This window comes from Pan paniscus, chromosome 3 (assembly GCF_029289425.2).
Source record: "Pan paniscus chromosome 3, NHGRI_mPanPan1-v2.0_pri, whole genome shotgun sequence".
NCBI lineage: Eukaryota > Metazoa > Chordata > Mammalia > Primates > Hominidae > Pan > Pan paniscus.
Window position 1 is genome coordinate 22,617,844 of NC_073252.2, and position 288,358 is coordinate 22,906,201.

The following is a 288,358-nucleotide window of genomic DNA, read 5'->3' on the forward strand; positions in this document are numbered from 1 at the left end:
TTACGTTAGGCCCACCTGGATTATCCAGGATAGTCTCCCCATATCAAGGTCCTTAACTGAATCACATTTGCAAAGTCTCATTTGCCACGTGAGGTAACATATTCACTGATTCTGTGGATTAAGACAGGTATCTTTGGGGGACTGGCATTATGCCCACCACATCCTGTCTCTCTGTACATTTCTTGGGAGTAGGTAAGTTATTACTTATTAAGTTATATATTACTTATTATGTCTCAGTTTCAAAAAAAAAAAAGAAAAACATAGCAGCCTTTCTAGGTCTCCTCATGGAAATCCCTCCCACTAGGCTGGAGGCACAGAAGGCAGCACTCCCCTCTCCTTCTCCAAATATGGCAATAGCTTCTGCAAAGATCTGTCTTCCCCAGTCCCCTTCTCAAAAGTCTGTGTGACCTCTTCTTTTATCCTTAGCATGTCAGATGTATCTAGTATTTTGGAGCAGTTCCCTTTACATTTTTTTCATAAAATTTGCATGTGATGCTTTCACACCATTTGGTGCCCTGATACTCACGGAATTGATACCTCAGTTGACACTGAAGCAGGGAGAGTTGCATTCCAACATTCTGCCCATAACTATTTCCCTAAAGTAGAAATATGAAATTATAAATGGTTCTTCATGAATTGCTAAATTCTTAAAGCATGTCTTTTATGTCATGACAGAATGTATCTGATGAGTCAAAAGGAATTTCAATATTCAAAGGTGACTATTAAATGAGTAACATTCTATAGAATGCAAAACTATTTTTAGAAGAATATTTTTGCTTCTGAATAGCTTTTCAGTCACAGTTACACTGCTCCTTCTTGAATTAAGATCACTCAACCAATCTCCTGTTCATATGAAAGAGAATAATTTTAGCTGTAGAGCAAACCTCACCTGCAAAATGTCAAATGCAGATATGTGAGATTGGCATACTCTATTTTGCTGAAAGAAATATGTTACTTCATTCTTAAATGTCTCTCTAATAGTATAATGGATGGTTAAAATAACTTTTAAAATCTATAAATTTATGATGAAATAAATTGTATTCACATTTTTATTCCAATGGCAAGAATGAATTAGAGTGTTTATCTAAATTATAGAATTATGGCATTTCATGATCAGATCTGGAGTATTTCTTCCAACAAACATTGAAATTAAACATCTCTGAGATGCATTTTTTGCATCCATGCAAAAAATGAAACGGAGGCTCTCTTGGTGTATTAGTTTAAATTCTTTTTGGATGCAAGTAACAGAAATCAACTCTAACTTCCACAACAAAACAAAAAAAGGCGGAGTGGGAGGAAGAGATTCAATGAGAGAATGTTAAACCTAAGCACTAAAAGACCTTGGGGCTTTTTTGTCTCTTTACCCTCTGTTTTTCTCTATCATCCTCTCTGGCTGCAGTGTTACGTAGAAGAATTTATCACTGCCAAACCTTTCCAAGTCTCACATGCAATGACACACATAGGCTCAAAATAAGGGGAGGGAGAAAAATCTACGAAGCAAATGGAAAGCAGAAAAAAGCAGGAGTTCTATTTTAGTTTCTGACAAAATAGGCTTTAAACCAACAAAGATCAAAAAAGACTGCGATTACGTACTGGTAAATGGTTTAATTCACCAAGAAGAGTTCCTAAATTACCAATTCAGCCAATAGAAAATAACAACTTTTTCTTAGTTCAAGTTCCCAGGGAAGAGACTACCTACCCTGGTTGGAGTCAGGTACCCATTCCTGGATAGCTGACCATGGCCAAGTGATCACACTGCATGATGGTTACTCCTGCTGTATCCATGCTGTATCCTGCTGTAAGATGAAAGGGTACAAGAGAGACAACTATAGCAGCCCATTCCAAAAAAGTGTTTGGATAGACCAGTGCTGAATACCTAAGAGGCTGTTCACATCTGGGCACATAAATACCACAGAGGTCATTGAAAGTGTCTATTTTCAGGGTTGTATTATGTTTGCTTCTTCTATGTCCAAAAGTGGCACCTAGAAAGGTCACTTTTTATATTACCATATCTGGTTGTAAAAACCAGAAAATGCAGGCAGTATGAGGTTAACCACCAAATCCAAGTGGTCGTAAACTTACAGAAGAGACAAATCAGAGCCCAAGTCATGACTTATAAACTACCCAGGGCCCTACCCCTAAACCTGGGTTAATTTTTTCCTGTGGATGTGGCTATTTGAGGGACTCAGCTTTATTTACTCATCTCAGCTGCAACTCTTTGCTTCTGTATGCATCCTTTGTCCTGTCCTGTATGGTCATTAAGAGACAAGGCCTTTAGTTCACAAAACCCTCCAGGTTACCATGGTGCCAACTTATCAGTTTAAACCTGAAGTCAATAAAGTGTATGGAAATCTCATATAAACACCACTTATTAAATACGGTTTGCATTTAATGTCAGGAACTTTAAATTGTAATAAAGTCTCAAATCATTTTACCCTTTTATCCTGTTTTTACTTGTTGGTTATAATCATTCTAAAGATACAGGGTTTTCTTTGGCTTTTCATGAAGCTAAACTATTTCAGGGATTGCTGTATGTGAGGAGATAATCTAAATCTCATGTCTTCAGGAACATGGCTAGGACTGTTCTACAGTAAGATATTCCCCTAGGATTTTTGCCTACACTGAGACAAATGTACATTATAATGTATACTCAAATGACAGCACATTCAAGAATCTTCACCAAATGGGATTCACTTCCAAAATCACTAATGTCATGAAATAAGAAGAAAAAACTACCAGAATGAGGAGTTATAACATATAAGCAAAAGCCAGCATGGTGGCTCATGACTGTAATCCCAGAATTTTGGGAGTCCAAGGCAGGACGATTACTAGAGGCATGGAGTTCAAGACCAACCTAGGCAACATAGCAAGACCCTATCTCTATAAAAAAATTTAAAAATTACCCAGGGGCAGTAGCATATGCCTGTAGTCCCAACTACTCAGGAGGCTAAGGTGGGAGGATCACTTGAGCCCAAGATGTTGAGGCTGCAGTGAGTTGTGATCACACCACTGCACTCCAGCCTGGGTGACAGAGCAAGACCCTGTCTCAAAAAATAATATGTGCAAATATGTATGTATACACACACACACACACTATATATATATATTATATATAGATGGTAAGGGAATCTTTGGAAGATGAGTAAAAACAGAAATTATGAACAAATTTAAAAAATAGTTTCTCACTGAACTTTAAGGTAAACAGAAGTAGTCTAAACAATGTTCAGAGGGCAACATATAGCTTTAGATATATATATTTGAAAAGGAAAATTATATATATATATTTACAAAGGAAAATAATTAAAAACCTACTTTAAGAAGTTAGAAAAAAAACAAAAATTTAAACTCTAAAAAATGGAAAGAAGGAAATAAGAGCAAAAGGCAGTAATGGTAGAAAGCAAGCATTCCATAAAGGCCATCAACAATGCCAGCATCACTTTTCTAAAAAGGTTAATAAAAGTAACAATTCCTTAACAATATTGCATTTTTTAAATGAAGAACAGAACAAAACAGCATTATCAGGGATGAAAACAGTGACATTGTCACACACTTTTAAAAGAAGAGAGAATATTATAAATAATTTTACAACAATCAATTAACTTGGATAAAACATATTTCTTAAGAAAATAATATAACTTTCCATGACTGAACAACAAAATATAGAAAATAGTTAATAGCTCGGTATCTATAAGGAAATTGAGGCTTTAAGTGAAAAGTAGCCATGAAAGAAAACTTGAGGCCCAGATGACTTCACTTAAAACTTTTCCAAATACTTAAGGAATAAATAATACCAATCTTACAAACACTCCTCCTGAGAATACAGAATGACTAAAGCATCACAATTTATTTAATGGAGCCAGTATATTAATTGACCTAAAACCTAATAAGGAATTAAAAGAAAATTATAGACCAACTTCTTCCATAAATGTAAATAAAAAATTTTAAAAATACACAAGCAAATCAAATCCAGTGATACATAGGAAGGATAATATTTTATGATCAAACTGTTTATTTCAGGAATGCAAGGTTAAACATTCAACTTTCACTCAATGTGCTTGACAATAGTAACAGTAAAATAGGGAAAAAAACATTTTAATAAATACAGAAAAGGCACTTAATAAAATCTAAATTCCATTCATAGTAAAAACTAAGCAAACTAAGGATAAGAAAATTTTCCTAATATCATAAAAGGTATCTATAAAACACCTAACTCTAATACATTAAAAGGAGAAATAAAGGATGACTATTGAGGCAAAAATCTTGATCAAAATACCAGTTAAAGCATATTGAACTGATTTGACACCAAAACAACTGAGATTTATTCCTGTAATACAAGGATAGTTCAACATATGAAAATTAATGTCATAGTAACAGAATGAAAGAAAATAATGTTGTCATCTCAATTGATACAAAAAAGTATTTAACAAAATTCAGCACTTTTTCATGATATATACTATCAACACACTAAGAACAGAAGGAAAGTATCTCAACATAATAAAGACCATATGTTCAAAGCCCACAGCTAACATCATAGTGAATTGTAAAAAAATTAAAAACTTTTCCTCTAAGATCAGGAACAAGACAAAGATTCTTGCTTTCACCACTTCTATTCAACATAATACTGGCAGTCCTAGCCAGAGCAATTAGGCAAGAAATAAAAGGTATACAAATTGGAAAGGAAGTAAAATTACCTCTATTCAAAGATGACATGACTGTACATGGGGAAAACTCTAAATGAAATCAGCAAAGCTGCAAGGTACAAAATCAAGACGCAAAAATCAGTTGCATTTCTATATGCTAACAATGAACAATCTGAAGAGAAAATTAAGAGAGCAATCCCATTTATACTAACATCAAAAACAATAAAATAATTAGAAATAAATTTAACCAAGGAAGTGAAAGATTTGTACACTGAAAACTATAACACATTGATGAAAGAAACTAAAGATGACACAGATAAACATGGAAAGACATCCCTGTTAATGGATTGGAAGACTTAACATTGTTAAGATGTCATCGTTACCCAAAGTGATCTCTAGACTGAATGTAATTCATATCAAAATCCCAGCAGCATTTTTTATAAAAAAGAGAAAACCCCTTCCTAAAATTCATATGGAATCTCAAGGGACTCCAAATAGCCAAAGCGATTGTTATTTGCTGAACTGTGACCACCCACAATTTGTATATTAAAGCCCTAAATCTCAGTACCTCAGAAAATGACTGTATTTGGAGATAGAAACTTTAAAAGTGTGATTAAGTTAAAATGATGCCTTTAGTGTGGGCTCTAATACAATCAGAATTGTGTCGTTACAAAAAGATAAAAATTTGATACATTGAAGGACACCAGAGATGTGAGTCTACAGAGGAAAGGCCATGTGAGAACAAAGCAAGAAGGTGGTCATTTGCAAGTAAAGACAGAGGCCTCTGCAGCCAACAAGCCTGCCCACCTTGAACTTAAACTTCTGGTCTGAGCTGAGAAAATAAATGTCTGTGGGTTAAGCCACTGAGTCTGTGATATTTTGTTATGGCAGCCTTAGCAAACTAATACAGCAATCTTGAAAAAGAAGAACAAAGTTGGAGGTCTCACACTTTCTTATTTCAAAACTTATTACAGTACTACGGTAATCAAAATAATGTGATACCGCCAGAAAGTCAGACATAGAACTCTCTTACCTCAGTCAAACTACAAAAAATAATTTAAAGCAGATTAAAGTTCTAAATGTGAGTGCTAAAACAATCAAGCTTCTAGAATGAAATATAGAGAATAACATCATAACCTTGTGGTAGACAATGATTTTTTAAACATAAGACATTAAATGCTAACCATAAGATAAAAGATTGATATGCTGAACTTCATTAAAATTAAGAACTTTTATTCAACAAAATACATTAAGAGATTTAAAAGGCAAGCCTGAGACTGGAATAAATATTTAAAACTGATATATCTGACAAAGGCCTTTTATAAGAAAAAAGACTGACAACTCAATTTTTTTAACAAGCCTTGAACAAGCACCGAACAAAATATCCAAATGACCAATGAGCATTTGAAAAGGTACACAACATCATTAATCATCAGGAAAATGCAAGTTACAACCAATGAAATATTATTCTGCCTCTACCAGATGGCTAATACTGGTGATGATGTGGAGTAGCTAGAATTCATACATTGCTGATGTGAGTGGTTTAACTATTTTAAATAAGTAGATGTTCTATGATCTCAGCATATATCCAAGAGAAATGAGTCCTTATGTCCACCAACAGACAAATGTAAGAATGTTCAATATACAAGAATGGAAGTTTTGAAAGTCAAATATTAGAATATCACAATAGAAAAAGAATGAATTCCTGCTAAACACAGTATGGATAAATATCATAGTGTTGAACAAAAGAAAACAAACACAAAAAAGATGTAAGATATACAGAGTACTATTCTACCTGTAAAGTGTGCAAACAAAAAGTAAGCTAATATATGGTGATGGAGGTTAGAATGGTGGTGACCTTTGGGGAACATATTGACTAGAGGGGGTCACAAGGGAGCTTGCTGGAGCACTGGCGATATTCTACACCTGATATAGGTGGTATTTAAATGATTGTTAACATATGTGACAGTTCAGCAAGCCATACACATAACATATGTGCATTTTACTGTATATTAAATAATAAAACACAATTTTAAGAAACAGCTCCAAGGCCATTTATTTGCTACAAATTTAATAAATTGTAATTATAAGTTCAGTGCTGCAACATTACTATGACCAAGTCAAACTTTTAGAAAATGAGCATGCCAATACAATCATTTCTAATATAAATATTATAGGCCATTATAATAGATACTAATTTTTTATTTACTTACTGAATTCTTTGCAAATATACATCAAAACGTTGACTGTGTTAGTGGCCACAAAAAATAAATACCTAGGAATAAATTTAACTAAGGAGGTAAAAGATCTCTACAAGAAAAACTATAAAATACTGATGAAAAATATTGAAGAGGACACACCACACAAAAAAAACTGGAAGGCATGCTATGTTCTTGGACTGAAAAAATTAGTTAATTAAAATGACCATACCGATAGGGACAGGAGGCAGGAAAATTCTGGGCAGAAGAGGGCAAGTCCCCAGTGAGGGCCCTAACCTCAAGCTGAAAAACCTGGAACCGCAGCCCAAAGTGAAAATGTACATCCCTGCTTTCCTGCTTGAATGTTACCTTTTCAAAAACCATCCATGGCCCACCCTGTCCCCCATCCTGTGCCTACAAAATCCCCAGAACCCAGCCAGCAGTGAGGAGAAGCAGCAGAATGTCGGAGTCTATGGCTGGACGTCAGAGAGAAGCAGCTTGCCTTCAGGACAGCTTGATGGCGTAGCTTCAGAAAGGAGTCCAGCCAGGACTGCCAGACTTCAGGGGAAGATTATCTTCCTGCTCCATCCCCTTTTTGGCTCCCCTTCCCGCTGAAAAAGCCACTTTCAACAGCAATAAAATCCCTCGCATTTACCATCTTCAATTTGTTCTTGCAACCTCATTCCTCCTGGAGGCCTGACAAAAACTCAGGTACCCTGAGTGCAGGTGCAAAAGGCTATCACACTAATCCTCCACTGAGCTGTTAACACTTAAGCTGTCCACAGATGGCAGAACTAAAAGGGTAGCCTAACACTTCCTCTGGGGTTTCAGGGGTCAAAAGCACTGCCCCGAGGCACTGCCGCAGGGCCAGTACAGGGTCTGCTCCTGCTGGCACCCAAAAGCCCTCACCCCAGCCCCTGCACTCACTCACCAGCACTCCCCACTAGCAAGGGGTGGAGCAGCCACTGAGTGGAGCTCACCCCTGCTGGTGCCAAAGTGGCCAGCTAGTTCCAGCACCTGTGCACTCCAGGTCCCACCTACGAGGGGGTCAGGGAAATATCCTGCTTCAATACTACCCAACGCGATCTACAGATTCAATCCAATCCCAATCAAAATACCAATAACACTCTTCACAGAAATTTTTTTTTAAATCCTAAAATTTGTATGGAACCAAAAAAGAGCCCAAATAACCAAAGCAATCCTGAGTAAACAGAACAAAGCTGGAGGTGTCACACTACCTGACCTTAAAATATATTACAAGACTATAGTAATCAAAACAACATAGTATTGGTATAAAATTAGACACATAGACCAATGAAACAGAAGAGAGCTTCCAGAAATAAATTTATTTATTTACAGTCAACTGATATTTGACAAATGTGCCAACAACATTTATTGAGGAAAGGACAGTCTCCTCAATATGTGGTTCTGGTAAAACTGGTATACATATGCACAAGAATGAAACTAGGTCCCTATCTCTCCCATTAATACAAAAATCAACTCAAAATGGATTAAAGATTTAAATGTAAGACCCCAAACTATGAATCTATTATAAGAAAACTTAGAGGAAACACTTCAGGACATTGGTCTGAGATAAGACATTATAAATAAGACTTCAAAAGCACAGGCAAAAGAAGCAAAAATAGACAAATGGGATTAAATCAAACTGAAAGCTTTTGCACGTCAAAGGAAACAACCAACAGAGTGAAAAGGCAAACTACAGAATGGAAGAAAATATTAGCAAACTACTCATCTGACAAGGAGTTAATATCTAGAATATCTAAGAATATATAAGAAACTCTAAAAAATCTGATTCAAAAAACTGGACAAATGAACTGAATAGATATTTCTTAGAAGAAGATATAGAAACGACTAATAAGCATATGAAAAATGCTCAACATCAACATCACTAATCAGGGCAATGAAAATCAAAACCACAATGAAGTATCATTTCACCTTAGTTAGAACGGTTATTATCAAAAATACAAAACATAACAAATGCTGGCAAGGATGCCAAGAAAAGGGAACTCTTATAAAATGTTGGTGGGAGTGTAAACTAGTACAGCTATTATGGAGAACAGTATAAAGATTCCTCAAAAAACTACAAATAAAAGTACCATATGAGCCAGCAATCCCACTACTGGGTATATCTCCTAATTTGGATTTGTGTCCCCTCCCAAATCTCACCTCAAATGGTAATCTCTAGTGTTGGAGGAGGGGCCTGTGTAGGAGGTGATTGGATCATGGGGGAGGATTTCCCCCTTGTTATTCTCATGATAGTGAGTTCTCATGAGATCTGTATTTCTCTGTTTAAAAAAGTTTGTAGCACCTCCCCCTTCTCTCTCTTCCTCCTGTTCTGGCCAGGTGAAGACGTTCCTCCTTCCTCTTACCTTTCCACCATGATTGTTAGCTTCCTGAGGTCTCCCCAGCAATGCTTTCTGTACAATCTTTGGAACTGTGAGTCAATTAAACCTCTTTTCTTTATAAACTACCCAATCTCAGTTTTTTATAGCAATGTGAGAATGAACTCATGCATATCCAAAAGAAAGGAAATGAGTATATCGAAGAAATATATGCAACCCCATGTTTATTGCAGCACTACTCACACAATAGCCAAAATATGAAATCAACCTAAGTGCTCATTAACATATAAATCAATAAAATATATGCACATGGAACACTATTCAGCCATAAAAAAGAATGAAATCATGTCATTCACAGCAATATGGATGAGCCTGGAGGACATTATGTTGGGTAAAATAAGCCAGGAACAGAAAGATCAATATCTCATGTTGTCACTCATATGCCATAGCTAGGAAAGTTGATCTCAAAGAAGTAGAGTATAGAATAGTAATTACTAGAGGATGAGAAGGGTCAGGGTGGGGGAACAGGGAAATACTGGTTAAAAGATACAAAATTACAGCTACATAGAAGAAATAAGTTGTGCTGTTCTATACCACTGTAGGGTGACTATAGTTAACAATAATGTATTATATATTTTTCAAATAGCTAGAAAACAGGACTTTGAATGTTTCCCAAAATAAACAAATGATAAATGTTTGAGGTGATGGATGTGCTAAATTACTTTCATTTGATAAATGTTTGAGGTGATGAATACTGTATGCATCAAAACATCATTATGCACCCCATAAATGTGTACAATTAATATGTGTCAATTTTTTTAATGTTGACTGTGTTAGGGTTCTCTAGAGAAACAGAATAGTAGTTAGATACAGACACATCGATGGAGACATAGAAGAGATTATAAGAATGTAGCGCATATGACTATGAAGGTTGAGAAGTCCTACAGTCTGCTCTCTGTAAGCTAGAAACCCAGAAAAGCTGGTGGTGTCATAATGAGTAGTAGTGATGAGTGTAATAATGAGTCTATGTCACTTTTGTTATAGCCGCCCAGGGTGACTAAGACATTGACCATCATATAATTTTCAAACTGACTTGAAATCTAACATTTCTGGTTAGAACCAACAATCGATCTGTGCTTACAAGTACATTATTCATAGTGACAGACTAGATAGGAATAAAGCTCACTGTTGTACATACTGGGAATCTATCCTGTGGCAGTCTGTTTATTTATGGACTGAACTATCTCCCTTTCCTTCCTATACACATAGCTAGACTATATTTCCTAACTTCCTTTGCAATTAGGCATGGCCACAACTGCATTCTGGGCAATGGACTGTGGATACAAAGGACAAAAGCCATCTCCAGGCGTGATCCATAAAACCCTCCCATGTGCTAACCTCTATTGTCTGAGTAACGACCTAGAGGACAGAGCCACATAATGGCAGACGCCTGCGTGAGGAGAGCCCCTGAGGAGAGCTGCCAGCTTAGTAACATACATGCCAGATGATTATTCAGTGAGAAACTTTTGTGTTAAGCTTCAGAAATACTGCATTTTTTAAAAAATAGTAGTTTACCCAGACTCAACATGAAAGTTTTTTCTATAGCAATAAAAATTGTCAATCATGGTTGACCACTAAATTAACACCTTTATTCAGTTGTATAAAGGAGTGGATGTCGGTAACAAAATATCCTATTTAGTAGTGAAGCTCACAGTTTTCCTGCTGAATCTGTTCCTCAACATAGTCTTCAACCTAACTTGGTATCGTTGTCGGGGCGTATAAACCAGAGCAACTCCATCTTAAAGAGGAGCTGGGTAAAATGAGGCTGAAACTTAGTGGGCTGCATTCCCAGATGGTTAAGGCATTCTAAGTCACAGGATGAGACAGGAGGTCAGCACAAAATACAGGTCAAAAAGACCTTGCTGATAAAACAGTTTGCAGTAAAGGAGCCAGCCAAAATCCACCAAAACCAAAATGGTCACGAGAATGATCTCTGGTTGTCCTCACTGCTACAATCCCACCAGAGCCCTGACAGTTTACAAATGCCATGGCAATGTCAGGAAGTTACCCTATATGGTCTAAAAAGGGGAGGCATGAATAATCCACCCTTTGTTCAGTTTATTATCAGAAAATAACCATAAAAACGGGCAACCAGCCCCCCTCAGGACTGCTCTGTCTATGGAGCAACATTCTTTTATTCCTTTACTTTCTTAATAAACTTGCCTTCACTTTGAACTGCAGACATGCCCTGAATTCTTTCTTGCGTGAGATCCTAGAACCCTCTCTTGGGGTCTGGATCAGGACCCCTTTCTGGTAATGTATTTCTGGTAACCACAGAAGGGACTATAGTGCAGAAACCCGGACCCAACAGCTCCGTTTGGGTAAGTGTTGGGGTCCTGCAACATATTTCTGGTGAACCACAGAAGAGACGATACTGAGGAGACCCCTGACCCAAAGGAAGTAGACTGCAGCACTAATTGGACGACTTTGGGTAAGTGGTTGGGTACCCGGGTAAAGAATGGGATTGGGTTAGAGGTCCAACTTAGGGAAGTTAGAGACTCTCCTAAGACAGAGTGGGTTAAATGCTCCTCTCAATAAAAGGCAAGGACGCTTGACCAACCTTGGGTTAGAGGCGCAACTTTGGAGGGTTAGAGTCTCTTCTAAGATTTAGGGGGTTAGAGGCCCCTCTCAGTAAAGTCTACCTTGGTTAACAACAGGTTTGGCACTACCAGATGTTAACTGCTATTCTCTTTGGATTAATCTGCCTTGTACTCTTTGCTAATGGCTGTGGGTGACAGGGTTAGGCATGTACAGGATCGTGGGACATGGGAAGCTTTTTCTTCCCTAAAAGGGGAAAGTTGAGAGCTAATAGGATTGCTGGAAAAGATCCCTTTGCTACCAAGAAGCAGCCACCTGAACTTTTCAGTGTCGCTGCAATGGGTGGGTCTTTCTCTGGCCTCCCTGAGCATTTCACCTGTCCCACCCTGCTAGAGGCAATACTTTTCCTTCTCTCCTTTCCTGTCTTTTCTGTTACTCAGGGCAACCATCTTGCCTAGAGACCACGTGCTGAAACTCCAAGTTGGAGGTTGGATTAAAGATGAAGGGGCCCATGTGGGGCAAATGTAAGCCTTGCCAGTTTGATATTGGGTACTAAGCAGAGTGGCTAATGTCTATGTTTTATCACACATATTTTGCTCTGGCCAGAACAAAAAAAATAACGATTTTCCTTTACAATGTGGCTTGGCCCCCAAGGCGATGGTGCCGCAAGCCGGATCATTAGTGCTGGTCAGGGAAAGGGAACCCAGAAGCCTGGCATGCTGGCAAAAGGGCAAGAATTTCTTACCAGATTTCTGGCTTCTATCTCTCTATGCAAATGGTTGAACGAATAGAAAAAAAAAATTCAGAGTTTATCTCCTCTGTGAAGTTTGTAATTAGTGTGAAAAAGAATTCTAAGGCTAGTCTTAAGCTGGTGTATTTCGTGCCATGAATTAATTTTTCTGTGTTGAGGGGTACTTCAGGATAAAACATGGGCTTAGAATACCTGTAAGCCTGCTTTTCAAGACGACCCAGCAAGCTCATCAGTAATAAACTTGGCTGCAGGTCCCTGAAACAAATAAAAAACTAAATGAGGGTGGACGCGGTGGTTCATGCCTGTAATCCCAGCGCTTTGGGAGGCCGAGATGGGCGGATCATGAGGTCAGGCGTTCGAGACCAGCCTGGCCAACATGGTGAAACCCCGTCTCTACTAAAAATACAAAAATTAGCCGGGTGTGGTGGGTGGGTGCCTGTAATCCCAGCTACTTGGGAGGCTGAGGCAGGAGAATTGCTTGAACCTGGGACGCGGAGGTTGCAGTGAGCTGAGACCATGCCACTGCACTCCAGCTTGGACAACAGCTCAAGAGTCCGTCTCAAAAAAAAAAAGAAAGAAAGAAAGAAAAAAAAAAAGAACTGGATGAAGTCTCCACCTTCTTTTAAGTCCTTGGGAGCTTGACCTTTTAACCATGTGGAAGTACATTCTCTTGGTCTTCGCCTTCTAAGAAACAGAAATTTTAGGGTTTATGTCATAGTTAGCACTAAAAATCATATTACATAGTTAAAAAGTCTTTGCAAGCTCAAAATTAACTACCCTAGACTTCTTCTGGGAAAGGGAATAGAGACTGCCCCGTCCTGTAATTCAGTACCTAGGGTTCTGCACTTTAACAGTGGTGGTCTGGGTTCAACTCCCCACCTAGAAAGTAAGTCATTTCTGGTTTAATATCTGTGTGACTTTGTCTATTCTCTTCTCCTCTGTGGACTGTCTTAAATTTTCCTTTCTCTAAGCATCTAGGAGGTTATTTTTGGTAAAGTTCAGAAGCTAGAAATATTGGCCACTTGGCAAGGCTAAAGTCGGGTAATAACAGATCTGAAACAATTTCTTTTTTAAAGAGCACTATGGTTAAAAGTTAGCTTAATTAAAAGTGGATAAACTATAGATATATTTAAAAGGCCTTTATGTTTTCCTCTTCTTGGAACTTGTTTTCCTGGAAAAAGGTCTTTTTCTTCTCAGTCGACTGAATGGTTTTTCTCTTTGTTTGTTGGTTTTGTCTTGCCACTCAATGCATACATGAGAGGCTCTAAGGTAACTTCTGGTAGCCTGGGACTCCTTGGGAAAAACAGAGGAGGCACCACAGACCCCATTTTGAGAAAAAAAAAAAAAAAAAAAACTTGTTTTCCTCATGAAACCTGAGGAATTAAAAACAGATAGCTCCCTCTCAAAATCAAAGGCTGTGTTCTGTTTTGCATTGTGTTATCTGATGGTTTTGAGTTTTGGGGGTATCAAAAATTACTTTGCGTTATGAGAGAGCTTTGGTATGTAACAACTAGGTAGGAAATATACTTTAAGGGATGACTAATAGTAGTTATGGAGGAATACTTAACTCTTTGCACGCCTGGATCAGAGAAGCATGCTCTTGGCCACCTGGAAGATAAGGAAACATCCCCAACCCCTGCTGGGAGATGAGACTCCCATGAGGGATGGGCTGATTACAAAACGGGCTGATTAGCTTTGGGTTACCTTGCAATGAAATGCAGGGTAGAAGCACTGCACTGTCTTCCCCCATAGAATTCTCTCCTTTTGGGGATCCAGGATCCAGTGTAAAATGGCACCCTTAATTTTAGGGATCTGTCTTTGCCTTCAGCTGCTTATTTGCTACTTATTTGGCCCTAGAAACACATGCTTTCCCGGCCCTGTTGCTCCAAGGGCTCCACCCTGAAGCCAGTAATACAATTAAGAAACTGGCAAATAAAGAATCTTACAAGTGGTAAATCTTCTAGTTATGTGTTGTATGTTTATATGTAAAAGGGCTCTAATTAATTGGCTTTAAAAATAAGCACTTAAATATTTTGTCAGAAAAATAGAAACTTTAATGCCTTTTTGTTCATATGACTTTAGTAATCTTTTGAAAAATAAAGACGGTTTTAAATATTATTGGTAAAATGACTTGAAAATGTAGACATTTGGTCTAAATTAAGGTCAAATATCAGATTTGTTAAATGCTTTAAGGTCAAACTGAGTTTGACCATCTTGAGTTAATTTTTGTATAAGGTGTAAGGAAGGGGTCCAGTTTCAGTTTTCTGCATATGGCTAGCTAGTTTTCCCAACACCATTTATTAAACAGGGAATCCTTTCCCCATTGCTTGTTTTTATCAGGTTTGTCGAAGATCAGATGGTTGTAGATGTGTGGCATTATTTCTGAGGTAACTATTCTTTTCCATTGGTCTATGTATCTGTTTTGGTACCAGCACCATGCTATTTTGGTTACTGCAGCCTTGTAGTATAGTTCGTAGTCAGGTAGCGTGATGCCTCCAGCTTTGATCTTTTTGCTTAGGATTGTCTTGGCTATAGGGGCATTTTTTGGTTCCATATGAAGTTTAAAGTAGTTTTTTCTAATTCTCTGAAGAAAGTCAATGGTAGCTTGATGGGAATAGCATTGAATTTATAAATTACTTTAGGCAGTATGGTTATTTTCATGATATTGATTCTTCCTATCCATGTTTTTTCCATTTGTTTGTGTCCTCTTATTTGCTTGAGCAGTGGTTTGTTGTTCTTCTTGAAGAGTTCCTTCACATCCCTTGTAAGTTGGATTCCTAGGTATTTTATTCACTTTGTAGCAATTGTGAATGGGAGTTCACTCATGATTTGGCTGTCTGTTATTGGTGTATAGGAATGCTTGTGATTTTTGCACACTGGTTTTGTATCCTGAGGCTTTGCTGAAGTTGCTTATTAGCTTAAGAAACAATGGGGTCTTCTAAATATACAATCATGTCATCTGCAAACAGAGAAAATTGGACTTCCTGTCTTCCTGTTTGAATACACTGTCTTTCTTTCTCTTGCCTGACTGTCCTGGCCAGAACTTCCAGCACTATGTTGAATAGGAGTGGTGAGAGAGGGCATCCTTGCCTTGTGCCAGTTTTCCAAGGGAATGCTTCCAGCTTTTGCCCATTCAGTATGATATTGGCTGTGGGTTTGTCACAAACAGTTCTTATTTTGAGATACATTCCATCAATACCTAGTTTATTGAGAGTTTTTAGCATTAAGTGTTTAATTTTATCAAAGGCCTTTTCTGTATCTATTGAGATAATCATGTGGTTTTTGTCATTGGTTCTGTTTATGTGATGGATTACGTTGACTGATTTGCGTATGTTGAACAAGGCTTGCATCCCAGGGATGAAGCTGAGTTGATCGTGGTGGATAAGCTTTTTGATGTGCTGCTGGATTAGGTTTGCCAGTATTTTATTGAAGATTTTTGCATTGATGTTCATCAGGGATATTCACCTGAAATTTTCTTTTTTTGTTGTGTCTCTGCCAGGTTTTGGTGTCAGGAAGATGGTAGCCTCATAAAATACATTAGGGAGGAGTTCCTTTTTTTCTATTGTTTGGAATAGTTTCAGAAGGAATAGTACCAGCTCCTCTTTGTACCTCTGGTAGAATTTGGCTGTGAATCCCTCTGGTCCTGGGCTATTTTTGGTTGGTAGGCTATTAATTACTGCCTCAATTTTAGAACTTGTTATTGGTCTATTCAGGGATTCGACTTCTTCCTGGTTCAGTCTTGGGAGGGTTTGAATTTATCCATTTCTTCTAGATCTTCTAGTTCATTTGTGTAGAGGTGTTTATAGTATTCTCTGATTGTAGTTTGTATTTCAGTGGGATCAGTGGTGATCTCCCCTTCATCATGTTTTATTGTGTCTATTTGATTCTTCTCTCTTTCTTCATTATTAGTCTGGCTATCAGTCTATCTGTTTTGTTAATCTTTTCAAAAAACCACCTCCTGGATTCCCTGATTTTTGAAGGGGTTTTCATGTCTCTATCTCCTTCAGTTCTGCTCTGATCTTAGTTATTTCTTGTCTTCTGCTTGCTTTTGAATTTGTTTGCTCTTCTTCTCTAGTTCTTTTAATCGTGATGTTAGGGTGTCGATTTTAGATTTTTCCGGCTTTCTCCTGTGGGCATTTAGTGCTATAAATTTCCCTCTAAACACTGCTTTAGTTCTGTCCCAGAGATTCTGGTACATTGTGTCTTTGTTCTCATTGGTTTCAAAGAATGTATTTATTTCTGCCTTGATTTTGTTATTTACCCAGTAGTCATTCAGGAGCAGTTTGTTCAGTTTCCATGCAGTTGTGCAGTTTTGAGTAAGTTTCTTAACCCTGAGTTCTAATTTGATTGCACTGTTCTTAAAGACCTACAAAGAGACTTAGACTCCCACAAAATAATAGTGGGAGACTTTAACATCCCACCCTCAATATTAGGCAGATCAAAGAGACAGAAATTTGACAAGGATATTCAGGACTTGAACTCAGCTCTGGACCAAGCAGACCTAACAGACATTTACAGAACTCTCCACCCCAAATAAACAGAATATACATTCTTCTCACCACCGCATCACACTTATTCTAAAATTGACCACATAATTGGAAGTAAAATACTCCTCAGCAAATGCGAAAGAATGGAAATCATAACAATTTACCTACTTTAAAGCCATTAGATTCCAGATAAGGCCTGGGGACATGTGGACTTAGCCACGTCCCCTAGCTATGCTGGAGCATCAGCTCTTATCTGCAGTTCTGCCTGGTGTGTCCTAGGCTAGACACCACACCTAGTACCCAATTAAAATTTCTTACTAACCAGGGTTTTCACCAAAAGTAAAAGTTGCTAAAAGTTAACATTGTAACATGTAATTGAGACTATCGAAGAAACAGTTTCACATGCAAGGTGTGTAAGGAAAGTAAAATGTACTTTTGGTAAATATTATAAGAAGGCATGAGAATGTGGATTTTTGCCCAAAGGGTTAAAGAATTGTTTTAAGTTAGAATAAAGCTAAAGGTTTGAACAGTTGTGGAAGGTTTGAAAAAATTAATTGTGAGAGATTCTGTGTGCAAACATATTGGCTAAAGTAAAGGGGTATTATTCAGTTTTTCCAAAAATTAAACATTGGAATAAAAGTACCACAGGTTTTTCTTACAGCACTAATCTGCTCTTTCACAAAAATAAAGGGTTATAAAAGTTTTATAAGAATCTTATCTTACAGTTAAACATTAAAATTGGGTAAATATGTCCATATGATTTTATTAAAATGGTTTTCAAATTAATAGTACATTAATGTAAAGGTAAAATTTGGCTTATTTGGTATAAAAATCATACAGGAAGCATTATCAAATGTGAAATAGTGCTTTGCTTTCTTTGGACTATAGTTACATAAATGTGTTATTGGTATATGTTCCAAAGCTATGGGAAACTCCTAGAATTCTAATATGGTTTAATGTGTTAATAATTGTTATGTAAAATTTTGTGTGCCACAGAAGTAACCAAATTTCCTTATCAATTGTGGCTTTAATAGTGGCTGTCCTAAAACTTCCAGAATCGTTAACAATTGTTGTGTTTTAATCTCTTTAGAAGGTGGTTTATAATCAACTATAGAACTCTAGCAGGTGTTCTCAAATGCAGGTTTTTCTGATAACTTTGTAGATTGTGACATCAGAATAAAGGAAAAAGCTTTCAGAACCCTCACAAGGAGCTGAAATGTTCATAACTATCAAATAGAAGTTAACTACATGGACTAAACTGAAGAAGTGTAATCTTTTTAACTTTGCTTAAAATGCTGATCCTTTGTTTTGCTTTTCAGAGTTAAGAATACTTTTCTTTTGAGTTATTTACAGCTTTCAGCAATTGAGTAAATACCCTCCTGTGAACAAAATTTGGAGCATATTTGTTTCTATATGATTTCTCCAAAATTTGGAAACTGTGAGTATTCTTAATTTATGGCTATATAGTTATTTGCATAAGTGCAATAACAATCTGTTTTCTTTTGTAACCGGACACAATTGGAGAAATTGGTTTTTACCAAGGCTTCGACTGGAATGGTGTGTTTTCCTTTAAGGAATCAAACCTGACTTGTAGAGCCAATAAAAGCCCTCTGGGGAACTGGCCTCACACCTCGCCTGTACAGTCCCTATATAGCGTTTCTGAACTATGGTAAAGAATGTCACTTTCTCACAGGCCTAGGAGCCCAAAGTTATCTTGGGACCTGAAAAAGAAAGGAATTTACCCAACTTACAGGTATTTGAGGATACAAACTCATGGAGGGGCTCGGCTTTAAAAAGTCTTATCTGAGATTCCTTATGAAACAGAGTTCCTTTAAAGCCAATTAAAAAGTCTATGTGAAAAATAATTATTCTTGCTGTACTTTATACAAATAATCAGGCCAATTATAATAAAGAAAATCAGTCTTACCATCATTTGTCTTTAGTAAAAATAGGAAACTGGAGAGAGATAGTATGTTTCAAGAACTATGGTAAACTTGTTATTAAATTCTAGTCTCATCTGTTGTTTTAAGTTTGTTTCTGCAATTTAGGCTAATCCTGCTTATTCCTGTGAACCAACCAGTGATCTCTGACTGCTGCTCAGAAGAAACAAGAAGGATGGGTAATATAAAAATCTGGATTAGTATTCTAATGCTGGACACATTACAATCAGCTAACAACCCCATACCAGCTTAGTTCCAACAGTTGCCCAGTTCATAAAAAGCCTTCTAATTTAGTTTACTTGGAATAACTTTATTTTGCTTTACTTTTATGGAATATATTGCTGTTCTACTCTTCGTGCAGGAATACAGGACACGCTTACTGAATGTTTTAAATTGAACACTTATTAATCTTCCAGATAACACCTCTTGTCGAAACTCGAGTCATAAACGGCCCTCGCCATATTGATGCTTTCTGATTGAGCTTCTGTCTACCCTGAACACAAGAGACCCTAATAGTTAGGCAGGAATATCATCATTCCTATTCAGCCTGAAGAAGTTACAGAAGATGAATCTTTGTCCCTCTGCAACCCTTAGGATTAACGGTTCTGTTATAAAAGGGAGGGTGGAAATGTCAGAGGCATGTAAACCAGAGCAACTCCAACTTAAATAGGAGATGGGTGAAATGAGGCTGAAACCTACTGGGCTGCATTCCCAGACGGTTACGGTATTCTAAGTCACAGGATGAGATAGGAGTTCAGCACAAAATACAGGTCAAAAAGACCTTGCTGATAAACAGTTTGCAGTAAAGGAGCCGGCCAAAACCCACTAAAACCAAAATGGCCAAAAGAGTGACCTCTGGTTGTCCTCACTGCTACACTCCCACCAGCACCGTAACAAGTTTACAAATGCCATGGCAACGTCAGGAAGTTACCCTACATGGTCTAAAAAGGGGAAGCATGAATAATCCACCCCTTGTTTAGCATACCATCAGAAAACAACCATAAAAATGGGCACCAGCAGCCCTCAGGGCTGCTCTATGGAGTAGCCAATTCCTTTATTTACTTTCTTAATAAAGTTGCTTTCACTTTGCACTGTGGACTTGCCCTGAATTCTTTCTTGCACGAGATCCAAGAACCCTCTCTTGGAGTCTGGATCAGGACTCCTTTCGGGTAACACTGTGAACTCAAAACATCTGAGACAAGTCTCAGTCAATTTAGAAAGTTTATTTTGCCAAGGTTAAGGATATGCCCATAACACAGCCTCAGGAGGTCCTGATGACATGTGCCCAAGGTGATAGGGGTACAGCTTGGATTTTTACATTTTAGGGAGATATGAGACATCAATCAGTATGTGTAACATGTACACTGGTTTGGTCTGAAAAGGTGGTACAACTCGGTCTGGAAAGCCAGGAGGTGGCTTCCAGATCATAGGTAGATAAGAGACAAACTATTGCATTCTTTTGAATTTCTGATTAGCTTTTCATCGAATACACGATTTATAGTCACTTATGCCTTAGTCTGGCTTAGTGAAACAACAGGGCAAAGGAAGCAATCAGATATGCATTTGTCTCACATGAGCAGAGGGATGACTTTGAGTTCTGTCTGTCCTTTGTCCACAAAGAACTTCCTGGTGGGCACATTGTGAGGGAAGTATGTAGCTTTTTTTTTTTTTTTTTTTATCTTCATAGCTATCTTATTTTAGGAATAGAATGGGAGTCAGGTTTGCCCAATGCAGTTCCCATTGGCTTGACCTTTTCCTTTGGCTTAGTGATTTGGGGGTCCTGAGATCAATTTCCATTCACAGTACTCATGACCAAATCCAGCTTTGCAAGCAACCATGTCTTGCAAATATAGGTCCTGATTAGAACAATCAAAATTTATCCATAAAAGCAAACCTTCATTAGTATTATATGCCAAAACAGGGTGAACACAATGATTACAAAATTGAAGATGTGATTAGCTGGATTCTTTGGAATGCATCTGAAGAGTCTTCTGAAAACATTTTGAACTTTTTGAAAATACCTGATAAAGGTCTTCATCAGTATCTTCTTAAACCAGATGGCGGCAGTAAATAATGGATTAAATATACATACATACACACAGTCTCTTTTCTCCTACCATTTTGTAAATATGATGCAATTAGGTTAATATGTGTTTTAAGCAGCATGAAACAAGTTTGTTGAACAGAAGACTAGTGAGATTTGGACCAGGAAGTAATTCTAAGCATTGAACTTTATCAGAGAAGGTAGTGGTCCACCTCCATCAATGACTCTATAAATGTAAGCTTCTTAATACTATGGTCCTGTAAATTCACATTCAGTATCTACTTCTAAGCCTCTGGCATCCCCAGTGAAAGGAGGCTGAAAAAAAAGCTTTATCCAAAGGCTGCCTGGGGCCTCACATAATACAAAGCTGGGTCGGGTCTACAAAAAAGGTGGAAAGACCACGTTTATCAGCCAACAACAACTAAGTTAACACACACGGTACATGTTCATCAATCAGTATCCCCCATAGCCCAGTTATGACCACTGCTTAGGAGCTTCTCATGGCCAATAAAAGACATGGCTGTGAAATGATCTGAGTAGGTCAGAAGGATTCAAGAGAGTTCATCCCAAAACTAAACAAACAAACAAAAAGCAGAATTTTATTGGTTACAATCTCACCTTTGTCTAAGACCTAGCAACATGCAGTCACATTTTTAGCACTGGCAGATTACAAACAATGAAAAATTTCTCCTTCAGGAGTTTGCCTTGTTTATACCAATAAATCTATTGATTTTATTTTGAATTTATTATTGCTTATATTTCAATATAATATATTGAATAATATAGTATATATTATTCAATAATATATTATATATTCGATATATTCAATAATATATTATATATATAATAAATATAATTTATTATTGCTTATATTTCAATATAAGCAATAATCCATGGACAGCATTAATACAAGTGTTAAGAAAAATATAACAAAATTAGCAAAAGTGACAGAATGACTCAAATTTGGAAAACATCATTAAGTGATTATGAACAATCAAATCACCTCTCAGATAAAAGCACTGGAGTCAATATTAAAATAACTAAATGATTACTGGAACCCAAAAAGAAAAACAGAATTAAGATTTGTTTTAAATTTTGGATTGCTGTTGTATGCCTCACTTACCTTGATGATTTAGTTTAATTCCTACATCAGATGTTTTCAGTTAATGTTTTTACTTCCTAATTTTGTATGTTCTCAACCAACTTCAGTTTGGGCATTCTAAACTCAATACCTGAAACATGTAAGTCTGTTCTAACATTGTTGCTTCTCTATAATGAGACCTATGTATAGATTCCAATCAGCATCTAAACCTAAGTTGCCATCTGTATATATTACTAATATAAATATATTGAACATACATACAGTTACGTTGTTACATTTATCCAAAATATCCTGAGATTTAAAAATCAGTTGCCACCTATTAATGACCTGAAATATTAATATACATTTACGTTAGTATATAAATCTAGTCACAAAAATAGTCATACACAAATCTAATTTCTAATTGTTACCTAAAAAGCAGGTTAGTATATAACATTATATATGTAATCTGTAGATATAATGTTTACATTAAGAAAACAACTTTTGGCTGGGCTCAGTGGCTCATATCTATAATCTCAACAGTTTGGGAAGCAAGGGTTGGAGGATCACTTGAGGCCAGGAGTTTGAGACCAGTCAGGGCAACACAGTGAGACCCATCTCTACAAAAAGAAAAAGAAAAACAGCCGGGCTACTGGCTTGTTCTTGTAGTTCCAGCTACTCAGGAGGCTGAGGTGGGAGGATGGCTTGACCCCAAGAGCTAGAGGTTACAGTGAACTATGATCCCCACTGCACTTCAGCCTGGGCAACAGAGTGAGACCTCGACTCTAAAAAAAAACAAAACAAAACAAAACAAAACAAAACAAAAAAACTGTCATGAAATAAAAGAATCATAACTGTTTCCTTAAGCAGAATATAACCAACTATACCTTATTATGAAACTAAAACTCAAAACAACTAAGATAATAAGGTCTGATACAATTTTATAGATAATAAACATTGTAAAAGCAATGAAATGTGTTGCCAAGCACGGCGGCCTCAGCATTGGCAAACATGGTTCTAGCCGTGGGCATGGTATAATCTGCCAGCATGTCCAGCAAGCCAGAAATTCTTTGGATCTTAGTTGTCAAATTTTTTAAATTAGGAAAATGATCATGCTGATCTCTAAGAAAACTGAAACATCTGTTAGCAGTTTACAATTCTATGAAAAATAGAGAATCTCAGCTATAAATCATAAATCACAAAGGTGGGAGGAATACAATATATTACTCACTTCCTATATACAAATATCAAAACTCTAATTGAAATACTAAGGATGAGCAAGTGATCGCTCATCACTCTCCACGCTATGAGTAACAAAATCCCCTTGAACATTTTTAGCAGAATCTCCATCTTCTTCCAAGTGTTTGATTTCTTTTCCAGTCCTTCCCCACCGCCAGCACCTGTTCTGTTACCTAAAATAAGGCATGTTTAAATGAATAAATGCTTGCTGAATGGGCAACATCTTCCAGGAAGGAAAATTCCTCACTTCCTATGCAGAGGCAGGAAAAAGAAGAACAAGAAAGTTATCTCCCTAGGTACAGCTGACCAGCAGGTCAAACAGGTTAAACACCGAGCAAACAAAAAAATAGTGATAAATAAGAATTATTCACTCCATTTCTTATTAGCTTATCTTTGTCATTTCCAAACACCATCTTGTACATAGTATATCAATTTACCAGGAGACCATAAACCAGGAATTACAGCCAAATCTATCCACTGGCTGCTTTATTTCCCCCACCATAAAATAACATCTCTAAAACTCAAACCTAAAAGGCTTAAGTAGAACTATCGGTTTTATTATTGTCAAGCAAAATAACATTTCTAATGCAGTAACCCAGTGAAAAGTGAACATTTACACTAGAATGGGTAATCTCAGGATGGCTCAGAGAATTGTTCTCTGTACATAAGCAGTTAATCTCTCAGAATTTGAAGTTTATTAAGCTAAACGGCTTGATTCTTTTTTGCATTTCTCAAATATGTACTTTTGAATCCAATCTGATTCAAACCTTTAGACTTCCGCTGAAAAGAGATCAAAGTTGTGTCAATTTTGCAGACATTGTCTTGCATACGAGAGAACTGAGAACCACAGTGAGACTCAGGACAGGAGATGGGTTAGACTGCAGTGTAGCAAAGACCAGTGAGAGAGAACTTTTGCAGTAGAGCTGTTTTTAGAATTCCGGAATGGGATTTAATCAGTACTTCAGCATGAATCTAAGGAACTTTATCTGTTTAAGTACAAAATAAAAGTCAACATAAGAGCCAATATTGAAGAATGTGAACCTTAAGTGGTAGCTCTTCATTTGCATTCAAGAATAACTTTCGTGCAGCAATCACCCCCACCTGGCCACACCAAAAAGAGTAAGAAACTTAAGACAGAATATAAAGCAATGAAAAGGCCACGACCATGTTGAAAATAGTATTAATAGGATCCAAGGAATAACGCAAAAGTAAGGCAACGTAGGAAGTTTTTTAGGCATTTCCATTTTCAAAAAACATCCTGAGAGATCCTTTTAAAACCTGGTAGCATTTAAAACTAGACTTATACAGCAACCCAAAAATCACTTTGATTTATGTGCCAAAATCAATACACTTAACCATGCAATATATATATATATAACTGACTTATGTGTAACTCTAATTAAAATACCCCAAACCACTAATTTCATTAAAATAGAACTAAATGCTTATATTGTAAAATATAAAAATAACAGATCGACACAATAACACCTATTTATTATATTAAATACAAGCCTGAAATATTAAGTACAAATTACAGATTCCAAGAAATTACATTTCACATCCCAAAATGTCCTGTTGGTGCTTTGACAACTAAAACAATGTTTTAGAAAGATTTTGTTTCAGATCCTAAAAAATAGCAACAATTTGGGGATAAAAATAAGTAAAATCCAAAACTTCAAAGTTTATTCCAAATTCTTTTGAATCCCTATGGTGGCTGTAAACAGTTTTTAAATGCTCATAGCTTCAAGGAATGTGAGTATCACAGTTTATATGAATTTCTGCCTAGGAAGCCCAGCAATGTTACACAGTAGTTTCGTGTTTCCATAATCCAGTCCTAACATTGCCAGTGCTATCGGTACCGAGCAAGGGTCCCTCCTGCCCATTGCTTTTAATTGGTCCATTCTGAATGGCCAAGTTGAGGCCATAAGATTTTTGCTGATTTTCAAGTTCAACCACAGCTGGCTTCCTTAACGCATCTTTTTTACTACTGGTTGAAACTGGCTTTTCAAAATTTCTGCTACTTTTGGGAAGTGTGCTACAAGCATCGCTGCTGTCTTGCTGGGGTGGGTTGTACTGTCTCTCTCTGTAGGCTAAATAAGCTCTTCGGCTCCTCGAGTGTCCTTCGTTATTGCCCAGCCGGCTTTTAGGTAAGCCGTTCTGCACGCTTCCTTCCACGCTCGTTGGGACATCGTAGGCATATTCTCTCAGGACTGTGAGTCGGCTTGCCCGGTGTCCTTTACTTCTGTTTTTATGGTGGCGGCTTGAGTGCACATTTGTTCGAAACTGAACTTCTAAAGGCACCACGTGCATTTTAATATCATTGTCCATTGAATGTTCTGTCAGACTATTATCAAGCTGAGGGGTGGAGTTCAAAGGTAAAGAATTGGCATGGCACTGAGCTGCAGCCGCCTGCAAGTTTGTTAATTTGCAGCCCTGGGAGGAATTTTTGAAGCTTGAAGCACTTTTGTTTGTGCATGAAGACTCCGCACTGCTATTGGGGCACTTGGGTGCCTCTCCATTTGTCCCATTAGAGTTGGGGGGCTGGACGTTGACTTGCACTGAATACGAGCTCCGTCCTGGGCAGCAAGTCATGATCCACGCAAGTCTAACATCCTCCCTATTAACACAATGGTGGACCATGAAGAACGCACTGAAGCTTAAACATGTGGCTCCAAAAACGAAGCTAAAAACCAAGTCCAAAGGGTAATACAAAGAAACAGCCAAAGCCCCAAACATCCACAGTGCAATATATAAGAGCAAAGTAAGGCTGGCCCCCAAGAGCTGAGAATGAAAAGTGTGCTCATTTTCCAAGGCTGATGTAGAAATCAGAGACAAAGACATTGAATCCTGATGATTTATTTCGCCATTTTCATTGGCTGCCAATCTCTGTTGCTCCTCCGTGGGCTCCTTAAGCTCATATTTGCGTTCAGGGTGTCTTTTCAACTGAATAAATATGCTCAGAAAGTACATGCAGTTTACAAAAGTGATGAAGCTGGCTGGCCCATAGAAGGCTCCCAAGGAGGGTTCCCATGCCATCCAGCAACTGGAAAAGAAAATGGTAAACCAGATCGATGCTACACGTTTCAACAAATTATCTAAGAAATTGCAATCACCTGTAATGCCTAGAAAATACTTAAAAGAGAAACAACTGGGTCAAGTACACAGAGAATATAAAATACTCACTAGGGTGCATTTGGCCGACTGCCGTAATTCTTAATGTTCGCTGCTGCAGTTATGCCGCAAACAATGATAGGGATACCACCACCAATCAGGTAAAATCTAGAAGGAGGAATCACAGGAAAAACCACTCATCATTCCATTTCTTAACATGTATCTCTCATAATGTCTCAGTACTTCAAAAGTCATTCCCTGAAGATTAATTATTATCTTTATTCCAATAATAAGCTGAGAGTTAAGTTGGGAGGCTGATTTATTAGCAGTAATGTGTTTTTATTTTGTTTTTTAGATTTCTTGTTTTAAAGCACAAGGTCTAGTAAGTTTCTGAGTAGAGGAAAGCTGATCGGCTTCTGCCACCTTGTGGACAGGCAAAGTAACACTCTGAGCCTGCTGGTAGGATTTCAGCTTACTTACCCTTACTTTTTTTTTCTTTGTAGCGGGAACTGGCTTCTTTTAGATTCAGCCGGTGAACTGAAAAGTGCCTTAGTTCACACAAAAAATGTAATGACATATTAATTACTGACTAATGTTCAGCTCAACCTGCATGTCCCAGGACTGCCCATTGCTGTGTACCTCATCGCCAGTCCACTGAGATTAAGGTAAGGAGGGTATCTGGATCCCAGCAGCTTCACAGAGTGCAGAGGCCCTACCTGACCCCTTTTCCAAAGAGAGGTGGAGACAGCAAGGGAAATGATGGTGCAATAAAAACTGATTGAAACAGAGCAGTGACTGGTCCTACAAAGAAAAACTCTGTGCTCATCTCTGAGCTCCTTGATCTCTCTGAAAAGAAATTTCCATTCTGGGCAAGTCAGAATCTTAATTTTGCATTTGCTCCTTCCTGAGACATGGCCCCAAATCTTGCACTGGGTGGATAAAGGCAATATCTGTGATACATTTGTCCATATATTGTTTCTTCCTCGTACCTAGTTACTAAAATCCTTTAACATGATGTTAGTACTGCTGAAAACTAATTACCCTATAAAACTATAATTCTGCCTTCTATTCCATAGATTAGAGAGATGCCAATAATACGTGACCTTCCCCTTCTTCCTGCTATACTAATTCACATCTGCTTCTTACCTGAAAAGAAAGCATTATTTCCAAAATTAATCTTGGGTCCTATCACCCTCTCTGTCTTCTTTCAACGCCCCCTACCCCGTTCTTGTTATCAAATAACCCTAGTTGCATCTTTAAAATCTTCTCTATTGCTTATTTCTAGCATGCTTCTCTACTGCTTATATATATATATAATATATATTATATATTATTTATTATATATATTTTATATATATATTATTTATTATATATATTTTATATATATATATAATATATATTTTATATATATATTCAAGTTTCCCCATCTTCTAAAACTTTCCTTGAACTACCACTTCTTTTCTCTCTTCCTTCTGCAAACGCTGGTACCACCACTTTCTTGCCTTTATCATCTTATTGTCAGCTGTACCCACTCACCACCATGATGCTAAAAATGTCCTCTCTGGGGTCAGAAGAGTCTCACGGGCAAATCTCGTGTCCCACCCTCCAGGCAGGCAGCAGTGTTGCTCAGGCTTCCTTAAGCTCAAGGATATGGGGGAAGCAGGGCTAGAGGGTGAAGCTTGAGCTGTCTAATGCAAAGAGGATACTTGTGTGTCATTTGGGGACTGCAGAGAGTTTGAAGCACCAGCTAACTTTTCCTTAACTCTTTATCTTTCTTCTCAGAACCTTATAGGAATGAACAGCTGCTTAAAGTTAAGATTCCCAAGTTTCTGAGCCAAACACCATCATCTCTCATTTCTCTTAATAGAAGTGAGGGAAGTGTCAAATCTCATCCTACAACATAACTCTGGGGCCACGGAGCACCCCTGCTGCTCCTTGTCAAACACGGAACCACTCTCCCACAAATCTTCCATGTTTCAGGTGTTCTCTTTCTGCAGCCAAAAATCCAGTGACTTTTTCCACGGCCCATCTATTAAACATTAATAAGGTCCAAGTATCATTCTTTTCTTAACTAACTTCTCCCTGGGAGATCCTATTCATTATCATGGCTTCAGTGACCACATAAGGAAATGTCTCCTGCTCCTCCTAGACAATCTCTAGCTTGTCCTCTCTGCTGAGCCCTGGACTTCTAAAAAATGTAAACGTTCCCCAAGAAAGTATTGATGAGCCTGCCACCCCGTTTCCCCTCTCCATGTCTCCCCCACCCACCTGCTGTTTCTGCTTTTCCTATCTTATTTCTCAGTTGATGGAAACACCCTCTGTCAAGGCACGCTAGCTAGCTAGAATAGACAACTTGCAGCCATCTTCAAACTTCTCTCCCTCACACATCTCTTAAATCCAGCTGGACATCAATCCTAGAGAAACTGCCTCAAGCCTCTCAAACTTGTGTCCTCTTCTCTGTTCTCCCTGACACTGTTCTGGTCTTCATGGGGGCTACCCTAATAACCTCAGTAGAATTCCTTATTCTTAGGAATTCTGATTTATACTCCATACTAGAGCCATAGCTATCCTTCTAAAATGACACGTCAGGCCACTCCCTTAGTTAAAAATCTTCAGTGGCTGCCCACATTTTAAATAGGACACACAAAGGCCTCAAAGCCAGCTTTCATCCTGAATTCCTGCTACTTGACACCAAACATCTGAGGCTCCAGCCAAACTGCATTCCTCAAGGTTTCCTCAGCTCACTCTTCACTTCTACACTTTGTCCTGATCACAGTAAAGTTCATGCCAGTGGTCCAGCATTTCCTAACAACCCCCCGCCCCCAAAATTAATGGCTTCTTTCTTTACATTTTCAAAGAACCTATCTCCACTATGCTTCTCACACAGCACACTCAGTGCTCATGCCTTTCTCCTCCTGCAGACTATAAACTCCCAAAGGGCAAGGGGGTCTTCTGTAAATCCCTGGCCCAGGGCCAGTGACATGTCAGGCGTTCAACAAGCTTGGTCATCACTGATCGATTTTATTCATCCAGCATGATAATCCATTTACCACTTTTCATATTATAATGGATAGGAAAAACATACAAGTCTTTCTGTCCTTTGCATAGAATAATTAAACTGATACATACTTGAGTATGACATGAGACCTCAAGGAAATAAAAACAGCTGACAGTTTCATAGAGCCGATTATATGGCCAATCCCCTCTTAAGTGCTTTGCCCATTTACTCATTTATTCCTCACAACTCGAAGATGGTAGAATCAGCCCCACTTTTGAGATGATCTTGGAAGGCTCAGAGAGGGTACAGAAGTTGTCTGAGGACTCACAGCGGGAAGGATGCCTAAGCCATTTTCAAAATCAGGCAGTCCTGCATACAAGTCCGTTCTTTTACTTCCCAAAATTCACTCAGCAATTTTGTTATAATTTATGATTATGCTTCAATGAAAGCAAACAAAACACTTAATTAACCTTTAAGATAATACAACAAAGATATGAGATACCTGAGCATTGGTCTTGGTGGAGGTGGTGGTTCGTCAGGATCCTGGCATCTTTTAGCTTTTTTAGTGACTTGTTTGTAGATATTTCGAGCTGTCACTCCTACCCATAGTACTGTGGCAAGGGTGGAATAGTGAAGAATTATCCCAACCTACAAGGAAGATCAAAGAATAAATAAAAGAAAAAAAATGTTCCTACTAAGGCTTACCTCAAAATTGGTAAGTAACTCAGAAGTCTGATTTGAAAGCAGCAGGAAGGCCTATCCTAATAATCAACTCTGTTGCCTGCTAAGGCAACATTGCGTTCTAACAGACACGTGACAGGGAATCATGATCCTCAAATACACAAACCAACAATTGGCTCTAGGAAGCCCACAAACTACCATTTATACCAAAGATGACCCTTAATACAGGACAGAACTGGCTCCCAGACATTAAACCAAAAGTGTGTTTTTTATAGATGTGACATTATACATTAGAGTTCATTTTCTTTTTTTTTTTTGGGGACAGAGCCTCGCTCTGTCACCCAGGCTAGAGTGCTGCAGTGTGATCTCGGCTCACTGCAACCTCCGCCTCCTGGGTTCAAGTGATTCTCCTGCCTCAGCCTCCTGAGTAGCTGGGACTACAGGTACGCACCACCACGCCTGGCTAATTTTGGTATTTTTAGTAGAGAGAGGGTTTTGCCATGTTGGCCAGGCTGGTCTCCAACTCCTGAGCTCAGGTAATCCATCCACCTCAGCCTCCAAAAGTGCTGGGATTACAGGCGTGAGCCACCACGCCCGGCCTAGAGTCCATTTTCTAACATTCTTTTTAAGGAGGAATATATAGAGGGCACAGGTTAACTACAGGGTGAAGGCCACAGCACACACAGAATAAGTTCCAGAGTAAGAGACCTGAGATATAATTCAGAGCTTTTATACACTGTAGCAGTCACAAAGCAATACAATAATATATTGATGGTTAAGAGGGTGAACTCAGAAATGAAATTTTCCTTGATTTTTAAACTGGTATTCACCTCTTACCTGCTGGGTGATCTGAGCAAAGTCACGTAAGACCTAAAGTGCTGGCTTCCTCACTTGGGAACCAAGAATAATATAAAAGTACTGTGAGGTTAAGTAAGATGGTCCACATTAAAAGCATTTAGCAAATTGCCTAGTATGTGACAAGCAATTAGTAGAAATCACTATATTATTACTTATTAAGAATGTGATTTTGAGGAAATAACACGACCTCTCTGAAATTTACTTTCCTCAATTTAATAGTAGAAAATTATCAATCACCACCTCTAGGGGTTTCGTAGGAATTGAATGGACACAATACATGGGATATAATAGGTGCTCAGTAAGTATAGGATAACTGCAATATATGCAAATGATACACTTAAGTTTCTATTTATCACATGGCCTGTACATGAAGCAACTCTAGTTGAGGATGAAATTCTAGATGAAGATGTGAGGAAATGAGAGAAGCTTAAATTTTAGTTTAAGAAAAGTAAATGTCATATGTCACTGGAGTATCAAGGACATAATCCAGCTTTCTTAACCAGTAACTTGCTTTTTTTTAATCACTGCTTTTTTATATAATTATGAAATTCCAAGAAAAAATTTGTCATTCTAAAGGGATGCCTCTCCAACCTCAAGAAAATCAAAGGTCAATAATAAAATTATGGACCACTGTCCAGAGTTTATTTTAATGAGAACCAATCTGCAGCAAACACTTGGTGACCTGAAAGCCCAAATCTTATTTTGCAGGAGAAAGCCAGGGTGGCTCCTCTCCAGATAAACCTTGCAATGGCTCTGAGGTGCTGGGAGGGGGGATCAAGTTTGGCCCAACTACAAACGTCAGAAATGATCGTCTTAAAGAGAAAAGTGGCTTCATGGTTCCCATTAGTTTTGCTGACTGCGCTGTGAAAGCAAAATTTATAGACAGAAGTGGAACAGAAAGCATAAAATAACCCTTTTGAGCTATCTAAAGTCACACCAAGTACTGTAAGTAAAAATAGTATAAATGAATTTGATGCATAGAAACCAATAAATTCAAAACAAATCAGATGCTGACTCAAAATGGTCAACTCTACTATTGCTGGAGGTGTCTCTGACACAAAGGTCAAAAGAATGAGGTAGGGCTCTAAAATACAAAAGTAAAAATATAGGTTAAAGGTAACTCCCACATAGGAGGTGTCAAACAAAGAATTTTCTACAGCGAACAAAACACATCTTTAGGCACTGAAGTGTTTTCTATGGCATTTCTACATTTCCAGAGGAGGTTTACTCTTAAAGATACTGAAGTCTGATTATTACCAATAGTGGAATTTTAGGGATATGATGACATCTGCTAACACAGTCAGGAAAGCAAATCACTAAATATTCTACAAATTTCAGAAAAAATGAGTGATTAAAATCTAGTAGGAAAGATTTTTTAACCTTTTGGAATGTAGTACTTCCTATTGTATTCTCCATCTCACATTTGTCTACATGAAATACAACCTTGCTATCACATTTTCTTCCAAATAAATCGGAGATGTACATGGCAATTCTGTAAATTATCTAGAAGTAATCTAATTCATAAGGCATGTAAATAATTACTATTATTAACTAATGTTAAATGCAGTAGATTATTACTCAAGAAAGCCACCTTACCTCGGGACACTAATTCCCAAAGTTGTAAAATGGGTATAAAATAATTATCCTAAAAAGTTCCACTCTATGTATTTGTTATCTAACTGTAAACTCTCACATACTAGAGTTCATTTAACAACCAATACGCCTACAGCAGTGCATCATGCATAACAATTGTGCCAAAAAATAAACTTTATGATGAATACAAGCATACAGATGATGAATATGTAAACAATTAAAATGTTAACAGCTTCCATTAATAAATGCCTGCTATGTATCCAAAAACATATTCTTGCATGTGATTTCACTTTATCCTTTTATCATCACCATTAGGTCAGTGTTAACCTTGAGATACGAAAACAGAGACTAAGACTGAGAGAAGTCACCCACTAGAGATTACACAGTCAATAGTACGGCTGTGATTCAAACTGAAGTTAGATGGTTCCAAAGCCCTTGCCCTTTCTTCTCTCCTACGGTGTCCACTACTAAGTACTAAAGCAGAGTGATGGGGGCTGAGAGGCACTCGGAATCAAACGGACTAGCATTTGAATCATGCCTCTGCCACCTAATGGTCCTAGTGACTTAGGGAAGTTATTTCAGTTGTCTATGATTCAGTTTATATCATTATAAAATACACAAAGAAAAACTACCTCCTAGGGTTAATATGAAGGTTAAGACATAAAACATGCACAGTAGTTGACAAGTAGAATGGTCTTAATATTCACTGATCAGATTTTTCCAAATACATCTCTTGTGCCATTGCAGCAATGCTCTAAATAACAGATCTCAAGGGCACCTAACAAGGGCGGCTGGCACTACATTTAATAAATTCAATCATGGATTGGTGGAGCAACAAGGTATCGTAGATAAGATCCAGCTGAATCCTTTTATGGCATAGCTAAGAAAACCAAGGACCAAAAAATTAACGACGAATTATTTGGCAGTGTATCATGAACCAGAACACAGATCCCTTCCAGACTTGAGTCAACGGCCCTTGCACTTCATCACTCAACTTCTTAGTTCTCCTTCAGCACCTTTAGCAAAAGAGAGTTAAAGGCCGTAGAAAGCACCTAAGGTCCTACCTGAAATGAATTTAGAAACCAGAGTGAGAAGTACCTGGCTGGTAGCACCTTTAATAACTTCAAGCAATCACTGTGAGGGAAGAAACTACATTACAACCCATTTATACTGTTCATAAAATATGTAAGCTCGCAAAGGGAGATAATAAAGACAAACTGCATATAAAAACATGTACACATGAGGGCTCAGGTTTTCAGAGGAAAGAACCTTAACAATCATTTAACTTAACTAGCCTGACCCATTTTATAGAAGAAACGTTAAGCCCCTACTAGGTTAAGGGACTATTCACATAAGCTGTTCTGGCAGGACACAAAATTAGAACCCAGCTACTAGGATCTGGAATCCTAGGCTAGTCCTTTTTGCATTCTACCACTCTGCTCTCGGCTGGTGATTACCTGAATTGAGTATTACAGTGACAAAGTGAAGCAAGGAATGTCTGAGTCAGAAATATAAGAATGATGCTATGTCTTTCATTAAAGGGAAACACATTATAAACATAGAAGAGAACGACAATGAAACGTCTAGACTTGCCTTTCCCTTTTCTTTTGTAAACCTTTAATGGCATTTGTTCTTGAAGCCCTAAAAACTCTTGGCAATTCCTCTCTTTTTCCATTTAGAAATGGTAGAAAATTCCACTCAGAACAATGAAAGGCAGTCATCTTTACAACAGCGTCTTTCCATTCATTTCCTTAGTGAAATAAATTTATGTGTCTGCTTCAAGAAATCAATGAATACTTTTAGACACAATGAAGACCTTCATTGCCACTGTGTGCTGAGTACTCTCCTAATAGAGTCAAAATGGCTCCAGGTTTGAATGCCTTCTAATGTGCAGACAAAGGCTTCTTTTTGTTCATTCACCCAGTAAACATTTGCTCAGCATCTATTATGGGTCAGGCCTTGTACTGGTCCCTGGATAAGCACCAGTGAATCAACTACTGTAATTCTTTTTTTTTTTTTTTTTTTTTTTGAGATGGGGTCTCGCTCTGTCATCAGGCAGGAGTGCAGTGGTGCAATCTCGGCTCACTGCAACCTCTGCCTCCCAGGTTCAAACAATTCTCCTGCCTCAGCCTCCCGAGTACCTGGGACTACAGGCGAGAGCCACTACACCCAGCTAATTTTTGTACTTTTAGCGGAGATGGGGTTTCACCGTGTTGGCCAGAATGGTCTCGATCTGTTGACCTCGTGATCCGCCTGCCTCAGCCTCCCAAAGTTCAACTACTATAATTCTTATGCTTGAAGAGCTTGGAGTCCAGGGAGAGCTTAGAGTTCAGAGATAGTTAAAAGTAAATCATAAAGTTTCATAGGCAGCATGGAATTTTAGTAAGGACCTGATATGATTTAGTTGTGTCCCCACCCAAATCTTGAATTGTAGCTCCCATAATTCCTATCCGTCGTGGGAGGGACCCAGTGGGAGGTAACTGAATCATGAGGGTGGGTCTTTCCTGAGCTGTTCTTGCGAAAGTGAATTAACTTTCATGAGATCTGATGGTTTTATAAAGGGGATTTCCCCTGCACATGCACTCTCTTGCCTGCTGCCATGAAAGACATGACTTTGCTCTTCCTTTGCCTTCCACCATGATTGTGAGGTCTCCCCAGCCATGTGGAACTGTGGGTCAATTAAACCTCTTTCCTTTATAAATTACCCAGTCTCGGGTATGTCTTTATTAGCAGCATGAAAACAGAATAATACAGGTCCACAGAATAACACTGGGGGATACAGGAACAGAATCTCTGAAACAGTAACAATAAAGTGAGACCTGCAAGGTAAGTGGGAGTCAGCCACATGAAGAAGGGGAGAAAGACTGAGAACACAGAGGAGCTATCTTCTACACATGGATGTAGTTGATCTGAGACCCATCATCTGACTTCTTGTAGGCAGTTTGTTTACAGATGTGTAGTAACAGCCTAAAACAAAAATATATCACACAGATGAGAGGTAATTTCATCAATAATACTAATATAATGGTGGTAACAGGTAACATTTATTGAACAGTTAGTATATGCCTGGTACTCTTGAGATGCTTGAGTCATTTAATCCTCTCAACAATTGTTACACACACACATTTTAAATTGGATCTCAGGTATACAATATTGGATTAATCATAAACCACAGTATCATCTCACAGTCTAATGAGTGGGCCCAGCACAACCTGCCTTTATTTAGTTAATAGTATGATAACTACATAAGAATCTACCAGCAAGACACAAGGTAGGACCTTGTCAATAATCTGCTATCTAATCATATGACCCCCTCATCACAGGTAACTATCACCCTATTATATCCTCTGTATCATCACCCTACATCCTCTGTTCATCACTCCCTTGCTTTCTCTTTTATAGTTTTATTGCACCTATTTTTTGTTAAAGTGGGCTGTTTATTTTAGTGATTTTTACCTTTATTAAAAAAAAAACAAATGGTGAATGTTAATTTATAGGACTTACTTTTCAACTTTTCACTTAAAACTAATTTGTGCTTTTCTGCATTGCTATAATTAATTGGTTCTGACTCTTGTATAATACCACAGGGTTTGTTAGTTCACTCTCTCTGTGCTGGGCATTTGGGTTGCTTCCAGGTTTTTGATATTGTGCATAGTGCTGCAATGAATATTCATATCCATGCTCATATTCACGTGCACACAGGCAAGGTTACTCTGAGTACAGGAGTGGGGCTGCTGGGTTCCAGGGTATGTGAACATGTAACTATAGAAGGCAATGCCTCCCAGGGGACGTCCGCTTACATTCCCACCAACTATGTAAAAGGATCCTGTGGGTCCACATGTTCATCAAGACTTGGCATTGTCAGGCTTAACTTCTGCTGATGGAAAAGGCATAAAATGGTAACTAATTGTCTTCATTGGCATCTCCATGACCCCCATGCTGTTGAACATTTCTGCACACATGTGCTGAACCTGTGTGTTCGCTCTTCTACGACATGCTCATCCATTCTCCTGCTACTTTTTCTTCTGACTTGTTGTGGTGTTCTCACTGATTATAGTTACTGATATATTTTTTACTCGAATGCTCTGTTAGTTGTATGGATTGTAAACAGATTCCTCCAATTTGTAACTTACCTTTTCAGCTTCTTTAAGGGCTCTTGATAAATACAAGTTCTTATTTTTAGTCAAAATTATTTTTTTTCTAGTGGATGCCTTTCACTGTCTTATTGGCCTTCCTTATCTTAAGGTCTCCAACTTTTTTTTAAAGGGTTTTAATATTTTGGTTTGGATATGTAAGTCTTTAAACCACCTAGAGTTGACTTTTTTTTTTTATGTGGCATGAGGTATAGACCCAGATTAATCTTTTTCCAAATGGATTTTCTCCAGCTCCATTTACTGAATGGTGGTCTCTCTTCCCCAGCTGACAAGGCACATCATCCCCTCTGTTGTATGTCAAAGTTCCCGTGGGTCTGCCTCTGGACTCTCCATTCTATCCCATTGGCCAATTTATCTCTGCCTACTGCTAATACCACACTGGTTTCATTTCCATAGCCTCATAAACCCTGATGACTAGAAGACAGTCTTCTGGCTCTGCTCCTCTTTTTTATTAGTGTTTTGTCTTTCTTTGGTCATTTATTTTCACATAAATTTAAAAATCATCTTACTGAGTTTCATAAAAAATTCTACAGATTAATCTTAAAAGGAATGGCCATCTGGCTAATATTAAGTCTTCCTATCCTTTGACCTATTATATCTTTCCATTTATTTAGGTCTTCTTTAATACATATTTTAATTTTACCCATAAATCTTGAACATTTTTCATTATTTCTAGATACTTGATAGTCTTTGACACCATGTAAATGCTACCTTCTCATTATGTTTTCTCATAGTTGTATTTCTGCACACTAGCAGTTCGTCTCTGCTAAACGTTCCTATTAATTCTAATAATTTGTGTACACGATCATATCATCCAACAACTCGATTATCATTCCCAATTTATAGGTGAGAAAACTGAGACACAGAAGGGTTAGACATTAAAATCAAAATCTCAAAGAGATACCTGCACTCTTGTGTTCCCTGAAGCATTACTCACAGTAGCCAAGAGATAGAAACAACTTGTATGTCCATCAACAACAAATAGATAAAGAAAATGTGGTCTCTACATACAATGGAACATTATTCAGCCATAAAAAAGAGGAAAATCATATTCACCAACATAGATGAACGTTGAAACATTATGCTAAATGAAATAAGTAAGTCAATGAGGACAAATACTGCATGATTCCACTTATATGAGGTATCTGAAGTAGTCATAACTCATAGAAGCCAAGAAGAAAATGGTGACTGCCATATGATTGGGGGAGAAGAAAAAAGGGGTCGTTCAATGCATACCGAGTTTCAATTATACAAGATGAAAAGTTCTAGGTATCTGTTGTACAATGTTGTGCTTACAGGTAACAATACTGTACTGTACAGTGAACAATTTGTTTACAGAGATCACATGTTATATATTTTTTTAATTACAGTTTTAAAAGCAAACAAAAGAAAAAAAAAAGGTTAAACAGATCGCCCATAGAAACACAGCCGATAAATGGTAAAGTGAAATCCAAATCCAGGCAGCCTGAACTTTCAATTACTACGTTATACTTCTTGCTATCATGCATGTGAAAAAAATATACAAACAAAGAAATGAAATGTTACATATTTTCTATTCATAGATTGAAGAATTTCCATTTTTATATTTATGCTGCAAGATAACTGTTCACTAAGGCTACATATGTAATAATTTATTGGAAACAAAGAGTAAGATATTTTTAAATTCTTCATATTTATCTAACCTAGTGTCATTTTTATATCTTTATGATTAACTCTTTCTTTGTTTTCATCAACACATAAAATAATTTTTAAAATTCTACTATCAGAAAATGTCACTCCTCTTTCAGCCAAAGTCAGAATTTCATACATTTTAAAAATAAGTAACAGGCATTGTAATAATAGCCATAACGTGTAACACTAAATTCCCAATGATAAAGGGATGAGCTGTTTAAGTTATATATTCAGTTGCAAAATGGTAATTTAAAACAGGAAGTAAACTGGCAGATTAAGTGACAGACAATAAATTTAACTATAATCAGTTAAAGAAAAGGTATTAAAGAATGATTTTTTCTTTTTATAGTTAATGAAATTATTTTCTAATACCAGTAATTTTTTCCATTTCGGTTTTTCACTCTGACTTACTGCTTGGCAGACGCTGGCATTCCTGGTCTGGGTTATTCCTCCCACAAAGACCACACAGGTTAGGAAAATATGAAAGCACAAGTTCACAAGCATGTGCCAGCTCTTGAGGCTGATTCTAATCAAACTGTTTAAAAAAGAGAGAAAATATTAATATTCAGGCTAGTACATAAGGAGAAAACTATGATGTTCATCTTAATTCCAACTTCATCAAAGGTAAAAGTTAAATATTTGATATTTAAACATTTAACAAACATATACTACCTGACACACACACACATACACACAGGCACAGATCTGAGACATCATTTAACTCGATCTCGTTTCTTAACATTTAACTTTATGCACTTAAAAACAAAAAGCCATTTATAGAACCACTGCACTCACTAAATGCTAAAGAAATTCTCCACAATAAGAAAGGCATGGGCTTTTGTTACTACGATGTCTTAAGATGACTGGATTACCTGCTTGGCCACCTAGAGATTTCTGCAAGATGCCAATGGGTCTTTTTTTGACCCACGGGTGCAGGTCTAAACACTCAACGCATTTCTTCCTGGACTTTCATAATAAAATGTTGAAGTCTTTCTTTTTAGTAATATATATCAAAATCTCCTTTTGTTTCTTAACTAAATGTCAAGAAATGCCATATATGTCTAGCTTAAACAGGAAGATACATTCTAGCAAAACGTTTTGTAAAGCGAATTTCTGCTTAGCGTATCCTTTTAGTTCATTATTTCCCACCACAAAATAAAAGTTTCTATAGCTTTGCCTCCGATTAACAAACAACATATCCCACGCTTAAATGCCACAAATTTTCTTAAAAATGTCATCTATAAAATAAAGAATATCATAATAGGCAAAAAGTCATAAAATAAGAGTAATAATATAGTCTGATACCTAGAGACACCCCTTTAGGTACCTCTGCAGGTAAGAAACTTCTGCCTCACTTTACCTCCTATTGCACCTGTGACCCACCCCACAGTGTCCGATACGTATTGCCCATATTCGTTTCTAGATACAAACCCAGCAAACTGACTGGATGCTGTAAAAACAGAATTTATCATCTCAAATACTAATAATTTATGTTTCTAATGGCATGAAATGAAGAAGGCATGTATATATTCTAAAGTCATCATCCTTACTTTGGAAATACAGGATGATAACAAACTCAATTTTATCCTAATTAAATGTGAAATAAAGTCCTTCAAATCAAAGTCCGCAGATCTATTTTGTCGAGATGTATTTCTTACCTGTGATGGTATATGTAACTGACAATGACGGCTAAGAGACATAAGAGGAGAATGACAGCGGTAGTATAAACCACAGGATGCAGGAGGCTGGCCGCCTGGGTGTATAGTTCAGATCCCGTCAAATCCTGAGGGCAAAAAGAAAGATTCATTCTAGCAGCACTTCTCTCCACATTTAACCACTGAGATTTTTTTGAGTGACGAAAACACATCAATAAACAAAAACTCTGGCCCTTATGTCTCTTTATTTTATTCAGACTAATGTTTCACGCTATTTTCCTAACATGTTACTTTGCTTTCCTAACTTCTATGGTGTTAACTGCTTACGGCATACCCTCATTTTACACTGGACCATCTATTTTATAAATTGAAATATTGACTCTGCTATGAGGGTAAAAGAGAAATCAGCCCCCTACATTTAGGCAATTCAGAAAGCATAACCAGAATTCATCCTTTTCAATGCCCTTTAAGCCCAGCTATCACTCTGCATATTCACTAGCTGATCAGACACAATGAGAGCAGTATCTCTGAGGCTACAAAGCCCAAAGACACCTAACTATCCGTAGCCAAGTTCAACTTCAAGTTCCTCAAATACAAACGGAACAAACACTGCATAGGGCATTGGAGACATAACGGTAAGACATGGTTCCTGCCCCTGAAGAGGTGAAATTCACAGGGGAGACACATGTACAATCAGATCATAACAATGTTTGATGAAGATAAGTCAAGCACAATTACGGCAGCAGAGAGGAAGAGCCCTGTAAGAGCTCAAAAATCAGTAAATGGCCGAGCACAGTGGCTCGCACCTGTAATCCCAGCACTTTAGGAGGCTGAGGTGGGCAGGCTTGAGCTCAGGAGTTCGAGACCACCCTGGGCAACACAGGGAGTTCGCATCTCTACAAAAGATATATTTTAAAAACTTAGCCAGGCCTGGTGGTGTGCGCCTGTAGTTCCAGCTACTCGGTAGGCTGAGGTGGGAGGATCACTTGAGTCCAGGAGGTCAAGGCTGCAGTTAGCCAAGATAGCACCACTGCACTCCAGCCTGGGCCACATAGTGAGAACCTTTCTCAAAAGAAAAATAATTTAAAAAAATAAATAAGCAATAACAGCACATCACTTATAGAACATTAGGCATTGACTGTGAACAATCTAGGCACTGTGTCCAGCACCATAACTGTATGAGGTAAGTATGTTATTAGCCCCATTTTATATGTTAAAAAACTGAGGCACAGAAAAGTTATGTGCCTTAAGGATTAGATTCAAAGGAGCTTGGCTGCCAAGTCCTTGCTCCCAAAAACAATGCAGACACTGCCTCTCTGAAATGAAAACAATGGGCATCTTAATGCTACTCTCTTTATAAAAGACCAAAGCAAGTTGGAAAGACACCTCTACCCTGGCCACCATGCCAGATAACCTGGGTTGTAAGAACCAGATCCCTTCACTAAATTCTCTTTCTGCACTGACTCTTATAGCTAAAAAGTGACTACTGAATAAGCGAAGGAGCCCACAGTGGATATACCTCCAATTAGGAAGCTGTTATTAATAAAATATCTGAAACAAGAAAAGCTAGATTAAAAAAAAAAAGGAAGAGAATAAGTGACAACCAGACAAGGAAATGGAAGATGACCTCAATAGAGTAGGAAGGGAAGGGGCAAATTTTCCCAAGGTAGAATCATAAGTTCACAATCTACAATTACAGATCTAAAAAGATGGTATCAGGATGCCTAACAAACCCCTCACCTTATCAAATGCTGAACAGTTAATGACAAAAACCACAGTAAGTGGGAAGCAGAGATGAGAACAGCGGAAACTGAATTCCAGCTAGACTACTCAACTATACTATGATGAGCCTCTAACTTACAATTCACCCATTTACTTGACAAATATTGAGTGCCAGTCATGGCCAGGCACAGTACCAAGTAATGGATATACAGGGATAGACAGAACACAGTTCCAACCCTTGGAGGCCCTGCAGTCTGTAAATTAAGTACACAAAAGGGAAAAGACCAGAGAAAAGCGTGTCAGGACCAATTCTGAGCAATTTGCCTTTGTGAGATGCCCATAACACTAGCCTGTAATACATGGCCTCAAAATAGTTGCACTCTGTTAAAAGTCCAGAATATTAGTAGGGAAATTCAAAGAAATGTTGGGATAATGAAAACCAGTTAGATGCTAGTGAGAAGAGACATATTTTCCTCCAAATTCAATGAAAAGCTTCTATTCCAGTACAGAACTAATAACTGAGGATAAACTTTCAATATCTAGTTTAGCTTCTCAAGTCCTTTTGTAGCAGTGCCTGCTTTAGATTACTGCAGGAAATGTTCAATAACATGTTGCCACTTACCAGCTATAAGACTTGAGGCAGTTACCTCACTGGAAAATGGAGGCTCCTCTAATCATCTTAGGGGGTTTGGAGAAGGGGTAGAAGAAAGGTGGTAAAAGTGCATTCCATAGCCCTTGGCAGAAAGTAACAATATGGGGAGCTGGATACCATCGAATAAAACATTCGACTAAAAGCCAATTTAGTTCTCAAAATATACTCTATATGGCATTCAAGTTTAAAAGAAATCAGTTATTTTTGGCCAGGCACAGTGACTCATGCCTAGAATTTCAGAGTTTTGGGAGGCCCAAGGCAGGAGGACTGCTTGAGGCCAGGAGCTTGAAACCAGCCTGAGCAACATAGTGAGATCCCATTTCTGCAAAAAATAAAAATAAAAACATTAATGGGGCATGATGGCGCGTGCCTGTAACCCCAGCTACTTGGGAGGCTGAAGTGGGAGGATCACTTGAGCCAGGGAGTTTGAGGCTGCAGTGAGCTGAGATTGCGCCACTGCACTCCAGCCTGGGCAACAGAGCAAATCCCTATTTCTAAAAAAAAAAAAAAAAATTAAATTAAAATTAAAAGGAAACTGCTATTTTTCAAAAGTCAAACAAATGTGACACAGAATGAAAAAGAAACTAGATGTTGAAACAGAGGGCAACAATGACTGAACAAAGGCATGAGTACCTCTGTCACTGGTCACACAGGGCACTGCTTCCACAGGGGCGTTTTGTTCTCAACATGTTTTTATTGACACATAATTGTATATATTTATGGCATACATGTAGTATTTTGATCCGTACATATAACATGTAATGACCAAATCTAATTGGGAAATATGAAATATGCAATAAATATGCAATAGATTTTTGATAACTATAGTCACCCTGCCATGCTATCAAACACCAGAATTTATTCCATCTGTACTTGGTTGTACTCATTAACCAACCTTACTTCACCCCCTCTTCCTAGACCCTTCCCTTCCCAGCCTCTGGTATTTTCCATTCTCCTTTCTACCTCCATGAGATCAACTTTTTCAGCTCCCACATATGAGTGAAAACATGCACTATTTGTCATTCTGTACCTGGCTTATTCCACTTAACAAAATAACTTCCAGGCTCATCCATGTTGCTGCAAATGACAAGATTTCATTCTTTTTTTATGACTGAATAGTACTCCTTGGTGTATATATACCATATTTTCTTTACCCATTTGTCTGTTGATGGACTGATGGAAACTTAACGTTGATTGTTTATCTTGGCTATCGTGAATAGTGCTGCAGTAAATGTGAGCGCAGGTATCTCTTCAATATACTGATTTCCTTTCTTTTGAATATATACTCAGCAGTGAAATTGCTGGATCATACGGTAGCTCTATTTTTAGTTTTTCAAGAAACTTACAAACTACTTTCTATAATTATTGTACTAATTTACATTCCCACCAACAATGTATAAGAGTTCTCTTCTCCACATTCTGTTATTTTTTGTCTTTTTGATACAAACCACTTTACTGGGGTAAGGTATCTTATTGTGGTTTTGATTTGTATTTTCCTGATGACTAGTGATTGTGAGATTTTTTCATACACCTGTTGGTCATTTGTATGTCTTCTTTTCAGAATATCTAGTCCGATCGTTTGCCCATTTCTTAAATCAAAATTTTTTTATGTTGAGTTGTTTCAGTTCCTTATTATTCTGTTATTAATCCCACAAGAGCATTTTTGACCTGCCCACACGCAAAGAGGTCTCCTGCCGAAAAATGAACCTAGGGAAAAGCATAGTATAAAGGGCCAGATAGTAAACATTGTAGACTTTGGGGGCCAAGAGGCAAATCAAAGCTGTTATGCAGGTAGTATTAACCATGTAAAACAGAACCACTAAAAAAATTAAAAGCCATTATTAGCTTTCCCACCTTTAAAAAAATCTGGCTAGATTGGGCAATACAAAAGAATATAAGGCCGGGCGCGGTGGCTAACGCCTGTAATCCCAGCACTTTGGGAGGCCGAGGCGGGTGGATCACAAGGTCAGGAGATCGAGACCATCCTAGCTAACACAGTGAAACCCCGTCTCTACTAAAAATACAAAAAATTAGCCAGGCGTGGTGGTGGGTGCCTGTAGTCCCAGCTACGCAGGAGGCTGAGGCAGAAGAATGACGTGAACCTGGAAGGCGGAGCTTGCAGTGAGCCGAGATCAAGCCACTGCCCTCCAGCCTGGGCGACAGAGCAAGACTCCGCCTCAAAAAGAAAAAGAATATAAAAATATTTACGGCAATTGAGAATTTTAGAATACCAGGATAGTAAACAAGTTAAAGCTCTACAATGAGAGAGAGAAAGCAGAAACCTGAATCAAATTATTTTCAATTATGGTAGTAAATAAATACAGGCTTTATGATAACAAAAACATTACTAAACACACTATATAAAAATGGTGGTATGAGACACCTTTGAGTAGAAAAAGTAAAACTGTTGCTCACATTTGCAACACAGTAATAAATAAAATAGAAAATGACTCTGCCCTCCGGCAACCACATGACCACAGTCCATCACTAAATAGTAATCTTAGTTCCTCTTCTACTCAGTACAAACTTTAATAACTAAGCCAAGAAATGAAAAATAAAGTTCTCCACAGAAGTTAGCTGAACTAATACAGAGAAATTAAACATCAAATGTGTGTTAAAAAATCACAAAGATGATCATTACTAAGGATTCAAATCAATGGAAAAAGTTTTTAGAACTGTTTACTTGTCAGAGATTCATATATTTACAAGTGTTACTTCAGGCCTCAGAATTACTGAATATAAAATCAGTGGACGTTTTCCATAATTATCACTGTATCAATAAGAATAATTAAAATAAGCAATTGTCTAAGTACCAGGATCTGAACAATGGAAAGGAATCCAAAGAAAATATATCAGGGCATCCTGTGTGTCAGGGAATAAAGAATTATAATAAGAGTTTACCATTAAAATTTTAAAATAGATCTGAAATCAGAAATGTAAAAAAACAAAAATTTTAAAAGACGACTATGACTTACTTCTATGTTGCTTTTTCCCCACTAAGGAACAAAGAATACAAATTTAAAGATTTTATTCTCCCTACCTCACATCATCAACAAAAAATCAATTCCAGTCAAATTACGGAACTAAATATAAAAGGTAAAACATATTAAAGCTTCTGAAGAGAACAAAAAAGAAGATCTTCATAATCTTGGGGTAGAAAAATTTCTTAAACAGCATTAACTAAAACAACAACAACAACCAAGAAATTGTACTTCAGAAAATTTAAGAAACTCTGTTCATAAAAAGACAATATTGAGGAAAAAAAAGGCATGAACTGGGAGAAGATGTATGCAACACATAAATCCAACAGGGAGCTCATATTCAGTACCCATATTAAGAAGTCCTATAAATAATTAAGAAAATGAAAGACAACAAAATTAAAAATAGGCAAGACTTGAGCAGGAACGTCAGGAAAAGGGGATACCCAAACTGCCAATAAAAAGCTAAAGAAGGGCTCAACATCAATAGTCACCAGAGAAATGCAAATTAAAACTAGAATGATACATCACAATACTACCACCAGAAGACTAAAACTGAAGATTGACAATTCCAAGCATGGTCAAAATGTAGAGCACCTCGAACTCTCATTACTGTTGAGACTGTAAACCAACATAACCACTTTGGTCAACTGCATGGCTTTAGCTACTTAAAGCTAAACACATGGAAAGCCTACAGTCTAGCAATTTCACTCCTGAGTGTACATGTCCATCATAAAACATATACATGAGTACTCACAGCAGCTTTTTCTTGACACCCAAAACCTAGAAACAGAAATGGCTATCAGTGATAAAATGAACAAACTTTGGCATATTGATACAATGGACTGCTACACTGCAATGGAAAAGAATAAACTGCTGCTAAATGCAAAAATGAAGATAAATTCCAACCATGTAATGACAGGAAAGAACCCGACACAAGTGTACATACTACACAACTAAAGTCTAAAAACAGGCCAAACTTATCTATAGTGAGAGACATCAAAAGGGTGGTTCCTGGAGATGGTGGCAGGAACTGACTAGAGAGAAACACAGGAGCACTGTCCAGCACTCTACTACAAATCTTGTTCTTATACATTCTTTTGTAAAAATATAACCAATATTTGTGCACTTTGCTCAATACCTCAATTTAAACCAGTTGGTCTCTTTTGATTATCAATTCCACTTTGGAGAATTTGTCTCACAGATGCTCAATTAAATGTGCAAAATGACACTGTACAAACCACTAGAAACAAACACAATAGAGAAATATCTAAATAAATTATGGTAGAAACATAATATTCAGAGATAAGAAAGAATGAGGAAACTCGTATATTGAGAGGATTTCAGAAAGGAGACTTAGCAGAGGGATTATTAACACAGATCCCAAAATGAGACTGTGAATTCAAATCCCAATACCAGCACTAGCTTTGTGAGCATGGCATTTAAGCGCTCTCTGCCTCAGTTTCCACATCTGTACAGTGGGGGTGATGACAGTACTATATCTCATGAGGCTGTTATAAGAGCTGAGTAACTGAATGTATATAAAGACATCAGAGGAGTGGCTGACACATAAGCGCTTAATAAAGATTGGCCACCACTACCACCATCACCATCCTCTTCTTTAAGACACATTATCACCATCATAGTTAAGATACGTTGCTCTATAGGAAAAAGCACGGTTTAGAACAGTGTGTGTAGTATGCAACCTTTGTGCAAAAATGCAAAAAAATAGGAACATATATTCATTTTTGTTTCCATAAACACGAGGGTCTCCTCAACAATATGCGAGAAACAAACAATAGTTACTTATCAGTGTGATACGAGAGATAGGTAGGACTTCCAGCTTTCACTGTATGTTAATGTGTAGAAATAAATAAAACATTACATCCATGTGAGTATAGTACTTATTTTAAAATTATTTAAACAAAAACATCACTAGCATTTATGTTCAATTATAGAGTAAATGATATCAAAGTTGCTTTGAATACCATTTTAATCTATAAAATGACATACTAAGATGGTATTCAGCATGTTTTATATAAACAAATGTAAAAGAATCACTAGGAAAAGAAAATTAATGAATGCTCTCTAGTTTCATATTTTTAGGTGAACACAACAAAAGAGGAATCAATGTATATAAATTAGCTTATCTTCACCACTAGTGATTAAAGTATTAAGCACTACATAGGTTGAACCTAATCATAACCCTACTTTCTATTCAGTTTTCTTTCTTTGTTTTTTCCTACAGACACCAGCTCCTGTGAATCTTCCTGCCCCACCTGGCTATTCCAGATCATATCATTCAAGCAAACCTAATTTCTGCTTAATTTTTTTTTCTGGCTCCCAATGAGACCTTAGTAAATAACTGGTATAGCAGGATGTATACTCAGATTTATGAACAAGTATATTCTTTATGTTGCATTTTTTAAACATTCAAAACTCTTAAAATCAGATAAAGGAAAGTTTTATGGACTATATCCCAAGATAGGAATCCTATATAAAAGGATATATTAAGATGGTATTCAAGAGACATAGGATTTTATCAATTTTTAAAAGCTTAATATAAGGAAAAAAGACACTGCTTTCTAATTTGCTTTCTAATTTTTTAAAAACAATTTCTTCAATCCTAAACATAACTTTAACTATCTAAAAGTGGGTATAATTTCATTAACTTTTTCTTTATGTTTAATTAGCAACTAACTCCCATGCAGTAACTTTAATTTTGTCAACAATTTCAAATACATTTCTCTTTGCTGCCTCTAGATGGCACAATTACATTTAAGAAAAGGAAAAAGTCTTTGAAAATAAATAGAAAAAAAATCTTAGTACTATTGTATTTTAACTTTAAAGAATTGTGTATTACATTTTTTAAGAGATTAAAAGTCTGAAAGATAAAAGAATAGCTTATTCCTTCCAGAAAAGGATTATACTAATTTAATAGTTTTGAAGAACAGCTAGGAAGTTCACAAATAGATGCTTTAAACTGGTATTAGATTAAATAAAAATAAAAGTTTCACATGGTGCAATATCACAGCGAAGGCTTATAAAATGCATTTTTGTGTATGTTTTGTGTTTCATTTATTTTGCTCAATTTTTTCTTGTTAACATAAATTTCTGACAATGTTGAATATTATTTCTCATCAGTACATCACAGTTTATTTCATATTCAAAATCTGAATGAGAAAACACTTTCAAAATGGAAGAGAAAATGCCACATACTTTAATGCTTCATGCTTTAATTTAAAAGGTGGCAGTGGCTCATGCCTATAATCCCAGCACTTTCCGAGCTTGAGGCAGGCGGATCACTTGAGTCCAGGAGATCAAGACCAGCCTGGGAAACATGGCAAAACCCAGTCTCTACTAAAAATACAAAAATTAGCCGGGTTTGGTGGTGACTGCCTGTAATCCCAGCTACTCAGGAGGATGAGGTAAGAGAATCACCTGAGCCTGGGAGGTAGAGGCTGCAGTGAGGCGAGATTGCACCACTGCACTCCAGCCTGGGCAACCTGAGTGAGACTCTGTCTCAAAAAAACAAAAAATAAATAAAAGTTGACTACACAATAATAAAATGTGAACTTATAGAAACCAGACTCATGCTTACAGAAATCAAGACATCTTCCATTTACAAAGAGAATCAGAATCATAAACTGTCAACACTAAAGTTAATCCCAATTGAATAAAGGTCCTTTATATATACAAATATACAAATATAGCCGAGTCTATAAACATACATGTTTAAATATGTTGCTTGCACTTGTATAAAATGCTCAATCATGTCAATGAAAAGATAATCCCTTTACTCTGATAAATAATCTATTCACCTTTCTGCTTGCTTGACCTGTGTACCAGGTAAGGTATAAGTTGAATTGAAAAAACAACAACAACAAAAAACATACAAGAGTCAAAGAAAATTATTTATAATTCAGGTTTACTTCAAGATCATTTCTAGTGCTAAATGCTATTTTTTTAAGAAAAGAAAAATTCATGAAATGTAAAATATATCATGTTTCAAGGTATTTAGCACTTTGATAAAACATTTTCTAGAAAACAGATTTACAGCTGGAATCAGAAATAACATAGAAGTTCCTCACACCCAGAGTAACCTCAAACCATTTCTGGGAAATGTCTTTCACACTCGTCGGTAATTCCTTCCACTGTACTCTAAATACACTCCTTGATGTCAGTATTTATAATAATTACAATATAAAATAAGAACTAGCATGGTTTATTTCATAATTATCTGCTCAGGCGTCAGATTCACTTAAAGACCTCATTAATAAAAACACTTGCTCCTGTACATTAATAACTGTTATTTTACCCCCAAAAAATTACAGGTTGAGTATCCCTAACCCAAGAATCCTAAATCCAAAATGCTCCAAAATCTAAAACTTTTCAAAGAAAATGCTCCTTGGAGGATTTCAGATTTTTGGATTAGGAATGATGAACTGGTAAGTGTAATGCAAATATTCCAAAATCTGAAAAAATCCAAAATCCAAAACATTTTTAGTCCCAAGCATTTCAGATAAGAGATAAGACTCAACCTGTAATTAGTGTTAACAATGGCAAATAACAGAAAACAACACTAGACTGGCATTAAAACTGAAAAGACATTCTTTGTGTCAATACTGTCACTTGCAATGACAAAAATGAAATTATCATGATTAATTCTAAATTCAAATAGAGTCTAACAATTACGACATGTAGTGGGAAACAGCGCTAGATTGCAAAGTAGGAAAATGTTCTTTCACTACTCACTGTGTATCCTTCGGCAAATGAAATCACTCTTTCTGGGCAGAGGGAATCTGCATCAACAGTCTCTCCAAGTTTTAAGGTCAAAGACTAACTGAACTGATTGACTTATAAAGTTGATTTAAAATTCCTATATACCAAACTCAATCCCATACATTTCACTTGGTGGTAACTTAATTTCCCTTTAAAATCAAAATTAGAACACATATCATCTCATATAATCAAAGGGAGCAAATTATGTTAAAAGTAAAAAAAAAAAAAAAAAAAACCAAAAAAACACTTCATTTGAGCTTAATTATGCATAGCAAAAATGTAGAATAGTGTTTATGCATAAAGTTAACAACTGCCATACCATTAAAACTGCATAGTTACTAAGGGAGTAGCACTGAATCGTAGTGATATTTTCATCTGAATAGAGTATATGGCACCCATCTGACTTCCAGCCTCCTTGTCCGTTCAGCAAATCGAAATCCCACCGGGCTGCAACAGCATCTGCTCCATGTGCAATTCGACGCAGTGTCACATTAACAGGGATGTGGTGGGTATCTACATTCACACCATCTGGAGAAAATGGGAAATAAAAATATTTCTGAAACAAACTTCATAACCAATTATAAATGTCAACTTCCACAGTAATGGGTACTCTGCAAGATCTTTCTTCACTAGTGACTCATTAAAATGAGAAAACACTAAAACAAGCATTTTTAGGAACAGTCAACTACGAGGCCTTATTGTCCACTGACTACAGGATAACATATGCCACATACAAACCTATTTTGGTGAGAATCACAGGGGTAACCACAGTACGTCGTTTTCCATCATCGGCCAAATTTGTTGAATTTCCAGTGGCCGGAAAAAGCTTTCCATTGCGGAATGCAATGAGTTGAAGCTTGTAAAGAGAGTCATCAGTTGGTCTGAGTTCTCTTTTTTGCTTTGGTGAGAAAAGGGAAGGAGGAAGCTGAATAGAAGCCTCCACAATAGTATTCTGAAAAAATATATATACATAAAAAAAAGCTCACTATATTAGTACATAGAAACCAGAAAAAAATGTCAGATAGTTGCAAAAGTGGTATAATTAGGTTGACTTCATTTTTTAAATTGTATATACGAAATTTAACAGTTAAAAAAATCATCAGTCATGAGAAATGTCAACACCACATAACATAGATTAAAAGAAGTATAAAACAGAAATGCAAACTTTAAAGAGTTAAATAAGTAAACAAGAAAAGTGTTTCAAATTACAAAGTTAATTTTCCCATGATATTATATGTTGAAGTAGATAGCATTAAACAGATCAAGGATCTCAATGATCAGGCTGTATCAATTTTACAATGATAAAATATGATAAAGAAGCACAAATGTAGCATCTCATAAATATGAGTATAATTAATTTGGGCTTATGGAACTTTAAGGTGATTTATGATGAATTCAAACCACCACACAACAAAAGAATGAAATTATACAAACATAATAGAGGTTTAGATTCAGTACACTTAGCAGAAATTTCCTTGAGACTAGGAAACACATTTAGAAAAAAAAAAAAATAACACATAGGAACAACTGAAAATGCTGACTGATCACTGAATTTTTTCAGATTTCTTTATTGAGGATTTTAAAATAATAAATTATTCAGCATTCAGTAAAAAATATATATATACCAAAGAAGTGAACAATTAACCATCTAAAAACATTCCATAGTTGAAGAATTTATTATACAATCTTTCTCTTGGCTTCTAACCTCTTTCTTCTAATTCCATATTCACCAGAATTTCCCCTTAAGAAACAAATCGAATCATGTTATTCCAGTTTAAATAACACCTTGGTTCTGCAATGTTTAAATAATACTAAGCCCAAATCCTAAGTTCACCATATAATTTGATGAAAATCTATTGCTCAGATGTATCCCCTGAATGCTCCTATAGGACAACCTAAAACACAGCTACACTGAGTTATCAATTTAAGTTCTCCTATATTCTTTTTATGCCACCATGCTCACTGCACAGACCAGCATCTCTACCTGAAATGCTCCACTATTCTTTTATCTCACAAACTTTTGAATTGGTGTAACGGAAAGTGGATTAGAATGAAAAACGTTGGCAGCCAGGGGGAAGACTTTATACAGAGTCCTTGAAACAGGGCTTTTTTGGACAGTTAATTGCATCTCCTCAGTATATTGCATCTCCAGATTAGCTGCTTCCTCTTCTGGACTCACACAACACTCTGCACACATTAGTCATAATACACACTTGCAGTCCCCCATGATGTAGCTCACTGTCTGCTCCTCAAACCAGAGTATGAGGATTTGGGGTGCAGTCAATGTCACTCACTTTTTGAAACCTCTATGTTAATAGTTCCTACCACTTGCATTTGATCAAAATAACCCACTGTTTGTGAAATGAACAATGTCTGTATGGCATGTTTATTTTAAAAACAATTCTACTTAAGCAAATGATTGACTTTAGAATTAACGATGTTAGATCACAGCAGATACCCATAAATATCTTTTCAATGTAAGTATTTTAGATGTTTGTATATTACTTTTAAATTGAAGATGCCAAGAAAATATTTAGTAGAAATATTGTTTGAGAAGACGCATAAAAAGGTTCCTGCTATTCTCACTCACAAATATAATCTAATGTGAAAAATATTATAAATTTATTCACTAATCTAGATTTCCATTAAGTACACAAATTTCTCCTAAGTACATAATGACACATGCAAAGAGAGAAAACAGATTAGTTAAAAGTTCAAAATCGTGATAAAGTATTACATAATGCACATTTATTAAAACTCAAGTACTATAAAATTCATAAAATAATATCGTTATACACACAAAATGACTTGAAAACAAAGCATGGCTCTTTGGGGAAGTATTAGTAATGATAAATCAAATTGATTTAAAAGAAATCATTTACATTTTTTAAAAGAAAGTTAAAATAGGGAATAACATCTATACTTTCTAGAAGTTAGAAAAGGTCTCCTACACAAGTTTAAATCTGTAGAACCAATTAAAAAAAAAAACAATGTACAAAAAACCAGGAGTATGGACATATTACTGGGTAACCAGAGCTATATACTCATGGCTGTTACATATTTAAGGCTTCTAAAATATCCTTCCAAGTCCAATACAAACATTACTAAATAATAACTGCAGGTTCCCTGAGATATACAGAGTGGCCTAGGGTGCCGATAAGGTAAACTTCAGCCGTATCAATAATGTTTAGACTTTTATACTAACAATGGAATACTTGTGTATTTAATTTCTTTAAAAGAAATGTTGATCATTATTTACAGAAAGGTTGTAAATCTATTAGTCACCGCAAAACACTTACTTCATTTGGTGCATTTATCATGAATATACCTTCTTCCACCTGGCCCGAGGGTGGCAAGCACAAAGTTTGTAAGTTCATTTAACCATACATTTATTTTAAAATATATGGATTACATCAATGGAAACAGATAACAAACACACGAATGAGAGGTAATAAAGTAGAAAAATCTCTCTTAAGATCCTTTGGGAAAAACAAGTTTTCGGTTTCCAGTATTTACTATTGAAAAATCATATACCATGTAGAGAACATGAGATCTGAAATAAGAAAGGATTTGGGTTCCAGCCTCACCACTTAGCAGCTGGTTAACACTGCACGACTTTGTTTAACCTCTCTGAGTCTCATCTGTCAAACACAGCTAATCATCTTTGTAACAAATGGTTGTGAAGACCAGATGGGATCAGGACCATGACAAGCACAAAAGTCTAGGGAACTGTCGGTGGTATTTTTTACTGTTGTTACTGCAGCACAGTGGAAGATGGGTATCTGGGGACTGGGGGAGAGGAAATGCCTTAACTAAATTGCCAAGAATAATCTGGAACGTCGTCATGTTTTGACTTCTACCATTCAGTTTCAGTGTTCATTTTAACACTAAAAATTGATGAAATATGAACACACAAAAAATGATTGTTACCACACAGCTGCCTTTTTTTTGCTAAATTCATCTATATTTCACTATTTACAATGACACTAAGCTAAAAGGAAAATGATAAGCATAATGGAGGTTAATTCCAATACTTTCACTACATCTTAACATCTTTCCTTATCAAAAAATCTGGACTTCCTCCACTATGTAGTTAATAAAATTTTCAGAAATCTTTATGGGTTAAAATCTACAGAATTCTAACATGAAAATCAGAATGAGCCAAAGAAACATCTGATTCAAAACAATAAAATACTAATTTATCTATGTTTTCTTGACCACTTACCTGACTTTAAACAGACAGATGCTATAATATCTCCTAATTATTTTCTTGTGTATAATTATTAACTGCATACCACCTTTTGAGTTTCTCACTGAAGATTAACAGCAATTACATTTGACTTTAGAATTAATTTTTTAACTGACTTTGTTTGCTAATTAAGTTTGGCTGTTAATTTTATTCGACATTTATTGAATGTTTAGTTACTCTGGGCTTGGAACTATGCAGAGCCTGGAGACATATAATGCAATAAATAAGCTGTGGTCCCTGTCCCTCAAAATTCATAGTCTAACAAAAGAGAGAGAACAACAGCAACAAAACAGTAAGAGCTAATACTTACTGAGTGCTTACTCTGTGCCAGGCACTGTGGTGAATGTCTACACATTTACCTCACTTAATCCTCTCAACAACCCTTCGAGTTAAGGACCATTTCATAATCTGCATAACAGCCGAGAAACTGACATTCAGAAAGGTTAAGGTAGTTGCCCACATTTGCACAGCTGTTAAGTTGGGGAGAGAACCTGAACCCAGACTGTCTGGCTACAGAGAGACCACAGTCTTAGTCACTGTATCATACGGCCTCTCACTGCAGCTCGCTCCACCACTGTATCACCTTATAATTATTCTGAAGAATGAACAAAGCACAACGGGATTAACAGGCAATGGTTAATTCTGTCTGAAGAAGAGAAGGAAGAATCCAAAGGCAGTTTTAAAGGGAGAGTAGCAGGAATTTCACCAAGCAGGGATGGACTGGAAAAGTGCAAAAACGAAGGCAGGAAGCAAGAAGATGCATAATGACTAGCCTGAAAAATTCATGAGACTTCAGCTGGACTGAAGCTCTAGATGTCTGGGATGTGTAAAGAAAAACTGATTTCTAAATTCTAGTCAGGTGAAGTATAAAGAATTAATTATTTCTCCTTTTTGGCTACATTACACCTGAACTCAAAACACCAGCTTATTTCCAAAGCCCTCAGTAAAAGTAAAGTAGTTTACTGAAAACAGATACTATTTTGTTATGCTAACATATCTGAGTTATGGTATCCACAGTGAAAGGAAACATTTCATTGAGAAAAAATTGGAAGAGATTTGATAGATGCTGTCAGTAAGAGGCAAGTATCAGGCAGCTCTGTCACCAACTGGTGACCAACTGAAGCCAGGTATGAAGTCACTGGTGATTCCAGCACTAGGCCTGCCCTCAGGCAACCAAGAAACCCATCTTGATTCTCAGGCTCCCACATGTGACAGGCAATGAGAGAGAGATGAACAAGGCATTATGGGAAAAACGAGGAAGAAAAATAAAGGAGACAAGGGTGGGAGTGGAGAACTGGATGAGATTAGGCAAAATTTCTTGGAGTGACATTTCTGCTGGGTGTTATCACCAAGGAGCTGGGAAGGGAGGGGAGGAGTAGGGATTCAAGTAGGAGAATTAGCACAAGCCTGCTTGAGAATGACCAGGTAGTAGGGAGAGGAACCAAGGAAAGTTTGCTGTTGCTGGATAAAAGGGAGAGGTGGGAAGTACTGTGGAGAGAGGGAAGACGTCAAATGATAAAGCTACTGAACAGTCTCTGGAGAGACATGAGACATTTATGAAGGGGTGCACAAGGTCAATTTCCATTTGGGGAGGATCCAGGTAGAATGCCCACAACATTAACAACCTGAAATGGCACAGGCATTGACAATCAGAACAGCCTGCACAGAAGGGAAGGCTCCCAGAGGCCTCCTGTTCTGCAGGTGCCAGGCCTTCAGGTGTGAAATGGTGAAAAGAGAGGTCTGGGTGGTGGTCCCAACAGAAGAAGCAGGAGGGCTGAGGAAGCACTCAGAGAACTGGGGCAGCAGCTATTTGCTAAATAGTAAGGAAGTATTTCAATATTTTACTAAGTGGCATCGTTGTACTGATACATGTTAGCTGAAGAGCCAGCCTAGAGACACAGAGACTAACTAGAAAGTTACCGTGGTTTGTGCAATACAGGATGGGAGTCCGAAGCAGGCTGAGGAGGGAGTATAGAGGGAAGGACAGAGATTCTGAAATATGCAGGAAGCAAATCAAGGAGGCACCTACTGCTAAATAAAGACTGCCTCTTTATGGGTTTAACTTCACATACCAGCATATGCTCCCATTTAAAGGCAGTGCAATCAGTTTCTGGATGCTCAGGTTTTCTAGTTAGTATATTCAAGGGATTAAAAAAAAAAAAAAGGATGCAAAGAAAGAGCAAAAACTGCCCTAGTATAAAATGTAAATTGTAAAGTTAGTTTTCTGTTCAAGTGCTAAAGCTTAACCACATTTTATGCCATTAACATTAGAATTTTTAACTAATTTTCTGTCACCAGGGATATGTTCCTTTTTCATTCAGTTTAATCGTGTCCACCTATGAAGCATGAATAATAGTGTAATGTGTCCTTGCTCTCTGGCCACAGGATGATCTTAAAAGGATAGAATGGCATGAAATTGACAAATCTGAGTGTCCATCTAAAGCCTTCTACTTTAGCAAGTAGAAACTCTCCTTACCCAGAGGGGTAGGTTGTGAAATTGGTGAAATGTAGGGTTTCGTCATTTTTAATCCCTTTCTACCAACTGTGATCATCTAAGACAGAAGTGTTCATCAATTTTAAGTATTCCTCAAAAAACACACCTTTCTCTCATGGGTTTCTCTGTGTTGCTGTTTCTAGTCTTTTATAGTATGTTTGTGGTTTTTTTGTTTTGTTTTTTTTCCCCAATATAAGACACAATAAAGAAAGTTGAGCAGGTCCAAAGGAGTGTGGCACAGTGCATCAAATACTCTCTTAGCGCCAATATTAACAGGCAAATCTTGCCAATTTTCCTCTGAGTATAGGGTATCAAGTAAATATATTATTATCAGACATTTTGACCTAGTTGAGATTTTCTTGGGCAGTTGGGATTTTCTAAATTTAGCAAATTGGCTCTCTTTAATGGTGGTCACCAAGAAAACGTATGCAAAAATACACTAATTCGTTCATTCATTCAATATTTATTGAGTGCTCACACTAAACCAGAACACCTAACACCTGTTGGATCAGTTATTATGCAGCCATTAAAATGACTGGAATATTGTTTGTGATATTATTGAGGGACAAGACAGAAATAAAGTACTGTGAGATTAAAAACCGCAGAGAATACAATTACACACGCCCACAGAAAGCTAAGTGAAAAATATGTGGTTCCATTAGGGTGCTGGAGTTGTGCCTCCTCTATTTGCTTCAATAGAGTGTAGTCAAATATATCTAAACCACCAATTTTAAAAATCAGTAAAAATGCTTTCATTTTGCTTGCTTCAATGAAACACTTTTTTTAAAAAAAGATATATGACATATTTGTGTTTTCTGCCAAAAATTTTGATATACAGCTTGCTTGATTAAACACCTGGTCTCAGGGTTGACTTCTCCAATAGGCTTGGCAGGCACAGTGCCAAAGGCTCATGATACTTTTAGGGGCCCATGAAAACATCTTATTGTCTTAAAATCAGGAGCAAAAAGACAAATAAACTTTTAAGTCAAATAAAATTTTTTCACATATAACATTAGTATATTTGCATTTATACCACTGCAGTTATAAAATGTAATTTCTGATATTTTTATGTGGAGAAAGGGAATCAAAGGCAAAAATGCCTAGGGCCCATGAAAGTCGTAATGCAGTTCTTCCTGGTTAGAGTTTTCTTTAAAACAGTAGCAAAAGCAATAATATCTATCTTCCTGCAAAAAAAAAATCTTTTAATAAGGTTATTTTGCAAAGCAGAACATTTGGAGCATTCTAATTTAACTGTAAATAGTCTTAAATGATTGCAGAATGTAACATACCTTTAGCGCCAGACTCGAAAATGTATTTGAAACATTGCACTTAAAGCTCAGCTGCTTATCCAGGTTTCCCTCTGGATCCCGCCTCCCATAATCCGAAAGTCCTGTACGATCAGAGGCTGCCACTTTCTGGAACACGGTACAGGTCATCCCCGTGAAGCCAGTAGACTTGATGACATAAGCTTCCAGAGCAATATTGGGTGAATACTTGAAAAGTCAATCAAACAGGAGTTATGAACGATTTATAGCACAAAGGAAAAGCACTTTCAAAGACTTTTCAAACACAAAACACTATGCATTAGCCAAACCAGAAAGCCCAGGTTCTTCCTAAACAAAATCACTGTGTAGATAACTGGCAGAATAAAAAAATAAAAAAGAAAGAAAGACCCTGGAATGAAAAGGATGTCCTAAAATGGAAGCGAGACCAAAAAAAAGGAAAAGAAGAAGTCATGAAGTACAGAAGATCAGGTCTAAGAAGTCAATTAAAAATAATTTAAGGAGCACTTCGAAGGAAACAACAAGCTAAAAATGGAAGCATCCTGAAAAAAAATTCAGCTAGAGAAATCAGTGGACCCTCTAAATGCTCATCTTACAGGAAGAATGAGAGCCAAATATTAGTTTGGGAAATGCACTCGACACATCTGGCCATATTTACTTATTTCTTTCACAGGAAGATCATTAACTCTTTGCATTCAGTTTCACCAATAAAAGCTTTACACACTCTCCAAAGCTGTTTCTTCAGAAAAGGAAGAGAGATGTTAATTTAAATAGTAGGAAATGGACAGATTTAAAAATCAAATTAACCTGGTCAACATGGTGAAGCTCCATCTCTACTAAAAATACAAAAAATTAGCCTGGCGTGGTGGCACACACCTGTAGTCCTAGCGACTCAGGAGGCTGTGGGAAGAGAATTGCTTGAACTTAGGGAGGCAGAGGTTGCAGTGAGCCAAGATTGTGCCACAGCACTCCAGCCTGGACAACAGAGCAAGACTCAGTCTCCAAAAAAAAAAAAAAAAAAAAAGCAAATTAGGTCAGAAAAATCATCTGAAAAGCAAATTAGGTCAGAAAAATCATCTGAAAAATATGGCACCTGCCCTAGAGTTTTAAAGGAATTCAGGAACAAAAGTGAACCAAGGGGGAACCACCAAAACATATAACCTGTCAATACAGACAGCCACCAGGCCCACTCGCTGGAGGACAGAATGGGCGTGAGAAGTGACAAGGAGCCACACCTTCACATCCAGCAGAGTGACAGGATTTACCGTAAATTCTAGGGACAACATGGCATCTCCCTCCTTTAAGGATGATTAAGTATACGCCTATCCCACAGGCAAGGCACCATTCTAAGTATCACATATGGATGTCTTTTTCTTTAAAGCATGAAATTTTGATGCACGATGCTTACAATCTATTACGAAATAAGATACAAATTTAAAAATACAAAAAGTAAAGTAAAATTTGGCAAGTCTTATGCATGTGATAGAAAATAATTAGTGGTTCCCAAATTTTTCAAGCATAAAGAATCTTTGTATTAGTTTTTGCCTCACAATGTAAACATAGTGAAAAGTCTTTTTAATTCAACTTATTTGTTAATAATGCGTATTCTAATTTTTTGCTAGTCAAAGACACATGTAAACAACCACCAGATCTTCTGACAAGCAGCAGTCATTAGGCCCAACACATGAAACCTTGGTTGAAAGAAAGAAATCTGTCATTTTGAGGCACCTGTGAAGCCATATCATTTTACTTATTATACATAGATGTATCATCTCCTGGAACTTTGTTTACACATAGAGATGGTATGCAAATTCCTACTATGACCTTTATTGTACCCTTGGGTTGTCAGAAAAACTAATGCAGTTCAGAGAAAGGGGGGAAGTTCTTTCAGCTGATTAATAAGCATGGCTAAAGGATGAGATTTAAAATGGATCTAAATGGCCGAGGTGGACATAAATATGACAAGCTAGTCTCAACTGAGGTCATGAATCTGAGAGGGAAACTCCACTGACTTACATTACAAACACAGTGACCTAGCCAGGTGCGGTGGCTCACGCCTGTAATCCCAGCACTTTTGGGAGGCGGAGGCGGGTGGATAGCTTGAGATCAGGAGTTCGAGATCAGCCTGGCCAACGTAATGTAACCCCGTCTCTACTAAAAATACAAAAATTAGCCACACATAGTGGTGCTTGCCTATAATCCCAGCTACTTAGGAGGCTGAGGCATGATACTGCTTGAACACAGGTGGCGGAGGCTGCAGTGAGCCAAGATAACACCACTGCACTCCAGCCCGGGTGACAGAGCAAAACTCCATCCCCCAAAAAATACATAAATATTGAAAAAAAAAGAAACCACAGTAACAAAAAACAAAGACAGTAGCCATGCTGAGACTCCATTTATTATTCCAAAAAGAAAATACTAAACTTAATTGAGCAAAGGGAGCAATAAAACATGGTAACATCAAAAAAAGGTCTCAGAGATCAACAGGAAAATAGCAATCTTGAATTGTGTAAAATCACAAGAGGAAGTGTAGAATATTCTACACTATGTCAGCCCAGTAAAATAATTAGAAAATGAAAATCATGGACCAGATCAAACTATGATTGCTAAGGAAATATCACATTATTTACTGTATTCACCACCTTTTTAGGACGAAAAAGTAAGCAGTATATCAATAAATTTACAACTGTTTAATTTAGCATAAATAAAATTTAATACTATGTAATTGAGTGATCATTATTTATTAATAAGTCATTATCCCAAGAGTGGGATTGACTGAAAATGCCAATAGCTTCACAAGTGTTGGAAGGCATCCCAGTTCTCTTCTGAGATTTAAACCTGGGCAAACAATCAGATATTCTCTCAAAATATCCTTCAGGGCCCAGAACAGAGTATTAGGCTCAGATGGACTATTGGTATGTGCCAGTGGGGCAATACAATAGTGTTCTTATTTTCCATTGCAGAAACACTTTCGGTGGATTAGATGGTGATAAACATTCAAATTAAAGATTAAGAAAGTATTTTCCAGTTCCCAAGAAAACATTACTCAAAAGCAAAATTAACTTATAAAATGTTAAGAAGAAATTCTGTAATAACTTATAAAATGTTATAACTTATAAAATGTTAAGAAGAAATTCTGTAATAACTTATAAAATGTTATAACTTATAAAATGTTAAGAAGAAATTCTGTAATAATCAGCAGTAAGAGAAGATATCCACCCCATAATGGAGAAGACACCTATCTCTTTCGGGTGAGAGCTGTGTGAAATGCACTTTTTTTCTCAGGAGTCTATGATAATGTTACACTTACTGTTGAATAAACGTGAGCTCCACCAGCTAGCCGGTAGGTAGCAATGCGCTGAAGACACTGCACAATCCTACTGCAGGCTTTAGCTTCCCTCTGCGCCAGCCACAGGACACGTTCATCAGCCAACATGATGTTACTTGCAATGTCAACCATCACGTCACCTAGCTAGCAGGGGTTCAGGAGAAAAAAGAAAGATCTTTAAAACCACCATAAACTATTTCGTAGAATCAAAATCCTAATGGACAGTGAGATTGGCCTTCAGTCTCAAATTCCACATGAGAACCCAAAAGGCACTTTACTTGTTTCTCATGAAAACATCTTCAGATATGAACAGTTCATTCAAGTATAGCCATTTGGTAGTATTTAGCTCAAAAGAGCATATGTAAGTGGCCACCACATCACTGGTGAAAAGACTGCCAGGTATTATCTCAAATGGAGGAAAAGAAAGGCAATTAGATTAATTAAAGAGAAGGAAAGGATGTCACACAATACCAGAATAAAAAGATCTTGACTGTTCATCTAGAAAACCATTTATAAACACTTCCTTTTTGCGCATGCATTAGCTTAAATCAAACTATTATTATTAAGAAATACACACCGCCAGCAGGGCGTGGTGGCTCACGCCTGTAATCCCAGCACTTTGGGAGGCCGAGGTGGGTGGATCATTTGAGGTCAAGAGTTCGAGACCATCCTAACCAACATGGTGAAACCCCATATCTACTAAAAACACAAAACAAATTAGCTGGGCGTGGTGGCCCATGCCGATAGTCCCAGCTACTCGGGAAGCTGAGGCAGGAGAATCACTTGAAGCTAGGAGGCAGACACTGCAGTGAGCCGAGATCGTGCCACTGCACTCTAGCCTGGACAACAGAGTGAGACACTCTTAAAAAAAAAAAAAAAAAAAAAAGGCAGGCAGGCAGGCATACTACCCACCTCTTTAGTCTCTGCTCATATTCAACACTGTAGGGATGCCTAGCTACTGCTAGGTCCTTGTATGTGTTGTATGATCTCACCCCCATCCCCTTGCACACGTGGTTTCCTATACCTAGAATGAACTGCATCTTCCCTTCCTCCCAACTCAATGAATGCTTTTAAGATCTAATACAATAAAATAAATGCACTCTTCCACTGTTTGTTTTACTTGTTTCATTTACTGGCTTCTTTTTATTCGCTCACTTCGTAACTTACAGATGTAAACATCTGTCAGGAAATGCCACTGAAAAGTCAACCGACTATTGTTTACTATAACTCGTACGTCTCACCTGAGAGAAATAAATTGAACTGTCTAGGGCTAATGAGACGTACTGGTGTCAAGAGGATTTTGTATTGAGCAAAACGTTTATGAGAGGGAGACATGCAGCAGAAAGAGCAACAAAAACATTCCAGAGGTAGGATCAGACAATTTGCAAGCTGGCTGGACCTCTAATCAAGTAGTAAGCATTAAAAGGCGTTAAGCCCCAGTGCAAAGCCAGAAAGCCAGGTCTGTCTTAATAGATGTCTTTTGATCATCCCAGAAGATCTCGGCTGAGATTTCAATCCCGTTTTGTATCCAATACACTTCACACAACGTATAATTATGGGGGCTGAAGAGGGTTTGGAAGAAGTTCAGTCCATCCCACCCTGGTTCACTTTACAAAAAAGTCAGGCCTTTGGAAATCCACCAGATCCCAACCCTGGAACCATGGGGTGAAGCAACCACAGTAAATACATAGATGAGAACAGGACTTCAAATGCTGACCATGAGTACCTAGCCTGAACACTTCACCTCTTGGTATCTCCACTTCCCTTCTTCGTAACTACAGATAATAATAGTCCTATCTTTCTGAATGTTGTGGAGATTAAGTTCCAATAATAAATACAAGGTCCCTAAAACCATGCCTGGCACATGGCAAGCACTCAAAAAATGTTGCCGCTTTTACTGTTTTAATCCCGAAATTGGCCTCTCTTTTAAGATGATAGACTCTAGAAGTAGTAGAAGGGTTGTATTTGTATGTCTGTGTTCACGTAAAAATAGGACCAATGCATCCAACTAAACTGCCACTTGACCCTCTGTAAAGTCCCACTCTCCCCAGCTTGATCCTATTAAAATAAGTTTTCTGACTTTTTACTGCCCTTACCATAATTTATCACAACTTTTTCCTTATTTTACCTCCAATGTAAACATCTTGAGGGTAGAGACAACAAAATGTCTTACGTTTATATCCTTATTCACTAGTACAAGAGCTGATGCAGAAGCCAACAGTTATCAATGTCCATGTATCCGATATGTATCAATATTCATTTTAAATGTTCATGATTACTGTTAACTGACTATTTATTGAGGGCCAATGTGAGCCAGACACTGGTGCAACAGCAGCAAAAGAAAGAAGCTCTATCTTCAACCTTATAGTCTGGTGAAGAAAATGCAAAACAAGCATATAAATCCATTTTTAAAAAGTAATTTAGATTGTGATAACTGCTACAAGGGAAATATGCAGAGAAATATAGGATACAGAGTAATGAAATTTAATCCAAACACCCTATTTTAATGAACTAACACATTCTCAAGGGGTACTTCCCCTCAAACCGAAGATATTAACAAGATCAAATGACAAATAATTAAGAAGAGCCTGTAATCAAGCTCTGCAGAATCCTCAGTTGGTTCATTTTTTTTATGATTCATTGGAACATTAGCATCCTAGTTCATGTTCCTACTAACAGACAGGTATGGGGGTGAATGTCATTCTACTAGAAGCCCTTACTTCTGGAGTTATAAAGAAGGGTATTGACTCTTGCTATGTCAGTTACTGAATCTGTCAATCAGCCGTTTATACAGATGTTAAACTAGTAAATCCAAAGTCTTAATGGGAATTCACAGTAGTTGGAATAACTTAGTTAAGATTTTGTCTATTATTCTGACTTACTGTTATTTGAAGATTTTACACAAAAATAAAAGAGGTAAAAGAGATAACATGGTGAAGTATGCTTTATGGCTAACAAAAATATTAATGGAATTCCCACTGGATGCAAAACTTTAAAATACACAAAAATATTGATTTTATTGTAAGGCACCACTGAAATATAGGCAGTGTTTACAGATTAGCAAAGTTACAACTAAACTTATTGTTTAATACTTCTTTGAACTTTTAAATGTAGGAATTTTATAGGGACCTGACGAGATCTGATGGGCACGTCATCTTTCTTGAAAAATTCATCATTATTACATGATCAAAGAACTACTGCTATGCCCTGCTACATAATGCCAGTAAAGAAATTAACTTGTGTTAATAATTATTAAAAAAACAACAAATATGTCTAAGAAGGTACAGGACTAACAACAGTAATTGCTTTAGTTGAGAACAAGCTATTTTTCTCATTATTTCACTCCAAATGGCTAAGAATGGAGGAAAGGGATTTGTTGCCAAAATATTCCCTAGAGCAGATAATCAGAAAATGTTATATGCTTCTGTAGCTTGGTTACAGAAGTAGCTCTGAATATGTCACAGTGGCAAAAAGTGACACAAAAGGGGTAAAAATGCATGAAAAATTACACTGGATTAAAAAAAGTATTCCTGAAATTTGACACACAAAGCTCATTTAAAAACTGCAACCAGTGTAAGGAGAACGCATCAGATTTCTCCTTGGCCTCATTCCCTGAACGCCACTCCAGCCACAAAAGGGTCAGAAGGACTCCTCCACCTGCTCTTGCACCTGTCACACTAAAGTGGGAGGACCAACCGAAAGCATAAGTGAATGGACTTTATCGAAGATAAAATGGGGAAGAAACAAATGCAACACATTAATGGCAATGAAAGTGCTCAATGTCAAATGTTGTAAGAGACAGGATATTTCAAGTTCTTAATATACAAATGGCTTGGAAGTTTTATCAAAATTAGGTCCAAAATATCGGCTAATTTAATAAATTTCTGATGTTATCATATTAATATACAAGATAATACATAAACTAAACTTGATGATATTTAATGTATAGTCTTTAACACTGAAGACATAATATCTATGTGCCTTGGAGTTAAATACTCCTAGGTTGAGATCTCAAGTCTGTCACAAGTTTAGATGTCCCTGAGCAAATCAGCCTGTGTGAGACTCAGTTTACTCATTTGTAAAATGGGACCAAGAACTCTACAAGTGCTCAGAACATCTTATTCCATGTAAAATAAGAAAAAAAAAAAAGCAGAAGACAAATATCTTCACATACCCAGTAAAAATATAAATTAAGCAACTCATGGAGTTTTTGAGAAAGGCCAAATGATCTAGGCCGTTCCATATTTACATTTTCAATCATCGAGTAGCAAAAGAATACTTTTGTTCATTCTAACAACCAGAAAAGCAAGAATTAACAGACACATGCATAGGTGGAGCAATGGTTTTGGAGATGACAAATAGAGGAACCTACATCATCATCATTGCAGCAGCTGATCCTATTAAGCTCAAGTAGTCTTCACGATGTTCTCCTGGTTCCAAATTTAGTACACTATTGAGATCATACCTATCTATTTCAAGGTATGTTATTACACTGATTAATGATGGAACTGTTGCATTCTGAAATTCAAGTTTTAAAAGTGTATTTGTCACTCTTAACTCACATCTGGCCTTACGTGCCACAGGATACCTCTGCAGACTTCTCAGCAGGTTGCTTAGGTAAGCATTTGCTATTCAACAAGGGTCTGACTGCAATCATCATCAGGGTTATGGCAAAGGTTAAAGCTCTGATTTTACTGAGGTATAGGAGTAAAGAGAATGATGAGGATGAGGGTAACAGTGGAGGAACTGAAGAAATGGGTGGAAGGGGAAAAGAGGTCAAGAAGATTATTGCACATAAGGCATGGCAGGAGTTCTCAGATCATGTACTAATCATAATTCTTCAGGAGAGATGATGCGTCTACCATCAGGTCTCATGCTTGATCCTCATAAAGTCCACACATTCAAAACTTTAAAAAAAACTGAACAATAAATTTAGTTGTAATTGTGCTAATCTGTAAATATCTCATATATTAAAAGATAAAACATGCCGAAATACTGATTCTACCCTAAGGTGTTACTGAAATAAATGAGATTACAAACACGTATGTGCACTTCCTTTTCTAGAAGTACAGAGGACTGAGTACTCTGGAGAACTCTCCAGCAGAAAGTGAAAAAATGCTGAAAGGAAAACAGTTATCTTTGTTAATGCATCACTGAGAAGTAGGAAAACAGAGCCTCCTCCAAAACCCAGTCACCAAAGAACAGCAGAAATCCAAAGAGCTCGGAGGTTGAACTCTGATGACCACGAGGTATGTTTTGACTTCCACACAGGGCCTAGGCCATGCCAACACAAGGTACCAGGAAAAGACCCCCTGTTACAAAGCTAGAAACTCAAAGGACACCACCTCCAGCATCAGGCCTAGCCAGCAATCACTCAGCTTCATGGAAGGAGAGCCAGGAAACGTGCCTGTTTTCACCCGGGCAAGAGGTAGAAGGAGGTTAAAAAAAAAAAAAAATTATTCTCTGACAATTTGGAAACACAAGTTGACCTTCAAACAGGTCCTTTATACTACTTTCGTGTTCTTAAAAACCTCAAGCTAAAAATTAATTTTAAAATGAGTCCCCCTACACTGGCACTCGGCAGAAGCAAGCAAATATCACAGTTAAGGACACATTAGACCTTTCTCATTAATGCTCCCAACCAACCAACACTTATTGATATGGTTTGGCTGTGTCCCCACCAAAATCTCATCTTGAATTGTAACTCCCACAATTCCCACGTGTTGTGAGAGGGACCCAGTGGGAGATAATTGAATCATGGGGGCAGGTCTTTGTCATGCTGTTTTTGTGATAGTAAGTCTCATGATATCTGATGGTATTATAAAGAGAATCTTCCCTGCACAAGTGCTCTCTCTTTGCCTGCCACCATCCACGTAAGGCATGACTTGCTCCTCCATGGCCTCTGCCATGATTGTGAGGCCTCTCCAGCCATGTGGAACTGTAAGTCCATTAAACCACTTTTTCTTCCCAGTCTCAGGTATGTCTTTATTAGTAGCGTGAAAATGGACTAATACAGTAAATTGGTACCAATAGAGTGAGGCGATGCTGAAAAGATACCCAAAAATGTGGAAGCAACTTTGGAACTGGGTAACAAGTAGGGGTTGGAACAGTCTGAGGGCTCAGAAGAAGACAGGAAAATGTGGGAAACTTTGGAACTTCCTAGAGGCTTGTAGGTCCAGGCTGAGGTGGTCTGGGATGGAGATGAGGAACTTGTTGGGAACTAGAGCAAAGGTGACTCTTGTTTCATCTCAGCAAAGAGACTGGCAGCATTCTGCCCCTGCTCTAGAGATTTGTGGAACTTTGAACTTGAGAGAGATGATATAGGGTATCTGACAGAAGAAATTTCTAAGCAGCAAAGCATTCAAGAGGTGACTTGAGTGCCGTAAAAGGCATTCCATTTTATAAGAAAAGCAGAGCATAGAAGTTTGGAAAATTTGCACCTTGACAATGTGATAGAAAAAAAAAAAATGCCATTTTCTGTGGAGAAATTCCAGCGGGCTGCAGAAATTTGCATAAGTAACAAGGAGCTGAATGTTAATCCCAAAGACAATGGTGAAATGTCTCCAGGGCATGTCAGAGGTCTTCACCGCAGCCCCTCCCATCACAGGCCTGGAGGCATCGGAGGAAAACATGGTTTCATAGGCTGGGCCCAGGGTCCATGTGCTGTGTGCAGTCTAGGGACTTGGTGTCTAGCAGCTGTCTCCCAGCTGCTCCAGCCATGACTAAAAGGGGCCAAGGTACAGCTTGGGCTGCTGCTTCACAGGGGGCAAGCCCCAAGCCTTGGCAGCTTCCACGTGGTGTTGAGATTGTGGGTGCACAGAAGTCAAGAACTGAGGTTTGGAAACCTCTGCCTAGATTTCAGAGGATGTATGGAAATTCCTGAATTGTCAGGCAGAAGTTTGCTGCAGGGGTAGGGCTCTCATGGAGAACCTCAGCTAGGGGAGTGCAGAAGGGAAATGTGGGGTCAGAGCGCCCACACAGAGTCCCTACTGGGGCACCAACTAGTGGAGCTGTGAAGAAAAGGCCACCGTCCTCCAGACCCCAGAATGATAGATCCACCAACGGCTTGCACTGTGTGCCTGGAAAAGCCACAGACACTCAATGTCAGCCTGTGAAAGCACCCGGGAGGGAGCTGTACCCTGCAAAGCCACAAGGGCAGAGCTGCCCAAGACCATGGGAACCCACCTCTTGCATCAGTGTGACCTGGATGTGAGACATGGAGTCAAAGGAGATCATTTTGGAGCTTTAAGATTTGACTGCTCCGCTGTTGTGTGAATAAGTCTCACAAGATCTGATGGTTTTATAAGGGGTTTTATAAGAGGTTTCCCTTTTCACTTGGCTCTCATTCTCTCTTTGCCTGCTGCCATGTAAGACATGACTTTGCTCCTCCTTTGCCTTCTGCCATGATTGTGAGGCCTCCCCAGATGTGCTGAACTGTGAGTCAATTAAACCTCTTTCCTTTATAAATTACCCACTCTCGGGTATGTCATTTTTAGCAGAGTGAAAACTAACACAATGGGTAAATAATTGTCTTGTTTTTATTAATCTTTCTTAAATATGTGTATGGCTCATACTTATTTCAATGTTTAATATTAGAAATGTTTGGGGTCTTTATTTGGAAGTTTGGTGACATTCTTGTGACCAGAAATGATCTCTAGGGATTTTATAAGTTTTACTTACATCAATTAGCATATGGTCAATTTGGTTTCATTATATATCATTTCAGTTAAAGTTGCAGTTTCCAAGAACCTATAGATGACCTTAAGTGAGGGCTTGCTGTATTGAAAACTGTTGAAGCCAAGCAGAGGTACAGCATAGGTATTAATGATAATATTCTCCTATCCTTTTGAATTTTCCAAGAAAAAGTTCTTAAAAGGTTAAAACCCCCCACCTAAAAAAAAATTAAAGCAACAATAGAAAATGGAGCTGTTACAGGGGTTCTCAAAGCCAGTATCAAAGTCATGCTGCCTGAAACATCACCTGAAACTGACTAGAAATTCAAATTCTCTGAACCCATTTCAGACCTGCTGAAATGGCAACTGGGAATGGCAGGGAGGGGGAACTCAGGCAGCAATCACTGCGTATAACAAATCCAGCAAGTGATTCTGATGTGTGGTGAAGTTCTACGAACAAAGTCCTAGAAAACCTTAACAATACAGAAAAGTCTGGCAAGTAAGATCAAGAAAAAAAAAAGAATACAAAATAATCATAATTGTCAATACAGAAGCGATGACACTTTAAAATCAATGAAAAAGCCATATATTTGTAAAAATCTATATATAAACTAGTGTAAGGTGCATATCGCACTCACATATTTTAAAATAAGAGACAATAAGGGTGCCAGAAAGCATCATCAGATCTAATCTTTATATTTAACTTTCCCATCTTATAAAATACGCCTATTGTTTTCATAAGAAAAATCACTTTAGTAAATACATAACAGACACTTCTGTTGCCTGACAAGACAACCTTTAACTGTTTTTAAAAGGATCCACTAAATATATCACTTAGATCTGGCAGTTTGAGAGCTTTTAATGCCTATCCTGAGACAACAAAGTGCCAGCTTGTGTTGGCCAGGCTCAATCACAGATTAAAAAGCAATTCCCCCACAATACTTTTGTTATGAAATCACTCATAAAAGAATAACTTTCAGACATAATACAAAAATCAATTTAATTAATTATTTCTCTATCTAAGCTAGGTGCATTTTAGGATAACTTGGTATAATTTTATGCTGTGGTAATTAACTTAAAATGAAGCCCTTAAGCCTCCTAGTTTTTTTCACTACACTAATAAATGGTGAAAGCTATGGCCTGTGGTTCAAATTGCCAAAGAACTGTATGTCAGTCACTGCATCACACGCAATATTATCACATTTATATCTCAATTATTCAATCCTGAATATTTTCCTGTTTCTCGTGCTGACAGTTAGTAAGTTGCCATCACTTGCTTCCGAAGATAACATAACTTTTCCGTCCTATGTTAACCAGTAAAAGTGACAGCAATCTTCTTCACACTAAATTTTTACAGAACTAACTGACGCACTCGTGATTATTTAAAAGGACTTCCTTCTTAGCTTCTGAGGTCATAAAAATGTTACATTTCATAACCTAATAAAATGATATCCAAGCTTTGCAACTATTTTGCAAAACTGTTCGCCTGTATTTGTGCACATACACTTTTCAAATTATACAGAGAAAATAGTATCCCCATTTGAAAAATGAAGAATAAGCCCATGGTTAATTAATAACTAATGAAACCATGTCTACTTCCAGTTCAGTAAAATGCTTGCACCTAAGAACCCGTCAACGCAGCCGACCATTCTTCCACAGGCTGGCAAACAGTTCAACATACACCTCTGGACACCACGTTGCTCAAGTTGGGAGGTGAGCAAAACAGGTTCACATCATAAACATGTATTCTTCGATGGCGAATGTTCTTCCATGTCCACATTCCAAATGTCATTACAATTATCCTAGTAACTAGAAACATCCCACTCCCAGAAATGACTGCTAATCCTGTGGGCAGCTAACCTGTCATCTTAAGCAACAATGGAGCACAATATAATCACAGAGCCAGAACCCAAACGGCCTCTCCCAGTGCAAGGAAAATTCACTGCAGGAAAGTGGGCTGTGCCCTGGAGACACAATCAAGTATCAGGAGCAGTTATTAGAAAAAATCATGGCCCCTGAAGTTCAGAAAACAAATGAAATGTTATCCCGCTGACAAGTGAGGTGGCCTATTTGCCTAAGTCCTGTTTATATACATGTATCTATTTTCCTTCCTTTAATAACTACATCCTATCAAGTAAAGTGCCTAATGAACTAGGGCCACAGTTTCAAAAACTTATTACCACATTGCAAGTACTAAGTCTTATATATATATATTATATATAACAATATATCTATATTAGATATATAAATATGTAATATACATATTAGATATATCTAAATATATATTATATAATAGAATACATATGTGATATATAAGTGTGTGTATATATAATTGATATATAAAAATATATTAGAATGATTCAGGAGAATAAGGCTTATTATTTACATTTTAGCAATATTAATGGATCTGAGAAGTTCTACATAAAGAAATATGCAGGTTTTGTTTAGCCCAGTGTTTTCCTCACAGTTGTGTACACAGCACTTTTAGAGTTCCAAGTCAGGGCCACATTGTATGGGAAGGTGAATGTGATGCTACAGAAAACTCTTATGGATGAGTCAGGGATCTTGGGTTCTCTTTCCAGGCGTGCCCTAACCTAAGCGTGGGCTTCAGTTTACAACTTGCTTGAGGTTCCCTCTACCTCTATAATTAATTTCTTTATAAGTGATTATATCACAAAAGAAATTATACATATAAAGTTCTCACGAAGCTTTAAACGTAAAGTTTAAGAACACAATAATTCTGCCCCTTGAAAATTATTCAAAACATTAATTTGCTGCTCATTCATTCTGTAAACTGTGCTTGTCAATTTTTTTCCCCTAAAAGATATCATGTGGACAAGCATATCATGGTTTCAATGTGGTACCGTTAAGTTAAAATACGCCACTTTTAGAATTCACTACATTTTTAAAACTTGTATAGTCCAATCATTTTGAATTTCAAAAAAGTGCCTAAACAGCCTCTCATTTCTCTAGGACATTAGAAGGACAATTAAAAGGAATTTACTACAAGATCTGGGTGACTAAAACTCCCGTTACAAAAGATGAGCACAAGGGTATGTGGAGAAGAGAAATCCAGCAGGCTGAGCTAAGCAGCTCTGCCTAAGCCACAACGTGGAGGCAGAACACTGCTTTTACTGCTTTCTCACCAGCGACCTCTGCTATATCTCTGGACCTTAACGTCCAAGAACTGAGAGTTCACCTCTCCCAGTCCCAGCAGCAAACAGGTCATAAGAGAAGAGGCAGAAGTATCTCAATAAAATTCTGGAAATTTAAAAGCATGCTTTTAGCTCAAATACGATAAACATAAACAGGCCTTAAAATACATAGATGGAACTCTGTCACACTACCATTTGTTGACACTGTATGCTACAAATCTGAATTTAGAGAAGTACCTCTTTTGATTTTTCCTCCTTGGTAAATCTTCCAAATTTTTCAATCATTTCTGCCACAAATATAACATCCATTTTGTCAGAAAAGTTGGCTGCTTCCACAGTGTAAGCCAGTAACTGTCGAGCTGTTGCCACGGCATTGGTAAGATTGAGGGGCATCTACATTTCAAAGGCAAAAATGATCAACAAAACAGTCATTAGCAAAATGATCAACACAATCCTGACATTTTAACTTTGCGTTTCAAAACAGCAATGAATTAAAAAACTTTATTATTTACTCATCATGGCCTTCTTAAAATGCTTTACAAACCCAAGAAAACTGGAATTTTAATGGAAACTCACTGGAGGGAAATTTTTTCAAGCTTGGAGTGAAATACAATAATACATAAAAATACATGAGGTTAACATGTTGCACCATCTATCTCTTCTCTGCCTATCCAAATTCTACACATACCTCAACTCCAATTGCTTAATAAAGCCTTTCCTGAGTATTCCTGCTGGGAATGATCAATACCTCCCTTGGAGCTCCTACTGCACAAGAGTACGAACTACTTATTTGGCACTTATCTTTATTGCCATGCACTGCCAGTAATGTTTTACATTTGTTTATCTACTGACTCTAACACGGACTTAGCACCTAACATTGCAAAAGGATTTTTACCAGGTGCCAAGGGGCAAAAGAAAATACATTACACAAAAGCCATCTTCCACTTGCTTATGGTCTGGTAAGTTTTAAAAAGATGCATAGAAGCAAAGATAACAAAAAGCACATGAGTAGTTCAAGTATTCTAAGCAATCGCTTTCAACAAAGTGATTATAAAAGGAATCCAAGAGGTGGCTTTCAATGTGAACTCGAAGGATGGTTAGGATTCTGTCTGGTGGATACAGATTAAAAAAAAGATATTCAAACAAAGGCACAAAGGGAGACGGTGACTGGAAAGGAAGGATTCTACAGAGGGCCTTGACTAGTGATTAAGATGGACCTGATCCTGAAGACAGTTAAGTCAACTAAAGTAAAAACACCAAATCCTTATGTTTTGCCTAGTATTAAAAAAAAAAAAAAAAAACTTATGTATTTGGTTTGAATACCATGTTTTCTCCACAACCCAAGTAAACAGGAAGACTTTCTAGTTACCTGATTAAACATATAAAGAACTCTAGTGACATCATTTGCATACTGACAGCGAGAATAATCATCATCTGCCCAAAAGCCGCCTCTATCACATCTGCGCCAAGCTTTTCTCTCATCCTGTGGGTTTCCGGGATATATCCCACTGCCATGGGTGTTCCGCGTACACTGCAGATATGCAGTAATGCCTGCCAATGTTCTGGGCCATCTAGAGATGAAGACAAAATAGTACAAGAAAATCTAAACGACACGGGTACATCAAGAATAACAACAGCAGAGAAAAAAATCAAAGATGAAGACGTGTCATGTCAATACAACCCTGACACGGGTCATCAAAACTGGGCTGGGAGAAACCTTTGTTATTTGAACTCTATGTCTCCAAAACTGAGAATGAAATTCAACATGTTGAATACAGGTTACCATGGATGCTCATCACAGGAACCACTAAATGACAGTATCAGTCACACCAAAACAGAATTCATTACAAAAACCACATAAATAGATCAAGCAACACTAAACTAAATCTTATTAATGCAGTGGGAATTTAATTGCATAATATCTTAAGGAGTGTCAAAGACAAATAATTCATTGATCTATAAACATTTAATTGCTCTATTTTTAAAAATGTAAAGCACTCAAAACTATGAGAATATAGAAAATCTACCATAAATAGTAAATATCATATTAGGATTATTTGATAAAAGATGTTGAATATAACAAAATTACCAAATATCATATACTTCACTTAAAAGCATGTACTATAAATATTATAGATCAATACTTAATCTACATAAAAGACTTATCCACTGGCAATAATAAATGTTGATTTCCATATATTGATGTCAAGAATAACTTTTTAAAAAAGAGCAATGGCAAACTAGCTGAGATAAAGATGTTATTATTGCATCTTTACTTTGGATTTAAAACATTAACACCAAAGGGTTTTCCCACCCTTGAAACACTGAGGTTAGAGACAGGAGGTAACAACTGAACCCATTAGAGACGATGCAAACTTGGTAATAAATGATCTTTATGCTGCTTCAAAGAATAACATATTTCCCTTTGTTCATATCAACTATAAACTCATTTTTTAAATCCCTGAACATAAATAAGATCAAGTAAATAAGATATTTAAAGATGTCTTAAAGCACCTTTGAAAGTAAAGAGAGTTTAAGGTAAAAAGCTGTCATCTCTTGCAAATCCTAAACTTTCTACTAAAATAAAAAAATAAATAAATAACTCCCTTTGCTTAGATTAACAGAGCTCAACAAACCCCACCTGGGATTCCATGGCTCCCCAAGTTTCAGGCTACCCAACAGCTTTCATTTCCCAAAGTCCTTCTTGCTTGATTTCCAGAAGAACTGAACAAGGGGAGAAAATTAGATAGGTGTTTCTTCTAATTCTGATGCCTACTGAACTGCCAGTAGTGAAAAGTACCTTAGCAATATAAAACCTTCCAAGGTTCATCTATAAAAGAGCCATTGGGGGGGGGGAAAAAAACAGAAAATACCCTACTTAACCTGTTTGAATTTTGTACTCTTTTACCAGAATATCTCAAATGTTTCCCTAAGGCAATGGCTCTTACACAACAAAACCATTTGTTAAAAATGACTCTACTTTCAGAGATTCTTCAATCAACAGGTCTGAGATAAAGTTCAAGCACCCCTTTTGTTCATCTCCATAAGTGATTCTGAAATCATTATTCTAAAGGGTAGTCCTCAGACATGCGCAGTTCTCAAATTTTGTTACTCAGGACAGGAAACCAATAATGTGTCTTAGACGACAGAAGGATCTGGAACAAATTAAACTTTTCCCCGTATTTTCCACAACACTGACCTGAAGTCACCTTTGTTGTTTACCACCCTCTCTGGAGGACAGTACTGTGCAGAACTCTCTAATACCACAATATCCACAGTCCTCGTATTATTCCCACGTTTGGTCTGGACATGACAGCCCCAATTTCCAGTAGATCCAGCCTGAATATTAGAAATGGTTAGGGCACTGCATAAAGAAAGATTTTAAAAAGAGAGAAAATATAATTAGGCAAAAAAGGAGACAATAATGGGTCTCAATCATTCATTTAGCAAATATTTTTGAATGCATATTGTGGCGTAAGGACTTGCTATATAAAAATGAATTTAAAAAAATGACTCCTTCCTTTAAATCCTTCAATCTCAAGGCAAAAAAGGAAAGAGATCTTTAAAATACACAATCAGGGCAATAAGAGACATATGAATCAAATGCAATGCTATACGACGCATGAGAATTCTCCTTGCAGAAATAGGGAGAGCAGAACACTTTACAGAACAGGAATGGCAAGTAATCCCAGCACTCTGGGAGATAGAGGCGGGTGGCAGGAGTTCAAGACCAGCCTGGCCTTCAAGATCAGCCTGGCGAAACCCTGTCTACACTAAAAATATTTTAAAAAGTTAGCCGGGTGTTGTGGCACACACTTGTAATCCCAGCTGCTTGGGAGGCTGAGTGAGGCTGGAGGATGGCTTGAACCCAGGAGGCGGAGGTTGCAGTGAGCGAAGAGAGCACCACTGCACTCCAGCCTGGGTGACACAGCAAGTCTCTGTTTCATACACACAAAAAAAGAACAGGAATGGCAAGCCCAAAGGCAGAAACACCATCGTACATTCTTTAGCAAAACTTGGAGAAGTTTCCAAGTCACATCTCCCTTCTCACAGATTCTGAAGAAAATATTCAAACATGAAAAAAGAAGATTATTATGAATTTACATAATTAAGAAAATGTTTAAGGTAAAATATAAAGGGTTACACTAGAAACAAACCAGTTACCTCCCTAAAAAGATTTAGTAAATTACCAATTAATACTTTCACAAAAGGTTTCCGTGTTAAGGTATATTTCAATTCATAAAACAGCTGTGTTTCTAAATGGCTGTCAGTAAATCCAATTTCCAAGATGAAATAATAATTCTCTAATATAAAACCTATTAATTAAGGAGCAAATGTCAGAGCCTTCAATTAACCTTTATTTCCCCCACAGGACCCAGTATGCGTTGCTGTTATGTAGACACAAATGATAAGAAATAATTAGACAGAAAGTATGTATCATTTTAATTAACTTACAAAATTATGTCTTAAAGTAAATACACATTTGTCCGATCTCCTAAATCATTGACGGCTACAGCAAATGTTCTAATAAAGTCTCAAGACACTTTTATATTATGAATCATCAAAGAAAATGTTGTCTTTACTAAGTTAGAAAAATAAACATACTGTAATTAATATTTTTAAAATAGAGTGACACAAAAAAGAGTTTGACATTAAATTTAACTTTGTCCAACATTCTACTTTATAAGGCTTTACTGAACTAGGAAGAAGTATATTTTGTCAATGAAAATCATTCCTTAATCCAGAAGTTCCCAAACACTGTCTTACTTCACTGACATAGTAACTTTTTCATGGTGCCCCACCCCAGCTCAAAAAAATACCTATGGTGGTTTCTATTACTAAATTAAATCCCCAAAACGTCTATCTATATTCAAATACTTTAGTAGCCATTTGAAAAAAGTAACACACATAAATTTGAAATAAAATTTTTATTGTATTCTTAAATAACAACTACTTCTTAATGAGATATGTGTGCCTGCTAGACACTCTAAAATTAATCTAACCTCAGATTCGGATCAGACAATGATGCTCATTTCTTGTTCTACAATGACTTTTACACGTAGCACTTGCTTTGTACCACAGTAACTGTCCAAAGTCCAGCATCCCAAACACTATAATGGAGTGTTTCTAGTTTTCTTACTACTTTTTTCCCCTTCAATCTCCAAATCTGCAAGTGTTTCCTGGATAACTTTTAGCAATACTTTTAATATCTAAAACCAATCACTGGAATAACATTTCCAGGAATCCTCAAGGCAGCAGGTTTGGAGATTTAAAAAGAAAGAAGTAGCTTCAATTTCAACTCCTAAGAAAAATGCTGTTTCTTACTGATGAAGAATCAAAGACATGGGGAGATCAATGAAAAATCAATAGGAATCTCAGATTAACCAATGCAATAACCACATATTTCTTTCTTCTATTATTCTGGGGCAAAATCTAGGTAAAGAACTGTCTCAGGCTTCACATGAAAGATTTTCACGTTGGTCACATGTCCCTACCAAAAAAAATGTTAGGTTAACTTGCTGTCCTTAGAATTAACTTTTTTTGCACTGCTAAACATAATTTAAATTTAAGCATGACTTGCAGAAATAGACTTATACAGTAAATCTACTTATTTTATAGTCAAATAATTTAGAGTTCTAAATTAATCAAAGCTCTTTTACATAGAAAATGGTTCTACTTTTAAAACTTTACTATTGAATTATACATAAATTATTGTCTGTTTATACAATAAACTGCTTAGTGTACAATGTGATGAATTCTGACATATGTATAGGCATGTGAAATTATCGCTACAGTAAAACTAGTGTAACAATGAATATATCATTTCCAACGATTAATCTTATCTCCTAATAAGGGAATTCTGCTTCTAGCAATCACTGAGTAGCTCATATTAAATCACCCTTCCCACAGCTAACAATTATATGCCCCTGACAAATTATAAAATGACAATCATTTGAACACATGAAGATTGATCAAAAGCAGGCAATAACTGAACAGGAGTTGATACGAGAAACAAGGGTTTTTGGCACTGGGAAGTAACTAGATTTTTTTTTTAATGGCTTTTGCCCAAGGGTAGGCCTCACTCAAATAGAAACTCACAATCTTATTGGCTTAAAAAATCAGAAGACAGAGGTAGAAAGAAGTCAGGCTGGAAGTCCAAACTTCTATGTATAAAATGCACCAAGATCTCTTACTGATCCTGAACTACACTTGCAGGTAGAGCAGAAACCAAGACTTTAGCTTCTGCCTACCAGAGGGGACAGAGCTAGGAGTTAGTTCAGCCAAGCTAATTGCCTGACCAAACAAAAGTTAGCTCACTTTAGGGGAATATAACAGAATCCAGAGTCAGAGGTCGGCAGACTTTTTCTTCAATGGCCAGACAGTACATATTTTAGGCTTTGCTGGCTACGAAGCAATATTAAGAATATTATGTAGGGAATTATGTAACCATCTGAAATGTAACCATTTAAAAATATAAATAACATTCTTAGTTTATGGGCTCAGTGGGCCAGATTTGGTTCATAGGCTGTACTTAGCCAGCTTCTCCTCCACAGCAAATCATTCATAATGTCCAGTCTATAACCCAAAACTGTCAGACATATAAACAATATTTTTTTAAAAAGAAGAAAATATGAACCATATTTAAAAGAAAAGCAGTCAGTAGCAATAACCACAAGATTGCCCACATGTTGGAATTAGCAGGAAAGGATTTAAAAGCATCCACTCTAAATGTTGGAAGATATCAATGAAAATATGCTTCTAGTAGACATGAAATCTCAAGAAAAATTATAAAATAGCCAACTGCATAAGTCTTGAATCTCAACTCAGAGAACCCCTGAGATTTGAATGTCAACTCAGAACCTTTAGTTTTTCAGTAATCTTTCATAGCACCCCTGTGAGTATGCTGTGATGTTACCCTAGGAGGACCTGGCAGAGAGTCTGAAAACTGCAGCTCTACTGAAATAAAAATATAAGCCAAGTTCTAGGTAGGTGGAAAGAAAGAAGAAAGGGAGTGGAAAACTCAATGTCTAGAGGTAAAAATTTTACCAACGTAAAATATCTGGTAAGTGATAATATCATATATATTCTTAGTCTATTATACTTTATAAAGTATTTTTACTTTTAATTATTTTGGTATTCACACCAATCATGAGGTTGATAGTTCAGATGTTATATTCTTTTATACTAGTAGGTGGAGAAGATAAGTACCTTAAAATATTGTATCAGTCAATATTTTGACTAGAGTCAATATCAGGTGATTACTAAAAGAGAAAATGTAAGCTTAGCAGCAGGAAATAGTTGGAAATTAGGTTTAGCACTAAAAGTTTACATTTTTCCTCCAAAAACTTTAAAAAAGTCTCCAATTTCTAAAGTTTCTTTGAAATTAAGTCTTTTCTTTAAAAACTGGATGAAAAGATGGCTATTTAATTTTAGAAGATGAATAAGAACCAGGAAAAGGAAATGCCAGATGTTTGCATTTTTAAATACAAGAAGATGAAATATTAATTCAAATTCCACTAAACATTACACCTCCAAAAGGATAAATAAAATATACAGGCACAATTCTTCATTCAAAGAAAAAAAAAAAGTTTACCTTGCAATCAAGGAGCAGTTGTGAATCATGTTCTTTTCAACAAAAATACCTTGCGATTCATCGGTTTCAACTATTCTCCCATCCTGATACCACAACACTTGCATGTCCTGATCAATATATGAAGCCATGCACTGGAAAGGAAGGCTGTCTCCTTCAAACACAACTTGGCGATGAGATGGAGTCATGTAGAAAGATGGCAATTCAAGCGGAGGGTCTAGAGACAATCAAACAAAGATTCAGTAAACAAATATAATTTCCAAACACCATAATTAAAAGTTACAGAAATTCTAGGTAAAATAATAAAAACAGAACAACAAATATTCATCAATAACCAGCATGCTACTGCTAGTATCAACCAGGCTGCTACTGAGTTTAGTGATAACAGATTAAAACAAAATTAAAAAGAAACAATTTCATAATCAGTTCTGACATTTAGAGTTATTCCTCTTCAGTGGCATCCTAAGAGTATCAGATGATTACAGAAATGAACTAAAAGAACAAGCTGTGCTCTAGAAAATGGCATCAGTGATAAGTAAATGCTGATATTTACAACTTTAAAATACACTTTGGAGACTGCAATACCTTTGATTACAACATGAGTTTTTGGCTGTAAAACTAATGCATGTTCACTCCAGAAAAATCAGAACATTTAAAGAAAACAGAAAAAAACAGTATTTTAAGATCCCATATACCGTAAACAGTTTTTAATCAGTTTTTCCCTTTCAGTCAGAAAAATAAAAGATTTTAAATATATGTACAAAAATGTACACAAATGACACTAGTTCATTAAAAGACTTCTAAATATGTAGTCCATTTTTCTAACATGACAATTCTACTTTTAGTAGTACTGTATCCTAAAGAATAATAGAAAATATGCAAAAATGCATACAAAGAAATTAGTCCTTCCATTATTTATGAAGCAAGAAATTATTAACGACCTAAATATGCTGTAATAGAGAAGTTGTTAAACTATGGCTTCATCTATACAATGAGTTGATATGCATCTATTTTAAATGAGAAAATACATTTACATTAATTCAACTTTAAAAAGGTTATAAAATATCATTAGAGTGTAACGATATTTTGGTTAAAAAATAAAAAAAGTCATAGAAGATGATACAAAAAGGTCTTAACACTAGCTATTTTCAGTCATGAACATAAACATGGTCTTTGTTTCTCTGCTTCTTTTATTTCTTTGCACAAATCTTAATTTTCATTCAGTGAGCATATTTTACTTGTGATACAACAATAATAATAAAGAGAAAAGGAAAAAAATATGATAGATTATTTCCAAACAAAGACTAAACTGGGACCTCCCCCCATCACTTTAGGACTGTTTTTGTTTTATGGGGTTGTGTGTGTAGGTGTGCTTTTTTGTTTTTTTTTTGTTTTTGTTTCTTTTTCATTTAACACGTGGCAAATATGTTATTTCCCTCATTTCCCCAGATATTCTTCAAAATCATGATTTTCAATAGCTGCATTCACTGAATGGATATGTCACAAGTAATTAAACCAATCTCCTATTTTTGAGAATTTAGGATATGCTTATACACAGAGTCTGAAGATTTACATACAAAGCTGATCATTTCCTAAGAATTAACTATAAGATACAGAATTACTAGATCTAACTGTATCAGTTATTTTTTTTTTTTTGAGATGGAGTTTCACTTTTGTCACCCAGGCTGTAGTGCAATGGCACGATCTCCGCTCACTGAAACCTCCACCTCCTGGGTTTAAGCAATTCTCCTGCCTCAGCCTCTCAAGTAGCTGAGATTACAGTCACCTGCCACCATGCTCAGCTAATTTTTGTATTTTTAGTAGAGACAGGGTTTCACCATGTTGGCCAGGCTAGTCTCAAACTCCTGACCTCAAGTGATCCACTGGGATTACAGGTGTGAGCCACCACACCCTGCCTGTATCAGTCTTTTAAGAACACTGAAACATGTTGCTTCAAAAAGGCTGTATCATTCACATTCCCACCCACACACAGGATGTGGGCATCCTGAGATTGTGTTACTACAGACAAATTCATGAGTTGCCAACTGATGGAAAATCTGAAAATCTATTCTTTGAAATTGGTTTGCATAAAGCAAGCTGATGTGAACCTAAAAACAGCTACCTTAAAGACAACTGAAAAAAAAAAGGTCATTTAATCTAGCTGGCTTAATCGTTGGCATAAACTAAATATTATCAAATCCATAATGATTACTGGCTGCATACTAGTTCTGTCCAAGTATAAAGAGAATCTTACAATTTGTCAAGAAAAACATGGCAGCAAGTCAAAATATGGTAAATGCTTTCTCGGTTTGGATTTCTCCCTTACCGCATGTCAACAGCTCCTGCTTCACGCCTGTGACTGGTTGGGCCTGCAGTGACTTAGGATAAACACACCTGGTATCCCGTACCGTGATGTTCTTCTCCTTTACCCAGCGATGCATCCACAGTATGTTACAGTCACACAAAAGATACTCAGTCTGGAATTCCCTGTAACATGCAAATACAACTTAGAGATTATAGTGAATAAAATTAAATAGCACTTTTGTTTTATATTGGGTTACATTTCTGGTGGCAAGCAAAATACTGTTCACCCATACCATGCCTAAAGTACATTTCATCAACTAGCTACAGTTTCTCTCCAAGGAGCTGAATTGCAGAGTGTTGGACCCCAACACTGTTCTTGCTGATCCCGGGTTTCTGCTTTGGATGAAATTTTGTAGGCAAACAAAGACTCTTTGGCAGATATCCCTCTTCTATGCAACAAGCCACTGAACACCAGAGTTCTGGAATACCAAATCCCATTCCTTTTTGTCTATCGAGCTTCTACCCATTTATCATGCAGTGTGTGGCATTAATATTGAATCTTGAAGCCATCCCCAATTTTCCACCATCATTGCCACATTCTTGGCCTAAATGCCTACCAACTCTGCTGATTCTGGCAATCAAACAGCAACCTAAAGCAATACAGATTGTTTTATGGCTATATTCTGTATGTCTAACTAGACGGCAAACTTCCCTAGGGTAGGGACTGTTTCTGACCCCTTCCTGCTATGTGCCAAGTGACACTATAGATATTTACAAATGTAAGAGATAAAGACCCAACAAATCAAAAGCATACAAATAAGAATACCTCAGCTTTGATATAAAAGATAGTAAAGAAATGTCTTTATATGAGGCAAAAAGCTTTATAATTTGGCACTTGGGTGCAAGAAGAAGAAAGGATAAACAAAGCTGAGATATAAGCACAAAATCTCTTAAATACTATAATTACTAAGCGCTGACTATTCATGTGCCACACATTTGCTAAGTCCAGCTAATAACAATGAATGCAGGACCCTGTTCATGCCAACATGGAGGGCATCATATAATAGAAGAATCAAAATGTAAACATAACTAAAATAGAATGCAACATGTTCTATAAAAATAAATCAACAAAGTGCAATAATGTTAAGTGTGTGTGCTTCTAACACAGCTAGAGTGTTGGCTCAGGGTTCACCTCAGTAGTTTTGGCAAAAAAGAATAAGGAAAAAAGAAAAGGGATCTGATGTAATACAGCACAGAAAATAAATTTAAATAATACCAGAAGGAGGACGTGACAGACTCCTAATTCCTAAGCACCACTTTATGGTCAGTTCCTAACACTACCAGGTAAAAACACTGGCAATTTCCCCCATTTGGGGGATGAAAATACTTCCCATGTTCCTGCTACCCAGGGTCTCAAAAGCCAGACTAGCTTTTGTCTTTTTTATTTCCTAATCTTTGCAGAAATGGTTGACCTGAGCCCACTAAATATGCCAAAAGGAGATGTTTCTGCTCAAAGGTAGTCTTCTGGATAAGAATGGTAAGGGTGCCAAAAAGAGAAACAAGATGGAGTATGGAGTGTGAGCCAAAGTGACTCCAGAAGTACACACACATGCCTGCTATGATGGTGAGGAGCTGGTTGGGGCTCCTAATAGCTATTAGCTACATCCCAAGGAAGACTCCTAAATGAGATTTAAATGACAGGTGCAGGAAAGGAACAGAGATGAGAGGAGAAGTCAGAGTACAGGGAAGAGAGGAATCAGGAGAGAAAAACTCTTTCCCTGGAAGAAAGACACTCAATCCCATAAATTACTCACAATGAAAACCTGAACAACATTATATTTAACTGTAATTCCAATAAGCTTAGGATAATTTATAGTCTGAGATATGTTAAGGTTTATCTGAAAATAGTTACTTTCAAAATAACTTCTATGCAATCTCTCAGTTAACAAAACTGGGGGAAAAAAAAATCAACCAATTCTAAAGCTACAAGAAACTGTAAATCAGAACTTAAACTGATTTCATAAAGTAGGCATTCTAAATGAATATCCCTAGAAACATCAGTAATAAGCTGTAAATTTGATTTTAAGTGGGGGGTGGGTTTACAGGATAAAATTAAATTCCTAAAGTATAAAATATTCTTACAAATTCTTCATAGGAAGGGTTATTTTATACTTTGGAAATTTAATTAGTCAAACAAGGCAACATTTTATGATTTGAAAAAAAAGTCAAAAAGAAACAATTACCAGTTTACTTACTCTAAATATAGATTAGAGTAATATGGTATCCTAAGGAGAAAACAGTTGTCCTGGTCTAAACCACATTATTCAGGGTTACTGTATGTTTTTCAATGTGAATGCAAGCTCTCAAGTGAGACTCTACCTTGACAAGATTGTCCTCACAAAGTCTCTGAAACCACATAATAAATGTTTTTAATTTTCAAAAAGACATGAAAATCAAAAAAAAAGAGAGAAAAAAATTCTTACTTACAAAGACCGTAATGAGGCAAGATAATCAAAAGTTCCTTGAGATAATGAAGAAAACAAATTCCCCGAAAGGTTTCTGAAAGACAGAAAACAATTTCACTTTTAAAAATACAATTATCTATCATTTTATCCTATTTCATATTTTCTAAAGCATCCTACAGTCATTAAATAATGTTGTAAAGAAGTCATGAAAGTTTCAGTGCTTATAAAGAGGGAGCGATTAGAAAACACTTCCTCCAAGGGTGAAGAAGAAAATTATGCTTCACCTTACACAAAGTAGTAAATACAATTATTAAAAGCATATTAAAGCTAGATAAGAATTTTTCTGTCAAATATCAGGTGAACCTAAAAGGTACCCTAACTGAATTCCCACTAGAATTACTCTAAGGGTTCACTCGCATCTAATTTAAGAAAGCAGCAAATAAAAATGTAAAAACAAATAGAAAATAAATAATTAAAACTTTAAAAAATAACAAAAGGAAAAGGATGGCCTCAATGATCAGCAGCAGTAGCGTACTAAACATGACTGAAAATATGAGGGGAGCGGGATGAGTTCAGGGCTTAAAATGAGAGACTGGGGATATAATTCCACGTTGCTCTTGGGCACAACAGTTCTCTAGTCTATCCCGTGTTAGCAGGCTTCAATACATAACCTGAGTCTCGCAGCGTTTTGAATGAATGGAACTCAGAAACCCCTATTCTACAATGTGAGTGGTTTGTTACACCCAAAACGATTTGACCGAAGTATTTCTTTCATACCGGACGATGAGCTCTAGAGCTGGGGGGAGGAGGGCCTGTGTGTGTATGCACTTCCGTGTACAGCCAGTTAACATGCTGGAATATAAATGGTGCTCAATAATTGCCCATTGCTCAGGATGTACACCTCAACTTCAGGGGACTTCTAATGCTAAAATGAGACTGAGCGCTCTGGAAAAATCGCATATGCTCAACCTCCACAAGATCTGTTCTATGCCTGTTATGGTATCAAGAACAGGCAGAATTTAGACCTAAAGTTCTAGAAATGAGGTGGGGGTGGAACACAGCAGAGGATGGGATAGAAATCCGGAGTCCTGCAACTTAGTCCTGCAACTTCTCCTCTGGAATCTGGGCTGAATTCTTCACATGTGAGAGAGAGTGACCATCGGGCAGATGCATTTCCAAGTGGAGTTGGAGAAGAGAACTGATCAGGAAGAGGTCAGCTGTTCTTGGGACACCTGTAGCAACATATTTCTGGATGGGAAGACCTGATATCACACAATGGCCAACACTTTACAAATTAACCTCCAATGACCTTCAGCAAGAACAACACTGGATTGGTTTTTATATTTTATAATTTGTTTGTAAGAAAAAGGCTGGATTCAGTGATTCTCACAGAATAAGTTACCTAGGAACTTAAACAGAAAAGAGTATTTGCAAATTGAAAGGAGGAAAGGGATGTCTTTTTTTTTTTTTTTTTTTGGCCTATCAGAGCAGATACCAAATGTGAATTGTGAGAAAGGTGTGCCCATGGCAGTATACATCACAATAACATTTTAAGAAAATAAAAAAGATAAAAATCATTTTGGCCGGGTGCAGTGGCTCACGCCTATAATCTCAGCAATTTGGGAGGGCTGAGGTGGGTGGATCACCTGAGGTCGGGAGTTTGAGACCAGCCTGGTCAAAATGGTGAAACCCCGTCTCTACTAAAACTACAAAATTAGCTGGGTGTGGTGGCATGTGCTTGTCATCCCAGCTACTCAGGAAGCTGAGACACGAGAATGACTTGAACCCGGAAGGCAGAGGCTGCAGTGAGCCGGGACTGCAGCACTGCACTCCAACCTCAGCAACAGAGTGAGACCCCGTCTCAAAAAAAAAAAAAATTTTTTTTAAGAAAGTAACTTAGATGCAATTACAATCAACAACTGTGTATGTTATGAAGCTATCCCATTTTAATTATATGATTACTGAAATATGTTTAAAATAATGAATGCTACAAGACAAGACATGGTAGGTAAAACTGAAGTGCTAAGACAGGGCAATGGGTACACACACATTCCTTATATGTACAATTGTCTCCGATTTTCTTTAAATGTTTGCAAGATTCCATAACAGTAAGTTAGAGATAAATATCTATCCTACAAATGTAGGACTTCAAAGAATTGGGCCAGGTGCAGTGGCCCACACTTCTAATCCAGCACTTTGGGAGGCCAAGGCGGGCAGATTGCCTGTGGTCAGAAGTTTGAGACCAGCCTGGCCAACATGGTGAAACCCCGTCTCTACTAAAAATACAAAAATTAGCCAGGTGTGATGGTGTGTGCCTATAGTCCCTGCTACTTGAGAGGCTAAGGTGGTGACACCTTAAGCCTAAGGCTAAGTGGAGGTGACAGTGAACCAAGATGGTACCACTGCACTCCAGCCTGGGTAACAGAGTGAAACTCTGTCTCAAAAAAAAAAAAAAAGAATTGCATCTTACAGCAACCACTAGGTTCTAATATGCATATTATTAGATATTTCCCTTGGAAATCGCAAAGGAAGGGATCACATTAGAGAAGGACATGCCATCTTCTCAGTAAATCCCAACGCAAACCAATTTTTCCTTGAGTGTTGGAACAGATTGCCATTTGTATGGCTGAACACAAGTGAAGTAATTAGCTTGGATTTGGGGGGACATAAGCAATGACACATATTTTACAACATTACAATCGCAGTCTAGCTCTGAGATGCTCACTAAATAAATACATAAATAAATAAAACTAAGAGGGAGTTGAGAATGACAAGAACAAAGTCACTGCTCCTGTATCACAATAAGCTCATAGAATGGAGCAGCAGGTAAGTTACCCGCCCACCCCCATCCTTTATGCTTCTTTTTTTTTTTTTTTTTTTTTTTTGAGACAAGTCTCACTCTGTTGCCCAGGCTGGAGAGCAGTGGATGGAGTGCAGTGGCTCACTGCAACCTCTGCCTCCCAGGTTCAAGTGATTCTCATGCCTCAGCCTCCAGAGTAGCTGGGATTACAGGTACATGCCACCAGGCCTGGCTAATTTTTGTATTTTTAGTAGGGACGAGGTTTCATCATGTTAGCCAGGCTGGTCTCGAACTCCTGACCTCAAGTGATCCGCTCGCCTCAGCCTCCAAAGTGCTGGGATTACAGGCGTGAGCCACTGTGCCCAGCCATTGTTGTTTCTTACTCTCACTTAATTTGACTTTATTTACTTATTTTATGCTAAATAGATAACATTTGAATTCCTAAGAGTTGCATGTATATATGATACATCATCTATTATACCGAAGCCTTTATCAGGGCAGATTTGGTAAAGGAAGGGGAAATGCAATTAAATGCAATCTCCATCTACAGAGGAATGACTAAGTTACAATCTGTTCTATAACTAGAATATTATGTAGCCACTGACAAGCATGAACTAAATCAACATGTACTCTATTAAAAACATGTTAATATGTTGGTAAATTATTTTTAAACTGAGTTGCCAGGTACAGAGCATTTTTAAAGCTCTGTATGTGTGTCTATGCATTTCTGGATATAACAGAAAAAAAAAAAAAATATATATATATATACACCAGATCATTAATACAAGTTATCTCAGGATGATGTGACTGAAATGATGAAAGGAAATCTAATTTTTCCTTCATATGATTTTATTACTCAGTAACAACCACCTTTTTTGTATAAAGGAAGTTCTTTATACAAACATGTATATATAAGTTGTATGTATGTATTTATATACAAATACATACACATGTTTTCACATAAAGGAAATTGTAAAGGGAAGTTCTTATAAATACATATATTTCTGATAGGGAAATATTAAAGGTATAACTCTTGAGGAAAAAATACAGGTATTAGATTGATCATAAAGAACAATTTGAAAAAATTTTGATCTGTAGATCTCCTGACAGATTTTGGTCTGCAGATCTCCTGACATTTCTCTGCAAATTAACTTCCTAAGTGAAGGACACAGGCTTCACAGAAGTCCATTACTGGCTCCCTGTTTGGTCTGCCAGTTATGTCCACTGTTACAGTGGGACAGAGTGAGAACCTTTGCAAGTAGGACTATACTTCTCTGAGACAGTTCAAGAGAACTTCTCCATCAGCAAAGGCAGAGATCAATATATAGAATTAATCAACTTTACACCCCCACTCCACCCATGTCTACTAAGGCCTCTGACACACTTAAAGAAAGGGTTGTTTAAAAAAAAAAAAAAAATTCTTAAATTTCCAAAGCCAAGACTTAATCAAAAATGATGAGAAATCTGGCTGAGAATGCCTAGGCTGTCCGCCAAGGTCTCATCATCCCTTAGCCAAGGAAGTTTGAGGTCCCCATTTGAAGAGTTACCAGAGGAAATGGCTAGAACAGTGATCCACTCTAGAATTCCTTCTTTTTGTATACCTTCTCTTTCAGGTGGGAAACAGTAAGAGGAAGATCTCTGATTCCTAATCTAAGAAATGTATTACATGCTCCATTCCTAATCATATTCTCTTTTCTACTCATTGGACTGAGAAAATGCTATTCTCCATATCTGAAATATGAGCTGTTATCATCCTTCACAACTGGCATATGGCCTGGCTCAAGAGCTCAAAAATCTGGGGACAGTAGCAGCCCATGCAAAACATTTAAAGTTTCCTGATCCACAGCTCTAGACCTGTGCCAACCCAAATTACGATAAGCAATGTCACTGCAACACAATGTTGAATGGTAAGAAGTTTCTTTAATTGCCACATTGTCTTTAAAAGGTATTTAAAAGATGTAGGCCAGGTATATTGCTATATATGCCACAGACTGTTCCATTTAGAAAATCCACAATAGGAATGATAGACAGTGGAAAATCACATGCATGAGGGGGTAGGAAGAGGGTGGATGATGAGATTAATGGGTATAATGTACATGATTCAGGTGATGGATACCTAAAAGCCCTGACTTGACCACCATGCAATCTATGCCTGTAACAAAACTGCACCTGTACCCCAGAAATCTATATACAAATACAAATAAATCAAATTTAAAGGCCACTATAATCTATTATTACATGAACTATAAGATCATCTCAATCAAATCTCAAAGTGGGAAGCTTGGCAATATTATTTTTATGTTTTCATGTTTTACTTGGATGATGTTCATTGTGTTCCATGATGTATACATTCTCATAACAGGTATAAGATAACTGGTAAAAATGTAAGAGACAACCCAAGTTCTAAACCTACCAAACATTTTAGTTCTTGACGAAGAAGGCAAAGGAAATACTAAGAAAATAGCAACCTGCCCTAACAGAAGCTCTGTCTCACCCAGCTCTTTTGCCTAAAGAACATTTGCTGATGTGTCAAATCCCTAGGCCAAAGCTAGAAATCAATCTAAAACTAAAATCAACAAAATAGTAGGCTCCAGTTTACTATTTTGTTTTTCATTACTTCAGTCATAGCTGTCCAAAAACATAACAAAAGCCTACTTCACAGATGTATGGTTTTGCCAATTCTAACGCAGTCCTCTAAAGTAAAAATACAGCCAGGCGTGGTGGCTCACGCCTGTAATCCCAGCACTTTGGGAGTCTGGGTTGAGTGGATCACGAGGTCAGGAGTCTAAGACCAGCCTGGCCAAGATGGCAAAACCCCATCTCTACTAAAAATACAAAAAAAAATTAGCCGGGCGTGGTGGTGGGCACCTGTAATCCCAGCTACTCGCAAGGCTGAGGCAGAGAATGGCGTGAACCCGGGAGGTGGAGGTTGCAGTGAGCCGAGATTGTGCCACTGCACTCCAGCCTGGGCGACAGAGCGAGACTCCATCTCAAAAAAAAAAAAAAAGAAAAAGTAAAAATACAAAAAGCTCAAGAAGAGATTTTAAAAAGCACTGAGATAGAAACGTTTGCAGGGCAGTTACAAAGGAGTTAAGAAGCAGTTAATTTAACTAACTTAAGTCATGAGTAAAGCTGCACACCAAATCAGTCTTTTATTTAAAAACAAAAATCAGGCCATATACCTTTCCCTGAAAACAAAAGGACACACTGAAAACAGCTACAAATTTCCTATGCAGCACGAACATTCTGTTCTACTCTAATAATTGATTTGAAATCTCTTCCCTTACTGTATAGATGAAAGAATCTCTTCATTTAAGCCCCTAACTGGTTTTTCAAAGGTAACTTGAAATACAAGAAACATTCCAAAAAGCTACAGGGAGAAAGAACCACAAGTAGACAACCCTTAACACTGACCTTCCACTCCACATCTAGCATTTCATGCGGAACCCTATTCCCAGACTACTTGTCTCTAAAACATGATTTCATGCCATTTTCCAACATAAATGTCTTTCAGTGGCTTCCTATTGTTTAGTCAGTTCTAAGCCCCTATCTGCTTTTCATACATTTCAAAATAAAGCTGTATTATAAGTAATCAGCCTTATGTCTAATTACTCCCAAACAAAACTTCTTTATTACTTTTTTTTTTATTTTTTTGAGACAGAGTCTTGCTCTGTCACCCACAGCTGGAGTGCAGTGGCGCAATCTTGGCTCACTGCAACCTCTGCAACGTCTGCCTCCTGGGTTCAAGCAATTCTCGTGACTCAGCCTCCCGAGCAGCTGGGACTACAGGCATGTGCCACCACGCCCAGCTAATTTTTGTATTTTTAGTAGAGATGGGGTTTTACCATGTTGGCCAGGCTGGTCTCAAACTCGTGACCTCAACTGATCTGTCTGCCTCGGCCTCGCTAAGTGCTGGGATTACAGGCATGAGCCACTGTTCCTAGCTTAAAACGTCTTTATTTTTTTTAAAAAGATATAAACATACTTGATGGCTTATACAAAGTTCTTCTACATTTATATTCTATATAAATTATAATAAACAGATATAGATAACTTAAATTTTAAATAATCATTATAACTTTGAGCTACTATTAATCCTACTTTGTAGACGAAAAACAGAAAAGTTCAGAAAAGTCAGACAATTCACCCCAGATCACATGGTCAGAGGCACAATTCAAATGTTTATTTTCCTCCAAGGCCACCAGCCTTCTCCTTGACAAATGGCCTTGTTCTCATTCCCATCTTCATGTATCATTAGTTTGGCTTCTTTTCCTTTCTCACTATCCAGATCTCTGCAAATCTTCTGGGCCATCAGCTCACATTTTACTATTTCCTAGAAATTTTCCCAGACTAGCAAAGCTTTTGATCATACTGCTCAGCATGAACGTGCTCTCTGTTGCATGTACTACACTGTGTTATGTGGTGTGTGTGTGTGGTGTACATGCACATGTGTCCGTGTGTGGTGTGGTAAGGTAGCATTATATTCTGAGGAGATTACATCCCCATGATTAAATTGTGAGCTCCTTGTCCCCTATGGCTTCTAAAACCCCTACAGTTGCTACTTATAATTAAACACATAAGTTTCATACATATTTAGATACTGGCTCAAATGCTTCCTTATCTTTTAATGGGAAAGAAAAGATATACTTACAGCCGAACCAGATTGGTGAGTCCTCGAAATATGTCTGCATTCAGACATCCTATTCGATTGTTTGTCAGATCCCTAAGGAGAAGGGTGGAAAAGTGTCTTCAATTAGTTCTCTTGGTTAAAGAAGGTCTCATGCATTCAGTATTCAAGAACAGCACCCAGGTATCGCACAAGACCTTTATTCTAGCAACTTTGAGATATTTACTGTACGCAAATGAGATAAGGATAGCAGTGAGGCTGAAAATGATCCTTGCTTTCACTTACTGCTGGCACGCACAGACTCAATGCTGCTCAATTATAGTGCCCTCTATATTTCAAGCACTTACTCTTGCAAAATTACTCAAGATAAAACTGGAGTAGTAAAAATGAGACTCAAACTATTTTGCTGCCTGCAATACAATTCCTTAGATGACCTACACAGTTAATTATGCTGGGGCTGTTGGAGAACTGAGCCCAAACTCAGCCAGTAAATGACAGATAATGGATAAAAGGGCAAAATATTACAATGATGGAACTTTCATTTCCTCGGAAACATCTGAAAATACCACTTTCTGACTTCATTCCTTAAATACTCAGAAGTTTCAACTATAATGAAAAAAAAAACTGTGTTAGCTTTTAGTTTACAGATCTATCATTCAGACTCCTAGCCAAATTACTTTAACAATATCTATGATATGGCCCAATTATTTTTGCAATCACTCCTCATTTCTATTTCCTATTAAATGTTACCTTCTAAATATTTTTTACTTCTCCTCAATGAAACCTTTTTCTTTTTACCTATGTAAAAGTTTTAGTTAATATTTTGTTCTATCCCTCTTTATTTACTTTGCTTGACATCAAGGACAATGAACACAATTTTATTTTTACATTTAATCAGAGACCTGCACTGGTTTAAAAGTAAAAACTTTATGTTGGGAGATAACCACTGACAATATCTGTAACTTACACCTGGGATGGCATGACTCGCATCATTGTTTTCAGTGGACTTAGCCCTATGCAAGAAAACCCTAAAACAATGAATCTTAAGTTTTATTAGTTGCTAGACTTGGAATAATTCATCACACTTTGAATTCTGACAGAATAATTAGAATAAGCTCCCTAAGTCAAACTTTCAAAAATATTTTCATCATATTGCCTCCAATGTCCCTATTATTCTCTGTCATAGAGAGGTACGCATTCTTCGAGTTACTCTTCAGTAAGGCGATCTGCACCATCCATTTCAAACTAAAAGTATTGGATTCCAAACTGTGTACTTGGTCATGTAGTAGTCTCACCAGAAATTCTAAGAACATAATATTTGAATCAGGTACCTAACTCGTTTGTTTTTTTTCCTTGACTATTTCAACAGTTAAAATGAGATGGTTTAATTTTAGGTGTCAACTTCGCTGGATTGAGAGGCCTCAATGGCTGGTGAAGCATTGGTTTGGGTGTGTCTGTGAGGGCGTTTCCAGGGGAGATTGGTGCGGGAGTCAGTGGACAGAGACAGGAAGGACCTGCACTCAATATGGGTGGGCACCATCCAGTCAGCTGGGGCCCTGCTGGGACAAACAGGCAAAAGAGAGGGCTTGTCTCTCTCTGCTCTCTCTCTCCCCTTCCACAGCAGGATGTCTTCTCCTCCTGTTGTTGGACATCAGGCTACAGGTTCTCTGTCTTTTGGACTCTGGAACTTGCATCAGTGGGCTTCCTGGGGCTTTCATGCCTTCGGCCTTGGACTGGGGACTGCAAGGTCAGCTTCTCCAGTTCTAAGGCTTCCAGACTTTGATTGAGCTATGCTACAGGATTCATAGGCCCTCCAGCTTACAGAAAGCCTATTGTGGGACCTCTCTCCCTCTGTGATCATGTAAGCCAATTCCCCCTAATAAATCCCCTCTCATACATCCTACTGGTCCTCTCTCCCTGGAGAGGCCTAATACTGCACCTTAGGTAATCCTAATTTCAATAATTTCATAGTTCTGCCTTCCCTCTGTTATGGCAACATTTGATAAAAGAATCTTAAGCAATACAAGTCTTTATCTGTCCTCGTTTTTCTGTAGCTCCTAAGTATTTAATCACGTCGGACTTTTTCTTTTAAATCCCAGTTGATTTTCCTTTTAATTCTGGGTTTCACTGTTAACAAAAATTAGGCATCTTCTTGTAAACTGTTGCATAAACAAGCATATCTAGGCTCTATTTATAATCTTGTCTCAATTCTGAGCTTTAAGTGGTGCAATCACCATTGATTCTCTGGGAAACAATTTCATTACAGCTATACCTACTTAAAATGGTATTTAGATATTGATAATGGGTTTTTATTTGGATTGAGAATCAACTTAAATTCCTTGATAAAACAAGAGAAACTGATGGATCTAGGGTTCACCTACTTCTGATAGTATATTCTTCAGAAAGCCACTTCAACTTCCTAAATCAAATTATTTATAAACTAAAGGCAAAGGCATGGTTTAATAACAAAAATACTTTATGTGTTCTTGTTAAGGGAGATGCACAATTGAAATTAATGACTTAAGAACCCATAAGAAAAACGGTCTGTATCTATGAGCAACTAGCAAACATCACTACTGTCAAATATCTTTATATCCCGTTGAGTTTACATACAGGACTTCTTCAGTTTGCAAGCTGTGTACCCTAAGTTAATTATAAGTCATCTGTTTGGAATTAAGAATGTATCTTCTAGTGGGAAGAATATTATAAATGGCAATTACCTTCCTAAGCAAGAACACAAGAGACTACTTAACGTGTAACACAGTGAAAGACTACTAAGGCAATGCCTGGTACAATATCAGTAATTATATTAAATACTCCTGAATGAGAATTTTTAAAATTCATTTTGGATGGCAGTGCTTGAGAGATTATTTACTGAAAGATAAATAACTAGATGGAGAATCTAAGATAGTCTGCAGTATCTAAAACATACTGAAGAAACTGCTTTTTATTAACAATAGGTTTTCTTCAAACTATATCTCAGCATAGAGATAAAATCAGCATTAATATTTTTATTACCTAAAAGCTGTGACTACAACAGTGTGGAACACAGAGGGAGGGGATAAGAAAAGGACCTGACAGTATTATTTCACATCCCTCCCATTGAGGGAAAAATATAGATTGGAGGGAAAAATATTCTAAAAGTTCTCATACTTTCACATCAGAATCACTGGGAGGGATGGTTGAAATAAAAATCATTCAGCATCAGCCCGAGTTTCTGATAGGGTAGATCTTAGCCCCTACACTTTTGCTTTCTACTTGAGGACTCATGTTCCTAGGCATGGGTGCAAAACTGACTCCAGCACAGACAGAAGCACAAAGAAAGTGAGTCACTGCTATAAATCACGCTCACCTGCTGCTGCCCCTCAACTCCCTAATGACCTGTGTCTGGAGGTGCAGCCTGTTTATGGTCATGCTCCATATCCCCTGCCTGTGTCTGGATAGCTGAGTCCTAACAACTTCCAAGACTCTTAGCAGCTAAACTCTAGCTACTGCTTCATCTCTTTGTAAATGTATTTCAATTCCACATCCAGACTCTTGGTCGGTGTTCGTAATTCCATTAGACTGCAAACTCCTCGAGAGCTTCCTGATTTACCTGTGTGTCTCCAGAACCTTGCTCACAGTTGGGCTCACAGGATGAACTTCCTGAATTTTTGTTGAACTGAACTGATGCCGATCACCACCTTATTATTTTGATTACGCTGCTACACCTGGTTGATAGTCCTTTTACTGAACTCTAAACCTGGCTTGGTCCCATGCAATCTGATGCCTAATGTCTACCCTCCTATAATGCTTACCTTCCTTACCTAGAACTCCAATCTCCACTACCACCTACCCCAGACCAGCCAGCTTTTCTAACTTGTTCCATTAAAACTCTTCACTAGAAAATAATAAAGTGCAGAATGGGCAGAAGAGAAGAAAACTGATTAGTAGCAAGATCTCCTCCAGATGGCCCTGAGTTTCTAATGAGCGCAGACAGACTGATAAACACAGGAGACCACCACTCACCCCCAACAAAAACTATGGTAGGAAATTCCCTACTGATTCAAATTGTAACTAATTTTAAAAGACAAAGAGAAAATCCTTTAACTCCTACCTTTCTTAATCTTACAGAATTCTGACCCTTAAGGCTGCCTAAGAGAGAAAAATAGGAGGAAAGCTACAGACGATAGGTTTTTAGATGAAAGATATTTTACTTGCAAAAGCAATAAAAAAAAAAAATATTTTGCAAAAAAGAGCATGACCAATTTTTACAATTGGATTTTACAATAAAAAGGAATAGGTTTTGCAAATATTGCACGTTCTCACTTATAAGCGGGAGGTAAATGATGAGAACACATGGATACATAGAGGGAACAACACACACTGGGGCCTTCTGGAGGGAGGAGGGTGGAAGGAGGGAGAGGATCAAGAAAAACAACTAATGAGTACTAGGCTTAATACCTGGGTGATGAAATAATCTGTACAACAAACCCCCATGGCACAAGTTTACCTACGCAACAAACCTGCACTTGTACCCCTGAACTAAAAAGTTAAAAAAAAAAATAAAGAAATAGGTTTTAAACGACTAAATAAGACAGACGATGTCAAAAGTATTAGGATGGAAAGTCAATGTCAACATTTAAGTCATGGCATAATTAAACTAAAAGCAGCCATACCCAGTGTTATTATGCAAATACTACAGAAAACCAGTAAGACATAAAAAAATACCCACACACATTGGAGGCGGAAAAAAAAAGAAAACTTAAAGAAGTATATAAGAACCCCAAAAAACAAGACACAGAGCCCACCAAAAGGATGACTATAAGGAAAATAAAACCATGGATCTGGTCTCTCTCTCTGATCTTTTGTCCCTGGTCTCCCTACATTTATGTGGTTTCTCCTTATTGCTATCAGGAATATTCTGAAATACAAATCTGATCACGTCAATTCCATAATAAAAAAGTTCTGGTAGCCCCGCACTGTCAAAAGAACAGATTAAACATTTTTAATATAGCAGGTCTTCAAAATCCCAGTCCCTGACCAGCCTGATCTCCCAATATTCTTTTCCCTCTTTCTACTTTCTGCTCTGATCAAAAAACTAAACTATTGTCCTAAGAGATACATTCTTGCACACCTGCGCCCACCCTGTTTGGAAGGCCTTTTTAATACATATTCATTCCTTGGGAGAAAGTTCAAATCTAAACAAGTCAGTGGCTCTCATGGCAGGCTGTTCCCATTGCAGGTGCTCTGTCCTTTCCCTAGCAGGTTCTGTTTATGATTTAACCGGTTACAGCGCCTGTGTGTGTGTTCAGACGTATTTTCACTAACGACTGAAGGGTAGCAGAACATGCCACCCAAAACATGTCATGTTGGCATAAGGATTATTTCCAGCTACAGGCAATTGAAAAGCAGATAGATACAAGAAAAGCTCTCTGGCTCTACCCTATCTGACTAAAAGCAGGACATAAATTTACAAAGGTGTCCCTCCTCCCCTCTCCACCAGAAAGGACAAAATTCCTCCCAGGAGAGGGCTTTGGACCCTTATCAGCCTAGACAAGGCACCAAAGGAATCTACATAACAAACATTACTAACTGGACTTTATCTACCATTAGTCTCCAATATATTTGCCTTCCCACAATTTGCTTTCCCTTAAGAGACTCAAGGTCCTTTTCCTTTGTCTTGTCACTTCTCTAAAAATGTATTGCTCCTTGTTGAAATGCTACATAAGCCAGAGTTCTAAGCCACCTCTTTTGAGAATTACTCTTTTCCTGAGTTTTCTCAATAAACTTGTTTTTCTCTTGTTAATCTGTCTTTTGTTAGAGGTCCAAGCTGAGAAATTAGAAGAGTAGAGGGAAAATTATTTTTCTTCCCCTACATTATCTATCCTCCCCACCCCAAGGGTCTGCAAGATCTTCCGAAGAAGTCAGGGCATGGTAAGTGGCAAGTGCTCAGTAAACGCTTTCGGAAAGCATAAAGGATGGAGAGACAGTCCTCATGGCTTTTGTGTAGAGCCGCTTCTCAAATGTGGGCCTGCTCAGACAGCAACTGTGAAAGGAGCTTCGTATAGGAGATAGGGGAGTTGTTTAGCTTCAGAAGCAATAAAGACTGGTCCTTAGGTTTTAAAATTGTAATATATAGATACACATGAAAATGGCAAGACTTTAAATCATTACTTAAAAGGTACCTCTGTTTATATGGCATTTACAACAGACACAGTTTGAATGGATTCATAATTTGAAAATCGTCTACAGATTATGTCCACCGGCAAAGCCGACATGGTAATGATTTTAGTAGCATAAGAGTAACACAGCCATCCACCACCAAACAAATCAAACCACTGTGCAAATCAACCACCTTCTCAGCTACTTATATAAAATACTCTGTTTTTCTTTCTTTTTGTTTTATTGAGACAGAGTCTCGCTCTGTCTTGCAGTGGCACAATCTCAGCTCATTGTAGTCTCCCACTCCCAGGTTCCAGTGATTCTCCTGCCTCAGCCTCCCAGGTAGCTGGGACTACAGGCACACACCACCATGCCAGCTCATTTTCATATTTTTAGTAGAGACGGGGTTTCACCATCTTGGCCAGGCTGGTCTTGAATTCCTGACCTCAGGTGATCCACCCGCCTCAGCCTCCCAAAGTGCTGGGAATACAGGCGTGAGCCACTGCGCCCAGCCTCTTTCTGTATCAGGGACCTGGCCAGGTAAAGCTCAAAAAATTATTAAATGTCCATTTTTCATCATGTTAAAGTAAGTTGACAGCTATTTATATAAGCAACAATTCAAACTCGTAAGCAAGCAATTCAAACACTTACAATCTTTTTAGAGATGACAGTCCCCAGAAGGCACCTGGATCTATACTACTAATAAGATTGTTTCGGAGGTCCCTGTTAAAAATAAAATAAAAGTTATTCACATATCAACACTGCAACAAGTATTCAGGCACAATACACTTACCTGCTATACAAAAAAAACAAAAGTATAATAATAAGAGGAGGAAACTGAAGCCAAAAGGGTTAAGCCAAGATCAACCCAGTAGTAAAAGGGAGAGTCAGAATGCAAATTTGACAAATCTGGCTCCAAAGCCTTTTGGTTTGGTCAATAAAATAATAAAAATATACGTCATAAAAGAAATATGTGACCTAATATTATTCAACTTCACAATTATCACTGAACTACAATCATATACATTATTTCTATAATTTCTTCCTTAGTATGCCATACTTTGAATATCAAAGTAAATCTAATTACAATTGTGACAAACATCATTCAGTTGAATTTTAAAAAACCATCTTCAAAAATATACACTCTAAAATTCATGTCTTTTGGTTGTTCATATATTTTCCCTTCCCTGGCCTTCTATATTTAGGTTTTTGGCGTTTTTTTTTTGTTGTTGTTGTTGTTGTTGTTGTCATTTGAGACGGAGTCTTGCTCTGTCACCCAGGCTGGAGTGCAGTGGCGTGATCCTGACTCACTGCAACCTCCACCTCCCAGGCTCAAGCAATTCTCGTGCCTCAGCCTCCTGAGTAGAGAGGGTTACAGGCGCCTGTCACCGTACCCGGCTAATTTTTTGTATTTTTAGTAGAGACAGGGTTTTGCCATGTTGGCCAGGCTGATCTCAAACTCCTGACCTCAAGCAATCTGCCTGCCTCAGTCTTTCAAAGTGCTGGGATTACAGGCGTGAGCCACTGCACTCAGCCTACGGTTAGGTTTTCTATCAGGTGAGGATATAAAATAAATGTGTGATAAAACACAATATATAGCTCAAAGCAAAGATGCACAAGCTTCCTACCATGTGGTATTTGATAGCAATCACCATTTATCCTATTCTTCTCAAGTATGCTGGCACGTCCATGCAAGAGCACTACCACTTGGGGGTGGGAGGCAGCAGTGAATGTCTCAGCCACATCCCTCTACTCCTCTGGTTTTGCAGACACACTATGGCTACAGCTCCCCTCCTGATCGCTGGGCTCAGCTGGGGACTCGCCAGTTGCCTATACAAGTGTTTGGCTAGACCTCTGTGGAGAGCTGACAGTCTAAATACAGTCCCCTTCCCTAGACCACACTCTTGCCAGTGGCTGGCCCACACTTCCGCTTTATGGGACACCCTCAGCTGGGTCTGTTTGTCAAGACTCACCTACAACCTTGTCTACTGAAGCCAGAGTGGCCTCTGCTCATCTCCCAGGGAAGCTGAAGCCATATGGAGAACTGAAACTCTTTTCAGTTTTTTTTCTGACATCCTTACATAACAGTGGCAACCTTGCCCATTCTTTATACAGCCACGTGTAAGCTTCCAACACTATTCTTCATTTAAGGATGCACATGACATTGGTGAAACAAAACAGACATGTAGAGAAATGCTCAGTACAAGCCAAAGTAACCAGTACCTCCAGGGTTCCTTAGTCCCTTACTTACTTGAAATGTACAAGACCTTCCTGGAAGTAGACCCTGGACCACTGGCGCCACCTGTCAGCACAACACTGTGCTAGGCTCTTTAATAACAATTGCTCCATCATGGCCATGCTCACCCGTGCCCAGGCAGTCTAAATTATTTAGAGGAAAATCCTCAGTTTGCCTTCTCCATCCTCTCCAAATCAGAAAGCAGCGGGCATCCCTTCTCTACCTATGCTCCAAGGAAGTCTGGCTGCAATGAGCACAGATTCACGTGTTTTCTTCCATCCAATCACAGGCACATTCAACGTTACTGTCCCACCAGCTAATGAAAGTGAACTGCTATACATGGCATGCCTCATAACATGTGAGTTTTCTCTCAGGCTCATTCTAGCAATATAGCAAAAGTTACAACATCAAAGTTGGTTACTAGTTGGATTCCCCAGAAATTTCACAAAAGCATCCTGAGGAGGTTGGCCCTTTGCTCAGCAGCAGTGGTTGTCATTCATTTACCGTAAGCCCAGCATTTTTGATGTGTCAGTGGCACTGTGGCTTCCAAGCTATGTGTGCTGTTTAACACCTGGTGATAGAGACTGGACTAGAAATTCTCAAGAACGTTGCTCTGGAAATGCAACCTGTGAATCCTGGGATCACTGTGACCTCCAGCAAATTCTATGGTCTTTCTTGCATCTAATCCTCATTTTAACACACAGGCACTCCTCAGTAGCTAAGGTTGGGACTGCAATTCTACCACCTCCCCACAATCAGAGCCAGGTTTTTCTAAATAAAACCAAACTCCCTGCAACCACCACCCCCAATACTTCACAATATTTTAAAAAACAAAATGATTATTAAACACCAGTATAAAATCTATGCTCTGATTACCATCACTGGATAGGTATTTCATTAATCAGAATTCTGAAAACTTCATATTCCACAAGAAGAAAACAGCTTTGTCAATGCTGGCAACTACCCTAACTTTTTGGGGTTTTGCACCCTGGCCTCTAAGACATTTTCTAAATAAAGTATCTGAAAAGATCTGAAAAAGTCAGGAAGCTTCACGAAATACATTTAAATGGTCAGAAAAGGTCTTAGTAGTCAGGTAAACTCACAAATCCCATCATTCTCTCTTCCAACCAGTTTTTAAGTTCTCCTCTTAACTTGGCGTAAAAAGACGGTCCCTGGTGTAGCAATTTCAACAGAAAGAGGAATATTATGCAGAGGATAAGTTCCCTGCTGTGAATGTCATGGCCCCAGCATCCCTTATCTCCAGGCACCTGCTGCAGTAGACACTGACAGCATGGCAGCGCTCACGCCTGCAGTCCCTCTACCTGCAACTCTTCCCTATGCAGCTTTCTCTTGGGCACCTCCTGAGAGTCAACCCATGAAGGTCAGAGGTAAAGGGCATGAATGGCCATAGGAAGAGTCCTCACCTGGAAGGAAAACAGGATATCCCAGGGGGCTGGGGGGTCTGAGTGTGCTCCTTGCTGGCTCCCAGCAGTCCCCAGTATCAGCTGCCTGCCGCAGGAGCTGCCTGGGAAGACACTGCCCTAACGGCTGCCCTTGCTTCTCATGGTCCAGTACCAAATATGAGGGCTGTTGGGCAAACCTCCCAACCAAATCACTACACTGAAAGCTCACCTGGGGACCTGCTTCTGGGGAAATCAGCCAGGTAATGTGAACCAGCCGGTACCCAGGCCAAGCAGAGACCTAAGGAAACTCTGCCCACTCCATTCTGAGGACAAATAGCGAAAGGTGTAGACCAGAAGCCATTCAAAAATTCCAAACTTCTACAATGAGTGAAGGTGGGAAAGGTTTGCAACTATCAAGGATTCCAAAATTTAATAACACTATAATTATTGCTATCAATTATTTAATGTTTAATTTTCTTTTGGTTGGGGGAGCAGCCTTCTCCATTGCTTTAAGGTGGAAACACCTCTACTTCTCCATATGGTATAGGTAGTACCCCCAAATTTTCAACACCATCCCTTCAGGCATGACACCTGATCAACCTTGTGCAGATTTTTCAAATACTCTGGTCTTAGCAATTATACGACTTTGGTCTAACTAAACCTAGGACTTGTGGGAGAGGGAGGGATGAGCATAGACATTCCCACTGGTTTGATAAGAGGTCAAGATCTGAGTCTGGAGCTGCTAACGGCCCTGTTGCTACAATCTGAAGAAGCCAACAGATGGGAAACGAGAAAAATGGTGAGCCCCTGGATCCAGCCCAGCCTGAAATCCACCTCTAACTCTGGGCTGTTTGGATGCACAAACCAGTAAATATAGTGAGTTGGTGTCTATCACTTATCAGACCATTAAGACCTTATAATCACCCTAGGAGGCAGTGTCATTGTTGCAGATGAGGAAACTCATGCACAGAAAGATTAAGAAATTCGGCCAAGTTGTTGATTTTAATAAGTGGCCAGGATTTAAGTGTATCTTTCTGACTGACACAGTGGAGATTTACTAAAGGAACCAAGTAAATTTATAGCTAAAATAATAGGAAAACAGGTAAACCAAACACACTGAAAAGTTGGCCATGATCAAGTTGAGTTGCTGGAGATAACTTTCTTTCAACTTCTCCATATGTTTGAAAAACTAAGTTATTTTATGTGGTAACCCCCACCCTTCCAATTAGGCCTCAAAGTCACTGCCTCTCTGTCCTGGTCATCATCATCACCCTAGCCCAGGTTGTAAACCACACAAGTTCTCACCTGTGTCCGATTCTCCATTTGAAGTGATCTTTTTAAACACAGACCTGATCAAGACTTTGCTCTGATTTAAACCACAAAAAGATCCACAGTCCCTCAGAAGGAAGTTCAGGTGCGTTAAGGTAACTTCCAAGGATACCTGTGGTCCCAGCCTTGCCCACCTTTCCTTCACCAACTCTCACTTCCCATCTGCTCAACACCTTCCCTTAACACTCACCCTGTCTCTCTTCATTTATACTAGTCATACTGCAAGATGTTTCTAGAAAGGGTATTTCCTCTCACCTCTAGACCTCTGCACTTGGGATTCCCTGTCCTGAACGCATCTCAATCTCCAACTCACAACTTCACCTCCATCCCTCTTCACCTACGTATCCTTGAGGCCTTGGGTGAAACTCCATTCCTTCCTCCAGAAAAATACCTGTGAATGCTGGGCGCATTGGCTCACGCCTATAATCCCAGCACTTTGGGAGGCCGAGGCAGGTGGATCACCTGAGATCAGGAGTTCGAGACCAGCCTGGCCAACATGGTGAAACCCCATCTCTACTAAAAATACAAAAATTAGCCAGGCGTGATGGCGCACGCCTGTAGTCCCAGCTACTCAGGAGGCTGAGGCTTGAACCCAGGAGGCAGAGGCTGCAGTGCCGAGATCACACCACTGCACTCCAGCTTGGCGACAGATCAAGACTCCGTCTCAAAAAAAAAAACCTGTGAACAACAGCACTCTGCGCCCTGTCCTGTGGCATCTCTTATCACGCTGTACCAAGTGCACCTCAGTTACTTCAACTGTCCTCACTGAGAGACCACAGGATCCACAAAAGCAGGCTCTGCTCCACTCAGCGAGGGGGTGACACACAATATAGAGTGTGTGGATGGATATGTTCATGGATGAAAGAACACACCAAGGCTAGGAGACAGAATTACATTAACCTTTCTATAAAAATATTTTTAGTAAGTTATGGTTGGCTACAAAATTACAAGGCTGTTCATAAAGCCAGATAACGTGGAGAATGCGGTATCTCATTACTAATCATTTCCATTTCTCCATAAAAGTAGACAGTCATGACGTCTGTAGTTGACCTTCGAATAATTCACCAAACATATGTAAGCATATTCCAGTATGGAAGAAAAAATGATGGCATATTCTTAATAATTACCGAATTGTTGAACTGGGTAAGTAAATTGGTAATATGAAAGATTATGGCATTGTCCTTTCAATTCTTCCGTATGTTTAAAATTCTTCATAATCAAATGTTTGATCCCCAGCATTTTAAGTCCCAGGAGGTACAGTTAATCATCAGGACTGACTTATTAGTTCCTATCTCCCTCCCTGCAACTCCCCAACTGACCCTCATTGCAACAAGATAAGATTATTTTATGAAAAAATTCAACCTGTATGTTTTTGACTTGTTTTGCATAAGCTAAAAGGCTCTGTAAATAGAAATATATAATGTCAGTTCCATTATTTTAAAACACACGTTTCCCTTTTCAGATTTTAAACAGCATCTACAACAGGAACTGAGTTAGTTAGCTAAAGCAGTACATCAATTTGGAGTCAATGATGAACTGCACATTTCTACAAAATACCTCTCATGAGTAACTGAGCACTGTAATATGATTTAAAGATGTACGTTTTCTTTAATAAAAAATTCTTGACATATTATATAACATTTAATAATAGCCATATTAATCAAGCATTGCCAAAAGATATTTATAGTCAGATTCTCTCATTTAACATCCCCTTTTTCCCCCACCAACCCACAGCTTCCCTAGTAAACAGGAGTCTGACTTCAGGATGTATGGCTAAAAATGAATACATTGGATCATTAAAGCATAAATGAAAAAAGCACAATAATTGCTTAAATAGAACTAAAGGAATATTTTAAGTTCTTGGTAAAAGAACTACCTCCTATAGGAAAGAACATGAAGTATACCAGGTAAGATGCCTTTAACTACAAGTATCAGAACCCTCAACTCAAAATGGCTTGAACAATTACAAAAGTAATTATCTGGCATTACAGGAAATCAAGAAGTCAGGCCTTTGTGGTTGGTTCCACGCATCTCTCAGATCCACCATCCTCAGAATGTAACTGTGCCTTCAGGCTGAGCCTATGGTATCCTAGGTTCAGAAATCACCTCCAACCACAAAGTCATAAAAAGGAACAGACTTTCTTCTCGTACCTCTCCTTAAAAGCTAGGAAATCTTTCTCCAAACCCCACAGCAGGCTGCTCTGCTCCTCATCTCTTATTGACTAGGACAGACTCTGTCAATAGCTGGAACAGATGCTGAATTACCTTAGCGGCCTAGGGGTAGGATTAACATTGGAAAGTCAAACACACTGACCAGTAGGCAACTGTAGTGTCAGCAGTGAAGAGAATATGGGGGAGGTATGTCACTAAATACTGGTAACAAAATATATAGCACAATACAAGAATGTCAATTCCATAAAACGAAGACAGAGATGGGACTCGGTGCGGTGGTTCACACATCTGTAATCCCAGCACTTTGGGAGGCTGAGGCGGACAGATCACTTGAGGTCAGGAGTTTGAGACCAGCCTGGCCAACGTGGTGAAACCCCATCTCTACCCAAAATACAAAAATTAGCTGGGTGTGGTGGCACACACCTGTAATCCCAGCTGCTTGGGTGGCTGAGACAGGAGAATCGCTTGAACTTGGGAGGTGGAAGTTGCAGGAAGCCAAGATCATGCCACCACACTCCAGCCTGGGCAACAGAGTAAGACTCTGTCTCAAAAAAAAAAAAAAAAAGATAGAGATGGAAGAAGGAAGGAAGGAAGGAAGGCTATAGACTAGTGAACACATGGATGATGGATATAAAAGTCTCAGTGCTAAAAACAATCTAAAAAAAGGTATCTATCAAAAAACCAAGAGGAAAATTTATAGGAAGTATAAATTTTAGATAATTCCATCTTCTAATAATAATGTTTTTTAGCAAGTAGGCCAACAGGGACTATTATTATGCAAGTTTAGCAGCCTAACAGCATGAGACCTATAAGATCAAGGATCCAAAACATCAATTACCTGGGGAAAAAAAAAAGACCCCTTGGTTGATGTGACAGAAGGGCCTATGTACTCTTCCTGCAGATGTCTGCTCACTTCCCTCCCTCACCTCCCTCTGTTCTGTGCTTTCCTCCTGGAGGAGGTGTCCCTGCACACTCTACTGAAAACCGAGGACACCCTCAACCCACAGAGAGCCCCCTCCTAATTGGTTTTGCTCCATGGCACTTACCACAATCTATCATCTTCTTTACTTGTCTGAATCGTTTCATTTATTGTCTATGTTCTCAATCACTAGACTGTTAAGTTACATGAGGCAGAGAGTGTACACTACTTGTCTTCTTCACTTGAAAAATGTCCAACACACAGTAACTCTCAATCACTTCGTTGAATGAATGAATCCTCACTGTATTTATCGGACCAACTGGTGCTTGACCCACACCCACTTCTTCCCACACTATGCTTTCTCCTAGACAATCTCATCACCACCTACAGCTTTAAGACCCTAGACTCAAATTTGTAACTCTAGCCCAAACATACCACTTCTTTGAGTTCTCAATGTCTCCATGTGGAAGCCTAACAGCCATCTCAAAAGTCAACCTATCCCACATTCAGTGTGGCACGGGATACCGTAATCTCTGCCTTCACAAAACCCCAGGGGATTCTGATGCACATGAAGTTTGATAACCATGGTCTAGTGTAGGGCACTGGTCTCTTAACAGAGTATGAGCTTTAAATTACCTGAGACCTGACACTGCTCCCTACTTCCACCCCATCCCAAACCATCTCATCCAGCATGAGCAAGGTTCTGTCTTCAAAGTCTTTCTAAATTTCATCCCATTCCACCACAAACTCGCAGACATTCACAGTGCTGGCACTCCCAAACTTGGTATCCTCTTACACGTTTTCTTTATCCACAGTACTTGAGATTTGCTTACTATGTATATCCTATGTTTCTCCCCATTACTGCATATGTTCCATAAACCCCAAGCCTAGCACAGTGTGCGCACCTTAAATGTTTGTTGAATAAATTTAAATCAGCTACATGGAAAAGACTCATTACCTGTTGAGGCAATACTTGCACCAAACCTTCATATTAAGCTAACTATCTTTTGACGATTTTAATTAATATGATACAATACATATGCATCAGTTATCTACTGCATAGACTTCTAAAATAAAGCAAACTATGTTCAAAAAGGTGAACCAAAACTAGAAAACTAGCTTCCAAGACACCATCAGGATTTAGTTACTTTGTCATAAAAAATAAAACCCCAAATCCAAGCTCCTAAATTAAAAAAAAAAAAATCAACCTAAATATTCCTATGAAAATAAAGCACACACACACACACTGCTATCTTCCTACATGGGGCAAGATCAGAAACAAACAATGGGTCATGTTCATTAGTTCAACGGAGCCAGCTCTTACTATCTCAGCCCACTCTCCCCACCTTACCCTACAAAATCCTAACCTTTATTCTGTATGACTTGGCTCCTATAATTTCAAGGCCACAGCTTTGAAGTTCTGACCTTGGTGTGAGTAATTCCTTGTTCTGCCAACCATCTTTTACACCATACCCTATCTGCTGTATTTTCAAGTCATCCGGTTATTCTGTTCTCATCTTCAGGACTCTCTAACTAGGCAAATCTGAATGGCAAACACGTTATTTGGCCAGTTGTGTCTCTTAGGTGGAATTCTCCCAGACAAGGGTGAAAATAATGGCTTTACTCAGGGGGTGACCCCAGAATGCACCAGCAGAAAAGTGGGAAGTGAGACAAGAGAATGATGTCCAACAAGGTGAGCTGCTGAAGACGTTACAACTGAGGTACCTGAGACTCAGTCCCTGGGGACTCTGAGGCCAGTGGAGAAGGCACCTCAGGGCGGCCCCACCTGACAGGTGAGGCAGGCAGGGTAGTTATCCACCATCTGCTATCAGTCGCTGGTGGAGGGTTGCTGAAAGCAGGAGTGGGTGGATGGGGTGGCTTCCACCCCAGTACCAGAGCCAAGAATGTTCTCAGGCTTTCATTTGGAAGACATAGGAGAGACGCACAGGAACAGTCAGCGCTGAAGGAATAAAGTCTGCTCCTCCAGAGGAGCAGGGAGCACCGAGTGTCTCCCTCCCAGGGCCAGAGCAGAGCAGCTAAGAGCCCAGCCTTTATTATCCTTAGCAAACTAACACAGGAACAGAAAACCAAATACCTTATGTTCCCACTTATAAGGGGGAGCTAAATGATAAGAACTTATGAACACAAAGAAGGAAACAACAGAGGCTGGGGCCTACTTGAGCGGGGAGGATGGGAGGAGGGAGAGAAGCAGAACAGATAACTTTTGGGTACTGGGCTTAATACCTGAGTGATGAAATGATAGGTACAACAAAGCCTCATGACACGTAACAGACCTCTTTAAAATAAAATAAAATAAGTATAAATGGGTAAAAAAGAGCCCAGCCCTTTCATCACTTTTTCTTTCTTTCTAAAGTGGGCTGCTCTCCCACAATAACAGCATGGGAGGCAGGTCTCAACTGGGCATGCATGCCCCCGCCACACACTGTCAGACTGAGGCCAGGACTCCGGTCTGGACCTTGATGTGTGTGTACTTTGGATACGCTGAGCTTAGGGGCAGTGTAGATAAAGATGTTCTCTAACACAAGAGGCCCAGGTCCCAGGGTCAACACTCAGTTTTCACACTGAAGTCCCCACCAATAAAATGGTCTTTCAAAGTCCCTTATCTGTATATTTATCTCTGTGGTCCCAACAAAGGAGTGAGGAAGTATTTTGGGATTCGTGAATAAACATACCCCTGGCTGAAAACAATCACAGCACCTTGGTATCACCCAAAATGGCTAATTAATTTGTTTCTAACATGTACAGAGATTTGTTAGCTTTAAATGGCTGAAAATAAGGTCAAAGACAAGGGAAATTAAGAAATAGAAGCAAAAAGGGTAGTAATTCACACCACAGCACAGAACATTAGCTATGCTGTCTATACTTTATATGGTGTGCATGAACAGCCACATCAATCTTAGGTGCCAAAAATAAAATGTGTTTCTAAACACAACAGACACTATTTATAAACTACGAGTGCCTGCCATCCTTCCTTTTGGAAAGGGAAGACCACACTAATGCCTTTCATTATCAACTAAGCACATACTAAATGCCTGACACTGTGTTATATGCAAATGGTATCTGTCAACCCAGCAACTTTTCTTTGCAGGGAACAGAAAACATAATAGGAATGTACTGTCTCACACAATGATTCAAGGCAGTCTTGCTTCGACAGGTCCTCCCAGGCTTCCTGTCTGCTTTCCTGATAGTCCCAAATGTCCATTCCTGAACCAGCAGTGACCATGGAATGTGTATGAAGGACCGCCCTTAGCTTAGGCAGGCCTAAAGCCAAGGGTGTGATCAGCATACACTAAAGCACATGGACGACATGGAACATGATAGGAATATTGAAATAAAGTGCTACTACCGTGCCAAGAACATTTAAAAATATTCCTGTGTGTTTCTGTATATACACACACACACACACACACACACACACACACACGTATATAACCTAACTTAAAGACATCTGATCTAAATGAAAAGAACAGAGACACGCATAAAGAAATGAAGAACACTAGATCATATATATTTACATACACATCAGGAACCTAAGTAATGAAGTCCTGCGCGAGTTCAATCACAGGAGAAGCCTCTAAGGTGAAAGAGTCAAGAAAAGGCCACGCAGAGAAGTGGAGAAAGTGAAGCTGAGCAAAGAGAATTGAGAAAAATGAGGACAGTGTGTTATTCCACAGAAACGGAGACATCTTACAGTGTAGCTCCCTTATGTATTGTGAAATTTTATCCTAAATGCATGAGTTAACAGGGTATTTGAAATGTGATCCCGGTACAGCGTTCAGAATACAAGTAAATTAAATGTCCATTATCTGAAACTCACCAAAGCAAAAATGAGTGCTACCTGTAACACATCATAAGCAAAACTAGACCTAATTGCTAAGAAAAATATATATTTACAAATATATCACATTCAAAGACATCTGAATAAAATATCAAAGTTTATACTAGTGTTTTTCCCCTTGACATCACATCCTGGCTTCTGTTTTCGCCATGTGACATGCAAGCTTGGCCTTCCACCATGATTGTAAGCTTCCTGAGGCCTCCTTGGAAGCCGAGCAGATGCCAGCTCGATGCTTCCTGTACAGCCTGTGGAATCGTAAACCAATTAAACTTCTTTTCTTTATAAATTACCCCAGTATCAGGTATTTCTCTATAGCAATGCAAGAATGGCCTAACATGGCATACATATTTCAGGATATAGAATTTCAACACAGCATCAATGCTTTAAACTAGCATACTTAAAGTCAACAAGGTATGGTCCATGACCTCTGGTATAAGTAAAGATTTACTGGAAGACATCCACGTCGATTCATTTATCACTCCTAAGTATTGTCTTATGCAATACTCATTGGCTTATTATCTAAGGCTGCATTCACACTTCAACGGCAGAGGTGAGTCACTTGTGGCCAGCTGTGAAAACGCAATTTACTTACTATCTGGCCCTTTACAGAATTTAGTTACTTGTTTTTTAAAATAAAGTTCTTAAAATTTGTCATTAAAAAATGTTAGAAAAACTCAATTTTTATTTTGAATAGCTGGGAATTTAGTCACAGATTTACAATGAAGATTTACAATGAAAATGCATTAAACAAAATAATAATGAGATGATAATTAAAGAATACTCACAATCTTTCAAGGAGACTTAACCCAGAAAATGAGCCATTCTTCAGCTCGGATATCTTATTGTTACTCAGAATCCTAAAAAATACCAAACAAATAATAAGTTGCCTAATATACACTACCAATATCAAAGTAATTTAGCTTATTATGTTTAAACCTATGAGGAATTCTAAGACATCATTTATTAGCCAGAATGTTTGAGATGGCTGAAAAAAAGTGAGTGTCTTCCCCTTTCTCTGAGAAACCAACTATTTAAAGTAGTTTACTCATGCATCTTGTCACATCTAAATTATTTCTATCACACATAATCAAAACTTTAAGAGAGAAAAGTCAATATGTAATAGCTCTAAGTTCAACATAAGCATAAACAATACCATAGCATGTACATTTATATAATTAATCAAATTATGCAAGTTGAATACACATTTTTAAACTGGAAACTTAGCAGAAAAATGCATAACCTATGATCTTGTAAAATACTGACTTTATACAGAAATAAGGTATCTTCTAGATATCATTTCAATAAGACTGAATATTATTTGTAATTTAACAATATACAAATCTACTGTCCATTTGTGTAAAAATATGCTTTTCACATGCACTCACAGACAAACACAGGCAGCTGAATCATAATATATCTCATGCTTTTGGACAATGTTTATCAAAATTAAATTGAAAACAAAAACTGACTCAAAGAAGTCATAGTTGCGCCTATCCCAAAGGTCGGACTTGCCTGAGAAGAGACTTCATATTATCTGGCACTCTTTCTAGGCTTTGTAACTTTATGTAGCTTTTGGAGCCTGAATATCAATAATGAGCATCCATGAATGAGGTGAAAATGCTAGTTATCTGAATTGGGGAGTGGGAATATCAAGGTAAGGAAAATGAGAAAACCAAGGCACAAAAGAGTTAAGCAAAGGGCCCAAGATTACACTAGCCAATGGCAGACCCAGGTTTTGTACCCAGGAGTTCCTACTCCAAACGCCAAGTTCTTCAACATACACTAATGTTGGTCACGAGGCACACTACAGGCATCTGGGGCAGAAAATTCTCCATCACACACAGCATTGCATAACTTTCAGGGGCACCCTTCACAATGGGTACAGTGTGAGCTAGTGTTTTTTGAGACAATGCAACACAGCACTTCTTTGTATATACAAATGTACATGGAGCATACCTCTGGGTCAGAAGATTTTAGGTATTATTATTTTGTCTAAAAACAACTTGGATTCCTGGTATTAATACAAAATAGCCATTTGGCATCTGATTTTCTTTTATCTAAGTGAAATTTTAAAATCCCTGCAGATTAACATATCAGAGCCTTTTCTTTTAGGAATTCCTAAAGTGAAGCATAACTGGGTTTCGACTCCAGCTCTATCCCTTTCAAGTTATGTTGACTTTAGGCGAGTCACACCTCCTCTCAGTAACAGAGTTCCATTATTGATAAAATGGGAAGAATAAAATCTACCTCACGAACAGTAGAAGGAATTAGAAAAACCATGACATACTCAATGAGTATCCATTAAGTTTCAAATTCTGTTTCCTTGGTTCTAAGACACAGATCCTCCCTCATTTCAATGTTTTCTGACGTGTCAACTCAAGAATGGAAAACCAAACATGGTATGTTATCACTCCCAAGTGGGAGTTAAGCTACGAGAATGCAAAGGCATAAGAATGACACAATGAGGCCGGGTGCGGTGGCTCACGGCTGTAATCCCAGCACTCTGGGAGGCCGAGGCGGGTGGATTATGAGGTCAGGAAATCGAGACCATCCTGGCTAACACGGTGAAACCCTGTCTCTACTAAATATACAAACAATTAGCCGGGCGTAGTGGCGGGCGCCTATATTCCCAGCTACTCGGGAGGCTGAGGCAGGAGAATGGCGTGAACCCAGGGGGCGGAGCTTGCAGTGAGCCAAGTGAGCCACTGCACTCCAGCCTGGGCAACAGAGCGAGACTCCGTCTCGAGAAAAAAAAAAAAAAAAAAGAATGACACAATGGACTTCGAGGAAAGGGTGGGATGCGGATGAGGGATAAGACTACACACTGGGTGCAGTGTATACTGCTCGGGTGATGGGTGCACCAAAATCTCAGAAATCACCACTAAAGACCTTATTCATGTAACCAAACACCACCTGTTCCCCCAAAATCTACTGAAATAAACAAATTTTTAAAAAAATGTTTTCTGAAGTCCAGATGTATCTTACAATCCAAGTATATTACTGGATTGTATTCTGTCCCTCCACCACCCGACAAAGCTATTTGTTAGTTACTAAAGCAAGGATAAGTCTTCAATCATTGGAATCAAGAAAACATGGTGACCAAAAACATTCCGATTAAAATACAATTTCCTCTCATCAAAACCACAAAGGATTTGTTGTTGTTGTTTTTAAAAAGCAGTTAGCACAGGCAAAACAGAATTGAGACTCACATATGGACTCAAAGCTCACTTCCGGAACAAGATTTCCCAAGCAGCCCAGCAGAGCATACCAAGAGCCTATGACCCTAGCTATCCCAAACAGTATCCATCCTGAGCCGGCACTCACCAAACTGACAAAAGGTATTTCCAGCGACTTTATGTCAGCATGATGTAAAACAGACAAAAATCGGAAACTCCCAAAGAGGTCAGTTATAAGAAGAGTTAAACAAATTATAATACATCCAAACAACAAAATTGTATGCCTCCAATAAAAATGATTCTTTCAAAGGAAACCTGATGAAGAGAAAAATGCTTACAAGCTTTTAAAAAGCAAACATCAAAACTGATATCCTTGATTGACAATATATTTCTGACTCCGTATAGTCAAAAATAATAATAACTGGGAAGAAAACATCAAAATGATCGCTATTTTAGTGATGAGGTTTCTATTAATTTATTCTTTTTGGGTTTTTTTTTTTTTTTAGACGTAGTCTTGCTCTTGCTGCCCAGGTTGGAATACAGTGGCACAATCTCAATTCACTACAACCTACGCCTCCAGGGTTCAAGCGATTCTTGTGCCTCAGCCTCCCAAGTAGCTGGGAGTATAAGTGCCCACCAGCATACCCAGCTAATTTTTGTATTTTTAGTAGAGACAGGGTTTCACCATGATGGCCAGGCTGGTTTTGAACTCCTGACCTCAGATGATCCGCCTGCCTCGGCCTCCCAAAGTGCTGGGTTTACAGGTGTGAGCCACCACACCTGGCCAATTTATCTTTTATTCTTTATAATCCTGCAATATCTTTTGAAATCTCTAAAATAAGACTTTTTTTTTAAAGTATTTTTCCTCCTGGTAATAAATATAAGAATCTTAATTGCTAAGTACAGCTTGAGGTTGAGTTTATTTTGAGTATATCTTAGAAATAAAAACAAGTAAATAATTTATGCTTTGAGATTAAAGAGCCACATTTATTTATTTATAGTCAATAAATGTTTATATAGTGACTGACGTTAGAAACTTCACAGGCACTAAAAGTAGTGCAAATAACAATGGTGCTGTATTCAGAGTCTAGGGTTTTAACTGCAACCCCACAAGGAATAAATGATTCTGTTTGTGTGACAGTCACTTCACTTTTCTAGGTAGACTTCAACTTCATTTTTAAGACAAAAAAAAAAAAATTAGAGTGATTATCGAGATCCTTTCCAGCTAGTTTTAATTTTCTATATTTAATTACTATGTTTTAATGAGCAAAGCTGTCAAACTTTGCAGTCACTAAGAATTTAAAATAAACCAAAGAACAGGGAAATGAAAACTACACAACGACCAAGCTCAGTGACATTAGTGTTCTGTTTCTGAGTAAAGAATGAAACCCAAACATGAGTAGCTTATAAAACACGGCCAGGGTAGTGGCTGAATTACACTCACTGCAATTCCAGAATGCTTCGGCCAAAGGACTGTCATTTCCTCAGTCATAAAAGCTTTAGTACGAGAAATGATAGATTTTATTGAGGAAAGTAAAAAGGAAGACATTTCATCACACTTAAAAAGTTATAACTGTAACCTTAAAAATACAGTTTACAACCTCAAGTTAATGTATTCAGTCTGCACATTATTTGATGTGTTTAAGGATTTTGTGCAAGAAAACAGAATCAGTATGAATAAATCTACTCTGCAGACAGCTTTTATACTCAATTTTGAAATAGGGGACTGTGGAACTAGCAAATGCATAATATCATGTATTATTATAAACCTAAAACCCATTCATAATCAATATTTTTGCTGACATCTTTGAAATTTCAAACTTTCTAGGAGGTAAGTAAATGAAAAATATAAAACTTGAGCGAAGTCATAAAGCTTATACACACCCATTTCTGTTCTATACTAATGATGTTACCGCCACATGATCTATAGACAATGCTTAGGAACGCTACTCGGAGCTCTCGCCTCTTGAATTTCAACACCATTAAGGAAGTCCTTGATGTCCATTGCTACCATTTAACACAGTACCAAGTTTTAGTTTGGTATATCGCTTATGCTGGAATACAAAAACAGGACTGAGACTTACTATACATATTTTTTTTTAAAATCAAAAAGTTTATGGAGCAGAAGAAATAAAAATTAAGTAGTTTTAGAAGTTCTCAGTTGCTTGCTATTGCAAGTCCCAGAATGGAGTGAATCATGGAAAACTGTTGACAACACTCACACCTTGTATATCAGAAGGCACAAAATGATTATCCTTTTGAGAGAAATTTAAAAATATATTTCAAGAGTACTAAATATTCAGATCAAATGTGTTGGAGCTATAATTTGGGGCATCAACCATTGTAGGGAAAAATCAGATAAACAATCAAATAGGGTTATTGTAGCAGGTTGAATGGCTGAAGTGGGTTGAAAGGCATCTCCCGGAACCTGTGAATGTGAAACTGTGAATGTGACCTTGTTTAGAAAAAAAGTGTTTGTGGTTGTAATTAAGTTAAGGTTCTAGAGAGGAGAGCATCCTGAGTTAGGGTAGGCCCTAAATCCAATGCAAGTGTCCTTAAAAGGAAAGAAGAGAAGACAGAGTTCAAGGCTCTATGAAGATGAAGGCAGAGATGAGCCTCAGAAAGAGACAGAAGTTTAAGAAAAGCAGATTTACAAGCCATAACAACTAAGGATTTCCCAGAACTAAGGAAAAGAGCAAATAGGAAATTTGAAAATGTAGCACATTTAAAAATTTCTTTTTGATTGTTTTTAAATCCATAAGCAATGTTAAAAGATAAACAATAAATATTTATAATTCCTATTAAAGGCAAAGGACTAATTTTCCAAACATACAAAGAATTCTCTAAAAAAAAACTAAGAAACAAAAAACCTCCCCAATAGATGCGGCCCACAAACACATGAAAAAAAGCTCATCATCAATGGTCATTAGAGAAATGCAAATCAAAACCACAATGAGACACCATCTCACACCAGTTAGAATGGTGATCATTAAAAAGTCAGGGGCCGGGCACAGTGGCTCATGCCTGTAATCCCAGCACTTTGGGAGGCCGAGGCGGGCGGATCATGAGGTCAGGAGATGAAGACCATCCTGGCTAACACAGTGAAACACCATCTCTACTAAAAATATAAAAAATTAGCTGGGCGTGGTGGAGGGCACCTGTAGTCCCAGCTAAGCGGGAGGCTGAGGCAGGGGAATGGCGTGAACCCGGGAGGCGGAGCTTGCAGTGAGCTGAGATCACGCCACTGCACTCCAGCCTGGGCGACAGAGCGAGACTCTGTCTCAAAAAAAAAAAAAAAAAAAGTCAGGAAACAACAGATGCTGGAGAGGATGTGGAGAAACAGGAATGCCTTTACACTGTTGAAGGAAGTGTAAATTACTTCAACCATTGTAGAAGACAGCATGGCGATTCCTCAAGGACCTAGAACCAGAAATATCATTTGACCCAGCAATCCCATTACTGGGTATATACCCAAAGAATTATAAATCATTCTACTATAAAGACACATGCACACGTATGTTTACTGCAGCACTATTCACAACAGCAAAGACTTGGAACCAACCCAAATGCCCATCAATGATAGACTGGATAAGAAAATGTGGCACATGTACACCATGGAATACTATGCGGCCATAAAAAAGGATGAGGTCATGTCCTTTGCAGGGACATGGATGAAGCTGGAAACCATCATTCCCAATGAACTGACACAGGAACAGAAAACCAAATACCTCACGTTCTCACTTATAAGTGGGAGTTGAACAATGAAAACACATGGACACAGGGAGGGGAACATAACACACAGGGGCCTGTCACGGGGTGGAGGGCTAGAGGAGGGAGAGCATTAGGAGAAATACCTAATGTAGATGACGGGTTGATGGGTGCAGCAAACCACCATAGCACATGTATACCTATGTAACAAAACTGCACATCCTGCACATGTATCTCAGAACTTAAAGTATTTAAAAATCTTTTGCCAAACAAAGAAGAAAGAAAAATCGGCAGGAAAAATAAACACCAATGGATCACAATCAAATAAAGGGATGTACGACAACCTTAGTCATGAGGGAAATACAAATTAAAACGAGATGTCACAAATAACTTTTCACAGTGGGGGAAAAATGTGATCACACATTTTATATTCTGAGGGACACAGCCACTCAATATTTTGCTATAAATCAGTACAATCAGCTGGGCATGGTAGCTTAACTCCCGTAGTCCCAGCTACTCAGGAGGTGAAGGTGGGAGGATTGCTTGAGCCCAGAAGTTCAATATCAGCGTGGGTGATATACATAGCAAGACCCGGTCACTTAAATACAAACAAAACAAAAAAAATCAAAACAAAACTATGGAGGGTAAAAGTATAAACATATATACACTATTACATCCATTTATTCCTCTTCTGAAAATTTACCCTAAAGACATACTTGCACTTGTACAAAATATATTACATATTACATCTTATATAATTATATAATTATACAACAAAATTATTCATTGCACTACTGTCTGTAAAAGCTAATTGCTGTATACTTACGTTGGTTCCAATAATAGGGGACTTTATGGAATTCTTTTGTCTATCTACAAAATGAAATACCAGAAAGATGCAGTGTTGTAGGACTCAGGGAGAGGAAGCACTTTAGGTATTCACACAGAAAGATCAAGGCATATATTTACATATTTAAAATTTCCACTCTTTGAGGCCCTAGTATGCCTGTAATCCCAGTGCTTTGGAAGGCCAAGGAGGAGGATCGCTTGAGCCCAGGAGTTTGAGTTTATAGTGAGCTATGATCTGGCTACTGCACTCCAGCCTGGGTGACAGAGCAAGACCCAGTCTCAAAACAATAAAAATTTCCACACCTTGACATTTCTGATCTGCCATTTTACAAATTGTACTAATGTAAACTGACACTGTGTTAGATTTGGCCTGTATAATAATATGTGTTATTGCTACAACATTGTTTATCAAGTACAAGAAAAAGAGATAAGAAAGGAAGGTTGGCTAGATTTTGGGCCAGGTGAGTCACTAACTTCAATTGGTACACATCCTGAAGTTTTAGAGCCACCTGTGATAAGCAAAAATCAGGAATGTTAACTCCTCAAAAATAAATTTTCAGTGCTTTCCTTCATTTACCCCAGTCATGAAAACTGGTGACTCCCAACATTCTTCAAAGTTCTAGTTCAAAAGCAAAAAAACCCAGCCAGCCACTGGTTTTCTTTAAAGCCTACGATCTCTAAGGACAGTGTTTAAATTTTTAAATGCATGAAAAACAATCAGAACAATACCTCATGACACATGAAACTTGTATGAAATTCAAATTTCAATGCCCTTAAAGGTTTGTTGAAAACAACCATGCCCATTTGTTTACATATTGTTGATGGCTGTTTTTTATTTTTATTTGTATGTTTTTGTGAAAGTTTTACAGAGTAAAACAGACTTGTACAAAGGATTTCCTCTTTCAGAAGATACCTCCTACAATAATTTTAATAGGATCAAGAGTTACCAAATATTGAGGATGTGCTAGGACAGCAGAGTTGAGTAGTGGCAACAGACATTCTGGTCTGTAAAACCTAAAATATTTACTAATTGATCTTTTACAGAAAAAGTTTGCCAACTCCTGTTTTACTCTGTCTCAGCTTATTCTGTTTTCAGATAAATGCAAATCAAACGCCATTTTCTAAAATAATTCTTCCTAGCAAAAATGAGAGTATCTACTGAATCTCAAAATTCTCCATCCATTTGATAATTCTTCATATTAAAATTACATTTAATCCCACATGGCATCAGCAATTAAATCAATTTTGTCATAAGCATGGTTAGTTACTTGGTTCATCAATGTCTCTTCCTTTGATTGGATGCATTGACTCATTCATTCATTTTTGCAGAAAATAATTCTGGGTGGTATGCTTTAGCTCTTGTGTGTCAAGAAATGTTTTGCCTTCACTCTATTCACACCTTGTTGTAACACTTCTCATTATTTGAAATCACTCTGTTCAGGCATTTGTGTATCTACCATTTCTCTCACAACAAAGTAAAATACATAAAGTATAAAAATCTTTTCCAATTTGACCATAATTGCATCCTCACAAAAAAAGAACATAATGGTGAATATCTGAGTGATCATATTGTGCAGTGAATATACTCAATCATTCTTCACCAGAACCCTGTGATACAGCTGGGTTCAGTGGCTTATACCTATAATCCCAGCAATTTGGGAGGCTGAGGCAGGAGGACTGCTTGAGCCCAGGAGTTAGAGACCAGCCTGGGCAACACAGTGAGACCCCAACTCTTAAAAAAAAAAAAAGTAAAGACAACAGCCAGGCATGGTGGTGTGAGCATGTAGTCCTGGTTCCTTGGAGGACTGAGTGGAGAGGATTGCTCAAGCCCAGGGGGTTGAGGCTGCAGTGAGCTATGATAGTTCCACTGCACTCCAGCCTGGGCCACAGAGGAAGACCCTGTCTCAAACAAAACAAAACAAAACCCATGATGTAGATATTATTATTTTCTTCAAAACAATTACCAAAAATTTGCAAGGCAAAAGAAATTAGCTAACTTGCTGAGGTTCACACACAGACTAAATGGCAGAGTTAACATTCCAGCAATGTCAAGTATGAGTGACTGTTGCAGCTACAAGCTCCTACTCAGCTGTCTTTCTAAAAGAGGGCCTTGGGGCAGGAGAGCAGTTAGCTGAGGGCCCCCAGCCACAGATGTCTAGAGGATCTGCCTCCGTCAATTTTCAAGCAGAGTCATGCACTTTGCAGGCAGTCCCCAGCCAATGACTGAGCACAGCGGTGGTAGCGGGGCTCTGCATTTCTACCCAGCAGACTTCTGGTGGGCAATCTCTACCAGAGCTTTGCAAAGGGCTGGCCAAGCCTTCCTCATAGCTGTAACACAGTCTCAGACCTTTCCTTCCCCTCTCCTTTCACAGGTGCTAGACCTGCAATTCCCATCTGAAGACTTCTTATGCCTGCTTCTGTTTTCTCTCTTTATTTTTCATAGTAATTCCCCCTAGTAAACATCTTTAACTCCTAGCTCCACTCTGGCATGTGCTTCCCTCTGGCATGTGCTTCTCAGGAGACCCAACAGAAAAGGTCCCACAACATCTGTGCAATGAATTAATGAAGTAAAAAATAAAACTGGGTTTAAGTTTCTATGTTCAAAGATCCTTCCCTGAGGACATAATGACATAGCACCTATAATTAATGGCATGCAGTGGTACAGATCAGAAATATATATCTCAGTCCCAGCCTTATTCCTTCTTAAGTCTTATGGGATTCTTTTTGGAAATCAAAAATTCTACCAGAGTATGTCTAGTATTCTTCCTTCTCTTCATACTGCAATAAAAGTGTCCTAAGATACTTTTTCTACATGTTAGACCTTCTAAACTTAAAACCATCTTAAAACTGATAGCAAAAGAATCTTCCAGCTGTTAGAAAAAGGAGGAAGTTAAGCATTTATCAGTGGTTGTCATTGTTGGCACACACACAAACTGTGGTTGAATTTTAAGTCTGGATCCTTAATTATGGCTTAATGTTTATACATTAAGGTTTCACTATGATGCAGCACTGAAATAAACAGTTGTGTAATAGAAGATTGCATATGCTACGACAGTCAGCATAATTAAAGGCAGAGAAATATCAAATCTCTCAGAATTTGAAGTTAAGGAGAGGCTGGAGGGATTCATACGTGTGTCATAGAGAACTATCATTCAAGCAGGTCACAACTGGTAAGCTGCCAGCTAACTTATAAGCAAAACAGTTAAACTTCCAATGATGCATGATTACTTTTTTTTTAAAGCTTGTTAAATGAACCCCAAGTAAAAAAATGCAAAACCTAACACAGGCATCCAAATTATATTATCACAACCTAAAGATGCTAAAGAAAAAGTCAAGATTACTTTTATGAAAAACTGTGCAATTACAATGCAGGCAATATACCCTAAAATGATTTTAAATATATTTTCCATGCATATATAAAAAGAAAAAATAAAGGGGTAAAATGCTAGTAATATGGGAAAATCAGGTAAATCTGGGTAAAAAACATACAGAGGTTCTACTCATTATTCTTATTTTTTTAATAGTCATGTAAGTTTGAAATTATTTTCAAATAAAAAGTGTAAGCAGGCCAGGTGCAGTGGCTCATGCCTATAACCCCAGCAGTTTGGGAGGCCAAGGCGGGTGGATCACTTGAGGTCAGGAGTTTGACACCAGCCTGACCAACACGGTGAAACCCCGTCTCTACTAAGAATACAAAAATTATCCGGGCGTGTTGGTGCATGCCTGTAATCCCAGCTACTAGGAAGGCTGAAGCAAGAGAATCGCTTGAGCCCTGAGGGTGGAGGTTGCCGTTAGCTGAGATCACGCCACTGCACTCTAGCCTAGGCGATAGAGTGAGACCCTGTTTCCAAAAAAAAAAAAAGCGTAAGCAGCTTTGTATTAAAATGATACCATGCAGAACACAAATGGTTAAGTGATTCAGCATGAGAAGGCTGGGGGTGACAGAGGTGCTAAGGAAGTGGCATTTCACTGGGTGGGAAAAAAATATGTACATGTTTACAGAAACCAGCTCTTAAGAATAATTAGATCTCTGGCTCCCTCGCTGAAAAGTTGTTTGGAAATAAGCATCTGACTGTTGATGGCATCCTTGAATCAAAGAAATGTTTAGGCTGCCTTTTTTTTTTTCTCCATCTGCTCCTTAGCCGGATATTCCATCTCTTAGTTCCAACCTTCATATTTCTTAATTCTGCTTCAAAATTCTCATCTTAATAACGTTCTGCTTTGAATTGTGGAATAAATCCTCTGCTTAATTTTCCAGAAGACTAATTTTCTTAAGTCCTTGGTTGTTTCCATTTCTCCCTTCAGCCCACCTACTGACCCCACACCAGCACTTTTTTTTTTTTGAGACAGGGTCTCGCTCTGTCACCCACGCTGGAGTGAAGTGGTGCCATCTCGGCTCACTGAAACCTCCACCTCCTGGGTTCAAGCAATTCTCCTGCTTCAGCCTCCTGAATAGCTAGGATCATAGGCATGGGCCACCATACCTGACAGTTTTGTTATGTTGGCCAGGCTGGTCTCGAACTCCTGGCCTCAAGTGATCCACCCGCCTTGGCCTCCCAAAGTGCTGGGATTACAGGTGTGAGCCACCATACCCGGCCCACACCAGAGCTTTTTAACATTATAATCCCACATTTAACTTGTAAGAACTCCTCCTTTGCTCAACCTTTCCCATTAAACGCTTTTTTTTTTCTTTAATCAGTTGCTCTGCTCTTGGATCTGAGACTATGAATTAGAATTTTCCTGTGTTAACTTTTTCCCCAGTGGTTCCATGGGACTGGTTTGGTGGCCTCTCATTCTGTTGATTTCTTCTCAAATGTCTGATGATCCTTCTTGGTTGCTGGCTCATATTTACAAATGTGGGGCTAGAACGCTCACTATTAGTTGCTGCACAGGATTTCTTTAGCACACATGAAAATAATGGGTAATGAACTGCCTTTACTTTTAGGTTCAGAAACCTCATATCCGTGGAGATGGAGACACAAAAGATACCTGGCACCTGCTACAACTTCTCCCTCCTGCTATACAGTCGCCCACTATATTCTGCCTTGGCAAATCTCCCAGATTATTTAAAACTAAGCTAAATGGCCTTGTTGCAGAAGCAAACTGGACCACTATCCCCTCAGAGCCAGACTGAGAGGAGAACTGGAGCAGCTGTTTCAGGTTATTAATTCCTGGCCAGGCGCTCTCATTAGTCACTTTTGTTGCCACCCCCTATGGTTTCAGTTCTTGGGAATCATCCAGGATGCTGTTAAGAAAATCCATTTTTCTAGTTATTCCCACTTCTGTCTCTATTGGGTTGTAAGTTCCTACTTCCTTTGCTGTGGAGTTTCGCCATCAATCTGATCCCATCTGCTTTATTTATTCCACAACGTCCTCAATGCTTCCGGGGTCTCTGGAGCAACTTTCTCATTTTGCAGCCCTGTTATGGATCTTTTCATATTTTTATGCTTCTTCTATTGTTTTCAACAGAATTTTGAAAGGAAAGGAGAAAAAGTAAACAGACGCAGCTCACTGTATATCCACTTAGGGGGCCATAAAGGGGTCATTTCCTAAAAGTAGAGCCTCCATCCTCTTTTATATGTCCTCTCTGGATGCTAAGTGATTCATGGACGGCTTGGTTTCTAGCCCATCTTTTCCCCGTCGTCCAGGGAAAGCTACAACTCATAGAAAAAGCTTGACCATTATTACTTTTAATCACAAGGGTATCTGCGTAAAACAAGAAAACCTCATACATCAACCAAAATCTAAAGTCCCAGGTCCTCTGTAAAACAGTCAGATGTCCCTGACCACAACCCTTCTTAAAGTGCCATACTCATCCTGCTCCAACAACTCAAAGAAAGGGAGGCAGATGCAGGGGAACCTCCAAGGGGTGAGGATGTGGTTCAGTGCCCTGGCTGGCAACTCTAACCTATTTTGTATTTAGGGTCATTTTTCCAGTCTCTGCCCTCCCTCAATAATTACTGAGCATTTAATAGTAATCACAGAAGGCAAACTCCGGAATACAAAATACTAGAATTTGAATCTTAACACCAGGATTTGGCTTCATGACTTTGGACAAGTTCTTAACCTCTTAGTTACTTAATGCCTCATCTGTATATCATCCCAGGCCTTTCTAAGAGACAATACAAGGCTTGTGTAAATATATATGAGAATGTGTGGTGAAGCACTTAAAGCAGGCCCTATGACTGCTTTCTAAGATCCATGCAACTGGACATCACAGCTAGAGAATGATAAAGCTGATAGTGGACGTTTTCATTATCAGCATCTTCTGGTTGAATACCAACCAGGCTGGGCTATTGTGCTCTCTCCTGAAAAGGTCAACAGCATCTGCTCCACCACACCAGTCTCCCCCAACTGTTAACGCCTCTGGGGTTCATGAACATGCCTCTAACATGTTTTCACTAACATGGTAAAATAACTCAAACCTACAACTTCACAGATATTGTTTAGATAAGTATTTTTAAATGAGCAAAATTTAAATTGAGACAATATATTCTAAATCAGAGGTCCTCAACCTTTTTAGCTCCAGGAATTGGTTTCACAGAAGACAATTTTTCCATGGATGGGGGAAACAGGGATGATTTCAAAGGCATTAGATTCTCATAAAGAGCATGCAACCTAGCTCCTTCGCATGTGCAATTCACAATAGGGTTCATACTCCTATGAGAATTCTTAACGCTCAGCTGATCTGACAGGTGGTGGAGCTCAGGCAGTAATGCTTGCTCACCCGCCACTCACCTCCTGCTGTACAGCCCCCATTCCTAACAGGCCATGGACTAGTACCGGTGCAAGGTCTGGGGGTTGGTGACCCTTGGTCTAAATAACAGTATAAATGGTATCTAATGACAAAGCAGGATGACGGCACACTGTACTCATCTCAAGTTGGAAACACTACACCATTTTCACCAACAAGAAAGCCACAGAGCAGGACAAGAGTTTGAATACATAGCCTCTCCAAAAAGCTCTTTGGCCAAATGCATTCGGCAAGCACTACCTGCCAAATAAAACCATTCTAAATTGAAGATGCTTACTCAAATTTGTGTTGTTAAATATTTCTCCAATTTATCTAACCAAGAAACTCTCTGAAGTGATAACACTACAATGGCCCGCCAAACCCACTTTACAGAATGTTGAACTACAGCTGCCAGGCGCCTGGGAAGCAAAAGGCAAAAGTGTGGCGGGTGAAGCCAGAGCTTGGGGTGCCGGATGTTGGGGTGCCGGATATCGGGGTGCCGGATGTCGGGATGCTGGATGTTGAGGTGCCAGATGTCGGGGTGCCGGATGTTGGCGTGCCGGATGTTGGGATGCCGGATGTTGGGGTGCCAGATGTCAGGGTGCCCAGATCTGAATCCGTGCTGCCACCTGACACTAGTATAAACTTAAGTGACAAGTGATCCCTGCTCTGACCTTCAGTGCCGGAATCCATAGACAGGGATAATGGTGCTGATTTGTTTAGAGCAGGGGTCAGCAAACTGTAGCCTGTAAACTGCTTTTATAAACAAGGTTTTATTGGAACCCAGCCACATTCACTCATCTGTGAATTGTTTCATGGCTGCTTTCACATGTATAGGGTTGTGTAGTTGCAACGGAAACTGTACACCTAAAATACTTACTAGCCGGGCCTAGACAGCAGGAGTTTGCCTACCCTTGGTGCAGAACATTGGTTCTCAACTCTGACTGCACATCAAAATAATTTATGAAGCTTTAAAAAAAAAAAAAAGTCAAAGCCTTGGCACCCCCTGAATCAACAGACAAAATCTTAGGCTGTGGAGATCTGACATCATTTAACTCCCCAGATGAGCTCGGTTGGTGCCTACAGCACCACGCTTCAGGGGGCTGGGACCACCCCTGAGCCTCATACAATTCACAGGCTAACAAGAGCTGTAAGGGGCTAACCCAACGCAAGTGTGAAGAGGGCCACGGGAGGCAGAGAAAAGCATGGCTACTTCGGGGATCTAGAGGCCAGAGAAAACGTGGGAACAATCCAGAAGTCTGCTTTTAAGGACATAGGGCTATCAGAGGGGACAGAAAGTAACAGTACAAAAATATAAAAGCAGACAGACCTGAGTCAACCTAAGAAGATTCAATAACAGCACAGAAAATTTAAAATTTGGGGAAAACATAATTTTACTTTAATTCAGTAAACAAAAGCCACTACTGGGAAGCAAATCATGAAGACCCCTACAGTATATGCAAGTAATACAAGTCCCCTGGGAGAAAAAAAGGAGAAGAGTGGCAATAATTAAAGAAATAAAACGAAATGCCTCCATAGAAAGTAGAATAGAGGTTATAGGGACGGAGGGAGGGAGAAACTGGGGAGATATTATTTAACAGGCACAGAGTTTATGTTGGGAATTGTGTTAGTCCATTTTCATGCTGCTGATAAAGACATATTTGAGACTGGGTAATTTATAAAGGAAAAGAGATTTAATGGACTCACAGTTCCACATGGCTGGGGAGGCCTCATAATCATGGTGGAAGGTGAAAGGCACATCCTACATGGCAGCAGGCAAGAGAGAATGAGAGCCAAGCAACACGGGAAGCCCCTCATAAAACCGTCAGATCTCATGAGACTTATTCACTACCATGAGAACAGTTATGGAGGAAACAGCTGATGATTTCATTATCTCCCACCAGGTCCCTCCCATAACACGTGAAAAGTATGGGAGCTATACTTAAAGATGAGATTTCGGTGGGAATATAGCCAAACCATATCAGGAATGATGAAAATATTTTGGGTATAGATCATGATGGTTACACCACAGGCAACTGTCTTTAATGGCACTAAATTGTACACTAATAGTTAAAATGATAAACATGTATGTTTCCCCACAACAAAACATAATGTATAAATATAAATACGTACATGAGCAAAAAAAAATAACGAAAAGGAAATATCTTTCATTTGAAGAGAGACTTGTAAGACTAACTACGAGCTAGGGAAACTGATGAAAAAGATGCATAGCTGGACACATTCTACTAAAATTTCCAAATTCCATAATAGAGAAATGATCCTTCAAGTTTCCAAACAGACATGAAAACTTGTGGGTATTTCCATCACTCGGTTTCAATATCTTTCCTACAGATTTGGTGAATGGGGGAGAGTTCAGTATATTCTGCCTTCCCAAACCATCTACAATAGTACTTCTAACTTCAATCTCTGCAAGGTTAACAATTATTCAAAATGAGACAGCAAGTCAAACATATCAACAGGTAGCATATACTATAAGGTCACAATACAATTTATCATCAAACACACTGGAGGATAAAAAGAGTTGCCATTAATAATTACACTGAGACAACAGATTCCAACCTGGGCTCGTGGTTACCCTTAACTCCTGAAACGGTTCAATAAATAACCATTCAAGTTTCCAGGCATTCTTATCAAAGATCTGACATTTTAAAAAATAAAGGAGGCCTGATTTTTTTTCTATTTTCAATTCTTTATTTAGCAGTGTCATAAATAAAAAGGAAATAACCTATTTTTCTGCCTTAGCATTAAACTGTAAGTTTACATGAAATTAAATAGCATTTCGTTAAGAAAAATTGAAGCATTTTTAATGCCATAGTAGATATCTTTCAAAAATGCCTAAAAATGAAAAACTGTTTATTAAATAACACTTCACCTTATCTTATGAACACATTAGCTTCAAGAAAAAAGACAACCCATTTTTTAAGGTGTCTGTATATCAATAAAGAACACTGGACACTTAATATTTATGAATATAATAAAAGCCATTTTATTTGGCATTTTAATCTAATTGAAAGCTTTCTACTGGGACCATCCTGAGGTTCTTATAGGAGTCTGAGTCTCTGATTTTTTTTTCAGCCAAAATTCTTGATGTCGGACCTATTACTCATTATTTCAGAATATATTTGAGCAACTATTGTGTCCTGGGAGTGAGAGCAGAAATACAAAAACAGACCTCAAAGACTAATATTACACAAGTGTACATTAAGTGTTAAGTGCTACAAGAGGGATATGTAACTGAATCCTAGGGAATACAGAATTTCGATGTTGCTGAAAAGTAAGATGATTAGGGGAAACATTTCTGAACTTTGCTGTAAAAAGAAAAACAAACAATACTAGTGGAAATTTAAAGGGCAGACAAAGAAGGGGGAAATCACTTAAAGTGAGATAACCTTGCAAAGATCTGTATTTGTTTTCTATTGCTGTGTAACAAGTTACCACTAACTGAGCTGCATAAATCCACACCTGTTTATTAGCTCACAGCTCTGTAGGTCGGAAGTCCAGGCACAGGGAGTGAGCAGATCCTCTAGTCAGGTGTAAATGGCCCCAGAGAACCGAGATACCAATAGTGAGGGTGTTCCTGAGTTCATGAATGGATCAAGGGAGGGAGGGAGAAGGCAAACAAGTGGTCAGAAAAAGACAGGCAGGCAGACGTTCTGGGTGTCCAGCTGAAAACATCCAGGAAAAAAACTGGAAAACAATGTGTGCTAAATTAAATAAGCTCTTTCTGCCTGCAGCCGGCCCTCTGAGAGCAATGAGCACAAGGTCCTCCTATCAATGGTAAACTTTGTTTAAATGTAAGGCTGTTAAAATTCACAAGAAGAGTAATAAAACTCCAGGGCAGAAGTCAAGAAACTTGCCAGGTGCCAGACGGCAAATACTTTGGGCTTTGCAGGCCAAGAGGCAAGATCCATAATATGATGTAGGTACTTATATAATGAGAGGATACAAATAATCACACAAGTTTTTATTGACAAAAATCAAAATATAACAATTGGGTATAATTTTTTCTAATACTTGGCAAAGATACTCTCGACCAAACCTTTAGTCAGGTTCCCTTGAGCCCTGTTCTCAAGGGGGCCTCTACTTTAGCCTTCAGTGTCTGTCCCTTCAGAGTTGTAGCAAGAATCCTCCAAAGTCAGTTTAGAGAGAATGCTCCCACCCACGATATCTGGTCAAACCCCTCTCTTCCAACATCCGCCAAGTGATATCTGATCATCCCGTACTGCCTTCAACAAGAATCCTCAGGGTCCTCTAAGCGAGAATCTCGCTACCCTTGATGTCTTCCTCTTAGTAATTTCCCATCCACTGACTCTCCAATCTCTTCAGCTATAAACCTCCACTTGTTCTTGTTGTATCTGGAGTTGAGCCCAATCTTTGTCCCATACTGTGACGGTCTTGAAACCCATCACAACAGTCTTAAACAAAGTCTTCCTTACCATTTTAACAAGTATGGGAATAATTTTTTCTTTAACACACTGGTCAACTATGAGAAGAATGGATTTCTTTCTGTTGGGGGAATAACATTTGACTTAATCAGAGTTCCCAATCGTCAGATCAATTGCAAATGTATAAAGCTACTCTTAGCTACATAAAAGCAGGCAGGGTTGGGATTTTTGGTCCTTGCTCTTTAGAATGCACAAGGGAGAGAAAATAATATTGCTAAGAAATCCTAATACACGTATTCCTTCCAATACACTGCCCATGTTACAGCACCACAGTAGCACTGGAAAAATTGCATTTGGTGTCTCAGGAGGGAATGCAGGAATGCGGAGGCGAAAAAGCACATCAAGGGAGAAAGTCCATCCCAACCAGGGCTTCGTCTCCTCCTATTTCCTTAGGACTAGTTCCATTAAAAAAAGAGAATACTGGAAATAGACAGATCTTAAACAACAGAAACCTACTGCCTAGATAAATCCAGGCCTGGTTGGAACTTTTAATAGTTTGCACAATGGTTTTTAAACTTGACTGCAACTCACCGTTTTCCTTCAATAACCCAATATACATAGACATTGGATATTTTTCATTCATGTATTTAACTACAAAGATTTACTGAGTGCCTACTTGAATGCTTGATAGCATTCAGGGTGCTGGGGAAAACAGAACAAAATAAAGAGTCCTGCCCTTATGGAGTTTATGTACTAGTGGGTGGAAGAAAAAATAAATAAGCAAAACACAGAATATGTTAGCTGTTGAAAATTTCTACGGAGAAAAGTAACATAAGAAACAGTGGAGGTGTAGCTGGGTGGATTTCTCTTTTAAAGAGTGTGGTAAATGACATTCTCACTGAAAAGATGGCTTTTTTCTAAATGATTTTTATTTTACAGTAACAGTAGGCGCACAATGTAATGAATTAGAAAACAAAGACTAGCCAAACCAAGAAAATAAAAGCATATCCCCATCATCTAGAGATGACCATTTTAACACCTTAATAAAGCTCATTTCCAACATTGTCACCCACATATATTTACAAGTGTGCATTCTGCACACACAAGATGAGATTACACTGTAGATACTACTGTTACCAGCTTTTTAAGCTGTTGATCTCCACCTTTCTTTTTTTAAGAGACAGGGTTTCACTCTGTCACCCAGGGTGGAGTGCAGAGGCACAATCATAGCTCACTGCAGCCTCCAATCCCTGTGCTCAAGAAATCCTCCCATCCCTGTCTCTCAAGTAGCTGGGACCACAAGTGCACACCACCACACACAGCTAGTTTTTGTATTTCTTCGTAGAGATGGGGTCTTGCTATGTTGCCCAGGCTGGTCCCAAACTCCTGGCCTCATGAGATCCTTCTGATTCAGCTTCCCAAAGCACTGGGATTACAGGCATGAGCCACTGTGCCCAGCCTCCACCTTTCCATTTCGGTATCTTTTTAATCTCATCTAACACTCAGGCAATAATCAAGTTTCTAAAAGAAGACCAAAGATCTTTCAAAAAGATCCTTCATAGATGGTTTATCCAAACCAGTATCTAAGACTACAAGTGTATCTTGAGTGTGTCCCTTGCAACATAACAGTACCATCCAACCTCTCTTTTTTTGTTAGACAAAAAATAATAATAATAATGACTGGTGTGGGTGGGTCTTTGTGGTGCTGTTTTGATAGTTTCTCTGCTCTCCTGGCAATACCTGCAGACTGGCATTAGATCCAAAGCAGAGACTCCCAACCTTTTTGTGCATTGGACTATGTTACCAGTCTGGTAAAGCACTAGGACTTTTACCGAAGGTGGGGCCTAGCAATCTGTTTTAACAAGCCCTCCCGGAGGATTCAATGTGTACTCATTTTGTCAGAGGCACGTGAACCAGAGCAAGTCCATCTTGAATAGGAGCTAGGCAAAATGACGCTAAGACCTATTGGGCTGCATTCCCAAACAGTTAGGCATTCTAAGTCATAGGATAAAAAAGGTCGGCATAAGATACAGGTCATAAAAAACCTCGCTAATAAAACAGGTTGCAGTAAAAAAGCCAGCCAAAATCCATCAAAACCAAGGTGGCCACAAGAGTAACCTCTGGTGGGCCAGGCGCGGTGGCTCACACCTACAATCCCAGCACTTTGGGAGGCCGAGGCGGGTGGATCACAAGGTCAGGGGTTCGAGACCAGCCTGACCAACATGGTGAAACCCCGTCTCTACTAAAAATACAAAAAAATTAGCTGGGCGTGGAGGCGGGTGCCTGTAATCCCAGCTACTCAGGAGGCTGAGGCAGGAGAATTGCTTAAACCTGGGAGGCGGAGGTTGCAGTGAGCCGAGATCGCGCCACTGCACTCCAGCCTGGGCGACAGAGCAAGACTCTGTCTCAGAAAAAAAAAAAAAATAAGAGTAACCTCTGGTAGTCCTCAATGCTACACTCCCACCAGCGCCATGACAGTTTACAGATGCCATGGCAACATGAGGAAGTTACCCTACATGGTCTAAAAAGGGGAGGCATGAATAATCCATCCCTTGTTTAGCATATTATCAAGAAATAACCATAAAAATGGGCAACCAGCAGCCCTTGGGGCTGCTCTGTCTATGGAGTAGCCATTCTTTTATTTCTTAACTTTCTTAATAAACTTGCTTTCACTTTACTCCATGGACTCATCCTAAATTTTTTCTTGCACGAGCTCTATGAACCCTCTCTTGGGGTCTGGATTGGGGCCTCTTTCCTGTAACAATTTGAGAACCTCCTGAGTAACATATGCTATATCCTACAATCAAGAAAACTACTACACATATTATCTTAAATAAAACTACTACAAATTACTATAAACTGAGTGGAGTTTTACATTTTTTTAGTTCTTTTTGTTAGAACACTAAAGTTTTACAGTCAAAATCTTCAATTCTAATTAAATCTTCTGTGTGTTTCATTTTCAACTTAAAAGAGTATTTTTAGTTATTTTTAACTAAATAATACATTTACAGAAGTCAAAGGTGAAAACTATATACAAAGAGAACCAACTTATTTCAGTAGACCCCCTTATATGTGGGGCATACTTCCAAGACCCCTAGTGGATACTTAAAACCGTGGATAGTAGCAAACTCTACACACACTCTGCTTTTTCCTGTATATGCATACCTATAATAAAGTTTAACGTATAAATCAGGTACAGTAGGAGATTAAAAACAATAACTAAATAACAAAATAGAACAATTATAACAATGTACTGTAATAAAAATTATGTGAATGTGGTTTCTCTCTCTCTCAAAATATCCTATTGTACTCTCTTCACCCTTCTTATGATCCATCCATCTAATAACCAAGCCAGCTACTAAGTGACTAACAGGCAGGTAGCATAGACAGCATGGATACCTTGGACAAAGGTCTGATTCAAGTTCCAGGCAGGATGGAGCAGGACAGCACAAGACTTCTTCCCGCTACTCAGAATGGTACACAATCTAAAACTTATGGCTGCGCACAGTGGCGCACACCTATAATCCCAGCACATTGAGAGGCGGATCGCAGAGCCCAGGAGCCTGGGATCAGCCTGGGCAATCTGGTGAAACCCCATCTCTAGAAAAAATAAATAAGTAAAACTTATGAACTATTTATTTCTGGAATTTTCCATTTAACTGAAACCACAGAAAGCAAAACCATGAATAAGGTGGGGGACTACTATTTTGGAAATAGATAAAAAAGGAAAACAAACAAGGACTTACCTTGGCCTTCCTGGATAAAGTGACTTCCAGAAAGCAAAGTAATTGATCAGGAGTAAATTTCTTTTATAAAAGTATCAGAGTTATAGGCCGGGCGTGGTGGCTCACGCCTGTAATCCCAGCACTTTCGGAGGCCAAGGCGGGCGGATGACGAGGTCAGGAGATCGAGATCATCTTGGCTAACACGGTGAAACCCCGTCGCTACTAAAAATACAAAAAAATTAGCCGGGCGTGGTGGCCGGCGCCTGTAGTCCCAGCTACTCAGGAAGCTGAGGCAGGAAAATGGCGTGAACCCGGGAGGCGGAGCTTGCAGTGAACAGAGATCACGCCACTACACTGCAGCCTGGGGGACAGAGCAAGACTCCGTCTCAAAAAAAAAAAAAAAGTATCAGAGTTAACACATGAAAAAATAATGATACAATTAGAGTATCATCATTCTGCAACACTAATAATATAATTGATTTAGGCAATGATACCAACAGCTGTTAAACATCATTTTTTTAAAAAAGATATTATATATTCCATTAATGTAAGTATATACATCACCTTCTTGCCAGAGTCACACTTGAATCTCAGAAGTGAAAAGTGGTACCTCAAAATAATTTATATCTGTCAATGTGAATTTGTGTTCCCTTTCTGTGAAGATCCGGAAATCTCCTTTGACCTTTACAACACATTGGTTATGAGGACAGGCTCTGGAGTTGGGCTGACTCGGCTCAAGTCCTGGTTCCATCACTTAGGTCTGGGTGACCTCAGGGTACTTAATGAGCTTCTGTGTCTCACTTCCTCAAGCACAAATTAGGGATAATCATAATGATCTCATTAGGGAACTATGAAAAGCAACCAACACAACATTTAAAACACTTACCACAGGATCTGGCACACTCGGCAAACATTACCTATTATTATTTTACCACATTTTCAATGGATCATCTGTCTTTTCTTACTAATTTACATCAGTTCTTAATACCTAGCAACCAGCATTTTTCCTCAATACAGTCCGTGGTCCAAATCCTGGGAACCTCTATTAGAATATACTGGGAGAGCACACTTTGGAAATTATGACTCAAGGGTGAAATCGCTTAATATTAAGTATAGAATCTAAATAATTCTACCAGTAAGAAATCTTGAGACCTTTTGTAAATATAAGTGGCTGAGCCAATGTTAAAGTAGGTATTGAAACTCTACTTCAAACGGTGAGGAACCCTGATATATACAAAAGGCCATTATGAGTCCAATGCTGGACAACCAAAGAAACAATTAATACACATATATAAACAGAGTGTTGGGCTTCCGGGGCCACTGGCAAATGATGGCACATGCGCCACCACCCCCCATACCATGCCCATGACAGATCATTATTCAGTCCTGTCATTTCCCTGATAAGCTCACAAAGCACTTCCAATAGCTACTCCCAATGTATGGGGGCAGCCATTCAAGAAATCAACTGGCACCACTGGTTCTACCGCAGAAACCATCAAAGGCAACTATGATCCAAATGTACTTTTATAACTTTTGGGGCAAATCATAACCAAAAACAAGCCTGCCCACTTAAAGAGAGTTAGGTGGGGAACAGAGGGAGACAACAGAGGGTCGACAGGGAATCAGCCAGAACACTGGTGTCAAAGGATTCTGTAATGAATATGTGGTAATACAGGCAAAGCCATAGAAGGTGGGGGGAAATGCAGGCAAGAAAAATAACACTGTGATGTGATAAAGAATCTGCACACTGTCCATAAAGTCTGGAAATTAACTTTTTTTAAAAAAAGTGTGTGTATGTGTGTGTATTTGTATACACAGTCATCAAGGACATCTTCACTATAAAAAAAAAAAAGTCTCTGTTTCTGACATGATACCCTGCAGGTTCACCTGGTACTTAGAAATTCAGAGAAGCAGGCTGGTCTACTCACGGAGTTGGGGTTTAAAAGCCTATATTCCTATAGCAGAGGAAGGAATAAGAGACATGCAAAGGGGCAACCAGAGTTCACCTATTAAAAAAGCTCCAGTGAGGCCGGGCACGGTGGCTCACGCCAGTAATCCCAGCATTTTCAGAAGCCAAGGCGGGAAGATCACCTGAGGTCAGGAGTTCCAGACCAGCCCGGCCAACATGGTGAAACCCTGTCTCTACTAAAATCCAAAAAAATTGGCCAGAAATGGTGGCGGGTGCCTATAATCCCAGCTACTTGAGGCGTACGTTGCAGTGAGCCAAGATCGCATCATTGCTGTCTCAAAAAAAAAAAAAAAGAAAAAAAAGGGATCAAGTGTTCAGGCCGGGTGTGGTAGCTCATGCCTATAATCCCAGCGCTTTGGGAGGCTGAGGTGGGGGATTGTTTGAGCCCAGGAGTTCAAGGCTACAGTGAGCTATGATCAAACCACTGCACTCTAGCCTGGGCAATAGAACAAGACCCTGTCTGAAAAAAAAAAAAGGCCGGGGACAGTGGCTCACAGCTGTAATCCCAACACTTTGGCAGGCCGAGGCAAGCGGATCATCTGGGGTCGGGAGTTCAAGACCAGCCAGGCCAAAGTGGTGAACCCCATCTCTACTAAAAAATACAAAAATTAGCCGGGCGTGCTGGCAGGAGCCTGTAATCCCAGACACTCAGGAGGCTGGGTGGGGAAGGAGAATTGCTTGAACCCAGAAGGCAGAGGTTGCACAGTGAGCCGAGATCGTGCCATTGCACTCCAGCCTGGGCAACAAAAGCAAAACAAGTTTCACAAACAAAAAAAAAAACAAAAATAAATAAAAATCAAGTGTTCAGATCCTAAAGACAGGAACTCAGGGACAAAAAAAGAAAACCAGTTAACAAGGCCGGGTGCAGTGGCTCACACCTGTAATCCCAGCACTTTGGGAGGCCAAGTTGGGTGGATCACCTGAGGTCAGGAGTTCAAGACCAGCCAGACCAACTTGGTGAAACCTTGCCTCTACTAAAAATACAAAATTAGCAGGGCATGGTGGCGGGCACCTGTAATCCTAGCTACTCGGGAAGCTGAGGGAGAAGAATCACTTGAACCAGGAAGGCAGAGATTATAGTAAGCCGAGATTGTGCCACTGCAATCCAGCCTAAGCAATGAGCCACACACCGTCCCAAAAAAGAAAAAAGGAGGGCCAGGCGCGGTGGCTCACGCCTGTAATCCCAGCACTTTGGGAGGCGAAGGTGGGCGGATCACAAGGTCAGGAGTTTGAGACCAGCCTGACCAACATGGTGAAACCCCGTCTCTACTAAAAATACAAAAATTAGCCAGGCGTGGTGGTGCACGCCTGTAATCCCAGCTACTCAGGAGGCTGAGGCAGGAGAATTGCTTGAACCCGGCAGGCAGAGGTTTCAGTGAGCAGAGATCACACCACTGCACTCCAGCTTGGGCGACACAGCGAGACTCAAAAAAAACAAAAAAACAAAAAAGCACAGAAAACCAGTTAACAAAAAGAGAGCTCAAGATCCCAACACAGGCATTAGCCCTAGGGGAAAGAGGGCAGGTCTCAGCTTGTAAGTCAGGGGCAATTAGTAGTGAGAAAAGGCAAGCAAAGATCAGGAAGCAGGCGGGCCTGAGGCTTAAGTACAAGTACACCCAATGCCCCCCTTCCCCAAACAAGTAAACAACCCTCACCCTTACTATTATAATGCAATATAATGGTACAATCAGCCAATTCTAATAAAGCCACTGGAACTTCATTAAACGTGCATGTAACTTCTGTGGCTTTGAAAAATACATGTTAGCAATGTTGTTAGGTTTGGTTTCATATGTAAAATCATAGAACTTTAGCAGTTAAAGAATCAGTAAAGACAGCCTAGTTCAAAAACCTCGTTTTACTAGTCAGGAAAGTGAAGGCCAGAAATGTTGTGATTTGCTAGGTGACACAACTCTACTTGGTAGCAAAACCAATGCGAATCCCCACATCCATTCACAGTCTCATGCTATTTCCCTTTATCCTCCATTCTGATCACCTTTATTAAATCAGGTGTAGGAATGACAGTTCCCTGCTCACCCAGTAACAACAGCATGACATGTAGACAGAACTAGAGTGTTATGAATTCATGTCACTTCAGATGGAGGCCTCCCAAAAATGCATCTACTCCCCCTATGATGTTCTTATTCATCTTAACATGGCAGCTGTTTGAGATAGGGTCATTTATTATTCCAGGATAAAATTTTCAATCTCAAGAATGCAGCAGATAAGCAAAGAAAGACCGTATAATAAATGGATGATGTTACAAACCTAAGTATAAATGCCATTGGTCATTTCCACAACCACTTAATGAGAGTAAAATGGGATGTTAAAATTCTTTCCTCCAACAGTTGTTAGTTACTTGGACATAATATGCACTAGGTAAAAATTGTCAGTTACACGTTGCATAGCCCTCATTCTAAATGTCTGGGACCAAGAGTGTTTCTGATTTCGCCTTTTTTCAGAATTTGGAATATTTGCATTATACTTACAGGTTGAGCATCCCAAACCCAAAAATCTAAAATCCAAAATGCTCCAAAGAGCATTTCCTATGAGCATCATGTCAATCCCAAGAAGTTTTGGATTTTGGAGCATTTTGGATTTCACATTTTCATATTTGAGATGGTCGACCTGCACTTTGCTTTTCCCGTCTGTCAGTCATTGCTGAAGGAATGCTTCCATGTAAACAAGTTTTCTGTAACAACTGTTCTACAAAGGCTTACCCCAACACCACTACCAAAGAAAGCACTTAAGGTGTCACTTTCATGAAAATAACAATAGTTAGAATTGAAGGCCAGAAGCCAGGCCCAGCAGCCTATGTGTAACCTGAGAAGATAATTTACTTGTCCAGGCTTCAGTTGGCACTCCTGTAAAATGCAGACAATACGGAGCTCACAAAGCTGTTTTAGCAATCAGGTGAGAGGTTGTGCGGGGAGCATTTGGCACAGCACCTAGAACACGATAAACATTCCAACGTTGGTCGTTATTAGAACTTTCAAATCAGTTAAGGACACTTGCAACAAAGTTCTGAAAGTCAAAGAGCTCTACAGACACCTGAAGTTTCTCTAGTCATGGGAGTTCACGAATATTACCAAACCAGTTTTAGGAGGAAGTTAAACTAGCAGTAGAAATAAATCTCTCCTTTAAAAAAGCAAGACAATAACAACAACAACAGGTTTTTTTTACTCTGTTGTGATGGTTAATATTACTTGTGAATGTAAAGTAAGAGGTGCCCAGATAGCTGGTAAACCATTATTTCAGGGTGTGTCTATGAGGGCATTTCCAGAAGAGATTAGCACTTAAATTGATAACTGAGTAAAGTAGATGATCCTCCCTAATCCACTTTGGGGAAGACCAAAGTAGACTGGTCCTCTTTAAGTAGACTGCCTACTTTAAGTGGGCATCTTCCAATACACTGAGGGCCTGAATAAACAAGGAGGCAGCAGGGCAAATGCGCTCTGTGCTAGAGCTGAGACACTCGTCTCCTGCCCCCAGACATCCGGCCTTAAGTTCTTAAGCTTTCAGACCCAGCCCAGGATTAACACCCTCCCGTCCACCTGATTCTCAAGACTCTCAGACCTTTGAACCTGGACTGAAACACATCACCAGCTGTCCTGGTTCTCCAGGCTACAGATCATGGGACTTCCTTATAACCATGTGAGCCAACACCTACAAGAACTCTCCTCTTAAATCTATCTCTTCATCTAGCCTATGGGTTCTGTTTCTCTAGAAAATCTTAATATACCTTTATATTAGGTAACTCTACAGGGGTTCCATCAAAACAAGAAACAGGTCTATGAAATTAATTTCATGAGAAGGCTAAAGAGAAGTGTTTCCTGAAATCCCATTTTCTTGAAGGAGAACAATGAGAAAGGCCAGGATCTTCAGTTTTACTTTACTATCCAGCAACATCCCAACAAAAAAATAAAGGTATCACTAGAAAATAAACTCTGGGTCAGAATAAACTGCAACCATTAAGGCTTATCAGTTTCATAGACCAGCAAAATATCACAGAAATTAAAGAGCAAGAAAGAACCTGAATGAGTCATGTTATACTCACCTCCCAAAACTCTCTTACCAGTCACGGAGGGAGCCTGTTATTCATTGACTGCAGGTCCTGGGGACTCCCCACATTTCCTTTCCATTGTAAAGCTGCCACCACCTACACTCCCCTCTGGATATACTAACACTTAGTATAAAAGGTCTAAACAATTTCCCCTCTCATTTTTTGCTCCACACAGTAACAGAACAATTCCAATGTAAAAAGTTTTATAATCACAAAAAAATGGGAAAAGATGAAAAAAAAAAACTAATATGAGAACTAAGAATATTATAAAACTTAAAAAAAAAAAAGTATTACAAAGTTTCTGTCTGTGGTTGCTAACTTCTAGCTAAGCTGATGGACAAGTTTTTCAACTTTATCCCTGAGGGAAGAACTCGAATGTGTAATTTTTTTTTTTTTTTTTTCCCATCAAGGAGCTCTGAAAAGTAAATCCTAGTAGAACAGTTCACTAAGGTTCTTTAAGTAGGCAATAATCTCAAGCAATCTCCATTTCTCATAGGTTCAGACTGGATGACACCTATTCCCAGGAGCCTTATCTCAAAAAGCATAGCATCCCCTAGGAGGTACTACCCTTCCTGTATCTATTTTGGCAGGGAAACCACGCAGCCAAGCTAGCCAGGTCCTCCTGAGAGCGACAACCAACCCAAACCACGTGAGGGTGAAAGAATGGTTTAAGTAGTAAATACAGTTGCCAAATGCAATAATTAGTAAGTATGAAACCAGGTGTGTCCATCAAGCTAAAGGACCAGAAGAGGAAGAAGTATGTAGTGATGGACTTTAAAATGGTCTAATCTAGGCAGACTTCAGTAAGAGCACGGGACAGAAGATGGCGGTATATAGGCCACATATAGGGTGGAATGCTGGAAATGAGGACAGGCATTGAGATATATCACATGCAGAATGGCAGATATATGCTAGACAGCAATAGGCTGAAACTGAAATAAGAGGTAAGGAAATGAAGAGGATGGATTCAAGCTAGTTTTCAAGAAGTTCACTTAAGAAAGAGTGGTCATTCAATCATGGTGCTACAAGGGAGTAGTCTGGGGAGAGGAGCTTTTTTAACAGAGGAAGAAAGGAAGTGGCTATGTGCAACAAGGAGAAACATCACAAACTGGGAGAGAACTTCAAAACAGAAAAAAGAAAAGCAATGGCTCCTCAAGAGGTAGGTGGGAACTGGATCAAGAAATGAAAAACAAAGTCTGGGTGAAAGACACTTTTTACTATCAGATGAAGAGTGGGAGTTTAAGCCTTGACCTTGTATGTTGGTTATGTTGCTTTGAAGAGTCTCAAGTTTATCCATGACAGATTCATCCTGCATAAGACTAATGCAAGATTCTGACCTGTCCTACTTAAGGGAAAAAAAAAAAAAACAGTAAGAAAAAAGAGACCTCTTTGTACAAAGATTTACTGAGTGCTTACATGCTAGACTCTAGGGATGCAGAGATAAATATGGCCATCAAGAGTCTACAATCTAGTAGGAGAACTAGGGTTGTAAATAAATAATTCCAAAACAGTATGACAACTGTCACAATGCAAGCAAACAGGAGGTAGGAGGTGGTCCCAAGGAATGAAGAGCCAGCCTAACACTGTCCACTGGGGTAGACTGCACTTCCAGGTTACTGGAAAGACTTTATAATTCTAACTGCATCTTAGGCACAAAGGATGAGTTTACATTTGGTCTCATTTAAAACAAATAAACAAACAGCAGGTTAAAAATAATAATAAATCTAATAGAAAGTTTATCCATCTTAAACACTGCCCTGGAGATGAATACACCAGTAGTCAATCTCTCTTTGCCTTTCTCATAAGAAAAGAATCAGGAAGAATTGCACAATAAAACAAAGAATGCTTTTAAGTCTTATCTTGATGGGAAATGAATTAATTACTCAGATCCAAGCAGGCTTAAAGAAAGAACATTTCAACAACTATGTTAAAGAACCTGCATTACAGTTATATCTCCATAGTTGCTCTAACTTTCTTTCAATTAACTAGAAGGAGGCACAACCTGCTTTCTACTATTCCACCCACAATACAAGGCCATGGCAGCACTGGCTGTTAAATGCCTGTCACTATACTAGGTGCTATGGATACATGAGGAAACGAAGTCTCTGACACCTCAATAGAACTGACATTCTAGATAGGACCAGGTCACATACTTGGAACCATGTATTCTAACTGAGAAATGTCCTCATATTGGGAGTGAATTTAATTCACGAACATTTACCAATCGCATTTACTAATCACATACTGTGTATGATGTGTACAGTACTTGGGGAGAGGGTAGAGAATGGTACTGAGACTGGGGAGCTTAGACAACTTAAGGGAACCTCTATGTCCCCCTAGTCTTGGTAGGGGCACATTTATTCTTCTTGTGTGGAGACATCTTAGCCTTCAAGAACAATTCTTGAATATGAGGGGCGCAGCACTTTAACATACAGAGTTAGCAATTTTGACAAAAGATTTTCTCATGCTTATCACAGCCCTGTCTTCAGACAGAATCATAAAAAGGGCTTAATAAAAATTCTAAATAGAATGAAGCCTAAATTGTCCAAGGTGAGGGTGATGGATAATTTAGCCTTCTGTGTGTGTGATACCCAATTCTACACACCTGCCCCCAACCATGGTGAGTACTCAAGAACAGAAGATTGCAAATATGCACAATTCAAACATTATGCAATTTAAACTTCAGCAGGCAAAATAGGGGAAAGAAAAAAAAAGACAAAAAATGTAAGTTTTAAAAACTTTATTTAAATTAAGAACCAAGAATGTCAGTCATCTGAAATGATGAGGCGCTAAAAGAAACTACCAAATGCCTGATACCCAAGTTGGTTCAGTTTCGCAGCCTGACAACAAAGCTATGTGTCCTGACAAAGAAAATCTCGCGTCTCTCCAAGGTGCCTGTCAATAGCAGGCCCTCAAATACTGTTGGACAGATGCTTGCTGCTGTTAGCCCTCTCATTTTATTCATTTAACTCCACAGTACATCTCTAAAACCTTATTGTCCTTACCCTTGGCTTCAGCACGCCACTCTCTGCTTTACCAATAGTCCTTTTTCCTGGCTTCTATGAATAAGGCCCTGTCCTGAAGCTCTCAGCTCTCTGTCCTAGAAATGTCTCTTGATTTCATCGTCTTTCCTCTGCTTGTACCAGCCCCTCCCTCTCACATGACGTAGCTGCCCTCAACTGGCTCCTGTGCTCTTTCTTCTACCTTCTTTTTTTGTGGCAGATGACAGATGGTGACTAGGATTAACCCTTCAGGTCGCTGGGCTACTAAGCAGCAGGTTCTCAACCCAGGTGTTACCAGAACCACCCCACGAGGCTCCGAAAAATACCAACGGCCAGGCCCCATCCCTGAACATCAGAACATGAAGTCTGTGGCCCAAGCATCTGAACTTTTAATGCTTTCTGTTGATTCAAATGCAAGGTTGAAAACCTCAACCGCAAACTGACCAACCAGGTTACAGGAAGGTAGGGATAACTACTCCTCTGATGCTGGGACTTGGATGGATGCAAACCTAGTGCAAAGCACTCTGGCCAGGAACATCCTTCACCATTTCACTCCAGTGCACACATCATCATTGTCTATCTGTGTCATGGCATGAAAAATCTTGGCTAGAACTGCCATAAATAATGCAGGTGGAAAAAAGGTTTTGTGCCCAGCAGTGGGACATGGGAAAAAAAGCAATGATGGTCACAGAGCAAAAAGATCCATCAGTCCCTTTGGCAAGGTTGTTCTTAAAATCGTCTTGCAAATTCTCATTTAGAAACTCCCGTTGCCCATTTAGAATTTCTGAAATTCTGGCCAGGCACTGTGGCTCATGCCTGTAATCCCAGTGCTTTGGGCAGCTGAGGTGGGCGGATCATTTGAGGGAAACCAACCTGGCCAAGATGATGAAACCACATCTCTACTAAAAATACAAAAATTAGCTAGGCATGGTGGTGGGCGCCTGTAATCCCAGCTACTCGAGAGGCTAAGGCAGGAGAACGGTTTGAGCCCGGGAGACGGAGGTTGCAGTAAGCAGACATCGCGCCACTGCACTCCAAGCTGGGCGACAGAGCGAGACTCTGTCTCAAAAAAAAAAAAAAAAAGAATTTCTAAAATTCTACGGTTAACCCCCTGCTGTTTTAGCAGAGAATAACAACAGAGGAAGATGCAGATTAAATCACATCAAAAAGAGCTACAGGGTCACATCTAACCGAGGGGAGGTATGACAGATATTGAATAGCTAGAAGGCAAGAGGAAGAGGTACAAGACTAAGATAAAACTGGTCTAGTAGACCAAAAGAAAAGTCAAGCCCAGAGATAAGAAGTCACATACATCCACAACCAGGGGTGGCACTGAATATTTGCTAAATGAATGCAAAAGCAAGTTTAGGATACAAATTTAGGAAACTAGGGTACAAATTATCAAGAATGCAACTGGAGAAGAGTAAATACCAAAAGTGAAAGTTTTGGTCTTTGGCCAGCCCATACTGTATGCAGGAAGGCACAGATTTACCCTGGGACTCACCACCTGCAGACAAAAAAGAACAAAAAAAACCAGGGGTGTTGAAGATGGGGGGAGAAGTAGGAAGGTGCTGGAGTATTTTTCTATCAACCTCTTAAACCTTCCATTTTTACCCTTCAGGCCCTGAACAGGAAAGATCTGAGGACAAGAAATGCTTTGCTGGATGAAAAGCAAAATAAGGCTGGGCACAGTGGCTCATGTCTGTAATCCCAGCACTTTGGGAGGCCAAGGTGCACCAATCACTTGAAGTCAGGAGTTCAAGACCAACCTGGCCAATGTGGAGAAACCCCATCTCTAGCAAAAACACAAAACTTAGCCAGGCATGGTGGTGCGTGTCTGTGGTCCCAGCTACTCGGGAAGCTGAGGCACAAGAATCACTTGAGACGGGGAGGCAGAGGTTACACTGAGCCAAGATCGCACCACTGCACTCCAGCCTGGGTGACAGAGTGAGACCCTATCTCAAAAACAAACAAACCAACCAACCAAGGCAAAAGCAAAGCTTAGTATCTGCAATGTGCTCAGTGTGGTACTAAAAGTGGCCAATACAGACATGTGCCTTCTGGGAGGCACCTACCTCATCTGTGTCCCACTCTACCTGCTACACATAGGTAATTCCCTTACTAGACATGCAACATTTCTGAAACTTTAGTCAAGACGGAAAAAAAAAAATCCTTGGGAGGAATAGTGTACTTTTGTAAAGCTCCCTCTTCAGACTAAAATTGTGTGTATTTGAACATAAATGTAAGCTAAACTGTACATCAAGCATTAAAATTATATTGTTTTACATTAAAAACTTATTGAGCAAGTTTGCATTTATAGCTTCCTAATCTTTGCAAAAACTGAGTTAATAAGCTACTAATACTCGGCCAGGTGCAGTGGCTCACAGTTGTAATCCCAGCACTTTGGGAGGTCAAGGCGGGCGGATCACGAGGTCAGGAGCTGGAGAGTATCCTTGCTAACACGATGAAACCCCATCTCTACTAAAAATTAAAAAAAAAATTAGCCGGGCATGGTGGCGGGTGACTGTAGTCCCAGCTACTCAGGAGGCTGAAGCAGGGGAATGGCGTGAACCCAGGTGGTGGAGCTTGCAGTGAGCCGAGATCGCGCCACTGCACTCCAGCCTGGGCAACAGAGCAAGATTCCAACTCAAAAAAAAATAAAATAAATAAAATAAGCTACCAATACTCAAAGAACTCTGTATTCTAATCTTTGTTTATAAGAAAAATGTCGACACAATAAATTAGCTCTGTTCTCTAGAGTTAAGATTCCTCCATAGCATCAAGCCAGTAAACTACTGCTTCCTGAGAGGCAGCTGAATGGAAAAATAAGTCACTGAATACTCTTCTAAGAAACTACATCCCGTGTCATTTTCTGAGTTACTTTCAGGAGTTTTTAATTCTGTCTTTGTCTGTTTTTTAAACCATCTTTACAGGCTCCTGGGAACAGAAGCTGGAGCTGCACTGGGAGCAACCTCACCAAACATTATCATATTCGTTTGTTTTGGGACTTGGTATCTTGCCAAACCCACCAACTTCTCCTGGTGCTGGAGGACTCCAAGCAGGCAAGAAACAACAGGATTTTGAGGCTGGGTGATAAGCAACCCTGTCATCATATCAGAAAAGCTTACAACTTGCATTCATGGACCAAATGCCAAACTGTGCCCCCAGTCCTGCAAGATTTCTGAGCAATATTCCCGGTAGGAATTCAAGCCACTTCCCAACACAGTCTATGTGTGTGTGTTTGCCACACACATAAGATCAAGGAGATCACATGTGACTGCAGATAGATTGAATATACCCATCCTTGAATCAGGGATCCCACAGCTATGAACCTAATAAACTAAATAAAGACATGTTCTCATTTGCTATAATAAGGTAAACATACGAATTTGCATCCGTCTTCTATTCCCAACTTTTCCTGCTCTTCCACCACGTAGTCGTATCTCTGTTAGCATTACTCTTGCCCATAAAGAACAATTACGTACCCACCCATACTCGAGGCGCTGTGCGAAGACAAGTCAGAGTCCTTGCTTTCAAGGGTATATGCATTCTGAGAGAAGCACCAGTATCATAGAAAGTGACACAAGAGCACAAACACTAATAGCTACCTGGGTTCAGGGATGGAAGGATCAAAATGCCAGAACAGTGAAGAGTTCGTAGCAGCTGAGTTGGGTATTAAAGAATATCCCAGAATTTCCCAGACTGGGCTTCCAAGGCAAGGGTGTCAGCAAAGGCACACAGGAAGCAAAATATAAACTGCTCAGGGGACACTGAGAGGTAGACTTTGGTGAAGCAAATAATTTGTATAAAAGACTGACCCTTGGATGAAAGCATCATGTCTTATTTTAACCCTGAAACACTGGCCACTGTGTTTACAATGTAACACTGTCTCAACCGATGTCCATGGAAAAAGTAATCTGTGCTGGGCATTAGAAATCAGGCTGCAGATGTATGTAAGATTTTGCATTCAAAGATAACAATCTTACTCTTGATCCAGTGGCTCTGCTGGTGAGAATTCAGGCCGTGGCCTCTTGCTGGCCTACAGATTATAATCACTTTGCTCCTCTCTCCCTTGGCTGCACTCATCTGGCAAAGAAGCAACCTGGCCACACCCAAGGAGTCCCATCACTAGGCTGAATCCAGGTGGAGAAAAACAATTGCACTGACCATCTCCCTTTGAATCTGATCAGAAGGCAAAACTGCAAAAAGATCCTCCCTGCTGACTTTTCTGCAATCCCCAGTAGGTTCACATTCCAAAAGAACATTTCTCTTCTCTTTCCCCTTCCTCTTGGCCCATTTTCCCCTCGCCCTGCCTAGATGTCTTTGAGAAAATAGAAGCAACGGGGCCAGAATTCCCTCTTCGTCCCACCTGCGCCCCACTGCCCTCGCGCCTGCCTTGACACCCATGTTCCACCCTTTCTCCCAAGACAAGGTATTGTGCTGAACCCCTACCCACTCCAGATGGGATTGCACCAGTTTCAAGAAGAAGAAACCCAGAGCTAGTGAACAGAACATGTAGTTTCACTGAGGGCTTACATGCAGGGGAGAGAGTTCAGTGCTGGCGGGCTGGACAGGAGAACTGCATGCCCCAGCAGAGAAACTCACAACTTGCAAAAAGCATGCAGTTCACAGCCGGGAGTGGTGGCTCATGCCTGTAGTCCCAGCACTTTGGGAGGCCGAGGCGGGCAGATCGCGAGGTCAGCAGTTCAAGACCAGCCTAGCCAACATGGTGAAACCCCATCTCTACTAAAGATTCAAAAAAATTAGCTGGGCGTGGTGGTGTGCACCTGTAATCCCAGCTACTCGGGGGGCTGAGGCAGGAGAATCACTTGAACCTGGGAGGCGGAGGCTGCAGTGAGCCAAGATCGCCCCACTGCACTCCAGCCTGGGAAACAGGGCGAGACTCCATCTCAAAAAAAAGGAAAAGAAAAGAAAAAAAACAGCATGCAGTTCACTCAGCATCTTCACTTAGCACCTTCCCCCGTAGGTAGGGATAACTACTCCTCTGATGCTAGGACTGTTTCGTCTCCACCTGGCAACCTTCAATTAACCCTAAAGGACCTTGATCCCCCATATGGCCCATGCTCCATGGGACAAGATGGAGACTCAGGTGTTCCTCATAGATAAGAAATGACTTTCTGGGTGGGCCACTCCCAGGCTCCCAAGCTTAGAACTCCAAACCACATTCAGATACGTCTGCCATACAGTCATTCTCAGACTACACTTAAGTTATTGCTATCTGGTGCACTGACTACACATGTAGAGAATGAACTTCCCTGCTGCCATCAGAAGCCAAACCCTTCATCTGTGCTCCCATCCCACTTCTCTCTTCAGGCCACCCAAATTGGCTTATTCACCTGTGATGCATGGACACTGCTCACGGAGGGCACCAGACTCCCGGCCATCAAATCCAGTGCTGTTTATTCCTTGGTCCCTCTGGCTTAATCTCTCAACACCTCAACTGGGAAGGCCATTCCAGCCTTGACACATAAACTTCTCTTAGCTTCCAGGATGAGATTCTCCCCTGGTGCTCCCCACAGCCTCTGCAGAGGCTCCTTCTCAGCCTCCTGTTCATGTTCCTCCATGTTCTAGTGTGGTTCTGCCTGGGTCACCTCCTCTCCCCTCTGTGCACTCTCTCCTAACTGACCCCAACCAGGCCTGTGTTTGAAATACCACATACGGGCCGGGCCGATGGTTCCAAAAGCTCTCTCCACTATTCGTCCGATACCGTCTCTCCACTTCAAGTGGGCCAGCCACCACCTGCCACCCTTCCTCCCGAATGCCTTCTCCCCACTCAATCCAATCCTTCCCTTCCTTTAGGCCATGCTCAAGTCCTAACTTCTCCAGGAAAATAAAATACCTTCCAAGGACTCCCCAGCCACACCGATCTCTCCCCTGTTTGGGCTTCCTGAAGCACTGAACAGTCTCCAGCACAGGATTTATTACTTAATGAGGGATAGTCTTTTAATTGTTCCCTAAATGTCTGCTTCCTATTGTGCAAATCCTTTCTCCTAACTAGATTTAAGTCTCTGAACAATACGAGCATTTCTTTTCTTGTACTTTGTACTGAGCCACACTGGTGATGTCCAAAATAATTATTAGTTCTTTGATAACAAACATGAAGAACCAAAACTCTACACACTATTTTAGTGTGTTAGTCTGAGAAAAACCTGGAGGTTATCTGACAAATTACAAGTAATTTTTGTTTTATATTTTTATTTGTCTAGAGTCACCATGTAGCATCACGAGGAACCCACATTTAGAAAGGCAGTGATAAATTTGTAAAACTTTCCATCAATGAAATCCTCAGAACTTTCAAAACTTACATTATTGAGCAAGATTTAATATAAATCACAGAAATACAGTAAATAAGTATATTTTCAACAAAAACACTAAATGTAGGTAAATTTTTGTTCAATTTCTGTGTTATAATAATAGAAGCGGTTTAATCCCTCAATACAAAAGTCTACCTGAGACACGGGGAACACACAGTTAAGCCTAGGATTTCTGCCAGACCTTTCTTTAAGCATAGCTACAGAAACAAGTGGTGTTCATCAATACTGTTGAAGGATCTGACTTTTAGGCTATGATGAAGACCAGTTCATCCATTAAATAGAAATGGCTTTATTTTTCATGATTTAAAAAAAAATTATATCCCATCTTTGCCATTCTCCCAGTTCCCATCAGTTAATTTTCCTCTCTGTGGCCACATCACGACTCAGCTGAAAACACCTGGCCACACCTAAGTGATAAAGGCTCAAACCAGGGAGCCTGGCCATCCTCGACTCGGCCCCTAGAGACTCCTCTCTGACCACCCTGGGCACTAGACACTTACCTTTGACATTCCGGTAACACCAACTGCACAGCAGCATAATCAGATACTGTCCTCTCCAAACCCGTGGGCACCTGGGGTCCCCCACTTCCAACCTATCATTTCCTCCCCTTGTTCCCTCACCGTTTTCTTCACAGTTATATTTTTCTTTCTTTCTTTGTTTTTTTTTTTTTTTTTGAGACAGAGTCTCACTCTGTCACCCAGGCTGAAGTGCAGTGGCACAATCTTCACTCACTGCAACCTCCGCCTCCCGGGTTCAAGCGATTCTCCTGCCTGCCTCAGTCTCCCTAGTAGCTGGGATTACAGGTGCAAGCCACCACGTCCAGCTAATATCTGTATTTTTAGTAGAGATGGGGTTTCATCATGTTGGTCAGGCTGGTCTCGAACTCCCGGTCTCAAGTGATCCGCCCATCTCAACCTCCCAAAGTACTGCGATTACGGGTGTGAGCCACTGCGCCCGCCCCACAGTGATCTTTTTCCTCTTTCCAGAATTGGCTCAGGATCCTCAATCCCACTAGGATTGAGGGAGAAGGAGGCCCTGGTTGCCCTCCTCTGGGTTTCTTTTGCTACATGTGCACCCTGGTAATAGAGCATTGACCATACTGTTCTGAGACTTAGTCATGAATTTTTCTCCCCAAATATCTGTAATTTCCTGGAGAAGAAAGACCATGTTTTTATTTGTATTCTGTCGTGAGCTGGACAGTGTTTCATAGAAAGAAATGTCCAAGTCCTGACCTTTTAACGTGATCTTACTTGTAAACAGGGTCTTTGCAGATGTATTTAATTAAAGGATCTAGGGATGAGATCATCCTGGACCTAGGGTGGACCCTAAATTCAGTAACTGGTATCCTTAAAAGAGAAAGGAGAGGACTTGAGACACACAGACACACAGGGAGAAGGCCAATGGAAGACAGATGCGGAGACTTAAGTGATGCTGCCCCAAGCCAAGGAAAACCAGAAGATGAGAGACGCAAGCATGAATTCTTCCTAAAGTCCTCAGAGAGACCATGGCCCTGCTAATAGATTGATTTGGGGTTTGTGGCCTCCAGAACTATGAGCGAATAAATTTGTTGTTTCAAGCCACCAAGCCTGTGAGCGAATAAATTTGTTGTTTCAAGCCACCAAGCCTGTAGTAATCTGCAGCAGCCCTAGGCACTAACACACAGTCCAAACTTCAACACGCTACCTACTACCTGGAGGCCACTCAACAAAAACTGTGCTCAACTAAGATGAAGGCAAGGTGAGGAATGAGAAAGCATCTGAACTGCAGGACAGGAATCTGGGACGTGGACTCAGATGCTACTATGAGAATTCTGGTGAGCAAGTCCCTTATCTACAGTAACTCTAACTCTTTCCCCAGTAAAATGAGGAAACTGGCCCATAAGACCCCTCTACAGGGGGCCTCATATACCTTGAACCCTCTTCAGCCAGAACAACTTTCCTCTTTTTTTTTTTTTTTTTTGAGATGGAGTTTCATTCTTGTTACCCAGGCTGGAGCGCAATGGTGCCTTCTTGTCTCACTGCAAACTCCTTCTCCTTGGGTTCAAGCAATTCTCCTGCCTCAGCCTCCCGAGTAGTGACTAGCTGGGATTACAGGTGCACGCCACCACGCCCAGCTAATTTTTTGTATTTTTAGTAGAGATGGGGCTTTAAGCATGTTGGCCAGGCTGGTCTCGAACTCCTGACCTCAGGTGATCCACCCACTTCCACCTCTCAAAGTACTAGGATTACAGGCATGAGCCACCACAACCGGCAGAACAGCTTTAATTGATCCTTAATTGTATCTTCTTCCCATTCACTAAACAAATTTTTTTTTCTTTTTTTTTTTGAATCGGAGTCTCTGTTACATAGGCTGGAGTGCAGTGGTGCGATTTCGGCTCACTGCAATCTCCACCTCTCCGGTTCAAGTGATTCTCCTGCCTCAGCCTTCCAAGTAGCTGGAATGACAGGCATACGCCACTACGCCTGGCTAATTTTTGTATTTTTAGTAGAGACAGGGTTTCGTCATGTTGGCCAGGCTGGTCTTGAACTCCTGACCTCAAGGGATCCACCCGCTTTGGCCTCAAAAAGCCCTGGGATTACAGGTGTGAGCCCACCATGCCCAACCTTAACTTTATTTTCATCTAAAAAGCTTTCAGGCAAAAAAAAAAAAAAAAAAAAAAAAAACTGGATTGAAATGACATTTCATAGTTACTTATATTTTAACCAGTTTCTAAAAAATGTAGAAAAATAGTTTAATTGGTAATATGCTGAAAATCAATTTACCACCATATCCCCTATTTTTTTCTGCAACGCAAAATCAACAATTTACTAGTAGTTGACCTAATCCAGCTGAAATTGTGGACACTTTTAGGTCAGAAAAACTGGACCTAAACATGAGTCAACGTAAATGTCACTCATTGACCCAAAACCTAAATGTTTATAACATAACTGCATGATGACTAATTTTTGCAGAGTAACAAAGAAAATCTCCTCCAACATTGGGATTTTCTCCACTTGGACTGTAATTAAAGTCCCATACCGAAAATTTCCACTTCAAAGAATCTGACTAAGAAATAAATAAATATAACTGCTGCCACCACCAAATGGTAACGTGTTAGTAACGGAGTCAAATAAAACAAAAACTCTTTCATCCATCTTCATGCCTCCATAAGTAGACACATAGACACAGTTTTCATGGTTAAATGTTTCCTAATTCAAAAAATGGAAATGAAGGTAAACAAAAGTGTTAGTAATGAAATGTATACCTGGCCTACCTGTGTATACTCCTGCTGAATTTGGGTTACATTTAAAACCATACTTGAAGTGTTTTCATAGATCATGCTGCGGTCCTTGCATTCATGTTTGTATAGTGGCTGCCTTGATTCTTTTTTTAGGAAACCAACCAAAACAACATAGAGGAACCCCGAGCCAAGGGACTCACATTTCAGTTGAACAAAATACCCATGAGAAACACTTAGACTCAAAACTTTCCAAACCAATTCATCCTTCTGAAAACAAACTCGACAGTCACTGGGGCCAACTGTTCAGCTAGAATTGGCAAAACTACGTTTGCAAAACTGAACCGTGAATCCCAGCACAAGTGAGTTACCGAAATTTTTCCTTCCAGGTGGAAACTCAATCCGAAAATCAAAAATCCCTCGAGTTGGAAGGCTCAATAAACCCACAGTTTTCAGTTCCAATGTTCCTGGCTTTTAAATATAAGCCCTCACAGACACGAAAACGGGACTGCAAGGTACATGAACAGATTGATCTGAAATGTTTCCAGCCCTTAATAACAACTCTATCTTAAAAGGTGCTCTTTAACTGTAATAAAACTAAGATAGCAAAAGGCAAAGGAAGCGTCTTGGGGTTTGGGCTCGCACACAGTCCTTGTGTTTTGCAAACTCTACCACGTAAGTGTAACTTAATTTGCAAAGAAGCAGAAGGACTGGCGCTTGTAATCAAGCATTGTGTTTTCTGGAAACCCAAGCCCAGGATGAATGAGCTTTAACTCTGCCGACTGCGTGTTTACTTGCATCCTCACGTGGCACCGCGCAGCCCAAAAGCGCTGCGCCGGGGACAGCGCGGGAAGCGCCTGAGAACCCGAAAACTTTACTTTGCAAACTAGTGGAGCTGGGAGGCAGCTCGGACGCAGATTCCCTTGCCTTTCCCTGAACTGCACCCATGCCAAGCACGCGAGGTCTTTCCTAGCACCACCCCCTGCCTACAGCTCCACACAAAGGCGCGTGGGTGCCGGCTGGACCCCGCTCCAAAGTTGAGCGGAGAGATAAGAAAGAGCCGAGCGGGAGAGGACCCGGCGTCGCGGGAGATACTCACAGGGTGACCGTGCGGTTGGGCAGAGTATCTGGGGGCAGGACCTGCGCGAGTTCCAGGCTGCTGCACACCACCTTGCCCTCGGGGGCGCCCGCCGCCCTGCCAGCCCCTCGGGGCCGCCCATCGTGCTTGCAGCCGGCGGGCAGCGCCGCGGCGCCGCGGCCGCCGCCTCCCAGCAGCGCGAGCAGCGCTAACAGCGAGAGCGGCAGCAACAGCGGCGGCTGCGCGCGGCCCCGCCGGCGTCCGGGTGGCTCCATGCTGCGGGCCGGGGCCTGCGGGGCGAGCGGCGGCGCACTGGCCTAGCGGGCCGCCCCGGAGCCCGGGCGGGCAGGAGCGCGGCGCGGGCCCAGCGGCGACCGGAGCCTTATGGCGGCCGGAGGACGGGCCTTCCCCGGCGCGGACATGCTCCTTTGTCCGCTGCGGCTGCGCTGGGCCTCTAGGGAGCCGGGGGTCACGGCCGCATGGGTCCCAGCGCCGCTCTACCGCCCGGCGCGAGCACCGCCTCCTCCTCCTCCTCTGCCGCCGCCGCCGCCACTGCCTCCTCCCCTGGCCAGGACCCGCGGCGGCTCCTCCCCGCCCGCCGCCGCCGGCCGCCCCCGCCTCTTCCCCTCCTCTTTCCCGGCTCTCCTGCTCTCCCCGTGTCTGCAGCTGCCCGGGACCTCGGGGAGGAGGCGCGCGCTCCCGGGACCTGCCGAGCCCGACTCCGACCCGGTGCGCGCCCGGGCCTCGGCCTCCGGGCAGGAGTTGTGGGGAGCCCGCGGGAAGGCAGTAACTCGTAGAGAGAACGGAGGAAAGTTCGAGTCCAAACTCCACCCGCGGTGGCCACTCTCCTGCTCGTTTCCCTTCGCCGCCACCGCGCTCGCACCGCGGGCACAGGACAAAGCAGTCTTGTGCGCTCCTGGAGACTGCCCATGTGGCCCAAGGAGCCTGGCCCGGAGGATGCAGTAGGGACGAGAGTAGGGAATTTCCCTGACCAACCCTATGGGAAAAGTACCCAAAACCAAGTGTTTCGGAAGGAATCGCCTTCTCACCTCATTATGGTAGTCTTATTTGTCCCAAATACACTGGAGCCAGTAAACAGGTTCCTCTTCAATACAGTGAACAATCTGAAGCTGTTTCTGGCCTTCAGCAACAACAGCGATGGTCTCTAAAGGATGCATCTGGACCTCACTAGAAAGGCAGCCTTTTGAAAGAAATTCGACAGGCAAAGATACTTGAGATGTTCACCAGTTCGAGCAATAATGAGCAAACCCTCCAAGAAACCCCAACAGAATTGATTACTCTGACTTCCAGCCTCGCCCTAACATTTGCAAGCCCAGGGCTTACCTACCCTATGTTTAAAATTTTACAAGGACTATATCATGCTAATAAAATATATTCTGTGCTCCTGCCTTGAGAAATTACCTTCCTAACAACCTGGAAGGTTTGTAAGCAGGATTCTCAGACACCTTGGAGTTTCTCCCTGAAACATGGCAGGTGGGAAAGAGTCAGATCCAAACCTTTGGCCTGTACACCTTCGCCGTCTTGGCTTCCTGTGCCCAGCTATCTTCAAGGACAAGAGGGGATTTTTTGTACCTGTGTGTGAACACCGCAGCCCACAAAACCAAGTTCTGTTCACACTTTCTAACAGCCACCCTCTGTCTGCGTCTCGATCTCAGGTGTGCCTATACCAGTTGTTGGGTCCTTCATTGGGAGGACAGTTCTCAGAAGAAGCTAGCTCAGGGCCAAGAAGTGGCTTTGGTAATACCAGTCAGGGAATTCCAGGGTCCTGGGTCCTGGGGACATAGTGGGTACCCAGGCTTTGGGTGCTGGCCTGGAGATTTTTCACCCCATAAGAAGAGTCAGGTTGGTGTCCTCTAAAATGGAGGGCCTAGAACACAGTTTTTCTTGCTTGGGTCTAAGGACACTACTGCCTCTGGCCCCTACAAAATTTATCTTAGGGACCAATTTGCAGGAATCTGTTTATCTGGCTAGAGCTTTCTCAATGGGAAGTAAATAAATGGTCTCCATTTATCATACAGTGTTGTATTAAATTTGAATAGCAGTTCATTTGACCAACCCAACCATGTCCAGTGCTGTCTAATAATACATTCTGTGATTGTATAGCTGTTCTAGTTCTTTGCTGTCTAATATGGTGGCCAACTGTGGCTACATAGTGTGTGGAATGTAGATAGTGTGCAATAAGAATTAAATTTTTCATTTCATTTTAATTAATTTACATTTCAATTTAAATGCCCAGTGGCTACCCTGTTGGTGTTGAACAACATAAGCCCAGACACTATGATGGGAAGAAAAAGTGGGAGATTATCTGCACCATTAAGTGACTTCGGATCTATAAATAACCTTAGCAGGCACACTGGTGCCTCTGTGTTAAGGTGGGTGAAATGGATCACATTTCTCTTGAATTTATCTGAAGAATTATTATTCCCTAACAAAATCATGATCTGTTTTTCGATTAAGATAAAACCTTACTACAGATTGAGCATTGAGCATCCCTAATCCAAAAATCCAAAACCTGAAATGCTCCAAAATCCAAAACTTTTTGAGTTCTGACAAGTAATACCTCAAGTGCAAAATTCCACACCTGGTCACATGTGATGGGTCACCATCAAAATGCAGACACACTATGCAGTTTACTAGCATCCCCAAGGGAAAAAAGCCCCTCCCAGCCCTTTTCTGCTGCTATATATCTTTTCAGGGCATGCCCAAATTCCCCCATGCAAGCGTGCCCCCCAAAGGTAATCAAATGGCATGCGTGCAGGCTGGATTCGCCAACGACAAGTTCCCCACAATGCCCACACTGGGCCTTCATCTATGTGCATTACTCACTGTGGGTTTGCTTTTTTGTTGTTTTTTGGTTTTTGTTTTCCTTTTCTTTGCTCTGTGGTGTAAAGCTATTGTTAGTATAAAGAAATATCAGGCCGGGCGCAGTGGCTCACACCTGTACTTCCAGCACTTTGGGAGGCCAAGGTGGGCGGATCACGAGGTCAGGAGTTTGAGACCAGCCTGGCCAACATAGTGAAACCCCGTCTACACTAAAAATACAAAAAAATTAGCCAGGTGTGGTGGCGGGCACCTGTAATCCCAGCTACTTGGGAGGCTGAGGCAGGAAAATCGCTTGAACCCGGGAGGTGGAGGTTGCAGTGAGCCGAGATCGTGCAACTGCACTCCAGCCTGTGTGACGGCTCAAGACTCCATCTCCAAAAAAAAAAAAAAAGAAAAGAAAAAAAAAGAAATATCAAAGAAGCCTGAAGTTAATCTGTGGTTATCAGTGATAAGAAAAAGAGGAAGCATTTATTATGTTTATGCAACAGAGAGTCCAGCTGTTAGAGAAACTGGACAGTGGTATGGGTATGAGATTTGTTACAGAAAAGTATGGTGACAGAGTGACCGCCATGTATAATCTGAAGAAACAGAAGGATAAATTGTTGAAGATCTATGCTAAAAGTGATAAACACAAGTAAATGAAAAATAGAAAAACACTGTATGATGCAAAATATGAAGATCTCAATTGTGCACTGAAAAAGTGGATCCATCAGCATCACAGTGACCACATGCCACTTAATGGTATGCTGATCATGAAACAAGCAAAGATCTATCACAATGAATTTGAAATTGAAAGGAACTGTGACTATTCAACAGGCTGGTTGCAGATATTTAAGCAAAGACACAGCACTAAATGTTTAAGGATTTGTGGTGATAAAGCATCTGCAGATCAGAAAGCTGTGGAAAAAGTCATCAATGAGTTTGCCCATATCATCGCTGATGAAAACTGGATACCAGAGCACGTCTATAATGCTGACGAAACATCACTATTTTGGCATCATTGCCCCAGAAAGACACTGACGGTGGCAGATGAGACAGCCTCTATAGGAATTAAAGATGCCAAGGACAGAATAGCTGTGCTGGGATGTGCTAATGTTGCAGGCACGCATAAGTGTAAACTTGCTGTGATAGGCAAAGGTTTGTCCTCTCTTTTTTTCAAGGAGTGAATTTCTTATCAGTCCATTATTCTGCTAACAAAAAGGCATGGATGACCAAGGACATCTTTTCTGATTGATTTCACAAACATTTTGTACCAGAGGCATACAGTCACTGCAGGAAAGCTGAACTGGATGACGACTACAAGATTTTATATTCCTTGACAACTGTTCTGCTTATTCTCCAGCTGAAATTCTTATCAAAAATCATGTTTATGCCATGTACTTCCCCACAAATGTGACTTTATTGATTCAGCTATGTAACCAGGATATCCTTAAAGCATTGAAGGATAAATATAAAAATACTTTATTGAACAGCATGCTAGCAGCAATAAACAGAAGAATGGGCGTGGAGGTTTTCAAAAAAAGTTTAGTATGAGGCCGGATGCAGTGGCTCATGCCTGTAATCCCAGCACTTTGGGAGGCCGAGGCAGGTGGATCACCTGAGGTCAGGAGTTCAGGACCAGCCTGGCTAACGTGGTGAAATCCTGTCTGTACTAAAAAATACAAAAATTAGCCAGGCATGGTGGCAGGCACCTGTAATCCCAGCTATTCCAGAAGCTGAGACGGGAGAATTGCTTGAACCTGGAAGGCGGAGGTTGCAGTGAGCTGAGATCACACCATTGCACTCTGGCCTGGGTGACAAGAGCGAAACTCCATCTCAAAAAAAAAAAAAAATTTTAGTCTGCAGGATGCCATATATGCTGTTGCCTATGCTTGGAACATAGTGACTATAGACAAAGTTGTGCATGCCTGGCACAATCTCTGGCCTGCAACTATGTTCAGTGATGATAAACAAGGTAGTGACTTTGAAGGATTGTGTATGTCAAGTGAGAAAAAAAATAACGGCTGATCTACTCACACATGCAAAAAATATACCCCCAATGTCTGTCTGTCTGTAAGCTGGAAGAAGTGAATATCAAACAATGTTTATCATGGATAATGAGGCTCCAGTTGTTCATTCGCTGACCAATGATGAAGTAGCTGAAATGGTTTTGAATCAAGTTGATCGTGATAATCAGTGACAATGAAGATGATGTTAACACTACAGAGAAAGTGCCTATAAATGACATGGTGAAAATTTGTGATGGGCTTACTGAAGGACTAAAGCAAGTTAATTCATAACAGAACAAGAAATAATGTTGGTTTACATAATCAAAGAGGGACTTCTAAGACAAAAACAGTTGGTAATGGGGCAGATGACTGGAGAAAACATTTTAAAAAGGCATCCAGCTGAATGCCTCAGAGGACCCACTTTCTAGTCCTTCAACTATTTCTAAGATTTCTTCTTATCTAAAAAAATAAAATACAGTGTACAGTAACTATATAATTAAAACACAGCATCATAGGTGGAGACTGAACACTGCTATTGCTTGTTGTTGTTATTGTTTAACAGCTGATGGAGGTATTCTGGGGGTGCTACTCTGCTGCTTAGTTACCCTGAACACTTTATTTTTTCACTGCCTTAATGGTATGTCATGTTTTCTACTGTTAAGTACTTATGTGTGAATAAATGTAAGAAAATGATTATTTATCAGTAGCATATACATTCAGAGTCAGGAATGATGGTGATGCCAAACAACCACAGATTATCCACGTGGGTGGCTGAGCCAGGGACACCTTTGCTCTTTGATGGTTTGATAGACACAAACTTTGTTTCCTGCATAAAATTATTTAAAATATTGTATAAAATTACCTTCAGGCTATGTGAATAAGGTATACATGAAACATAAATAAATTTTGTTTTTAGACCTGGGTCCCATCCCCAGAATATCTCATTATATATATGCAAATATTCCAAAATCCAACATAAAAACACTTCTGGCCAGCTATGGTGGCTCATTTCTGTAATCCCAGCACTTTGGGAGGTCAAGGTAGGAGGAGCTCTTGAGGCCAGGAGTTCAAGGCTGCAATGAGCTATGACATCACCACTGTACTCCAGCCTGGTGAAAAAGCAAGACCATGTCTCAAAAACAAAACAAAACAAAACAAAACTTTTGATCCCAAGAATTTGAGATAAGGTGTGCAACCTATATAGCAATATATAGTTTTTAATAACCATAAAAACCATTTATGTTGATGTAGCCAGAAATAGTCATGTGAAGTTAAAGTATGGGAATATTTTGAAGTCTATATTTGAAGTAAGTTAATGTGTCTATTTTGAAATGTTTACCACTAATACTAATATCAATTTGGTATATATCCTCTTTTTACTTCATTGTAATTGAAAAAGTTATTAAAAAGTACAGAATTTTCAGAAAAAAAGAGATACCCAAGTGGTACCATGAATCCAGGGATTAATATGGAGAAAATGTTTTTATTATAGGGATAATTTCAGCCACTGTTGCACAGAAATCACTCATACTATCTTTGAAAAAAACAAAAGGTCTTTATAGATCATATACACTAGTATATTAAAGCTGGAACTAACTTGAGAAAGTATATTTTTCAGCACTGTAGTCATTCAAATGCCCAGAACCTTGAGTTATTATTATATCCCAGCGTGGGTTTATGAGGACATGACAAATAATCCTTTCTACACTTACAAAGTTCTCAGAGGATGACACTTTCTGAAACTGTCTCTTACCCCTCAGTCACACCAACATCTAAGCTTGAATTAAGCTACCCTAGCCCAGACAGCCTCTTGCCAAACAGGTCTATCTACTGGTGATCCTCCCTCAGGCCTCAAGAGCATCACACCATTTGCAGCTGAAGAAATTAATAGGTCCTTTGAAAGTTCTCACTGTGTTTGTAATTGTTCTACTTTAGAATGTGCTATAGAAATCACTTGTTAACCATACTCAGGCATATATTGTCCAGCAGAACTGTATTGCATCAACTGTTGCTTTAAGGATGGTAGATGGACCACATTCCAATGATTCTGTGCGGCGAATCCTGTCTTGCTGTGTTATGTAAGGCTCGTAGGAGAGTCAAGAGAAATACACAAATATGCTTTGTTTTTCTTCTTAATAGAGAAACTGTATTAACTCTGTGTAGGTATGTGTGTAAATATATATATTTATATGTGTAAACAATGAGTATGTATATATGTAACTATACATGTTTATATAAAATATATGTGTATCCATATGTATCATTAACGATTTTTTTCACGTCTGTCTTTCTTCTCTACCAGACTATGAGCTTGAGAGCTTTTCTTTACCTGCTTCTTAAATCACTCCGTCCCACCTTCCATTATTCCCTATTACATTACTCTAGAATCTAGACTTATTATCTAGATGGAATCTTGATAATCTTCACAGCTTGTCCAAACCTGCACATAGCTTATTTTCTAATTTGTTTACATGTTTATGTTGTTAGCCTCCCCCACTAATATCAGCTCTATGATGCTCTTATTTACTTTTTATGACACACACTGTTGGTAGCTGCCACAGAGTCATTCTCAAACTTTTTCTCACTTAGAGCTGGGTAATCACTTTCCCACCTTCTGTTAGTGGTCATATGGCCCAGTTGTAGCCAAGAAGAATTAAAGGCTATGCTGTTCAATATGGTAGATGTGAACCCGGAATATCTGAGACAGGTCTCAGTTAATTTAGAAAGTTTATTTTGCCAAGGTTGAGGACATGTGCCTGTGACACAGCCTCAGGAGGTCCTGACGACACGTGCCCAAGGTGGTCGGGGCACAGCTTGGTTTTACACATTTTAAGCAGGGAGGGGGTATCCAGGTCACAGGTAGGTGAGAGACAAATGGTTGCATTCTTTTGAGTTTCTGATTAGCCTCTCCAAAGGAGGCAATCAGATATGCATTTATCTTGGTGAGCAGAGCGATGACTTTGAATAGACTGGAAGGCAGGTTTGCCCTAAGCGGTTCCCAGCTTGACTTTTCCCTTTAGCTTAGTGATGCTGGGGTCCCAAGATTTATTTTCCTTTCACATAGCCTCTAGACACATGTAGGTAACTAAATTTATTTATGTATTTATTTTTTGAGACAGGATCTCGATCTGTCACCCTGGCCGGAGTGAAGTGGTGGGATCATAACTCACTGTGGTCTCGAACTCCTGGGCTCAAGCAATCCTCTCGCCTCAACCTGCTGAGTAGCTAGGAAAATGGGCACAAGCCACCATGACCAGCTAACTCTTTTTTTTAAGGGATGGGGGTCTTACGTTGCCCAGGATGGTCTCAAACTCCTGAACTCAAGCAGTCCTCCTGCATTGGCCTTCCAAAGTGCTGGGATTACAGGCTTAAGCCACTCTGCCTAGGTATAAATTTTAATTTTAATTAATTAAAGTGAAATAAAACTAAACATTCAGTTCTTTTTTTTTTTAGACGGAGTCTTGCTCTTTCGCCCCGGCCGGAGTGCAGTGGCGCGATCTCGTCTCACTGCAAGCTCCTCCTCCCAGGTTCACGCCATTCTCCTGCCTCAGCCTCCCGAGTAGCTGGGACTACAGGTGCCTGCCACAGTGCCCGGCTAATTTTTTGTATTTTTAGTAGAGACGGGGTTTCACCGTGTTAACCAGGATGGTCTCAATCTCCTGACCTCGTGATCCGCCCGCCTCAGCCTCCCAAAGTGCTGGGATTACAGGCGTGAGCCACTGCGCCCGACCACATTCAGTTCTTTAGGCAGTCTAGCCATACTCAAGTGCTCACAAGCTACATGCCACTGGTGGATACCATTTTTGACAACACAGACTATAGCATAGTTCCAACATCTTAGAAAGTTATTCTGGTTGACACCAATGTGAGGGGAAGTTGACTGAGAAGCTGCAGGATGGAGTGGTGTGTGTTTGTGTGTGTGTGTGTGATGAAAAGAGGCTTCCATGAGAAGACCTCTCTCTCACCACACCCATTCTTCAAGCTTTGGACATGGTCTTGTGAGAACATTGTCCTGTGAGGCCTGGAGCTGAAGCAGGTATTTTGTGACCACCAGACAAACAGCCTAAAGGAAAATTCCAACATAATAAAAGGGAACGGAAGGACAGAAACCATCTAGGTCCCTGAGGTCATAGTTGAACTGCCAGTCAACTCTCTGGATTTATTTATCAATAACGAGTATTCCCAGGTTTAAGCCACTCCTATTATGGTTTTCTAGGGCCAAGAACAGTGCCTGACACATAGAGAGAACTCAAAAACACTTGATTCATGTAGTTAAATTTTATTCATTTTTATGTTCTAAACATCACAGTTCCTTGTGTATATTGGCTAAGGACTAAAAGTTTTGTTAGAAATAAATATTTTGAATAACTAGGCATAGACTCCCAGCTAAAGTCAAATAACTTGAGATGACTGACTAAACTTCAGTCTTCCGTAGTCAAATGGAAATCTGTAATGTTACGATGAAATTAACAGCAGAACAGCAATTTTTAGCACTTGAAAAGTCTCAATGACACCTCTATAAGCCCTGTTAATAACAGACATTCTCTGTTTATTTTCGCATCATTTAATGTTAATTTGTTAATTTTGACAGCTGTAGTTTATATTTTTGGGCATTACATAGCATGTGCTATCATATGAGCTTGGTCATTATTCAGGATCCAGATAGGAACAGCAGTAGTATCTCAAATAACCTCTAGCTTCTTTAGACAGCATTGGCTCCTGTTCTGTCTTACTAGTTGCTAGAAATAGTGACGTTTGGCAAGTCGCTATATCTCATCTTTCAAAATGAAAGCTTGAACTGGAATCAGTTTTAAAGTGCGATGATTTTTATCCTGCTGAACCATGAATTCTTCTTTTGTTTGTCTGCTGCAGCCAGACTATTATTGGAATGTATTCCGATAATAGTGACAGTTAAATGCTCTCTTTAGATGCTCAAATACCTTTCTGAAATGGTATATTCTTTACCCACTCCAGTGTAATTACCATCAATTGTAAATATAAGGAAGAAATATGAGGCAAAAATTGACCAGCACTGCCATGTGGGGAATTACTTTCATGCAATGGTAGTTTCCAGGTATACAACCAGGCAGGTGAGCACAGATGTCATCGAATAGGAAGGTTCACAGTTCAAATTAAGATGCTCAAATCACACAGTTTATTACATCAATCTAAAACATACAGTGAGAAGCAAAGGAAAGAGGATAGATTAATCCATGAAGGATAGGGTACAAACAGATGAAAGGTCACCACCTGAATATCACACAATGCTCACATGAACTGCCTGGATTAATTCACCTTTTTGCCTTTCTCTTGCCAAACTCAGCCACACCAGCTTTACCCACTGACAGTGTGATTGCAAAAACCAGGGTGGAGGTCTAAGAACAAAGTGGCCCAACAGATGTAAAATACATGGGGCCAGTTGCTTTATTAGAGAGATGCAAGGGCAATGATGCCGGGCCACAATTATAACTTGCCAAATAGCCCAGTAAGCATTTAAGTACTTTACTATTCCTCTTGGACAGAGGATATATGGGGCCAGACTGTATGTCACCAATGGGTGGCTTATTTTCAGTGCAATAAATATTGAGTGCCTCATATGCCTCATATGCATATTTCATGAATCAGTGAATATTTGGTGCATACTCAGTCCTTCTATTCTTTACTATGTTTAAGTAATTTTCTTATTTGTTCCACTGTTTTTGCCAGTTTACCACATAAGTACTTAACTTACTTTTTCTATGTGTCATAAGCTATTGGCTTCTATACTTAGTATTATATATTCTCCTTCCTTTCCCCTCTTATTTTCCATAGCAGAATTAAATATTCCTAAATAATACTGATAACATATTACATGAAAGAAGAAAACAGAGTTAGGGAGAAATTTAAAAATATAGCCCACACTAGAAATATAGCTAGTTTCCCCCCAAAGCATTATTTTCTGAGTATCTATTGTCCAAAGATAATTACAATCTGCCTTTTCATTTTGGCTATCTATGTTATTATCAGATTTTGTCCTGATAATACCAACTATAATGAAGATCATCTGTCAGCCAACTAATAACTATTAATGATAGGCTCAGTAGCAGATTTGCCAATCGTGAAATTTCATCAAAATCTTTTTTCTTAAGCAAGGGAAAAAAATTCTACTTCCTTTGTGTCAGTTAACATACCAAAATCCATTTGTTGAGCCAAGCAGAATGAGAAGGGATATTTGAAATTATGTCTTTCTTAACAAACTAATTACAGTGGTAGTCTTGAATCTACCTCTGAACCAGTATGTTGATAACACAAATAACTTCCTGTTATTTGGACTTCTACATTTTTTTTTTAATACTTTGTTATATCACTTAGAGGCCTCAAACATTATTACATTATAAATAATTTGGTTGTATAAATTAGTGAAATATAAAAAATTTTAATTTAAGGCTGGGCGCGGTGGCTCATGCCTGTAATCCCAACACTTTGGGAGGCCAAGGCAGGTGGATCACCTGATGTCAGGAGTTCAAAACCAGCCTGACCAAGATGGTGAAACCTCGTCTCTACTAAAAATACAAAAAATTAGCCGGGCGTGGTGGTGGGCGCCTGTAATCCCAGCTACTCGGGAGGCTGAGGTGGAGAATTGCTTGAACCCGTGAGGCGGCAGTTGCAGTGAGCCGAGATCGTGCCACTGCACTCCAGCCTGGGTGACAGAGTGAGACTCCATCTAAAAAAAAAAAAAAATTAACGTAAATACATTATTTTACTCATTACACCAACATTTTTAGTACTTTGGTAATATGATTATTTTAGTTGACATGTCAATAAATCAAAACACATTATATTTTTGTATAACTCCAAGAATGCTAAATTTAAACGAAAGTACTCAATAAGCATTGAGTGCCTCATATATATTTAGTGAATCAGAAATATTTGGTATACATTCAGTCCTCCTTTACTACATATAAGTAATTTTCTCGTTTGTTCCACCATTTTCATCTGTTCACTACATAGACAGGAAAAACAATTGATTTTGAAGTCAGGAAATCTGGATTAACATATTGACTCCAGCTTTAGCTGGCTTACCTTGGGCAAATTACTTAACTTCTTGATACCTAGTTTTCTTCATTTTCTGTGAGGGTTCAATTAAATTAAATTAAAAACAATTTTTAAGAGATAGGTCTCACTCTGTCACCCAGGCTGGGGTGCAGTGGCATGATCATAGCTCATTACAGCCTGTACTTCCTAGGTTCAAGTGATCCTCCCACCTCAGCTTCCTGAGTAGCTAGGACTACACGTGTGTGCCGCCATGCCTAATTTCTTATTTTTTGTAGAGATGGGGTCTCGCTCTGTTGCCCAGGCTGGTCTCAAACGCCTGGTCTCATGTGATCCTCCTGCCTCAGCCTCCCAAAGTGCTGGGATTACATGCCACTGTGAGCCACTGTACCTGATCTAATTGAATGTAACTTTGAAAACATGACTTTCACATAACAGATGCCTAATAAAGATTGGATGAATATGAATCTAGCCCATTGCCTCATATTACAGATGAAGAAACTGAAACCAAGAGAGGTAAAATGAATGTGTCTAAGGTTATATCCTTGGTTCATGTAAAAGTTTGAACCACAACTCTGGGTTGTGGTGTAATTCCATTCCCTTATTAACCTGTAATCAGATTTTCTTATAAGTCTAGTAAAACATTATGATTTAGATAAGTCACTCACTAAATTTGTTTCCCTACCTGCAAAATTGGAGGGTAATAATTGTCCCCTTACATTCCAGCAATATTAGAAAGGTGAAGAGATAACGCATGGGAGAAACCACAGGGAAAAACATTCTATGTAGCCATATCATTATAAACATAAATTTGAAAAGCATTTAATCTTTAGTAACACTACATTGCAATTACATATATCAGTTTTTTCATCTCTAGATCTCTAAATCCCAACAATGTGAGTGCTGTGAACATTCTTAGACAACAATTCCACCAGCAAGGCAAAGTGGAGAATTGAGTCAATCATACAGAAAAGTCAGGAGAAGGCAAGCCCATATTCTTCACATTTTCTGAGTTTTACAGTACTACTTGTCCAATGAAGTACCTCGATTATCCTCATCCCTTTGTAAGTGAATATCCATCCTTCTGCAGATTAATATACATATATTCTAAGTTCAGCTCAATAAAAGCTTCAGAATGTATGTTGCATGAGAGAGGAAAGCTTTTGTCTTGTTTATTACTGTATTTTCAGCACTTTGAATAGTGCCTGGCATGCAACAGACACTCCATAAATATTTACTGAAACAGTGAATAAGCAAAAGAATGGATAGTATTTCTCCATTCATCAATTTGAAGGAAACCGCTTAATTATGTAAGCATAAAAAATATAAAGCAAAAAGGTACCCATTGCCTTGAGGGGGTCTTTTTTTTTTTTTTTTTAATAGGTTGACTAAAACCGTTCTTTTTTTTTTTTTTTTGAGACGGTGTCTTGCTCTGTCACCCAGGCTGGAGTGCAGTGGCGTGATCTCGGCTCACTGCAACCTCCGCCTCCCAGGTTCAAGCAATTCTCCTGCCTCAGCCTCCCAAGTAGCTGGGATTACAGGAATGTGCCACCACGCCCAGCTCATTTTTGTATTTTTAGTAAAAACGGGGTTTTGCCATGTTGGTCAGGCTGACCTCGAACTCCTGACCTCAGGTGATCCACCCACAGCCTCCCAAAGTGCTGGGATTACAGGTATGAGTCACCCCGCCTGGCCTAAAACTGTTCTTTTAAACATCTTTTTAACTTTAGCACAGTCATATGCTCTAACTAAAAAATAATAATAATCTCATACCCTTGCTGAAAATTCCAGACTATTTATAATACTGCCTATTCGACATTGCCTCTTGAATGTTTAAAATGGTCCTCAGACTCAATGTCTCCCAACAGCATCACGATCCTCGCCTGTAAAGCAGTCTTCCTCCAGGATTTCCTATCGTGGTGAAAGGGGTAGGGGAAGTGTCATGTGAGTAAACTTATAGGGGCAAAGGAGATTCCTGGTAGAAGGGATGGAGACTCTGAAGACCAAGACCCTTCTGACATACAGTAGCATTATGTTTCCCTTAAGTAGTCTTGAGGTAGTTCTATTGTGAGTAAATAACGTTTTAGCTGCACTCTGGGAGAGGGAACAGCTTGTGGAAGGATCTTGTAGCTAGAAAGAAAATGGAACATTTGGGAAAATGAGAAAAGACCAGGGCAGTGAAGCACAGGGAAAGAGTGCTATCCAATAAGACTGGTGATATAGAAAAAACTAAGCTCCAGGGAGGCTTATGGCTTTGTTTATTAAGAATGATGTTTTTGGCCAGGCATGGTGACTTATGCCTGTAATCCCAGCACTTTGGGAGGCTGAGGCTGGTGGATCACCTGAGGTCAGGAGGTTGAGACCAGCCTGGCTAACATGGTGAAACCCCGTCTCTACTAAAAATACAAAAAATAGCCAGGCATGATGGCATGCGCCTGTAATTCCCAGCTACTTGGGAGGCTGAGGCAGGAGAATGGCTTGAACCTGGGTGGTGGAGGTTGCAGTGAGCCGAGATCATGCCATTGCACTCCAGCCTGGGCAACACAGCAAGACTACATCTTAAAAAAAAAAAAAAAAAAAAAAGAATATTTTTCACTTTAGTAAAGGTTGGAAGCCATTGAAGGATTTAAAGCAAAGACAATAAAAGTTGCATTTTTATATGCCTCTTTTGACTCCTGTGTTGAGATTGGAAGGTGATGAGAGACTGCACAATAATATATTCTGGGAAACCATCAGGAGTCTGTAACCGTAGATCAGAGATTCAAGCAGCTTCAACTAGAAAGATGGGAATGGACATGAAAAGAAGTGAAAGTGATGACACAGTATTTAAGAAACAAGACTCATTTTCTTGATCGTTTGGATAGAAGACATAAGGGAGGGAAAATGTGAAAAATTACTCCATTTTTTTCCCTGAGTGGATGTGGATGCCATTCATTCACCAAAGCATGATGCTGTTGGGAGATGTTGAGTCTGAGGTCCATTTTAAACATTCAAGAGGCAATGTTGAATAGGTAGTGTTATAAATAGTCTGGAGTTTTCAGCAAGGGTGAGAGATTACTATTATTTTTAGTTAGAGCACATAAACTTTATTTGAAACCATATGTGTGGATGGGATTCCCTAGGTAGAAAAATTAGAGGAGAAAGGAAAAAGGATAAGGTAGCACTTATCCTAAAGAAAGTCCACTTTTTTATTTTTATTTTTATTATTTTTTTGAGATGGAATCTCACTCTGTTACCCAGGCTGGAGTGCAATGGCGTGATCTCAGCTCACTGCAACCTCCGCCTTCCCGGTTCAAGCAATTCTCCTGTCTCAGTCCCCCGAGTAACTGGGATTACAGGCGCCCACCACCACGCCCAGCTAATTTTTATATTTTTAGGTTTCGCCATATTACCCAGGCTGGTCTCGAACTCCTGGCGTCAAGTGATCCTCCTGCCTTGGCCTCCCAAAATGCTGGGATTACAGGCATGATCCACTGCACCCTGCCAAGAAAGCCCACTTTTAAATGCTGGGAGAGGAGAAGGAAATGCAGAGATGGAATAAGAGAAGGTGTTGACAGCAGAGAAAGAATGACAAGAGAACACAGAATGAAACCTAAGTGTGGCATTTCCTTACGAATAACATAGTCAGAAACTAGTGATAAATCCCTGTGATCATTTGATGTTTTCTTCCCTTGCCAAGTTAATGAGAGCACTTACTGTCAAGCAAGATTTCAAAAAACCTTTGTTTATCAAGAACACTATGTATTTTAAATTAACCCCGCTTAAATTGCCTTCAGAAACACCAAAGGAGTTAAATACCAATTTAAACACAAAAGGGGAAGAAAAGACCAACATGGAAAGCACAAAATCCCCTGTCCTCCATGCCATGCCCAGCTACACTCCGTCCTCCCCACCTCCATCCCCATCCCTGAGCAAATATATCCTTTTACCATTGGTGGCGCAGCTTTTTGTGCAATTGCCTCTGAGTTTTACTAGTAAGTATCGGAATTCCAGCTGACTCCTCTTCAGCTGTTGCAAGAGTCAAAAGAGAATAATTATTTTCTTTGTGTCTCTGCTCAGTTCTCAGGAGACAGAACTAAAAATTTCTTGCCAGATGGCAACTGAGGATGCACTTCTGAGGATTTTACTGTCATCAAGTTATAATGGCGGGATGCCTGAGAAGTCAATCACTGAATCAGGGCCAACTTTTGCCCATTTGTGGCCCTTAAAGATAAATATTTAGTCTAATTTTTACAAGGTCTCTAGCAAAAGCTTCCTCTTTGGGCAAAAATAGATAAAAGTATTAGGGCAGACTTTTAGAGAGAATTTTTATTTGTCTCCAGAACATTAGAGTAGAGGTTGGTAATCTTTTTCTGTAAAGGACCAGATGGTAAATACATTAGCTTTTGCTGGCTAACACAACAGTCTCAGTTGCAACTACTACGGTGAAAGCAGCAATAGACAGTACATGAATGAATGCAACTGTGTTTCAATTAAACCTTATTTATAGCCATGGAAATTGGAGTTTCATATAATTTTCATGTGAAATTATAATTTTATATGATTTTCATGTTGTTATTCTTTTGATTTACTCCCTATGCACTTAAAAAATGCATAAACCATTGGAACTTGTGGACTTCATAAAAACAGATGGTGGATTGACCCCTGCCCTACAGGAAGACCATCATGGCAGCTTTTCTCCTGAGTTGTCACCACCTGCTTCGCTCCCCTAATAAGTAATTCAGAAAATTCAATTCCAGTTGTTGAAAATGAAAATGTTAAACCTTAGGGATAAAAAAATCCCTAGCAATATTAGAGTTCAGTTTCTCCAGCATTCTTATTTAAGGCAATCTTAGTAGTCTGCACCATCTGAGGACAGCCATTTGCTTGTGGTTGATAAGACGTAATGGTGACAGCTCAGATAAGGCTCCCAACTACAAATTCTGACAACTCAAGCTGAGGTTGAATCAGAACTGTTGTCAGTAAAGATGGTGTCTGTCAATCTTTGGGCTGCAAAAACTAGGACAGAGCTGTGATTGTTGCTGCAGATGTTTGAAATGTAATTAAAAGCACTTAGAGCCATTTTGAGAGGGAATCTAACCCAAGAAGTTCTTTTGGTATCAGCCTGTAAAGTCAGTATGAATTCTTGAAATTCATTTTGAATGCTCAGGAGCCCTTAGCCTGAAATGACCTTGGGCCAATAATGTCTAGTAGGATAGAATGTGATACAACTTTTTTACAGTTATTTCACTCTCTGTATTTGTTCCTGGCTGACCGTCATAAATTTAAATATTGGTGGGAATGCCTCAAGCCCTCATATTGAACAGGTAACCTCAACTTGCACCATCTACAAGAAACACAATTCTGGTAAAAATGTAAAGATAAGGATGAGAACCAACTCCCTTGGGAGTCTTTCTCCATTGGCAAATGGATTTAATTCACATCTTAAAGTTTCATAACAGGAATATATTCCAACAAGAGTCTGCATGTTTTCAGAATTTTTAGAAGTTTTTCCTTGCAAACAGACTGCCACAACCATTGTTGCTAAGAGACAGCACTAGGGCAATGATTTGTTCCTCTCTAGAAACAGGGACACTCATTTTACCAGTAAAGTTATCCAACACATTCAACAAGTGCATTTAGTCACAAAAATTGCATCATCTGTACCCTCTTTAATCCTCTGGAAAAACAGAGTGAGCCAACCAGCCAAACCACTTAGATTCACCTAGGAACGTTAACTGCCTACTCAGAGTGTTGACTTGAGCCCTGATGATCCCTCATTCCTGCCTCTACAGTCAACATTGATTATTCTCTTATGAAATAATTACTGGCAAGCCAGGGGGGATCTATACTCTTTTTGATTTTATGAGACTCTTATTTGATTCCATCCAATATGCATAAGTATTGCCAGGTTTTATTAAATCCACTTTTGTTTATCACCAGCAGGTCAATTATGTCTTTCCCCTAGACACCCCACCACAGCCCTTACATGAATTTTAGGTTAGAGACCTAGTCTTCTGGAAAAAAAAAATCTTGAATCCAGGTTGAAAAGAAGTAACTCTGCCCTCCTAACCACCAACACTGCTGCAAAGCTATAAAGAATACAATCTTGGATAGATTTAAACACCAAAACTGAAACTGATTTGACAATGGTATAAATTTGGACATTCCTCATTGCCCTGTGTAGTTATTTAAGAATAAGCTTATGGTTGTCTTTTTTTTTCTTTCTTTTTCTTTTTTTTTTTTTGGAGATGAAGTCTCTCTGTGTTGCCCAGGCTGGAGTGCAGTGGCACCATCTTGGCTCACTGCAACCTCTGCCTCCCAGGTTCAAGCGATCCTCCTGCCTCAGCCCTCCTAGTAGCTGGGATTACAAGCAGGCACCACCATGCCCAGCTAATTTTTTTGTATTTTTAGGAGAGACGGGGTTTTGCCATGTTGGCCAGGCTGATCTCAAACTCCTGACCTCAGGTGATCTGCCTGCCTCATCCTCCCAAAGGGATTACAAGCTGGGATTACAAGTGTGAGCCACTGTGCCCAGCTTTATGGTTGTCTTAAACAAGAGGGAGGGAGGTGTGATAAGGTGTGGTGGTTAATTTTATGTGTCATTGTAACTGGGTTACGAACGCCCGGATTGCTGGTAAAACATTATTTCTCAGGATGTCTGTGAGGGTGTTTCCAGAAGAGGCTAGCATTTGAACTGATAGATTAAGTAAAGAAGATCACCCCCACCCATGTTGGTGAATATCATCCAATCTGTTGCAGGCCCAAAGAGAACAAAAAAAGACAGAAGAAGGACAAATTTTCTCTCCCAACTTGAGCTGGGCCATCCATCTTCTCCTGCCCTCAGATACCTGGTTCTCACCTCTTCAGGCTTGGATTGGAACTATAACACCAGCTTTCCTGGGTAATGTCACAGAAGGAGAACAGATCTGGCTTGCAGAAAACAGATCATGGGACTTCTCAGCTTTCATAATCACATGAGACAAGCCCAGTAAATATCTCGTTTTGTCTCTCTCTCTCTTCTGTTCTATTCTATTGGTTCTGTTTCTTTGGAGAACCCTGACTAATACACAAGGCCAAATGTGAGGCCAAACATATAACTTTCTCCCATTTTCTCAACCTGCTGACAAGGCCAGACATGTACCCTTCACCTTTTCCCCTTAGCCAGCTTCTCATTCTTTGTCTCATGAGTGATTAGCTAAGATTAAAATTGTATCTGTCCTGAAATTAACCACAGAAAGAAAAGTGTCCTCTTTAGCTAGTTAACTAAGCCTCTCCTGATTGCAAAACAATTTGAACTGTAAGTTACTTGTACCTTGTCTAAGACCCCCATAAAAGCCTAAGGGAAAACCACCCTGCTGAGAAACTCTGATTCTTGAGATCTAGGGTGTACTCCCTATTGCAACAGTAAGAATAAAATCAATCTCCTTACTTGATAAGCTTGTGTCTTTGACAGATCTAAGGCAGGTAGAAAGGGACATTTCCATCTTCCTTTTGGAATTACTTTACTGGGTTTGGTCTCCAACAAGTCCAGTCATGTGTAAGAGTATATTTCTAGGTAGTGAGAAGAATTACCTTAGCTTGATTGAGGCAGATCTGGAACTAGGTATGGAACTAGTAAGAAAAAAGTTCTACAAGGACCTCCCAGTGGAAGATAAATAAATTATATAATTGCTATGGTTTGAATGTGTCCACTCCAAAATTCATGTTGAAACTTAATCCCCTTTGTGGTAGTATTAACAGGTGGACCCTTAGGGAAGTGATTATGTCACAAGAGCTCTACTCTCATGAATATATTAGTGCCTTATAAAAGTGCTGGAGGAAACTAGCTCAGAACCCCTTTGCCTTCTGCCAAGTGAGGACAAAACATTCAGTGCATCATCCTGGAAGCAAAGACTGGATCCTCACTAGATACCAAACCATGATCTTGGACTTTCCAACCTCAATCACAGTGAACAATGAATTTATGTTCTTTATAAATTACTCAGTTTCAGATATTTTGAGCACAAATTGACTAAGAAAATAGCATAAAGTTGATCATTTTGTAGCAAGTTACTTTTGGTATTTCTTTCTCTTTTTGTACCTTTTAGCCTTCAGTACTCAGTAAATTACTTTCAGTCTTTCAGTCTGGTTCCAGCTGCGCCATGAAGAATTAAGAGGAGAGTCCTGTGTTCCTTCCCAGAAGAAAACGTCAAGGAGGGAGCCACACCTTCTTTAGGTAGCAGAGAAAATTAATGAAAAATCTCTTAATACAAGACCAAGGTCTTTGAGGCCTGACTATCTCTTTCACCAGATATTCTTCCTGAATTGACAATTTCTAAGCTGAAACACTAACAACTTTAAGAAAGCATAACATTTTCTCTCACTTCACAGGCAGGTAGAACATGTATTTTGTGAGCCTTCTTTTGAGTAGGGGTGAACACTAGCCATATAATGACATAAGATATAATGAAATAAGAAAGCAATATTGGAAATTTAACTCTTTGGTTTTTCACCTCACTTATATAACTAGTATATTACAATGATTTAGGACCTCCCAAATGTCTCTGTAATTCATCTTCTGCCGATAACATAAATACAGTGTAGACATATGGACTTAAAGCTAAGAAGCAGGCCAGGCGTGGTGGCTCACACCTGTAATCCCAGCACTTTGGGAGGCCAAGGTAGGAGGATCACAAAGTCAGGAGTTCCAGGCCAGCCTGGCCAACATGATGAAACCCTGTCTCTACTAAAAATACAAAAATTAGCCAGGTGTGGTGGTGCATGCCTGTAATCCCAGCTACTTAGGAGGCTGAGGCAGGAGAATCACTTGAACCCAGGAGGGAGAGTTTGCAGTGAGCTGAGATCATACCACTGCACTCCAGCCTGGGCAACATAGTGAGACTCTGTCCCAAAAATAAATAAATAAATAAAATAAATAAAGTTAAGAAGCAGAAGCATTAAACTCTAAGCCTTCTAAACTCTTGCTCTCAGGGAGGATGTTTAATAGTGTTAATATCCACAACACATTTTAGAATTACCACAAAATACAGAGAAAGAAAAGAAATTCCTGAGTTCTAAGTAACTAGGAGTATGCATTATGTGGAAAGAATAGATGAAAGACCTTCCATTTTTACTGGAGATTATGATGTGTCTGCATCAATAATGTAAACTTTGAACAATTAGAGATGCAGAGACTGGAAATAATTCTCTACAAGACTGAAAGTTCTCTGAAGCTGGTAATAAGCCTCTGATTAATGATGAGAGAATGAAGTAGGGCCACACCTCAGAAGATACAAGAAAGAAGATTGGCAGAACTCATAAATGAAGAAGAGAAAAGATATCCAATGGATCATTTTTAGAGACGCTTTTTTTTTGTTTTGAGATAGGGTCTGGCTCTGTCCCCCAGGTTGGAGTGCGGTGGTGCAATCACGGTTCACTGCAGCCTCGAATTCCTGGGCTCAAGTGATCCCCTCACATCAGCCTCTGGAGTAGCTGGTACTATAGGCTCGGGCCATCACACCTGGCTAATTTTTTTTTTCTCTTTTGAAGAGATAGTATCTCACTGTGTTGCTCAGATTGGTCTTGTACTCCTGGATTCAAGTGATCCTCCCACCTCAGCCTCCTGAAGTGCTGGTATTACAGCATGAGCCCCTATGTCCAGCTCAGAGATGCTTTACTAGCATCTTAATCACAAACCTGCTGGATCATCTAAACACTGTCTATGCTACATCATTTTAAAAATAAATGTATAGAGAGATTATCTATAAACATATGTATATATCTTATCTATGTTATATAATTTATCTACCTATCTGCAGATTATTCAATGACAACCATTCTGATTTGAATACGAAGGTCAAGAACTGAACCCACCAGCCCTCCCTCACAGCTTGGACACTGAGGAGCAGAAATGCCTGCTCCTCTCACTCCCCCCATAGTTAACTGTTTCTCTTAACATGACTTTATTTTCCCATTGTCTTCATTGGTATGTCTTCATTCCCCAATTACCCATCAATTCTTCACTGAAAATCATCAACAGATGGTTTGCACTCTATGATTCTTCGAATGTCTCACCTTGCTGTTTTCAGCAATCCTGGGCTTTTGTATCTTAATCTTTACACAATTCTAACCAAGCTTCCTCGCACTGAAAGACCTACCTTGAACTAAACTGATTCTCAATAAATTCTGACTTTGCTTCCCTACTGAGACATTACCAAAGCTATGCAGAATGGTATTCTCCCTTAATATAGTGAACAATATACTTAGCTTCATCTTATCAAAAGGTTATGTAATATTTGAATAGCTGGCTTTCTACAAGATCTTTTTTAGTTGTTTTTCATAGAGCAAATTTACACATCTAGATTTCAAGAACATTTATAAATGGCCAATTTGTGCTGTCCTCTTTAAAAGATAAATTGTAACTTTATTTAGAAGACAGCTTTCAACAGCAATCGCTATATTATCATGGTAATCTTGAGAAGTATATAATGGTCTTAGTAACTTTGCTATAAAATCTTGCAAGGAGATATGACAGGTGGGATATTTATTATTTTTGTTGGCATATCACGACTGAGGTTTCTTCTTTCTTGCCCTCATATCATTTATTATGTGGACTCTGTCTTATTCCTGGCCCTCTGGGGATTTGCTGCTGGGTGAAGAATGGAGATCACCTGATACCACAAGACATGCACTGCTATGACAGTGCCTGAACTCCTTTCCTAATGGCTTTTGAACAGCATATTCTCTTAAAGTAGTCCTTCCTTTGACAGAAAATGTATTATACAATATCATTCCTACAAGCAGAGAATTAGTATAAATATCTGAGTTTGAGCCCAATTACAGGTTTGCCAGTACTAAAGAGTATGTAGCTTCTATGTACTCATAGTATATAGGAGCTCATATCCTATTGGTTTATGTGCCCTAACTCTGTGTTAAAAGCACCTGTAATATTTAGAACTAAAATCATATATTGTCTGCAATTTATTTCAAACAGTCTGGTGGGGGTTAGGGGAAGAAGATTTATAGATGAAACAAGATTAGCCTTGAGGTAGATAATTTTGAAGCCAGGTGATGGATGGATAGGGTTTTAGTACATTGTTTACTCTACTTTTGCATATGTTTGAAATTTTTCATAATATAAAGTGGAAAAAACTCCACATATTCAGTTTGGAAGTTGGTTCTAACAGTTGTATTTGTTAGCAATCGTTTTGGTTCTTTCAAAGGGTCAAATCTGTTATAGTCAAGAGGTATAGGCCCAGCGTGATGGCTCATGCCTGTAATCCCAGCACTTTGGGAGGTGGAGGCGGGGTGGATCTCTTGAGTCCAGGAGTTTGAGATCAGCCTGGGCAACAGGGTAAAAACCCATTTCTACAAAAAAGTTCCTAAAAAATCATCCAGGGACGGTAGTGCATGCCTGTATTCCCAGCTAATAGGGAAGCTGGGGTGGGAGGATCGTTTGAGCTCAGGAGGCAGAGGTTGCAGTGAGCCAAGATCACACCACTCCATTCTAGCCTGGTGACAAAGTGAGACCTTAAAACAAAAACAAAACAAAAGAAAATGAAACACCATTAGGGAGCTTGGAATGATTTGAAATCAGTGCTGAAGCTCTAGGAAGAAAAGTAAGTAACAAAAGAGAACATTATGGGGCTATCAAAGTATTCTGCTAAATTTCAATTTATGAAAAAGGAATGAGTATACCTCAAAGATTTCAAGATTTTATCTAGTCTCCCAGTGTTAGGCGAAGAACTAGTTTTGATTCATTTTTATAACATGAGATAGAATCCCTCAAGATGTTCAACTGAAAGAACATTATATAATAGTTTATAGTAAAGCAGAGGTATGCAATTTTTTCTGAAAAGGCCCAGATATTCAATATTTTCAGCTTTGCAAACCATATGGTTTCTGTTGCAACTGCTCAATTTTTCCATTATAGCACAAAAGTAGCAAATAGACAATAAGTAAGTAAACGAGCCTGGCTGTGTTCCGATGAAACTGTATTCATAAAAATGGGCAACAAGCCACATGAAGTTTTTCCGTTCTTTTATCAGAGTATGGACTGTGGAATCAGACAGAACTGTGTTTGTATCCTGACTTTCCTATTTGTTAGCTATGTGACCTTGGGCAAGTCACTTGATCACTTTGAACTCTAGTTTTTTCACTTATAAAGTGGGGAATTATAATATCTGCCTCATATGGCTGTTGAGAAGAATATGTAAGATGGTGCATGTGAAGCACTTAGCTAAGTGGTTGGTGACAAGGATTATTAACTATTATTAGTCAATGCTTTTTTGGGTACTATGTAATTTATTACTTATATAGTTACATGCATTTTACCATTTTCTTAGCAGACAGCACTAAGAGTTTTTGACATTTAAGAAACTGAGATTCAAGTGTAAAATATCTATGCAGAATTATCCCAATACACTGGTTTTATCACCATCACCATTGTAATTGTCACCTTGTTGAGGTTCTAGTTGATCTACCTGATAATACTTTTTCTCTACTTCTGTCTCCAAAATTGACCCCTAATAAAGACACAGGAGTCAGGCTTAGATGGAAATTAGGATATCAGCTTTACTCCTGATAAAACAGAACTGAGGAATGTGGTTTAATCCATGGCCACCAGGGTTTTCAGATATCCTCCTACATTAGATGATTTTACCTACTCAGTCATAGGCAGTGTTGGACAACCATGTTCCTCCCTTTTGCATGAATCAAATCTGACACAATAAGCTTTGTGCTTGGCAAAAAAAAAAAAGGTGACATGAATGCATGTATCCTTCCTGTAAGCTGGCTGCAAAAGGAAAGAGAAAAGAGTCTGAGCTGGACAGACCCAACTTTCTTCTCCCATGTTTACAAATAAGATAAATAAGAGGAGTAGGAAGAGAATTCATGTGTGTTACTATAGCTAAAGTCACTCTCCAAGAGAATACAGAGATAGAGAAATGGAGGATTTCCACCGGTCTCTAATACTAAGTCAACCATGTGCTGGGAATGGTGCAAGGAGCTTTATTTTGATTAGCCTGTGGGATTTTTACAACAGCCCTTTGAGGCAGACTTATGAATAAACAGCCTTAGAGAGGGAGTGATGTATCTTCTCCAAGGTTGTTGCCCAGGAAGAAAGTATTAGAGCCAGGATTCAAATCCATGTTCAGTTCCTTGACTCCAAAGCTCAGGGAGCTCTTGCTGCCAAACCTGTGCCTTCTGAAAATAAAACAAACAACAAACCAAATGCAAACCAACAGGAAAGGCAATGAGTTCAATTTAGACCTTGTGTTTGTGAGCCCACACTGATGCAGAACTATCAGTACTTTATTTTCCAGATGTTTACAATGTATTTGCTTAATACGTCCTCTCTTGGATTTTGTCTGAGATCTATGGCTGTTGCTTTTTTAAAAAAATCTGTATTTTATTTTTTAAAAAACAGAGCAACATAGAGCTACCTTTAATTTTCTGACTTCTACACTACTCTTCATACCAAATAGCAGTGCTGAGATTCCATCTACAAATTCCTTCAGCTTCTGAGGATGTAATTTGCTTGGTCTTAGAGACTTAAATTCAGAGTGGCTAAGTTCCCTTTTTACTATCTTTTCAGCTATCTTGGGCTAGGATTCCTTTTTTTTTTTTTTTTTTTCCTTAAATTGGACCTTTCTAACTTGAAGGAGACCAAATAGAAATATTTTAGTATTCTCTCACCTGTTAACACTTTTTTTTTTTTTTGAGATGGAGTCTCACTGTGTCACCCAGGCTGGAGTGCAATGGCGTAACCTCAGCTCACTGCAACCTCTCCCTCCTGGGTTCAAGTGATTCTCCTGCCTCAGCCTCCTGAGTAGCTGGGATTACAGGCATCTGCCACCACACCCGGCTAATTTTTGTATTTTTATTAGAGACGAGGTTTCACCATGTTGGCCAGGCTGGTGTCGAACTCCTCTCCGGTGATCTGCCTGCCTCGCCCTCCCAAAGTGCTGGGATTACAGGCATGAGCCACCATGCTGGGTCCATTGTTATCCTTGAAAAGTAGGCCTATTCCATGATTTATTTTCTTGCTCCAAACAGTTGAAAAATCCTTATCACCTTTAATGTCTTTAGATACCTAATTCACTTAGCTTTTTGCCTTTCTGGGTATTGTTAGAGGTTCCTATTACTCTTATATTCAGCTTCCAGTGTTAAGACATTACATCATAGGATGGATGCAACAGTAATCCCCTATAGGGCCATATAGCATACCTTTCAATCTGTTCTCAATACATAGCATGGGTATTGAAAGGCAATTTGAATCAAATTGTTAGGTTCCATTTAAAAAATGAGTAAGATATTCTGATATTTCGATAAAATTATGTCCTTTTCGATAGCCATACATTTAGAAGTTCTATTAAAACAACCAACAAGATTACCTTACAAGGTTTTTTTTATATGCTTTTAATTCTCTTGCTTTCCCAATTGCTACAAATTTTTTTAAAATGTGGAATCTGTTGTATTGCTAGATAATGCTAGTTTTAGCAAAGACCAGTTATAAAAAATTTGGTGTGTTTTAGGGAATTTGGTTTGGATTGCTCTTCAAATACAAAATTGAAGCTACTGACCCGCCATTAGTAGGATACAAAATTTGAGTTATTTCCCCTGTGTTGGTGATGGATTGTGCTGCCTGAGCCACTGGCACTCCCTTTCACATTAGCCATTGTGACTAATCGCAGGCATTTGCAAGATGATTAGCCAAGATTAGGGGTACAGTCTGTGATTATGAAACAGATTTTTTTCTTTATGTGAAAAATTACTAGTTTATAATACCATTAAATTATAATTTTGCTCCGTATTCTAGCCAATGATGGGTTGTTAATAGCAATTTATATTCTTATGACTATTTATGTGCTGTTTGCTAAGACAGTTCCTGAGTAGAACCCTGTCCCATCCTCATTTTTCTCTCCTTAAATGTTTACAACTGTCAAATGTACCAATTTCACTGCTAAAGAAACAGTAGTTCATTTATTTATTCAACAAATGTTTATTGCACATTTACACGTTAAGCTCTGTTCTAGCACTGGGGATACAGCAGCAAACACATCAGTCTTTTCCTTCCTTGAGCTTTTATTTTGTTAGGGGGAAAATAATACACATAATTACTTATAATATATATGTATATAGGTAAAGGCATAAGTAGATATAATAAATAGAGAGAAGAATATATTAGGGAAGGTAAAAGGGCCAGGGAGGAAAATTGTTTATACTTTATAAGGTGATTAGGGAAGGTCTTACTGATAAGGAGACATTTGAGCAGAGATCAAAGAGTGAAGGAACAAACCATGTGGATATAAAGAGAAAAGTTTTCAAGCAGATGAAAAAGCAAGTACAAAGACTCTAAATAAGGGAGCATGCTTACAGGTTCAAGAACATCCAAAAGGTCCACGTGAAACAAAAACACAAGAGTGAGAATCACAGGAGATCAAGTCAGAGAACTAATGGCGGCCTGATCAAATATGACCTCAATGCCTAGCACAGGATTTTGGCTTTTGCCCCAAGTGAGATTGAAAGCTATTGCTTGATTTTAGGTAGAGGAGCAGCTTGATCTGACTTTTACAGTCCTTTTGGCTGCATTTAACGTTATACTTTAGCGAGATACATTAGTTAACTATTACTATGTAACAAATTGCATCAGTATTCAGCAACTTAACACAACATCCATTTTTGTGGGTCAGAAATTGAGCATGGCTTTGCTGGGTCATCTGCTTAAGGGTCTTCACAAATTTGTAATCAAGGTGTTGACTGGGGCCTCAGAAATGCCAAGGTTCAACTGGGGCAGAATTTGCCACCAACCTCATTCAGTAGTCAGCAGGGTTCAGTTCTTCAAGGGTTGTTGGGCTGAGGGCCTTAGCTCCTTGTTGGCTAATGGCCAGAGGCCACTCTCAATTCTTACCCAGTAGTCCTCTTCATCAGGACAAGCAAGTATGAAGAGCCAGAGAGGAAATCTCAGTAAGATAAAAGTCAGTGTCTTTTGTAACCTAATCATAGAAGTAATATTCTGTCACTTTTACTGTGTTTGTTTCATTAAAAACCAATCATGGAAACAACTGAATTGTCCATTGATGGATGAATGAATAAAGAGGCTGTGGTATACATATACAATGGAATATTATCAGTCTTTAAAAAGAAGGAGTAGGCTGAGGCAGGAGAATCGCTTGAACCTGGGAGGCGGAGGTTGTGGTGAGCCAAGATCATGCCGTTGCACTCTAGCCTGGGCAACAAGAATGAAACTCCATCTCAAAAAATAAAAATAAAAAAATAAAAAAGAAGGAGTAAAAATGAATGATATCATAGCTTTTGCAGCAATATGAATGGAACTGGAGGCCATTATTTTAAGTGAAACAACTCAGAAACATAAAGTCAAATATCACATTTTCTCCCTTGTATGTGGGAGCCAAATAACGTGTATAATTGGACATACAGTGGAATAATAGGCATTGCAGACTCTGAAGGATAGGAGGGTGAGGGGGTGGTGATGGATGAGAAATTAATTAATAGGTGCAAGGTACAGTATTCTGGTGATGGTTACTTTAAAAGCCCAGACTACATTACTACACAACATATCCATGTAACAAAACTACATTTGTCTCCTTACATTGATACAAATAAAATTTTTAAAAAAGAGAGAAAAAAGAACAAGATTCTTCCATTTGCCACAACATGGATGGAACTGGAGGATATTATACTAGGTGAATTAAGCCAGACACAGAAAGAAAAATACTGCATTATCTCACTTATACACAGAATCTAAAAAAAAAAAAAAAGGTCAAAACCACAGAGATAGAGTGTTTGCTATGGGTGGTGGGAGTGGAGAGGAAATGGGGAGATATAGGTAAAAGGATAGAATGTTGTAAATATATAGGATAAGCAAATATAGAGATCTAATGTACAACATGGGGACTATAGTTAATGTTGTATTTGGGATATTTGCTGTGTGGATTTTAGGTGCTTATGACACACACAAAGGAAATTTAACTATGTGAGATGAGAGATAGGCTGATTTGCTTGACTATAGCAATCATTTTGCTATGTGTATGTATGTATATATCAAAACTTCATGTTGCCCATCTTAAATATATGCTTTTTTTAAAAAAAGTAAGTCATTATGTCCAGCCTACATTCAAGGGGAGGAGATTATATAAAGGCATGGGTACCAGGAGGCAGAATTATTGGGATCCATGTCAGAAGCAAGGAGGCAAGGAAAGACACAAGGAAACAATTTAGAGTGTTACTAATATATTGTTAGAGCTATTGATGTTTCCTTGGCTTTGTATACGTGGAATGCTAGTGGCTAAACTGTTCCTAAAGCTCTGCTTCCTGTGCAGATTCTGGATGTATTTTGAAGTTCAAACTAATAATATTTAGTGAGGTATTGGATATAGATGTGAGAAGAAGAATAGTCGCAAGAGTAACTGTGGCATTTGGTATAAGCCACTGGAAGAATGAAATTGCTGTTTTCTGAAATGGCAAAAACTTGCAGGAAAATATTTTGTCAAGGATAGGAAGGAATCAAGTCTTAGGTTTTAACATGTTGACTTTGAGATGCATTTTTGATGCCCAAGTAGAGGAGATGACTTGGTGCTTGGATATATAAGCCTAAGTCTAAGGTAAAAGGTTTGGCTGTAAATAAAAATTTGAGAATCATTATTTATATTGCATTTAATGCCATTATGCTAGATTGAATCACAGTGTATGCCAGAACTTCTAGAGACTGTGGTAAAATGAAAAAGCATATTTTTGTGAGAGATTCATGGATGAAGACCAGTTAACCCTGTATGGTTTAATTATTTATGTCCCCTCCTGTATTAGTACATCTTCACCCTGCTATAAAGACATACCTCAGACTGGGTAATTTATAAAGAAAAGAGGTTTAATTGACTCACAGTTCTACATGGCTGGGGAGGCCTCAAGAAACTTATAATCATGGTGGAAGGGGAAGAGGCACATCTTACATGGTGGCATGTGAGAGAGAATGCAAAAAAGCAGGGAAACCTGCCTTATAAAACTCTCAGATCTTGTGAGAACTCACTCACTATCACTAGAACAGCATGGGGAACCATTCTCATGATCCAATCACTGCCCATTTGGTCCCTCCCTTGACATGTGGGGATGATGGGGATTTCAATTCTAGATGAGATTTAGGTGGGGACACAGAGACAAACCATATTATTCCACTCCTCATTTCTCCAAAATTTCACATCCTCACATTTCAAAACACAATCATGTCTTCTCAACTGTCCTCCAAAGTCTTAACTCATTTCAGCATTAACTCAAAAGTCCACAGTCCAAAGTCTCATCTGAGAGAAAGCAAGTCCTTTCTGCCTAGGAGCCTGTAAAATCAGAAGCAAGTTAGTTAATTCCAAGATACAGTGGGGGTAGAGGCATTGGATAAATGCTCCCATTCCAAATGAGAGGAATAGTCTAAAACAAAGGGGCTACAAGCCCCATGCAAGTCCAAAATACAGTGGCACAGTCATTAAATCTTAGAGCTCCTAAATAATCTCCTTTGAGTCCATGCCTCACATCCAGGTCACGTTGATGCAGGAAGTGGGTTCCCACAGTCTTGGGCAGCTCCATCCCTGTGGCTTTGCAGGGTACAGCCCTCTCCTGGCTGGCATTGAGTGTCTCCAATTTTTCCATGTGCATTCTGGGGTCTGGAGGACAGTGGCCCTCTTCTGACAGCTCCACTAGAAAGTGCCCCAGTTGGGACACTGTGTGGGGGCTCCAACCCCACATTTCCCTTCCACACTGCCCTAGCAGGGGTTCTCCATGAGTGCTCCACCCTTGCAGCAAACTTCTGCATGGACATCCAGGCATTTCCATACATCCTCTGAAATCTAGGTGGAGGTTTCCAAACCTCAATTCTGACTTCTATGCACTGGCAGGCCTAACACTACATGGAAGCCACCAAGGCTTGGGACTTTCACCCTCTGAAACAATGGCCTGAGTGGTACTTTGACCTCTTTTAGCCATGGCTGTTATGCAGGTGCCAAGTCCCAAGGCTGCACAGAGCAGCAATGGGGCCCTGGGTCTGGGCCCATGAAACCATTTTTCCCTCCTAGCCCTTCAGGTCTGTGATGGGAGGGTGTGCTGTGAAGGTCTCTGACATGCCCTCGAGACATTTTCCCCATTGTCTTGGTGATTAACATTCTGCTCCTCATAACTTATGCAAATTTCTACAGCTGGCCTGAATTCCTCCTAGAAAATGTGTTTCTCTTTTCTATGACCTCATCAGGCTGCAAATATTTCAAACTTTTATCCTCCTCTTCCCTTTTAAACTTAAGTTTAAATTTCAGATCATCTCAAGTTGCAAGTTGAAAGTTCCACAGATTTCTAGGACAGGGCAAAATGCTGCCAATCTCTTTGCTAAAGATAGCAAGAGTGACCTTTGCTCCGGTTCCCAACAAGTTCTTCATCATGATCTGAGACCATCTCAATCTTGACTTCATTGTCTATATCACCATGAGCATTTTGGTCAAAACCATTCAACAACTCTCTAGGAAGTTCCAAATTTTCCCACATCTTCCTCTCTTTTTCTGAGCCCTCCAAACTGTTCCAACCTCTGCCTGTTACTCAGTTCCAATGTCACGTCCACATTTTCATGTATCTTTATAGCAGTACCCCACTCTTGGTACCAATGTATTGTATTAGTTCATTTTCACACTGCTACAAAGACATATCCAAGACTGAGTAATTTATAAAGAAAATAGGCTTAATTGACACACAGTCCTGCATGGCTGATGAGGCTTCAAGAAACTTACAATCATGGTGGAAGGAGAAGAAGCATGTCTTACATGGTGGCAGGCAAGAGAGGGCAAGCAACCACAGGGAAAACTGCCTTATAAAGCCATCAGATTTCATGAGAACTCACTCACTATCACTAGAACAGCAAAGAGAAAACCACCCCCATGATCTAACAACCTCCCATCTTGTCCCTCCCTCCACACATGGGGATCGTGGGGATTATTATACAATTCAGGATGATATTTGGGTGGGGACACAGAGCCAAACCATTTTATTGCCAAAATTCAAATTCCAAATTCCAAGGTGATGATCTTGAAATGTGGGGCCTTTAGAAGGAGTTTACATAATGAGAGTGGAGCCCTAATGAGTGGGATTAGTGTTCTTATAAAAGAGACCTGAGGGAGCTTGTTTGCCCCTTCCACCATGTGAAGAGACAGCAAAAAGACACCATCTATGAGAAAGTGATCCTCACCAGATACCTAATCTATTGGCACCTTGGTTTTTGATTTGCTAAGCCTCCAAAATTGTTATACATAAATTTCTGCTATTTATAAGCTACCTAGTTTATGCTATTTTATTGTAGCACATAGAATAGATTAAGAGAGCAGCCACCTTTTTGTCTCTAACAAGAACAACTTTTTGCATTATGCAAATCAGTTAAGTTTCTTATAGTCCTGACCTTCCAGAACAAAATTCTGGCTCCATCTACAGGAGGACAAATCTTCAAATAATCTTGGCCAACTCCACTCTTTCCCCTCTTGCTTGCAATCTTGTGCAGAATATACAGAGAATGCAACATCCTGAGATAAGAAAAAAATGTCTAGAACAATCTGGGTTGTGTTCTGATTCTTTCCAGAATGGAATGTTCTGCAGTTCTTGTGCTCCATCATCCCCGTGCTGCCCAGGGTGTAAAACCCAGAGCAGAGTGCTTGAGGGGATCCTTAGCTATAAGTCATGCGCAGACAAGACTCCATCCAACCCTATGCAACTTTCTGGAGCCTTGGGGAATGGGCTTGCCATAGATCCTAGGCTTCTGTTGATTCTTGTTGCCTATTTGTGAATAATACATTTGCTTTTCCTGACATGTGTAAGTATTCTATCTCACTGGATACATACCTCGGGAACTGGGTTTATGCAAAACCTCTTGCCAGACTTAGGAATCTTTGTATTGCCTTTCCATTTTTTTTCTAGTCAATATTTATCCAAACCAAGAATTTGGATTGCTGAAAGGCAAAAGCAAGCCTATGTTAATACAAAGTGAAACTTTTGCAATTACAGGTCTTTCTTAAAAGAACTTCACAGATAAATCTTTTTTTTTTTTTTTTTTTTTTTTTGAGACAGAGTTTCACTCTTGTTGCCCAGGCTGGAGTGCAATGGCATGATCTTGGCTCACAGCAACCTCCACTTCCCAGGTTCAAGCGATTCTCTTGCCTCAGCCTCCCGAGTAGCTGAGATTACAGGCATGCACCACCACACCCGGCTAATTTTGTATTTTTAGTAGAGATGGGGTTTCTCCATGTTGGTCAGGCTGGTCTCAAGCTCCCAACCTCAGGTGATCCAACTGCCTCAGCCTCTCAAAGTGCAGGGATTACAGGCGTGAGCCTCCGCGCCCAGCAGATAATTCATTTTTTAAAGGCAAGGTTCAGTTTGTGGAATACATTTTTCTAGCTCTTTCTTCACTCGTTGATGAATCTCATTTATTATTTTTACCTCAAAAGTCATTTATATACTGTCAAGCTCCAAAATCTATATTTTAAACCTCAAACTTCTTTCCACAAGTTTCTGTTCCTTAATTTTACCTGTCCTCTGGCCATCTTGACCTAGAGTCCTAGAGAGATTGGAAGTGAATTCATGCTGATTTCCAAGAACCTATTCTGTCCCTTTAAGTTTATGGCCTCATGATCTATGTAGCTTCCTAAGTCAAAAATTTAGGGGGCATCCCAAGATTTCCTTCTCTCTCATGCTCTGAATATTAATGATAATAAAATTAATGACATAAACGAGATTTATAAATATTATATCTAATTGTCACAATAACCTCATTGTATAGCTATGATTGTATCTTATTAATAAGAAAGGGGAAATAATTTGTCCCAGATCAAAAAGCAAATTAATGACAAAACCTAGAGTTGAGCTAACTCTTCCAGGCTGCAAATTCAGCACTCTTTCTACTTTACAATGTTGCTTCTTCAATCGTTCATTAATCTTGTCAGTTCTATATTCACAAGCATCTCTGCATTTCAATCTCTCCTTTTCTAAGGTGTTGTCAAGAACTTAATCCAGAACTTGATTATTTCTCACCTGGACTATTAAAACCTTGTCCTATCTGGTCTCCATTCTTACTGCAGTTTGTAGTTAAAGGGTCATATCAGAGTCATTCTACCAAAAAACAAAAACGATTATACCATTCCATTTCTTTTATTGTTTTGTTTTGTTTTTTGAGATGGATTTCACTCTTGCTGCCCAGGCTGGAGTGCAATGGTGTGATCTCGGCTCACTGCAACCTCCACCTCCTGGGTTCAAGCGATTCTCCTGCCTCAGACTCCCGAGTAGCTGGGTTTACAGGCACGTACCACCAGGCCCAGCTAATTTTGTATTTTGAAGAGAGATGGGGTTTCTCCTTGTTGGTCAGGCTGGTCTCGAACTCCTGACCTCAAGTGATCTGCCTGCCTCGGCCTCCTAAAGTTCTAGGATTACAGGCGTGAGCCACTGCGCACGGCCCATTCCATTTCTTATATAGCTTTTTTTTTTTTACTTTCACTGCATGCAAAATCAGGTGCAAGACTTAATTTAATATTTTATTTTCACATTTAAGATCCTTTTCAAATTCTACCCAAATCCAAGTTCAAAAGCCACCATGCACCCTTTGTTCCAGAAATTCCAAACTTTTTTTTTCATTGCCTGACTGATCGTTTTTCTAAAATGTTCTGCCCTCTCCTCTAACTATAAAAGCCTTTCTCAGGCTTTAAGGTCTAATTTATTTTTAATTTAATTTTATTTTATTTTATTTTATCTTTTGAGATGGACTATCGCCCTGTCGCCCAGTTTGGAGTGCAGTGGCATGATCTTGGCTCACTGTAACCTCCACCTCCCGGGTTTAAGTGATTCTCCTGCCTCAGCCTCCTGAGTAGCTGGCATTACAGGCATGTGCCACCACACCTGGCTAACTTCACATTTTTAGTAGAGATGGGGTTTCACCATTTTGGCCAGGCTGGTCTCGAACTCCTGACCTCAGGTGATCCACCTGCCTTGGTCTCCCAAAGTGCTGGGATTACACGCATGCGCCACCATGTTCAACCTAAGATCTAATTCAAATGGTTCTTCCTCTGTATGGCTTATATATATTTAGCTAAAGCTAATTTCTCTTTCTCCTGGGCCCTCAGAACTAATTTCTGTTTACATCTCTCCTTCTCACAGTAGAGATTTTTTTAAATAATTTTTTTTACGTTTCAAAATGTGATTTTAAAAGTTGGGAAATTCATCAGTTCTATAGTGGTAAGTACAGTTATTACAAAATGTGATGCTGTGTATTGGGACACTGTATATTTGAGTCCATGAAATATTTGAAAATTTTGTCCTAAAATGAATTCTTTATGTAGAATATTTTGGGCAGCACCCAAGTAATCTGGAAAAATGAATACTGTATAGAGATGTATCCTCTTGACCTTTCTTGGTTTGGTATATTAGTTTGTTGACGCTGCCATAACAAAATGCCACAAACTGGGTAGCTTAGATAACAGAAATTAATTTTCTCACTGTTCTGGAGGCTGGAAGTCCAAGATCAAAGAGTTAGCAGGTTTGGCTTCTTCTGAGGCCTCTCTTCTTGGCTTGCAGACAGCCGCCTTGTCTCTATTCCTCACATGGCCTTTCCTCTGTGCACGTGCATCTCTAGTTTCTCTTTTTTTATGTCCAGATTTGCTCTTCAGACAAGGACATTGGTCAGATAGTATTAGGGTCCACCCTCATGACCTCATTTAACCTTCGATATCTCTTTAAAGCTGTATCTCCAAATACAGTCACATTCTGAGGTACTGGGGGTTCATGCTTCAACATGCGAATTTTGGGGAAGGAGTGGGGCAAAATGGTGCACGTAACAGGATTGTATGAAAGTATAATATCTCACATAATATTCAGTTTTCAAAAATTTAATTGTTCAGTAAATCACTTAAAGTCATCAATGGGTTCCTGGGAACAGTGAGTTTAAGCAAAATGATGTATCACAAAGCCAGTTTTGCTATAGGCCAGGTGATTAAGCTTTTATGGCATATTTCTGGTCACAAAAACATCACCAAAGTTCTAAATAAAGACCAAAAGACTTCTAATAGTAAACATTAAAATAAATATGTGCTAGGTACATACTTAAGAAAGATTAATAAAAACAAGTATGATTATTATTTACCCAATTTTTATCTCAGATTAGGGCTGCTGGTGCCTGGAGCCTGTCTAGGCAGCTCAGAGTACAAGGCAGGAACCAGCCCTGGACAGGACACCATCCCATCACAGGGCACACTCACACACACCCATATCTACCCTCACTCAGACTGGAACCATTTAGACATGCCAAGTTACCCAATGTTCACAGCTTTGAGATGTGGGAGGAAACCAGAGTGACTGGAGAAAACCCACAAACGTAGGGAGAATGTGCAAACTACATGTAGACAGTGGTCATGGCCAGGAAGAGATTTTTTTTAATCTGTGTTAAAATGAAATGTTGTTGAATGAAACAATGATATCTGAGGGGTTGTGTTTTGTTCTGATATAGTGTGGTTAATATTATCTAACATTATAACATTATTTTAGTGGCAAATATGAATTTGTATGACATAAAAATAATAAATATTTGTATATATTCAGTGGCTTCTTAATTCTATATTTGATTTATTTATAATTAAAATAAGGACACTGATTATATAAATTAAGTCTTATATTTGATTCTGAGTCAAACAATATTTTGGGCAAAGTCTTAACAGCTCACATTTATTTACATGAATTGTTTCCTGTTAATCATATGCAATTATAAGATGCAAGGTACATCACTGATTTCCCCTCAGAAAATTTTGAAGATTTTAATTGGTTTTATTACTTATGATTGCATAACAAATTACTCCAGATATTAGGCCTAAAGATAACAAACATTTGTTATCTCACACAGTTTCTGAGAGTCAGAAATCTGGGATCAGCTTAGGCGGGTGGTTTTGGCTCAGAGTTACTCATTTCACTGCTAAGATATCAGACCTAAGGTCATCTGTAGGTTTGACAGAGGCTGGAAGATCCACTTCCAAACAGCTCACTCAAGAAGCTGTTGGTTGGATGCCTTGTTCTTCAGAGCTGATGGCAGGAGGTCTCAGGGCCATAAGAACCTCTCCACAGAGTTGCTTGAGTATCAGCTCAACATGTCAGTTAACATCCTTCAGAGCATGTGATCCAAGACAGAGCAGGCAGAAAGCCACAATGCCTTGGAAGTGTAGTCTAGCCTTGGAAGTCACACAGCATCATTCCACAGTATTCTACTTGCTAGAAGTTAGTCACTAAGGTCAGGCTTGCACAAGTAGAAGGGAATTAAACTCCAACTTTCAAAGAAAGAAGAATTGAAGCCTTTGTAGAAATATTTAAATCTAGCACACTGTTCTTGAGCAAGATAATACTAATTAAGAGGATATCTTAGTCTGTTTGGACTGCTGTAACAAAATACCTTAAGCCGAGTGGCTTATAAACAACCAAATTTTATTTCTTACAGTTCTGGAGTCTGGGAAGTCCAAGATCAAGGTACTGTCAGATGAAGTTACTGTCAACCCTCTGGTGAGGGTTGACTTCCTGGCTCATAGAAAGCACCTTCTCACAGTGACCTCACATGAGTGAGGTCCCCTTGTGGTAATGAGTGAATTCCAGCTCTGTTAGTTCCTCAAAATCTCTCTGGGAAATCTTTTGTAAGGACGCTAACCTCAACATGAGGTCTCTTCTCCCACGACCTAACCACCTCCCAAAGGCCCTACTTTCAAATGTAGGATTTCAACATATGAGTTTTGGTGAAGGGGTACGCAAACATTTGGACCACAGCAGAGGATCACTTAAATTTATATACCGAAAATCTTGGTATAAGAATCCAGAGCATGAGCTATTAACATGGGAAGAAAATGTTATATATTATAAATTTAAAAGGAATTTGTAGCCCCCAAAAAGAGCACTGTAAAATAAAGATAATCAATTCCTGTGGTTTGAAGCCACTGTCTGTGCTAATTTGTTACAGTAACCTTAAGAAAGTCCCACAGTACCTTTGCAAGAAAACAGACTATAAGAGGACTGAGGCACTTTCAATTAACATAGTGAACATGGGAACTGTAATTCAAAGAACTATGGGGCTTAGAGCATATGGAATTATTACTAGATGGGCCATGAAGGTTGCAGTTGCTATTTCCACTGTTTCTCTCCAACACCTGGTAGACAGGTTGTTGTCACTGTCAAAGACGCAGTGCCAATCCAAGTTCATTTTCATCATGGGTGTGGGCAGCCAATAAGACTTTATATCAATATATATCTGCAGCCAGAGTCTATGTGAAGGAATTCCAATGAAATACCTGCCTTGCACCCAGCTGGCTCAGCCTACGAACCTCCATAGCTGTATGGTACAACAGCCCATGATCTTAGATAAACACAGCTCATTCAATGTCTGCTCTGCATAATGAGCCGGAGACTCATGGTCAATGAGTACAATCACGTTACAATCACCACCAAAACAAGGTACAAATCAAATATGACCTTCCAGTTGTCCAAACTAGAAGGAAATAGGCTTACCCCTAACATTTGTGGGCTCTGGAGAACAGTGCAAATGGAGGTCTATTTACCATAGGCCTAAATATCTGAAGGTTATAAATACAAATTAACAAACTGTTATATAAAAGATATACTAATTGCCTGCTTTGAAAAATACACCTTCACAATAGAAAACATGAACATATGTGTAAAACCATGGTTTTTATATGATTGGCAGCAAAATAATGAAGATGACTCAATTTAATTATTAATTGCATATGCCTCAGTATCTTCTTGATAAAATAACGATGTTTGGATGAGTGATAAAATATAAATTTGTAAATTTTTATGTATATGCTTCCTAAATTCTTTTTTCTTTTCTCCATTTCAGGAGTATCAACAATTATATGACAATGAATATTTTCCCATTTTATACTCCATTGATAGCAATTATCTAAAAGGTAAAAATTTCCATTTTATTCTAAATAAATGCATTTCAATATGTTTTCATTAAAATACAAATTAAATGTAAGATATCAAAAAGTCAAAATTATTTTCAAAAACTTATTTCTATCTTTGGTTACTTAAAATATAAATATGAATAACAGACATAAAAAGTTTAATTCAAAATTACTCATTAAACCTGAAATTCATTTATTTTTAAATACATTTACAAAAATGAAACTATTCACATTCCTTGTATTCCTCATCCATTAAATTGCTAATGTAAAGGTTGTCATTAAGCTTCACACGTTATGTCTAAGATAACATAATACAAATTTGAGATAATATTAATAACTATTACAAAATATCCACCAACTGCCATGTGCAATATTGTAAATATCATGCTAATGAATTCCTGAATACCTCCTGAACCACATCTTGACATACTGACAGTAAAAGATACTTAAGCCTGAGTCTGTGGCATTTATGTTACCTGAGAGAAAGGATCTGGTAGATTAATTTGTTGATGCTCATAAAGCATTTCCACCGTTCAAATCCTTCCTGCACTCTGAAACATTATCAATGCTTTCAATGCCCCCAAAGAAAACCCGTATGCAATAACAATCACTCCCCATTCCCCTGCTCCAATTCACCCCAGCCCTAAAAACATAGTTCATTTTCTGTCCTTACAGATTTATCTATTCTGGACATTTCACATGACTAGAATTAGACAATACATGACCTTTTGTGTCTGGTTTCTTTCACTTACCATGTTTACAAGATTCCTCTATGTTGTAGCATGTACAAATCCATTTCCATTTATTGTTGAATAATATTCTATTGTGTGGATACATTTATACATTCATCAGTTGATGTAAATTTTATTGTTTTCATTTCTGGCTATTATAACACTGCTATGAACACTTGTGTACAAATTTTTGTATGAATGTACAAAGGAGTAGAACTCTAGGTCATGTGGTAACTCTATGTTGAAAATTTTGAAGAGTACCAAACTGTTTTCTACAGGAATGGCACCGTTAGGCATTCTCAATAGCAATGTGTGAGGGTTACAATATCTTCACATCTCTAACACTTGTTATTGTCTTTTGTTTTTATTATAGCCATCTTTGTGTGTATGAGACGATTTTGATTAGCATTTTCCTAATGGTTAATAATGTTGCTATGGTTTGAATATTTTCGCCAAACTCGTGGAAATTTAATTGCCATTATGAAGGTATTAAGAGGTGGAACTCTTAAGAGATTATTAGACTTTGAGAGCTCTGAATGGATTAATGTTAATATTGAGGGATTGGGTTTGTTATTATGAGAGTGGGTTGTTATAAAAGCAGGTTCAGCTCTCTCTTGCTCTTGCACACTCTTTTGCCTTTCAAACTTCTGCCATGGATGATGCAGCAAGAAGGCTCTCACGACATGCTGGCGCCTGGATATTGGACTTAGTTCTTCCAGAACTGTCGAAAGTAATTTTAAAAAAGTAAATTACCCAACCTGTAGTATTCTGTTATAGGAATACAAAATGGACAGAGACAGAAAATTGGTACCAAAGGGTGGGCGTTGCTATAACAAATACCCCAAAATGTAGAAAGGGCTTTGGAACTGGGTAACAGGTAGAGGCTGAAAGAATTTGAAGGAGCAGACTAGAAAAAGCATAGATTGCTATGAATGGAGCATTAAGAGCAATTCTGGTGAGGGCTTGGAGGAAAAGAAAGGCTTAGGAAACATTTGAAACTTTTTAAAGATCAGTTAAGTGGTCATGATGAGAATATTGGTAAAAATATGGACAGTAAAGGCCAGTCTGATGAGGTCTCAGGGAGAAATGAGGAATTGAAAACTGAATAAGGCTATCTTTATTATAAAGTCTCATAGGACTTGGTTGAATTGTTCCATGCTTGAGGGCTTTATGGTAGATAGAATTAAGAAGTGATAAACTGGGATATCTGGCAGAAGAAATATTTAAGCAAAATATGGAAGGAGCTGCACGCATTTTGACTGCATATAGTAAGATGCAAGCAGAGAAAAATTATTTAAAGATGGAATTTATAATTAAAAGAGAAGCAGAACAGAAAGATTTGGAAAATTCACAGCCTAGCCATGTAAAGAGTAAAAAGGTGTGTTTATGACAGGAAACCAAAGGTGTGGCCAAGTGACTGTTTGCTAAAGAGATTAGCAAGGTTAGAAGAGAGCCAAGTACTACTCATAAAATAATAGAAAAATGACTCTGAAGGCATTTTAGAGATCTTGGATGCAGGTTAGAACATCAAGGGCAAGGTTTCTAGAGAGGTCAGGTTGGACTTCGGCATTTGCTGCCCAGGGCTGGTTTGGAGATGGCTCAACCATACCCAGGTATGGCTCATGCCACAGCTCCAAAGGCTTCAGGCTATAAACCTTGGCAGTGTCCATATGGTGCTGGCTCTAAAGACAGAGTTCATGAGCTGTGGCACCATGACAGCCTCCACCTAGATTTCAGAGAATATTAAGGACAGCTTGGGGGCCCAGGCAGAGACTTGCCACAAAGATAGAGCCACTGCAGAAAGCCCACACTAGGACAATGCCTAGTGGAGCCCTGGAGCAGTGCCAGAGCAGCCCCCAAGACCACAGAACTGTAGCGCTATCGCCATGCAACACTTGCCTAGGAGAGCTGCATACAGAGACTCCAACCTGTGGGAGCTGCTGGGTGCACTGTGCACAAAACCATAGGGATATGGTTGCTTGAGGCCACAGGGGCCCAACTTTCAACTTAATGAGCCCAGAAGGCAGGACACAGAGTCCAAGAAAAATCATTCTGGAGTTCTGAAGTTTAATGCCGTTTTCCTTATTGGGATTTGGAACTCATTTGGGGCCTGTTATTCTTTTTTTTTTTTGAGACAGAGTCTCGCTCTGTTGCCCAGGCTGGAGTGCAGTGGCGCAATCGCGGCTCACTGCAACCTCCGCCTCCCCAGTTCAAGCGATTCCCGTACCTCAGCCTCCTGGTTACTCCTTAAATTGCCTATATCTTCCTTTTTCAATTGGAATGTCTGTCCTGTGCCTGTCCCACCACTGTATTTACGAAAAATGTAATATACCAATTTCACAGGCTCACAGCTGAAGAGAAATCTGCCTCAGAATGAATTGTCTTGAGTTTCATCCATATCTGATTTAGATAAGACTCTAGACTTTGAACTTTTAAGCTGATGTTTGAACAAGGTAAGACTTTTAGGGTTATTGGGATGCAATGAATGTATTTTTTTATGTGAGAAAGACATGAGTTTTAGAAGTCGAGGGGCAGAATGATATGACTTGAATGTCCCCTTCAAAACTCATGTTGGAATTTAATTGCCTTTGTCATAGTATTCAGTGGTGGGACCATTAGCTTCCCATTAGTCCAGGAGAGCTCTGCCTTTATCATGGGAGTGAGTTTCTTATTTTGAGAGTAGGTTTTTATAAAAGTATGTTTGGCCCCCTCTTGTTTGCTTGCTTTCTTGCTGTCTTGCTCTGCCACCTTCTGCCACGGAATGATGCAGCACAAAGGCCCTCACCAGATGCTGGTGCCATGCTCTTGGACTTCTCAGCCTCTGGAACTATTAGGCAAATACATTTCTCTTCCTTTTAAATTAGCTAGTCTGTGGCATTTTATTATAGAAACATAAAATAAGCTAAGATGATGATCATTTTTTTTTCATATGCTTATTGGCCACTTGCATATCTTCCTTGGGAAGAAGCCTATTCAGATCTTTTTCTCATTTTTAAATTGGGTTATTTATCTTTTTATTATTGAGTTCTAAGAGTTCTTTACTGGATATGAGTTCTTTCTCAGGTATATGATTTGGATATATTTTCTCCCATTTTGTGGGTTGTCTTTCACTTTCCTGATTATAATGTTTCTGGTAAAACAGTTTTTAATTTTGTTAAAGTTTATATGGTGGTTAATTTTATATGTCAATTTTACTGGGTTACAGGGTGCCGTTATTTGGTCAAACATTATTCTGGGTGTATCTGTGAGAATGTTTTTGGATGAGATTTATATTTGAATTTATAGACCAAGTAAAACAGATTGCCCTCCCTAATGTGGGGGGACCCTCGCTCAATCAGCTGAAGGCCAAACTAAAACAAACTGGCTGATTCTAAGAGGGGACCCACCTCTCCTCCCTGGCTGATTGAGCAATGATGTTGGTCTTTTCCTGCCTTTGCACTTGAACTGGAACATCAGCTTTCTTGAGACTCAAGCTTGCTGGTTTTCAGACTGGAATTTATACCAATGACTCTCCTGGGTTTTCAGCTTGGGAACTGCAGATCTTGAAACTTCTCAGCTTCCATAATCATGTCGGCCAATTCACTATAATTAATCTCTTTCTACATGCATCCTGTTGGTTCTGGTTCTTTGGATAACCCTGACTTATACAATATAACTTATTTTTTCTTTTGTTATTTATAACTTTGGTGTCATATCTAACAGGCTTTGCATAACCCACAGTCATGAAGATTTATGCCTATATGTTCTTCTAAGTGTTTTATAATTTTAGCTCTTATATTAGGATTATGGTCCTTTTTGGACTAATTTTTGTGTATACTGTGAGAAATGATTCCAACTTTATTCTTTATATGTAGATATCTAGTTTTACCAGCATCATTGATTCATAACACTTCTTACTGCCCATTGAATTGTCTTGGCACCCTTGTCGAAAATCAATTGACCGTAAATATGGGTATTTATTTCTGGACTCTCTATTCTATTCCAAGAACTTATGTGTCTACTGTTATATTACCACACCGTCTTGATGACTATAGCTTTGTAGTAAGTTTGAATTTGGGAAGTGTGAGTGTTAGCATTCAATCCTCCAACAGTAGTAAGTATGATGGTAGCTGTGTTTTTTTGTAGATGCCCTTTAAGTTGAGAAGGTTTTTCTCTATTCCTAGTTTGTGGATACTCTTTATCAAAATGTTGTTGGTTTTGTCAATGCTTTTCCTACCTCTGTGGAGATAATCTTGTCCTTTATTGTATTCATGTGGATGGTGTAGTATGTTAATTAACTTTTGGATGTTTCATTAACTTTGCATTCTGAGGCAAATCTTGTTTTAAAATTATGAGTCAGTGCTCTTTTGACACATAATGCTGAAATATATTAATAATGCCAGATAGCTTGTTATAACGTTGTGGAACCAATTCTACGATGCTTGGATTTTTGAGGTTTTTCAATCTGAAGACTGGATATACCTTAATATTCCAACTGTGAATTGAGATTTACTTTCCTACTTGTGTTCCCATTTTCATTTTCTTTTACTCATGTAGCAGTGAAATTTTCAACTCATATGAAAACATGATGAGAATTATAAGCCCCAAAGTTAAAAACAGAAATCACACAAAAGTTGGCCTACTGCATTAGTTTGCTAAGGCTGCTATAGCAAAGTACCACAAACTGAGTGGCTTAAACAAAAGAAATGTATTGTCTCACATTTCTGGAGGTCAAAAGTCTGAGATCAAGATGTTAACAGGGTAGGTTCCTTCTCAGGGTTGTGAGAAAGAATCTGTTTCATGCCTCTTCCTTATCTGCTGGTGGTTTGCAGGCTATCTTTGGTATTCTTCAGCTTACAGAAGCTTCACTCCATATCTGTCTCCAGCTTCACATGGTGTTTTCTGTGCCCAAATTCTCCTTTTTATGAGGACACCAGAGGATGTTGGATTAGAGCTCACTTTAATGACTTCATTTTAACTTGACTGTCTCCATAAAGACTCTGTCTTCAAATAAGGCCACTTTCTGAGTTCCTCAAGGTTAGGACTTCAACATATGAATTCAACCCAAACAGGTACCCTTTGAGAAGTGAATCAAATTATTTTCTGTAGCTTCCAGGCAAACCCTTGAAAGAAGCTTTAAAATAACAAACTTGAAAATGATATTTCCATATTTACAGTATTTAATTCTTATTAATGAAATAAAGTAAAATCCTAATTTTTGCATATTGGAAATTTTTTGTTTGATGCCAGAAACAGTCTGGATAAGAACTAACTGTCACATATTCTAACACCCATTATTCTTTATTATGGTTAGGACAGATAATTCTATGAAGAAAACGCTTAAAATAATGGAATTCTAGGGGATGTCAGGTGTATTCGCTGTGGTTTGAGTAAGTAAACTTTTGTTGTATTGGGAGAGAAAGAAAGAAAAAGGAAAGGAAAGTGAAAAAGTGGGAGAGACAGAATGAACAAGAGCAGTAGACAAAGTAGAGAAAGAAGAGAAAGAGACAGCAACTCTGATAGATTAATTCTTCACTGGTGATATGACTGTCAGAGATAAATGGTTTAGAATTACCATAGATTTTAAAGTCAGATTCAAACAAAATTCTAATAAGTCTCTGTTCTGCATGGATAATGCTTTTAAGATGATTCGATTTTTTTTTCCATTTTACGTTTTAGGGTGCTGTCAGAAGGATTCAAATCTTTTGCATCTATTTCCACAATTTACATATTCAACTATACTGACATTTACCTAAATGTTTTATCTTCTTCCTCCCATTAAACAAATCATGTTTGAGCTTTGCAAGTAGAAATCCAAGTTTTGCAATGCAAACATAAGCTGAGTAAATACCAAATAATTATTAGACAACTTGTTTGGAAATTTAAAAAACTAGGGCAGTAACTTAATATTCCAATTATGAACAACTACATAACTGAGAGCTTTTTATTGTTCTAATAATGTGTATGTAAACTAATTATATGAGCTAATCTTCTAAATAAGATTAATTGTGATTTACGGAACATTAATTTAAATGGTTGTCCAAAGCCTGATATTCTCGAGTCCATTTTTTAAAATATAACTCTTTTAAGAAATGAAAATACGTTAGACTATGTAAATTTACTTAATTTAAAAATTGTAGTTAGTAGCTTCTTGAAATGACTTTGAAATAATGTATTCCCAAGCTTTGCTTTTAATAGATACATTAAAAGTTGTTTTTATCTTGTCACTCTTAAGCAATGGCATTACCTGGTCATAACAGAAATTATACATTTATTTAAAAGAAAATCTCCATTGAAAATGACATTTTCAGAGGTTCACAAAGATCAGAGAGCTAATATCAGTCTTCAGGGCTTGCAGATATTAGGAATGCATAAATGGATAATTTGCAAAACAATGAGTAAATCTAGGATATATACAACATATACATTAAAAATTATAAACAAATTAAGGTTGTTTTTGAAAATATTCCTCATTCCTCACAGATTTTTAAATAGTAAAATTTGAGGCTTCAGGGCAATAACTCAGGGTAATAATAGGTCTATGAATCTTATATCTTTTAAGCTTACAATTTGACTTAAATTTTTAGTGCAATAAATCTTGTAGACCGTGAAATTAATTTTTCTTTCTTTTCTTTTTTTTTCTTCTTGTATGCACAGCAGAGTGTCTATTAGAAATCAGTGCTTCTTGCTGGAGAATGAAAGATGAAGGAAGACATACGATATTCAATATGTATTAGCTGATTATTTTTCATCTGCATAAGAACACAATGTTGTAAATAGAGCAAGGATGCTTTTCATATATTCTGATGGACCCCAAACATTAAGTTTTAGTGCATATTTATTGTATGCTTATAATATTTTCTTTTATATAACAAGAATTAGCTACTCTAGCATTGACATCTGAATTAGGGATTTTTTGGGGGGCTATTTTTTCCGCGAGTTTGGAAATTTGTTTTGCTCTGGCATTATAAACCCAGCTTTCTGAGCTTAGATTTCCATCTCTATATGTTAAAGTCCTGAAGTCCAGTGGAACTGTATTTGGAGTTACAGCCTTTAGAGTGATAATTAAAGTTCAATAATGTCATAAGTCTGGGGCCCTAATGCAATATTACTGATGGCCTTAAAAAGGTCCTAGATATGTGTATACACAGAAAAAAAGCCATGTGAGGACACAGTCAGAAGGTGGTGATCTGCAAGCCAGGGAGAGAGGCCTTAAGAGAAACCAAACCTGCTAAGAGGTTTTTGTTTGTTTGTTTGTTTTTGAGATGGAGTCTTGCTCTGTTGTCCAGGCTGGAGTGCAGTGGCATGATCTCCTCTCCACCTCCTGGGTTCAAGGAGATTACAGGCACCTGTCACCATGCCTGGCTAATTTTTATATTTTTAGTAGAGATGCGGTTTTACCATGTTGGTCAGGCTGGACTTGAATTCCTGACCTCAAGTGATCCACCCACCTTAGCCTCCCAAAGTGCTGGGATTACAGGTGTGAGCCATAATGCTCAGCTGAAACCTGCTAACATCTTGATCTTGAATTTCTAGCCTCTAGAACTGTGAGAAAATAAATGTCTGTTGTTTAAGCTATCCAGCCTATGGTATTTTATTATGGCAGCCTTAGGAAACTAATACAGGGACACTTTATTTATATATGTATATATATAAATATCTTATTTTATATATATATATATATGTATGCACAGGGTCAACCGGTCTAACCTTTATTACTTGGAATCTTGGAGGAGGTGACAGAAAACATATTTAAAGAAATAATGGCTGAAATAGTCTAAATATGATGAATAGTATAACCACACAGCTACAAAAGACTCAATGACCCCCAAGAAACATAAAAACACTCCATCAACTCCCTTATACCAAGGCACATCATATTCAAATTGCTGAAAACTAGTGGTAAAGGGAAAATCCTAAAAGCAGTACAAGCATAAAAGACACAGTCTATTCAATAGAGCAAAAATAAGAGTTATTAAAGTTTTATCATCAGCAACTATGCAAGGTAGAAGAAAATAAATTGGCATCTTTAAAGCATTGACAGAAAATTTCAAACTAGAAGTCTATATTTAATGAAAATATCCTTCAAAAGTGAAGGCAAATAAAATTATTTTTGAATAAGCAAAGCTGAAAGGATTCATTACAGACAAATCTGCACTAAAAGAAATATTAAATTACCCATTTTTTAGGTGAAAGAAAAAATGGTATCTGATAGAAATTAGGATCTAAACAGAGAAATAAACAGCACTGAAAGAGATAAATATGCAAGTAAACAAATACTTTTTCTAATTTTAAAATTTCTGTAAAATATAATCAACTATTTAAAGGGTAACAACATATTATGGGGTATAGAATGTATGTAGAATTATTATTTTTCTGTACATAGCACAACATTCAAAAATGTATATAGATTTTAATATATGACTAAGGTATGACAACAATAGCACAAAATGTGGAACTGGGGGAAATAGAAGTCTATCATTTTAAGAGTTTTTCACTATAAGTGAGAGTAATATAGTATTATTTGAAGTTGAGTTGCAATAAACATGCTCATTTAAAACCCTATAGCAACCATTAAAAAATAAAACAAGGAGATAGTTATTAATTAAAAAGCCTACAGTGGAGATAAAATGGAATATGAAAACATGGGAGAAAATTTTTACAATCTACCCATCTGACAAAGGTCTAATATCCAGGATTTACATGAAACTTACACATATTTAAGAGAAAAAACCCCATCAAAAAGTGGGCAAAGTATATGAACAGACACTTCTCAAAAGATGACAGTTATACAGCCAACAAACATACAAAAAAAGCTCAACATCACTGATTATCAGAGAAATGCAAATCAAAACCACAATGAGATACCATCTCACACCAGTTAGAATGGCAATTATTAAAAAGTGAGGAAACAATAGATGCTGGCAAGGCTGTGGAGAAATAGGAACACTTTTACACTTTTGGTGGGAATGTAAATTAGTTCAACCATTGTGGGAGACAGTGTGGTGATTCCTCAAAGATCTAGAGCCGGAAATACCATTTGACCCAGCAATCCCATTACTAGGTACATACACAAAGGATTACAAATTATTCTACTATAAAGACACATGCACATGTATGTTTATTGCAGCACTATTTACAATAGCAAAGACGTGGAACCAATCCAAAAGCCCATCATTGATAGACTGGATAAAGAAAATGTGGTCCATATACACCACGGAATACTATGCAGCCATAAAAAGGAAAGAGATCATGTCCTTTGCAGGGACATAGATGAAGCTGTAAGCCATCATCCTCAGAAAACTAACACAGGAACAGAAAACCAAACACCACATGTTCTCACTCATAAGTGGGAGTTGAACATTAAGAACACATGGACACGGAGAGGGGAACAGAATATACCAGGGCCTGTTGAGGGGGTGGAGGGTGAGGGGAGGGAACTTAGAGGACAAGTCAATAGGTACAGCAAACCATTATGGCGCACATATACCTATGTAACAAGCCTGCACACTCTGCACATGTATCCCGTTTTTTTTTTTTTTTAGAAGAAATAAAGAAAAAAAAATGTACATAATAAAAAAAGAAAATATACAAAATATCAAATGAAGTTAGGGAAAAAGGATAAAATGAGTAAAAAACAGATGAATAAAGGAAAACACAAATAAAAAAGTAGTAAATATAAACCAAACCATATGAATACTTACATTATATGTAAATCTTTAATACACTCCAACTGTAAGATATCAATTATCAGACTAGATGAAGAAAACAAGACCTGATTTTATGGTGTCTATGAGAAACTCAGTTTCCATATAAAGACATATATAAATTTAAAGGAAACAGATGAACAAAAGATATGCCACGCAAACACTAAGATTAGAAAACAGAAGCATGTATGTGAATATCACGTAAAATAGATTTCAGAACAAGGAATACTACCAGGCATTAAGAGTGACAGTTTATAATGATAATACATGGATTAACCCATCAAAAAGACATAAAAATCCTCAATGAATATGTATCAATAAGGGAGCTTTAAATTTCATACAGTAATAACTATCAGAAGTGAAAAGAGAAATAGAGAAATCCACAATTATAACTGGAGGTTCCAAGGATCTACTTCTACTAGTTGATGGAGCAAGAAGGCAGAAAATCAGGAAGGATAGAGAAGACTTCAATTGTTAACTACTGTTGACCAAATTAAACTAGTGGATATCTGTGGAAGACTTCATCCAACAAAATCAAAACACAAATGTTTTTTGAATACACACAAAACAGTCACTAAAATGCGTCATAAGCTGGTTCATAAAGCAGGTGTGAATACATCTTAAAGAACTGAAATTACATATTGTAACATAATGGAAAATAAATATTTAGTCATTGTCCTCAGTTCCTGGCACATAGCTCCTAAAATTCTTGGAATCTTTAGAACGATAAGAGTGTCTTTAGTATGTGAATGAGATGATTGGTGGTTGGGAACATCTAGATAGCTCCAGGATGGTGGCGGGTCACCAGAAAGACCAAAGCATGATTAGAGATTTGGAACTTCCAGCTCCACACCCTGACATCAGGGAAGGGAGATGGCTTGGAGGTTGAGTTAATCATCAATGTTCAATTATTTAACCAATCATGCCTATGTAATGAAACCTCCACAAAACCCCTAAGTGATGTGGTTTTGAGAGCATCCAGGTTGGTGAACTTATCCAGGTGCTAGGATGGTGGCATGCCCAGAGAGGGCATGGAAGCTCTGGGCCACACCCCACACCCTCTATACATTGTCCTATGCATGTCTTCCATTTTGCCCTTTCTGAGTTATATTCTTTACAATAAACTGGTGATACTAAGTGAAGTGTTTTCTTGAAGTCTGTGAGCTGTTCAAATAAATTATCAAATCCAAAGAGGGGTTCATAGGACCCCCTGATTTATAGCTGGCTGCTCAAAAGTATAGGAGGATCAGGATTTCAACTAGTGTCTGTAGTGGGGGCAGTCTTGTGGGGTCTGCCTTAACTCTGGGTGTATAAAGTCAGAATTGAATTAAATTGTAGGATACCTAGTTGGTGCCTAGAGAGTTAGAGAATTGGTTGGTGTGGGGCAGATATTCAGTGTCAGAAGTACTGTGAGTAAAAGAGTTCATACATATTATCTTCCCTTACCACACAAAATTAAATTAGAAGCCAATAACAGAAGACATCCGGAAAATCCCCAAATATGGAAATTCAGCCCATGGGTTAAATAATAAATCACAAGAAAAATTAGAAAATTTTTTAGTGAAATGAAAAAAATGTATTAAAAATTGTGACTGGCATGGTGACTCATGCCTATAATCCCAGCACTTTGGGAGACACAGGCAGGAGGATTACTTGAGCTCAGGAGTTCAAGACCAGCCTGCACAACATGACAAAAACCCATCTCTACAAAAAAATCCAAAAATTAGCTGGACGTGGTGGTGTGTGCCTGTAGTCCCAGTTACTAAGGAGGGTGAAGTGAGAAAATCGCTAAAGCCCAGGATGTTGAGGCTACAGTGAGCTGAGATTGTGCCAATACACTCCAGCCTAGGCAATGGAATAAGACCCTTTCTCAAAAAAAAAAAAAAAAAGAAAAAGAAAAAAGTGTATATGCAAAGAAGTTAGAGTAGCCAAAAAGCATTTTGAGAAAGAACAACATTGTAGGACTTAACATTATCCAATGTCAAGATTTACTATAGTAATCAAGGCAATGCCGTTCTAACATTAGAATGTAAAAATACATTAATCGAATAGAATAGAGAGTTCAGAAGTATGTAAACACACACACACACACACACACACACACACAAGTTTAATCAATTTTCAATGAGGTGCCAAGGAATTAAGGGGGAGGAAGTCTTCTCAACAAATGGTGCTAGAATAACCAGATATCCATAAGAAAAGAAGTGAAACACAACCTTTATATCATACCATACACAAAAATTTACTTGAAATGAAACATAAAATATAAAGTTATCAATATAAATAAAGTGAACATTTACATATAAAGCCATAAAACTAAAATCATAGGAGAAAAACTTCCTGGTCTTGGGATAGGCAAAATATTTTAGGTAGGCCACAAAAATCATGAATTACAGAAGAAAAAACACCTGGGAAATTAATTGGGTTTCATAAAAATGGAATATTTTGTTCTTTGAAAGATAACGTTAAGAAAATAAAAGGCCATGAACTGGCAGAAAATATTTCCAATGCATAGACAGTCATGTGCTGCATAATAACATCTTGATCAGTGGACTGCATATATGATACTGGTCTCATAAGATACTAATGAAACTGAGGCCAGGCGTGGTGGCTCACGCCTGTAATCCCAGCACTTTGGGAGGCTTAGGTGAGTGGCTCACAAGGTCCGGAGTTCGAGACCAGCCTGGCCAACATAGTGAAACCCTGTCTCTACTAAAAATACAAAAAATTAGCCAGGCATGGTGGTAGGTGCCTGTAGTCCCAGCTACTCAGGAGGCTGAGGGATGAGAATCGCTTGAACCTGGGAGGCGCAGGTTTCAGTGAGTTGAGATCGTGCCACTGCACTCCAGCCTGGGCAACAGAGCTAGACTTCGTCTCAAATAATAATAATAATAATAATAATGAAAATGAAAAGTCTCAAATAATAATAATAATAATGAAAATGAAAAATTACTGTCGCCTAGTGAGATATCATAGCAGTCATAACATCATAGCTCAAGTCATACCTTTATGTTTAACTGTGTTTAGATAAACAAATACTTACCATTGAAATATGATTGCTTACAGTATTCAGTACAGTAACATGTTGTACAGGTTTATAGCCTAGGAGCAACAAGCTATTCATGTCCTTTGCTCACTTTTTAATGGGAATATTATTATTATTATTTACTGTTGAGTTGTTTGAGTTCCTTGTATATTCTGGATATCCTTTGCGATGCAGAAGTTTTTTAGTTTAATATACTCCCATTTGCCTATTTGGCTTTTGTTGCTTGTGCTTTTGAGGTTTTAGCTATAAATAGTTAACTAGACCAACGTCCTTAAGTGTTTCTCTCATACTTTCTTCTTATAGACTTAAAATTTTGGGGTTTACATTTAAGTATTTAATCCATCTTCAGTAGATTTTTGTGTATGGTGAGAGACGGGAGTAGAGTTTCATTCTTTTGCATGTAGATATCCAATTTTCCCAGCGCCATTTATTGAAAAGGTATCATTTCCTCAGTATATGTTCTTGGCACTTTTGTTGAAAATCTGTTGGCTGTAAATATGTAGATTTATTTCTGGGTTCTCTATTCTGTTTCATGGTCTCTGTGTCTGTTTTTATACCAGTACCATGCTGTTTTGGTTATTATAGCCTTTTATATATTTTGAAGTCAGGTAGTTTGATGCCTTCAGCTTTGTTCTTTATGCTCTGGATTGCTTTGACCATTTGGGCTCTTTTGTGGTTCCACACAAATTTCAGGACTGTTTTTTTCTATTTCTATGAAAAATAATGATAAATACAATAATTCCTTTGGGTAGTGTGGTCATTTTAATGATTTTAACTCTTCTGATTCATGAGCATAGGATGTCTTTCCATTTGTTTGTGTTCTCTTCAATTTCTTTCATTAGTATTTTGTAGTTTTCCTTGTAGGAAGGTCTTTCACCTCCTTGGTTAAATTTATTCCCAGGTATTTTATTTTTATTTTTATAGCTATCATAAGTAACATTGCCTTCTTAATTTATGTTTTCTTCTTTTTCTTTTTTTGAGACCCAGATTTGCTCTTGTTGCCCAGGCTGGAGTGCAGGGGCACAATCTTGGCTCACTGGAACCCCCACCTCCCAGGTTCAAGCAATTCTCCTGCCTCAGGCTTCTGAGTAGCTGGGATTACAGGTGCCTGCCACCATGCCCGACTAATTTTTTGTATTTTTAGTAAAGACGGGGCTTCACTATGTTGGCCAAGCTAGTCTCAAACTCCTGACCTCAGGTGATCCACCTGCCTTGGCCTCTCAAAGTGCTGGGATTACAGGCGTGAGCCACTGCACCCAGCCTGCCTTCTTAATTTCTTTCTCAGCCAGTTCATTATTTGTGCATAGAAATACTGATTTTTGTATGTTGATTTTGTATCCTGAAAATTTACTAAGTTTATGTATTTTGTCTAAGAGTTTTTTGGTTGGATCTTTAGTTTTTTCTAGATAAAAGATTATGTCAGCTGCAAAAAGGGACAATTTGAGTTTATTGTTTACCATTACTGCTGGTATTCTGTGGTGATAGCATTTAAATCCTTTTATAGACAAGTGTTTAATATTGTTGTTTGTTAGTTTTCCATACTGGTAGCATTTGAGTCCTTTCTCTTTGTATTTTTGTGTTTGCTCTGTGATGGGCTTTTTATTTTTGTGTGTTTTCATGATAATAGATATTGTATTTTTGCTTATAGGTGTAGAACTCCCTTAAATATTTATTATAAGATCAGTCTAGTGGTAATGAATTCCTACAGCTTTTGCTTTTTTGGGAAAGAAGGATTTTATTTCTCCTTCATTCATAAATGATAACTTTGCTGGGTATAGTATCCTTGACTGACAGGTTGTTTTTTTTTTTTTTTTCCTTTCAGCGCTTTGAATACAACACACCATTTTATCCTGGCTTGTAAGGTTTCTGCTGAGAAATCTGCTGTTAGACTGATGGTAGTTTCCTTATAAGTAAGTAGATAACTTTCTCTTATTGTTTTTAGAATTCTCTTATCTTTGACTATAATGTGCCATGAATAAGACCTTTCTGAATTGTATTTGTTTGGAGATCTCTGAGCTTCTTGTATCTGGATATCCAAATTTCTTGCTAGACTTAGAAAGTTTTCAGCTATTAACACGTTAAATAATTTTTCCATCCCCTCTGTTTCTTTTTTGCCTTCTTGGACTCTGGAAATTTGAACATTTGCTTATTTTATGGTATCCCATATCTCCTATAGGTTTTGTTCATTCTTTACAGTTTTTTAAAATTTTTGTCTGACTGCTATTTCAGAAGACCCGTCTTCAAGTTTTGAAATGTTTTCTTCTGCTTGATTTACCCTATTATTGGAACTTTTGAATGCATTTTGTATATCACTTAATAAATTCTTCAGTTCCAATTTTTTTTCTAGTTTTTAAAAATAATATATATCTTTTTGGTAACTTTCTCATTCATTTCCTGAATTATTTTTCTTATTTCTTTGAATTGGTTTTCTGAATTCTCTTGGATTTCACTGAGCTTCTCTAATATTATTTTGAATTCTTCTGGGATTTCAAAATTGTTTTTTGATTGGGTCCTGTTGCTGAAGAATTATTGTGTTCCTTTGGAGGCATCTTATTTCTTTGTTTTAAAAATATTTCCTGTGTCCCTACATTGATACCTGCACATTTGGTGTAACAGTTGCTTCTTTCAATTTTCTGATTTTGCTATCATAGGGCAGGACTTTTTTCCTGAAGATATATCTCTGGTGTTGATTGGGTAGGGTACTTGGCTTTGATTCTGGATATGTGCAGTGATGTAGTCTCCATATGATTTCTTAGCTGTAAAAAGCATCAATAATGTCTGTAATTTCCTCAGTGGCTTCGAGTGTGGTGGTTAGTGGAGGCTGTAGTGAAGTTTTGCTGGGGACTTGGACACCAGGTGGGCCTCTCCTTGGGCCCCAGTGGTGGTAGCAGTGGGCCACACATTCTTGTCTTTGGGTCCAAGTGTGTTGTATACTGCCACTAGTGTTCCAAGTTCAAACTGATTCTTGGGGCTCAAGGAGTCTTACTTGGGTGCCAGTGGTAGCAGTCCTGGGCTAGGAGGGTAGGCAGGTTCTTGGGCCACTGGACAGCAGGTGTGGTCTTGGTGATGTTAGTAGCAGTGGCAGGATAATTCTCTGACTCCCAAGCAATTTGTGCTAGTGTTGGTGGTGACTGTGATGGGCTGGGTGAGCCAATTCCCAGGCTTGGGGGCGTGTGTGAGTGGATACCAGCTGTGGTGGTAGCAGCAGGTTGGTGGGACAAACTTCAGACCTTCAAAAGGAATGCTCAGGTGCTAATGATGATGGATTGATCTGTGTGGTCCCCAGGCCCCCGAATGGTGTGCTTAGGCACTGGAAAATCAAAGCTGGGCCAGGAAGACTGTTCTTAAGCCCTATGATCGTGTGTGTAGGTACTGATTGTGATAGTCAGGAGGAGATCTCCAGGTCTCTGACAAAATGCTTGGGTTGAGTGGCAGTGATGGAACTCTAGTCTTGCTGCTTGCAAGACTGGGACTGCTTTCACTGGCAGCAGCTATATTTAGGTGCATGGGGAATACTTGTTTTCTCTTGTTTTTTCAAGGTGGTGGTAAGCCACAGTGGCAGTTGCTGGTGGTAGGGGAGTATTTCCTTGGAACATGTAAAATGCACAGTTGCTTTTCTGCGGGGGCAGCAGGGAATTGCCAATGGCTCACACTTCAGCCATGGCAGTGGCTGCAGGCCTGGAATGTCAATGGAGCTCCAGCAATGTGGAGATGCAGTAGCTGTTGGGCTCTTCAGCCAGGATATAGTCTGGTGGGGGTTGGGTTCTCAATAGGGTGTCTTACTGTAGCTGCTTAGGGCTCAGGGGTGTGTGGGACCCAGCATGAGCTCCCTCTCAGGAACAATGCCTTCATGTAGTCTCCAGGCAGCTGCCTAGGTAAGTTTTGGGGCCTGCTAGTATCTAGAAGCTCTCCTATGGCTAGGATTACAGGAGTCCATGGTGGGAATGTGGATCGCCGAGGGCCACTCACTCTTCACCTGCATGAGGGAGCCTCCCTAGGCTCCCAGCAGATCCCAGATGATCAGGCTGCCTTTCTTCCTTCTCCTTCCTTGCTTTAGGTGTTTCTAGTCACTTCTCTGGAACAGATATTTGAGTACCAAATAAACAGATCAAATAAACAGGTATTTGAGTAGCACTATATGTCATCTCTTATTCTTTGTCCATGTCTATGTTTTTCTCTTTTGTGTAAGCATATGTAAGATTACTACTATATATACACATATATGTGTATATATACATATATATGTCTAAAAAATATACGTATGTATGTATGTGTGTATATATGTATATATGTGTATATATTTATATGTGTGTATATACACATGTACATATATACACATATATATACATGTCATATATATACATATATATATATATTTTTTTTTAGACAGAGTCTTGCTCTGTTGCCCAAGCTGGAGTGCAATGGCACGATCTTGGCTCACTGAAACCTCCGCCTCCCGGGTTCAAGCAATTCTGCCTCAGCCTCCCAAGTAGCTGGGATTACAAGTGCCCACCACCACACCTGTCTAATTTTTTTTGCATTTGCAGTAAAGACAGGGTTTTACCATGTTTACCAGGCTGGTTTTGGACTCCTGACCTCAAGTGATCCACCTGCCTCAGTCTCCCAAAGTGCTAGGATTACAGGCGTGAGCCACCACGTCCGGCCTCCTACTTTATATTCTTTATCTTATAATTTAACATAGGAATTTTTTAGGGGTTTAATTATGCCATTTTTAAAAAATCTTTCTAACGTCTCTTTTTTGTGTTGTTTCTAGCGGTAAGCTTATTATATACGTACGGTGCCTTTACCTAGTGTTGTGCTAATAAACTGGTTCCCATCATAAAAAGCCAAATTTGTTTGCCAATTTATATGGTATAAATGTTCCCATGATAGTCAATTTTGATACTATGTGCCAGTAAGTACTGCTAGTTTGACATCACTGAATATGAAGTTGAAAAGAGGTGCACACAATTGGCTTTCTCAAGTAAGTCTGCAAGAGACAGCTCCAGCCCACCACAACCTTTATCTGTAGAAATCCTACTACATTAGGATTGAGAATCCATTCTTTATAGGGAATTTGACTTTGCTTTTGTTGAGCACCTGTAACTGTTCCCAATGTCAGGCCACTTTATATTAATTTCTTAGCTTTTTTGGAGCATGTAGATAGTTTTGAGTTGGATCCACAAATTTATTTGAGGAATGCTTCTTTTTTTGTTATGTTTTCATTTTTTTAAACTGACAGTAATAACTAATTGCATATATTTACAGGTTAAAATGTTATATTTTGATATGTGTGTACATTGTGGGAGGACTGCTTCTGTGAACAGATTCTCAGAGGAGAAGTTCTTTTTGTATTTTCCTTCACTCAAGGCCAAAAATAGTTCCCAGTTATATCCTTTTGCAAGGCTGATATTTTTCTATTCAGCCTCCCATTCAGAGTGTAGCCCTTTAGGCTCTTGGCTTTATTCAGCATTTCAACTTCAATTCCCTATTTTGTGAAGGCTTAAGACTTTCAGCTATTAAAACCCAAGGCTCTTGCTTTTTGGAGGTCAGCCAATGCCCTTGGGGTGGCTGCCAGCTTTAGCGCCTGCTTACCAGTCTAGATTCATTCTGGGATCCTTCACTTCTGAATACTTTCTTATTCTCTTGTGAGCTTAACTATGCATTTAAAATAATTGTGAAAAAATGTTTATACAGTGTTTTAAAGTGTTTTGTAATGGAAAGGTTTTGAGGATATGTAGACTAATATTTCTAGAAGCAGAGTTTCCATTTTTAATTTCTAAAATTCTATACACCTTTTCTGGTTATCTATCTCTGCATAACAAATATTACAAACTTAGGGTTTGTAAGAACAATCAATTAATTATGTTTATGATCTGTGGGTTAAGAATTTGGACAGGGCTCAGCTGAGTAATTCTTCTGCTCTATATGGTATCAGCTTGTTCACTTGTGTTTTACAGCTGGAGGCTTGCCTGGTTTGGAGGGTCCAAGAGGGTTTCACTCACATTTCTGGTGCCTTGGCAGGGACAGCTGAAAGTCTGATCTCAGTTGATTTGTTCTGTTCTATCTGTCTATATAGTCTCACAGCCCACCATTATGATCTCTCCAGCAGAATCACTGTATTTCTTAACATCATCACTCAGGGCTCAAAGAGTAAATGTTCCTAGAGTCAGAAGTGGAAGCTACCAATTTCTAAGTCTAAAGGTCTGCACATTGTCACCTTTGTCATATTCTATTGGTCAAAACAGTCCTTGAGCCCAGACTGAAGAGGAGGAGGCAATATAGAGATCACCTAGTCTCACATTTTCCCTCAAAAGATGAAGAAGCCAGGACCTAGAGAGATCAAATAAATTGCTACAGTCACACAGGACCTAGAGAGATCAAATAAATTGCTACAGTCACACTGTGGCTAGTGTCATGCTTTGGATCCAGTAAAGAATAACCCAGTTTCTGCAAATGAAATTGTCCAACTGGAATAGACCCAGGAATCATTGCTACAGATGCTGGTAGGAAGTCCAGAAGATAGAACAGGTAATGATAACCCGAAAGTAAGCCAACAGATAACAGGTGGTAGTTTTACACATTAGTTGGTCTGCAGTTCACTGTTTAATAACTAGGTATCCCAACAGGGGAATAAAAAACTGATGATATTCAGAAATCCAAGAGACAATTAATTAAACAGATATTGAGGACCACTATACTCCAGGGACTGAAGCATTAGTGAGACAAGGGCAGACACAACGCAGTTCCTGGCCTTGTAGGGCTTAGGAATTGGGCCAGCAGAGGGCAAGCAACCAGAAAGTCTATTAACAGGGAATAAGGCCCTAGCTACTGGCTACTTAGACAAGCAAGCAGAGTTCTAGTTCTAGAAGTGCCAGAATACTGAGATATTTTCCAAGATGAGGACGTGAGTGCAAAGGCCAAGGCAGAGATCTCATTCTGATTAAAGGATGTGTATCAGATATTAGAGACAAAGCATTAGCACATTTATTGAAACCAGATAGGTGGACATAAAGATGTGTATGCTGAGTTTTGGAGTTTATGGCTAAAGATCCTTAAATTTTTTAGGATTTTCTCAGAGGCTCACCTAAACAGGAATGAAGAGATTGAAAACATAACCAGTAGTTTATTATTGAAAACATGGAAGATGACTAAAGGAAGTGAATCATAGATACTGATGAGCAGCAGCAAATGATAAAAGGTAACCGAATGGGTAGACAAAGAAATTAAGTTGTCACAGCTAGTAAATGGGTGATTCATAAGTGTAATATACAGTAATGTAAGTAGTAAAATTGGACTCTGTATTTCAGAAGTTATATAGTTAATAGCCTACAAAGGCTAGGCAGCAAACATAAATTAGGATGCAGGCTGTTTTGGACTGAATTGTGCTCCCTGAAAATTCACCCCCTTAAATCCCCATGTGACTGTGTTTGAAAATAGTATCTTTAAGAAGTAACTCAGGTGAAAAAGGTTATAAGAATGGGACCCTAACCTGGTAAGACTAGTAGCCTTATAGAATAAGGAAGAGAGACAGAGAGAGAGAGAGAGAGATCTGCATATACAAAGAAGAAAGGTGATGTGAAGACACAGCAAGACGGTGGCAGTCTGCAAGTCAGGAAGAGAGCCCTCAGCAGAAACTGAGCTTGCCAGCACCTTGACCACGAACTTCTAGGCTCCACAGTTGTGAGAAAATAATATCTATTTTTTAAGACACCCAGACTTTTGTATGTTATTATGGCAGCCCAAGGAGACTAATACACAGACCAAATTTAGTATAACAGGGCAAGCAGTAGAGAATACAATTGGGATTGGTGGACAGAGCCTTGAAGTAGAGCACAAAAGCCTCTTCCAAAAGGAACAGATGCTACTGAGCTCCAGTGAATTGCGGTTGAGCTTGGTGGGAGGGAATAGGGAAATATATGTAAAAAAATGTGGTGGTAGACATTGATAGCTTCTTTTAGGTTAGGCAGGGCTCTGAAAGATTATCCTCAAACTGCTCTCCAAGGTCCTCATTTGCCTTAGGCCAAAATGTTTTTTAAAATGAATGGAGATGATATACATGAAGTTCAGGGTAGGGAGAGGGGGGTAGTTGAGACAGTAATCCTTTCAAATTTGCAGACCACCTGGGGTGGAGGGTGGCTCATGGCCCTCAGTGGGTTCCTCACATGACTCTCTCCCTCATAACCTGCCAGAATTGATAATTTTCAAAGCCCTGGGGTCAAAGCTCTGATCTCTTAGTAGATGTCTCTGCCCTAAGCCTACTCTAGGATTCCTAGCTCAAACCAATTAAAAATATTGTGCGGTTTTGACTAGATAGTTCTCCGAAGTAGATATAAAAATGGCCAAAGAGCACATGAAAAGATATTCAATATCACTAATCAGTAGGGAAGTACAAATGAAAATCACAATGGGATACCATCTCATATTCATTATCATGGCCATTATATATGTAAAAAAGAAAATAACAAGTGATGGTGAAGGTGTAGAGAAATTGGAACTTCTGTGCTCTGTTGGTGAAAACGTAAAATGGTGTAATTGCAATGGAAAATAATATGGCAGTTCCCCTAAAAATCAAAACTAGAATTACCATATGATCAAATAATTTTACTTCTGGGTATAAACCCCAAATAATTAAAACCAGGTTCTCCAAGAGATATTTGTACAACTATGTTCATAGCGGTATTATTCCTAACAGCCGAAAGGTGGAAGCCACTCAACTTTCTATCGGCAGATGGATGGTTAAATGAAATGTAGTATATACATATAGCACATTTATATGTATATAAGCATTATTTGGCCTTAAAAAGGAAGGAAATTCTGACACATGCTACAACATGAATGAACCTCGAGGACATTAAGCTAAGTAGAATAAGCCACTCACAAAAAGATAAATACTGTATAATTCCACTTGTATAAGGTACCTAGAGCAGTGAAATTCATAGAGCCCAAAAGTGAAATGGTAGTTGCCAGGGGCTGGGGTGGGGAGGAGAAAATGAGGAATTTTCAAATGGATATAGAGTTTCAGTTTTGCAAGATAAAAGTTCTGGTGATGGCTGCACAACAATACGAATGTGCTTAGTACCACTGAACTGTACTCTTAAAAATGATTAAGATGACCAGGCACCATGGCTCACGCCTATAATCTCAGCACTTTGGGAGGCCAAGGAGATGGATCACTTGAGGTCAGGAGTTCAAGATCAGCCTGGCCAACATGGCGAAACCCTGTCTTTACTAAAAATACAAAAATTAGCTGGGCATGGTAGCAGGTGCCTGTAATCCCAGCTATTCGGGAGGCTGAGGCATGAGAATCTCTTGAACCTTGGAGGTGGAGGTTGCAATGAGCTGAGATCATGCCACTGCACTCCAGCCTGGGCAACAGAGTGAGACACTGTCTCAAAAATAAAATACAATAATAAAATAAAAAATAATCAAGACGGTAAATTTTGTGTTACATGTACTTTGTCATTATTAAAAAATTATTTTGCAGGCTAACAACACATGAACCAAACATACTGGTGAGCCAGAACAGCCTACAAGTTGCCAGCTTACAACCTTCAGGATTTAGCAATAGCTGAAATGGCCAATACAGGGCCAATAGTAATGACTGAATTCAGCACGATGATCTTGAAGTAATGAATAAATTCAGCATTATGATTTTTTTTTAAAGATGTTTGTCTATTACTCAGGCAGGAAAAGTTACTTCCCATTGAGGTTCAATATTGAAATCTTATTTGAATTTGTATGTTGTAAACTTTGATATAACAATTGATAGCATGGCTGGCAAGGGAAAGAGGTATATCATAAAACAAAAAGGAGCTTGTTGCTCAGATAAGGAATGAAAATAAATTTGAAAGCTTTAAGACCAAGATAGGAATTTGTAGAGTTAACAAAAATGAAATGAATATATGAAAATACATAGGTTCTTATTGCTAGAAAATAAAAAAATAGAAGAAACAATTTTTAAAAATCTGGTCATTCACTATATGCCTGTATATATTATTTATACACATATATTTATATCTTGTTTATATATAAATTATATAGATGGTCTTTCATACTTACCCTAGATGGGTAACCCAGTGGTGAAATAAAACTTCTGTACATGAGAAGTTTGGAAACTGAGCTGAGGTTTCCTATTATTTCCCAGTGGACTAGTAGAGAGTAACTTCTTTCTCCTTTTACCAACAATCTCCAAGAAAAGGACAGTGTTTGAAAGCCTCCACTTTTATAGAGTTTTCCAGTATAGCCATTCTAATGCCAATACTCTCAAAGTGAAAGTGAACTAAAATAGTCAAACCAAACTATGCATCAGATAAGTGCTTATATAACCACAGAAAATGAATTCTGAGGGAATCTAGAACAAATTAATTTGATTTCAAATGCTTCCTGGAATGCAGTCTAAAAACAAAAGAAACTGCCTAAGCATGTGAACTTTGGTAGCTATTTTTTGTTTGGATTAAATTTTAAATTGTGACTTTAGAATTTTTTTTTTGTATTGTTGGTAAAGCAAGTAAGTAATTTGTTTCATTGCAAGTCAACAATTTCAGTGTAAGAAAAAGGAGATGTAATAACTGAATCAATAGTTTAAATAGGAATGCTGCACTATTGGAAAGATTAATATAAATTTGTGGTGTTCCAGGGCTGGAAAACATTGTTTATAGCCCTATTCACTGACATGGTCCAGGGCAAGGTCATTCTGTGATCTACCCTAGTGTTCAAGAGCACAGGACCTTTTAGAAAATGGTTGATTCCATGTATGGGCTGGAAAGTACAATGTGAAACTCTACTATCAGGTTGTGCCAGGAAGGAGGGAAGCTTTTGAAGATTAATGGTGTTATGTCAAAAGACCACAGAAACCAATTTAAGCCGTACTTGAGACAATTCGAGCACCAAAAGGAGGATAATAGTTTTGGTCAGTTGACACACTGTAAATCTGAAAAACTATTAGTTCATAATAATGTGCAAAAGAGAAAAAAAATAACCAAGTGTTGAGTCTTGTTATTCAATCATGTTAGTGTTATTAACTAATTTATTGTATGGCTAAAGAGTGTAGAAACAAAAAGTGTAAATGTGTCAGCTCAATGCATTTTCTGACTCAAAGGGAATATGAGTAGAATGATACCACAAGTTGTGACCTTAAATCAGACATAAAATATTCAAATTAGATTTTGTATATATACATATTAGGTTGGTGCAAAAGTAATTGTGGTCTTTGCCATTTAAAAGAAAAAAGGCAAAAACCACAATTGCTTTTGCACCAATTTAATACATATATAAGCATATGTTCTAATATATTATTGGTAATATATAGTGATATATATTATATATTGATGTATTAATACACAATAATGTACATTATATATTGATATATAATCATATATATTATACTGATATATGTTCACATATGATTATATATTAATATATCATGACATATTAACATATATACATCCTATTAATATATAATATACCATTATATATAAACATATATCATATACCATTATATATAAACATATATCATATACCATTATATATAACATATATCATATACCATTATATATAAACATATATCATATACCATTAAATATAAACATATATCATATACCATTAAATATAAACATATATCATATACCATTAAATATAAACATATATCATATACCATTATATATAAACATATATCATATACCATTATATATAAACATATATCATATATGATATATATGTATTAGGTTGGTGCAAAAGCAATTTTGCTTTTTTGCTTTTTTGTATAGTTCTATAGTTCTAAGAATAAAAAAATTTCAAGAGTCATCAGGCCCAAAGGATTTAAAGTTACATTTCTCAGGAGCCCATCAAGGGAAAAGGCCTTCAGAATTAGAAGAGGGATCATGTTTCTATTACTTGAAGTTTTCCAACTTAAGTGAAAGAACTCTTACTAGACTAAAGAATTAGATCATACAGATAACCCGAATCCATGAGACTAGGCTAACTGATCCTCTTAGAGTTGTGAAATCACTGGTGTAACAAAAATTGGGTTCAGCAACCATAGTAACAAATAGTAAGTATCCTTGTGAGGTAAATTTCTCTCAATAATGTCAATTAAAAGGTATGGGAACTGTTTTCTTCACATGAATTAGCATGTTTTTCAACCTGAGAATATTTACAACTAAGTACAGAAATGTTAAGAATGAAGCTCTGCCCTTCTGCACAGCAAAAGAAACTACCATCAGGGTGAACAGGCAATCCACAGAATGGGAGAAAATTTTTGCAATCTACTCATCTGACAAAGGGCTAACATCCAGAATCTACAATGAACTCCAACAAATTTACGAGAAAAAAACAAACAACCCCATCAAAAAGTGGGTGAAGGATATGAACAGACACTTCTCAAAAGAAGACATTTATGCAGCCAACAGACACATGAAAAAATGCTCATCATCACTGGCCATCAGAGAAATGCAAATCAAAACCACAATGAGATACCATCTCACACCAGTTAGAATGGCAATCATTAAAAAGTCAGGAAACAACAGGTGCTGGAGAGGATGTGGAGAAATAGGAACACTTTTACACTGTTGGTGGGACTGTAAACTAGTTCAACCATTGTGGAAGACAGTGTGGTGATTCCTCAAGGATCTGGAACTAGAAATACCATTTGACCCAGCCATCCCATTACTGGGTATATACCCAAAGGATTATAAATCATGCTGCTATAAAGACACATGCACACATACGTTTATTGAGGCACTATTCACAATAACAAAGACTTGGAACCAACCCAAATGTCCATCAATGATAGACTGGATTAAGAAAATGTGGCACATATACACTATGGAATACTATGCAGCCATAAAAAATGATGAGTTCATGTCCTTTGTAGGGACATAGATGAAGCTGGAAACCATCATTCTCAGCAAACTATCGCAAGGACAGAAAAACCAAACACCGCATGTTCTCACTCATAGGTGGGAATTGAACAATGAGAACACTTGGACACAGAAAGGGGAACATCATACACTGGGGCCTGTTGTGGGGTGGGGGGATGGGGGAGGGATAGCATTAGGAGATATACCTAATGTAAATGACGAGTTAATGGGTGCAGCACACCAACATGGCACATGTATACATATGTAACAAACCTGCACGTTGTGCACATGTACCCTGGAACTTAAAGTATAATAATAATAAAAAAAAAAAAACAGAAAAAAAAGAAGGAAGCTCTGCTTTGTTGATATTTTATATGCTAATAATAAACATATTATTGGCCAGTGGAGTCACAGTCTTAAATAATTTGAAATGGCTATTTAAATAATATGCAGTATTTAATTTATGACTTTAAGAAATAATCATATACAGTTTTATCTCATCTAAGAAAACATTAGGTTTACATTATTTACAAGCATTGCTCATTGAATTTATAAGAATTATTGAAGACCCAGGAAAATTTTATTTCCTGTATTAGCCAATTGTAGTATTTAAAAGGCAAATTCTTGAGGTGATCCAACTGCTTAGTGTTCTTCCATCACAGAGTATCACTCCTCCCTATTGTCACTCCTATTCTGTTCCCCAACACCTCACTACCTGATCTACAAATTGGGGGTCTGAGTGTTCAAAGGCCACCTAAACACTGCAGGTTATTTAGTCTCCTTGTTCACGGCTCTGGCTGTATCCAGAAAAACTTCTCATGGCCTAATTCACTGCTCCCTGTCCTAGTCTTGTTATTTCATAAAGTGACACACTGGGGGATAACAATAAGAGCAGCGTGCTTTGATTTTCTCAAATAACAGTATCTCATCATGTGTTCTGCTCCATTTTTTCTATTTATTTTATAGTTTTTGAAACAGAGTCTTGCTCTGTCGCCCAGGCCGGAGTGCAGTGGTGCTACCTCAGCTCACTGCAACCTCTGCCTCCCAGGTTCAAGTGATTCTCCTGCCTCAGCCTCCCAGTAGCCGGGACTATAGGCGTGTGCCACCATGCCTGGCTAATATTTGTATTTCTAGTAGAGACGGTGTTTCACCATGTTGGCCAGGCTGGTCTTGAACTCCTGACCTCAGGTCATCCACCCATCTCAGCCTCCCAAAATGCTGGGATTACAGGCATGAGCCATTGTGCCTGGCCCATTTTTTCTATTTATAATGATACGGGAGGTGGGCAGAGAAGTGCTGGGTAGAGAAGAATGGGGTCCCTGGAGAGGGCCCCACCCTTGGCCCTGTGCCCCATGGACCTAGGTGAGAACGGGGACTCCTATTTTCATGCCCAAATGTTGCATTTTTCAAGACCACTCTGGTCCTCCATGCCCCCCAACCTGTGCCCATATAAACCCGAGACCTTAGTGGGCACAGACACAAGCACAAGCAGCTGAATGTCAGAACTAGCAGACCAGTGATGATGGAACAACATGGCAGAGAAAGAGAGAAGAGGAAGGATGTCTGGATGCCCAGGAGAGTTCAGCCAGGGGCAGCTGGAGAAGACTCTGGCCGCTGGGAGGCCCGATTCTAGGGGAAAACCACCTTCCCACTCCATCCCCCACCTTCCGGCTCCCCATCCATCTCAATGAGAGCCACCTCCACCATTCAATAAAACCTTGCACTCATCCTTTGAGCCCATGTGTAATCTGATTCTTCTGGTACACTGGGCAAGAACTCTGGGTGTTCTCAGGGTGACAGCCTCACCCTGGCCCCCTGCCCTTGCAATAAGGCCTCAGAGGGTCCATTGAGCTGATTAACACACAAGTCATCTGCAGATGGCAAATCTAAAAGAACTTGGTAATACACACCCATAAGCGCTTCAGGAGTCACAGATAGCAACTCCGAGAGGCTGCCGTGGGTCCAGCCTCTGCACCTGCCCATCTGCATGTTCTCCCTGGGGATTTGAGCTGTGGGGAAACCAAGCAGACGACACCCCACAGACTAATTCTGAGGGGAATCAGAGAACTCTCCCATTTCAATAACATTTATAAAGCAGGGAGGCCAGTACTATACAGGGTTCCATTGGGTGGGTAGGGGTTCCGCACTCATTTAGAAAATGACCACAGGTGACCTTTGAACAATGCGGGTTTGAACTGCACGAATCCACTTATATGTGAATTTTCTTCACCTATGCCACATCCGAGATAGCAAGACCAAGCCCTCCTCTTCCTCCTCCTCCTTTCAGCATACTCAATATTAAGATGATCAGGATAAAGATCTTTACAATGATCCACTTCCACTTAAGGAATAGTATACATATTTTGTCTTCCTGATGGTTTTCCTAATAACATTTTCTGTTCTGTAGCCTAATTTATTGTAAGAATACAGTACATAATACATTTAATGTACAAAATATGTGTTAATTGACTATGTTATTAGTAAGACTTCAGGCCAATAGTAGCTATTAGGAATTAAGTTTTTGGAGGAGTCAAAAGTTGTACGTGGATTTTCAAATGGGAGGGGGATTAGCTCCTCTAACCCCTGCATTGTTCAAGAGTCAACTGTATCTGACTTTTCCATCAAAGGGGTTATGCCCATGTCCTGGTTGTTCCATATCTGCTCTTTGGATGGGCTAAGGGTTTCCAAGTAGTATTAGTGTCAAAAATAAATTGCTCTAGAAATAGATTTCTTTCAGGGGGTCATAGACTCAGATCAAGGTTCTGATATTATAGAACATACTTTCTACATGTATGTAAAATCCTAAATGTCAAATAATAACCTCATATTTTTTCCCACTCTCAGCACTCTGGCAAAGTAAGAAGAGGAAACTATGACATTAAAGAAACACTAAGTAATTTTTCAGTGAATGAGGGTGCAAGTGGCTGAGACCTTCCAATGATCAATACATGTGAGAAGCCATTCTGCATTCTGCGGGCTTCAGGCCACTGAAATCATCAGGAACAATGCAGAAAGCTTCCAGCTTATATTCTGGCTATTTCTCTCCAAAGCTGAGAACAAGGTAGTGCCATTTACAAACACTTGTTCTGGCTACACTTCCTTTTCTCTATACATACAGGCTACCAGTTCAATAATATATTTTACACCAATGAATTATTTTCAGCTGGAGATGGTCTGTGTAAAGGAATTTTGGACTAAAACTGCCTTATACCTGGATGGACTGTGCCCTGTGAAATTCTCTCAATCCCATTGCTGAACTGTGCTTAAGATCACTGTTATGTATGCTCCTGTCTCATTGTTAAGTCTTCCTGCATGTTAACCAGGGACCTGCAAATTCTAGGCCTTAACTACATCAAAGTAATCATGGAAACCAGGGGCATTTCTATAATTTACAGATACCACTGAAGAGTTGAAAAGCTCAGAAAGGGACTCGTAGTTTTTACCACTTTGTGGCAGCCTCAGATTTAAAATGGGAAAACACAATTGCCTTGGGCCATTAGCCACTGGCTAAGGGAAGTCCATAACATAATCTTTTTTTTTTTTTTTCTTTTGAGAACGGAGTTTCACTCTTGTCACCAAGGCTGGAGTGCAATGGCGCGATCTCGGCTCACTGCAACCTCTGCCTCCCGGGTTCAAGCGTTTCTCCTGCCTCAGCCTCTGGAGTAGCTGAGATTACAGGTGTCCACCACCATGCCTGGCTAATTTTTGTATTTTTAGCAGAGATGGGGTTTCGCCATGTTGGTCGGGCTGGTCTCAAACTCCTGACCTCAGGTGTCCACCCGCCTCAGCCTCCCAAAGTGTTGGGATTATAGGCGTGAGCCACAACATAATCTTAAAGATCTGGGAGAGGAGGGACAAGCAACCTCAGGGCCACAGCTTCGAACTAAAAAAACACTTGGTTAATTTTGTGGCTGCCAGTAGAAAGGTCCTCCTTTCTTGTTTCTCTGCATCCTACTCTCCATCTGCTTGTAGACCGCCTCTGAAATTCGTCCTTCTCTGACTCTTCCTCTGTTGATGACATGGTTGTTTCTTCTTTTTCCATATTTTCCTCTCAACCCATGGTTATGTAAGTCACTATGAAGTCCTTTGCTTCCAACTACCGCCATTTTGACCCTTCTGCCCATTCCCAGGATGCTTGTGATAATTCTCTGCTTGAGGTTTTTCGGACCACCCAGTTTCTGCCAACTCAGGCTGCAGATCAGCGTGAGAACCGGTTGTGGTTAAAACTTCAGAGTGCTTTTGCCCCTTTGTTAAGGATAGAATTCAGACAGCTACTTCTTCTTGTAGACGTCTGAAGGTGTAGAATGAAAGTGTTATTTCTAGTTCACCCTTATTTTGAGGACAAGTCCTGGCAAAGATTCTTTGTGCAGTCAAACTTCAGTAAGACTTCTGAACATTTTCTTAGGCCTGTCTGTGCACTTTCTTATAAAATCTAGTTTTAGCAAAGAACCCTACTAAGTCAGTTTAGCAAGAACCCTCCCACCCCCAACATCTGGTCATTCTTGATCATATCCCTCATCCTCCACCCACGTCCTGGGGTAATCTCAGATCACATGAACAGCCTTCCACAGACATCCTGGCAGGTGGTTTTAGCCAGAATCCTCCTTATCCCTGATGTTTTCTCTTCATAATTTTCCACCCACTGACCCTTACCTTGCTCCTTGGCTATAAATTCCCACTTGCCCAGGCTGTATTCAGAATTGGGCCCAATCTCTCTCTTCCACTGAAAAATCCCATTGTAGGGAGCCTTATATCCTTCATAGTGGTCCTTAGTAAAGTCTGCCTTACCATGCTTTCACAAGCGTCATTGAATAATTTTTCCTTTGGCATCCTTGCTTTGGAGGAGAGTGTTTCCTATTATTTTCCTCACTTTGCGTGGCCTTGTCTCCTGTATTTGTCTCCACTTTAGGGCTTATCTCCTGTACTTGCAGAGCTGTGACAAAGTGAGGATTAACTTTCCAGGATTCAACTAATGTTGAAGTGCTCCTCTGCTCTCTGGGTTATTACACCCCTTGTTGTATTGGGAGTAATAGCATCTTCTCTTAACCTGGATATTGAGGACTCTGTCACATGGTGAGTGTCCATCCCTTCAATATTGGTAGTAATACTAATTTCTTCCCTCCTGGATATCAGAAACAGTATCACAGGTGTGGTGTAGACCCCTTGCAATATTGGGAGTAACACCACCTCTCCGCATGTGGTTACTAGCAACAAAATCACAGGGTGGGTGTACACTTCCTATGTTATTGGGAGTAATATCAGCCACAAACCCCTGGATAGCAGGAACCATATCACAGAAGGGGTGTACAGCCCCCGCGATATTGGGAGTAATATCAGCCTCTTCTCTGCTGCATATTAGGAACAAAATAAAGGAGGGGGGGCTTTATACCCCTGTGATATTGGGAGTAATATTATTCTCTTTTCCCTGTACATTAGGAACTATATCACAGGGGGGCTGGACACCTCCTGCGATATTGGGATTAATGTTATCCTCTTCCCCATTGAATATTAGGAGTAATATCACAGAAGGGGGTACACACCCTGCGATAAGGCCGGTAATATCATCGGCTCCTTCCCTGGATATTAGGAACAATTTCACAAGGTGTGTACAACCCCTGCGCTATTAGGAGTAATATTATTCTCTCTTCCCCTGGATATTAGAAAGAATATCACAGGCGGAGTGTACACCCCACCCCCTGCGATATTGCGGGTAGTATCATCCTCTTTTAACCTGGATATTAGGAGCAATATCACAGGGGGCGTGTACACTTCCTTCGATACTGGGAGTAACATCATCCTCTCTCCCCGTAAGTAGTAGGAAAAATATCAAAGGGGTGTACATCACTTGCGATATTGAGAGTAATAGAATCCTCCCCTCACCTGGATATTAGAAATAATATCATGGGAGGGGTGTACACGGCCTATGATATTGGGAGTAATATTATTTTCTACCCCCATGGATGTTGAGAACAATATCACAAGGGCGGTGTACACCATCTGCGATAATGGGAGTAATATCATCTTCACTCCCCCTGGATATTAGGAACAATAGCACAGGCAGATTACACACCCGCTGCAACATTGGGAGTAATATCACCCTTTCCCCCGCTGGATATTAGGAACAATATGTCATGGGAGGTGTCCAGCCCATTCCATTTTGGGAGTAATATCAATTTCTTCATTGCTGGAAATAAGAAACAATATAACATGGGTGGTGTACACACCCTGTGATATTGCCAGTAATAGAGACTCCCCTCCCCCATGGGATATTAGGAACAATATCAAAAAGTGGTGTATGCAGCGATATTGGGATTAATATCATGCTCTCCCCCCTCGATATTAGGAACAATAGCCAAGAAAGGGTGTCCACCCCTTGCGATATTGGCAGTCATTTCATCCCCCCTCTCCATGGAGTTTAAGAACACCACCACAGAGTTGGTGTACACTTACTGCGATACTGGGATAATGTCATCCTCCTCCCCCTGGATATTAAAAACAATATCACCAAGGTGGCATACAACCCCTGCGATATGGCCAGCAATATCTGTGTCTCCCCCACTGGATATTAGGAACAATATCACAGGGGTGTGTACACCTCCTGCACTATTGGGAGTAATATCATTCTCTCTTCTTCTGGATATTAGGAATAATATCACAGGTGGGCTGTACAACTCCTGCGGTATTGGCAGTAATGTCACCCTCTCCCAAGCTGGATATTCAAAACAAAATAACAGGGGGGTGTACACCCCCTGCGACATTGGTAGTAACATCATTCTGTCCCCCACTTGATATTACAAAACAATATCCCAAGAAGGGTGTACACCCTCTGAGATATTGAGAGTATTATCATCCTCTCCCCAACTAAATATGAGGAACAATGTTGGTGGCGGGGGGGTGTACACCCCCTGCGATATTGGGAGTAATATCCTCTCCCTCCCTGGATAGTAGAAACAGTATCAAAGGGGTCGTGTACACCCCATGTGATATTGGGAGTAATATGATTCTAATCCCCCTGGGATATTAGGAAGAATATTATGGAGGGTGTGTACACCCTCTGCCATATTGTGAGTCATATCATTTCTCTTCCCCTGGATATTAGGAACAATATCACTAAGGAGTGTACACCTCCTGTGGTACTAGGACTAGTATCATCCTCTCGCCCCCTGGATATTAGGAACAATATCACAGGGGTGGTTTACACCTCCCACGAATTTGGGGGAAATGTCATCCTCTCCACCTTTGGATATCAGAGACAATATCACAGGAGGGGTCTACGCCGCCTGCAATATTGGGAGTAATATCATCCTCTCCCCCACCCCGCATATCGGGAACAATATCACAGAAGGGATGTACACCCACTGCGAAATTTGGAGTAATGTCATCCTCTACCCGCTGGCTATTAGGAACAACACAGGTGGTGTATGCCTTCTGCGATATTGGGAGTTATAGCATCGTCTCCCTCCCAATATCAGGAATAATATTTATTAATATTAATAACCAATATCAATTATTAATATTAAAATGATGCTAATTAATATCAATCATTACTGTTAGTAATTAAAGTGCTTACAATGAAATTAATATTAATTATTAATATCAATAAGAACGATTAATATTAATAATCAATATCGGCAATAGCAATGGTTAATAAAAGCTTAGCAATGGATATTGATTAATAACAACTATTAATATTAATAATTAATAACTAAGAGCATTATGTCAGGAATCAGTATTCGTTGCTATTAATTATTAATACTATTCATAATTAATAATTTTAATACTATTCATAATTAATAATTATTAATAATAGTGTTCATAATTAATAATTATGAATACTATTCATAATTATGAATTCATAATTCATAATTAATAATATTAATGATTAATAATGACATTATCACTATTATCACTTCTAATACCACACAGGGTCTACACACAACTGCGATAGACCCTGTGCGGTATTAGAAGGGAGGGAGAGCATGCTATTCGTTTCAATATCGCAGTAGGTGTACACGCACCCTGTGATATTGACTCTAACATCCATGGGTCAGAGTATGACATTGCTCCCAATAGAGCAGGGGGTGTCCAGCCACCCGGTGATATTGCTCCTACTATTCACAAAAGAAGAGAATGATACCACTCCCAATATCGCAGGGAGTGTACACCTCTTCTGTGATACGGTTCCTAGTATCCGGAGGGGGAGAGGATGATAATCCTTCAAGTATCGCAGGATGTGTACAGCCACCCTGTGATATTGTTCCGAATATCCAGGAAGGGAGAGGATGATGTTACTCCCCCCATAGCAGGAGGTGTACACCCACCCTGGGATATTGTTCCTAATGTCCATGGAGGAGAGAGGCTGATATTACTTCCGATATCGCAGGGGGTGTCCATCCACCCTGTGATACTGTTCTTAATATTCAAAGGCCGAGAGGTTGATATTATTCCCAGCATCGTGGAAAGTGTGCAGCCCCGTGTGAAATTGTTCCTAATATCCAGAAGGGGAGAAGATGATATTACTCCCCATACCGCAGGAGGTGTACAGCCACTCTGTGATTTTTTTGAATACACAGAGCGGGATAATATTCTCAATATCGCAGGGAGTGTACAACCCCCTGTGAGATTGTCCTTAATATTCAAAGACAGAGGAGATGATATTACTCCCAATATCGCAGAAAATGTACACCCCCTAGTGATATTGTTCCCATGATCCAGGAGAGAAGAGGATGATATTACTTTCAATATCACAGAACGTGTACACACACCCAGTGATATTGTTTCTAATTTCAAGGTGGGAGAGGATGATATGACACCTGATATCGCAGAGAGTAAAAACACACCTGTGATATTGTTCTGAATATCAAGGGTGGGGAGAGGACGATATTACTGCCAATACTGCAGAGGGCGTACACCTGTCTGGAAATAGTCCGTAATTTCAGGAGGGGAAGATGAGATTGCTCACAATTTCGTAAACAAGCTGCCGGTCCACCGTGGATCGCAATATCCAAGGGAAGAGAGGGGGGTGATATTACTCCCCATATCGTGGGGAGTGCCCACCCCCCTGTGATGTGGATTGCCATATCCAGGGGGCAAGATGGGGATGATATTACTCCCCATATCGAGGGAATGTCTACCCCAATGCGATGTGGATCATAATATCCAGGGGAGGAGAGGGGGGTGATATATCACTCCCCATATTCTCTTATGATCTCATGCCTCCCGCCCAGCCCAGAGATGAGACTTTCCTTACCCAATGAGGAAAGGACAGTCTCTTCAACAAATAGTGCTGGAAAAACTGGATATCCACATGTGGAAGAATAAAAATTGACCCTCATCACACAACATACACAAAAATCAACTCAAAGTGGATTAAAGACTTAGATGTATGACCTGAAAATGTAAAAGTATAGAAGAAAATAGAAGGGAAAACCCTATGATGTTGATCTGGGCAGTGATTTTTTGGATATGACCCCAAGGCGCGGGCAACAAAAGCAAAAAGAAAGAAATGGGATTATGTCAAACTCAAAAGCTTCTGCCCAAGCAAGGAAGTAATAAACAGAATGAAGAGGCAACCCATGGAATGGGAGAAAATATTTGGAAACCATATATCTTATCTGGTAAGTGGACAAAATCCAAAATCTATAAGGAAATCAAATGACTCAATAACAATAAAACAAATGACCTGATTTACAAATGGGTAAAGGATCTGAGTAGATATTGCTCCAAAGAAGACATGGAAATGGCCAATTGCTAAGAAAGTAGATTTTAAGTGTTCTTTTTACAAAAAAATGATAAGTATTTGAGATAGGGCTTTGTTAAATAGCTGAATTTGGCCAGTCAACAATATATAAATATATCAAAACATGTTGTATACTATAAATACATACAATGTTTACTTGTAATTTAAGGTAAACAAATTTTTAAAAATGAAACAAACAAAAAGATTTGACAATTCCGGAATGAATGACTGAGATAAAATGTAGTGATCTGATCATCTTGAAAGGTCATTACAATTAATGGAATTATTTTGGCTGTTGTGGAATATTTTCCACGTGGCCATGTTTGGAAGCAGGGTTATAAATAAGGTCATCCTTTCCTGATTTTAGGGATGTGAAATCAAACTTAGAATTTTAAAATTTTGTTTTGAGTTGGGCTTCCACTGGTAGAAAAATAAATGAGAACTTAATTCCATTCTTTGGAATTGAAAAAATAGAACTTTAAACAAAATTTGTCTACCTGTGCTGTGGTGGAAAAGTATGGGTGTCTGTGACAGTGTTTCTTTTATCAAGTGAAAAAACTTCAACCCAGACTGGGCTAATTTTTCATTTCGTAATATGGCCATATCAGGGAAGCAATCATTTCCAGATCTTCACTGGCATTTTAATTACTAACTTTTACATTTCACATGTTTAATGGAATCTGGAAAAGGAGACACAGATTTTAGTCTTCTTGGCTTGTTTGTGGGTATAGAACAATCTTAACTCAGGTATCGTGGAAGTCAGTGGGCCGTGTAGACAGGATCTTCTGGGGAGCTGATTGTTCACGCACTGCAAAACTCTCTTTCAATTATTGAAATCAACTTTTTTCCAATGTCTCCAAGCAAGGACAATTCTGAGGGCTTTGAAAGCAATCTTTCATTTTATTTCTTTGCAAACTGACACATCTCCATGTTTGCTATGTAACAGAAGAGCTGATTTAAAGCAGTATGCTGCTAAACCTAGCTCTCTCCCTACCTCTCCCTGCCTCTGCCACCCTGGATCCTGTGGCCCTCAGTACTGTTCTGTGCCATATGTTAGCATCCCAGAATGGCATTCTAAATAGGAGACAGGCGACAGAATAGTAAAAATTGAGTGAATTTATGATTCAACTGAGAAGATTCTCTCTCCAGTATTCTTTTCCCCAGTAAAGTGATTGCACTGATTCCTTTGTAAATTTGGTCACTTGGAAAGTTCTAAGGATTGAGCAAATTGCTTTTAAAGAATCTCCATTTTCTACATATGTATGTCACCTACTCAAAATCTTATTTCCCGGTTTAAATTGTTTTCTAACAGATATGTTATACTTCCCTCGGCAATCCCTCAACTGTAAGAAAAATGCATTTTTTTCTTCTAGTGATAAATAGTAAGTTCATTGCATTTCTTAGAATAGAAACATTGATAATTGATAACCTCCACACATCTCCCCAGTCCTCATGTCTGTATTATTAGCTTCATATGGAAAGACTGTGTGTGTCTGTGTATGTGTCCATAATAAAAGAGAAATCTATTGTGCTAATGAGAGTTTCCAATCAACAAGTTTTGCCTTGTGAATTACAGTTTTAAAGTACTTTCGATTATTAAATTTATGGCTATTTAAAATCCATCTTTTGGAACCTTGCTATTCATACTAGAACTTTAGTTACGGCCTCAAGTTTGAGCCCCTCCCAAAAAATCTCATCTCCTGGAGCCTGCTAAAGTGTATAAAATATGTTCAGAAAAATACATCTTGGCCAGCCATGGAGTGGAATGGAGAGCTGGTGGGATGTATGGCTGAGAGGAGAGGTCCAAGACAGTGCCTTTCCTAGTCACAAGGTCAAGGTCAATATGGCTCACATGGGTGATGCCATTTTCTTCTTGTTCTCATAACATCCAGATGTGCTGGCTGATCAGCAGTTTTGCAGAACTGCTACTTTGCTTCTCAGGGAGTGCTCTAGAATATATTTACATACCTTGAGGAAAATATCTTCAGCATATACTGTATGGCCAGTACTGTGCCTGAGCCTTCTTAGTGTCTAGATGTGAACTGTAGTTAGAGTCTCATGGTTAAAAGTTGTTTTGTATTTCAGTCTCTTCTGCCACCTGGTTTTTCAAATGTTTTCCTTTTTGAGACAATCACAATTAACTGTATATGTAAATTTTATTGCTAAAGATGAGTATTGATCTTTGGACTTGATTTTGGGTCATAGGCTTGCAAAGCTTTACTTAAGACTTCAGTAAGTAAAGGCCCATGACTGATTTGTAGAATCACTGAAATAATAGTAAGACTCTACTTCTCAGAAGATGAAACAGAGTCTTAAAGAAGTTTATTATTAAATTAGACACTTTTTTTCTCTCTTTTTTTTTTTTTGAGATGGTGTCTCACCCTGTTGCCCAGGGTGGAATACAGTGGCATGATCTTCACTCACTGCAATCTCCATCTCCCGGGTTCAAGCAAGTCTCCGGCCTCAGCCTCCCAAGTAGTTGGGATTACAGGTATGTGCCACCCCCTCCCCCACCCCCGGCTACTTTTCGTATTTTTAGTAGAGATGGGGATTTTGCCATGTTGGTCAGGCTGGTCTCGAACTCCTGACCTCAGGTGCTCTGCCCGCCTTGTCCTCCCAAAGTGCTGGGATTACAGGCATGAGCCATTGTGTCCAGCCGACAGCTGTGTTTTTAACTTGAATTTTATACTCTGATTTCTGATAATTTTTATTTGGGGTGTGTTATGATATTTGAATATCTGATATTTTGTGGGTATGGAGATTGCAGATGATTTACCAGATTTGCAGAGCAAGTAATAGAGGACAGTTAATTCCTTCTTAGTTTTCACTTGCTCTTCTTCCACATGCGTTAGCCACTGTTAGCTCCACTCCAGATGAGATAGAGCTTCTTCTCTGTCTGAGCATGTATTTGCTAAGAGCCATGAGATAAGTTTTTTTCTTAGGTCACACAGTTATTAAATAAATATTCACTGAGTTTAATTTATGAACAACGAAAGTAAAACCAAACATGATTCCTCCCCAAAAGATGAGCACATGTGAAACAGTGGGGAACGCATCATCTTTCAGGTTGCCAGTGTATGGTGGCACTACAGGATCGAGGTTATGTATTATAGACAATAAGTAAGGAAGACATATCTGAGCTGATTCTAAGATCAGAATCTGGTGATGTGTTAATTGAACACTTGGCAATTGCTTTCTTAGTTTACCCATTCAGATTACTTATCCTAATGAGGAAATGAAGATAGAAAAGATTGGTGGCTTTATTATATGTTACACTGATGCTTTGGGTTAGAGAGCATGGGTTGTATAAAATAGTTTAAAATGTGGATGGATAATTTTTAGACCAGTTAGGATGGCTACATTAGAGAATCCAAGGCAATGTCTGCCATTATCTTTACAACACACACTGATATTTTGGGTACCTTGTCATTAGGTAAGCTGCCTACAGGGCTGTGGTAAGTCACGGACAGAATTAAGGAGAAGGGTACATGTCCAGAAACTAAATCACATTTGGAGAGGAGATGTAACAAAGGTAGGGTTCAGAGGTTTACTGGTAACAATTCCAAATTTGGAATGAAAAAGTTACTCTTTGTTTAACGTTCAAGTTGGGAGTTTGCCCTGCAAGAGACAGTCAACCACTGACTTCACTCGAATGTGCTTGGAAAGGGAAGAACTTAAACCAGCCATGAACAGGAGAAGAAAGCCAGGTTTTCTGGAAACATCGCCAAAACCCAACAATTACTCAGAATGTTCAGAGGTGCCAGGGGGGTGTTTGCATTTCAATGGAAAAAGTTCTGAAAGCGCCTTTCCAGCTGTGATGACATAACCCACACGAGAACATGCCTCTCGCAAAGGATCTCCTTCATCCCTCTCCAGAACAGGAGAAGAGGAAACACAAGAAGAAATGCCTGGTGCAGAGCCCCAATTCCTACTTCATGGATGTGAAATGCCCAGGATGCTATAAAATCACCACGGTCTTTAGCCACGCACAAACGGTAGTTTTGTGTGTTGGCTGCTCCACTGTCCTCTGCCAGCCTACAGGAGGAAAAGCAAGGCTTACAGAAGGTTGTTCCTTCACGAGGAAGCAGCACTAAAAGCACTCGGAATCAAGATGAGTGGGAAACCACCTCAATAAACACATTTTGGGTTAAAAAAAAAAAAAGTTCTGAAAGCTCTGGAAACTATCCTCAGTTTTACTTTCTCATTGAAAGGCAAAAAGCATGGCTATAAATGAGAGACAGAAGCACTTGCTACGGCTTTGTTAAGAGTTAAGAAACGAGACCTCTGGAAAATATGAATTGTCCAATCCTTTGCCACAGAGCCAAGACAAAGTGGTCCAAGTCATAATGGCAAATAGAAAATAAAAGTACTTCCTCTCTGAGAGAAGAAATAGAAGTAGCAGTTTTTATGGGGGCCCTGGGGTGGGTATGGGCATTCACTATCTTCAATTTCAGAGCTGTTGAGTTTAAGGTGCCTTTGAGAGCTGGAGGTAGATAGCAGGTCTGAAAAGCTGGGTATAGATTCAGGAGTTGTTGGCTGGTGGAGGTGCAGCTGGATTCATGGGCCTTGATGGCACTGCCCAGAGAGTAATTTATAATATTACTCTTAATAATGTATCTTTTATGATTTACCTTGAATCTAGATAGAAGTGCAGTTATATTTCTTCACACCATCAAGGAGACCTAATTGTCTCCAGTCACTGACAAGATAAATGATGGGAGAGGGTGGGGTGCTCAAAAGTCAGTCTTTTCTGGGGACACAGGTCAGTGTGTCTCTCCCGGGTCCCTCTGTGCCACAGCTACTCCTCTTAAATCTTGATTCAAGGGCTTCAGAAGCTGATGGCATAGTTATGAGAGGGGTGAAGACTGTGACTGCATTTCCAACAGACCCTGAGGACAATTGGGAAGAATGTGAGTACGGAGTCCTAATATCCAGTGCCATCTGCCCCATCTCACTCTCCATCCTTACCCTTTGCCCTTCCACCTTCAGTTATTCATTCAACATATGTTTTCTGAGCACGAACTGTGCTCCAGGCACTGGGCTGTGTGTTGGTGGTATAGCTAGCAAGACAGATTTGGTCCCTGATCTTATGGGGCATCCTTGGGGTCAGGGTGGGGTAGGGAGATACAAATAAGAAAACCAAGAATTATAATTATACTTATGGGAGATAATGAGATGGAGAAAAAACTTGGTGCATGAAAGTGCAAGAAAAAATTTGGCACAGGAAAGCATGAAAGCGGAATCCTGGCTCGCCAGGTGAGGGAGGGTATCTGGGAGAAACTGAGCCAGGCAGAATCATTTCCGTTTCCTGTCTCCATGACTTATTTCCTCTCTCTTGAATATTCTTCTCCATTTTGTTTGCCTAGTTAATAGACCAGGGCATGGAGCAAGCTGGTTTAATCACTGCATCAAACAGAAGAGTAGATACAGATAAGCTCAATTTACAGATTAAGAACCTGAGCTCAGAGAATTTAAATAATGCGCCAAGTTAACACAGCTATTGCTGGAGCTGGTGTCTCAAATCTCTGTCTTAGTCATGTCTGGCTTTTTTCAGCTGCGTCACATATCAAGCAATCTATTTCTTGTTTAATGTCCGTTAAATGAACTGATGTCAGGAAAGCACCAGGCATATGCCTGTTACAAGAGAGTATGGTGGTTAAGAACATGGACTTTTGAGTCAGATAGAACTGGTTATGTGTCCTCTTCTGTCGTTTTCTCTCTGGGTGACCTTGGTTATCTGATTTTGTTTTTCTGAGCTTCAGTTTCCTTATCTGGAAAATGAAGATAGTAACACCATCTACCTTGTTGGATGATAGGAAATGCCTGTAGAGATTCCTTAATGTAAATATGTTCTCCATAAATATGAGATATTTTTATTGATTTAGGCACTGAATATTTTTGAGCAATTTCTATATGATAAGCAGTTTTTAGGTAAGTATTTGTTTTTTATTCTGCTTTTTTCATCTCTTTCTCCTCTTCTCTCTCACAACATGTAGCAAAGTTAAATGTTCAATGGCAATAAAAACGAGTGAGAAAAAAGACAAGGATAAGACAATTGAGAGATAGAAATGGGAAAGAGAAAAGAGAAACTTAAGTGGAGGCAAAGGCAAAGAAAGAAAACAGAAGAAAAGAAATCACAATTATGGGTAACAGGAAGGAACAGTGAACACTTGAGGAGAGTGGGTAAAGAGAGAAACTACTGAATTACAGTCTCTCCAAGCTATGAGCTTTCCAATATTTCAACTGCTTCGACACAAAACAGCTGTTTCTGTTGTGAGGCTATTCAAGTTGATCCAACAAGCTAATTTCTATGGTCCTCTTGGATGCAAGAATTGAAACTGTGATTTTATTTGCCAGTTCTTTCAATTTTTGGATTTAATTCCTATTTTTTTTCTGCTTGAGCCAAACAAGCTTAAAATATGAGGACTGAGGACGTAACACAATGTGAATGTCAAGGAGAAGTTTGTATTGGAAATAGTGCTCTGGTTTGACAAGACCATCGGAAGCTGAAAACTGACATAACCTTAATGTATATAAGTAGATAAGGCTGTTCCCCAAGGGGTTCAATATGCTTTTATAGATTTATCATTCTATCTTCCTTCCAAGTTTTGCAGGAAAAATGAGATGATTCCTTTGTTTGCAAATTTACAGATAAATAAATCGAGATAGGCTTGTGTAATAACTTGCCTGAGGTGACTCTGTAAAATGAATGGAGAAGTCAGGAATGTAGTTCAGTTCTCTAATTCTAACCTGGTAAACATTAGTTAGCAGGGTATCTTGTTTTTTAAAGAAACTCAAAACCTTAAGGAGGAGCTGCAACTTGATAAATGAAACACATTCAAAATGTTTGCCCCTCACTATTTTATTTCTTAGGTTTGTGTCTGTACATATTAAATGGGGATGGCAATAGCAAAAACCAATCAATTACATTTGGCAGGAAAGAAGTAGAATAAGTTGGTGTTTTCACTATTAGGAATTATACATTTCATTGGATTTCAGATATCTAATAGATTTGGGATATGGCTGTTTAATATTTCCATGTGTTTAGTTGTCTGAAATTAGTATTGGTCAGCCAGCCTCCCCTCCCCTTGCATTTCAGGTTAATGCCAACAATAATGTGTGTGTCCAAGAGGGTTATGGAGGAGCAATGGAGGGGTGCACCCTGACTCTGACACCTTGTTCTGAAGTATACAGTTGCTAGACAGAGTTCTTCCTCTTGTTCTCTGGAATGTGGTGAAGAGGAAGGAACCAGCTGTCTTGGGTTGCAATTTCAAAATGTCAAGTTTTCTTTTAATGTGTGTGTGTGTGTGTGTGTGTGTGTGTGTCATGGCCACGGATTGGCAAGAAAAAGATTTTCACAGGTGAAGGGATGGCCTGCCCCTCCACACCCGTGGGCGTTTCTCGTCGGGTGGGACGAGAGACGGAGAAAAGAAAGAGACACAGAGAGAAAGTATAGAGAAAGAAAAGTGGGCCCAGGGGACCAGTGCTCAGCATATGGAGAACCCGCGCCGGCACCCGGTCTCTGAGTTCCCTTAGTATTTTTGGATCATTATCTCTACCATCGTGGAGAGGGGGATGTGGCAGGACAATAGGGTAATAGTGGGGAGAGGGTCAGCAGGAAAACATGTGAACAAATGTTTCTGTATCATAAACAAGTTAAAGAAAAAGGTGCTGTGCTTTGATGTGCACATACATAAACATCTCATTATATTAAAGAGCAGTATTGCCGCCAGCATATCTCACCTCCAGCTCTAAGGTGGTTTTCTCCTATCTCAGTAGATGGAATATACAATTGAGTTTTACACCCAGATATTCCATTGCCCAGGGAGGAGCAGGAGACAGATGCCTTACTCTTATCTCAACTGTAAAGAGGCCTTCCTCCTTTTCTAATCCTCCTCAGCACAGACCCTTTATGAGTGTCGGGCTAAGGGAAGGTCAGGTCTTTCCCTTCCCACAAGGCCATATTTCAGACTACCACATGGGGGGAAACCTTGGACAATACCTGGCTTTCCTAGGCAGAGTTCCCTGAGGCCTTCCTCAGTGTTTTGTGTCTCTGGGTACTTGAGATGAGGGAGTGGTGATGACTTTTAACAAACAAGCAAAGCACATCCTGCATAGCCCTAAATCCATTAAACCTTGAGTCCACACAGCACATGTTTCTGCGAGCACAGGGTTGGGGGTAGGGTTACAGATTAACAGCATCTCAAGGCAGAAGAATTTTTCTTAGTATAGAACAAAATGGAGTCTCTTGTGTCTACTTCTTTCTACATAGACGCAGTAACAGTCTGATCTCTTTTTCTTTTCCCCACACACAGGCAAGGGGGATGAGTCCATAAGATGACACTGGAATAGGGGATTGGCTTGGGTGCACCAGGGGGCCAGAGACATGGGTCATCCCTGGAGATGGGAGTTGGGACGCTCCCCTGGGATGGAGACTGGAAGTGCAAGATGGAGACTAGAGAGAAGAAAGTTGTTGTGAGGTCAGGAGCATGGTGGCTGGAGAGATCTTCAAAGTATGAGGAGCATTAGCTTCTGGGTCAGATCGCCCAGGTATTCCACCTATTAATTGGGTGATTTTAGGACAATGTCATCATTGGTGGCTCCCTAGAATCAGACCTTAAGTCAAGGGGTTGAGAGCAAGTTATTAATTTAGTGTTGATTCCAGGAAACACTGGCAGGAGAGTAGGGAACTGAGAAAGGAAAGGCACAGAATATAGGGTGGATTATCGAGCAAGTTAGCACAGTGGGAATAGGAGCTGAATTCTACTGAGGAGCCCTCAGAGCAAATGGAGAACATATCTTCCCAGAGTTATTCCACACAATCCTATGGAGGGAAGAGACAGACCCTCTCATACTGTTTTATATTGATTTATACTCAGTACCTGTTTTAAGAAAAAGCAACAAGGAAGTAAAACCAAAGACAGGCAGCCCGGCGCCAGGCCCGAAACCGGGCCTGGGTCTGCCTGGCCTAAACCCAGTAGTTAAAAATCAACTCATAACTTAGAAACCGATGGTGTTCATAGATTCCAGACACTGTATAGAAGAACACTGTGAAACTCCCTGCCCTGTTGTGTAGAATTCTCTCTGACCACCGGTGCATGCAGCCCCTGTCACGTACCACCTGCTTGCTCAAATCAATCACGACCCTTTCATGTGAAATCTTTAATGTTGTGAGCCCTTAAAAGGGACAGAAATTGTGCATTCGGGGAGCTTGGATTTTAAGGCAATAGCTTGCCGATGCTCCCAGCTGAATAAAGCCCTTCCTTCTACTACTCGGTGTCTGAGAGGTTTTGTCTGTGGCTCGTCCTGCTACATCTCCTGGTTCCCTGACCAGGAAGTGAGTTGACTGAGGGAGGGCCGAGGCAGCTCCTTAGGCAACTTAAGCCTGCCCTGTGGGGCATCCCTGCGGAGGACTCTGACCAGCCTGAGTGACGAGTTCCAAAGAGCGCTCCCGGGTAGGAAATTGTCCAGGTGGAACACCTCACCAGAGCAGCACATAGCAGGCCCCCACGGAGGATTAACACAGTGGCTGAACACCGGGAAGGAACTGGCACTTGGAGTCAGGACATCTGAAACTTGGTAAGACTAGTCTTTTGAACTTGCCCCACTCCACCTGAGTGGAAGCGTGGCCTGATCACCCACGGTGTGCCTGTATTGGCACCTTTGTTCTGGTTTTGACTTGCCTTGACTTGGTAAGACTAGTCTTTTGAACTTGCCCCACTCCATCTGAGTGGAAGCGTGGCCTGATCACCCATGGTGTGCCTGTACTGGCACTTTTGTTCTGGTTTTGACTTGAACTGAATTGCTGGATACTTTGGTTTTGGTTTTTGACCTGGCTTGGATTTCTGGATACTCTGATTTTGGTTTTGATTTTGGTTTGGCGTAAACAGCAAAAGTGTGTGTGTGTGTGCCCTTTTACCTGTTCTTTGTTTTGTGGTGTGTGTGTGTGTGGTGTGAGCGTGGTGTTTTGTCTTGAAAAAACATGGGTCAGGCGCAAAGTAAGCCCACCCCACTGGAAACTATGTTAAAAACATTTCAAGAAAGGATTTAATGGAGACTATGGAGTCACTATGACTCTAGAGAAACTTAGAGCTTTGTGTGAAATAGACTGGACAGCATTAGAGGTGGGTTAGCCATCAGAAGGAAGCCTGGACAGGTCCCTTGTTTCAAAGGTATGGCACAAGGTAACCTGTAAGCCAAGGCACCCAGACCTGTTTCCGTACACAGACAGTTACAGCTGGTTTTAGACCCCCTTCCCCCCTCCACGGTAGTTAAGAGAACAGCAGCATAAGCGGCTGGCAGAGGCAAGGAAAGACCAGCAGAGAGTAAAAGAGGCCACCTATACCAATTCTAAGTTAATTTAGACAAAACAAGGTCTTATTAATAGCAAAGAACAATTGAAATCCCAAACTTACAAGGTTTTCAACAAAAGTGAAGTTTGCTAAAGTTAACAGTGTAACATTTATTATGGTAACTCCTAATCTTGTGGCCTTAGACAGTCTAGTTCAAAGACATAAAGTTCGCTTTAAAAAAAAGAAATGCTTATCATCAAAAAAAACAAAATTATAAGGAGACATAAAACTGTAAATTTTTACCTACATTAAGAGGTTAAAAAAATTATTGTTTTAAAAGTTTAAGCAAGTTTTATAACGTTAATTGTAAAGAAAATTCTGTGTGTAAACATATTAGCTAAAGTTAAAAAGGTATTATCCAGTTTTTCTGTGAACTGGACATTAAAAATGCAACAGGTTTTTCTTAAAGCATAAATCTGCTCTTTAACAAAAAATATAAAAGGTTAAAAAGAGTCTATAAAATCTTACTTTATGGTCAAACATGAAAAATTGAATAAATATATCTACAAGGTTTTATTAAAATTAAGTTTAACATTAATAACACACTAATATAAAGGTAAAATTTAACTTATCTGGTATAAAAATCATACAAGAAGCGTTATTAAATATAAAATGGTGTTTAGCTTCCTTTGGTCTAAAGACTAATAAAAATAGGTGCTAAAAAGACGTTCATTTTACTAGAGGATCCTAGAAGTTAAAGACTTAAAACAAACTTTGACAATTAAGACAGAATACCAAGATGCAAATGCCTGGTTGAAATGGATCAGATATTCCATCTGCACGTTAAACAAAACCAATTGTTATGCTTGTGCACATGGCACATGGCAGTCCAGAGCCCCTGATTGTCCCCCTTCCACTAAGGTGGTCCTCCAGTCGACCAGGAGTGGGTTGCGTGGTAGCTCTTTTCCAGGATTCTACAGCCTGGAGTAAATAAGTCATGCCAAGTTCTCTCTGCTATATCCCGAAGTCCCTGCGGGTCAGCCACCGAGGGCCATCCAGCTTCCGTCTCCCAACACTAAGTTCACTTCGTGTCTCTCACGGCAGGGAGGAGACTTAGATTCCTTGGAGACCTGAAGGGATGCAGTGAGCTTAAGAATTTTCAAGAGCTTATCAACCAGTCAGCCCTTGTTCATCCCCGAGCGCATGTGTGGTGGTATTGCGGTGGACCTTTACTGGGCAATCTGCTGAATAACTAGGGTGGCACTTGTGCTTTAGTTCATTTGGCTATCCCTTTCACCCTGGTATTTCATCACCCAGAGGAAGGAAAAAATAATAATAATAATAAGACATCGTAAAGCGAGAGAAGCCCCTTATAGGTCTTTCAGCTCTCACATCTATTTAGATGCAATTGAAGCCCCCAGGGAATACCAGATCAATTTAAAGCTTGAAATCAAATAGTTACAAGATTTAAGTCAATATTTTGGTAGATGACAGTCAGTAAAAATGTAGATTAGATAAACTACATCTATTACAACCAACAACAACAAGCTTTTCATGAGTTTAAAAAAAAACTCAGGTTGGCCCCAGCCCTGAGGCTACCTGACCTGACAAAACTCTTCACACTCTGTGTGTCAGAAAGAAAAAAAAATGGCAGTCGGAGTTTTAACCCGGAATGTGGGGCCCTGGCCAAGGCCAGCGGCCTATCTCTCAAAACAACTAGACAGGGTTTCCAAAGGCTGGCCCCCATGTCCAAGGGCCCTGGCAGCAACGGCCCTGTTAGCACAAGAAGCAAATAAGCTAACTCTTAGGCAAAACCTAAACAGAAAGTCTCCCCATGCTGTGGTGATTTTAATAAATACCAAAGGACATCATTAGCTAATAAATGCTAGACTAACTAGATACCAAAGCCTGCTCTGTGAAAATCCCCGCATAACCCTTAAAGTCTGCAACACCCTAACCCCACCACCTTACTCCCGGTATCAGAGAGCCCAGTTAAACGTAACTGTGTAAAAGTATTGGACTCAGTTTATTCTAGTAGGCCCAACCTCCGAGACCACCCTTAAACATCAGTAGACTGGGAGCTGTACGTGGATGGGAGCAGCTTCGTCAAGCCCTGCAAAGTGACTCTAAAGAAGACGACAAGCCCTGCTCCAGTCACACCCGGAAGCTGACTGCTCCACACACGGCCGAAACATGAGGAAACTCATCGCGGGACTCATTTTCCTTAAAATTTGGACTTGTATAACAAGGACTTCAACTGACCTTCCTCAGACTGAGAACTGTTTCCAGTATATACATGAAGTCACTGAGGTAGGACAAAAGATTGCTACGGTCCTATTATTTTATGGTTATTGTAAGTGTACCAGGACTCTAAAAGAAACTTGTCTGTATAATGCTATTCTATCCAAGGTATGTAGCCCAGGAAATAACCAACATGATGTGTGTTATGACCCATTTTAAGCCTCCCATGATCACAGTTTTTAAAATAAAATTAAGGACTGGTCCTTTTCTAGGTGACACGAGTAAGGTAATAGCTAAAACAGAAGAAAGAGGGGTCCCCAAAAATGTAACCTTAAAATTTGATGCTTGTGCTGCTATTGATAGTAAGCAGCATGGGATAGGATGCGGTTCTCTAGATTGGAAAAAAAAGTTACACAGCAGAAGATAAGTACATCTGTCAAAAATCATATTTATGTGAGATGTGTCAATATTGGTCTTGTGTCATTTGGGCTACTTAAAAAAAAATAAAATAAAATCCCGTTTGACTCCAAAAAGGAAAAGTCAGCCCCTCCTGCATGAGTGGGAGTTGCAGCCTTTTAAAACTGATAATCACAAACCCCTCAGACCCAAAGTAAAATTAAAAACACATGTAATATTAGGCATTGATGGAAAAGGACTAGATCCTAGTGTAAGCATCCTAATAGAAGGAGAGGTTCAAAAACACTCTCCAGAACCAGTATATCAGACTTTCTATGATAAACTAAATGTGCCAGTACCTGAAATTCCAGGAAAAACTAAAAATTTGTTTTTGCAATTAGCCGAACATGTAGCCCAGTCTCTACAAGTCACCTCATGTTATGTTTGTAGAGGAACCGTAACAGGAGATCAATGGCCATAGGAAGCCCGAGAGTAGGTTCCTACAGACCCAGTTCCTGATGAATTCCCAGCCCAAAAGATCACTCTGATCATCTCTAGATTCTAAAAGTCTCAATTATTAGACAGTATTACATAGCTAAAAAAGAAAAAGGATTCATTCATCCTGTAGGGCAGCTTAGTTGTCTTGGGCAAAAGCTGCATAACAGTACCACAAAAACAGTTACATTGTGGAGTTCCAATTACACAGAAATAAATCCATTCAGGAAATTTCCAAAGTTGCAGACTGTTTAGGCCCATCCAGAATTCCACCGGGACTGGATGGCCCCCACCGGGTTATACTGGATATGTGGACACAAAGCTTATGCTAAGCTGCCTGATCAGTGGACAGGTAGCTGTGTAATTGGCACCATTAAGCCATCTTTCTTCTTACTGTCCATAAAGACAGGTGAACTTCGGGGCTTCCCAGTCTATGCTTCCCGGAAAAAAAAAAAAAAGAGAAAACGAAGCATAGCCATAGGTAATTTAAAAAATGATAAATGGCCTCCTAAAAAAAAAATCATACAATACTATGGACCCGCCACTTGGATACAAGATGGCTCATGGGGATATCGGACCCCGATCTACATGCTCAACCAAATCATACGGTTACAAGCTGTTTTAGAAATTATTACTAATAAAACTGGTTAAGACTTGACTGTTCTTGCTCGGCAAGAGACTCAGATGAAAAATGCTACCTATCAAAATAGACTAGCTCTTGACTACTTGCTAGCAGCTGAAGGAAAAGTTTGTGAACAATTTAACCTTACTAATTACTGTCTACACATAGATAATCAAAGGCAAGTAGTTAAAAATATAGTTAAAAATATAACAAAACTGGCACATGTAACCATGCAAGTGTGACACGGACTCAATCCAGGAGCCATGTTTAAAAATTGGTTCCCAGCAATAGGAGGATTTAAAACTCTTATAATAAAAGTAATAATAGTAATAAGCACCTGCTTACTGCTCCCTTGTTTACTATCTGTACTTCTTCAAATGATAAAAAGCTTCATCATTACCTTAGTTCACCAAAATGTATCAACACAAGTGTACTATATAAATCACTATCAATCTATTACACAAAGAGACATAAGCAGCAAAAATAAGAGTGAGAACTCCCACTAATAAAAAGTGAGAGTCTCAAAAGGGGGGAATGAGGGAAGAGAGACCCTCTCATATTGTTTTATATTGTTTTATACTGAGTACCTGTTTTAAGAAAAAACAACAAGGAAGCAAAACCAAAGACAGGCAGCCCAGTGCCAGGCCCGAAACCGGGCCTGGGTCTACCTGGCCTAAACCCAGTAGTTAAAAATCAACTCATAACTTAGAAACCGATGGTGTTCATAGATTCCAGAACATTGTGGAACTCCCTGCTCTGTTCTGTTTCTCTCTGACCACCGGTGCATGCAGCCCCTGTCACGTACCACCTGCTTGCTCAAATCAATCACGACCTTTTCATGTGAAATCTTTAGTGTTGTGAGCCCTTAAAAGGGACAGAAATTGTGCATTCTGGGAGCTCGGATTTTAAGGCAATAGCTTGCCGACGCTCCTGGCTGAATAAAGCCCTTCCTTCTACTACTTGGTGTCTGAGAGGTTTTGTCTGCGGCTCGTCCTGCTACACTATCAGCTGTGGTTGAAGGTTTCTGCAGGGAGAGTTGTGGCAATTCCAGTCTGCTCTACAGGCGGGCAGGGTGGACTCACTCAGGTAGAGTCACAGGTGTGGGTAGTTGGTTGGAAGTCTGGCTAGAGTGCAAGACAATGTTAAGAGATAAATAAATATGGGAAGGCACAGCTAGCACTCTTACAGACAGTCCATTAACATTCCTGAGTCTGTTTTCTCATTTTTAAAGTGGGAATTCCAAGAACTATTTTGGAAATGTTGAAATGTAAGTGAAGGCACTGGCTGGGATCCAGGACCCCAAACACTCTGTCTTACCATAGTAAGAGATCCCAGTTCTGTCTTCCTATACTCACTCTTCCTTTGGAAGTGTCCATGGTGTATGTTTGTGTCTATGCACACAAACAAGGCTGAGAAAAGGAACACACTACAACTAGATGGAACCCTAATCCTGTTCAGCTAAGACTACATAGATCTGTGGGAATTCTGTTGCTCAGAGAAGGCAATCCTAACTTTGGGCAGGAGGCCTCTTTGGACCCTTTAACCCAGAGCCATGCTAAAATATCAGCCCTCTGATTCGCAAACTCTGATACTGGGAAAAGATAAGTCTTTTTGAGAATTAACTAGATACATGCAGTTATAAAGTACCTAGTACAGTACCTGACATATAGTGTCTGCCATATAGTAGGTTTCTCCAAAATGTGAATGCATCCTGTCTCTATGCCTTTCTTCTCTGATTTTCCTTAAGTACTGGGCACATCATTTATAATGCTGCTTTCCCAACTTCAGATTAAGATGACCATAGGAACAGGCCCTGTGCACATAAGCAGTGATGGAGGTGGACGCTAATTCAATTAATAGTATCCATAGGCCAGTGGGCAACCAATGAGGGGACCTGGAGCAAGAGACACTGTCCAAGTGGGTAGAGAGTAACTAGCTAAAACAATGTGTCCATCTCCCTTTTGGGCTGTAGACTGGAAAATATGGAGAGTGGTCAGTTACTAAGGGGTAGGAGGAGAGAGAGAGCGAGATGAAGAGAGAAGAGGAGGCACAAAAGTAGCAGAATAGGAGTCTGAGAGGGCATCTGAGTGAAGATAAGGTGAAGCTAGGGGCTATGACGTAAGTGACAGTCCTTTTCCAGGAAGCAGCATATAGCTGCCCCCAACCCTGCCCAACATGCCAATGCCTGCTAGTCCAAAGCCACTTGAGTCCTGGGAGCAGCATTGCCATGTGCGAGAGTAGTAGGGGCACTGGCAGGAATGCATTCTATTCGTCTCACTGGATTAAACATCTACTGGTCCCAGATCAGATTGGCTTGTGTCAGCACCTTTGAGTGACACACAGGCCCCTCTGGCTTATGTCACTTGCATATTTGACAACTCAGCTATACTCAAGGCAGCTCCCCAAAGCCTGGTCTAACCCTCACCGGAGAGCAGGCAGCTCACACTCTGGCACTACCACGTGTTACCTGGGCCCTGAGTTAGGAAGAGAGATTGCCTGTGGTATCAGATCATGCCATGGGGATTCTGAGTCCATACCGAATGGGGTTGCTTTTCAGGATTTCATTCTGAGAAAGAACGCAAATGAAGAATATAGAATTACACTAGCAGCAAAGTAGAAGGACAGAAGGGAAGACAGGAGTCAAGTGGGTTGTCATATGATGAGGTCAGAGTGAATAGAGCCCTAACGAAACTAAGCGAGCATCGAATGGATATTTGCAAGCTCTATGTACGCATGCATTCAGATACATTTTATCAACTTTATTTTTAGAATATTATTTCATTAACTCTAAGTTTTGAAGGTTTTTGGGGTTTCCAAAATGGGTTACCTCTCCTAAAAACAGTTCTACTTGATTCAAGATGCCAATTAAATGGGTACTGGAGGCAGCCATGGCCACGGACTCTCCTTTTGTTCTCTTTCTTTTTGAGTGCAGGTATAAGCTGCACTGATCCTGACCTTTTGGCCTGAGGATGGAAGCCTTCAGTATCCGTACAACTTTACACCCAAGAGCTGGTGTAGAATGAGTTCCTCTGGCCATGGCAGGATCACAGAGGGGTGCCTGCCACCTGCAGCCCAGCCTCAGTAAGTGCAACTGTGCAGTTGGCAGAGGGGAGGGAGCTAGGGGCACGCCAACCGTTTCTGTTACTTCCTGTAGGCATAGCCCAAGTCTCAGGAAGCAGAATATACACAGGGTACGGTGGGGTGGGGGAGGGGAGGGGAGCCGTTTCTTCCCCCACCCATTACCTACTAGTCCAAAGCCACTTGAGCCATGGGAACAGCAATGCTAACCACAATAGCTGCAGGGACCTGGAAGGGGACTGGTGATGACATCCAACTGCAATACTCTTTTACATTGAGATGTTGATGGACAGGAGTCTACCTAGTCTTCTCTAGAGACACACATGTCAAAAAGCAGGCAAGTATAACTCTCTAAACATTCCTTAGATGCTGTATTATCACCCCCTTCCCTCACTACAATTCTGTAATCTCCACCTTGGGAGGAACAAACACGTCTTATTGCACCTTGCCCAGAAATAATATCACAGCTTATTAATTCCATCTACTCCCCACACAAGGGATAACGACTGTCCACAGAAGGGGTAAGGAAGTCTCAAGTGCCACACAGGGAATTTTCCTAGGGCCTTCCATCATTTTAGGCCACTAGTAAGTCACCTATAGCCAGTACTGTAGCAAGTTGAGAGTGTATGGATTTGGGTACCATTCATCTGTAAAAACCAAAGAAAAGACTTGCACTTCTGGATTAATTCACAGACCTGTGGGAAGACCCTCTTGTCTCACCTGTGACTCATGACCATATTTTGAGATTCCCAAGTCCCTGGAGCCTGCTTCCTCCTGAGCAAAGAGGGTTGTCTTTATTTCAATTGGCAAGGAAAGTCCATTTGTTTGTCTCCAGTCCCGCCAGGGGCTCCACTCTCCCTCAGTTATGGGAGACCTCCTGAAGCAAGGCTGGAGGGAGAGGCTGTGTGGTAAGAGTGAGTTTTGAATGAATATGGACTGATGGCTTTACATGCACCAGGTGCTGCACAAAATAACTGAATTTAATCCTCACTCCGGCTCTGACAGGTGGTTGAGATCATATCTTTATTAAACTTAGCATTTTACAATGGGCAATTAATTGCTGGAGGTGGGATTAAAATCCAGTCTTGTCCAACTCCAAAATGGTATGTCTCTCACTGCCTAACCCATGCTTGCCTCTCAGTGACATCACATCTGTAACTATAGGAGTGTTTCCTTGCTATCAGATCCAAGTGAATACAATCCTTTGTACCGAGTTACCTTGAGGTAGCCAAATGTGCCACAGTCAACTCTAGTTAGAATGAATGAGGACATCATCCCACCTTTGGTTGCTTCAGTTCTCCAATTTAAAATAATATATGTTGGGTACCAAGAACTGATGCTCTACTGAACAATCCCAAATACTTGGAATGACCAAAGTACTGGGCTCTTGCTCCTGGAAAACAATGATGTAAGCCAGCACTGCCTGGACTTTGGGTCTCTCCTCAGGTAGCATAAACCACACAGAGATTGTGATCATCTGCTCAGGTTTTATGCCAGCCTTGCAACAAATCTCCTTATCTTCATGGGATCTTTATCTTCACTTCTGCCTCCACACTACTGTTAGAAACACATATACCAAGACTTGGTGGTTATGGAGTAATAATATCTTCACTCCATCGATGTTGGTTTTTTTCAAGAAAATTTATTTTAAATCTTGGCACTTCCACAGCTGCAAATCTGGGAGAATGAGCCAGCCCTTGTGGAGCTGTGTGTGTTAGCTGGATCAGCGGTGAAAGGGGGCAAGCTCAAGGTATCTTTCAACCGCTGATAAACTCCCAGGGACCAAGGAACCTGGTCCCCATGGCTTTTTATCACTGAGATGCTAGCTCTATAATGCCATCTCCATGGTGATTTCTATGTTGAAGAAGAACATTTGTTTCCTGCCACCAGTAAGAGACCACCTGAATGTTCAGTTGCAGTATCTTCAACTCCCCAGGTGCCTCAGTAGCATTGTCTTCTCTGGGCTTCTCTTATACAACTCATTTTTAGCAAAGTCAAGTTTCCATATTCTAGGTAGTAACTTATCAGATGGATGATCAAAAAGATGGAAGCAAAACATTTTCATGTACTGCATTTCAGTTATTTTCTCTGGGGTTTTATCACCCTTCTGGTGGTTGCCTCCAAAATAACAGGTGTCATTCTGCTCCATTAATCAGGTTCCCCTACCTTTATCCGGGCACTTTTCTCTTCAGCATCTTCTTCAAGATATTTCCAGTTGCCCACCCTGGACTGTTTCAGAATGAGGAGGACACCTGGAGGAATCTACAGGTGCATAGACCAATTTGCAAAAGAACCTGTGAGCCAACGTAGGTTGTGAGATGCATATCCCACATCCAGTTCAGCCCAGTAACTTGGGAAATGGGGGAGAGGTAGCTCTGAAGACCAGACTTAGTACATTTTTACCCCCATCCATGCTTGCAACTGTAAGTTGATCTTAAATCAGTACTTTTAACCAAGTCAACCTCAATCACTGGAATAGGATACCCAGCTGAAAAACTTGGGGTCACTGAATCAATCTCTTATCTGTAAGAGATAATGACGCCTACCCAATGGGGTTCTGAAAAATATGTAATGCCTGACATGTAGTGTATACTCACTGAATGTGGCTTTTAACCACAACCTTTATATTTTTGCCAAGAGTATCACCTTTCTGCAGCAACCCTGAGAACCTCGCGCTAACCTTGTCTTAGATTGCTCATTCCTTTCCTATATTTAGACACCAAACTCCATTCATTTTCCCCTTGAAATGTTCATTCCCATGATCAAGATTTTGCTTAAACACATTTTATTTTCATGTCCAGATTATTATCTCAGCTGGAAGAATTAATAAGCAACACAGTCACCCAAGAAGTATTTACTGAGCACCTACTGAGCTAGGGGGCAAACGACTCTGACAAGTCTCTGTTCTCAAGGCACTCACATTCATATGGGTGAAGATAGATAACAAACAAGGAAAAAATTGGACAGACAAAAAATTTAGGTGGTGCCAAGTACGATGCAAACACCAAAACAGTGATGCAATAGAAGACGTCAGAGAGAGTGGGAAGGTTACATTAAATAGATGTCCAAGAAAGATGTCTCTGAGGAGAAGCTACTAGGGCTGAGATCTTAATGACAACAAGGAACCCAAGGGCTGGAAGCAGAGCATTTCGAACATGGCCAGTGGGTGCAAAGGCCCTCACACGTGAATGGGCCTGGCCAGGTGGAAGGACAGAGGGCAAGGGTGTTGTGGTTGCCCTGTGAGTGCGAATGGCCCAAGATGGGATGAAAGAGGAGGTCGGGACCACACCGTATAGGAATATCAGATCATGGTCAGGGCTTTGGATTTTTCAGGGGTGCAGTATAAGCCATGGGGAGTTTTAGACAGGTACAGAAGTAATTTACATTTTCTTTTTTTTTTTTGAAACGGAATCTCACTCTGTCGCCCAAGCTGGAGTGCAGTGGCACGATCTTGGCTCACTGCCAGCTCCGCCTCCTGGGTTCACGCCATTCTCCTGCCTCAGCCTCCCCAGTAGCTGGGACTACAGGCGCCCAACACCATGCCCGGCTAATTTTTTGTGTTTTTAGTAGAGACGGGGTTTCACCGTGTTAGCCAGGACGGTCTCGATCTCCTGACCTCATGATCCGCCTGCCTCGGCATCCCAAAGTGCTGGGAGTAATTTACATTTTCTTTTTTCTTTTTTTTGAGATGGAGTCTTGCTCTGTGGCCCAGGCTGGAGTGTGGTGGCGCGATATCAGCTCACTGCAAGCTCCGCCTCCCAGGTTCACGCCATTCTCCTGCCTCGGCCTCCTGAGTAGCTCGGACTACAGGCGCCAGCCACCGCGCCCGGCTAATTTTTTGTATTTTTAGTAGAGATGGAGTTTTGTCCTGCTGGCCAGGCTGGTCTTGAACTCCTGCCCTCAAGTGATCCACCTGCCTCAGCTTCCCAAAGTGCTGGGATTACAGGTGTGAGCCACTTCGCTCAGCATTATAGTCCCTTTCTATATAATCCTTTTTTAACTTATCTCAATCTGAATGTGGCCTCTGTTTCCTTTGGGACATTTACTGATAGTTGGTGCCTTTCGCCTGGGGACAGGTGCAGCTGCTGGGAACTGGTAGAGTAAGGCTTGTGGCATCACCATCGCCTGGGGTAGTTTGCTTATCACCTGGTTATTGAGATCCAAGGCTGCTGCAGGAGGTATCTTGGCAGGTGTTTGGTGTAAATGGGGAGAAAATTGGCAGGTGGTAGGTGATAGATGGTAGATGGTGTGTTTATGAGTCAGGTGGAACAAACTGAAGACCTCTAGAAATCATTCGTGAGATGTGATGAAGACAGAGAAACAGTTTTATAAAAGTTTTTTTTGTGTATTTGAAACTTTAAAGCTGACATTTTCTGAGAAACACCTATTACTTTGATGAGAAAACTGAGGGTTCAGTAAGTTATTAATTTACCCATTAAGTCATTCATTCAGAAAATACTGAGGGCATATTATGTAACAGGCACTATATTGGGCATAAAGTGAATGAAACAAAAACCCTCATGGGGCCATATTTGAACCCAAGTCGGTCTGCCTCTCAACATAGAGTTCTTTCCACTGTCTCAAACTGCCTTCTATTAAACATTTTATAACTCTCATTTTTCCAAAACATGACATGAAGGATCAGTCCTCTGCCATTTCCTGGAACCATGGGCTACTTTTGCGTCTTTTCTTCTAGATGTGCACTTTCAGCTAAGCTTGGCAGGATCTCCAAACTCCTAAACTCTGTGTCCTGGTAAGTCATCACCAGGACTAATCACAAACGTTAATGTTGGTGCTTATTACTGAGCCGTTGGGTCTATTTTTAAGAACATAAAGAATGAAAAGATTAGCTCCCTACAAGATCCCCCATCTGTTCAAATGGAAAAACTTCACAGAGCCCTAGGGTGCTGGGCAGCACAGATTCCAGCTTGTGTTTTTAAGGAGTATTATTAAAAAAAAAAAAAAAAAAAAAAAAAAAAAGGAAACAATTATTTCAGTGTCTCTCCAAAGGAAAACATCTATTTCAACTCAAAGAATACTTTGTAGCAGTAGAATGTAGTAAGTAAGATCACAAATTTGGGTGTCAGTAAGACTGGGTTCCAGGACTAATTCTTCATTTTAGTAGCCATGTGACTTCAGGCAATTTCCTTAGCATCTGTAAACCTTGATTTAGCCTTCTAAAATAGAGATTATCAGAGACAATCCCTACCTCGTGAGGTTTTCATGGGGACTAAACGATATCATGCACGTTTCATACTTAGAGTAGTGCAGGTCACATAGTAAGTGCTCAATAAATATAGTCACTATTGTTATATGCATTATATCTTTCACTTACCACAACCTTAAGAAGGAAAGAAAAAGTGATTATGTAATCTAAATATTTGTAGCCAGGGAAGCAAATAGTTCTTATTATAGTTTTATAAGAAGAACATTTTTGATTAATTTAAAGGGAAACCATAGACGTTTAAAATAAAAAATAGAAGCAGAACCCTGATGTGGCTAACACAAGTTAGACAACATTTATTAAAGTTCTAAAGCTTTATGAAAATTGTAGACCAAATAGAAATCCATAAAATTTCCTTTATTTTATTGCCCTTATCTAACTTAGCCACTAATAAATTAGTACAATATTTTATGGATATTTTCAGAGGCAGCTCTTATAATTTTCAGTTGACAACCTTAACAAGGTATTGGTTACATGAAATGCATGTTCATTCTCAACCACCCATCTGTTTTTTTTCTCTCCAGAAACAAATATTTTCATTTTAGACTTCAAATTCATATTTCCCATTTAGTGTGCGTTACTTATATCTGCTGTTTTATTTTTCTTGATGTATTTATAATAAGTGAGAAAATCAGATCTAGACCCAGCTTACAAGTTATGGAAGTTCTAGTGTTCTTCAGGGCAGAGCTTCTCAGGCAGCAGACTGTGGGCAGTAAACAGGTGTGCCACAGTATTTGCCCCCTGGCTCCTGGGTCTACCAGTCAGGGCCTGGGCCAGCCCAAATCTCTAAGCTCATTGCCCTCCCACCTCCAGCAGAGCAGTCTTGTCCACTGTGTGTGCTACACAAATACCACCTCCTTCCATGTGTGCTTCTCTTGGAGAAGGAGGAGCTTTGAGCTGTGCCCTTCCAGAACAAGGCTAAAGGAAATGTGCAGGATTGACCCTGTGTTAAAGAGTAGAGCAGAAGAAGAGAGCACGAAGCAACCAGGATGAGGAAGAGGTGACATGAGGGACAAATGCACAGGGAAAAGAGGGAATATGGGAGGTCTTTCTGCCTAGTGGTCAGAAGGAAGGTCAGATGGCGACAGCAGGATCCTTAGACTAGAAAATAAGAGGCTTTCCTCTTCTTTAATGTCCAGAATCATGATTTATTTCTTTCCTTCATTACTTGTAGTTGTCCAAAGTGAAGAAATTCTTGGGAAGCTATTATGAAAACTATTTACAACTGAATGCATTCCCAATTACAAGCACTGGACCAGCATTATTTGGGTTTAGAATTTGAGCTGACTGTGAATGGATTATGAGACTCATGTGAGTGTCCCCTGGCTGGTGGGTCATGGCCTGAAGCTGCACTGTGCAACCTGCAATGTGTTTCATAAAAACACTCAACTGAGGTAGCAAGTACTGGTGCTGGTGGCAGTGTTATTTCCACTTACAGGAGCAGTGTAGCTCCGTAGCAGTGCAATCCGTTTATAACTATGTGAAGATTTGTGTATGAGAACCTCAGTGAACTGACAACACATTACTGATTTACTCCGGTAATGTCCTGTGCTTTTTATAGATTAGCACCCCTGGGCAGCAGGCCATCTGGCTTGCCCTTTAGTTTGACCTGGCCTGTAGCATGGGTTTTGGAATTCACAGACCTGAGTTCAAGTCTGAGCTCTACCACCATTAGCTGAGCAACACTGGGCAACTTATTTAACATCTCTAAACCACTGATTGCAAATCAGAGAGATGTGATAACCATAAAATTTACTGCATGGTGTTCCTATGAACACTAAATGAATAATGTGTGCCATGTATCTAGAAGAGCTTAACACATGTTCACTCTCCTCTTCACTCCTGCAGCAACAGCAAAAATCATCTGTGGAGTTAACGGTAAAAAGATCTTATATTAGTAGCATCAGATGCTGAACAAACTCACAGAGATCAGTGCCTCATGCTCAACTGGTAGGCCTAGCGAGGGACTCAGGAAGAAAACATCTCATAGGAGGACAAGAAAGGGTGTCAAAGAAGTAGACATTGAGGAAACAAAAAAACCCTCTGGAACCCTGACTACCATCCAGTGAGACAAGATTGACAATTAAAACAGAATAGACATAATATGATCCATGCCTCAGTTCCTACGCCTAATGTTATACAGTATGGCAAAATGCACATAGTTTATTCATAATGCTGCCTTTAATTTTCTCAACTAATTGTTTTTATTTCTTTCTAAAGTGTCTGGCAATCCCAACTGATAGACTCAACTGATCATTTAGTGTAGAAAGGGTACATTAGGAAAATCCAATCTTGACAATTTTTAATGATTTTTCTGATGTATTAAAAAGGTGGGACACTATAAAAACTGTGCTTTATATGACAGCTCTTGTAAAAAATCAAGGACAAAGGATAATTGAAAATATTCTTTCATTTTTCTAAAGAAATCTCTTTTAAATTCTTGGAAAAGATCAGGCACAGCAAAAGTGAGTTAAAGCCTTAAAAATATGTTACTGGTGTCTTAGACACCAAAGTAGAAATATACACTCATTTTAAGTTGCAAGAATAATAATCTAGATCTTTGGGGATTTTAAATTTTTCATCTCTTTTCCTTAAATGATTTTGAAACAAGGCATGAATATAAATAATACATATAGTACTTCTGGATTTAAACATCTTTGATGAAATGATGGTAGTGGCTTGGAATCTCTCTCTCTCACCACACACACGTTCATATGTGCACGTGTACGTGTACCTGTGATGTAGCTGTTTAGAATTGTTTGGCCTTCCGATGGATTGGTCACAGACCGTCCTGTCATGGCACGGTCTTGCCAGTCATTCTTTCAGCTTCCCAGCTCCCCTGGCAGTGGTGGAGAAGATCCCAAGTTATTACCAACTGAACAAGTGAAGGAAAGTTGGGTATTTTAAGGCACATGAATTATTTTAGGATTTCTGGTTGTCCCTGGTTAAGTTTTTGATGATTACTGAAGATAAGAAAACTAGACTTAGACTTAATTATTACTTTCTTCAAAAAACAAACAAACAAACAAACAAAAATAAAACAACTCCTGCAGAGTTTCAGAAGATTCTGGAAATTGACATGATTTCCTAATGTTCCAGTTGGTAGATCTCTTGGGCTGTCCTGAGGACTTGTCATTTCAGTCACAGGCAGACACTATAGATACGCTTTTTGGGGGATGGGTCAAAAGGAGACTGTGCCTGAAACACCGAGGGCTTTATGTTTCCTTTTGTGAATTCTAACACTAATCATATTAATCATAAAAGACGTTTCCAATACTGAGAGAGTGTAAGGCGAAAATCAAAAAGGTCACTTCACCCTTAATCACACCCCCTATGTCTTTAAAAGCAAGAAGACTAATACAAAAATCCTTGTATATGCAATGAAAGCTTTCTGAATGCTACATAAGGAGCTGCTTATATAAGGGACTGCTTATCTAACATTCTGAAAGTTTTTGTTGCATTTACAGGGATTTTTATATTTGTCTTTTTGCTTTTCACACGTATAGGGCCATGCTGTAGATGCTCTTCAGCTACTTCTGTTTTTTGCTTTTGTTTACCAGTATATTGTAAACACCTTTTTGTTGGTCCCTATAGATCTACCTCATTGTTTTCAATAACTGCATTGTATTCTACTGAATAGAAGTCCTATAATTTTGTGGGCAGATAACTATTGTATGTGTTTAGAAATTTTTTATTACAAGCAATTTGTCAATGAACCTTCTTGTAATCTTTGTGAATGCAAGTATATCCTATAGGTTAAATTCTTAGAAGTGGAATTATGTGGCCAAAAGGTGTGTGTGATGGTTAATATTGTGTCAACTTGATTGGATTGAAGGATGCAAAGTATTGTTGTTCCTGGGTGTGTCTGTGAGGCAATTGCCAAAGGAGATTAACATTTGAATCAGTGGATTGGGAAGGGCAGACCCACCCTCAATGTGGGTGGACACAATCTAATCAGCTGCCAGTGCGGCCAGAATAAGAGCAGGCAGAAGAAGATGGAAAGATTAGACTGGCTAAGTTTTCTGGCCTCCATCTTTCTCCCATACTGGATGCTTCCTGCCCTCGAACATCAGAATCCAAGTTCTTCAGCTTTGGACTCTTAGACTTACATCAGTGATTTGCCAGGGGCTCTTGGGCCTTTGGCCACAGACTGAAGGCTGTACTACTGGCTTCCCTACTTTTGAGGTTTGGGGACTTTGGGACTGGCTTCCTGTCTCCTCACCTTGCAGATGGCCTATTGTGGGACTTCACCTTGTGGTCCTGTGAGTCAATTCTTCTAATAAACTTTCCTTTGTATATGCATCTATCCCATTAGTTCTGTCCCTCCAGAGAACCCTGACTAATACAGTATGGAAATTTACATTTTTGGTTATTATTGCTAAATGACCATAAAAAGGTAATATATATTTACACTCCTACCAACAATGTATGAGAGTTTGTTATTTCACCCACATCCTCTAGCCTTTAGCATTGTCAGACTTTGAAATTGTTGGCATTGGTATCTCATGTTTTTAACGAACGTTTAAAAAAATTATCAGTGAGGTCAGTGCTTTTATGTTTACTAATCATTGGTGTTTATTTTTCTATAGCTTGTCCATTTTCTACACATCTAGTTTTTATTTATAATAGTTTTGTTGCACATTAAAGGAATTAGATACTTGTGTGCCAAATTCTAAATAAGTTTTAAGTCTGCTGTGTTTTGAAGTCATGAAAATTTTTTTGCATGTGTGTGGATGTCTTTAATATGTGTATATTAATTAAATATTCTACAATGATGCATGCATTTCATACCATTCTTAGAAAGGCTTTTCTCAATCTACAGCTGTTTTTTAAAAATGAGCTATTTTCTTCTATGACTTTTACAATTTTTTTGATGATTTCTTACCTTATGGTTAAAAATTTGACACATTTGAAATTTATTTTGGTGTAATGCTTGAGGATAGGATCCAGATATGTTTGTCTTCTGGGTGGTTGGTCAGTTTTGGTCAAAATACTGATGAAAATCATATATCTTTCTTCTACTGATTACCACTTTACTTACACAAAATCCTCACATGGGTTCAAGTCTATCTATACTCACTCTGTTCCACTGACTGTTCTCGTTTGAATTTACGCAGGTTTTTTTTTTTGTTTTTTTTTTTTTGAGACTGAGTCTCGCTCTGTCACCTAGGCTGGAGTGCATTGGCGTGATCTCGGCTCACTGCAAGTTCCGCCTCCCAGGTTCATGCCATTCTCCTGCCTCAGCCTCCCTTGTAGCTGGGACTACAGGCGCCCCCACCAGGCCTGGCTAATTTATTTTTTGTATTTTTAGTAGAGACGGGGTTTCACCGTGTTAGCCAGGATGGTCTCGATCTCCTGACCTTGTGATCTGCCCTCCTCGGCCTCCCAAAGGGATGTGATTACAGGCATGAGCCACCACGCCTGGCCACAAATTTATGCAGTCTTAGATTTTAATATTCTTTACTAGCTAGTCTTCCTTTTTTGATTCTCTCTCTCTCTCTCTGTCTCTCTGTGTGTATTTTAAGCCCTAATAATAAAAGGATAGAAGTTTCTATACAGGTTGAAGGTGACCTTGGGTTGTGAGTATATATTTGGCAATTAAGCTACCAGATAAAGATGAGTTTATTCCACAAAATAGTTCTTGAAAGCCTACTGGGCCAGGCACTCTCCTGGGCTCTGCAGACACAGCAATGAATAAGAAAGAAAAGGTTCCTGTTCTTGCTGAGCTTACATTAGAGAGTGGGGGAGGGGCGTACAAACAATTAGCAAATAAACAAATGTATACGGTCTTATTGTGTCATGAAGTGAAATGAAGAAAATAAATTAGGGTGATGAGCTAGAGAGTGAGGGAGGAGTCAGGTATTTTAGATAAGTTACTTGGGGAAGGTTTTCTGAGTGACATTTGAGCGTAGCCTTAAGTTAAGCTTCAGTTTATCATATCTAATTTCTTTCTAAATAGCTTAACCTTGATACTTTAATGTCTAAAATAGAATTTGTTGTCTTTCCCTTAAAATCTGTTCCCCTCTGATCTTCACCGTTTTGGTCAGTGTTATCATATTTCTTAGCTGTCCAGACCCTGAAATTTTGGGGCCATTTGCTTCTTTGTTTCCTTTCCCATATGACCCATTGGTAGGTCCAGAGCACTTTCTCTAGGGTGTCTCCAGCATGTTTCTTCCTTGGCCATTACCATGGTGTGTGCTTAAAATTGCCCACAGTGAGATTATCATGTCTGCCTCTAAATCAGTGTCTCTGCCTCCAGTGTCTCCCACTTTCAACCCAGACTCACCCTGCTGAGATGTTAAGCTTCTAAAACACAGTTTCTGATCAAAATCTTTGAGCTGCAAATGGAAAATATTTTGCTTATAGAATGACATTAGACTGCTTTATTTCAGATTCAAGATCTTGCAAAATCTGAGATCTGCTCAATTCTCAACTCTTCTTTCCAAATGAATGCTTCCTATCTACCAGGTACAATTCTAAATGCTGTATGTATTGATTCATTTAATCTACACAACAACCCTTTGAGGTAGGTACTATTATTATTATTATTATTTTTTTTTTTTGAGACAGGGTCTCACTCTGTCAGCCAGGCTAGAGTGCAGTGGCACAATCTCGGCTCACTGCAACCTCTGTCTCTGGGGCTAAAACGATTCTCCCGCCTCAGCCTCCCAAGTAGCTGGGACTACAGGCACATGCCACCACACCTGGCTAATTTCGTATTTTTTGTAGAGATGGGGTTTCACCATGTTGCCCAGGCGGGTATTGAGCTTCTGGGCCCAGGTGATCCTCCTGTCTTGGCCTCCCAAAGTGCTGGGATTATAGGCGTGAGCCACTGTGCCTGGCTGAGGAAGGTATCATCATAATTGCCACCTTATAAATAAGGAAACTGAAGCATGCAGAATTAACTGACTCGTCTAAAGTCATGGAGCCAGCACATAGACATCCATCATTGCAATCGAAGAAATCTGGCCTCTACCCTTGGTGGTATATGTTACCTTCTAATGTTTCAAGATCTATTCCTGCTTGTGTGTGATTGAATGTTGTTCCTTCTGGCAGAAATCCTCTTTTCCCAGCTCATTTTTGCTTGTCTATGTCCTCAAGTCCCAGCTCAGGTAGCCTCCTATCCCTTTCTCTCACCAGCCTCATCCTCATTAGTGGCTTCCACCCCTGAACTCTCAGGACAGTTTTAGGATGTATCACCCACTACTACACAGTGGAGCAGATGATTTTGAGCACATCTTCTGTTTCTGCAACTAGATCGCAAACTACCTTAAGGTAGACACAGTGGCTTATTCCTCTGGGGCCCTAAGAAAGACCTAACTTGCATAGTAGGTACTTAATGTTGATTGTTGACCATGTCAGTCATAGAACACTCAATGGAATAAAGCTTGTGTCTAGATATTGGTGACAACTTTAGCACATTTAAATTTAAATTATGCTGTGTAAAAATTTCAGAATAAAGACAGAGAAATTCACTCAACAAACACTTATGGAGCATATGCTGTGCACCTGGCATTGTTGTCAGTACTCAGAAGGCACCCCTGAACATGTGAGACATAGTCAGAATAGACTAGGTTGTGTTGCAATAGCAAACAATTGCCAAATCACAGTGGCTTAAAAAGAAAGGTTTATTCCTTTACCATACTCTATGTCCTTTGATGGCTGCCAGGGCAATAATGTTCAAATTAATCACTCAGGGAGCGAGCCCAGTGGAGCAGCCTCCATCTACAAAGGTGCAGATGCTGTGTCGGAGGGAGGAATGGACGTGGCAGATGTGCTGATTGGGAAGAGCTCTGCCCGCAGCAGCAGCAGGCATCCCTTCTGCTCACTTTCTATTGGCCAAAGCAAGTCACATAGCCACGCCCAACTCGGGGGCGGGGGGGCAGGGAAATCCACTCCTACACTAGACCTGGAAGGACAGAGCGCCCATGGCTATGGATAGCCCCCACGACTCCCCACAGACAAAGATTTCTGCCTCGTGGAGCTTATTCCAGTCTCTCAAGGGGGACACAGACAATAAGTAATAGACACGATAGGTAAGTAAATGGTAGAACATGTTAGAAGATGACAAGTATTATGGGGGAAAAAAGCAGAGCAGGGTGAGGAGACTGTGGTGGACGCGTGGCAGGGGTGTGGAGGGGAATGGGGTTTTCATTAAGATGGTTACATTGGGCCAGACGCCGTGGCTCAAGCCTGCAATCCCAGCACTTTGGGAGGCCGAGGTGGGCGGATCACTTGCGGTCAGGAGTTCCAGACCAGCCTGGCCAGCATGGCGAAACCCCATCTCCACTAAAAACACAAAAATTAACCAGGCATGATGGCATGGGCCTGTAGTCCCAGCTACTCCGGAGGCTGAGGCAGGAGAATCACTTGAACCCGGGAGGCGGAGGTTGTAGTGAGCCGAGATCGCACCACTGCACTCCCGCCTGGGTGACAGAGCAAGACTCCAACTCCAGAAGAAAAAAAAAGGTGACATTGAGCAACGAATTGAAGGAGGTGACAGAGTCAGCCATGCAGCTATCCTGGGAGAAAGGGTTCTAGGCAGAGGGAGCAGCAGCGCAAAAGCCCTAAAGGGAGAGAGAGCATGGCCGTGTGTTTAGGCAGCAAGGAAGCCAGTGTGGTGGAGCGGATGGGGACCGAAAGAGTTTGGGGCATGAGGCCTTGGGGATTCCAAGCCTTTTCCTGCGAATGGTATAAGGAGCCGTGTCAGAATTTAAGGCAGAAAAATAACCCGATTTCACTAACTTGATAAAGGATCTGTGTTGGGAATGGACTCTGGGAGGGTAAAGATGGAGGCAGGGGGCGGCGACGAGCAAGACAGTGATCCAGGTGAGAGCTGAGGCGGCTCACCCGGGGATGGCGCTTTTCCTTGCCATGGGCTCTGATATCAGATTTCCCTTCAAATGTGTGTTTTAAAACGCAGTTTTGGCTTCAAACGCTGCGTGGCACTAAGAATGAAATCCAGTTTCTTCCCACGACCCAGAAGACGGCCGAGCTTCACCCTCTGGCTTCACCCCCTGGCACCCCGCTCCGCGTTTACCGAAGCCAGCTACACTGGCCTCCTTTTGGTCACTTGATTACAACAAATTCTTCCAGCCTCGCGGACATTCCCTTTACCTAGAACATGTTCTCTCCTTTTTCATGTCTTAGCTCAAATGTCTCCCGTTGGAGAGGCTTTCCCCGACCTCAAGGAGGCCTCTCCTGTTTATTGTTGGTCTCACCACTCCGTGTACTTCCTTCATGGTGGTTATTGCAGTCTGCAGTCCTATAGTTTACCTAATTCCTTTTCAATGGTCTATTTCTTACTGCTAGAACGTAAGCTCTATAATCAAGACAGCTGGGATTGGCTGTGTCTTGTTCTGTGTGGAAATTCCAGTGTCTAGAGTAGTACCTGGCAGAATTAGGCACACAACAAGTGTGTGCATGAAAACAATGAATGAGTCAAGAGTCCCAAGGGATGAGAAGGCATCAAGGAGGCGACGGTGCGGAACAGCGCGTAGAAGGCCCCGGGTTCAAGTAGTCTCATAAAAGCTGGAGAAGGTGTTGCTTTAGATCAAGCTTATCCAACCTGCTGCCTGCAGGTGGCATGAGGCCCAGAATGGCGTTGAATGTGGCCTAACACAAATTTGTAAACTTTCTTAAAACATGAGATTATGTTTTTTTGCAATTTTTTAAAGCGTATCTGCTATTGTTAGTGTTTGTGTATTTTATGTGTGGCTCAAGATAATTCTTTTTTTCCAATGTGGCCCAAGGAAGTCAAAAGACTGGACACCCCTTTAAATGGGAAAGCGTTTTTTGAACCCCAAAGTGGGTGCCATCACTCTGAGCATGCTGGGCCCTTATCATATTCTAATGACCTGGTTTTTGTATCTGTTTCCCCCACCAGGGGCTATGTGCTATTCTTCCTTTTATCCCTGGTGCCTACGGGTTCAAGGAATATTTTATTGCACCAAACTATACTGACTGCTCATGTGTTCAGACTCTCATGCTGAGCTCTCTGATTAGATCCTCATGAAAAATAAAATCTTATCGTGAATCTTGTAGGGCCTTCATGGAAAAAAAATTGTGTATGCCTGCCATGATATTTTGGACACACTGAGATGTTTTTAATCAAGCCACCATCTGGGCCACACATTTTGGTAACTCTATTTTATTGTGTTCCATCAATTCATGGCAGCCTCACACAATCTGACGTATGGCATTTGAACTATGACCTATAACAACGCAGGGAGATGCCTATTTCCTTCCTGAAGTTTTAAGATCCAATGCAACTTGAAATGAAAGAAATAAGGGGCTAATAAGATGAAAAGCAGTCTTCAGGAGTGGACAGTGGACACAGGCAGGCATGGCAAAGATGGTTAACCAGGTGAAAAACTGCGAGTAACCAAAAGAGGTGAATGCAACACTTTCTCTAGTCACTATCAGTGTTCCAACACAGGTGGAATCCTGAAAAGAACAGCAAACATTTTGGATGGTGGAGAGTATGAAAAACGTGGGAAAGGAAGAGGGAAGAGGAGAATAAGATATGAAGTGTGTTTTCTGTATTTTATAACTGCTGTTGAATTGATTTCTTCTGAAACCCTATCGGTGACTTTAGCTTTAGGTTATAATTTTGTTTCCGATTTAAAAATTAGCTTCCTTATGTTTGCATGGTGCCTGGCAGCTTTCAAATACTTCCATCATCCATGATCTCATCCGGTCCTCCCAACAAGCATATAGTAAGCAGAGCGGGCATACTTATTTCCTTTTTTTTTTTTTTTTTGAGACAGGGTCTCATTCTGTCACCCAGATTGGAGTGCAGTGGCCCAAACTCAGCTCACTGCAACCTCTGCATCCCAAGCTGAGACGATTCTCCTGCCTCAGCCTCCCGAGGAGCTGGGATTACAGGCACGTGCCACCACATCCGGCTAAATTTTTTGTATTTTTAGTAGGGACGGGGTTTCACCATGTTGGCCAGGCTGGTCTTGAACTCTGACCTCAAATGATCCACCTGCCTCGGACTTCCAAGTGTTGGGATTACAGGTGTGAGCCACTGCGCCCAGCCCAGGCATACTTATTTTCATTTCACAAATGAGGAAAGACAGGCTTGGGGCTCTAGGCTCCTTGCTCCAGGTCAGAGAGCTGTTACACAGCAGAGCTGCAAACATGGGTCTTTTGATAACACACCTACTGTGTCCTGCCACCCTTACTTTGTTGTTTAAATCTATTGTTTTATTAGATAAGGTTCTCCTGAGCCAAGATTTCAGTTGCAAGTGATGTGGTGATCAGTTGCTTCCAGGAGAAGCTAGTGAGGGTGGGGGGAAGGGACACAGGGAATGGGAAGGAGCCCACACTCAGCCTGACTTTCCTTTTTACTTGTATAAATGTATGGCATACAAGTATAATTTTGTTACATGCAGAAATTGTGCAGTAGTGATGTCAGGGATTTTAGGGTATACATCACCCAAATAATGTACAGTGTACTCCTTACATAATACCTCATCGTCTGCCCCCTCCCACTGCCCCCACCACTCCGAGTTTCCATTGTCCATCATTACACACTCTAAGTGCATGTGCACACATTATTTAGCTCCCACTTATAAGCGAGAACATGCGGTATTTGTCTTTCTACGTCTGACTTACTTCACTTAAGATAATGGCATTAAGTTTCATCCACATTGCTTCAAAGGACATGATCTTATTCTTTTTAATGGCTGAACAGTATTCCAATGTGTGTGTGTATATATATATGTGTATATATGTGTGTGTGTGTGTGTGTGTATATATATATATATATAAAACATTTTCTTTATCTTAGTCATTGATGGACACTTGGGCTGATTCTATATCTTTGCTATAGTTCAGCCTGATTTTTGAGGGAGGGGTACTGCAGAGCATAAATTACATCTCCGAACTTATTCACCTTGGGGCAAAGGAGTTGGCCTTTTGTATTCCTACATACTTCTGTTATTGGCCAGTCAGCAGGAGGTGTCCCCCACTACAGGGAGGAACCAGGAGAACAAGGAGGACCCAGTGCACTGAGCAATCTTCTCATGGGTGGGAGTGCCAGCCTGTTAGCAGCAAAGCACATTAGAGGGGCTCCAACAATGTACTCCAAATCTACGCTCAACAGGAGGACTAAATAAGTGGGATAAGCAAAAGCTACTTAGAATTTTTAAAATGCTGCCTGAATATAAGAAATCATTTTATTCTGGTGCATTCTTAGGACAAATGGAATCATTCCAGAACCTTCTTAAAAATCAGAATCAGATACACTTGCAGTAATCTGACTCTCTCCCTGAGGAATCTGATAAGAAGACACTCATTTAGAAAAAGGAGTTGTGGCCAAAGCTGGATATTGTTTCACTGAATTTACAGAATTAATTCTTTTAACTCATTCTGTTCAGATAAAAAAGATCAAGCCCAGCGGACAAGTGATTTAGCCCCAGGCCACATAACTGGTAATTGACAGAAGCTGAATGCAAAGTCAGGTCTCCGGACACCCAGTCCAGAGTCCTTTCCAGTCCCTGCCTGCCCAGCATTAGGAAGCGATTTTGCTTTCTAGCTGGGCCAGACAGGGATCCAGGAAGGAAGAAGTGAGGGAGACATCCCCTTCTTTGACTCTGATCTTCAGCATTTTTGAAGCCCACTCAGACATGGAGAGAGATTAAGTCTATTGAATGCTTTTCAAGTCCTTCTCTACCGCGGATGGGAAGGAAAGCATTCCTGTGACTCATTTGTAAAGACTGCATTATGTGACAAAGTCACATGAATACAGGAAGTCATCAGGCCACAGTGAGGAAAGGACGCTGGGGACAGGGGGCTGCTTTGCTCCTGAGAAGGCCCTCACAGTGACAATTGTGATCTGAAGGTCCTCAGAGTTTAGTAGAAGGAAAAAAATCCATCTCCTTGCATTTTTCTTCAGGCAGTCTTATGCAGTGCTTATGTATAGCTGCCTCGTCCAAGGGTTTGTCATCTTGTTTCTTCCTCTTTTATAAGGAAAGATGTTATTTGAAGGAAAAACATGAGTGAGAGATGAGGGATCTGAGCAGTCTCATATACCTTGCCAGGCCCTTTTATGGACTGGGAGCATCCTTCATGCAAAATTCATGGAGTCATTCTTATGAGAAGTTCAGCATGCATACTGTTTTCTATGGTCTTAGATTTCTAAGAAAAATGTGAATCTCTAAAGAAAAAAAGTTACTTGCCAATATGTAAAGCCTTTTAATTTGTACTGAAGCTTAAAAAAAAAGTTTAAACAAAACCCAGATGGAAGCTGTCTAAATGCCTAGGTTAGAAAGAAGATTGGGTCAAATACAATAGCAAGTCCTAAAGCAATAGCCTGCTGCAGGGAGTACAAATCTATCCTCATTTAGTCTAAATGTAGAGTAACCTTTCACCACCAAGCCTTGAGCTTAAAGTTGGCTGCAGTTATTGGAAATCATTCCCAAAGGTCATTTGTTAAAAAAAAAAAAAAAAAGAAAAAGAAAAAAAGAAAAAAAAGTAACACGGATTGAAAGATACCTTCCATACATGTAGAAAGCCAAGTCTGCCATGCTAGTTAAACTAACATGGGAGAAATCATTGTTGCAGTGATGAGTTTTGAAAATAATCTGAAAGGTCTAGGGCTATACAGATAGCAATTTAATTTTCTTTCCTTATCCATTAGTAGAATTGTTCCTATGTGTATTGCTAAGCTATTTACCAACACCATATTATAAGCATCTGAAAAAGAATATGCATTATTACACTTAGGAGGGAATTACTGAGAACCATTTGCTTTCATTAGGTCAGGGATATTACACTGAGGCCAGGCAGAGAACATTCCCATGAGCAAAAGTCTGACTCTCCAATGACTTTTGAGAGTCTTGGTGACTCTCAAATGTCACCAAGTGGTGACATTTATATGCAGGGTGTCCAACATGTCATTAGAGATTTTTCAAAGGGCATATATAGCCAAAGTCACTAGGGCATGATGCGTGCACCACCTTAATAAGTTAAAAAAAAACTTCACGGGCTGAGCAGGAGTACACAAATACTCTTACGTCCATCAGTGAATGCTAAATGAGTCCCTTTATTAGATGCAGGCAGAAAGAGAGCAGGTATGTGCATGTGTAAGAAATAAGACATGTTTTGATGATTCTCGAAGACATCTGCTCTTTTCCCGTTTTTTTTTTTCTCCCAATGTAAAATTTTGTTTAAAGGGGAAAATAGATTTTTTTTTGGAATAAAACAGAAATTCTTAACAAATTTTTCTATTTTATTTAATTAGAAATCTGTCTCAAAATTTTTCTTTTTACTCTTCCCAACTAACCCGTTTATTTTCCCTTTTTCTGATGCATGTGTGTGTGTGCTGCTCTTCAGAGTGGATTCCTAAGGACAATGATAACATCTATTTTAGATACTTTATTTAGGACTTGTATGTTTATTAAGTTTTAAATCCTTTCATTTATTATTAATAATCCTTTCATTTATTGCCACCCCTCACAAATGTATAGAGCATCTCTCCTGTGCTAGAACTTTCCTAGCCACTTGAACCCACTTAGATGAAAAATAAGACATCTCTTCTGTTCTCACAAATATTCGTCTGTTTTTGTTAGCAAAGACAGAAGTGTCTATCATGAGTTTTGTGATGCAGAGGAATAAACACATGTTCATAAAAACATCTGACTTTTAGTGTTGCTTCTAACACTTACCAGCCTCGTAACCAGAGGGAAGAAACTTCATCTAAGTCTTAAGTTTCTTCAACTGTAAAATGAGAAAAAATAGTATCAGTCCTACTTACCTCACAGGGCTGTGGAGAAAATAAAATGAAAGTAAACATTATGAAAATGCCTCATAAATTTCAAAGTGTTATGCAAATTCAAGGCACTAATGCATTGAGTAAATGGCAGATTTGGTGCCTGGCTCAGAGCTGAGAGAGTGGATTCCCTACAAAGGGACTAACCCAAGGGAGAGTCAAGACCTTAGCCAATAAGAATTTTCTAGGTGACTTATGTGACATGGCCTATATCTGTAGTTTTCGTTGTTTTTTTTTTTTTTTTTTTAAGATTGTGGCAAGTATGTCGGGGCACAGAAGGGTCTTTTATCCTTGGGCATGTTACCCTGTGCTATTGCCTTTTGGAAATATGCCTATCCTATTTTGTTGTGAGTCTGATCATAAATAGTTCTCTTCTAAAATGTGAACACTTTGTGCCTTTTATCTTCCTGCTGGCAACCCCTTGCATCTTTCTTTCATTTTACAAATAATAATGCTTATAATAGAATATTTGGGGAAGGCCAAAAAGGAGAAGTGAGAAAAACATCACCCATAAGACAATCACTATTAACATTAGTTTATTTCTTCACTTTCTTTTTTTCTATGCATATATGGAAAAAAACTATATTTGGTTTTATATAGTTATGGACAAACTGCATATCCAATGTTATAGTCTGCTTTTGTTTCCCACATAATGTAAAACAAGAAATTTCCTTTATTTCCATTTTTGTCTGCCCTCCTATCATTCAAAACTCATGTTCTGCCTCATCATCTTCCTTTGGTAGCTCCTCATGTTTTGCTGATTTGATTTACAAGGCCTCATCTGCATTCTAATGACATGTTTCTGCCACTAGAATCCATCTCTCTTCTTCTAAGAGTTAATTTAATTGTCTATATCTCTTATTTTACCATGAGCTCCTTCAAGTAGGAGCCATGTCTATTTGACTTTTTGTACACAGAGACCAGATCAGTGCTTGGCGTAAACTGCTCAAGAAATATTTGTGGAATAGACTACCAATCCCTATGATAAATTCTTAGCAAAAATCATGTGTGTCTGCCCTCTAGACCATTGAGCTGATAAACTATAATTTCCTTAAAAATACCTCAATTGCTGGTTTCCATAGTTACATTACAATTAACATTTTAAATGTGTTTTTTCTGTGTTTCAGATTGTTTTTAAACTTAAGATTCATAAACGAGAAATTCTAGGTCTCAATATTTTTTAATGACATTTGACATGTATTTTCCAATTGCTTTTAAAGAACTTGGATCTACTTTCATCACTTTCAAGATATATCCCAGAGTTCATCAAGACTACATTAAGACAGGATGGATACTCCTTCCTCCAGGAAGCCTTTTCTGTTTCCCTACCTGCTCTACTTGTTAAGCTTAGGTGTGTCTCCTCTGTGCTTCTATATAACCCTTCACTATAGAGTTAGGATGTTTTGTTATGGTTATATATTTATCTTTCTTCCAAAGAAGACTATGAGCTCCTTTAAGGGAAGAGGCAAATGTAATAAATTATTACAGTCCCTAGTGCCTAGAGGTGTAACAGATTCACAATACATTCTTATTCACTGTAAGAAACCAGTGCTTAATCCAACTATATAATAAAATTGACCCATGAATGAGGATAATAATGGCAATGATTATGTAACAAACATAAATTGGAGGATGAGAGAGATGAGTAGACTACAGGTTTATTCTTTACCCTGGAAACTTTGACAGAATTAATGTTCAGTACATGCTATAATGTTCGATTATTCCACAATTCACACACTGGAGTCAGGAAGTTGCCCAACACTGAATTTTCCCTTCTCCATCAGCCTGCCTTTACTTCATTTTATATGTCATGTTTCCTTCCTCTAAAAATTCTTAGGGTTTACCACTTCAGCATGCAGATTCAATTACTGGTAGTGCAGCCTAAGGCAAGCAGTCCTATCAGTGCTAAATCTGTTAAAAAAGAAAGTCCACACTTTTCTTGGGGAAAAAAAAGGTTTTATGAGTTCAAAATGAGTATTTTACCAAGGGCAGAAAATGAGCAAAGAGGTATGAAAGAGGCTACAGGATTATTTCCTAGCAACCCATCAGCCAAAACGAAGCCTAAATATGCTATGTCCTAAATCCCAGTGCAGAAAGAATATAAGTGATCTTAAAGAATACATGCGCTTTTTTCATTTATTCAGTTTTTCTTCAACGTGCTGATCAATATCATCTATATAGAAATGATCATTAAATATGTGAGGAGAGTTCTGTGATGTTGATGGAGTCACAGGAGGGTCCCTTTTTCTTATATTCACATTCTCTAATAGCAGAGTTGAATTATTGCATTTTTCCTAGTTTCCCAAGTTAAGAAGTAGATTGGGAAATTAGAATTGGTTGCAGGCTGAATTTTACATGTTAAAGGCTTTACATGTTAAAGGCTTTTGACTTAAAAAGATATTGGTAAGAGCGAGCCAAGGGTTTCTTTTTACAAGGTCAAAAACGTAAATATGCATATGCATAACCAGACAAAGTCCTTCACACCTAAATACCAAGTTATAAAAAAATCTTGCTCCTAACCCATGTAGACATGATGCTTACTCTTCAGGGTGAGGTATCCCCATCTTCATTCCATTCACAAAAAATAGCCACTCATGTCTAGGATCCATCAATGTGTGAATTCTCGACACTTAGCTGCAGCAAGTATTTGCTAAGTGGCATATTCAGAACAGAGCCACATCTATCACTCAAGTGTTACTAATTTCCATTGTAATGAGCACTTGAAAATGAACAGTAACTTCATTGTTCAGGAATACATGTGCAATCCTGCTGTTGATCGCCAATAAACGGGAACTCATTTTCCAACCCTCAGAGCTTGCCTCTGGCACATGGAATTTGGAGGTATGAGTTCTGTGGGTAATTATCCCACTTTGCATGTGTACAGTCTTTGTAGTTAACAAAGACTTCCACATCCAGTAGAAGCGGTGGCCTGACAGTTTAATTATTACTATTAAATTGAAAGCTAACTAATCATTTCTGACAAGTCCCCTATCTTTGTCAGCAAATTTAGTGGGTTCAGTCAACTACTAAGTTGAATCCAGTCCATTTTCCTCCATGCCGTCATTGCCCTAGTTGAAGTTCTTATCAGCTCCTCGATCAGGGGCAATATTTCTTCTAACCGGTCTTCTGTATTCCAGTCTCCCATCCTCCCCTTCCCACTTCCCAATAAATCCTCCACACAGCAGTCAGAATGACCTTCAGAAAAGCAAATCTATTATGTTATTTTCCCTCCTTAACGTCATTCAATGGCTTACAGCTGCCTTTAAGATAAAGTACAAAATCCTCCACAGAGTAAAAGACTCATGATCTAGCCTCTGCCCAGAGGCTGAATTCTGAGTCCCTCAACACTGAAAAGATTACAGTGATCCACTTTCTACTTCCTCGTCTCTTCATCCACGTGTAATGAAGAAGGGAAGAAACTATAAAACATGAAACAATGTTGTAGTTAAAATAGTTTCTTAAAACAGTTCTGATTACAAAATTCTGGATAAATTTATCAAATCCACCTCCCTTTGATCTCTGGTCAGAGGATTACTTACTTTCTAGCCAGCCCTTTGATGCTTGTAAGATGACTTTTAAAAGATGTTATTTTAATTTTTTTTTTTTTGAGACAGAGTATCACTCTGTCACTCAGGCTGGAGTGCAGTGACTCACTGCAACCTCTGCCTCCTGGGTTCAAGCAATTCTCCTGCTTCAGTCCCTGAGTAGGTAGAACTATAGGCCTGTGCCACCACGCCTGGCTAATTTTTGTATTTTTAGTAGAGACGGGGTTTCACCTTGTTGGCCAGGCTGGTCTTGAACTTCTGACCTCAGGTTATTCACCTGTCTTGACCTCTAAAAGTGCTGGGATTACAGGCATGAGGCACTGCACGCAGACTTATTTTGAACTTGGTTGGTTTTAGTGGAAGGGTCAGTATGCAAACCCAGCCTACCATATTACCAGAAATGGCTCATTACAAGATTTTCTAAAGTTGAACCAGACTCCTGTCTTATAAGAAACCCAAACTGGTTATGACCTATTTTCAGTATTTTTTTTTTTAAACTCATTGCTGTATTTGGTTTGCCATGATAATATTGTTTTGGGGGTTTTGTGTCTGTGTTCACATGTGAGATGTGTCTATAATTTTCTGTGCTTGTACTGTCCTTGTCTATTATTTGTGTCAATGTTATATTAACCTTGGGAAATGACTTGGGAATTGTTTCCACACCTTTTATTCTTCCATAGAAATTGTATAATATTGAAATTAAAATGTGACAGATCATGACTGTAAAATGAATATGGTGCTTTTTTGTAGAAATATTTAAAATGAGTGATTTTGTCATTAATCATTTAAGTTTTCGATTTCTTGAGTCAGCTCCAGTAATTCAGTATTTTTCTAGGAGTTTGTCCTCTCACTTAAGTTTTAAAATTTACTGGCCAAGAGTTTTAAAAACCTTGTGGTGTTTTCATCCCTAATGCATCTTTAGTTGTGCTTCCTTTACATTTCTAGTATTGTTTCATGTTGCTCTTTTTTCCTGATCCATCTTTCCAGTGGTTCATAATTTTGTTGGTTTTATTTGCATATAACTTACATTTGGCTGGACTGAATGTCAGTATACTTGTTTTCTATTTTATTAATTTCATTTCCTATCTTTGTTATTTTCTTCTTTTTATCCTTTTGAACTTAGTATAGTTCTTTCTTTACCTTCTTATTTTGGATGCTTAGAGCTTAATTTTCAAGTTATTTGTTTTTCTAATACTGACTGAGGCTAATCTAAAAATTCAAAATCTGAAATACTCAAAATCTGAAACTCTTTTGAGCACTGACATGACACTCAAAGAAAATGCTCATTGGAGCAGTTTGGATTTCAGATTTTTGGTTTAAGAATGCTCAACCAGTAAGTATATAATGCAAATATTCCCAAATGTGAAAAAAATTCAAATTCTGAAATAGTTCTGGTCGGAACTATTTCGGATAAGGAATACTCAACCTGTATATATACATATTAGGCTATAAATTCCCTCTGTAAACATAACTTTAACTATCTCCCACAATGTTTGATATGTACTATTTCTATTGTGAACTTTTATTAATTTCAATTATAATTTATTTTTGTTCTTATGGGTTACTGAAATTTTTGTCATTGGTTTACATCTTAATTATATCAACAAATGTGGTTTGTGTGATACTTATTTAAAAATTGTGGGTATTTGCTTTATGGTCTAGTACATGGTGAAATGTTTATAAACATTCAGTGTCTTCTGTACTTGTTAAGTGCAGTGTTTTACATGTATTTCTTAGATCAAGTTTTCTAATTGGGTTGTTTAAATGCCCTCTATAGAGTTTTTGTGTGTGTGTGTGTCTGTTTTAGTTGTCAATTGCTGAGAAGGAGTATGTTAAAATTTCTCGCTGTGATGAAGTACTTACTTGTAAATTTTCTTTTATCAAGTGATTTTACAAATCTTCATTTTTTCCAACTACAACAGCAATATATATTAGTTATAAAAAACTCAGTTATAGTTATAAAAATACAAAAATATATTAATTCTAAGATTGAATACACCTTGTATTTCCACATAATAACCGTGAGAAATTTGGTATATAATTCTTTCACAATATGTTTTCTAGGTAGGGGTGTGTGGGGTGTGTGTATGTGTGTGTGTGTATTCCTAGAAAGCATTATGACAATCGTTTTTAAATCGGGAGACTACATTAGAATAACACGTTAAAAGGAACAGCTGTGACCACCATTTTGCTGAGAGGCCATTTTAACACCAAAAAAAAAAAAAAAAAGTAATCCATCTGTCAGATTCTTCCAATTCCTTGAGGACTGGATAAATTTATCTTAAACTTGACTTAAATCTGTGTGGCAAACTCCATTACCTTATTCTAGGTTTGTCTGAATTCCCAGGTACCTTATATTCTCATGGCTGCATCTTCCTTTGAATTTATACTCTGTTTTGTGCACAAAGGTGACACCCAGCTTCTCCGAAAACAGTCACAACAACAGTAACAATCTCCCCTCTCCATTCATAAGTGTAGTAGGCAAAACTGAAGCCTGTGACTGGTGTAGGCAGGAAGGTAGTGAACGGTGTGTGTGTGTGTGTATAAAGTGGAAGGAAACAGAGAAAAGTCTATTTGACTAAGAAGAAAAAATTCAAATGGAGTATCAGACCGCATGACTCTAACAAGTCCTTCAGCCCCCCAACCCAGCCTTACTCTTCTCTAGAATTTTTTATCTTGCTGACTTCTTTTTCCCGTTGTTTCTCTGTCCCCACTTTACTTCTCATTCCCGTTTTCCAAAACAATCAAATTTTTCTTTTTTCTTTTAGGTAGAATCATTTAACATTCAATTCTTTTGAAGTTTGGTCATGCTCTAATATCGCTTTGATTCTTAACTTATTACAAGATATTTTCCCAAAAAGTTTACTCACTAAGAGGGGGTCTGGAACTGTTAGGATAGCAAATCCTTTCCACTTTTTATGAAATAATATTCCCAGGAGTGGGATTACTGGATCATATGGTAATTCTATTTTAATTTTTTGTTGAGGAAACTCCATACCATTTTCTGTAGTGGCTGAACCATTTTACATCCCATCAACAGTGCACAAGGGTTCCAATTTCTTCGTATCATTATTGATACTTGTTTTCTACTGATAGTGGCCGTCCTAATGGGCTTGAGATAATATGTCATTGTGGTCTTGATTTCCCCACAAGACACTTTTTTTCTACTTGAATTGGAAGTCAGACATAAAGTAGAAACCATCATTTTTTCCTGAAAGTTAGGGTTGCCAATAAAATGCAGACTGCCTAATTAAGTTCGAATGGGGATAAACAAAAATAATTTTTTTAGTATAAATATGTCCCAATACTGCATGACACATATTTATATTAAAAGAATATTTGTATGCAGTATTTGGGACACATTTATACGTGCCTTAAAATTATTTGTTGTTTATGTCAAATCTAAACGTACCTGTGAGAGGCGACAGCGTGCTAGCAAGCCCTCATTTGCTCTGCGCGTCTCCTCGGTCTTGGCGCCCACGCTTGAGAAGCCCTTCAGCCCGCAGCTGCACCGTGGGAGCCCCTCCCTGGGCCGGCCGAGGCCCGATCCGGCCCCTTCCGCTTGCGGGTAGGTGTGGAGCGAAAGGGGCCGGCCGAGGCCAGGATCGGGCCCCTTCCGCTTGAGGGCAGGTGTGGAGCGAAAGGCGCGGGCGGGAACCGGGGCTGCGCGCGGCGCTCGGAGGCCAGCGCAAATTCCGGGTGGGCGCGGGCTTGGCGGGCCCCGCGGCCCCGCACTCGGAGCGCCCGGCCAGCCGGCACTGCCGGCCCCGGGCAGTGAAGGGCTCAGCACCCGGGCCAACAGCTGCGGAGGATGGGCCGCGTGCCCCGCGCCGCCCGAGAATTTGCCGGGCCTCAACCACCTCCATACGGGGCAGGGCTCGGGACCTGCAGCCTGCCATGCCCTCGCTCTCTCACCCGCGGTGGGCTCCCGCGCGGCCCCCGCCTCACCGACGAGCGCAGCCCCCTCCTCCAAAGTGCCCGGTCCCATGGACCGCCCAATGGCTGAGGAGTGCGGGCGCACAGGCGTGGTATCCACCAGGAAAAGCCAGCTGAACTCCTGAGTCGGGGACTTGGAGAACTTTTATGTTTAGCTGGAGGATTGTAAATGCACCAATCAGCACTGTATCTAGCTCAAAGTTTGTAAACGTACCAATCAGCACCCTGTCAAAACGGACCAATCAGCTCTCTGTAAAATGGACCAGTCAGCTCTCTGTAAAATGGACCAATCAGCAGAATGTGGGTGGGGCCAGATAAGGGAATAAAGGCAGGCTGCCCGGGTTGGAAGACGCAAACCGCTAGGGTTCTCTTCCCCGTGGTGGCTGTTTTGGTCTTTAGCTGGTTTTAATAAGCCTTGGTGCTGTTCGATTTTTGGGTTGGAACTACTTGTGTGAGCTGTAACTCTCACTGCAAAGGTCTGCAGCTTCACTCCTGAAGCCAAGGAGACCACGAACCCACCAGAAAGAAGAAACTCGGAGCACGTGTGAACGTCAGAAGGAACAAACCGTGGACACAGCATCTTTAAGAACTGTAACATTCACTGTGAGGGTCTGCGGCTTCATTTTTGAAGTCAATGAAACCAAGAGCCCGCCAATTCTGGACACACCTGGACATTCTTTATTTTTATTTGCTGAAACTGGCAACACTAAGTGCAGGGCAACCAGGCACAGCTGTGGCTCAGGCATCTCGCTGTGGATAAGTGGTTCATCTGTCAGCCTGGGGAAGCAGCCAGATCTGGAACACCTCCAGCAATTGCCATATCCTTCAGCTTCAGAAGGCCTCCAGCAGGGGTCAGGTGAGCGGGCCGGTTGTGTGTGTAGCTCTGTGATGGAGGGAGCAACTTACCCAGCAGGACACCCCTGTCTTTCATACTGGAGGCTGGGAGATAGGGAGACACCTACATGGTTTCCAGGACATTCTAGTTGATTCTATTTAGCATTGCAGGTTACAATTTGTCCTTCATGTTCATCTCTTCTGGAGTGCTGGACCTGATGGTGTCACGTTATCGCCCAACCTGAGCCTCACCTTGATGATCTAATTGGCTCTCAAAACTGCATAAGATGAAATCTTTGGAATTAATCACATATAGAATCCTCTCTCTTTTCTCCCCTCTCCACTAATTCACCTTCTCAGAACAAATCCCGAATGATATGCGCTGGAATGTGCTCATATCCATTTTTATATAAGGACACTAGATCTCAAAGATACTAAGTAACTTGTCCAAGGTTATAGAAATAGCAAGTGGCAGAAGGAAGCAATATTTGATCTTGGTCTGTCTACCTCGAAAAGACATGGTCAGATTAATCTGTCTTCAGAAATACAATGGGGTGATCACACATGTGGAATATTAATTGATCGATGAGTGTCACATTCAAAACAAGCAAGGTAATTAATCTAATTCAGCACTAGTGATTAGGTCTCATTAATACTGTATTTAGTAAGTGAGCATCTAATTTCTTTTAAGAGACATAGATAAATTGGAGAAATTTTTAGAAGACCAACCAACCAGAGAGGGATTTAGGAAGAGAAAATGTTAATGAAATAATGCAGGCAATGAGGTATACGGCAAAGAAGAGGAGTTCTAGTTAGAGCATAAGGGAGTCAGCAATATGCACAGAAGTGGGCAGAGAAGGACATAAAAGCCCGGGCATTAACAACAATTTTTAAGACGAGCAAGTTCCTTGCACATCATCTGACATTCTAGAAAACTGTAAAAGGTGCATACAATTCCTAAACTACCAGTTAAATGCTTAAGTATCCCAAATTATTTCAAATAAGTGAAACTTCCCAAGCCAAAGGCCTGGCCCCCGCCACTTACTCCCATATTTCATCTGTTCTAAGATGTCCTTTTTTCCCCCACTTTTTTTTTAACGTAACAAATTAGGATGCGTTTTTTTAAGTCTCGTTTTTCTTTCTTAGCAGTATATAATGGTGCATATTATAATCAATGGTATTTTATCATTTGTAAAATATAGTAACTATGCGATCTTGGGCAAATTTATCAATTTCTCTGTGCCTTCATTTCCTCGTCTCTAAAGTGGGATAATAATACCTCTTGTATAGGTTGTCATGAGGAGTTAATGAGCAAACTAAACGATGTGTTTAGAGCAGAGTGACAGTTATCTGTAGACACAAGAACGCTGCATTACACACCACACCAAAACTGGTGGCTTAGAACAATAACCGTTTATTATTTCAGCTTGGTGGTTCTGCTGAAATGAGCTGGGCTTCACGGGGCTTACTCGTGCATCTGTGGCCAGCTGGGGTCCAGCTAGGAAGCTCTGCTAGTCATGGTGTGGCTCTCTCCCATGTCTGGAGCTGTGACTAGAAAAAGCCTTTGCTTCATGCGTTCTTTGATCTCTGGCAGGCTACCCTGGGCTTACTTTCAGGGTGGTGGCAGAGTTCCAAGAGCGAGCATGGAGGCCCAGGCTCAGAGCTGGCACGCCATTATGCCCATGGCATCCTATGGACAAAAGCATGCCACAAGGCCAGCCCAGATTCAAAGGGTGGGGAGATAGACTCCATCTCATAATTTGGGAAGCTGAAAAGAGCCTGGGTATTAAGTTGGGGGCTGGATAACTAGGATAATTACAACATTTTGTTGGATAATTACAGAAACATTGGTTTTAAAAGCAATGTACTGCAAATGCTGCTTGGCACACAGTGTGTGCTCAAGAAATCTTAACTATCATCGCCATCATCATTATTAATAAAGTCCCTCAGGAATTATAAATTGATTCAAGCTGGTTTAGTGCAAGTTGGTTAAAGGAAGGATAATAAGTTGGCTGTGTGTATGAGGTGTGTTGGGTACAGCCAAGGTATCTGATGTGCGCATCAAAGGCTCAGAAGCAGAGTCTTCGAATATAAAAGTTAAAAAAGCTGAGAGTCCAGCTACTCTCAGTCCTTTACCTTACTGGGACGAAAAACGAGTTCAAGGGAGGTGAAATGGCCTCTTCAAGTTTACATAGCAGAAGTACCTGAATGCCCAGTTTCCATGCCAATACTCTTTCTACCATAAAACGCTGCTTCTCTTCCAAGTATGACTGAGGGGAAAAAAGATCCTATTTCCTTTTAAGTCCGCAGCAAAATAAAACCTCAAATGAATGCAACACCTAGTAAAATAAGCCCTTAAATAAACGATCATAAATCCATGTTTATTCATGGTGCCACTTTAAATATAAGCTTTTAGTTTGTTGGAACTTACGAGTCCTTTTTAATGATGTCCAAATATTGTATAATATCAAAATAATTTTTAATTTTAATGAAAGTCATCTATTTCCAATTTTATATATGCATAGAATAAATAGATTCTTTGTTAGGCTTCTATAAGAATGGGCAGCACATAAAATTCATATATACTTTTTAAGAAGCAGACAAGGATAAATTTCTATTGGTTTAGAGTTAGAACAAAAACAAACCACTTAGTTTTAAATAGTAAACTGGATTTACTATTTCAAAGAACAAAGTCTGTAAATAGACTTAGTAGAATAATTGAGCATCAAAGACACTGAAAATATTTTTTATTTACAAATAAATTGGTCTGAAATTCACAAATTGAAGGTAACATTGAAATGCCCAGCAAAATGCGTTTATTGTTTTGTCTACTAATAAGAACTACACACACTGCATAAGATCTAATCCTTGGAATTAATTATATATATATGTGTGTGTGTATATATATAATATATATAGTACTTATATTTGTATGATTGTCTATGTGCTATTTGCTCCCATATACTCAAGGGTACGTTTATTAGAGTGCAATGGAGAGAACACCAGGTTTGAAATCAGAAGAACTGGGTGTGAATTTGTCAGTTATACAGCCCTGGGTAGTCTTATAACTTACTTGCATAGAGGAATGTTATATTTTAAATGTTTGTAGAAGAAGCTGTGTAGATAAAAGACAAAAGAAGTTCCTTGTATTTCCACAAAATATTTGCCTGCCTTAATTCTTCTTAAAACTATGATAAAATTTACTATCATAACCTTTTTAAGTATACTGTTTAACAACGTGAGTGTTTAAACACACTCACACTGTTGTGCTACCATCACTACTACTATCCACCCACAGAACTCCTCTTATCTATCTTGCAACACTGAGCCTCGATAGCCCTTAAACACTAAATAACTCTCTATTCTCTATCCATTAAACATTAAATAACCCCTCATTTCCTGCTACCCCTAACCCTGGTAACCACCATTCTACTCTCCTATCTCTATGAATTTTACTACTCTAGACCTCTAGACGCCTCGTATAACTGAATCATAGAGTATTTGTCCTTTTGTGGCTAATTTCACTTAACATAATGTCCTCAAGGTTCATCTGTGCTGTAGAATGTGTCAGAATTTTCTTCCTTTTTCAGGTGGAATCATATTCTATTGTATGTGAGTTGTATATTGATACTGTATATTAGATATATGTTGTATATGGATGCATTGCATATGGATATACAATGGAATATGTGTATGCATACAATGGAATATGATTCCACCTGAAAAAGAAATGAATATTTTGCTTATCCATTCATCCACTGGTAGACATTTGGGTTGCTTCTTTTTTTGGCTATCATGAACAATACTATTACAAACATGGATGTGCTCCACAAAATATTTTGATTTTTGACATACTAAAAATATACAAGTTGACATCAGGGTTAGTCAATGGTATGGTTTGAATGTTTATGATCCCTTAAAATTTGTATGTTGGAATCCTAACATCTAAGGTGATGACATTAGAAGATAGAAGCTTGGGAGGTGATTAAGTCATGAGGGCAGAACCTTCATAAATAGAATTGGTGCCCTTTTGAAAGAGCCCTGGCTGGGCACGGTGGCTCACACCTGTAATCCCAGCACTTTGGGAGGCCAAAGCAGGTGGGTCACAAGGTCAGGAGTTCGAGACCAGTCTGGTCAATGTGGTGAAACCCCGTCTTTACTAAAGAAATACAAAAATTAGCTGGGCATGGTAGTGTGCACCTGTAATCCCAGCTACTCAGGAGGCTGAAGCGGGAGAATTGCTTGAACTTGGAAGGCATAGGTTGCAGTGAGCCGAGATTGTGCCACTGCACTCCAGCCCAGATGACAGAGCAAGACTCAGCCTCAAAAAAAAAAAAAAAAAAAGAAGGAAAAGCCCCCAAGGGAGCTCATTCCCCTGTTCTACCTTGTGAGGACACAGCTCAACAGCACCATCTATTAATCAGAAGTCAGGCCCTCATCAGATACAAGCACTTTGATCTTGGACTTCCCAGCCTCCAGAGCTGTGAGAAATAAATTTCTGTTGACTCAGTTTATGTTACTTTGTTATAGCAGCCAGATGGACTATTCATTGCAACAAAATTTCCAATTCATTTTGGGGGATCTGGAGAGGCTTAAACAGCTCTTGAATTAAACCCTTTCCACTGTGGAGGGCATAATTGTTTATAGACCATAAAGCTAGGTATAAAAATACTTATTATTATTATTCTTTTTACTTTATTTCAAGTTCTGGGTACAAGTGCAGGTTTGTTACTTACACAAACTTGTGTCATTGGGGGTTGTTGTACAGATTATTTCATCAGCCAGGTAATAAGCCTAGTACCCATTAGTTATTTTTCCTGATCCTCTCCCTTTTCTCACCCCTAACCCTCTGAAAGGCCCCAATATGTTTTGTTCCCCTCTACGTGTCCATGTGTTCTCATCATTTAGCTCCCACTTAAAAGTGAGAAACTAAATGCAGTATTTAGTTTTCTGTTCCTGTGTTAGTTTTCTATGGATAATGGCCTCCAGCTCTATCCATGTCCCTGCAAAGGACATGATCTCATTCTTTTTTATGGCTACATAGTATTCTGTGGTGCGTATATACCACATTTTATTTATCCATTCTATCATTGATGGGCATTTGGGTTGATTTCATGTCTTTGCTGTCACAAATAGCGCTGGAATGAACAGATGCATGCATGTGTGTTTATAACAATGATTTATATTCCTTTGGGCCTATGCTCAATAATGGGATTGCTGGGTTGAATGGTATTTCTGTCTTGAGGAATCACCACACTGTCTTCCACAATGGTTGAACTAATTTACATGCCTACTAACATGTTCCTTATTTCTTCACAACCTCAACAGTATCTGTTATTTTTTAACTTTTTAATAGCCATTCTGACTGGTGTTAGATGGTATCTCATTGTGGTTTTGATTTGCGTTTCTCTAGTGATCAGTGATGTTGAGCTTTTTTTCAATGTGATTGTTGGCAATGTAAAATTTTTAAAGGAAAAAAATGACATGTGTGAACACTGTCCTGAACTGCCATTCTATATGAAGAAAAATCTATGGAGTTCTCCATCATTGCTAGTAACAGATTAATGCACTTACCGAAGATCTGCTTTATCCAACGAAAGGTCTTTTCTGGTTTGGTGTCTCTTCTCATATACTTCCCTGATCCTCTCAGGATCATGATACACTTCTGGATGGTTTTTTTTTTCATGCTCCTTGGAGCTGACAAAAGCCTCATTGTAGGCTCAGGTTCTCTCTGCCTGCATACATCATGCCAGTGTTCCTGATGCTGCTTCAGGGTATTGGTGCTGCCACTGGTTGTCTTCTTAAGACTCTCTACAAACTGGGTTTTATTGGCTGAAGCCCCTCTGCTCTTGGATTTCTCCAAACTCAGCATACTTCCTATCTACCTTCCCTTCATTGCTTGCACACCTCCTTAGAAATGCATACTTTTCACAAGAAAACCATGAGTAATCCGGATTACATTTTGGTTCCTCAACTATTTAGTCCCTGGTCTTTTGTTTGCAGACACACTTTGTGACCCAATTCCTTTGAAGCTTGGCTTTGCATACATAAAATCCAACTTTTTTTTTTAATATAAAGAGAGAAAAGGGAAACTAAAAAAAAAAACCTAGGTGCCTACAAGTTAACTGCTAAAACAATTTTGGTACTCCAAAACCAGTTAACTCATTGTTCTATTTGATATAATCCCTTCTCTCAAACAACACATACAGCTAATTGCACTGGGGCAGAGTTAAAGGGAAAAAGGATAATGAACTCCAGGTTTTTACTCAGGCCTGGGTAACCCAAAGATAACTATAGATGGGGAGGAGAAGAGAAGTTGAGAAAAAGTATAGCTTGGAGGATTTGATTCGTGTGACTGCAACTTGAGCATGGAGAGGGATGGACTGGCTTTCAACACTTGGGTACCACGATTTTCTCTTCCATGCAATGAGGACGTTTAAGTGGGAAGGAGAGCTGATGGTGCTATGGGGGATCGGCAGGAAGGAAGGAGGTTCAACATGCACTGACACCTGCCAGGTCTATGCACATTGGTTACATTATCTTATTGATCCACACATTGACAGAAGGCAGGAAGAATGTTGATTTCCAATTTTATAATAAGAAAAAAATAGGACCTGGGGTTAGAATCTTAAAACCTTAAGCATCATATTTTTTATTAATATCATACAATTTCAACTCAAGATTATTTAGGAATAAACCAAGAAGAAAGGTGGTGCTCCTGATTCTTCAAACTCGGTTGATTCCTTCACTCTGTCTGCATCTCTGTTTACCCAAGGGATAAACAAAAAGATAGGAAAGGGGAGAAGAAAAGGCTTGCAACCTTTTTTTAGGGCCTTGGATCATTTGGTGTTGACTGGAGAAACTGCTGCCCACTGAGGGTGACTATGGAATTAGAGACCAAAGCCTGAGCTCTTCTACTAATGCAAATATCTTCCTACTTAGTAATTTTTATGTTCGATTTGTGCTTATTAAAAATCTTTTTATAGCACCCCTGAAAAATAAGTGAAGTCATGTGGCTATGTTAATACTGGGGGAGAAAGGAGGGGGGGAAGTGAAGTAGTGAGGATCAATTAAAAATCAAAGGTCACCAGATACTTAGTAGGAAGACCTCAACCTGTCTGTTCATACCTGTGCCCAAAGACTGTGTATTCTGATATCAGTCCTGTAAATTTCTAAGTGACTATATATTGGTCCAGTCACCCTTGAGCAAATTATTCAATTAGAATTTTTTGTCAGTATGTAGTATCTAATACAGAGTATCTAACAATAGGATTGTGGTGAGATTAAGTAAGAAAGCTTATATAAAGTGCTAAAACAGGGCATGGTTTGATAAAGGATAATAAGGAAGTTAGGAACATGGATCCTGCAACCAGATTTTCTGGATTCAAATACTAGACATACTGATTACCAGCTGGAAAGACATTTCACTTCTCATAGAAATTTCTGAGGATTAAATGAGTTAATCTATGTAAAATGCTTAGCGAAGTGGCTAATAGAAAGTGTCCAATAAATGTTAGCTACTAATATACTGTGAGCATTGTAATCTACTCTCAAGATGCTTTCAGATTTTTTTTTAGCATCTATAATTTATTGTAGTAGTCTGTTCTTGCATTGCTATAAAGAAATTACGTGAGACTGGGTAATTTGTAAAAGAAAAGGTTTAATTGGCTCATCTGCATGCTTTTCAGGAAGCATGGCTCCCTCATCTGCTTGGTTTCAGGAGAGGCCTCAGGAAACTTGTAATCATGGTGGGAGATGAAGGGGGAGCAGGCACATCACATGGTGAAAGCAGGATCAAGAGAGAGGAAGGAGGTGCCACACACTTTTATTAAACAACCAGATCTCAGGAGAACTCACTCACTATCCCGAGGACAGTACCAAAAAGATGGGACTAAACCATTCATGAGAAATCTGCCCCCATGACCCAGTCATCTCCCATCAGGCCCCACCTCCAACACTGTGGGGATTACATTTCACCGTGAGATTTGAGTGGGGCAATATCCCAACTACATCATCTCTATTATATCATCTGCCTAACATTCATCAGGTTCATTACCAAAGGTCATGTAACCTACCCTGTACAGTGTGTTAAAGGAAAATCCTTGGCGAAATTAAATTTAACAGAGTTTAACTGAGCAAGAACAATTTGCTAATTCGGCAGCTTCCTTAACCAGAGTAGGCTCAGAGAGACTCCAGTACAGCCATATGGTGGAAGGAGATTCAGGGACAGGAAAAAGAAAGTGAGATAGAGAAAATGGAAGTGAGGTACAGAAACAGCTGCGTTGGTTACAGCTCAGCCGTTGCCATATTTGAATGCAGTTGGAACAGTTGGCCCCCTTTGCCCAAACTCGCTGTTTGGTGCAAGTGTGGGCTATAGTCTGCTTATACCTTTATTTAGGTTATAGTTTACTATGTACAGAGAAATTTTTAGGCTGAACTTAAAATATTGTAAGGAGACAGCTTTAGGCTAAACTTGATTTAACAAGTGAAAATACAGAATTAGGAAATAACAATGTAATTAGAAGAATTCTTAGCATCTTCGTATGTTCAGTTCTCTTTATTTAGTTCATTACCTGCAATTAAAAACATTTTAATCACAAGTCTCTCAGTCTCAAACCTGTTGTTTTGCATTTGGTAAATGTCTGTTATTTCTAATAGATATTTGCATCATTTTATCATTTTTCCTATCTAATTTACTAATATTCTTCATGAAATTAGTTGGTTTCTTGAAGTGCTCCCCAGAGTTTTATTAGTTGACAATTTCTTTGTTGATGATAGTAGCTTTTTTATCCTTGGAGAAAGTTTTCTACAATATTAATGGGAGTCTGAACTGATCTTCTAACCTTCCTAGATGCCTAGAAACAAGCATTTTGTAGAAGGATAGCGATTATAGAACCTTTCTCAATTTTGCCAGTCAGACACCTTGAAGAAATCAATTAGTAGGCAAATTATTAACTAATTGAGCATTTAGAGTGTTCTTACTTTTGAAAAATCAATTAGGCCTTTGCCCTTACTTTTCAAGCATTATTTCATTATTAATTGTTTTAAACAGCGGTTCATCTGCAGTGGATCCAGATCAGCTGACAGTTGTTTTTTGTTTATATTCTGTGCTTAATTGATTAATACAATGAGCTGAAAACCTTTAACATCATTGATCATGTCATGGAATGCTGAGTAATTGGCTGGCAAATGTGATTTTTAAAAATTAACGATTCAATGGTTCAAAGGAATTCAGTAGCAGATTGCAGTCAGCAAAAAAAGAGGATTTTCGGTATTTCTTCAACATGGATGATCTGAATGATAGTTCCACCTCATTCTTGGAGCCAATTTTTTTTTAATCTTCATTGGTGATAATTTCTTGTACTATATTAAGCACAGTAGGTCACATTTATTATTTTAATGACACTTTTATTTCCACTGTGTAAACACGGCTTTCAAAGAAAATTTGAAAAGATTGCCATTTGTTGTCAAACTGTTATCAGAACTACAAAAAGAAGATTAAATTTGTAGGATAAAGTTTCATACTTTATAAGGTCTTCAAGTGGAAGCAATGGTGGGAACTGGGTGGAACAGGAATTAGAGGTCTTAGCTCAGGAGTTTGCTCTTCTAAGAAACTTTTCCTGAACCTTGTCTCTGTAAGCTCTGAGTCCCTTTCTAGGCTCCCATGGCTCTTTAGATGTAGCTCTGTCCCTACAGTTGTCATAGTATTATTGGGTTTATTTGCATGGCTTCCTTGTCAATGAGACTAAACTTTCAGAGGTCATGGACTTACTTAAGCACTTTTATATGTTTAGTATGGCACCTTTTTTTGGAACAGAATTGATGCTGAATAAATATTGGTTGACCAAATGCGAGGAAATGTGTACACACACACACACACACACATACATACACACACAGGACATTTCATTTAGTCAGGAAAACATATTTTGGTTATGCATATGAAAAATCCACTATTATTATGATTATGTATGTATGTATGTATGTATCTAACATTTAAAATCAAAGTCCCTGAGTTTCCAAGATATATCTCACAAACATGTAAAATTTTTTCCTTTGGCAAAACCTCAGAGTTCAGCCAAGGTCTTAGGTCAACTGCTGAAAAGCATTTTAATCCGTGTTATCCCTGTGTCTTCAAACACTTCTTGAGCTAGAATTTTAAATCAGTGTTCTCCAAAATACATTTGATAGAAAAAAGTAACTCAAGGTATTACTAACAAAAGGATCGAATAAATTTGATAAAACATGGTACATTTATCCCTTTGGAAAATGCACAATGTGCATTACAATATTACAGTTTTTCAGAAGTCCAGTCACAACTTTGCACATCCCAAATTTTTTTTACACTGAAATTCTTTTTTGTGAATCATTCACTAATATCTCTGGGAACTAATGGTCTATAGACTCTATTTTGAAAAATGCTGCTCTAACAACAAGTAGGTCAGAGATTGTGATTTTTGTTGTGCTTCAGGTATGGAAAAAACGTGATGAGGAAAATCAAGGTCTTACAGACTGCTCACAGGTGTTCTAGCCTATTAGTATGGCAATTTTAACTGTTTCATTTTCCATGTATTTGTTGCTTTCTTTTTTAGTAACAGTTGCTTATTGCAGAAAACTTGAAAAACAGATAAAAAGAAAAAGGAAAAAGTCTTTCTGGCTGTTTTCTTTAAGAGGTTGCATCCCCAAATAGATTTGGGAAGTGTGGGGTTAAACAAAGTTAGACTTTTATGCCTTTTCAGGACTTTAATATGATCACTAATGGACAACTTGTTTCTCCACTGGGGCTATGGTATATGGTTTTTCCCAATTTTGTGAACACAGGCTGCTCTTATTTCTAAGCATTTTGGGGAACAAGGCTTGTGGGAACTCTCTGTGTATAATGAAGAGATATTTGGAAGACCTCCATTGATTGCTACCCAGTATTACTCACTGGGAGGTCAAGGTCTCCCAAGGTTACACAGTCTGAGACACTGGAAACCCATTTCAAGACCCGACAACTTGTCACATTTATTTTTACCCAAGGACTGAGCTGTGGCTCAGGACACAAGGACCCAGATGGAGAGAGCTAAAAATAATAAAATTAAAATTAATATGCATTTGGGAAACAATTGCTCAGGCAAACCAACATGTGCAGATAATGGATTCTGTCCGAAGCTTCATTTTCCAAACTGAAGAACAATAATATGCGTATTAACCCAGGTGAATGTCTAAACAGATTCTTGGCAGCCTATGATTAGATAAAGGAGCTCATGCATCCTGAATGCAATTTACGTAGTTAAAATTAAGCACCATCACAAAGGGACAAAGATGAGATGCAGTAAAGTTGAACCGATTGTTACTTTCAAATTATCTTTCTCACGTTCTTAATTCCAAGTAACTTTGTAATTTAAACATAATTTTATTTTCTTTCCAAAATGGTTGTCTGAGTTTTACCTTAATCGTTGGGTGTTCGGGAGGCTGTGGTGCAAGATGTTTATTTCTTAGAAAAAAAATTGTTAAGAATCTATAAAGAAACTTAAATTATGTAACCTTTTTATGTTGTCAGTAATTCATGGTTAAGGAAAAATCGTGGTTTAATACTTCTGTCGTTTGTAGATGTAGTAGCTGCTGATAAAATAAAATAGGAGGAGATTCCTTAAAAACAATTTGCAAATGATAAAGATTTCATATTTAGAGGAGCTTGATTTCAAAGCACATTTAGTGTATAAAAGTCTGTTTCATCATGGGAAGAAGAGGGCACTTTTTATAAGTACAAATTTAAAAGCAAGTGAATACTAAAATTTAAAGGAATCATGGAAAAATACTTATAAATATTTTATTTAGAAACACGTGTATTATAAGCTTGGAAGTAAGTTATGTTTTATAAAATTAATATTTTTAATTGACTGATCATAAAGGTGTACGTTATAGAGTAAAATGTGGTATTCTGGTATACATATATGGTGTGGAATAATTAAATCAAGCTAATTAAAATATCCATCATCTTACTTGCTTATTTTATTTTATTTTATTTTTGAGACAGAGTTTTGTTCCTGTTGCCCAGGCTGGAGTGCAGTGGGGTGATCTCGGCTCACTGCAACTTCTGCCTCCTGGATTCAAGTGTGATTCTTCTGCCTCAGCCTGCAGAGTAGCTGGAATTACAGGTGCCCACCACCATGCTGGGCTAATTTTTTGTATTTTTAGTAGAGATGGGGTGTCACCATGTTGGCCAGGCTGGTCTAGAACTCCTGACCTCAGGTGATCCACCCGCCTGTGCCTCCCAAAGTGTTGGGATTACAGGCATGAGCCACCGTGCCCAGCCCTTATTTGCTTATTTTTTTGTGGTGAGACATTTGAAATGTACTTTCCTAGTTATTTCGAAATATGCAAAATATTACTATTGACTATAGTCACCCTGCATGCAGTAGATCTCAAAACTTATTCCTGCTATCTGAAACTTTGTACCCTTTGACAAATAACTTCCCATTTCCTTGCTCCTCACTGCCCCTCCCCAGACCCTGGTAACCATCCTACTCTGTGCTTCTATGAGATGAGCATTTTTAGATTCCACATATGAGTGAAGTCATGTGGTATTTGTCTTTCTGTGTCTGTCTTATTTCACTTAGAATAATGGCTTCCAGGCTTAACTACATTGTTTCAAATAACAGAATTTTCTTCTTGTTAAAGGCTCGATTGTATTCCATCATGTATGTATACCACATTTTCTCTAAACATTCATCCATTGATGGACGCTTACATTGATTCTATAGTTTGTCTATTGTGAATAATGCTTCAATGAACATGGAAATACAGATATCTCTTTAACATACTGATTTCAGTTCCTTTGGCTATATACCCAGAAGTGGTAATGTTAGATCATATGGTAGTTCTGTTTTTATTTATTTGAAGAACCTCCGTGCCATTTTCCGTAACGGCTGTACTAATTTACATTTCCATCAACAATGCACAAATTCCCCTTTCTCTGCATCTTTGCTGACACTTCTTATCTGGTATCTTTTTGATAAAAGCTGTTCTAACAGGCATGAGGTGATATCTCACTGTATTTTTGATGTGCATTTCCCTAATGACCAGTGATACTGTTGATCATTTGTATGTCTTCTTTTGCGAAATGTTTGCGTAGGTGTTTTTTAAAAATGTTTAAATCTTTACATTTTAATTTTTTTTTTTTTTTTAAGAGAGAGAGAGAGAGAGTCTTGTTCTGTTGTTACCCAGGCTGTAGTCCTGGAGTGCATTGGCTTAAACTTAGCTCACTGCAGCCTTGAGCTCCCAGGCTCAAGCTATTCTCCCGTCTCAGCTTTCTGAGTAGCTGGGACCACAGCCATCAGCCACTACACTTGGCTAATTTTGTTTTTTTATTTTTTTATAGAGACGAGGCCTCACCATGTTTCCCAGGCTGGTCTGGAACTCCTGGGCTCAAGCAATTCGCCCACCTCAGCCTCCCAAAGTGCTGGGATTACAAGCGTGAGCCATTGCGCCTGACTTCTTGCCCATTTTTGAATTTTTTTTTTTAATTTTCTTGCTATTTAGTTGTTTGAGTTTCTTACATATTTTGGATATTAACCCCTTATCAGATGTATGGTTTGCAAATATTTTCTCCCATTCTGTGGGTTATCTCTTCTCTATGTTAATTGTTAAAGTAAAAATTTGAAAGAGAAAAGATATCAATAGATAGAAATGGTTAAAAATAATTTTTAAAAATCTGGTTTTGAAATAGATATAACCATTTGCTGAGCACACGCTGTATATAGGCATTAACTGAATATTTTATGTGAATTATTTCATTGAGGCCTGTCATCTACCCAGAAAAAAGTATACTTTGTTCGTTTCATTTTAAACCTGAAATAAAGTAAAGAATGCCTAGCACAGTAAAGAGAATTAGTATAGAACACAGCTAGCGACAGGTTCTCATCAATTTTGCAATAAAATGATCATAGTATCACCAAATCACGTTGTTTTTTTCTTTTTGTCATCAAAGAATGAATCAGAATGCCACATTTGATTCTCTTCATAGGTGGATTTTTCTTCATTTAAGAGCATTAATTTTTTATTTCTTATAAAAGATATATTTCATCACATAATTCTTTACATCATCAATAAAAATCTGGATAAAGTAAGCCTTTTTATTATGTAGAATTATAATAATTATTATCATAATAATTCTTCCCATCTTTTACTTAATGTAGCCTAGGTAAATGACAGTGAAAAAGCATTTTGTGTATAAAAGCGCTATCAAGAATGCTACCTTCCAGGAATGTAAATTGATACATGGAAGAAGAAAGGAGCCAGGTGTGATAGCTTCCAGCTGCGATGGTAGTGGGTATAGAAAGAAGAGTATGTGCATATTTTTTTGTCTTTAAAAATTTTAAATAAGGAAATGAGAGAGAGAAAGGAGAGAGAGAAACTAACCCAAGGATAAAAAGCAGAAACTCTTTATGGAATTGTGTTTAATACATTGTCTTAATGTTATTGTAACTTTTTAGGGATTTTTTTAATAGAAGAGAAAAAAACTTGTGTTTATATGTGTGTGCATATATATATATATATACACAAATAAGCATGAAACTAACTGCATTAAAAGAACTACAGATACCCTTCTTTTTAAAACTCATATTTTCTTTTCATGTTTATGAAGGTGGGGTTTAAAAACACAAAAGGCATTCAATTCAGAATTATAGTTTTCACAGAAATTGCAGCATAATTATATTTCACACTTATTCATATTTTATAAAACATAACGACCATTTCCAAAACCTCTGGGTATAATAACATATTTTAAAATACCAACACAATTACCAGGCTGAAAAAGAGCACTAACTAGGTATCTTCTCAAAGAAAACCATTTCACACCTACTCAGACTTACATATTAAGCCAGAAATTTAATATTTCAAATATATAAAAGAACAAGTGATCATTTCTTTGGGATTTGTAGCTTTGGATTTTAGATTTCTATTTAGCATTTCAAATGGGGCACTGCATTTATGTAATTTCTGGGTGGGTATTGAATATATGAGCTTTGATGATAAACTGGCTCTCCTTCATTTCCTTGAAATCAACACAGAATTGAATACCTATTTTAATATGTGTTGGACTTTCTGCATACAAATGAAGCATTACTAAACAATTCCAACTGTGTGTTTTAAGAAATCAGCACAGTTCAATGTTTTCCTAATGCTCTGAGTCTGGGGAACATAAATAATCATTTTAATTCTCTGGTAGACACTGAATTACATAGTAAATTATCTCAAGCTTGGGAAAGCTCTATTTTTTAAAACTCACATATTCCTTCTATATGAAGAATCTGAGATATGAATTAACTCAAATGGTATTCAAAATTTTGACTAAAATTAACTGTAGCACTTAAAATAATTCTTACTATTTTAAGGAATAAGCTTTGGAGACCATTTAAAAAAATGATTTTATTGAAGAAGAAAAAGGCAGAGAGAAAGAAAGATAATTAATAGGGTATACTGGAGATGAATAATGAAATGAAAATATACAGATTTGCCAGAGCCCCAAGCACTCAGTATAATATTAATCAAATCTTGCCAACTCTTAATTGAAATAATTAGAAAAC

At 39.1% G+C, this 288,358-nt stretch overlaps 2 protein-coding genes across 3 annotated transcripts; one reads left to right on the forward strand and one right to left on the reverse strand.

The window, feature by feature from the left end:
• Positions 1–24,816: 24,816 nt before the first annotated feature.
• On the reverse strand, positions 24,817–152,945 carry ADGRA3 (adhesion G protein-coupled receptor A3). 2 transcript variants are annotated; one of them, XM_003826828.6, is made up of 19 exons: positions 152,504–152,945; positions 111,013–111,084; positions 98,961–99,032; positions 92,190–92,261; positions 84,761–84,832; positions 82,296–82,456; positions 79,973–80,186; positions 75,578–75,742; positions 73,748–73,949; positions 72,616–72,771; positions 61,533–61,694; positions 58,229–58,432; positions 50,935–51,148; positions 50,516–50,724; positions 40,066–40,190; positions 38,819–38,942; positions 29,953–30,098; positions 26,525–26,620; positions 24,817–26,384 (listed from the first exon to the last, which is right to left on the reverse strand). In XM_003826828.6, exons 1-19 carry the CDS (start codon positions 152,755–152,757, stop codon positions 25,142–25,144), a joined length of 3,963 nt encoding a protein of 1,320 aa, XP_003826876.2. In that variant the 5' UTR covers positions 152,758–152,945; the 3' UTR covers positions 24,817–25,141. The 2 variants fall into 2 exon arrangements, with proteins under 2 accessions (XP_003826876.2, XP_034814262.1); XM_034958371.3 differs by lacking the exon at positions 111,013–111,084 and having other exon boundaries at positions 152,504–152,889.
• Positions 152,946–231,148: 78,203 nt separating this feature from the next.
• Positions 231,149–231,538, forward strand: LOC106634670 (small ribosomal subunit protein eS27-like). Its single transcript, XM_014344587.5, has one exon. The coding sequence runs from the start codon at positions 231,181–231,183 to the stop codon at positions 231,433–231,435; it is 255 nt and encodes an 84-aa protein (XP_014200073.1). The 5' UTR covers positions 231,149–231,180; the 3' UTR covers positions 231,436–231,538.
• The last annotated feature ends 56,820 nt before the right edge of the window (positions 231,539–288,358 follow it).

Excerpts from the sequence above, each read along its gene's own strand:
- ADGRA3 (XM_003826828.6), bottom strand. The coding sequence starts at position 152,757 with ATGGAGCCACCCGGACGCCGGCGGGGCCGCGCGCAGCCGCCGCTGTTG. Across the intron at positions 61,695-72,615 it reads AGGAGGAAAAATCAAAAGAG|CTAGGTGACGTGATGGTTGA; the intron begins GTACTTCTCTAA and ends AACCCCTGCTAG. Across the intron at positions 58,433-61,532 it reads GAGCTCACGTTTATTCAACA|TATTCACCCAATATTGCTCT; the intron begins GTAAGTGTAACA and ends TGACTTTTCAAG.
- LOC106634670 (XM_014344587.5), top strand. The coding sequence starts at position 231,181 with ATGCCTCTCGCAAAGGATCTCCTTCATCCCTCTCCAGAACAGGAGAAG.